General features: G+C 34.6%; 4 protein-coding genes across 4 annotated transcripts in view; 3 read left to right on the plus strand and 1 right to left on the minus strand.

Annotated features, from left to right (window-relative positions):
• Window positions 1-21,262: 21,262 nt before the first annotated feature.
• On the minus strand, window positions 21,263-23,961 carry LOC145292957 (glucosamine-6-phosphate deaminase 2-like). Its single transcript, XM_080139169.1, has one exon. It carries the CDS (start codon window positions 23,661-23,663, stop codon window positions 22,830-22,832), a length of 834 nt encoding a protein of 277 aa, XP_079995295.1. The 5' UTR covers window positions 23,664-23,961; the 3' UTR covers window positions 21,263-22,829.
• Window positions 23,962-24,112: 151 nt separating this feature from the next.
• On the plus strand, window positions 24,113-49,249 carry LOC145292958 (uncharacterized). The gene is made up of 3 exons (XM_080139171.1): window positions 24,113-24,246; window positions 39,259-39,484; window positions 47,943-49,249. Exons 2-3 carry the CDS (start codon window positions 39,417-39,419, stop codon window positions 48,283-48,285), a joined length of 411 nt encoding a protein of 136 aa, XP_079995297.1. The 5' UTR covers window positions 24,113-24,246; window positions 39,259-39,416; the 3' UTR covers window positions 48,286-49,249.
• On the plus strand, window positions 49,115-142,697 carry LOC145292959 (myotrophin-like). The gene is made up of 4 exons (XM_080139172.1): window positions 49,115-49,249; window positions 120,767-120,877; window positions 129,231-129,314; window positions 142,398-142,697. The coding sequence occupies exons 1-4, from the start codon at window positions 49,181-49,183 to the stop codon at window positions 142,482-142,484; spliced, it is 351 nt and encodes a 116-aa protein (XP_079995298.1). The 5' UTR covers window positions 49,115-49,180; the 3' UTR covers window positions 142,485-142,697.
• A 57,712-nt stretch (window positions 142,698-200,409) lies between these two features.
• Window positions 200,410-288,358, plus strand: part of LOC145292960 (tetratricopeptide repeat protein 17-like) — a 147,413-nt gene continuing 59,464 nt past the window's right edge. Inside the window, exons 1-10 of the mRNA XM_080139173.1 lie at window positions 200,410-200,617; window positions 231,168-231,312; window positions 240,754-240,868; window positions 254,021-254,132; window positions 256,500-256,616; window positions 259,385-259,494; window positions 269,862-270,009; window positions 274,448-274,587; window positions 276,487-276,653; window positions 283,161-283,288. Coding sequence (XP_079995299.1) covers window positions 200,504-200,617; window positions 231,168-231,312; window positions 240,754-240,868; window positions 254,021-254,132; window positions 256,500-256,616; window positions 259,385-259,494; window positions 269,862-270,009; window positions 274,448-274,587; window positions 276,487-276,653; window positions 283,161-283,288 — 1,296 coding nt within the window. The 5' untranslated portion in view covers window positions 200,410-200,503. The remainder of the gene's footprint in view (window positions 200,618-231,167; window positions 231,313-240,753; window positions 240,869-254,020; window positions 254,133-256,499; window positions 256,617-259,384; window positions 259,495-269,861; window positions 270,010-274,447; window positions 274,588-276,486; window positions 276,654-283,160; window positions 283,289-288,358) is intronic.

The following is a 288,358-nucleotide window of genomic DNA, read 5'->3' on the forward strand; positions in this document are numbered from 1 at the left end:
CGAGGAAACGAATGCCAGCAATAGAATCATCTCATTCGTACAAAATGAATAAATAGGCAATATTTAAAATCTTTAGCAACAATATTTAAAATCTTTAACAACTATTTACATAGTCGATTCAAATGTAAATAAAAGTGTCCTGAATATTTTGAATAAAACTTTTCGGATTAAAGAATAGTCTTGTCTACAGTAATTTGTACACGCAGACGACATTTGTTCACAATTCTCATTATTTATGCAGAATAGAAGTAACCTATGTTATAAAACAAAAATAATACACACCTCTCCCAATTTATAGAAAAAAATGTAAGCTATATTTTCTCTACCGTTCTTCCGCAAATCAGGACTGTACTCTTATCGGCCATGTCTCTGACAGTATAGATGCAGCACTTTCCTTAGATACAAATGCCCAAGTACATATATTTAGGAGTTTTAATGTCCATCACCATAGTTAGCTTGGTTTCTCGAGTTACACAGACGCATAATATCTGTATTCTATTCGCTAACGCAATCACATTCCTGAAATTGTGAAGATCAAAACACCTCACTTCCAGATCACCAGAGAATTGTGTGACAAACGCCCATAGTCCACTCAGGAAGGTAGATCACGCTGTTATATTGGTTGACATCACCCTATGTACTTGACCCGAAGCTGAGAAGTTGTTGCTCAAAATGACAAGATGTTTTAAAACAGCTGATTGGGAAGATAATGCTTTTCTCTACTTGCTGAACCGTATGCCAATGATACAACTAAATGGTGCTAAGCAGGCATTTAAATACATGTTCCCACATGAAAGTACTATAGCAAGCCCCACTCTTCCCAATGATCCACTTCAACTTGTGCAGCTGCCATTGCACAAAGGCAGCATGCATTCCAACCATTCGTCTGCCACAAGTCAAGTACAAATACACGCCCCTTTGCTCTGGGAATCTTCTTATGTAATCCTACACCCATGGAAACTTTTGGGCCAAGTCCAGGACTTCCCTTAGTTACTTTGGCTTCCCTTTTAAGACCTCTGCCCGTATGTCACTGTTGGCAATGGCCTCACATAGCACCTCCGTCAGCAGCTCTTGAATCATCCTGCTCCCTCAGACTGATTCCTATTGAAAAATGCGCATTACTAAACCACTGATTCTCTCTTCCGACTCAACAATTTCCACCCCCGCTCTTTGCTTGGACCCGAATAATTCTCTGGCTGCTTCCACCATAATCACTGAAATACTCCTCCATAAAGGTAGATCTCAATTTGTCCCAGTATATTACCAGATTTTTTTGGTATTTCCTCTCTATAAATCTGGAAACCGATTCTTCTGCTGCTTTGTTAGCTAAAACGGACCATTTCCAGATCCTGAAGCCTGTAAACGATCTGTTTTTTTTTTTTCAGAGGGTCTACAAGCAGTTATTCAATTCCCTCAGGTTTCCTCTAAAACTAAGGAGAGTCATGCCTCCTAAAAGTGTTCTTAAAGCTCTTGAAACACCCGATATCCTTATATCTTCCTTAATTTGCCCTCTCATCTTTAGTTCCACTGATACTGTTGAACCAGTCATACTCAGTTACTCTATTGATATCTCCTCTCTCTCTCTCTCTCTCTCTCTCTCTCTCTCTCTTTCTCTCGCTCTCTCTCTCTCTCTCTTTCTCTCGCTCTCTCTCTCTCTCGCTCTCTCTCTCTCTCTCTCTCTCTTTCTCTTCTAGGAGCTGGAACCACTCATCTAACTTCCTTGGGTTTCCACTAAAGCTAGGGAGGGTCATACCTCCTAAGAGCATTCTAAAGGTTTCTGATACTCTCGGTATTTCATCATCTTCACTAATTTGTTCCCCTATCTCTAGATCAACTGCTACTGCTGAACCAGCCACACTCAGCTGCTGTGTAGATATCTTCTCGCCTCTCTATCTCCTCGCCTCTCTTTTTTTGCAAATATACTCTCTATTTGTGCTCTCTTGCAAACTCACACAGCCAACCAAGCACAATAGTGACCACCAATGACAACTGACAATTTAACAAAAAGAGTCATCTACCTAGGAATCCGTGTAATTAGCTCCTCTGGTCCACCTATGAAGTTCTGTTGTGTTTCTCTCTTCCAAGGGTCGAATCCTTACATCGACAGCTCCAAATCTAACACGAAATGTGCTTCTTCCGAAGAGTCAAATCCTGGTTGCGGTCACCAGTTATAACATGAGCAGAACATGGCAAGTCCTAGTATACCACTTCAATGAGTGATAGGGTCGTGCAATCAAACGGAGAACCAGCCACACTTGTTTATCAGAAAAGTTCTAATAGTTATAACACGTAAACCTTGCTTGTATCATATAACTGTTATAACATGTCGATTATAAAAGTTCTAATGCTCTTGAAACTCCACGGTGTGCAAATACAATAGTATCGTTGTGTGTACCATTATCCATAGAAGTTCCTTTCTCAATTAGTTGATGTGTCGTTATTTATGGGAGGTCCTCACCCAATGAGTTGATATATCACTATTCTCGGAGAAAGGATAAAGAGAAAAAAAGGCTAAACAAAACAAAAATGATGCTTGCTCACTCCAATCAGCAGCAATATATGTAAAATGTATGACACAAACTCAAACAAAATCTGCAGGAATTAAAATATAATATTTAAGTGTATTATATGTCTGGGCAATGCCGGGCGGCCTGTTAGTCTGGAATAAAGTTCAATAGAAAGGTGTATAAGTTCTAGTGAAAGGGTGTACAATCTTGGTCATGACAGAAATATTCATGATGCAAATTTTTGATGGAAGAATTTATGTCCTGGTGTTGTCTACAGCAAATAAGAACATTGTCTTTCTTTTCCTTATTCTTGCGTTCTTGACTTTTCTTCTTTTTCTTTCACATTAAGTTCATCCTTCAGCCAACTGATTTTACCTCTTAAAGAAATGATGAGGGGAAAAAACGCTGGTAAGCAGCGATTCGTCTTTCGCTTTCGCCACTTAACTCCTTCCTCCACCTCCTCGCACAATGTCTAACAAAAATAGATCTGATGAAATATTTCTGCTTCACACTGTAATCTAAAAAATAGAATCGATGAAATGGTCTTTCCGTAGGCTGTTTTTTTTTTTTTTTAGGGAGGGGGTCAGTGTTTCCAATTTAGATGACCCCCCCCCCCCGCTTGATCTGGAGATCTTGTTTGCAATCTAGTGGGTAATCTAGCAGCTAGCATGTTTTTCTAGAAAATCTAGAGATATTTGACACTTACACCATTGCAATTTTAGATAAAAAATAAAGAAAAGCGCTTGAAAATATTTTTAAAACATAAACTAAACTCATTCAGGTAGGTAGACAAGTAGCATTTATTGCCTTTGGTAACAATTATTTATTGATTATTTGTTTCTTTTTCACCATTTTTTTTTCAGCTAACCATTTTTAAAACTCGCTATAAAATCGATTTTTCCAAGTACATTTTATTGGGGGAAGACATTCCAGCATCTACAGTTTAAAATGTGAGCTTTCCCCTTAATTTAAAAATATTTATTAACTTGGTAAAAGCGTAGAAAAGTTAACAGTCAAAAATTCTAAAAAAAAAACCAAAAAACAAAAAAACAGAAAACTTCCACCAAACACAGAAGAATTTGATTATCTACCAACCTGTATACTTTTAACGTGCTAAAACTAAGTTTTTTTCATTTTTTTTATTTTTTTATTTTATATGTTCCTATTTACAATGCCTCCCCACGGGACAGAGTTAGACACCAGGGTCGTTAAAAATGTCCGCTTATTTCTTAACGGGTGAGGAGGCTTAATTCCTGAAAATTTGTCAACAAATAACTTATTTTACCACTAACCCTAAGTTCGAGTTGCACTCCCAATTTTATAGTTAGTGGTAGTCATAGATTTTTTATACAATTTTTCAAGAATGAGATCCCCAATGGTTAGGCAACAAGCAACCAGTTATTTGTTGTAAAGACAGGTAAAAGAAATAAAATAAAAAGAATGTAGACACAATTTCAGAACGTATAAAAGGTACTTGAATCTTATTGCATTTGGTATAAGGGATTTGCTGATTTTTGTCATTGTTTACAATTTCTTGACTGTTAACTATTCTACACTTTAACAAATAACTGTGTTGTTCCTACTTACTTGTCTCTCCAAAGGGACAACATTCATTATTTTACTTATTTTTACTAATTTTTTCAACATTTATTATTATATTTAATTGTCAGCGTAAACCACATATTTTAAGACGCAGCAAATGTTAGCACCTCAGCAAAGTTTATTGAGTTTATTTTTAAGTCAACATTAAAAGCAGAAAGAAAGTTTGCCACATGTGAAAAAAGTGAATTTAGGAAAACTTGTACCCGGAAAACTTGTACCCGGAAAACTTGTACCCGGAAAACCTGTACACGGAAAACTCGTACCTGGAAAACTTGTACCCGGAAAACCTGTACCCAGAAAACTTGTACCTGGAAAACTTGTCCCCGGAAATCTTGTACCCGGAAACCTTGTACCCGGGAAACTTGTACCCGGGAAACTCGCCCCTTTTTACTAAGTAGGAAAACTGGTCCCTTATTGAATAAATATCAATTGAAAACACATTTTATGACCGTTCTTGAAGGAGATATTGTTTTTAAAAGAGACTATAACCTCCATAATATTTTAAAAAAATATTTTTACTAGAATATTTTTTACTAAACTAAATAGATTTTGCCCGTTCAAAAACAGCAGTAAATAAGTATCAATATTTTTTAAAATATTATGCGGACTGTAGTCTCGTTTTTGAACAGAATAAACGCTTTAAAATAACTGAAACCACTAACAACTTAGCCAGTTATGTAGAAAACGGACACTTAGAAAATCGATTTTATTTTTTTAAAAACAACAGTAAACAAGTAAATATATATACATTTTTTTAATATGGGGGGTACAGTCTCTTTTAAAAACAATCTCTCCTTCAAGAACGGTCATAAAATGTGTTTTCAATCAATGTTTATTCAATAAGGTACCAGTTTTCCTACCTAGCAAAAAGGGATGAGTTTTCCGGGTACGGGTTTTCTGGGTACAGGGTTTCCGGATATGAGTTTTCCGGAGACAAGTTTCCGGGCACCGAAAAAAAAAAAAATATTTACTTGCCTTCCTATGATGGTAAAGTTATACACAAAGTCGGTTTTAAATGTAGGGAAAACTCTGCTACTTTTCAAAAAGAGGCACTTAGGATTGGGGCAACATTTTTTTAAATTCTCAATCTTAAAGGATTTCTCCTTCATTGACCGAGGACAGAAAAAATAATGTATAGTATCAGAACAGATACTATACTTTAACGTTAATTTTATTTGGAAAAGTAAAAAATAATACAAATAAATCAAAAAAATAAAAAGATATTGTAAATTGGCAAATATTTAAATCATAATTTGTTTTTTTTTTATTTTTTAAATATTCAGAGCAGACAAAAATATACTCGATTGTGAATGGTGATGGGCATGAAAAGTGCTGCCTAATTTAATATAAAGTAACACCCTTATTTTCAAGGCTTTTTAATGGTTTAGGACACAAGATTTGAGCTTTTTTTTTTTTTTTGCTATGGGAGATAAATTCTACATGTTTTATATTTAAGGTGATTTCATGTGGTTTTACAACATTGCGAGTCAGACTTAGGAGTATACAGATATTAAAGATAGTCATCTGTCCTAAAATGTTAGAATATCCTAGAAATGAGGGATCACTTTAATAACAATTTATATGAAAAGATAATCCCCCACTTTAAATTCGAAAATATTTTTTGAAATGACGCATCAACATGCGACGGACCAGTTTCTCTGGGTAAAGACTTTTATCAAAGAAATGTACCATCCTCTTTGTAAAGTCTCATCGCACTTAATTATAACCCGATGTTTTCTTTTCCACAACTGTCCTTTTTCAGCACTCTTGTTCTATCTCTAATTTTGGAGGTTCCCCAAAAAGGGGACCGACCGAAATGGTGACCTTTTTTCAAACATCGTTAAAAGCTATGGCAACCGCCATATATTAACACGTAATAGACTAAAAAGGCAGAATCTCATAAAGGCCCTCATCTGCTTTTAAATATAGATATAATTTATTCTTTTGAGAAACTTTAAAATTTTTCCCATAAGATTTTTATAAACTTGCAAGATTTTCATCTTGTGCTATTTTCCCCATTTTTACACTTGTGTCAATCTCCCCTTCAGAATGGTTCTAAAATCTATTAATTAATTGACGTATCAATTTGCTGCCCGCGTTTTGAGGATTTCTTTTTTCATTTTTATTTTGAAAATATTCATTTTCTGATATGTGTGGAGAATTTATTCGGCAATATTCAATATTTAGATACGCCATTATTGTAATGTTTAATTTGTAATATATTTCAATTTAACTTTTATTATAAACACTGTTTGATTTAATGATTTGATTATTACAAAAGAAAATATACCCTTTCCCCAAAACAGATTAAACTAGATGATAAAATTTGGAAGCTAATCGCTTTAATATAATTCCAAAAATATATAGTGAGAAAACCCGGAATATTTTGTATATTCATAATATTTTTGTGGGGTAAGGAGTTAAAATATAGTGTCTTTCTTTTTTGGAGATTTTTTTGTTCGAATTAGCGGTTTTCGAAAAGATCGTTTTTTTTTTTATATGTGGAGAAGACGCTGGTAAGCAGCATTGTGTCTTTCACTTTCCCCACAAAACTCCTTCCTCCACCTCCTCACACAATGCCCAATAAAAATAGATCTGATGAAATATTTCTGCTTCACACTGCAATCTAAAAAATAGAATTGATGGAATGGTCTTTCCTCATGCTGTTTTTTTTTTTGGGGGGGGGGGGAGGCTTAAAAAATGGCCCTTAATATTCTGACTTACTTACTTGCTACTCACATGCGACAGTGTGAAAGGACCTCAGGTATTAATAGATGTTCTTTTGGTGGACCTGTAAGTTCACCCTTGTCCTTTCATCCGTTCATCTGTTCTCACTTTTCTCAATAACTACGCTTTGGCTTTTTAAAATTTTGCACAAACATTAAACATGAGATGAGTAAAAAAGTAACAGAACGGATTTTCCGGAAAACTCCGGTTGCATCCTAGGGGTGCCTTTCAGGTTAAAATGGCTAAAATTGACACTTTTTTGCTTATTAAAAAAAAAATGATGCCGTGGATTTTTTATAAAACTTTCTGAAAATTCTGATTTCTATATAATTTTGTTTGTCTATACTTCACGATAACGCTCGGGTGTACACCAGGGGCTCTTTTAGGGCTAATAAAAACACTCCATTTTTGGGACTATTTTACCATATTTGTCCAAAGTTTTCTATGTATGTCTATTTAGTAGTTTTGCAAGGTGTTGAACTCAAATTTAAATATGTTAAGGCCTTTGAGACTTTTGGGGCTAAATGGGGGGGGGCGATGATGGACTTAGTCATTTCTTTTTTTCAATGATACAGAACTCAAATTTACACATGTTAAGGCCTAAAACTGCACCATTTGTTCATTTTCATCAGGATTTGTCGTCTCTTGGGGACTTTTGAGGCTAAAGGGGAGAGAGCAAATGCTGAACTTAGTCATTTTTTTTATGCCTCGTTCATTATGCACTCACGGGTACCATGCATGCTTCGCTTGTTTTTTCTGAAAATGGCACTTCCGGTTCTTAGTCTTTAAGGATAAATACAAAAAACAACCAAAAACACAATTTTAGCATTTTTAGAGTTGAAAAGTTTCAACTAAAATGTTAGAATAATGTTTACCCCCACCCTAACCCTAACCCACCCCCCACCTCAAAAAAAAAAAAAAGCACAAAAAATGAATTCTTGTTCTTATTTAGTTGCCTCCTCAGAAAGGTTGAGTTAGACAAAAGGTCGTTTTTTAATGTGGAGAAAATTCGGCTTCCTAAAAGAGGCACTCTGGATTGGGACAAAAATAAAAATTGACTCGGTCTAAAAGAATTTCTCTTTCACTGTTACAGAACAGATTAAGTGAACTACCAGAACAGATACTACACTTTGAAATATTTATTTGCAGAAAATGTAAGAAATGTACAGCTGAAAAAATTAGGCACAAGGTCAAACAGATACTACAGTTTGATCTTAGCCAAAAGGATTTAACCAGAAAATTAGTACCATGAGTTATCTGTACTTTGGACTTGTTTATAAATATGATGATTATATTTTTCCGGACAAGTTTTCATTTCGGCATTTCACATGTACAATGAAATTTAATGTTATTTATTTATTTTTACTAAAACAGTTAGATTAAAAATAAGTTGTTTTGAAATAATTTAAATGACCTAAAACGAGAAAATCTGAAATATCCTCGGCCTCCAAAATCAACAGAGATTAGTCCCTATTGATTGCGGTGTAATGCTGGTTCTGTGTAGTTCTAGGAGGTCCACCCACCCAGGTGTTGCCTTCTCTCTGAGAAGGGGTTAGTTGATTGCTAATTGTCTGAAGCACCCTTACCGGAGAATGCCAATGGGGCTGCCCAGGCACTTTTTTGCAGGTCAGTGCCCTTCCTTGGAAATGCGTTCTCAATCCTACTTACTGACCCTGGTGTCATAGTTCTTGCAGAGGGAGAAAACTAAATAACTTCAAAGACTAAGAAGTTTCTTAGGAAAAAGAATCCCCTCCATCTCCATTCCACCCAATCACATAACTAAAATTGTGACCACTTTTAGTGTGCATGTGTCGCGCCTCTCGGTCAATAATACGTTATCATATATATATATATATATATATATATATATATATATATATATATATATATAAATATTTTCAATTTGTCTTTACATAAGCAGTGATTTTGTTGCTACACAGCCATGAGCATGTTTCAGTCTTCTAGTGTTTAGTAACTAGAGACCTCTTCAGGCAACAAACGCTTATTTATAAAAGCGGAATTTAAAAAAAAAATTTTTTTTTTTGAATTCCGCTTTCGTAAATAAGCGTTTGTTGCCGGAAGAGGTCTCTAGTTACTAAACACTAGAAGACTGAAACATGCTCATGACTGTGTAGCAACAAAATCACTGCTTATGTAAAGACAAATTGAAAATATAACTAGCTCTACTTCCGTATTGAGCACTCTTGTATTAACCTCATTATATTTCATTGGTTACCCTACTTTTGAAAAATAGCAGCTTCAAACTATATATATATATATATATATATATATTTTTAATTTACTGTGATAGTAAGTCAAAATTTTGTTGAATTAAAAAATGCCATAGTGTTGAAAGTAAGTATGAAAGAGAATAGGATGGAGAGCTGTGACCACCATGACGAATGTGAAATATCGTGCTTCACATGCGGCGGAAAAAGACATTTATCGAAAGAATGTCCCAACAACAAACACAAACAGCGAAAACAGTGGTGTAGTTTCTGTAAAAGTAACACCCATAAAAGGGAGTTCTGCCGTTATAAACGAAAAGATACTGTGGGAACATGCCAACCGGATGCTAACGTCTCCAGCATAAGAGACAAAATGAAAAATCGTCTTTTGCACATGACTCCACGCATCACTTCCATTTGGAAAAAGAAAAATAAGATAACCACAAAAGAATTATCAACCAATGGCAGAGCTCTGCGCCGAAAATAAAGGCCTAAAATATCACAGTCGCTGGGAGCCGGTTTGCCACTATAAAATGAGGGGACCAGAAAGAAAAGAGAAGAGATTCGCCCAGCTGCGTCAGTGAACGCACGGACATTCTCCCACCCGACCTAAAGAGATGAAGAAGAAAAAGAAAAGAAAAAGAGAGGAGATTCGCCCAGCTGCATCAGTGAACACACGGACATTCTCCCACCCGACCTAAAGAGATGAAGAAGAAGAAGAAGAAGAAGAAGAAATAAGGCACCTGTGGACTGAAACCGACTACGCTCTCATGTTATAGGCCTAAACGCTTTCAATTCCAAACATGCCTAATTCACACAAACCAAAAAGAAAAGAAGGAGAAAAACACAGGAGGCGAAGACGCCGCGCTGCTAGTTGTTGATGAAAGTAGTCGCCGCTTTCAAGTTAAAAGCCTGGACACATATCACCGAAGTAGCACGACCGGCCACCCACTTACCACCCCCGTCGTCCGAAAAGATAAGTACGCTTACGAACATTCATTCTTTGTTTAATTATACAAGCCTACAAAAGTTCATTCCTTATCAATGCATACACACCTGCAAACATCCTACGAACACTTTACCTCTTCTAATTAAAACTGTCATTAATAAATAAAACCGGTTCTCAACTTCAATATTCGTCTGTCCTTAATTGCATGGAGTCAGATTCTACATATTTCAAACATTGTCAATTAAATGTATTCCTTGTTGTGACCTCTATGGCCTCATTTCCTTCACCCCTTCTCCATCTATAAACCAACCAAAAAAAACCTCTGGGCCATAATACAATGAAAAAGGTAGCTGATACTGAAGAAAACTCCTTCGCATTTAAAACGGAGGACTACTATTATACCCGGAACTTAATACTGCATAGGAACCTACTAGTCTTCGCACATTATAACAGATGGGAGGAAATTTAAGAATTTCAACCCAACATTCCATTCTGAGAACCACTACATGGAGTTGGCAGATGGAACTAAAACCAGTGGGTCAGCCTTAAAATGAGGAGACGCTGAAGCCTGCCTTTTAGACACTAACAGAAACTCCATTACAACTACCCTAAAAGGGGCACTACTTATACCTTCATATCCAGAGGATATATTTTCTGTGAAAACTGTGACCCAAAATGGAGCAACAGTTATTTTCGAAGAAGACGGGAATCTATTAAAACATAAAAACGGAACGAAATTCAAAATATACGTGTGCAGCAGACTATACTACCTAAAAACTATGGAGGAAGGAAATGCAGAAGACAGTTGTCATCAATGCCACGATATCCACACGTGGCATAAAGTACTTGGCCATTGCAATTACGACGACATGCGGTCGAAGGGATGCAAATAAAAAAATAAGACTGCAAACAACAAAAGCTGCAATGTCTACATCCAAGGAAAATTTCCCCAGAAATCTCCCGACAAAAGAGTGACAAATATTCTGCATTTAGTACATTCAGACCTAGCCGGCCCCATAGAACCAGCAGATATAAATGGGAACAAATATGGCATCTCATTCACTGACGACTTTTATGGCGCTGTATTTGTATATTTTATTAAAAACAAAAGTGACGCCACACTTGCCACCAAAAAATTTCTCACAGGTATTTCCCTATATGGCAAAATAAAAATACTGACATCAGATAATGGTTCAGAGTTCAAGTCAAATGACTTCGGAAAACTATTCCGCCATAACAGTATAAAACACGAGACCTCAGTGCCATACTCGCCTCATCAAAATGGAACGGTCAAAAGAAACTGGCAAACTTTATTCGAAATGGCAAGATGCCTTATCATAGAAAGTGGCTTACCAAAAACACTGTGGAGCTATGCAGTTATGGCATTTGCAGTTATACGGAACAGATGCTTCAATAACCATCTAAAACAGACGTCTACTACAAGATGACCGGGAGAAAACCGGATTTATCAAGGATGCACATTTTCGGTTCGCCTTGCTATGTCTACTCCAACATAAAAAGAAAGCTAGACCCAAGGTGCCAGAGGGGAATCTTTGTCGGATAAGATAGAAACAGCCCAGCATATCTTATCTACCACCCAGAAAACGGGAAAGTGTGTAAACACAGACTGGTAAAATTCACCAACAACACCAACGACCAACACACTCAAACACAAACTCACTCATCAAGCGATGATGATGCAAATTTTCCTCTAAGAAACTTAATAAAAAATTTAAAGTCAAGGGAAAACCCTGAACGGTCCAATACCGACAAACAAACCGAGTCTATAGTAGAAACTAGCTGTACACGAAGATACCTGACGCATGAGCACAAAATTCTCAGCTACTTAGAAAACTATGTGACGGTCATGCATTAATCGACACTAATTACTGCTAAAAGGCCGCACACGGCATACCCCACACTTACAGAGAAGCTGTGACTTCCCCAACGACACACCACTAGATAAAAGCGATGCGGGAAGAAATTGACTCCCTAAAGGAAAACAATGTATACCATCTAACATCCTTACCCAAAGCCAGAACAACAGTAAGCGATAGATGGGTGTATAAAATCAAAGAAAACACCGATGGATCCCCTAAATACAAGGCCAGGTTCACTGCAAAAGAGTACAACCAAACTAAGGAAGTAGACTACATTGAGACTTTTTCTCTGGCGACCGATATCTCATCGATTTGCATGTAAATGCAAATAGCTGTCCAGTACAATCTAATAGTACACCAAATGGACATAAAAATGGCGTATCTCCATGCTCCAATTGACCATGAAATTTACATGGAACAATTGGAGAAATTTGAGACAAAAGGGGAAACAGATGAGAAACTAGTCTGTTTACTGAACAAATCTCTGTATGGCCTAAAACAATCAGGCCGAAACTGGAATCAAACCCTGCACAGCTACTTCAGCAGACACGGCTTTATCCAAAATCAGGTGGACCATTGCGTCTATATGCGACACAATGGCAAAGAAAAAGTTATCATCGTCTCGTGGGTCAATGATTTAATCATTGCTGCCGATAACAACAACTCACTAAACGATACCAGTCGTTAACATCAGAATTTAAAATGAAAGACCTTGGAAAGTGGCACCATTTCCTCAGAATAGACTTCAATATAACCGAAGGTTATATCCAAATGAACCAAGAAAAATATGCGACAAAAATACTGGAAAGGTTTGACATGTCCAAATGCAAACCTAGGACGACCCCATGTGAACAAAAACTGGATCTAGCTGGTGAAGAGGATGACATGGTTGACCCCAGGAAATACCACAAGATCGTCATCTAATCGCATACAGTGACGCCGATTGGGCGTCTGATCAACGAGACAGATGCAGTACATCCAGATATTGCTTTAGTCTAACTCAGGATGGGCCACCTATTTCCTAGAAGTCAAAAAGGCAACCTACGGTCGCTCTATCCATGTGCGAGGCTGAGTACGTAGTGCTGGTAAAAGCCACCCAAGAGGGGCTATACCTTGTGCAACTATTCAAGGAAATGGATCCACACCGAGAACACGTCCCCGTCAAAATATTCGAAGACAGTTAAAGCGTTATAGTGATTTCTAAGAACCCCATTCATCGGCAGAGATGTAAACACATTGACATTAAGTACCATTTTATCAGAGAAACTCTGAATAATAACAAAATACAAATAATTTACTGTCCCACAGCAGATATGATCGCTGACATCATGACAAAACCTCCAATCCGGACGAAGCTGGGCGAGTTTAAAAAATTTTTTATTCGGATCCTAAACTGACACTAATCTGCTCTCACATATCTTTGTTTTTGTAAAAAGAAAAAAATAAATAAATAATATGCTGAGAGCAAGTGGGGGCGTTGAAAGTAAGTATGATATTTGGAATCTTTTACACAGTTGAATAGAAAGCCATCTCAACTAGCTTTAAAATTCGGTACTGATGCGCAATATGGAACGTGCTGAAATAACCTTTTGGGAGGAGAAGGCGTGATGTAATTATTTCTATATTTTCATGTAAGAATAAACAAAACATATTGTAAAACTTGTATTCAACTTGAAAATCCTAAAAAAAAAAAAAAAAAAAAAGCATGGTTAGCATTCTTTTGTCCTCGTCTTCATATTTGTTGTTCCACCACATTTCAGTCAACTCATCCTCCGGCCTTCTTCAGGTGATTATCCGTGAATGCTGAGTCTTGTGATTTATCCCCAGTAATTACTGCCTTCCATAGATATTATCTCAGCACGTTTTGGCCAACTAATCTTCTGACCTGCTTGGGTAGGATTGAAACCGCTATCTTAAAACAATGCTCACCTTGAACTGTAGAGATTCAACACCTCTATTCACTGCACCAAAGGCCCTGTCAGGCGATCAAGGTTTGATTTTTATGGTATTATAAATCCAATTTTATGTTTTTATTTGGTCTTCCATTGTCGGGTCTGTACTGACTGATATTATATATTTTTTGTTCTTTGAGATAAGGCTTCATAATTTGTGTATTAATTTTTTTATCCTCATCTTCATAGTTGTTGTCTCACCACGTTTCGGCCAACTCATCCTCTGGTCTTCATCAGGTGATTAACCATGACGGGATAGGAATACTGAGTCTTGTAACTGTATGCCCAATAATTACTGCCTTCCATAGCTGTTGCTGTCTCACCACGTTTTAGCTAAATAATCCTCTGGCCTGTTTGAGTAGGATTGAAATTGCTATCTTCAGACAATGCTCACCTGGAACTGTAGATAGAAGCATTCAGTCTCTTAGCATTGTGATAATCGTCCAAAACTAAAAAAAATAGACAAAATAATGATAGGAATCAATAAATGTCACCATGACATTTTATTTTTTTGCTGTTCTTTACCCCAAACAAAGCACAGTGCCATTTGGAGATAAGTGGCTACTATTTGGGACCAAATTTGCAGCAATACTATGTGGGGAATTGAGCAGCAAGATATCTGTTCACATTACATTTAAACTTCTGCATATCAGTATAGTCAGGGTAGCAGAGAACCGGGAAGGGATTTCAAAGTCCTAGCAGTTTGAAGTAAGAAACTATTAGAGTAGAAAGCTTTCTAGTATCTAGGGATCTCTCCAGTGTAGGGGTAGGATTTTGTTGCTTTTCAGATTAGTCAGGGATATTTACGCCAAGGAGTTACAAGCGCTTTGAATTTATCACAGCATATTCCATTAAAATACTTGTAAAACATCCACAGGGATGCAACATTTTGGTGATGGGACAGGGGTTGGAGTTTGGTTGATAGTGCGGGACCTATTAGATTGGAGAATCTTTTTTGGACCGTGTCTAAGAATGAGAGACAAGTGGCAGATGCTCTAGCCCAAATGTGGCAACAATACTCCATGCGTGGTCGAATGGTGACTTTGTAAGATATAGGATACTCTCAGGTGTGAGTAATTTTGTAGCACAGTAGAGAAAGCCCATTTTCTTTGCATCAGTTTTGGCAATGTCATCGATGTATTTGTTCCAATTCATGTTGCCTGTGAATGTTAAGCTTAGGAGTTTAAACGAAGGGCTTTTAGGTAGCACATTATTAGTGCTGGCAATCAGTGGTTGAGAAGGTTTCTTGTAGTAGTTGAAGGAAAGAAGCTTAGTCTTGACAGTGTTTAATGTCAACATCCATTTACATCCCAAATCCACAACAGACTAGAGGTCTACCTCGAAGGTTTCAACCATTGCCTTAGGTATGTGTTGATTCGTTTTCCTCTCATGTCTGTTATAGAGCATGATATCATCAGCAAATATGCCCATCTCTGAAACAATTTTATCAGGGAGGTCATTTATGAATATGAGGAACAATAAAGGTCCAAGGATTGACCCTTGTGGTACACCTGGATTTATATCATGTTGTTTTGACGTATGACTATCGAGGACAACCTGGATTTTTCTCTTATCTAAGAAGGATTTGATTACATTAAGTATTCGTCCACTAATACCAAATAATTTAATTTTAATGAGAAGATCTTCATGCAAAACCCTGTCAAAGACTTTTGATATATCTCGGACTACTGCCCTACCCTCCTTTTCCTCATCCAGTGCATGGTATATACGTTCAGAGATTACAGTTAGTATATATGCAGAACAAGCTGACTTACATCCATACTGTCAGTCAGAAAGAAGTTTAGTATCTATGAGATGGTGGACTAGTGTTTGATTGATTAAGGACTCAAGATTTTGACAAAGAGAAGAAGGAGATTAATGGGGTGATAATTTAGTGCGTCAGGTCTTTCGCCAGAATTCTTGTGAAGCAATTTTCCAGTAGTCAGGGAAGCAAGATTCAATAACGTATTTGTTGAAGAGTTTGTAAAGAACTAGGGCAACCTCAGTGGAGCATATTTTTTAATAGTATAACAGGAATGAAATCAAGCCCACGCGTCTTCGAGGTGTCTAGGATGTTTATGATATCACAAACTTAAGAAAGGACAATTTTCAGATCATCGAGCATGATTCTGTCCATAAAGGGAAATTTGAGAGGAAGTGGTTTGTGTTTGAACTTATTTCAAGAAACTTATTTGAACTTATTTTCAGAAACTTTGAAGCTTTGAGTTCTAAGTTAGAACAAGAAAAAAATGTCTGGTAAAATATTATTTTTTCGTGATTGGTGACATCTATTGGGTGGGTTTCTACCAGTATTTTGTTTAATTTTCGATTTTTGAGCAATTACCGAAATTCCCCTAATAACTGTCTAATGTCAACCATTTTTTTCTTGCTCTAACTTGACATTCAACACTACTGTGTTTCAAAGTAAATAAACGCTTTAAAATAAGTAACACACACATCTTGCCTTTGGTTACATTTATTTGTTACATATTTGTTTTTCAACTACTTTTTTGTTTTGTTGGCTATACTAGAAAAATGTGCGAGAATGTCCATTAGCAAGATGGGTATTAAGTATTTTTAAGCTAATTTGCTGCACTGGACTGTCATTGTGTTAGCAGTTCTCTCTAAAATAACAGTCTTGAAATAACAATCCTCTGTAAGTACACTAAACATGATTGAGATTTTCTGCGAAGCAAAGTTGTGCATAACAGTAAGATTAATTTTAGGAAAAATCCTAAAAACTGCCCCTCGGCACTGTTTCAAAACTCCTAATTACTGTCCAAAAACAATTATAGTTCATGTTGTTCTGACAAAAACTATGTGTAAAATGATTTTAGATGCTAGTGCAGTTTAACATCCACAGCAAATTATGTTTCTGAATTTTTGAGATGAGGATTGGTTACTCATATTATTTGGACTACTGTTCTCATCTTGAGTATCATTTTCACAACGTATGTAACCTCCAACCTTCTCCATATGTATCTTGTCAAACTCGCCAATGTTTATGCAGACCACGGGAATTTGGACAGAATTTCAAATGGAACCTTTGTTTACTTCACGGGAGTAGCAATAGTAGCATGTTTTCGTTCCGTCAACATGGCTGGATAGAAGTCCTAAGTAATTCACAATTGTATTTTTCAGCCGCCTACACTGTGAATTGAACCTTCAACCTTTAGAAGAAAATATTACTTTTATAACTGATTTTTCCAAGTACTCTAACGACTGCGCCACGCCGCCACGGGTCCTTGTGGTTTCCTTTGTGGAAACGTTTTGAAAATGACACCACATCAAATTGTTTTCATTTTAGGAGAGTTCTGTCCGTGCAACGTAAGACTTAACAAAACCCCACTTTCCATATTAAGAATGGCTTTCTAAATTTATTTCTGAATGTTAAACTGCAGAAGTGTTTAATTTTATAATGAAACATTACTATCTGCGTTTGCTTGATAGTTAAAGACCATTTTTGTAACATGGCCGCGTCTTGTATTTATTTTTATTTTACTTTTATTTAATTTGTCTTAAAAGCACCTGTTTTGAACTAAAATTGTTATTGGTTTTAAAATTGTAGCTTTAGTTCAGAAATAAAATTGAAAATTACTTTAAAATCAATTTTCATTGGTTCCCTACAAATAAAATTTACCACAAATAACCATGTAAAACAAAACGCAGTCATGCTGAAAAATGGCCTCCCGCGGTAATTTAATGAGCGATAATGACGTATTTTGGTTTATTTTGTTAAAAGACATTAAAATGCAATTTTTTTTTAATCCAGTGACACTTTGTTCGGAGTAAAGTGTAATTATCTCTTGATCTTTTTTGTCTTCTTTAAGTGAAATAGATATCCTTCAAGACTGAGTTAATTTAATTTTTTACTTTAATCCAAAGTATCTATTTTAGGGGAGCTAGGTTTTTTTTCCATATTAAAAAAAACAAACAAACAAACAATCGAATAACTAAAAAAAAAACGACCTTGTGTCCGGCGTCGTGTAGAGACAGCGTGAGGCAGAAAACGTAAATTTTATAGTGCTTCTTCGTCAAAACTTTTAAAGGCGGGGGAGGGGGTGTTCTTCACCGATTAAGGATTTTTATCTAAAAAAAAAAAAAAAAAAAAAAAAAAAGAACAAAGGACTGAGCAAAAAATGTATTGAACATTGTTAACGGCTTTTGTCCAGCTAACAAAGAAAACGAGTAAAAACATGATTTTTTAAAAAAGGGGAGAGGGGCGAACGTTTACGACACGTAACCTTCCCCCCCACAACAGTTTTTTTTTTGGGGGGGGGGGGATAAAGGTTACTTTTGTCACCGTACATTAATTAAAAAGGAAGAAAAGGGTAATTATTTATTAAAAAAAAAAGTCTAAGGTAAATGTTACCTTACGCTACAACAAAACATTGACCACTCTAATTTTTTTTTAGGGTATTTCAGGTTGCTAACAATAAATCTGATAATCAAACCCGTCGCAAATTTACCGTTTGCATGGTATGAACCCCTGGACCTTGAGACTATTTTGCGTCATTTCACCGCCTTCGTTAACGCTACACGCAGTAGTAGTGTTTTATTACACATACGGCCACCACAACAGTAACACACCCGCCCCTCCCAATGTAAACACAGAATTTTTGTGAAATGTTAAACGGTACTTCTGCTCGGTAAATGTCGGCACTTTACTTACGGAGAAACAGTTAATTAAACTGCAGAAGCAGCTGTTAAACTATACATGTTCTACAATTGAATACCGCCCCCAAAAAGAACGAAAAACATAAAAATGTTTCCACCACCAGTGAAAACTTCTTTTTACTATTAAATCAGGTGAAAACTATTTTTTTTTTATCTTGTGAAAACTATTTCTTGTAATTTAAAATGTCCGCTATATATTCATGCGCCTTGTGGAACGTCACGTGATACGCGCGTGCGCGCATTTCAGTAAGAGACCACTACCGTGCATGTAGCGTAAACGAAGGCGGTGGAATGGCGCAAAATAGTCCCAGGGCCCAGGAGTTAATACCATGCAAACAGTAAATTTGCGATGGGTTTGGTTATCAGATTCGTTGTCAGCGACCTTTAATACCCCTGAAAAACAATTTAGAGTGGTCGTGGTCGATGTTCTGTTGTGTATCGTAAGGTAATATTTACCAAGTCTAATTCCTATTTCAGTCACGAAAATTATTTGAAGTGAATTGAATTTCAACATTATTAAACAACTTTTTAACTTAAACTATGCTTTAGTATAACGAAATAACATTAATCTGATCCCTGTCTGGCATCAATCGAAATGAATGACTCTTGTCTTGTGAAGGCTCTATGTTTTGACAAACTTCTAAGTCTGACCTTTTCTCCTGATCTGAAATGGAACACGTACATCAAATCCGTTCTCATCCCTTCAACCTCTTTCTTACAGAAGAGATATTGCAAGTCTGTCTCTGGTTTATCGTTATTTTCATGGCAAGTGCTTGTCTGAGCTCCAGTCTCTGACCCCGCCCCCACCGTCCTGACTTTTACGAAAAACACTCGTCTAATTGAAACCACTATCAATAATTTCACACTCTTTATCTGTGCCTAAACCTAAACGTATATTTTCCATGAACAAAGCTTCTTTCTTAGAACTGCAGTGAGTGCACTTACTGCACTGCACGCCCGTGGAACTGTTCCGCTATCCAATTGACTACAATGGTTGTCTTAAAGTCTAACGTAAACAAATTCTTGATGAACCATCCTCCTTAAGTAATTGAATTTACCAAATTTCCACTACTAACGATGACTACATATTCCCCTTGGCCACTGTACACTCATTAACCCTTATACTCGAGTGGCCTCCGGGCCTTGATAAGTGGTAACTATTTTTGTATATAAAAAAAAAAGTTATAACAAGTTTAATCGTTACACGTCGACGAAATGAAAACTCAACTAGATATTATAGTCGCCATATAGAGAAAGTTGAGTACATTGATGACTGAAATAGAAATTAAGCGTGTATTTACTAAAAATACATAAACGGTCCCTATTTAGAATTCAAACTTAAAAAAAAAAAGAAAAAAAATTGTACGTACCCATCACAGAAACGAAGATGTCATATGCCAAAAATCACGTAAATTGATCAAGTAGTATTATTTTTAACTAAGAAAGTCCAATGTTATGAGTAAGCACACAGGGCAGGGACTGCCCGGCGTTGTTATTTTAAAAAGGTTGATAAGCCCACAATAATTCAAATTTGCGAAACGAGTCTTGTATTCGCTTTAAAATTATTTTCTTTATAAAAATAAAACCACTTGATCAATTTACGTTATTTTTGGAATCTGACATTTTCGTTCGAAGGGTACGAAAAAGATTTCTGGCAATCTCTAATAATTGCCCTCTCAAAACCAAAATGACGGAAATATGGAACGGAACCATAAAGAAACAATTTCATAAACATACCCCAGTTTCAACACTTATGCTAACATTTCAAAAAGATTTATAGAAATGTACAAATTATTTCTTTTGTTTCGTGTGCGAGACCAAGGGGTTTTGTTTTGACACTAGTATTATCATGAATAAAATAAAGAAAAAAAAAAAAAAGTACTCATGCAGAGAGTGATCCGTGCTGAAATAACGTTATTTAAAAAGCCACTCTTAACATGGGGAGGGGAGGGTGTTTTGGACCTCTTCTGTACTTTAACATTACAATAAAAAAAATCAAAACTAATTAAACGTGGAAATATGATTTAAAAAATACCGCGGATCCCTCTGCATTAGCACCAAAAATACTTATGTTACCGTGCTGAAATAACGTTATTTAGAAAGCCATTCTTAACATGGGGGATTGTGTTTTCAAAACACTGTTTTGTAATTATTTACTGTCATCTAACAATTTAATATAAAAAGATATCGTAAAATTTGAAAATTCTATTTAAAAAAAACACGGTAACGAGAGTGTATAAGCACACACAAATAAAATTTTATTTATTTTTACATTTGTGTATTTTGTTTTAACACTTGTGCCATCACAAAACAAAAAATATAACTTTTTACGAGTTTGTAGGTCAGTTTCACGCACACTTCGAAAATGCCTGAAAATATTGCATTATCATAATTATAGAAAATTAATTTTATCGAGTAAGTTAATCGATAAAATTCAACATATAGCGTCGCAATTTGCTGAAAGGAGAAAAAATATTAACAGGTAGAAAATGCGTATTGTGTATACATACAAGTATAACAAAGAAAAAGAGTAATTCTCGAGCCCCCCTACCCCCGCCTCACAATAGTTTTATTAAGTTCAAAATGTTTAAGTAAACACAATGGTTCAATTAACTTTTGAATAGAATCATCCGTTATAAATCAAGTTACCTCCCTTGCTGAATAAAGGCTATTCTGGAAAATTGCCTAGAAACAAACAAACAAAATAGCAAGAACGAAAGAATAAACAAACTAGATCAAATATGTGAAAATATAGTTTATTGTAAAAAAAATTTATATTAAAAAAAAAAAAATCTAGAATATAGGAACATTTCTTTGGATTGAAAAAGTCAGTAACAACGATTTCATTATTTAAAAAGAATATGAGAAAGAAAGGGTCACTTCTAAGCTTTGGTTTCTTGGTGCCTATAGATCAGCCCCCATGGTTACCAATATTGGCGAAGTAAAATTCGGTAATCAAACCAGAGTTTTTTAAACAATATTCTTATATATAAATTATTGATTATGCTTGTTAAGATAGAGTCGACAGTTCGATTTTTAAAAACATGTTTTAAGTAACAACAGTACTTGTCATGTCGAAAATAGTAATGTATCTAAAAATTACGAAAATTCATCGAATAGAATGTTATAGTTAAGTAATTTTTACGGAAAATTGGGGGAAATTGCATTTTCCTTAGATGTAAACACTTTAAAGATTGCGAATACAGGGAGCATACTTATCTCCTTTTTCGCCAAGGTAATAGCTGACGATTTGTTTTATCTGATAGCGATAAACGGGTTTGTATTACTATACAAAAATTCGATAAAGTTGTCAAAAACAAATATATAACAAATAAATCAAAGGCAAGATAAGTTACTTTTCTACTTAACTGGATAAATTTTTAGTGTTTTTATTTAATGTAACATGTCTATTCAGCTGGAAAAAAACATTTTTTACCAATATATTGGAAAATTACAAATGGCGCTCGACTTTGTGCACGGTAAGTTTAGGAAAATCAGTTAAAACTAAAAATTATACAAAATACTGTTAAAACCCCACCATTGTCAGCCTATGTCACGGTAACATAGAGGGAATTTCTAACAGTATTTTGTATAGTTTTTAGTTTTAACTCATTTTCCCAAACATACCGTGTTCAAAATTCGAAATTTTCAAATACATCGATAAACAGTAAACACTTTTTTCGAGCTGAATAAACAGGTTACATTAAATAAAAACACTAAAAACTATCGTTTTTTAAAGTAACTTATCTTGCCGTTCATAACATTTGTTATATAAATGCTTGACAACTTTTTAAAATCTATGTGTATATAGTAATACAAACCGATAAACTTTATACTACTAAAAAAAAAAAAAAAAAAAAAAAAAAAAAGAGCAGTTCTTTGAATTTTCATAATTTTGGGATTACTACTTTCGAGATGACAAATACTTAATATTGTTTTGCTTAAAACATTTAAAAATTGATTTGTGTGTGTGTGTGTGTGTTATGCAGCTTGTTTTCGTATACAAACTTAATGTTAAAAAGAAAAAAAGTCAGTTCAAATTCTGTAGAAGTATACAAAATATATAAAAGAAAAAATGTTATTGTGCTCCAGGAACCAATTTTTTCCTGTGTGGTCGTCTTTCCACTGTTTTACTAATTACTGAATTTTTTTTATTAATAGTGTCAGTCATGGGGGGGCCGACCTATGTAAGCACTTTTTTTTTTTTTTTTTTTTTTTTTTTTTTTTTCAAAAAAAGATAAATTGATTGTCGGAATACTTTTTTTTTTAATTAACAAAAAATAAATGAATGCAAATGATCATTTCTATTAAGGATTGGAATTTTGGGTCTCGTCCGGTTCTTCAACAAGTTTATTGTGAACGTGCATGAGTCCCTTGAAGTATTTCACGGTTTTGACGCGCAATTCCAGAGTTGCGTCTTCGTCGCAAACGAAGGTCGTGCTCGGATGTTGTTGCAAAGCGCTCACCGTCCACATGTGGTTAACGCCTTCCTCGACGGACTTGTGCAGGGCAAGGGCTTTGTGAGTCCCTGTAATCAAGATCATCACCTCCTCAGCATCCATTACCGTGCCGACACCCACCGTTAAGGCCATGGTGGGAACCAGACTTAGGTCGTTGTCAAAGAATCTCGCGTTCGCACAGATGGTCTCTCTTGCCAGGGTCTTGACTCTAGTGCGGGAAGACAAACTCGAACCCGGTTCATTGAAAGCAATGTGGCCATCGGGACCGATACCGCCGACGAAGAGCCGTATACCACCAGCATCGGAGATTTTTTGTTCGAAGAGTTCACATTCTTTCTGCAGGTCAGGTGCGTTGCCGTCTAAAATATGCGCGTTTTGCGGATCAATATCAATGTGCTTAAAAAAGTTGTTCCACATGAACGAATGGTAGCTTTGTGGATGATCGCGCGAAAGTTGAACATATTCATCCATGTTAAAAGTTTTCACGTATTTGAACGAAATTTTGCCAGCTTTATAAAATTCGATCAGTTTTTTGTAAGTGCCAAGAGGGGTACTGCCAGTCGGTAACCCCAACGTGAAATATCGTGTCGCATTTGGCTTAAAATCGAGAATTTTTCTTCTGATATATTTAGCTGACCATTCGCTTACGTCGTCGTATTTGTCAAGAATGACCAAACGCATTTTTTTCTTTTTTTCCAATGAAGCTTCTAAAGTCGAAGTAGTTATCGGCTCGTCAACCTGCGGCTAACTGAATTCTTCTCAAACAATTGCAGCCTTTTTATTTGTTTAAAAGATAAACAAGAATTATTTCCCCTTACTACTAGCTCTTGCGTAAATAAAAACAAACAATAATTTTTCTTGGAATTCTTTTTTTTATTCCTTGTTTTTTTTTTACTGCCTACTCGTTATTTGTAGAATCTAAAATGTAGATAACAGGAGAAAGAGCGATGATGTAAATAAAGATCGAATAATAAGAGAAATGGCAGGGAGAGAGTTGGATGAGTTAGAGAGAGAGAAGAGGGGGAATAAAGAGAGAGAAAGAGAGAGAGAGAGAGAGAGAGAGAGAGAGAGAGAGAGAGAGAGTCAGAGTCTCCACTGTTTACAAAAGCATTTTACACTCCCGAATTTATGGCTTCGGAAAATTTAGATCACATGATATTTTTGTACATGGTGTAATCTAAAAAAAAAACAAAAAACGTAACTTCGTCCTCATCGTCGGTTCCAAATCTATTTGATAAAATAGTGCCTAGTAATTTTAGACGAGGTTTGTTTTTTTTTTTAATTTTTTTATTTATAGATTACACCGTGTACAATAATTAAATTTTGCCATGTCAGAAATTCGGTACTGCTCTAAAATACATCAGAACCCATTTTGGAATTTCCAAATACTTCTGAAACACTTTTGATGTAATCATAGATTCCAATTCTGAGAATAGAGAGAATGGCATTCTCTCTATTGGGCCTTTTGACTAAAATCTGTATCAGAGTGTACTCTTATTTGTTATGTTCTGATATACATCTGTTCTGTCGTTGGTCAGTGAAGGAGAAATCCTTCTAAACTGAGGCTATTTTAATGTCGGCAACTGAATTTCTCCCTACATTAAACACCGACCTTATATCTAATTCTGTCCTCGTGGGGATTGGGGAGACTTAAAACTAATAAATACGGATTCTCTCCTCTCCCCCCCTCTCGTTTTTTCTCCTTCCTTATATCTTTTTCCTTTTCTTTATACATTCCATCTCTAACAACTTCATTACTCAATCGCCCTTAATTTACTTTGTTATCGTCTTGATTCTCTCATTCATGTAAAGATGAAAAATGCGCACTAGTGACAAAATACTGACTCAGCGGGTCAGAAACGGTATACTAAACGATTATGAGCATTCTTCTTTAGGTTCTTATTTAGAATTCAATTAAAAAAAAATACAGAAAATACAGGCAAGTCTTTATTATGTTTATACTCGTCACGGAAGGAAGATGTCATATTCCTAAAATCACATAAATTGATTTATTAGTTTTTTCGACGTAACGGAAGAAGTACCGTCCCGGTGCGCGTAAAAACCGGTGTAACGTGACAATCTCACATTGGCCTAAAAATGTTCCGTCATTAGACCACGACGAGACCGGGTTGCATGTTTGAGTTAAAAATAAGTAATATAATGTAAAGGTTTTATCAAAGTTTTATTCAGAAAAATATAGTTTACAAAAAGAAGTAATAATAAATAAAATGTTATTATTTAACAGTTTCTTTTTCATTGTGTTGAATTTTATTTTTAGTATTATAAAGATATATTTATGTAAGATTTCTTGATTTCTTGGCGCTATCACAGAATTGGGACGAGATTTTGTAGTCAATAAATGGAGTTTCAAATTAAAAAAAAACAAACAAACAAACAAACAATGGTTTCAACTGATTTTTTGTCAATTCTAATAAATTACAATGTTAGCTTCCAAATTATGCAGTCGAAATTACCTGAATATTACTGAATTATTAAACGAAACGAATTTAATCGTGTTAGCAGGTGAAAAATTGTCACCATCTTGTTTAAATCAAAACGGAAAATTACCTTCCTTTTGAATTCTCCTGTGTCTTATGGTTGTTTTTATCAAATTTTATTTTTTATTTTCTTTAATAAATAATTTTCTACCTTATCGATTTTCGTAATTTTTGGAAGCATCTTAAAAATACGAGGAATAAGTAGATACATTTGTGTTCATGTGAAATTCAGTATTACGATTTCCGAAATTTTGTCCGAATAGTGTATAAGCGCCGCTTTCTTTATTTAAAAAAAAAATGGAAAAATTGTTTTTTGGGCACTTCTGCATGACAGTGCCATGAGGCGAATGTGTGTAACGGCCGGTAGAGGGCGTGTGTTAGTACAAATAGGGGTCGCACTCATTGAAAAAATAAAAAGCAAAACAATATTATTAAAAAAAATCCATAAATGTTTATAAATAAAAACTTCTGAAACTCCTGACTGTTTTGTCTCCCAATTTTTCATATACTAAAATTTTAATCACGTGATTACGGTGTAGTGTAAATAAAAATATACTATTTATTCAAGTACCGCTTGTTATGGATTTAGCTGCATACGATATTAAAAATCATTTTATTGGTATGCATTTATGTTACTGGACTGGCGGGTATATTGACAATACTGTATTGTACCTATTTACTATGCCTCCCCACGGGACAGAGTTAGACACCAGGGTCGTTTTTTAACGCGGAGAAAAGGTACAAAAATAAAAATTGTCTCAGTCGTGTAGGATTTCTCCTCCACCGAAAGAGAACAAGAAATGGAAGTGCAGCATCTGAAGAACAGATGGTATTTATTTGCTCCCCCACCGAGCAAATTAGGCACAAGGCCGATTTTCAATGTGAGGAGTGAAGGGAGGGGGAAGGGAAAAAGGGGACCAGCTCCCGAGAGGTGGGAAACGGGAGCCGGTCAAAGGTCAGGCATGTGGGTCCGCCCCCACATCTGGTCCTTGCCAGTCATAGCCAGTCACAGCTTGCAGCATCTGCCGGAACAGATGGTATTTATTTGCTCCCCCACCGAGCAAATTAGGCACAAGGCCGATTTTTAATGGTTTTTTTTTTTTTTTTTTACAAAGGCATCACCACATTATCAAGGCCCAGAGGCCACTCAAGGATAAGGGTTAAAGAGTGTACAGTAGAAATTGGTCAATATAGTAATCATTAGTAATGAAAATTTGGTAAATTTAATAACTCATATGGAACGGCTCATCAAGAACTTATTTACTTTAGACTTGAACACAACCATATTGTAGTCAGCCGGAAAGCAGGAAAACGGAAGACAATTCCACAGGCGTGCAGTTCTAAGAAAGAAGCTTTGTTCATGGAATCTACGTTTAGGTTTAGGCACAGATAAAGAGTGGGGGAAATTATTGATAGTGTTTACAGCTAGACGAGTGTTTCTTGTGAAATTTTGGCGAGGGGGGACCATAGATTGAAGCTCAGTTGAACACTTTCCATGAAAATAACGATACATCAGAGACAAACTCGCAACATCTCTTCTGTGAGATAGAGGTTGCAAGGAGGAGAAAAGGACATCTCCTACGAGGCTACGAAGTCTATTTTGAACTCTATCAAGGCAGGACAAGTCCTTTCTAGCAGCTCCTGCCCAGATGTGGCAACAGTATTCCATCCTTGGACGTACCTGGCTCTTATATAGGTAGAGAATAGCATCAGCAGTGAGATATCTACTGGATCGATAGAAAGATCCCACCATTTTTCCAGCGGCCTTGGCAACAGATTTGATATACGTGTTCCATTTAAGATCAGGAGTAATGGTCAAGCCCAGAAGCTTGTCAAAACTTGAGGCCTCCTGAAGACGAGAGCCATTCATTTCAATTGATGACAAATGTGGATTAGAATGTTGATGATGTAAAGAGAGAAGCTTGGTTTTAGATGCATTAAAAGTAACCAGCCACTTCTTTCCCCATTGTACTACGTGCTCAAGATCAGAGGAGAGAGAATTGGAGAGAACTTGGTCGTTTACTGTCTTAGATGTGGTACCATAAATGGTAGTGTCGTCAGCATAAATGTCTACAAATGATGTAAGGATATGATTTGGAAGATCATTAATGTAGATCAGGAAAAGAGTTGGGCCCAGGATGGATCCCTGAGGGACACCGGCATTAATACTGTGAGCTTCTGATTTTTGCCCCTCAACTACTACTCTTATGAACCTATCAGAAAGAAATGGTTTAATAATTGAGAAGACTTTTCCAGCTATACCATAGCTAGCGATCTTATGAAGTAAACCTTTATGCCATACCCTATCAAAGGCTTTAGATATGTCAAGAGCAATTGCCCTAGAAAGATTGCCACCGTCGAGAGATTTGCTAATCCTATGCGATATAACTGTAAGGACATCTGCTGTAGATCTAGCAGAACGGAAACCATATTGAGTGTCACTAAGAAGGTTATTTTTGTTGAGATGTTTGATTACTTCTGTATTTAACACAGATTCTAGCAACTTACTCATGACGCACAGGAGACTTATTGGCCTGTACTGAGAGGGGGATGAGCGATCACCTGAATTCTTAAATACAGGGCATACTGATGAGATTTTCCAGGGAGATGGGAAACTATTCTCCTTAAGACAACGTTTAAACAGTTTTGTAAGTATGGGCGCTAATTCAGGTTGAAGTTTTTTGAGTACTATAATTGGAATACCATCAGGACCAGTTGCTTTACTCAAATCAAGGTTTTTGATTAGCTTCGCAACATCACGTACAGATATACGTATATCACATAGCGTGTTTTCTGATACAGGAGGAAATATTGGGGGTTGGCGGTCTTGGTCGCAAAGGGTAGAATTAGCTGCAAAGTTCTTGACAAAGAGTTTGGCTTTGTCTGATGCTGACGAGATTACCTCAGGTCCATTGATAATAGTTGGGATGGAGCACACGCTTCTGTTCAGGATTCTGTTTGCTATTTGCCAAAACTGGTGGGAACCAAGCCGCTGCTCAGCTACTTTGGACTTAACAGATTGAGCATACAACACTCTTGCGTTCCTTATTACTTTCTTACAATGGTTGCTGGCAGTCCTGAAAACGGCTTTAGTTTCCATACATCTATTACGTTTGAAGCAGTGGAAAAAGTGATTTCTGTGCGCAATGGCAGCAGCACATTCTGGAGAGAACCATGGCTGGCTATTAGGTTTTTGCTGAAACTTTTTAGAGGGTATGAAATGGTCAATACCTACAATTAACCATTCAGTTAGGTTTAATACTATAGAGGACACATCCTTTTTAAACATGGAATGCAGAGGTAGATCAGATATAAATGTATGGAAGCTATCCCAGTCAGCCTTAGTGTATCGATATACTGTACGATGAAGAGGTACGTCTGGGGACTTATTACATTTCATTTTTATCTTAATTGATATAACAGAGTGGTCGGAAGAGCCAAGAGGCGACAGAACAGAAACTGAACATAGTTCAGGGCAAGTTGTGAGAAAAAGGTCTAGTAGGCTCGCATACTGGCCGTCATTATCGGGCACACGGGTAGGTTCCTGAACAATCTGAGTCAGGTCATAGGCAATGGAGAAATCATGACAGAACCTCCCCTCATCATCGGTCTTGTTTGAGTGGGTCAACCATTCGACGTTGTGAACATTGAAGTCTCCACATACATGAATGTTAGCTGAAGGATAAGTAGAAAGGACTTGGTCAATTTTCTCAGATATGCTTTGAACGATAGTAACTCCGCTGTTGTGGGGGCGATAGAGAGTAAATATAAATGCAGTAGTGTGAGCTAAAGCAACCCGGAAGCACATATAGGGTAAGTTAGGATCTTCCCTGGAGATGTCCCTCCCACATGGAAAGCTATCTTTAATATAGGCACATATTCCATGCCCATGGCGATCTTGGGGGTCAGATTTAGAAGTTAAGTTAGAGTATCCTGAAATTGCAAACTCATCTAGGGAAATAGCCTGTCCAATGCCAGTTTCACTTAAAAATAAAAGGTCTGGTTTAGTCTCCTGTAATTGGGTTTCAACCTCTGGAAGGTTAGAACGAAGACCCCTGATGTTGGAGAAGGAGACATGGTAGTAGGGGTCTACGTTGGAAGTTGGAGAACCGGGTTTAATCGTGTATTTTTTCTTGAAACTTGTCATGATGAAATTTTGGAATTTGTGGACTAGGTCGACAGATTTACTTAGAGCAGGACAGAGAGGGGAAATTAAGAGAGAAAAAGAAACGAAGAATTTTTTTTTTTTATTTATAGCTAATGATAAGGTAAAGCCGTAACAATTACCCACTAGTATGGCATCGAGAGGCCCCACCAGAAGCTACTGCATGGTCCAGAATCCATTCACCAAATGGCAATACAGCAGCCCCAGTACTTTGCACCTGCTGATAGGACAGCCTCCTTAGTGGTTAATCCAAGGTTCGGGTCCCTGACTATCAGGCGGATAATGTCAGCCCAGACAAACCGTTTACCTCCAGCACCCTTACTAGTGACATGGCTACAAGGATAGACATAGAAACAGAAAATTTCCGCCATCTCAGCCAACTGTTCGCAAAAATACTGCCAACCTAATGTGAGGAGTTAAGGGGAAATGGGGACCAACTCCCCGGGGAGTAAGGGAGCTGGATAGTGACAATTGGTATGAAGGGTTGCCCCTACATTAACCAAGGTCTTATATGTGGGGTCGCCCCCACATATGGTCTTTGCTTGCAGTATCTGCCGGAACAGATGGTATTTATTTGCTCCCCCACCAAGCAAATTAGGCACAAGGCCGATTTTTAATGTGAGGAGTGAAGGGAGGGGGAAGGGAAAAAGGGGACCAGCTCCCAAGAGGTGGGAAATGGGAGCTGGTTAAAGGTCAGGCATGTGGGGTTGCCCCCACATCTGGTCTTTGCTAGTCATAGCTAGTCATAGCTTGCAGTATCTGCCGGAACAGATGGTATTTATTTGCTCCCCCACCGAGCAAATTAGGCACAAGGCCAATTTTTAATGTGAGGAGTGAAGGGAGGGGGAAGGGAAAAAGGGGACCAGCTCCCAAGAGGTGGGAAATGGGAGCTGGTTAAAGGTCAGGCATGTGGGGTTGCCCCCACATCTGGTCTTTGCTAGTCATAGCTAGTCATAGCTTGCAGCATCTGCCGGAACAGATGGTATTTATTTGCTCCCCCACCGAGCAAATTAGGCACAAGGCCAATGTGTAATGTGAGGAGTGAAGGGAGGGGGAAGGGAAAAAGGGGACCAGCTCCCGAGAGGTGGGAAATGGGAGCTGGTTAAAGGTCAGGCATGTGGGGTTGCCCCCACATCCGGTCTTTGCTAGTCATAGCTTGCAGCATCTGCCGGAACAGATGGTATTTATTTGCTCCCCCACCGAGCAAATTAGGCACAAGGCCAATTTTTAATGTGAGGAGTGAAGGGAGGGGGGAAGGGAAAAGGGGACCAGCTCCAGAGAGGTGGGAAATGGGAGCTGGTTAAAGGTCAGGCTGTGGGGCCGCCCCCACATCTGGTCTTTGCTAGTCATAGCTAGTCATAGCTTGCAGTATCTGCCGGAACAGATGGTATTTATTTGCTCCCCCACCGAGCAAATTAGGCACAAGGCCGATTTTTAATGTGAGGAGTGAAGAGAGGGGGAAGGGAAAAAGGGGACCAGCTCCCGAGGGGTGGGAAATGGGAGCTGGTTAATGGTCAGGCATGTGGAGTTGCCCCCACATCTGGTCTTTGCTAGTCATAGCTAGTCATAGCTTGCAGCATCTGCCGGAACAGATGGTATTTATTTGCTCCCCCACTGAGCAAATTAGGCACAAGGCCGTTTTTAATGTGAGGTAAAAACCAGCTCCCCTAAAAGTAGGCAAAAAGGGGGCACTCTGGTTACCAAAAATAATAATTGTCCCAGTATAGAGGGTTTCCCCTCCATTGACTGGTACAAATTATCTTAAGTGCAGCATCTGCCGGAACAGATGGTATTTATTTGCTCCCCCACTGAGCAAATTAAGCACAAGGCCGTTTTTAATGTGAGGTAAAAACCAGCTCCCCTAAAAGGGGTCACTCTGGTTACCAAAAATAATAATTGTCCCAGTGTAGAGGGTTTCCCCTCCATTGACTGGTACAAATTATCTTAAGTGCAGTATCTGCCGGAACAGATGGTATTTATTTGCTCCCCCACTGAGCAAATTAGGCACAAGGCCGTTTTTAATGTGAGGTAAAAACCAGCTCCCCTAAAAGGGGTCACTCTGGTTACCAAAAATAATAATTGTCCCAGTATAGAGGGTTTCCCCTCCATTGACTGGTACAAATTATCTTAAGTGCAGCATCTGCCGGAACAGATGGTATTTATTTGCTCCCCCACTGAGCAAATTAGGCACAAGGCCGTTTTTAATGTGAGGTAAAAACCAGCTCCCCTAAAAGTAGGCAAAAAGGGGTCACTCTGGTTACCAAAAATAATAATTGTCCCAGTATAGAGGGTTTCCCCTCCATTGACTGGTACAAATTATCTTAAGTGCAGTATCTGCCGGAACAGATGGTATTTATTTGCTCCCCCACTGAGCAAATTAGGCACAAGGCCGTTTTTAATGTGAGGTAAAAACCAGCTCCCCTAAAAGTAGGCAAAAAGGGGGCACTCTGGTTACCAAAAATAATAATTGTCCCAGTATAGAGGGTCTCCCCTCCATTGACCGGCACAAATCATCTTAAGTGCAGCATCTGCCGGAACAGATGGTATTTATTTGCTCCCCTCCCGAGCAAATTAGGCACAAGGCCAATTTTTAATGTGAGGAGTGAAGGGAGGGGGAAGGGAAAAAGGGGACCAGCTCCCGAGAGGTGGGAAATTGGAGCTGGTTAATGGTCAGGCATGTGGGGTTGCCCCCACATCTGGTCTTTGCTAGTCATAGCTAGTCATAGCTTGCAGCATCTGCCGGAACAGATGGTATTTATTTGCTCCCCCACCGAGCAAATTAGGCACAAGGCCAATTTTTAATGTGAGGAGTGAAGGGAGGGGGAAGGGAAAAAGGGGACCAGCTCCGGAGAGGTGGGAAATGGGAGCTGGTTAAAGGTCAGGCATGTGGGGTTGCCCCCACATCCGGTCTTAGCCAGTCATAGCTTGCAGCATCTGCCGGAACAGATGGTATTTATTTGCTCCCCCACTGAGCAAATTAGGCAGAAGGCCGTTTTTAATGTGAGGTAAAAACCAGCTCCCCTAAAAGGGGTCACTCTGGTTACCAAAAATAATAATTGTCCCAGTATAGAGGGTTTCCCCTCCATTGACTGGTACAAATTATCTTAAGTGCAGTATCTGCCGGAACAGATGGTATTTATTTGCTCCCCCACTGAGCAAATTAGGCACAAGGCCGTTTTTAATGTGAGGTAAAAACCAGCTCCCCTAAAAAGGGGTCACTCTGGTTACCAAAAATAATAATTGTCCCAGTATAGAGGGTTTCCCCTCCATTGACTGGTACAAATCATCTCAAGTGCAGCATCTGCCGGAACAGATACTACACTTTGATCTTGTCCCGAAGGCCAAGAGCTCTGATATTATTGTATTGTAACTATTCTGTACTTTCACCTAACAATTTAATAAACAGAAAGGATATTGTAAAACTTGAATTTCACTTGAAAATACTATTTAAAAAAAAAGAGCACGGTAACATAAGTGCATGTGAGGACAACAATACAGTCGCACAGAGACCGAGGCCGACACCTTCAACATTTTATTGCTAGTGGCAGATTTTTACCTTACGAAATACGTGTTCCTTTTCGTTGTTTGTTTCTGTTGAGTGTTGATAAATTGTTCGTGGGAAAATAATTTTACTGCTTGTTCTTTCTTTGAATTGAGTGTATTCGATTGTAAAAGGTTGAAAAATTTAACTCACTTCTTGTTCCTTTTGGTTTGTCCTAAGTCAATTCACTTATGTTACCGTGCTATTTTTTGAATAGTATTTTCAAGTTAAATTCAAGTTTTACAATATCTTATTGTTTATTAAATTGTTAGGTGAAAGTAAAGAATAGTTACAATACACCCGATAGTTCGGTAACTGAGAATAAAATTATTTTTTTTATAATTATAAATTTAAATAATGAATTTATTCAAACGGTCCTTTATCTTGACAATCCCCCCTCCAAAAATATATATAATAAAATGATTTTAGGTAATCGTGAAGAAAGAGAGAGCCTGTTTCCTCCGTTTGACTATAGGTGGCGTTACTGTCTGTCCACCCAGTTACGGAAGCACAAAATGTATATAATGGCACCTTTGAAATAAAAATGTTTTTGTTATATTTTCATTTTAAACGTTTTTTTTTTTTTTTTTTTTTTTTTTTTTTTTGCAAACATATTTAAGTTTTATTTTTCCAAACATTTACGTTTTGTTGCTGGTTTATTTTCAAACATTTACGTTTTTGTTTTTGTTTTTTTTATTTTTGCAAGCATAAACTGTTTTTGCTATATTTTTCTTTTAAACATATTTATGGGTACAACCGTTTTTCCGTGAGTATTTTTTACGCTCTTATAATAAAAAAAGATCAACGTTTTTTCTTTTATCTTTTTTTTATGGACCCCCCCCCACTTTTTTCTTAATTTTTCTGCACTTATTTTACCTTACGAGTATTTATATATATATTTGAAAAAGGATATTGTAAAACCTGAATCTTACTTGAAACTACTATTAAAAAATAGCGCGGTACAATAAGTGCATAAGCAAACTTTTCAAAAAGAAAAATATTTCAAAAATATTTAGTTTGTGCTTGCAAAAAAAACAAAACAAAAAAACGTAAAAACAAACAAAAACGTAAATGTTTGAAAATAAACAAATAAACTTAAATATGTTTGCAAAAACAAAAAAACGTAAATATGTTTGAAAAAAAAAAAAAAAAACTTAAATACGTTTGCAAAAAAAAAAAAAAGAAAAACATGTTTAAAATTAAAATATAACAAAAACATTTATTTCTATTTCAAAGGTGGCATTATATACATTTTGTGCTTCCATAACTGGGTGGACAGACAGTAACGCCACCTATAGTCAAACGGAGGAAACAGGCTCTCTCTTTCTTCACAATTACCATGATTTTATATATATATATATATATATATATATATATATATATATATATATATATATATATATATATATATATATATATATATATATATATATATATATATTCAAGTTTTACGATATCTTTTTTGTTTATGAATTTGTTAGATGAAAGTATAGAATAGTTACAATACACCCACCAGCCTGGTAACATGTGCATAAGTACCAATAAAACGATTTTTAATATCGTATTCAGCTAAATCTATAACAAACGGTACTTGAATGAATGGTTTATTTTTTTTATTTATTTTTTTTATTGACGCTCGCTACACCATAATCACGTGATTAAAATTTTAGCAGACGAAAAATTGGGAAACAAAAGAGTCAGGAATTGCAAACTTCTATATTAAAATTATATTTTGCTCTATTGACAAACCAAAAATTATATTTTGATATATGTTTATACAATCTTATTGTGAAAAAACAAACAAAAAAAAAAACAAGCAAACAAACTATCTTTGTGTAAAAAAAAAAAATTCTTCAACCTCTATAAATGTTTCATGTTTTTTAAATTATATTTTGCTACATTTTGCTAAAATTATATTTGGATATGTTTTTATACAATCTTATTGTGAAAAAAAATTATATGTTGCTACATTTTATACAATCGTACAGGAAAAACCCAAATAATTCTAAAAACAATAGGTACCTCCACGGCGATATGTAAAACGTCAGTAGTACACATTTTAATAGTGACGTCATCATTTCGTGTGTTTGTGTTAATTTCTATGGATAAGCGTTCGCGTTATAATTATTAATGGAGTAAGGGTTTTTTTGGGGAGGGGGGGTTGCTTTGGATAAAAAACAATAATATAAAACTTATCTTTTGTAAAACAAATACATTTTTATTAACGAACTACACATGCTAGAGTTAATAAAATAAAATTGATTTTAACGGATTCTGTTGACACATGTATTTAAAAATAATGTTCTTTACAAGCCTCCGTACATTTTTGGAAAAAAGCGCCAAACATAAGAACCACTCTCTATCAATTTAAATAATAAAATCAAAACGAATTTTTTAAGGTTGATTTTGGATTTACAATTTTTATTATCTCAATAGTCTTATATTCTTTTATATGAATATATTTTTTTATTATTGGAAACCTGCCATTTAAACTTAATAGTTGAATTTAATATCATTTAAAGCTTTTTAAAAATAATTATTTTTTAGAATTGTTTTTTTTTTTCGCTGTAATTCGAATATTACTGAGAAAAAAAAATTATCCAGAAACTGCTTTTTTTTTTTTTTAACATAATATTGAATTTATGTCCAATTTTATTTACAACTTTGAGGTAAGTGAAATAAATAACAGGATTTTATATATATATATATATATATATATATATATATATATATATATATATATATATATATATATATATATATAAATTACTATTTTTTAAATATTTGATCTTTTCAGCTTTTAAAAAATGATGAAGCTTTAAAAAATGATGAAACTTTTATTAACCCACATTTATTTTGCTTAGTTTTCGGACCATGAAATATGGGAGGGGGGTAGAACACATAAAAAATATATTTTCGCTAATATATTTAACGAAACTACTTTTTAATATGTAAGTTTATTCAATAATGATTGAATATCAAAAATTTCAGGAACATATGATTATTATTTGATTTTTACTAGATTTTTAAAACATGGGTGTGCATTGCCTTAAGGAGAAGTGCTTTCCAACAACCTGGAAAACCTCATCAGTATGCCCTGTATTTAGAAATTCAGTACAATACAGACCAATAAGTCTCCTGAGTGTCATGAGTAAGTTGCTGGAATGCATATTAAATAGATAAGTTACTTTTCCAACCCGTTTCCCTGATCAGGAAGAACAACACGCATCACTTTTAGATCTGTTTTTGACCACAGTTCCTGATGATTGTATAACGAATGCCGAGAGCCCACTTGGGAACGCTGATCATGCAGTGATAATGGTTGAAATCGCCCTAAACTCTAGACCCAAAACTGAAGAGCCACTACTCAAAACAACGAGATATTATAAAAAGGCTGACTGGGAAGCCATCAGGGAGCTAATCAGAGATGCCCCATAGGGAAATATTTTTTCTCTCCCTGCTGAACAGTGTGCAAACGAGACCACTGACTGGTTCAAAACTGCAATCTAAGCTCATGTTCTTATGCGGAAATTTTATAGTAAGCCCTACTCTCCCCAATGGTTTACTTCGACTTGCGCAACTGCCATTGCTCAAAAGCAGCATGCATACCGCAGATTTAACCGACATAAGTCCAGTTCAAACAGACTAAAGTATATAGAAGCTAGAAATAACATTAAGAAAGAAATAGCGACAGCTAAGAGAGAATTTACGGAAACCACTAAAAAGCGCATTGAAGCACAAAATCTAGGAACTCGAGACTTCTGGAAAATCTACAACAGTGTAGTAAATAATGGGCAATCAACAATTCCCCCACTAACCAACAATCAGGAGGTTGTCTCCTCAGCAACCGACAAGGCTAACATGCTTGCCAGTCGGTTTGTCTCAAACTCCACACTGGACCCTTCCAACCACCCCCTACCTGACTTTCCTATGCTGACAGACACCACGCTAGACGATCTGAAAATCACCCCTGCTCAGGTGCATGCTATCATAAAAAACGTCGACACTTCAAAAGCATGTGGACCCGATCTCATCCCAGCTGTGCTATTAAAAAATGCTCAGCCGAAGTAGCTCCAGTTCTCTCCAAACTCTACAACAAATGCCTTAATGAAACTTGCTTTCCAGGTTGTTGGAAAACTGCTTCTGTGGTACCAGTATTCAAGAATTCTGGCGAAAGGACAGACCCATCAAATTATCACCCCATTAGCCTCCTCCCACTTTTTGCCAAAATATTTGAGACCTTAATTAACCATGCTCTATTCCATCACCTAACAGATGCTAAACTTCTGACTGACCAACAATATGGATTTAGACAAGCCCGTTCCACAGCAGACATCCTCACTGTAATCTCTGAACGTATATACCATTCACTGGACAAAGCGGGGGAGGGCAGAGCGGTAGCTCTAGATATATCTAAGGCTTTTGACAGGGTATAGCATGAGGGTCTCCTTAGGAAAATTAGATCATACGGTATCTCTGGTAGAATACTTAACATGATCAAATCCTTCTTAGATAAGAGAAAAATCCAGGTTGTCCTCGACGGTCGTACATCTAAACAATATGATATAAATGAGGGAGTGCCCCAGGGGTCTATCCTTGGACCTCTACTGTTCTTGATATTCATAAATGACCTCCCCGACAAAATTGCCTCTGAGATGGGTATATATGCTGATAACACTACACTCTATAACAGGCATGACAGGAAGACGAATGAACACATTTCTAAAAAAATGGCAGAAACACTAGAGGAAGACCTCCAATCTGTAGTGGAATGGGGACAAAAAAGGTTGGTCACATTCAATGCCGCCAAGACTAAACTAGTTTCATTCAATAATTACAAGAAACCCTCTCTACCACCCATAGCAATGGCCAACGACTCTTTATCTGAGAGTACATCTTTCAAACTGCTTGGCCTAACGTTCACAGGAAACATGAGTTGGAACAATTACATTGAAGGCATTGCCAGGGCCGCTGCAAGAAAGGTGGGCTCTCTCTACCATGCTAGAAAACTACTAACACCCGAAAGTATCCTGTACCTCTATAAGGCCACCATTCGCCCATGTATGGAGTATTGCTGTCACATTTGGGCTGGTGCATCTGCTACTAGTCTCTCGCTCCTTGTCAAGATTCAAAAGAGAGTCGCAAACCTGATAGGCCCGAACTGGCATCTAAGCTAGAGCCTCTGTCCCATAGACGAAATGTTGCATCCCTCTGCCTGTTCTACAAGTATTTTAGTGGTGAATGCTCTGACGAACTGCAATCACTTGTGCCCCCACGATGTGAGCACCCTCGACAAACCCGACAGGCTGCTAAATCCCACTGCCACACTGTAGAGATCCCTAGATGTAAAAGATCTTTCTACTCCAATAGTTTCTTCCCCAGAACCGCTAGACTTTGGAATTCCATTCCAGGTCACTGCTTCCCCAACAGTACTGACGTGCAGAAGTTCAAGTGTAACATGAACTGACATCTTGCTGCCCAAATCTCTACATAGTACCCCAGTAGTTGTTTCCCCTGATAGTAGCCCCCTACACCAAAGTGGCAATTTGCCTTGTTTGGGGTGAAAATGTAATAAAAAAATTTTTTAAAAAGTAGTCAATCACCTCAGCAGAAATAACCTTCTTAGTGACATGCAATATGGTTTCCGTTCTGCTAGATCTACAGCAGACGTGCTAACAGTCATATCACATAGAATTAGCAAATCTCTCGACAAAGGCTTCATTTCTAAGGCAATTGCTCTTGACATATCAAAGGCCTTCGATAAGGTATGGCATAAAGGCCTACTTCACAAGATTTCCAGCTACAGTAATGTTTTCTCTATCATTAAATCATTTCTCTCTCATAAGCTCATAAGAGTAGTGGTTGATGGGCAGAAATCAGACGCCCATAGTATTAATGCTGGAGTCCCTCAGGGGTCCATCCTGGGCCAAAATCTCTTCTTGATCTACATCAATGATCTCCCAAAACACATACTAAAATCATTCGTTGACATCTATGCTGATGACACGACTATCTATGGCAACACATCAAAGGCCGTAAATGACAACGTTCTCTCTGATTCTCTTTCCTTAGATCTTGAGCGCATGGTTCAGTGGAGGAAGACGTGGCTGGTTACCTTCTGGGTTTAATCTTTACTCCTGATCTGAAATGGAACACATACATCAAGTCTGTGGCCAACGTCGCTGGGAAAATGGTGGGATCCTTCTACCGCTCCAGAAGATATCTCACTAATGATGCAATTCTCTATCTGTATAAAAGCCAAGTACGTCCAGGGATGGAGTATTGCTTCCACATCTGGGTAAGAGCTGCTAAAAACAGCCTATCCTGCCTTGACAGAGTTCAAAATAGACTTCATGGCTTGGTGGGTGATGCCCTTTTCTCTTCCCTGCAACCTCTCTCCCACAGAAGAGATGTTGCGAGCCTGTCTCTGTTTTATCGTTATTTCCATGGCAAGTGCTCGTCTGAGCTCCATCTCTGCCCCCCCCCCCTCGCCAATCTTTCACGAAAAACACCCGACTAGCTGAAACCACAATAATTTTCCCCACTCTTTATCCGTGCCTAAATCAAAACGTATATTCTATGAACAAAGCTTCTTTCTTAGAACAGCACGGCTGTGGAATTCTCTGCCGCTTGCCTGTTTCCCCTCCAAATTCAACTTGGATGTCTTCAAGTCCAACACAAACAAATTCCTGATGAACCGCCCCCTTAAGTAATTGACACCTTATCAAATCCCCAATACTATTACTACGATATTATCCCATTGATTACTGTACACACAATAACCCTTATTCCCGAGTGGCTCCTGGGCCTTGATAAGTGGGCTAGAAGTGTAAGCCATGTTTACTTTCAGATGGTTTGTTGTTCTAAACAAGTCTTAAGAGATGACTGGTTTGCAGTAGACAGAACAGGTTCCGATGGTTCGTTGTTACACACAAGTCCTGATAGGTGACTTGTTTGCAGTAGACAGTTCCACAGAGCAAAATATTCTTACCGTGTCGAGACGGAAAAAAACAGGTAAAATTAGTACAGAAAAGGTTTAATATTTATGCAGCAATTCTGGTTCCTGATTGGTTGGTAGCATAACGTGAATTAATTCGATTCGTCAGTTCCTAGCAGCATCGTTTATAAACAGAATCGTCCGACTGTGTGGGATCATACCCCATTACACATCCAAAATATTGCAACAAGTGGTGACCCCCATGTAAAAAAAAAAACAAAAAAAAACAACAGAGGTCAATAACTCGTCTCAGTCACCTAATGACGATTCAGAAGTGCTGTTTTTTGTTATTGTTTCAGTTTTTTTTTTTTTTCACTGTTTACAAAAATAGGTAATACTTGATTATTTTTTCGCATAAAATGATAAGTAAAATGTTTACTTTAACTACAACAGAACACCGGTAAATTTTTACTTTCTGATATTCAAACCCGTCGCAAATTTAACTCCTGAATCCTCCCACTATTTTGTGCCAACTCACCACCATCGTTTATGCTATTCTTACATGATGCGCTCGAAGTAAGGTGACTTGTCACATCGCGGAAGAATTTTTTAACAGACACTTTTTTTGAATTAAGATCTCTCGAGGATTGTATACGTTTTATAATTTAAAAAAAGACACAAAAAAACGCACAGTATTTAACCGTTAATGATTCTTTCGCAATTTAAATGTTAATTGTAAAAGTAACTCCTTGAATGTGTTACATTGATTAATTTAAATTAATTGATTAATTTAAATTGAGATTGCTAATAATTGATTTGTATTTGTGATGCCATGTTTTAATGTATTAATTATGTGTACATTGTTGTCATTTTTCAAATGAATCTGAATTGAAAATTTATTTAAAAAAAAAACTTAAGGGACAGGAAAGGGGTTAATCCCCTCCCCTAAGTGTTAGGCATCATTAGTAGCTTGGGAATTTTGAATTTGGTTATAATTATATAACTCGACTATTCATAGAGCTTAGCCTAAATTAGGCTTTTTAATCACTGGCGGCCATGTTTGTCAGCGTGTTTATTTATGATTAAATAATTCCGTTTGGAACATCTTAGTATTGCAGATAACTATATCTGTTATTTTAATAATAAAATTAGCGGGAAGGAAAGGCCTTAATCCCCCTCCCCCCACCCACCCGTTTGGAATAATATTGGCAGTTTTGCCACATTAATATTGCAGATAATTACATCTGTTATTTTATTAACTGTACTCGAGCCATGAAAGATGGCCCTAAGAGAGCAAATGTCAAAATGTTATGCTAAAAGGTTTCGCATCAATAGTGAGGTGAAGTGGTTGGAAATTAATGACCCTTCGTCAAAATTTTTCAAATCCCGAGAAGCAGTAATTAGAGGATGGTTAAGTGACCTAGATGAATTGATAGACCAGATTCTACTCAAAACTCCAGAAGAGGAGAAACTTCAGCTTTGTGAGGTTTCAGTGAGATTTTCTTCGGAAATAGAAGAAAAATTGCTTTCATTAAAATTGAAATTAAATATGCCTTAAGTTATGCAAGCTTCAACGGTTTTGCCCGTCAAAATGCAATTGGATTGCCTGAAATTTGTCGGCATGTCCACAGATGATAAATTTTCGTTGAGAACATTTCTGAACAAATTCGAATTTTGCACTGACAGTTTAAATAAAGCTGACAGATTATTAGTGTTGAAATCGAAACTAGATGGTGATGCGTTTGACATAATTTCCAGTCTAGATGTAACCTCAGATAATTATGATATAGCCCTAAAATTGTCAAGGGAAAACTATTTGAACTCTGATTTGATTAAAAATCAGGTCTTGGGGAAATTATTCCTCCTCCGTTGATTATAACGGATTTTAAAAATTTGAAGTCGTTTCTCGAAAAAGTTAAGAGCAATTTGACTAAGCTCAACAAGTCCTATGGGACTGCTTTTTTTGCTGAGGGTGGCATCTTAGGGGCAGTGATAGCTCACATAATATTTGCTAAGTGCCCTAATGCTATTAGAAGAGAGTTGATGAATAGAAGTGGGGGAAAATACCCTTCACTAAATAATATTATATCGCATGTATTTGAAGTAATGGAATACCTATTAGCCGCCTCGCTCGATGTTCGGCAGGAAATTTGCGCGCCAAAAATGGCGCCTTCTTCACCCAAGATGGCGTCTTCTTCCCCACGTGAAGGGGGGGGCACTTTATCTTGTAAACTGTGCCAAGCTACAGATCATTCAATCAAGAACTGTAGTAAGTTTCATACTTTCGAAGCAAAGTGTTGAAGGGCTAAACAGTTAAATTTATGTACTCTGTGTTTGGGTGAGCATGCAGAGGCATCTTGTCATGGTAGTAAAAGTTTTCTTTACCCGTGTGTGATATGTGGGTTGAGAACCCATTTTACCGTCATGTGTCCCAAAGGAAATAAATCCTTTGTGGGCCGAATAACATATTCTGAGTCACAGAATAGTATTTTTCCCGTCGTCAGCACACGGACGACTAGTATATTTCTTCTGTTTAATAGATACTGGGTCACAATATTCATTTTTCGCCCAGGAAATTCTCAGTAAATTGTGTTCTGATAAACCCATAAACCACAAGATAGTTAATATGGTGGTGAACACGCTGATTGGGAGTGACTCCTTAAGATTGAAGGAGTACTATTATGGCGATTGCCGGGAGCTGGTGTCTTGTTGAAGTAGGAAGTGGGAAATACAGAAATAAAGATTGCTGAACTCACACAAGAATTGGAGAAAATTATGTATATTAAATTGAAAATATTACAAAGAAAAGGTTCTTGCAAAACTAATTGTGTTTGCGGCTTTAGAAGTCCAATAAAAAGTTCTTTATCGTCCAAAAGTCTTGGACGGCTCCCTGAAAAAGTTCAATCAAAATTCGGCGGCAAATTTAGGAGAGATTTTCCATAGTTGTCTATAGGCCGACGATTGATTCAAAAAGAGGGCGAATCTGTTTTTCCAGAATTCTGCTTATATTAAATGTTTGTTGATTGGCCAAGGAGCTTCATCCTAGCCAATCAAAATAGGGCTTTCAGAAAGGAGAAGTGGTCGATATAATTAGTTTGAACAAAGGGAGGTAACTATTTTTTTTTTATACTATATATCGATCAAATTAGGGAATCAAAATCCCTTTAAATTTGCGACTTTATTCTCCCAAAATTTAAATTTAAAATTCAAAGTGGATAACTTTAATAAAGTTGTCGAAAATTTATCTCGGGAAGGTTTCCAGCTATGTCCTGGATATAAGAATTTGAATGGAATCCACCTTATGGAGATTATTGGATTGGACCTTCTGAGCAAGTTAAATGATCTCAAGCTAGTTGAGTGTCTCAATGTAAATGCATGGCGACATGGAAAATTCATAATTCTGTTTGGCGAGAGCCGACATTTTTTAAAAAAAGATTTGAATGAGGTAGAATCGCCTCCCTTCAATTATATAGTAAAATAACTTCCTCAATCCAACAGTTATTTGACTGAGTCTGTGCTAAACCTGACACTCTCTTATGAGGACAGTTTGAAGCCTTTCTTTTCCGAGTCCATGGTCGTGCATGGGGTTGAGACATTGTTCAGTCTCAATTCATTAGGTATTAAAGAAGATGCTAAGTTGTCGGCTGTGGACAAGAAAAAAATAGAAGAGTTCAAAAACTCTATCATATGGGAGGAGGGAAAATATTACATAGACTTACCATGGTATCATGACAGGATCTGGTAAACAGTAACTTTGTGACTTTCTTAAAAGTAATGGACAGAGTGGCAGAGTCCCTAGGAAGGAAGGGAATGTACAATGAGTCCCACCTGGGAAGTATGAAGATTATATTTGGGTTCCACATAGACCCATTATTAAGGAGGGAACTGGCGTGACAACAAAAATTTGTCCCGTATTCAACTACTCCCTAAAACGTCGAGAAGGGATGTCAATTAATGACGCTGCCTATATGAGCATGAACTTATCTGCTAATTTATTGGATTTATTGCTGGGATTCAGGAAAAATAAATATGTCCTTCTTGGTGATATAACAGGCCTTTTTACAAATTCACCTTAAGACAGAGTACAAAATAGACTTCATGGCTTAGTGGGGGATGCCCTTTTCTCTACCCTGCAACCTCTCTCCCACAGAAGAGACGTTGCGAGCCTATCCTTGTTTTATCGTTATTTCCATGGCAGGTGTTCGTCTGAACTCCAATCTCTGGTCCCCCCTCGCCAATCTTTTACGAAAAACACCCATCTAGCTGAATCCACTGTGAAAAATTTTCCCCACTCTTTATCCGTGCCTAAATCAAAACGTGGATTCCATGAACAAAGCTTCTTTCTTAGAACTGCACGCCTGTGGAACTCTGTTCCGTCTTCCTGCTTCCCTCCAGACTACAATTTGGATGTCTTCAAGTCCAACGTTAACAAATTCCTAATGGACCGCCCTCTTAAGTAAACACTTCATTAAATCTCCACACTAACGTACTGTACTTGCAATAACCCTTATCCCTGAATGGCTTCTGGGCCTTGATAAGTGGTGACCACCGTGTAAAAAAAAAAAAAAAAAAAGCCGGAAGAAGATAAAAACAGATTTTGTTTTTTCCTTAAAAAAGGTGACAAATGATGTACTTACAGATACAAAACAATTCTATTTGAGTTCAATGCTAGCCCCTTCATTCTGAACTTCATTTTAAAATTCCATGTGGAAAAATATGCAAAGGATGCAGGATCACATGCTATTTCCAACAATTTTTATGTGGATAATCTTGTCACCACCAGTTGTGACAGAGTCCCTATTTGCTATTTATAACAATGTCCATAGCAGATTGTTAGAGGCAGGCTTCGATTTACGATCCTGCAATTCCAACTGTTCTGAGATACAAGAAAAAATGTTGGAGGATGAAACTATTTCTTCTCCCTTCCCAGCCTTTGAGAAGGTATTGGGTTACTTATATGATCCTGTTCAGGACACGTTCAGACTTTCTCCCACTTTAGTGGACCCCGAGGTTAATACCAAACGGGGGATTATTTCACAAATATCAGGAGGGTATGACCCTTTGTCTATGCTACTCCCCGTCACGATACAGGGGAAGGCCATTGTTAGTTCGATCTGGAAAAGCAAGTTGTCGTGGGATGAGCGGATACCCAAAGAACTCAATAAGCTGTGACAAACCCATGCCAAGGATTTAAACGACTTGGGGAAGTTTGAATTTCCCAGGTGTGTATTGTCGGAAAATCAGTCTGTCGAATTTATCTGTTTCTGTGATGCGTCGAAAAACGCATACGGATTCACCCTGTATGCGAAACAGGGAGTGAATTGTTCTCTGTTATTCGCAAAGGCCAGAGTGGCCCCAATTAAGGGGAAGTCACTTCCCACTTGGGAACTATTGACTATGTTTTTAGCTCTTAAGGTAGCCCCTCAAGTTTTAGATGCTCTGGGGCCCCTTAATATTGATAATTTTTTCCTGATGCCTGATTCCCAAGTTGCCCTCTTGTGGATCTTCAACGGTAAAGGATCCCAGAAAAATATATTCATTGAAAACAAGATCGTAGAGATCAAAAAGTTTTCAGAAGATATTAATATTAAATTTGGCGTTCTACCAAAATTAAAATATGTTTCTTCATCGGAAAATCCGGTGGATCTTTTGACTAGAGGCATCAATACTTCTAAATTTTCCCAGTTATTCAATTTCTGAATGTATGGCCCAGAATGGCTCAATAGAGATGGCATTGTTTGGCCAATCTTACCCTTGCCTTGTCTAAACGAAACTAATAAAAAAAATTGTATTGTTTGTACTCTCAGGGGACACATCCTTCTGAAAATACCCTCCCGTTGGATATTATTATTCCAGCTTATCTAAGGCAATCAGCATCTTAGAAAAAGTGTTGAAATTTTATGATTTGCTACATCACCGTAGTGCTGACAATTTTAATCGGGCCAAATTATTGCTATTTGCTAATATGCAAATGGAGGCTTTCCCTCAGGAATTAGGTTACTTGAAACAACCATCTGGGAAAGTGCCTCCCCTAGGATAACTGCCTCAGGGTTATTCCTTGATAAAGATGGGTTAATTAGAACCAGAGGTAGGATACAGAATTCTGATATTCTGCCGTTTGAGGTCAAGTTTACCCTTTTGTTGGGAAAATATCATTATTTATCAAAACTGGCGATTAAGGAAGCTCATCTTAACTGTTGCTACATGAGGGTTAATTCAACCCTCAGTAAGTTAAGGCTGTCTGGAGTTTGGATCCCTCAGGGGAAACAAGCCGTAAAATCTCCGTGTGTACTTGCACTGTATGTAAAAAAATAAATGCTCTGCCTTGTAAGGCACCTGCAGGGTCGATATTACCTGCTCATAGGGTGAACTTTGTTCGCCCATTCAAACAAGTCAGTGTGGATTTCACCGGTCAATTTTCTATTAAAGTTGAAGGGGTAGAAGTTAAAATGTACATATTGCTCTTTACATGCATGAGTTTGCGTGCAATTCACTTAGAATTATTGCCGGATATGAGCACCCGCTCGTTTATGCCTTTGTAAGATTTACCAACTTATTTAGTATCCTCACGTATATTCTGATAACGCAAAATCCTTTGTTACGTCCGGAATATTGTTATCGAACGTGCTCGAATCGGACGAGTTGAAAAAACAATTTAAATCCATACACATCGTCCATCAAACAATTCCCCTTTACTCTGCCTGGCAGGGGAGGAGCCTGGGAGAGACTTATTAAAACTGTCAAACAAAGTTTGAGGAAACTGTTGGGCAGAAGAAAGTTGGATTATTTGAATTTCTGACTGCACTTTCTGATGTGCAAAAGGCAATAAATGACAGACCCCTCACTTATATTGTTTCTGTCAAGAAAGACTTTAGTATTTTAACTCCGAATCATTTTCTTCAAACGGGATATCAACCTCATTTGCTTATTAATAATTATGATGCTGAATTATGCCCTGACTCCTCATATAAGACTCCCTTGTTACATTCCCTCGAAATGAGGAATAAATTTGTTGAAAAATTCAATTGTATCTGACATAATGATTACCTTTTGTCATTAAGAGAAGTTGATGCCAAAATCGGGAGCAATTGTGCCCCCAAGTTATCTGTTGGAGAGATAGTACTTATTAAGACTCCCAACAAAACCAGACAATTCTGGAATCTTGGTAAAATAATCAAATTAATTACGGGAAACAACAATAATGTTCATTCCGCGGTTATTCTTTAGGATGGGTGTGAATAGGTCCATTCCTTAAAAAACTTTGTGCTCTTGGAAATTAAGGGTAATGATGATATTGCATCAACTGAGTTTATAGAAGAAGGGGGTCCCTTTTTCTGTCCAACCTGTTCTGTTCCTAATGATGGAACATCGCCAATGGTATGCTGCGATTCTTGTGACAGCTGGTACCATTTTAGCTGCGTAGGAGTTAATCATCAAGATACCTTAGGGGAGTGGTTTTGTTCTAATTGTAAGGATGAGGCTCCTCAGGTCAGTCCATATAGTGGAAATTAGCTAATGTATGGATGCATGAAAAGTTGAAGTTTATACTGAAGATTGACAACAGACAATGGCACACATATATTAATATTAAAAAATTTATTGAATTAAAGTTGTAATTAACTTGTATTAGGAAAAAAGTAATGATTATCCATTACTTTTTCCTTTCCTCCTTGGCAGTGTGTGAGAAATTTTCCACGTACAACCGCCATATTGGTTTTTGGCCGCCTACATGCTTTGTAAGCCGGTCTGTCATTGGTTTAATTTGAATGCGCCAAATCTTGTTTTGGTGCCAATTTGTATTCATGTATTATTTTTTCAGTCTGAGAATGAACACGGGAAATAGAAGACTCACAACAGCAGCGCTCTGTCTAGAGTGCCAGGATTTCACCTTCTTGGACACCAAACAGTGGGTGAACGAAGGACATTTCTCTAAATACAGAGACAACATAATTGCTGCACTTATTCTACCAATGAGGATATTCTACTGTGTTTGGCATGATATATTTGATTATAGGAATTTATTCCTATTTCTTCTAGAGACCACGAGGTCCCAAAATATACCGTATTGGGCACCAACATTCACACCGTGTTTTCACTATGTACAATATGGATCCTTCTTAAAGGAAACCCGAATTAACATTTGCACAGAGGAATCAAACTAAAGGCTCCATGGCAAATTCAGCCACTGTTTTTGCAAAGGACTTACCGTGACCTAAGAACTTCATTTCTGATACATTGTGAATAAATTTGAGTTTTAAAGGTATGGCTTTATTTGTGGAATTTCATTTGTCATCTGCAGGAGGGAGGGGGAAATTGGGCGTGTGGGAAAGAAATTTCTTATACTGCGTTTATTCTAAAGGGCTAGTTTCTCCCTCAACACCGCTTACAGACCCACCTTTCCTCGAACTTAGAACGAGGCTGGATTTTCGGATTCCATCTTTACACCATAACCCGCTATTTTTTTGATCAGCCATTATTTATAAATAAAGAGGAGACAACTTAATTTGAAGTATCGAGATCAAAATCTGTCTTTAATGAATATAATTTACTCTAAAAATCGTAAGAAATTAATTTCTATTTAAAAATACTTTGTTATTTTATCACGTAAAATAATAAAGTATTTTTTAATAGAAATTAATTTCTTAGGATTTTTAGACATCTCCATTTCGTGACAAGTGCGTCCTGAGTACATCATAAAGATTTTGTCTGCATTGTTTTTTGTTGTTGTTGTTTTTTTTTTTGTTTTTTTTAATTAAGTCGAATTCTAAATTAGAACTCTTGTTTAAAAACATTTCGCAAAAATTATCTAAATAAAATAGAAAACAAGGCATTTACAAAATAAAAAAATTAAAAAAATGCTAAACTTTTTCTATTGGCTAATCCCAACGTTAATCAGCCAATCAGAAATCGTTTAAGTGCAGACCCGTCAGAAGGAACGTTTTAATAATCACGTTTCCGTTCTCAACAAGTAAAAGAAAATAAATAAATAAAAAACTACAACAACAACAACAACAACAACTGGAAAAAGCTAAAGAGGCTTTCCCCCATCCGTTAACAATGAGTGACTTTATTTGGAGCGTCAAAAACGGAGAGCTGAATCTCGTGCAGGATTTCGTGGAAAAGCAGGTGAGTTCCGTTTATATGAACCTTTCCACGAAACGTGGAAATTATACGCGGAAGTAAAGTAACGAGATATATGTTTCCTCCCAGCTGATATCTTTTTCAATTTCACCATTTACTCCCTCATCCCCTCGAGAGAATCTCTCTCTCTCTCACCCTCTCTATATAAAGATTACAACTAGTAACCTCCTCCTCTCCTGCTCACGCTTTCGTGAAATGCCGCTTAATATCAAAGCGATACTTTTGGTTAAATATACCTCGAATAATTCTTAAAATCTAATTCTTTATCATCCTTCATTTTCTTCCAGTCATGTATACACATCATATTATACTAAATTATTGCATAATATTGTCCCGTGTATTGGAATGGCTGTATTTGTTTTGTGTAAAAATTTGACAGGAAGGCGAGGCGAGGGAGAATGTTCTAGTTTAATTACGACATCGTTATCTATATAATTAATTTAGATTGTTTTTTTCGTGGCTTGTGTACGTATATATATCTGATCATTCTTATATGTTCGTCTATTTTATAGTCACTATTTAATTATTTGTTTTAAAATCTAAAATGTGAATATATACAAAATTTGAATATCATTATTTCCGTTTTCTTTTTTGTTGTTTCTTTTTTCATAAGTTTTATTTAATCACCGTGTTTTGTAGTCAGTGCGTGCGATCCTCCTTCCCTCCGTAGTTAAATAACCCCAAAACGATACATTTAAAAACTGTTAAATATAAAGAGTAAATATTAATGACTCGTATATTAAATCGGGTATTTGTAAACTACAAAAAAAAAAAAAAAATAGTCGTTGTTAGGGGTGAGGATTGGGTACGCATTTAGCGTCCCAAATACTCTCTTCAAAAGACGTCATTCCTTGCGATTGTTCGATTTGTAGTTTTTAAAATTGTGCTGCAATTTTAAGATTTAATAAACATTCATAAAGATTTAATTTTAAAAACGGTTTGAGGGAACTTAGTATTTTGTTTAGGAAAACTAGCTGAGATAGAAAAATGAACCCTTAACAAAAATTAGGGAAGGACGATAAATCAAAATTAAAAACATGCTAAGAAAATTATTTATGCAAAAAAAAAACAAAAAAAAAAAAAACATTTCTATATTAAATTAAATCTGGTTATATTTACGATTGGGTACCGAGTTTCATTTCCGGTTGCTGTTACGCAGACGGCTACACGGTGACAAGACAAAAAGTGCACCTTTTTTTTTATTTTTTTTTTTTTTTTTAATTATTTTCGACTCGGATAAAGTAAAACAAAAAAAAAACCACGGAGAAACTCGTAAAAATATTTGAAGGTAAAACTATACAAACACCGTGACAGCGAATTAACCCTAACCCTAACACTAACCCCAACCCCAACCCTAACCCTAATCCTAACCCTAACCCTAACGCTGTCACGGTGTTTGTATAATAATACCTATTTGAATGCTCCTTAGTTATTAGAGCGAAGGTCGGAATATTGAATTTCAAGTAAAACCAATGGTCTTTAAATAATTTTCATGCCGCAATAGTGAACAAATTTCGAAAAATAAGGTAGAAATTATTAATGAAAGACAATTAGCGAAAATTTTGTTTTGCTAAAAATGTCGAAAGGACATAAATATTTTCTGAAAATTGAAAATCTTGGGCTAATTTAGGAAACTCAATTTTCGCTGATTGTCTTCGAAAACTCTTTTCATCTAATTGGTGCTAGCTAGTGCACTTACTGATCCGCGCTATTTTTTTAAATCGTATTACCAAGCTTAATTGAAGTTTTTTGATATGTTTTTTTTTTTTATTATTCAATTGTAAGGTTAGGTAAAGTATAGAATAGGTACAAAGCAAACACCCTCCCCATGTTAAGAATGACTTTTTAAATAATAACGTTATTTCAGCACGGATCAATAAGTGCACCATTAATTAATTTTCTACATCGTTTTTGGAAATTTTTGAATATGTTCATTTACTGCGACAGTGCGACATACCATTGTAACCATTGGTTTCACTTGAAATTCAATTTTTCGAATTTCACTCTGATAACGAAAGCACCAATATTTTTTCATTGTTATTAAAAACAAAATAATCGATTAAAAAATTTTTTTTGTGCTTATGCACTTTTGTTACCAGCTATTTTAAAAATAATTTTTCAGATCAAATTCAAGTTTCACGATATCTTTTTTTTTTTCATTATTAAATTGTTAGGTGGAAGCAGTCGAGAACCCAGGGTGTGCTTCCAGGAAGCACACCCTCGGTTCTCGACTCCAAGCTGAGAAACAATTGCTTATAATGACAAAATGCTTCAAAAGGGTCGATTGAGAAGCCATCAGAAAACATATCAGATTTTTCATAAACTATATTTTCTCTACCTGTCGAACAGTGCACCACTGCAGTACTGCACCGATTGAGTGGTGCAAAGCAGAAATTGAAGCACATATCTACACGTGGAATCATTATAACTAGTCCCACTCTCCCCGGCAGATTTTCACTCCAATTTGTGCAGCTGCCATTGTGCAGAGGCAGCATGCATTCCAACGGTTGTGGCCGCCACGTCAAGTACAAATAGGACAAAAGTTTAAAAGCTAGGAATAACTGTAAGAATGAAATAGTCACAGTTGAAAGAAGGCATACCAAAGTGACCAGGAAACGTATTAAGTTGCAGAAAATAAAAACTCATGATTTCTGGAATATTTATAATAGTGTGATGAATAATGGACAATCAACAACTCCTGTTCTAACAACCATGAGGTTGCTTGCATGACAACAGAAAGCTGATCTGCTTGTCCGGTGGTTTACCTCCAACTCCACCTTAGACCCCTAAAACCACTCTCTCCCAAATTTCTCTTTGTGGACAGAAAGCCACACTAGTAGATCTGAAAATCATCTCTTCTCATGTCCATGATATCATAAAAAACAACCTAGACATCTCAACCTTACTATACTAATCAAGAAATTCTCTGAGCTAGCCCCTGTCCTCTCCAAACTCTTCAACAAATGTCTATCCAAATCTTGCTTCTCTGATAACAGGAATATTGCTTCCGTTGTACCAGTATTCAAGAAATCTATGGAAAGAACTGACCTGTTCAATTATTGCTCCATTAGTCTCTTACTTCACTTTGCTAACATCTTTGTGTTTTTAATCAATCGTGCACTATGCTAAGCTTCTTTCTGATCAACAGTATAGATTTAGGCAAGCCCATTCTACTGCAGATATTTTAACTGTCATCTCTAATTGCATGCACTGGATAAAACAATGGAAATTAATGCCGTAGCCCTTGATATTTGGTAAAGTCTAGCATGAAGGGCTTCTTATGAAAATTAAATCCTAGAGTATTTCTGGATGAATGCTCAACATAATCAGATCCTTCCTGGACACAAGAAAAATCCAAGTTGTCATTGATGAGTGTATGTCTAAAAAGGAAACCTGAAATGAATGCAAGTGGACCCTTTATTATTCTTGATATTAATAAATGACATCCCTGATAAAATTGTCTCTCAGATGGGTATATTTGCTAAGGACACGGTGCCGTATTATAGACATGAGGTTACAACGAATGTACACATATCCAAGGCAATGGCAGAAACCCTAGAAATCTACCTTGAGTTGGTAGTGGAATGAGTCGATAAGTGGATAGTAAGATTTAATTTGACTAAGACTAAGCTTCTTTAACATCTACAAAGAAACTTTTCTCAACCACCGATTACCATGACAAATAACATCCGACCTTTATTCAAACTCCTTGGCTTAACATTTAATCAACATAAATTGGAAGAAATATATTGAGGACGTTACCAAGGTTGCTATAAAGAGAGTTCCCTCTACCGTGTGAGAAAATTACTCACCCCCAGAGAACATCCTATATCTTTACAAAGCTACAATTCATCCATGCGTGGAGTATGGTTGCCACAGCTGAGCTGGAGCATCTGCCACTAATCTTTCACTTTTAGACAGGATCCAAAATATAGTTTCAAATCTAATAGGTCCTGCAATATCGGCCAAGCTAAGCTCTAGTCCCATAGCTGCAATGTCGCATCCCGATGCCTGTTTTACAAGTACTTTAATGGAATGTGCTCTGATGAACTCCTTACACTTGTGCTCTCTCAATGTACATACTCCCGAATAACTCAAGCAGTAAAATCCCACCCCTATACTATTGAAGTTTCTAGATGTTGAAAAGCTTTCTACTCTGTTAGTTTCTTCTCTCGGACTGCTGAACTTTGTAATTCCCTCGCTGTTTTCTGCTTTCCTGACTGAACTAACATGCAGAAGTTTAAATGTAATATGAACAGACATTTAACTGCTTAACTCTCCCCAGTACCCTTTTAGATACACTTCCAAATAGTAGCCCCTTACATCCAAGTGGCAATATGCTCGTTTATGATGAAAATAAGTTTAAAAAAAAATACCTCCTATTTTTGTAGACATTTTAACAATAGATGCCGGTATTTTTTTAGCAGTTAAATGCTTTCAGGGTTCATAATGTGGACACAATCTCCCATATTTCAGATTTGCATTAAATTTGACCTATAGTCACTAGGTACCAATTAGCAAAGTTCCCTGAATTAAAATTTCTCAAGACCACTTAAACTTAAGCTTTGAATTTTTTGCATTTTCTAGAATCAAACTCATTTAATGGATTTTTATCAAAATGAGAATTAAGAGTGCTAGACATAAGGTTTATATCTTTATTTTAATCTCTATAAGTGGACGTGAAAGTGGTGCAAAACTCTCCTTTTCTGAGATGAGTATTCTAGTTGATTATAGCCAACATCAAATCTTTTTAATTATATAAATAAAATTCTGTCATCTTTTCTAGCATCTGTATGTGTTGCATATAATTATGATTATTATTAAAATACAATAGTGTAAAAATAATTCTTAACCCTTATCCTCGAGTAGTCTCTGGGCCTTGATAAGTGGTTATGCTTATGTAAAAAAAAAATTTTAATCCCAAAGAAAAATATGAAATTAAATGTAGCAGGATGCATTTCCATTCCTTCTCCAAGTCAACCGTTTTAATTTTTGTTGATGGTTAAAAAAAAAAAAAGATAAAAACCATTCATTTTGGAAGCCATTTTACATGCAATAATTTTTAGGGAGATTAGAAAGTTTACAAAATTAATCATAGTTTTATAACCATACTCCAATGACTAAGTTATAATGTAATAAATTAAAATCCTTTTTAAAAATACTTTTACTAGAAAAAAGAAAGTGAAGACTCCTGGGCAACACTTTATCGATTCAGTTAGTAGTTCGTTTGCCTTTTTTTCTCAATTTTCTTATTTTATTTGAATGCTTGTTAAGATAGTTAACGGATCGATATATATATATATATTTTATTTTTCAAATGTCATTTTAAACAAACACATAAACATAGTAATTGTCATGTCAAAAATATTAATATATCCAAAAATTACGAAAATTCATCAAGTAGAAAGTTATTTAGTTAAAAGTAGTTTTCACAGAAAATTGGGTGAAATTGCATTATTCTTGGATGTTATAAAGTAGGCAGTGAGAAGTTCACACTTGGGGGACATAACTCGGCAACCAAATTTTAGATTACATTTTAATGGTGGTCAACATTGTAGCCTATAGTGCTAAACTTTTTTAAAATTTTTTTTTTTTACTAAACATGATAGCAGTTGTTCTTACTCAATGAATTTTCCTAATTTTTGGATATATTAATATTTTCGACATGACATTTTTAATGTTACCTCATTTATAAAATTCATTACGTCTATCTATGGAGATGAACGTAATGAATTTTATAACAGAGGTAACATTAAAAATCTAAGAATGTAAGAATGTAATAAGAAAAAAAAAAAAATAAGAAAAAGAACCACTTGCAATCGAAATCACAATTCCACTATTAATAGCTATTCACTAACCACGGCTCAACGGAGGGGTGGGGGGGACAATCTGAAAACGTAAGTTAACTAAATATACTTCTATGCTTGTAACGTGCCATGTCAATTTACGAATGTGCAAGAGATGCCATTACTAAGTTACTTACACCAACCAAGTTCTAATTTCTTTCAATTTGAGTCATTAGCAACTATTTTAACTGGATAAATATTCATTAAAAAAGCAATCATTTGAGCTGCATAGCGCCATTTTATGACTTTCTTTCTCAGGATATACAGTTTGCAAAAGTGGACAGACAGATATAGTGAGTTTTATGAATGAAATTTTTAGGCATTCATTTACTTTGAAACAAACAGTGTCAAGCCTTTTATTCTGTTATCTTTTCTTATCTTTTTTTTTATAAGGGAGTCGCCACTTCTCAACATCCAAAGGCCACTTGAGATAAGGATTATTAAACGTAAGATGGTAGTGTAGTAATCGTTAATGGACTTGAAGGCTGCCATACTGTAGTTGGCCAGGAAGCACGCCAGTAGAACAGTGTTCCACAAGCAGGAAAATCCTAGGAAAGAAACTTTGTTCATGGAATCTGCATTTAGATTAAGACACAGATAGAGAATAGGAGGAAATTGTTGATAGTGGTTGTAGTAGTCAAGTGTTTGTTTTTTTGGGTTTTTTTGTGAAAGTTTGGCAAATGGATGAGTACTTGTTATGAAAATGATAGAGCAGAGACAGGCTAATAATGTCTCTTCTGTAGGAAAAAGGTTGCAGGGAAGGCATCACCTAGGTTTCGAAGCCAGTTTTGAACTCTATCAAATCAGGATAGGGCGCGCTGATCAGCTCCTGCCCAAATGTGACAACAGTACTCCATTTTAGGACGTATTTGGCTCTTGTACAGATAGAGGATTGCACCGACAGTGAGATACCTATTGGAGCGGTAGAATAATCCAACCGTTTTTCCAGCAATCTTGGCAACAGATTTGATGTATGTGTTCCATTTCAGATCAGAAGTGAAGGTTTGTCATAGAAGCTTGTCAAGACATGTAGCTTCCCCAAGATGAGAGCTGTTCCTCTCAATTGGAGTCTGATAGGGGGTTAGAGCTTCTATAATGAAAAGAGAAGCTTGGTTTTAGATGCATTAAAATTAACTAACCCCCCTTTTTTTCCATTGTACTACATGCTCAAGATCAGAAGAGAGGGAATCAGAAAGATCTTGGTCATTGCTGGCCTTTGAAGTGTTGCCATAGATTGTGGTATTGTCTGCATAAATGTCTACGACTGATTCAAGAATGTGATTTGGAGATCATTGATGATCAGGAAGAAAATTGGGCCCAGGATGGAACACTGACGGATGCCAGTGTTGATACTATGAGCTTCTGATTTCTGCCCATCAACAACTACTCTTATAAACCTATCAGAGAGAAAGAATTTAATTGAGACAACATTTTCAGCTATTCCATAGATGAGAATCTTGTGAAGTAAACCTTTAGTCCATACTCTATCAAAAGTCTTTGATATGTCAAGAGCTCTAGAAACAAAGCCCCCATCAAGAGATTCACTAATCCTGTGTGATATTAGTTAGCACATCAGTTGTAGATCTAGCAGAATGGAAACCATATTGCATGTTACTGAGTAGGTTATTTTTGCTGAGGTGGTTGACCACTTCTGTTTATCATAGATTCCAGCAACTTATGACACACAGGAAACTGCTTGATCTGTACTGAGAGGTAGATGACCGATCTCCAGAATTTTAAAATATGTGCAGACTGAAGTTTTCTAACGTTTAAACAGCTTTGTAAGTATGGGAGCTAGTTCCTGTTGAAGTTCTTTGAGCACTATAATTGGAATGACATTGGGTCCAGTTTTTTTTTTTTTTTTTTTTCTTCTTCTTCTACTGAAATCAAAGTTTTTGATAAGCTTGACAACAACACATATTTGTATATCGTATAGTTTAGTTTCAGGAGAAAATACGAGTGTAGATGATCCTGGTGGCAAAGGATAGAATTTGCTGCTAAGTTCTTGGCAAAGAGTTTTGCTTTGTCAGATGCTGACAAAATTACCTTGGGCCCATTGATGATGGTTAGGATAGAGGACACGCCTTTGTTCAGGACCCTGTCTTTTATTCACCAAAATTGGTGGGAGTCAAATTGCTGCTCAGCTACTTTAAACTTGATGTACTGAGCACACAAATCTCTCTCCTTCTTTATTACTCTTTTACAGTGGCTGTTAGCAGTCATAATGGTGGCATTTGTTTCACAGCATCTATTTTGTTGAAAGCAATGAAAATAGTGGTTTCTGTGCGTAATGGCAGCGGCACGTTCTGGAGTGAATTACGTCTGACCGTTGGGTTTTTGCTAGAATTTCTCCGAGAGTATAAAGTAGTCTATACTGACAATTAGTTTTTCCGACAGGTCTAATACTATAGAGGACACATTCTTAAATATAGAACACAGTTATATCCGATATAAATGTTTGGAAGTTATCCCAATCAGCCATAGAGTATACATATATAGTTAGATGGCGAGGTACTTCTGAGGATTTATTACATTTTGTTTGTATTTTAACCGAGACAACTGAGTGATCGGAAGATCTCAATGGAGGATGAGCACAGTTCTGGACAAGTTATAAGAAAAAGGTCTAAGAGACATCTTATTTTAATATTTTATTAAAAACTTTTAAAATACTGCTTTATTATGATTATTATCGGAGGATCAGTGCAAACAGATTCATTATGTGGGTCCTTTTTTTTTTTTTTTTTTTTTTTTTTACAAGCTTCTCCCACCAGTTTTTGGCGAATCACAGTTAGATACAAGGTTTATTTTAAATGTGGGGAAAATCTAACTTTCTCAAAAGGGGCGCTATAGATTGGAAATAAAAATTACAATTATCTCCATTTAGGGCTCCACCTTCATCGACCAAGGAGAGAAAAGATGTAGCGCTGCACCAGGTATTACACTTTGATTCTAACCAAAAAGGAACTAACTGCATTTACGGTTAAAATCAAGTTCTATCCGTCTTTGTTTACATTCTTCGTCAATTGATAGTTGTACTTCACAATAAATTCCCTGGAAAAGTCCCTTCTGATTGATATTTAAAATATTGTTATTCTGAAAAAGCAGCAAAGTTTGTTTGCATATTTTAGAACTGGTTATCTTTTAAGTTTAGTCATTTTGTGTTTGTAAAGGATTTGTGCAGAGCTGTTTGCTGCAAAATGAAACTTTTTTTTCTAAATTGTATTTTTTTTTCTTTTTTTTTTTTAAGCAATCGAATAAAAACAGGTTGTTAACTCAATTTTTTGTTCGTTTGCTTATTTAAAAAAGATACAATTTGAAAAAAAAATACTTGTTTCATTTTGTGGTGGACAGATTTACACAAAGCCTTTGTAAATACAAGGTGACTAAACTTGATGATCTTAAAACTGGTAAACATTAATCAGAAGTGACTTTCCCAGAGCATTTATCGGGAAACACAATCATCAGCAGACGAAGAATGTTAGCAAAGACTGACAGAACTTGGTTTTTAACTGCGTTTACTCAACGTTGCTAATCCTCAGATAAGAGTAAAATAATCCAAGATATGTTTAAATTTTCATTTTTTAATTGGACTAGCAGGGATCCTCGGTGTTGCTCGGGGTCATATGAAATTAAATAGAAGTGAAATTATGTGTAACATCTTTATATTAAAATTTCTATCTCTCCTCTCCCCAGTTGTCTCTGTATCTGTCTTCTCATATTTATTGTTCCTGAGCAAGACTGAATAGAATAAAACTGATATTCGTGAATCTGTGTAATTCTGTTCCCTTCAACTGTTTTCACAATATGAAGAGAAATTGTTAATAATGAAAATAGTCCAAAGAGATGAAGCATTATGTAATTCATATTTATTGATTGCATACAATGCCTAGGTGAACAAAAAATGTTATCTCCACTCATTTACGAAATATGATACAGTAATATTAATAAAGTAATTTTTTTTTTTCTGTTTGACGACACCGAATAGAACAAAACCAAATATTCAGTAATGTTAGTAAAGATGGTTCACAGCCTTGCCAAAAGCATGGTCCTGATCAAGGTATAAAGAGAAATGATATTGATAATGACAATTTATTTGTTACCAAGGAAGATCATCTTATGGCCACAAAGATTTAACATTTTAACTACTACCAGAGAGAGGAAGAGATAATGCCTATGATACTGGTTTCATGCCAACAAAACGGACACTACACCACTCTTCTCCCCACCTCCAAAAGAAATATTAAAGGTGAAGGTATTTCCTGGGATGATGGTCTCCTGAGCAGATATAGTGTATTATCTTTAGTGAAAATAAAAAGGAGAAAATGCCTGGGAAAAACAGAACAGATACTACACTACTCCCCTCTCAAAGAAAGTGATGGTAATGATTTCATAACCCTCTTACACCCACCATAATTTGAATAAATTCCAGATCTTGATCGATAAATTTACAGTTTTCTTTGTTTTCTTTGTTTTCTTTTCAATTAATACAAAAATAGATTGGTTTGTTTGAAAACTATTACATTATAACATCATAATTTAAAAAAAAAAAAAAAATAGGAGGTAATGGCTAGGAGGATGATTGCAATATAACGAAACGAACACTACACAATTCCTGCCTCCAAAAATAAAGATGTGCTGTTAATCCCTGGGAGGTAGGTACGTGCAAAATGAATGCTGATGCTCAAAATGTATAACCATTTTGACCCCTCCCTTAACTTAATTCACCAAAAATCAGGAAATTAACCAATTTTAAAGAAATTTTCAGTATTTATCAAATAATGATCTCAGAATATAAAAATATAATGAACACATTGCTTTTATTTGAATCTTAGAAGTGCATTTTTTTTTTTTTTGTTTAAACAAAAAACATCTTTTACTAAAGTTATGGTTTTCAGTAGTAAAAAAAAAAAATTGAATGAATTTTTTTCGCTTTTTTATGAAAATAAAGCATCGTAAATTGTAACAATAAACATATAATTAATTTTTTCAGAAACATTACATAAAAAGCCCCAAAAGTCTGTATTAACAAATTCGATAAAACTCGAAAAATTAATTTCTCAAACTACAGATATCATTGAATTAAGCATTATTTAATATTTTCATACACAGAACATTATAATTGCAAAAAAATATTTCCCTTTTTTGCGTAATTTTTATAGATTCTAATATTTTTCCTTGCCTGAATGAATGTAATCTTCAGCGTAACATAATTATATAAATTTGAAAAATAAAAATTTATAATTTAAAAGCAGAAACATGGAAAAATAAGTAAATTAAAAAATTGTGAAAATTATACAAATGTTCACAATAGGAATGTACGGATGCACAGCTGGAAAATAAAGAAAACCAGCACTCTCTATTTCCCTTCAACTGCCTGACATCATTTTTAAACAGCCTTTAGACTTTCTGACATTTTGGGCTTCTGTAGAACTCCTGCTTAGTTCATTTTGTTTGCACAAAGCCAGAATCTTTGTTTTAGGGGTAAATTAAGCTTCTTTTTTTTTTTTTTTTTTTTTAATTTAATTCCGAATCTTAGGACTTTACTTTATCTTTGAAATAGACTCAGAAAATTAATATTTATCTTTCAAGGGATTTCTACAATTCATTTATGTAACTTGTCAGTTTCCAAATGTCGCCATGTAAATATTTTTCATTATAACTTTTTTCACATGTACAAATATTTTTTTCCCTTTGGAAATTAACTTTAAGCTTTCAAATACAATCAAAACGTAATCGGAAACCTACAAAAAAATTATGATAACCTGGCTTCCAAAACTGTCTTCCTATCAGTTTTCTGCCATTAAATTGCCCGTACCTACTGGGAAGATAGTAACATGACCAGGCAAACATTACATTATAATCATTACAAAAAATGGAGATGATGCCTGGGAGGATGGTCTCGTGACAACAAATCCGACACTACACGACCCTCCCTCCAGAAAATAAGTTGATGATAATCCAAGATATCATATTTAAACTTTTTTTTTTAATTGCATTTTAAATGTTTCCGCTTTTTTGTATTTTAGTGTTGATTTTTCATTTAATAATAAAAATTTTATTTTTTTTATTATAAAATGAAAAAAAAAATCATCATACTGAATCGACAATATGTATTTATCCAAGTTTCAACGTTTCAATGAGAAACACGGTCTTGTCTATTGGTTTTAATAGATTAGCTTCAATCACCCTTATATTTAACATTCTTGACATTTTTCATTTTATATAGTCTTTAAACAAAACAATTTTTGTAAAATTTTGCCCTTTGACCTCAAGCCGTAAATAAGAAAAATAAAATGAGATTCTAGTTATTCGTTCTTTCAATTACTCCTCAACGCCCTTGGAAATAAGGGGTACAATTTAAAAAAAAAAAAAAACACAAACTATATTTTGAACATTATCTTAAATTGGTACTTATACAAAATAAGGCTCATACTTTTCAAGTTAAATTTAATTTTTATGATATTTCGTTTCAACTTGCTCTAATTGACTGTTTTTAATCATTTATTTATTAAAAATTAAAATCTGACTTTAAGTAATGATGAATTGTTTGGGAATAATACCAAACCCCTCAACTCATTTCACTCCTTAATCTTATGAAAAAGAATTTCAAAAACTACCTGGTAGATCTATCTGGTGAACCAAGTGCAAAAGAGATACAATTTCACTCTGAGGCAATTAGAATCTTAAAAAGATCTCTCAGTTGGAATATATGAGAGCTGGGGAATGTCTGACATGTGGTAGGATGCTCCATCCCCACCTAGAACAAAATAAGAAAGTGTGTCTGTCTCAGTCTCATCATAATCAGATTATTATTGAGTGAACTCCATAATTTATGTGTACCATAAAAAAACCCACTTCTTTCAAAATTGAAATACTACAAAAGGCAAGATAGGTCGGCTGTATGAGCTAGAGTGGGACATTTTTTCTTATTGAACTTTCAACTTCCAGAAGATAATCACTTCAAAATGAATATTTAGCACGTTATCCGTTGTGCCATAGGTCTATGTAACTAGTTCTAATATGAATTTTGAAAGCCTCAAAGCTAATCCTGCAATTTATCGGTACAGGCAGTATTAGTAATATAATTAAAACTTACTCAAGACTTTTACCCAATCATGGCCGACTGAACAAGAAAAATCTAACCCTATGATCTTTTTTCCATTAGAAAAAAAAAATAGTTTCAGACAAGACATGAAGCCACTTAATGTAAGGAGCTAAAAATGCTACTTCAAGGTAAACAAACTAGTCAACAATAAATGTTATGTGGATAGATTCTAAGCCAGAAAACTGCAGTTCTTCCCCCTTTGTTAGAAACATCACTTATGGAATGTGAGGACTAAAGAACAAAATAAGAGAAGCAAGAATTACGAGGCTGCCAAAAGTAAACCCATGGTTCACTTTTTATTCTCTACATTTCAATTAACCCTGCGTTAATCCCATGGAGTGTTTTGTCGCCCCAATTTTGCTTAAGCGCTCATAATTCCTAGTTGGCAACATTTCTTTTCCTCCCTCCCAGTACGTTCATGACTCAATGAAGGTATAGCACACATGATATGATGCAGTTGTATCACGGGTTTCCTTGAAAGGTAATGGTTATGTAATGAACTCATATTCATTTTTTTTTTCTTCTTTTTTTTTTTTACTATTTCAATTTATGGAAACATTTTGTTTACATTTGAGAGCACACATTCATTTTTTTTGCTATTTCAATTTATGGAAACATTTTGTGTTCATCATATAGGAAAAAAATAACAAACTGGATATTTTTTTAAATAAATGTGATCTAAATCTAAGATTTGTAAATTTTTCCTTAGTTTTATAATTTTATTTTATTGTATTATTTTTTTTATAAATATCAACAAACTATAAGTCATTCAAACTGCTCAACAGGGACAGTAGATATATCCTGAACCAGCAGGATAACTATATTTTAAAAAATAATAACGCTATAAACATTTTTGTATTGGGGTGTATAGTCACTCCATGGGACTAACCAGGTGACTAATGCAGGATTAAAGCGTTCAATTAAGATTGCTGAATGTGACAAGATATAAAAAAGATTGGAAATTAACTTAGCTAAAACATTGAGAAAACCTAAGAATGATAGTCTGAATAATAGAAATGATAAATCCTGCAAATATTTTTGTCTTTAAAAACTATTGTTTTCTCACGTTACATATCTTTGCATATTAAAATACATTGCCCTGTGAATGTTGCACACAAATCTTTTGTTTTTGCTCCAATCTGTCATTCCTCTTGACTTTTGAACACGTCGTTGACTAATTATTAAAAAAGTTGTCAGATTACCACTTGACCCTTTTCTTGTCTTTAAATAGATTTGATTTCTTTCTCTCTGTTTTTTGTTTTAACATTTGGACAAATTATAACATTTTGACATTACACAAAGTTTTCATATGGTTGTTTACATCACATGCATACTGTTCCATATCAAGTAATCAAATCAAATAATAAAAATCCTTTTATACATACGTCGCACAGGGTGTTTATACGTGCTGGTCTTTTTTTCATAGTCACTTTCGTCATTCATAACTGGCCGTGATTTGACCTTCGGGCCAAAATCACAGTGTAGTATCTGTTCTGATGCTGCACTTCACCTTTTCTGTCCTCAGTCACTGGAGGAGAAATCCTTCATAACTGAGACAATTTTAATTTTTGTTCCAATCCAGAGTGCCGCTTTTTTGGGGAGCTGGAATTTTCCGGCATTAAAACTGATCTTGTGTCTAACTCTACCCTCGTGGGGAGGCAAGTAAATAGGAATACGAGACAAATCTACTCCTGCATGAAAACTCAATGGAGTCTTGCTGAGCTTTCAAAGGTTTATTTAGTTTACTTATTAGGGGAGAGACCACATAACTAATTCTTTATTTACTTAATTTTCTTAGTTTTTATAATGGACAACACACGGGCATCGTTGAGTCAACATTCACTTGGTTTCAACATTATTTTTGCATTCTGTTTGCTGAACTTCCAATGAGATACTGCCCAGTATGTTTCCCTCCTCAAACAAATGACTTCTTTTCATCTCAATAAACATCAGTTTTGTCTAAAGAGTCTAGTACCCCCCCCCCACACACACACACATGCACACTTAAATCATGCCACCTGCAGCTGGGCACAGTTCTGTTTACTGCTAAGTTATTTTGATATGCACCAACATGACACTTACAAAATTCACATCAGTCAACTCAGTTGTTATCTACTAGCGTAGGGTAAAAAAAAAGTGGTAGTAGCAGAGGGGGGGTCAAAACAACAGTAGACAGTTTGGGTGGAGAGAGGTGTTAAAAAAAAAAAAAAAGTGGTGGCAAGCAGGCTTCAACCCGTAAGGCGAAGAAGGAAAAGATTAAAAAAAAAAAAAATGTCTTCGCCGATGTCACCATCACGTGACTGGAAGTCCTGAGCGTTGAAATTAAGCGTTGTCAATCCAACTGAGACGATGACTTTGCGAAAATGTCGATGAAAAAACCGACCCCTCCTTGTAAATAAAACTGCCCACTTGAGAGTGAAGGAATTAATGTTTTCGGCCAATTTTTTGATTTGTCGTCTGAGACATCGAGCTTTAAAATGATACCAATCTTGTTAGGATACATCACGTCTGTCGAAAGTTTTTGGCAAACGTACATATATACATTCACAAAAACGACGATTGAGATTTATATTATAGAGGGTTGTATAGTTTTAGTTTCCTATATGTAAATCCACTGTAACTCCTGTATTTATCCAAAAGCGCTCAATGAATGAACAGAGCATGTTTTTAGTATTTTTATTCATATAAACATTATTGGCTGCAGATGTGCATACATAAAGTTTCTTTGAGTTGGGTTTCAACTTGACACCATGACCTGATGAAGCAATGTCTCTTAAACACTACAGAAACATGTATGCACATATGGGCACATGCCTTTTAAATCTAACCTGTTACTCAAACCGCACACACACACTTTTAATGTGGACTGATTATTTGCCTTTGTGGTAATCCTCATTTTGTCCAGCAGGTGGCGTCTTCTACTTCCGTTTCCCACTGTCGATCTTTCTCTTTCGATTTGAACTTTGAATGTGAGTGGACGCAAATCTTAAACGCTCTGTTGAGGCGCGTCTTCCTTCTCCAAGATGGGATCGAATACTTGTTTTCTTTAAACTCTGACATACACAATGAACATCTGACATATACTTCAATGAACTCTCGTATACATTCACGCACACATACACGCAACAAACATTTTACTACATGCATGCTAGTTCATATACACACAAACACTCTAATGTTTGTAACCTGTGTAAATAAATATTCCTTGTACATATGTAAATATGTAATCTTGCTCTGGCGTGCTTCATTTTAATGTCTTAAATGTACTCGTAACACATACCCTTATTGTTGATTGTTTTCATTACACTGTCTGAAATAAGACGACCACGCGCCACTTTCAAGTAATCGAGCACACAGCCTTCACAATAATCAACAGCCTCCCAATAAACGGTTCCACAATGCATCCTACAAAGTGGGATCCCAGCCTATAACCGGCAATAAAACAAATACAATACAAACAACAATTGGTTCTGCAATCAACAGCCTTCCGATAACGGATGACTGGAATCCCTCTACAAACCGGGACCCCCAACACGCATATGTAGCCAATGTTTTCATAATATATATATATGTGTATATATATATATATATATATATATATATATATATAATTTTTTATACCTATGGACATAAGTTCCATACTTACGCAATCATCAGTGGAGGAAATGATAATTACAGCTGGTCACAGGACTCAAACCCAGTTAACAAAGTCAACCATGGCTTTGCATGTTAACGTTCTTCCACTGACATCAGAAATTACCATTTTAAATTGAAGTGAATTAAGATGCTTATGAAGCCATGTAAGCAGGCTTGTCATAATTCAGACAACGAAGAGAGTATTCTAACGGGAAATTTGTGAATAATACATTCAATTCGAGGCTTTATTCTTAATTCACAAATAGGGCTCCTCTTTAATTTTACTATAACTCTATTAAAATATTTATTCAGTAAATAATAATTTTTTTTCTATCCAGACACTGTTTCATGCTTATGCAATTATCAGTGCAAGAAGTGATAATTACTGCTGGTTGCAGGACTCTAACCCAGTATTAACTCCATAGATTAGCATTCTACCTCTGTGCTACCAGCAATTAACACAGAAATTGAAAGAAATTAAGTGTCTGTAAATGCCAAGTCAGCGGGTATATACAGTAAACAATTAAAGTATTCAACGACAGGAAATCTGAGAATATATATATATATATATATATATATATATATATATAAAATTAGTTTATGGAATAGTTGATAAGCTTGACAACATAGATATATGGTATGCCAAATGGATATGATTGAACGACACAACCAAAATCTCTTGGTTCAACATTGATATGTTTGTGTGCTTGTTTCTACTAGCTTGTTGCCATGCTCATCTGCTTTGCCATAAACTAATTTTCTATTTTGTCTGAAAATTATCATTTCATATTTACACCCTCATTGATCTTTATCATAATCCAGAGAATTAAGCAAAAATAAAGTTGAATCCTGGCAACACCGGTAGGTGTAGAACTATAATTAATGTCAAATAAAATGTTATGGCATTTTGAGTGAAGTTATTGAATACTGGATAATAAAATGTTATGGACTTGACATTTTTTTTTTTTCTTTTTATTCTTTTTTTTTTTTTTTCTTGGTGAGAGAAAGTCTCTGCTTTTTTTATGTAAACTTTTATAGGCAGTTTAATCTAGCAAACATGGATGTTTTAAACACCAGAACTCTTTCCTGACTTCACTATTGTTTAAAGTTCTTTTCTTTTTCTTTTTTTTTCCTTTTCTTTTCTTTTCTTTCTTTCTTTTTTTTTCTTTTTTCTTTCTTTTTTCTTTTTTTTTTCTTTTTTGTATACCAAAAACACATACTACCAACATATCTATCTGTTCTTTTATTTATTTAATCTAGTTTCTGTCTAAACTCGGGTTCTTTGGCAAGACACGAGCATGTGAGAAACTTGATATTTTTTCTTTGGTTTATATAAGAGCACAAGTGGACCATATTACTTGACTCTTACCTTTTTTTGGTGAATAATGCTTTGATATCGACTATTTACATTTTACTCTTGCTTTGTAAATAGATATTGCAAATATGCAGACAAGTTTTTTTGTTTAAATTATAACTTATAAAAAAAATTGGTGCTTGTTCGGGATTTGTATTCCTGAATAAAGCAATGAAAAATCTGATGTACAGTTCTGTGACGGAAAGGAAATATACACCAAAATTAATGCAAATTGATCACATAGTTTTATATTTAAGAAAGTCAAATTTTATTACTAAACTACAAACTATGCTCTCGTGATGCCATTTTGAAAACTAATTGAAGGAACAAGGGAGATAATTCCAAATAATTCAAACTTGCATGATTTTAGAAAGCCGTTATAACATGAAGAGGGGCATCAAAAAAATTCAAATTTGCATAAAAATGATTTTCTTTATAAGAATAAAACTAATTGATTAATTTATGTGATTTTTGGTATACAATATTTTCTTTCCGTCATAGTTACATATATCATAAAAATCTATTTTTGTCTTTTTTGGAGAGGGGGGAATTCTGAATAAATGCCAAGTTTTTAACTGTAGCAAAATCAAAGGTGAGTGTATAAACAAAGTTAAAACTTAAAATTTCCATTAAAGATCAAATTAGAAGTTAGGCTGATGTGTACCAGAAGTGACATCATGGGAGGAAGTATGTGACTTGAGGTAACAAGGTCTGTTCTGCTTCTTTGGAATTTGGCTTCAAAATGGTTGGATGCACGTCTTTGGAGGCTCCCACCACCCGTTAGGGTTAGAAGGATAAGTTGCAGTTCATGTAAATGTGGAAATATAAACCAAATCCCAGCAAACATGTTTCTCGGGTACTTTCTTATGAGCTGTTTAGCGAGAATCAGAATTTCTCACAATGTTATGCTTATTATAAAAATTGGCAAAATCTTGTAAGTCCCTGTAGGGTTGTTTTTCATAATTAATTTGAACAGACATATTCATTTTCTGTAGCAAAAGAGTTAAGCTACCTTTTGCCATCTTAATACTAATATAATAAACATGAAAGATTTCAGCTTGTATGTAAACTTTTGAGCCTGTTATCCAGAAAACGACAAACTCTGGAAACGCGGAAACGCTAATGGGTTGGACTTGGAAACGTTAATAGATCCATTTCATTTTCTTTATAAAAGAACCTAACATCATTGGAAAAGAAGGGAAAAAAAACAAAAAGTAATTCCATAAAAATGAAATTACTTTTTGTTTTCTCTTGTTTTTTTTGTTTTTTCTTGTTTTTTTTTCTTGTTTTTTGTTTTTTCTTGTTTTTTCTTGTTTTTTCTTGTTTTTTTTTGTTTTTTCTTTTTTTGTTTTCTCTTTTTTTTGTTTTCTTTTTTTTGTTTTCTTTTTTTTGTTTTCTTTTTTTTTGTTTTCTTTTTTTTGTTTTTTCTCTTGTTTTTTTTTGTTTTTTCTCTTGTTTTTTTTTGTTTTCTCTTTTTTTTGTTTTCTCTTTTTTTTTGTTTTCTCTTTTTTTTTGTTTTCTCTTGTTTCTGTGTGTTTTCTCCTGTTTTAAATAAATAATAATAGAATTACTTTTTGTTTCTTTTCCCTTTTTTTGTTTTTCTCTTGTTTTTGTTTGTTTTTCTCTTGTTTTTGTTTGTTTGTTTGTTTTTCTTATATTCTTGCCTGTTCTCAGCTATACAAGTTTCCGAGCTGCTATGTGTACATTGTAGCAATCCAATTCTGGTTATCAGGGAGGTTCGCTTTCTGAGTCTGCTTGCTTTTGGGTTATCAAGAACAGTATGTTACATGTACCTATAGTGAGCAAAGTCATCACTTGTCTTGTTTCTTGATCACCAAATTGGAAATATCTGCCAGTTGTGGTAAACTGGCCCAGATATGGTGAAGCAGGCATCTTTTCTAGCCTCTTCCTCGTGCTATGGAGGTGAGCAGAACATTTCTAAAGAAGGCTGCATAGTCACTCAGGAATATGACAGGTTCACCTGCTGCTTCAGTCAGAAGGAAGATGCCCATAGAACCTGAACCACCTGTGTGCAAGTTTGGATGCTGCAGCTGCCAATGTATGCACACCTGTTGAGTCGTCACTCTCCCATCATCACAAGACTTCTGTAGTTGATCCTAAACTTCTGCAATATCACAATTTGCATGCGAAGTAGTTTAAAGTGAAAAGAACTTCTGCAGTGTTGTCCAGTCTCTCTAAAAAAATCTGGATCCAATGGCAAGGCAGTCAAGATGATTGAAGATTGTTCTAAATGCAGTAGTTGCCAGAAACTTATATATATCATTCATTTTTTTTTCTCTCTCTTTTTAGAGGATGAGAGAGTTTCAGTAACACCCTCTGAATGGTAAAATAATAATAAAAATAATAATGTGCCCATGTTACTCACCCTGTTACGTAAAATACATATTCCATAATTCATAGTAAATTCAATACTTTCGAATTTTATCAAGTATATATTATTGATGCTCGCAAGTGTACACCAATCATTTTATATATGTATTATTTAATATAACGCAAAATCTGATTTGGAGCAATTCTTTTCTATCTTAACTTATTTATGTTTTTTTTTTTGTTTTTTTTTTTTTTTCCTTACAAAGGCATCACCACTTATCAGGGCCCAGAGGCCACTCGAGGATAAGGGTTAAAGAGTGTACAGTAGACTATTGGACAATAAAGTAATCGTTAGTAATGGAAATTTGGTAAATTTGTTAACTTATATGGAACGGCTCATCAAAAACTTGTTTACGTTAGACTTGAAGACCATCATATTGTAGTCAGCTGTAGCTTATTTCAAGTTTTTTTTTTTCAAGTTTTGTTCTTATTGAAGGATTTTTAAAGATAAATTTTATCATGTATCATTTGGTCATTAAATCCCAAGGTATGTGAATTTCTTTACTGTTGAGTTGGAATTTTGTACAATAACTAAAAATGGGTTGGAATATTTTATTTAGAAAGCGAAATACTGACTCTCCTATAAATATGACACTGAGTACCTGCAATATATTTTAGAAATTAAGAGGCTATAAATTCAAGGTAAAAATTACACATTATCGTAAGAAGCAAAGCAATTCACACAGTTGCATTGCACTTTTGGCAATAAGTTAGTTGCTTACTATTGCAAGGTTTACAAGTTCATTCATCATCAAATTACTATTGCAAGGTTTATAAGTTCATTCATCATCAAATAGAATTTTAGCAAATTTCACAAGAGGGTTCTAACAGTTCTCGAAAAGAAGTTGATAAATATAGATATCCTTTCTTCATAGTAATTATGCATTAATCAGTACTGATATATTATCTTATCGCTACTATTATATAAAAGGAACTTTGTGAGTGAGTTCCCTATGGACTTGAAAACAACTGGGTCGATTTTTATGAAATTTCATACAAAGGTACTTTATGTGCCAGTGTCTTCAATAGGTTTTGTATTAATAATTGAAATAATCTGATGAAAGAAGGAAAAGGCGATTTTAACCAAAGTTAACCTTACAAACATCACAAGTGCATTTGAGAAGTTTTATTAACACACACGCAGTAAGGTCAAGCATATAAAATTAACAGTACGTTCTTTGATATGACAGGACAGCGTTTGGAATGAATGTTTCTGTTTAGAGTACAATTGAATTGTGATATTTGATTTTTGCATTTTAAACTTTAATTTAAGCCTTTATATGTAAAAAAATAATTTTATAAAATCAACAGTAGATTCTCTACAGTGCAATGCAGACTACAATGTATTATAAATTCATTCACTGCAGGGAAGCATGTGAAACTTCTTTCCAGTGCACTGTGATGGGTCCCCAACTAGAGCAGGCAATCAATCGAATTGATTGACAAATAAGTGAGTTCACCGATTTTGATGACAATAAAAATATGGGGGTGTGAATCATTCGTTGATTCTCATTCAATACCGGGCAACGTCAGGTTTCCCTGCTAGTAGATTTAAAAAAAATTAATTGGTATCCTATTTATAGGACAGTGGGACCTAATGGGTTAAAGCATTTTGTGTAGTTGTGAGCTTCACCTGATAATCAGCTAAGTAGCATGTCTGCTGCTTCTTGAAAAGTCAGATTTATTTTTTTATTTATTTATTTTTTTTAACGGATCCTTTCTTCCAGTTGACATAGCTAGAACAGATTAGATTATGATTCACCTCTGCATAACTAAACGTGTAAATATTTCTCGTTCTTTCTGAGTCATGATGTCTCATATGTGTTTGATTACATTTTCACTTTGCTATCAATTGAAATCTACAATATTTGTCACTTATTTTAATCATTTGTGACTGTGGAAATTTCACAGTGGACTTTTATATGTAATGTATTGATGTTGGCATTCTGTGAATGTTCAACGTAAATGGAGACACCTTGATATTCTTGTAGCTCTTTTGTTAAAACTGCAAAAGTAGTTATCTAAGCTAGCAGGGATGCCCGGCATAGCCCGGTCATAAAATATGCTTAAATATTTTATACAGATTTTGTGTAGTCAATTTCTATCGATTCTTATATATTATTAAGTTGTGATTTCAAAAATAAAAAGAAATATATCCATATGACTTGGATGGTTGTTTCTGTTTTACGGCATATCAACCCTTTTCAGGTTATTTAATGCCAAATCCAAAGATTTTGAAGAAAAATTTTTTAATAGAATATATTTGTTGTTTTCAAGTCGGTTTCTATTTAACCCATAGTTGGGACCCTAACAGGTACTACTACTCCAGGTCAGAGTGGACCTGGAAGCAATGGCAATTAAAGGGTGGCTCCACACTCCCCAAAGCCCGCAAGCTAGGGCCTCACCACTGGATATAGTTTAAGGTCATATCCAGGACCTATGACTTGGATGCATCAGCTTAAACCGAAACTTATGAAGAATTCTTGATAAAATTATTACAAGAAATGGAAGGTCATAACAATTAAACAGTAACTTGAAAGAAAAAAGGTATGTGACACACAAAACAACACAAACGCTATTGTATTAATATATAAATAAGACTAAACATTGAATAGCATTATTCAAATAATATGAAATGTAAACTAACTAGCACCTGGTGTTGATCGAAATTTAAAGAGAAAAGCCATGACGTTTTTCATGATGCTCATAAAACCATATAACTTAAAAGAAAGAAAATCTTTTAAGTTTTCTTTTTTACTACTCTTCTAAATTTTTTTTTTTTTTTTTTTTTTTTTTTTTTAACTCCCAATAAAGTCAGTAAAAATGAAATTGGAAAAAATTCTGAATTAGGCTCTTATACATATAGTTTAAATTTCATTAAAATCAAATATACTTGAAGTTTTAAGAATATTCTGCCTCTATAGACAGGGCATATAGATTCACACATAGACACAGTGATTTGGGGAAAACTTCCATTGTCTTCCTCTCACAGTTTTATACATGATTCATGTTTTTTTTTTTTTTGTTTTTTTTTTGTGTTTTTTTTTTATTATTTTGAGCTTCAATCTATTGCCCCCTCCCCAAAAGCATTCACAATAAACCTTCACCATAAACATTCGTCTAGCTACAACCAATGTCAACAATTTCCTCTATTCTTTATTTGTGCTTAAAACTAAATTTATTTCCTAGAACTTCCCACCTGTGGAAGTATATACCACAGGGCTGCTTTCAAGCTGACTACAACATGGTAATTTTCAAGTCCAATGCAAACAAGGTCTTGAGTCTTTCTTTTAAACAATCAAATTATACCCAATTTCCATCACTACAGTGTTGTCTCACCTACCTCATTAACCCTATATATTAGGTTGGTGCAAAAATGTCGTTTTTTTTGATCAACTTAACATCAAAAAATGACATTTTTTTTGTACTAACTTAATCTATAATATAAAGGTGTGTGTGTGAGGGGGGGGTCACGAACGGGCTTCTATATGGTTGACTATTTGGAAAAACTGATTACATATAATGGTAGATGTATCGAGACACAGGAATAGGTATGTTTGATCTGGCAGAACGGTGGTTCATTAAAATTGTGGGATCTGCGTTCGCGCCTGGTCCACAAAGTATGGAAATAAAAAAAATGTAAAAAAAAAAAAAAAAAAAAGTTTACAAGTGTTTTTGATATAGATGTACATAAGAATACTTTGATAAGTATGTTTTAACTTAAATAGGGATGGTATAATAAAATTGTGGGGTCTGCGTTCGCGCATGGCCTCCATAGAATGGAAATAGGCACAAACTTTAATAAAGACTTTTCATATCTATCTGCGTAAGTATACTTTGATAATTATGTTTCAGTTTGAAGAAATATGGTATAATAAAATTATGGGGTGTTCGTTCGCACCTGACCTCCATAGAATGGAAATATGTCACAAAGTTTAACAAGATTTTTTAAAATAGATCCACAGAATATTGTGATAAGTGTTTCAGTGTGAACAGGTATTGTATAATAAATTATGGGGTTTATCTATTTTATTTTTACTTTCATCATATTTTGCTTTGGTTTTGATACCCCCAAATTCAACCCAAATTTACAACCCTTCCTTTTCATAACCTATCATACTGTCATAAATAAGTCCATTTTCTGTAGGCTGTTTTTGAACCCAGTCAATAATGGGTACTTTTGCTAATATATATATATATATATAAGGAACAAACAGAGTTATTTGTTCAATGTTTCGTCTTCATTTCGAGACTTCCTCTGGATGAAAATAAAGACGAAACGTTGAACACATCACTGCCTTTTTATTTCTCTATTACATCGGAATACTGTTTCCATTATTCTCCTTACATATATATATATATATATGTGTGTGTGTTATTTGTTTGTTTTTGTGATATGTTTTGAATGAATTCAATTATTTATACAAAAGTGCATTTTTACCTAAATGCGAGTTGGGAATAATTTTCCTTTTTCGAATTTGGTACCCCAAATATATTTTATATTTTTATGGTCATCTTCTATATAAGCTCCACCTCAATTGTTGAGCTTTGCATTATCCCATTAAGTGTCCTCTTAAAGAATTTTTCTAATTCTTTCTAGCTCTCCCTTTACTTAAGCCTTGAGCCCCTGGAGGGGCATAGGCCATCTACAACTGCCCGCCCATGGTCCTGGGTGATTTGCTCCAACTCTCTCCAGCATCTGCCTCCAGGTCTCTTCTCCAGGTGTTTTTTGGTTGGCCTCTTTTCCTCTTTCCCTGAGGTTTCCAGGTCAGGGCCTGGCGTGTGATATTCGTTTGTTGTTTCCTCAGGGTGTGTCCGATCCATCGCCATCTCCTTCTTCTCATCTCTTCTTCTGCTGGTACTTGGTTAGTTCTCTCTCAGAGATCTGCATTACTGATGGTAGTTGGTCAGTGGATACTTAGCATTCTTCGAAGGCACAAGTTTATGAAAGCCTGCACTCTTCTGATGGTGGTCTTTGTTGTTCTCCACGTTTCTGCTCCATACAGTAGTACTGATTTGATGTGGGAATTGAACAGTCGGATTTTTGTGCGAGAAGTGATAAGGTTGGATCACCAGATGTTCTTGAGGGCTGTGAAAGATGCTCTTGCTTTTCCGATACGGGTCGTAACGTCTGTATCTGTTTCTTCATGCTCGTTGATCATACTCCCAAGGTATGTGAAGGCCTCAACCTCTTCCAAGTTTTTGTTGCCAACTCCGCTGCCTCTTTGCTGAATGTGTTGATTTTCAGGATCTTGGTCTTGTCAGGGTGTATGCGGAGGCCAACTTGAGAAGCGTGGATGACCAGTCTAGAGGTATTGCTCTGCATTTGTTGTTGCTTGTGGGAGAGCAAAGTGAGATCAACGAAGTCAAGGTCATCCACCTGAGTCCATCTCTCCATCCCTCTGTTGTCCGCCTCATCACCCAGCCAATAGCTAGGAGAAACCAGAATGGCGATAGAAGGCATCGCTGTCGTATATGTCTTTATGTTGAAATGTCGTGTCAACTGTCCCCCATGTACAATCTGACAAACCATTCCCTCGTACGACTTCCTGATAATTCTCGTCAGCTTTTCTGAGATCCCATAGTGTCAGAGGAGTTGCCACAAGATGTTGCGGTGTATGCTGTCGAAAGCCTTGAGGAAGTCCATGAAGTTGATGTACGAAGAATTTCACTCCAGAGACTGTTCAACTATGATGCGTAGCGAGGCGATCTGGTCTGTACAGAATCTGTCCTGCCTGAAGCCTGCCTGGTGATCCCTGAGCCTAACATCCACTGCATCTCTCATCCTCTCCAACAAAATCCGGTTGAACACCTTCCCTGGTACTGACAAGAGTGATGCTTCTATAGTTGTCACAATTCCTAAGATCTCCCATCTTGGGCAGCTTTAATATGTGTCCGTCCTTCCAATCTGTTGGTACCTCTTCCTGTTCCCAGATCTTCTCAAAGAGCGGTAGTAGTATGCCAGCTGTTGTTTCTACATCTGCCTTGAGGGCTTCTGTTGGAATTCCATCTGGGCCGGCTGCCTTGCCATTTTTCATCTTCTTGATGGCGCGGATGATCTCTACTTTTGTTGGTGGATTACAGTCTATATCAATATCAGGGTCTGCTTCAGTAATTTCTGGTGGGTTCTCAGGAGCTGGTCTGTTGAAGTTCCTCAATGTTCCGCCCATCTCTCAAGTTGTTTTTCAGAGTTTGTGATGGTTTGTTCTTGCTTGTCTTTAACGTGTAACTCTGGTCTGTTATACTTACCTGCTAGCTTTTTAGTTATGTACAGGTCTTTCATGTTGCCGTGGTAGGCTGCTTCTTCCGCTTCTCCTGCCAGGCTGTCTATATAGTTTCTCTTGTCTTTCTTTATGTTTTCCCTCACTTCCTTGTGGGCTCTTGTATATCCTGCTTGGGCTGTCATTTTGCTGCCCCTTGTACGGCTCTCATTGACTGCCTTTTTCTTGAGTCTTCTGGTTTGAACCTTCTGTAAGGTGGCCATAGAGATCCAGTCTTTGTGTTGGTTCTTCTTTGGCCCAAGCACTTCCTGGCATGTTTTCCTAAGGATGTCTTTTATTCCCTTCCAATTCAAAAAAATTTTTTATTTTTATTTTTTGACATTGTCCCATTTGGTGCTTTTCACGGCTACGAATCTTTGATGAAATGAGATTTCTATTATATGTAAATCCGAGGGGCGGGCATGGGCTTGCTTTTATAGGTAAAGTGATATTTCCTTTTTAAAAGCATTTGAAAAATTTGATTCCTTAACTAATGAACCGGTCAATATGAATTATGGAATATATATTCTGGACATGTTAATGTGAACACTTTTTGTAAACTTTACTTTGGGGGGTGGGGGTTGTCTCCTTCCCTCCACCCTAAAATATTTAAAATACAGTTTTTACCCATTCTCTGTTCCTACTGTTTAGAGTAACTAGCTAAGAGAAATATCCATCTTGTTTTTATCCAGGAAGAATTGTTTGTCGATTATTTTTCTCCTATTTCATATATAATACTAAATTGATTTTGAATGCGAATACGTTTAAAAAAAAAAAAAAAAAAAAAACGTTTTTGAGCTCCTATATATCTCTTTCTGCTAAAATTACATGGGTCAAGGGAAACTGTGATTACTTGTTTTTTATAAAGAAGTTTTGCAACTGGATGTTGATTTTTTTTTTAACAAGTATCATGTACCAATGAAAATTGTTACGCGCGCGAACGTGATTAAGTGTTGATACTGGTACACTTAGCTAAAATGCATAATGACAAAGATTCTACCCCCCCTTCATTGATTAGATTTTTATTTGATTGATGAAAATCGTGATAATTCATAAACGCCCATGCTAGTGGAAGCGAGGCAGATGAAAAGCCCCATCAAAAACCCCTTGCCATGTCGCATATATCTTTATCCTCATACCCCGTCTCCACAGCCATTCTCTTTCCTAAAGGTGAAGAGTTAGAGAGAGAGAGCAAGTAATTTGAAATAGTTGGTGCAGAAATCAGACCACAGGGGGCAGAAAATATTAAAAATATATATCCTTAGCTCAAACAACGTTGAATACATCTGCGAAACATCAGAATCCATAGCAGAAAAATTGTTAAATTCGCAACTCGCCCGAATCAACTCAATGAAGATAACTGCACAGGAGAAAGGGCAAATATGTCTATGTGTTTCTCAATATAGCAGAACAAGGGCAGACACACACACAAAAAAAAACTATGCTCACTACAAATCCAGGAATGGGTGTGTTACCACAAACTTCAAAAGACTATTAAAATTTTGGGAAGTTTGGAATTGGACAGTTACTTCCTGAAAATTTTATTTTTGTTGGACCTTTCACTTATTCAGATTATACTTTCTCCAAGAGCTAAGTATTCTGTGATTATTAACTCGCTCATGAATAGCCGAACTAAAATCTTCAAACATTTGTTTTCATTTGACCAAATATTATTTTATAAAATAAGAAAAGAAAGACATTGGTTAATTTGCTGACTTCCGTCATTCACCCCATTTGTTTCGACTCATTGGGGCATTGCCTTCTATGTTTTATTGTGCTATTATTAGATTTTATTGCATAATAAAATAGTTCATAAATAATCTTGTTATGTTCATTTCTTGTCTTGTCGAATTGTGCTCTGGGTTATTTCTTGTCGGTATTGATCAAAGAACCTTAGGTTAACTTGCCATTTAGGTTGTAGCATTCAATGACATTTTTTATTTTTTTTCTTAACACAATATGTACTCTGGAATAAATTCCAATTTGGAATCCTCGATTGGAACGTATCATCACAAAATTTTATTTTTTCTGATAAGTTACCACCGAAGAGCCATTTAAGGATAAGGGTTAAATGACTTATGAAGATGGTTTATAATGTATTTATTGATATTAGATTTGTAAAAGACTATGATGGAAGCAATCTTGTGATATTCTAATCTTTTACATGAAGTGCAGTTGTGTATATTCAGCTAAACCTAATACAAAACAACTAAGCACAATGTTGGTATTTTCTTGATTAGCATTGCCTCAGAGGGATAATATCTAAAATTTTAGAAAACTATTCATTCCTTGACCTTAACCTAGTGCAGATTTCATCAAGGTTAGATGGGAGGGTTTGTTTTCCAGCTATTTTATATATTAAAGGGAAGTAACTGAATTTTTTTTTTTTTTTAATTTTTTTTTTATCCAGGAGTTGATTCTTTTATGCCGACTCATTAGTCGAGGAATCTACGTAAAGGAAATGTGTATGTGTCCATGTCCAGAGCAATGAATAGGTTAGGCAGAGGAGAAAGGGGGGGGCAAAGATAGGGAGGAGTAAAGAGAGGATTTTTGACCAGACGACGCCGGGTAGCCTAACTTGTCATTAATAATAGTAATTACAATTTTTTTTTTTTTTAAAATGAAGTTGACCGTTTAGGAAATCTGTTTTATATCAAACAATCTAATTGGAAACAGAATACAGTCCGAATTTAATCTTTTTTTTCTCTTAAAAGCTCTGTCACCTAATTTCATTTATCTTGTTTTAGTAAATGACATCAGATAGATATACACACATCTAAAATGAATTTCTTGGTAATTTCCACTTGTAAAGTTACTAGATAAAATATGACCCATTGGAGCACCCGTTGAACTTGTTAGATTGTTTAAATCAGAAAAAAAGGGAGTTTGCAAAGCTAGTTAATTTAAAAAGAAAAAAAAAGTAGACACTCCAAAACTACACTTTCTATTCACTATATCCTCCTCCTCCCTCTTTTCTTTCCCTGATGGCTACATAATTAAAGCGTTCAAGTGTCTATAAACAGTCACAGAAGCGTGTAATAGAAACGGTATAAAGTAAGAGGGGGAGGGGGATCATACGTGTTACATAACCAAGGCTGTAAATTTGAATGGAAAAGTTTCAGTGACACCTAAGTGTTAATGGGTGACCCCCCCCCCCCCCGAAACAGAAGTGACTTTTGGAGAGCAAGAATTTTTTTTTTTTTTTTTTGCACACACTTTAGGAAGACATGAATGTCACTACTCCCTATTTTAGCTACATTGAAGGAGGAGTGAGGTGGGGAAGCACATGATAGAGCCTAATGTGCATGCCTGGCACAGATTTCTGAGATATATGTACACTAGCAATCTGCTCAGCATTGCCGATCGTAAAATATGCTTAAATATTTTAACTTATACTGATTTCGTATTTATGGAGCCAATTTTCTATTGATCATTATATTGTATCCAATATATAGTAGTAATTTCAAAACTTTAAAAAATATATATAACTTGGGTGCCATCAGCTAAAACTGAAACGTTTAGCTCTCTACCATCTGAGCTAATAACACATGCATATGAAAACTTGATAAATTAACACACTTAAACATAAATGTATTGAACTATGCTTGCCAAGTTCTAATTTTTCAATTTTGGCCCCTTAGCTTTTTTTGCCTTTTAAAACCAAATAGATTTTGTTCAACAGATTTGAATATTCCATATATCCAGTTTCAAGTCTGTAGACCAAAAATTGACTAGTTTTGTAAAGACCATTCCAGACATCAAAATAACTCTCATAATATATAAATATACTAGCAGGCCGCCCAGCATTGCCTGGTCGTAAAATATGCATAAATATTATTTTAATTAATGCAGAATTCTTATTTATTATAAACAGAACTACCGTAGGTATTAAACGTAATGTTAAATTTCTTTTTAAAAAACTAAAAAAAAATGAAAGAAATTGAGACACATGCATGAGAGTATTTTTTTTCTTTTTCTAAATGGTTCACTTCTTGTAAGTAAAAAAAAAAAAAAAAAAAAAAAAAAAATACTGTTGCTGAGATCGAAACCAAAACCTAAAGACAATCAGTCAAGTACAGTAACCATTAGGCCAGCTTGACACGATCTGTAAAACGTGTTTTTAAACCTACTTATTAACATAAGTAATCTGTTGTGTGACAGATTCCTGCATGCACATTGATGAAACAGTTGACAAGCAGATAAAAATCTGATCACCCCACGTAACGATTTTTCAATTTTGACCCCTTAGCAGCCATTTTTTTCCACATGTTTGAATACCTTATATACCAAATTTCAAGTCTGTAGATCAAAAGTTTGTGGAGTATATAGGTTGAGAAGTGTCCACGCACATTTTTACTTGTATATAACCTAGCATACAAGAGTAACCTGATATTTAAAGTGTTAATCTCTATCTCTCGTTTCTCAGTGACTGTTATTTCTGTTATATATCCCAAACAACTTATTGCCACTTGGATGTAAAGAGCTATGATTTGAGATCATGCCCAGCAGGGTACTGTGGGGAGTTGAGCAGTGAGATGTTTGTTGACATTACATTAAAACTTCTGCATGTTAGTACAATCAAGGAAGCAGGAAAGAGGGTGGGAAATGTTGAGGGAAGAAACTATTAAAGTGGGTTTTCCAGCATCTAGGGACCTCAACAGTTGAGTGGTGGGCTTTTGCTGTTTGTCAACTTGGAGTATGTACGTTGATGGGGGAGGGGCACAATGCTATGAGTTCATCAAAGCATATTCCATTAAAGTACTTGTAAAACACGCACATGGATGCAATATTGCAGTGTTTGCCGATAGTTTGGGATCTATTAGATTTGAGAATTTTTTTTTTTTTTTGTTACTGTCTAAAAATGAGAAACTAATAGTAGATGCATTAATTCAGATATGGCAATAATATTACATGCATGGGCAAATTGTGGATTTGTAAAGATATAGCATACTCTCAGATTGTATAGTGCTTAAAAAATTTATTTTTATTGGAATTGATATGAGTAATTTGTGTATTTGCAGACTGTTATCGTCATAGTTGTTGTTTCACCACATTTCGGCCAACTCCTCCTCTGGCCTTCTTCAGGTGATTAACCACAACAGGGTAGGAATGCTAAGTCTCGTAACTGTATCCCCAATCATTACTGCCTTCCATAGTTGTTGTTATCTCGCCACGTTTTTAATATGCGGATAATCACCTGAAGAAGGCCAGAGGTTTAAGATAAAAAACATTGTAACAAACATGCAGTAGGAATAGGTGGGAGTAATAGAAACTTAAGAAATAGATTATACCATTTAAGGTGAAAAAAAAACTAGCCAGTGGTGAGGGTTATATGAATAGATTCCAACCTAAAAAGCAGTAATTCTTCTCCTTTAGAAATATTGCTCATGGAATGTGAGGACTAAAGGATAAAATAAGGCAAGTGAGTCAAGGCTCCCAAAAGTAAACCAAAGGTCCGTTTTTTTACTCTCCATATTACTATGCAATTACCAATTAATGTTTCTACCCAATCATGGATAATGGGACGAGAGCAAGCTAAAATTCAATAGATTTCTGGGTCGACAAAGATATACCTGAAGGTCAGAAATCGACGAAATATGAGAAAACAGTTTTTCTTTTCTTTTCTTTTCTTTTTTTTTTTTTTTTTTTTTTTTTTTTTTGTTTGCTTTTTGAAGCCATGGTCATAAAACGGTCAAAGGTTATTAATCTAATTAGGGAATTCATAAAACTTAGGAACATCATGATAGACAATACAGAACTCTGAAATGTGACAGTGATACATGTTGATTCACACAATTCTAAGGCAGCACGTTCAGGACTGCAGAACACAATGCAAAAGGAGATCACTGGTACATGTCTGAGCAAACACCAGTGTGATTATGCAGTGGATCTAATATGAAAGTATATCATTGCAGGTTCGACCTGTTTGGCCGCAGTATAGGGCTGTATTTAAGCATTGCAGTGGAGTAAGAACTATGAAATAATCTGTAGGCAAACAGGCAGGGGCAACTGTTACATTACAGCGAGTAGACAGTGGATCTAATCCAAGCAGATCATATACTCCAGAGGAAACAAGGTTACAACAGGGAATATGTAGTATATATGTGATGGTACAACATTGTAGACATTCAATAGAACCAGAGTACACCTTGCCAACTCTGGGAACACTAGGGACCCATATTCCAAGTGAAGACAAATCATTGCATTGTAAAGCGTAGTCAGCAGATGCCATTTATGAGGAATTTGGTAACTCGAGATATGCAACACTTAAAGCTCCTTTATGAACTTTACTGGATATACAAGACAAGTGGTCATCAAATCTGAGATTGCTAGATATTATTACTCCCAAATAGTTATGGCATTTCGAGAATGGCACAAATGTGTCTTGAAACCAAATCCCATGGACAGGAACAAGAGAGATATCTGGAGGACAATAGCACAACTGTTTTTGCTGGGTTGAACACCATGCCCTAGTCCCCTGCCCGCTCAGATGCAAAAACAAGTCTGGATGATCAAAATAAATTAAATGTTGATATTAACTATGTTTTAGTATGATGATAATGTGTGAATGAATACAAAAAAGTATGATTTTTGTAAACTTAAAAAAAATAATCATTTCTTTAAAATAATTAGAAAAAAAAAATTAATATTTCTCTTCTGCCACATAGCCAAAGCACGAAGGGGATAAACTTATGACTACAAAGCACCATAAGTGAAGCGGCAACAGAAAGGAAAATTGGAAGGGATTTACGAAACCTCTAACCTTAAGTATGACAAGAGGAAAACTGAAAATAAAATGTGCATATTCTCTATAGAAATAAAGGTTAGAGAATCTACATAAAAATTAAGTGTATTCATATGTAGAATTAATGGTTTTCAAGTAATCTGCAGTAAATGCTTATAAATATGCTACAATACCTTTAAAATACTATGTACTTAACAACAACAAAAAAAGACAAATTATAATGCATTTTATGTCCAAGAAATTGAAAATGAATACTCCAACTGTCTTAAAATTAATACATTGCGAGATTTCTTTGGTATTATTGTAGTTTCTACCCTTTTTAGGCAATTATGTGTGAACACCCTGAAAAACTTGGCAACAAAAACAAAACAATTTAGAATTTAGTGGGATATCAGTTTCGCACATAAATTTAATCTGACTTTACTTTTAGGGAAATGGTTGGGATAAGGGTATTATGGTCAACCATTTTTTTTTTTTTTACAAAGTTACCTCCCTGTTAAATAGTTAAATTTAAACCAATCGACTTATCAAGAGTGAAGCGAATAAATAAAAACAAAAAAACTTGAATAAAATGCGCATAAAATTATAAATACACAAATAGAAATGAAATAAAAATAAATACAATAAAATAGAATATTAATACTAATCCTTACATTATTAGGTTTAAAGAATAACAATAGATTTAAAAAAAAATTAAAAAAATAATTTCAGGTCCATTGCTGGGAAACTGCTCTCATTTACTACAGTCTCCATATGCACGTTTAAACTTTAGTTAACATCTATCTGAAGAAGGGAATTTTCCCGAAATATCGTACGACACAACTCTGACTTGGGCTAGAGGTAGGGTTAAGAGTGTGTGTGTGTGTGTGTTTTTAGAAGGCTTGTCATTCAGGATTAGTAGTATGGTCAGGAGAAGACATTTTTAGTCATTGGATTGCCACTTGAACCTAGGGTTAGTGGTATCTTAAGTAATACGAATTTTATAAACTTTTTGGCATAAAAAATATCAAAGGATTTGGAAGGTTAAAGAGGTAGTCAACCACCTCAGCAGAAATAACCTTAGTGACATGCAATATGATTTCCGTTCTGCTAGATCCACAGCAGATGTGCTAACGATTATATCTCATAGGATTAGTGAATCTTCCTTTCTAGGGAAATTATTCTTGACATATCAAAGGCCTTTGATAAAGTATGGTATAAGGGCCTACTTAACAAGATTTCCAGCTACGGTATAACTGGAAATGTTTTCTCAATTATTAAATCATTTCTCTTTGATAGGCTCATAAGAGTTGTGGTTGATGGGCAGAAATCAAAAGCCCACAGTATTAATGCTGGAGTCCCCCAGGGGTCCATCCTGGGTCCAACTCTCTTCCTGATCTACATCAATGATCTCCCAAAACACATACTTTAATCATTCGTTGACATCTATGCTGATGACACGACCATCTATGACAACACATCAAAGGCCGTAAATGATAAAGTTCTCTCTGATTCTCTCTCCTGATCTTGAATGCATGGTACAATGGGGGAAGAGCTTGCTGGTTACTTTTAATGCATCTAAAACCAAGCTCCTGTCTTTACATCATCAACACTCTTATCCCCATCTGGCATCAATTGAAATGGATGGCTCTCGTCTTGGGGAGGCTCCATGTTTTGACAAGCTTTTGGGATTGACCTTTACTCCTGATCTGAAATGGAACACATACATCAAGTATGTTGCCAAGGTCACTGGAAAAATGGTAGGAACCTTCTTCTGCTCCAGTAGATATCTCACTGCTGATGCAATTCTCTATCTATATAAAAGCCAAGTACACCCAAGAATGGAATATTGTTACCACATCTGAGCAGGAGCTGCTAAAACCAACCTATCCTGCCTTGACAGAGTACAAAATGGGCTTTATAGCTTAGTGGGGGATGCCCTTTTCTCTTCCCTGCAATCTCTCTCCTACAGAGACGTTGCGAGCATGTCTTTGTTTTATCGTTATTTCGATGGCAAGTGCTCGTCTGAGCTCCAATTTCTGAACCCCCCCCCCCGCCAATCTTTCATGAAAAACACCTGTCTAGCTGAAACCATTGTCAGTAATTTTCCCCACTTTTTATCTGTGCCTAAATCAAAACGTAGATTCCATGAACAAAGTTTCTTAGAACTGCATGGCTGTGGAATTCTCTTCTGTTTGCCTGTTTTCCACCTGACTACAACTTGGATGTCTTCAAGTCCAACATAAACAAATTCCTGATAAGACACTTTATCAAATCTCCATTACTAACGTTTACTGTGATATTGTCCCATTGATTACTGTACACGCAATAACTCTTATCCCCGAGTGACCTCCGCGCCTTGATAAGTGGTGACTACCATGTAAAAAAAAAAAAAAAAAAAAAAAAAAAAAAAATGGCTTGGAAATAGTAGCATATGCTATGTTAGTTTATATATATATATATATATATATATATATATATATATATATATATATATATGCTGATTCCCTCATTCTAAATTATTTTTTTGTTGTAGAATTTTATATATTTTTAGATTGCCATCTAATAATTTTTGACAAGTAAAGTTTGAAAAAAAGAGTATTTGAACTAATTAAAAATTCCTACAACAAATAGATAAAACAACAAAATTATGGTTTTAATGAATAAAATGGTAAATGGATTGATTACTTTTCAGTTTAAGTACAAAATATATTCTTTTTAAAAATGTTCAGTACTTTTCATGTTGAATGATTCTTTTGACCTGGGGGGGAGTAATGATTCATTATTTTGTGCCCCCCACCAGGATTTAGAACTTCATCTCTCCTAATTGTTTCCCAAATTTCATGATAAAATTTCTGGTAGAGGAGTAGTAACAAATTTTTAAAAAGCACCTCTCTGCCACTTCTTTCTCAGTTCTTCACAAGTTGTGAAAACGGTCTGTTTTGTTTAACTTTTTTTATTAAAACTCTTTAAATATATCGTATTAGCTGGCTGCCCTGGTGTTGCCCGGTCATGAAATACACATAAATATAATATTTTAATTTATGCAGATTTCGTATTTGAGTTAATTTTCTATCTATTATTATATATGTACCCAAAATCTAGTAGTGATTTTTAAAAGTAGTAAAAAAAAAAAAAAAAAAAAAATGAATTTGAATCAAAACCAAAAGATTAATCTTAGTTGTTAGTTTGAGTTATTGTCAGATGAATAAAAGAGTTAAAATGAATAGATATTCGAAAACGAGACTACATCAAATTGAGATCACTTTTTATTCTTGTCCACAGTTGGCAGATTGACCTTTAAAGCCGAATTTGGCCCTTTTTGAAGCAGTTTGGCCTTCAAAAACAGTATTTGACCTTTTTCAAGGCATAAGATACAAACTAAGGAGCAAGGAGAATATTATATACATTGATCCATGTCAAAGTATATTTTGAAACAAAATGGTGATATTTTGAAGACGTAAAAGTGCATTATTTTTAAAAGATAAATATTTTAGTAGAACCCGTTGAATTCCCAAACGTTTTTATGATCAGTAAGTATTACTACTAATAATCAGATACAGAGCTGGTTGTACTAAATTTAATTTCATTAAATTTATTGGCACAAAAAATTTTGAACTATCATCTCAATTTTAATTTTCAATCTATATGCTAATAAGCAAAATTCATAATTACCCATATCTATTTGGTAACAAAATTTCTTTTGAGATAAACCATTTATTGAAAATCTATAGGTTAAGGAAAAATAATTTAATAATTATCTGTACTCCTTTTGTCAAACAATAAATTGTTCTAATTATACAAGATTAATCTCAGAATTGAGATCATAAATAATCTCACCCGCTATTTAATTGGCTGAAAAATGCGAAGCTCGCTTATTTGTTTATAAACAGGCGGTTTGAGCACTATGAAAGTGGTGGACGGATGTTTATGTAAAATAGACATTCGGCGAGGTTATTTGCGGGCATCGCTGCTGTGGTAGAACTGTCGACTGTCAACATGATGGTTTTAAGTTCAATCATTGGCTTGGGAGAGGTGCTAGTCTAGCGGCACTGATGAGTTGTTATACAATGAAACAGGACTGTATGTCGATGACTACAAATATATATATATATATATATATATATATATATAAAGCAAAGTGCAACAAGCCATGTAAAGTTGAATAAATTTTGATACTGTGAAAATTTCTTTTCGCATCAGGCCTATCCAGTTCAGAACTTGCTTCATCCAATTGTGGTCTATTCTGATTAATGCCATATTTTCTGATGGATTGTTGACTTGAGTTTTCTGATGAAGTTGAAGATCTCTTTCAAGAATTTTATCATTGAAAGCTGAAAAATTAGTACTTTGACCAAATTGTAAAGCTTGCAGGTCATTGGTAAAACTGTTACAGAAACGATATGATTTTTATTCTGAACTAGTAGATCTATCGTGCGATGCCCAGAACAAAAGTTTAACCTATTTTATTAAAACGTTTTTCTCTCCACCAACTCTTTCTTTCTCCTCACTCCAGACCACTCCTCTCTAGTTGGACGTACCAGCACACTCGGACAACACTATTTTATATTATACATTTCTCAAGTAATGAGTTTCGCACTTTCTTTCTAAAGTAGTACATCAGTAACACTTAAAAATCGACCCACAATGAAACATGGCCCAGTTAACCCTTGGAGATCTAATAAATATTTTCTAAATTTTAGATATTATTCATTCGTAGCAACACTGATCGAGAAAATATACCAACTTTATGGGGATTTGTTTTCTTGTTTTTGACTTTTAGTTAGACATACAAACACACCGGCACACAGACAACTGTCTTTTCTATAATAGAAGACATTTTATTTATTTTTCAAATAAATTCATGTATAATAAATCAATAGCCACAAATTTTCCTCTGCATGAAACCAGAAACTGTCTTCTCGCTGTTTCTGAGTGCTAAAAAACTGGTTTTGGCTTTATCAGTTTATGGAGAAGTTATTTTTAACAAACATTGCAAAGTTAAGAAAAAAAAAAGAAAAAAAAAAAAGAAAAAAAAAAGGCCTTGCTCAAATGACATGTTCAATATTATCCATCTTCAAATAACTAGAATTTAAAAGAAAATTTGCCTTGTATATGTATGGCGTGTGTTTCATTCCCATAGGCAATCATCATGCTAAATGAATTAAACCTGGAAACCTTGCTTGTCATAGGTATATTCGCATCCTATTACTGCTCTACTCGTGTATTGAGCACTATTGAAGTAAATACCAAAAATACATGCACAATATATGATATTACCTATTATATTTGTTTGTCCGTTGTATTTTTTCTTTGAAACTATTAGGCCAATCTGGTTGAAATTTTGTATGGATCTTTGTAATGATAAGGTGGAGCAGCAAACTAAGTATTATTGGGTCTGTTTGATGCACAGCATTTTAAATGGAATTAATACAAAAATGAGCACGAATTTCAGCCATATTTAACCACTAGCGGAGGTACCTGGCATTGCCCAATGCCCAGGTGTTTGGAGGTGTGTATGTAGGAGAGGGTGACCCTGTTTTAATATTATAAAAAAAAAAACACAATGTTAAAAAAAAATGGAAAAACTAAAACAAAGCAAAACAGCGAACAAACGTTTAAAAAAAAAAAAAAAAAGGAGAAAAAAAGGTGTAAAACAGGAAGAAAAGTTTAGGTAGGAAGATAGGTTCGAACCCGAAGCATCGAGGCTAAGGCAGAAAAAAAAAAGCCTGACACGTTACCCCTACGCCAAGGAGATATACAATTGAGAACAGATAAAATTAAACCTTTAAAAACACTTGCAGGTGGTTTAAACTAACGTCAATGTTTTCTAGGTCAAACATGACGTCATTGTGGTAGTAGCAGGAGAGAAAATGAAGGCACGATTTTTTTCGGCACCCGTCCTTGTAGAAAAGGGTCCAGTTTAGGGTGAAGGAATTAATGTTTTTGGCCAATTTTTCGATATTTGTCAGGCGAAGGTTCGAGCTTGAAAATTGATACCTAGTTGGCGAAAATCTGTGTCGAAAGTTTTTGCAAGACATACAAACACACATACATACATACATACATACATACATACACACATTTTCACTTTTATATATATATATATATATATATGTATAGATTAATTTGGCATAAAGCACTTATTCTAAGTCAACAAGCTATAACTTTTTGCCAGTTTTTAACTGGCTAAAGTGTCTAGTAATATTTATATTTATTTATATAGATAGTTTCTTGTTCCTTAATTTTTGTGCTTATGATTAAACCTTTTATACGGGAGGAGGCGGTCTGAATTAAGTATAGTTCGATTTGGTCTTTGGCCATCCTCCTAGATATTCTCCTCTTTTGAGAGTGGGGTTTAGTTAAATTCGGGTTTCCTGAGGTCGCTCTACTTGGGAATATTGACTAGTTTTGTATTTTTATAGAGTGCCCCACACCTTTTCAAGGGTTATGAAACATTAAACCGATTTCATGCTTAACCTTATTGCAAGCGGGGAAACGAAGTAAAAACCTCAGCTCTACTTCTGACCGGTTTTGGGTGTAGCTTGTTGAATAACCCCATTTCTTTGACAATTTGGACATAAAGAAAAGGTTTTTTAAGAGATTCTTGATTGAAAAGTTTATACATTTCTCCCCCCCCCCTCCCTGAGGAATATCATAAGACTAAGTGTTCCATATGGAATACAAGATTTCCATCAAGCCTATAATAACAACATAAACAAAGCACTATTTGCATCAGCAGGAGCAAAGACACCCAAACATCAGGAGCAGCCATTAATACCAATAATGATGACACATAAGTGAAAATGGCACCAAACTGTGTTACTTTGATATTCAGTTGACTGCTAACGATGCATTAAATTGTCAGAAACTATGCTTTTTTTTTGTATCCACCCTTCCAATACGATATGCAGTTCATTATAGCAAAATACAACTGATCAGATACGGAAATATGTGATGAAATATCTACAAAAGGTCTATAGGTGATAAACTAAACTCCATTTATAGTCAAACCAAGTTAAATGGAAACAAAATGCGGACTTCAGGGAGTGAGCATCCCCTAATAACAAAAGATAATCAAGACCATAAAACGCAATGGCAAACAAAATGTCTGCTCCAATCACAGCGCAGACCTCAGCTCTGAACTACGTCTGTGCACACGATATATAAAGGTTTGCATCATTGGCTGTCACAAACAGTTGGTGGAGATCGTCCAAACGTCTCGCGTGGATTTTTCTCTTTTTCCTAACAACAGCAGCAGCTAACATGAACATCTTCACCCTTTCCTTCTCTGACAGCAGCTGCAAACAACTAACACAAAAGTCTTTTCCCTTTCTTTCTCATAGCAGTAGAAGCCGTTTGCTCGGTGTTGGCAACAAACGTCCCAATGGCAAAACTCTGCTATTTCTCTTCTCAAAACCTTCTTATCAACAAGAGATAATTCTAATTAATTTCAATCTAACTAACCTTGATGCTCCTGGACTTTGCTAATTTTCTTCTCAGAAATTTCTTATCAACAAGAGTATTTTCCATTTCATTACATTTCTTCAATAAATATTGAATTTGATATTCTGTCTTTCTTGCTACCATACACTATTTTTGTTATTGTGAGGGTCATTATTGGGTATTGAGATACATAACTATAACAATTAGTGTCATCCGTGTTCACAACACTTAGTATCAAAAGTGACAATTATAACATAAGGCATTCCCATCCTATCCACTCGAATTGCTATGATGCTAGCATGTCACTTATACCAATTCAAGAGTTAACATTAACTTAAAGGAAAAACTATCACTCTGCACTATTCAAAGCATATTCTTGTATGAAACCATTGCATTCAAGGTTTTTGTTGAGGAAGAAAAACTAAGTTAAATCGTACATATGAAATATAAAAAAAAAAAAACTGGTAATGTTTTTTTAACTTGTTTGATGTAAACAGGGTGCTAAGAGAGTTAACACTATTCGTATTATGCTACAGGGAGATAACTCTGTAGATAATAAAAACGTTTATGTATTTTTTTCTTTTTCCATTTTCTGAGTTCTCTCCTGTGGCATATAATGAACAAATTAATTTCTCTTTGCACCCAACAAGATTAAATATATTATATATAAAGTATATATGTATAGTATGCTATATATATTATACAATGTTAATATGCAAAAGAATGTAGAATGATACAGAAATTGGGCGCGAAAATCCTTAGTGATTCTGTGCTTCTACACCAGGGGTCACCAAACTTTTTTCACAGTGGGCCGGATAACTGAAAGAATGGCGAGTGCGGGCCGCATAATCATTCTGTTCAATACTTGCAAGCCAGAACGAAAGCTCTGGGAAAAAAGACGAAAAACTAAGTTTAGCATTCCATCTTAATCAAAAAACAAAGACAACCAACATTTTATTTACTAAAAAGTTTTCAAAGAAGGCGACGTAAGCAAAAAGATAGTTACATCAAACCTAGTGTGCACATATCCGAATCTCACAACCCAAACAGCAAAAAAGTTTAGTGAGATTTGTGAAACTGACGTTTGGCTTTCAAGATATCATCAATGTTTGGTTTGGAATTGCTGCATCCAATTAGGAGAATTGCTTTCAAATGATCATCAGTCAATCTCGTTCAATGTGTTGACTTCACATACTTCATTTTTGAAAATGTTTGCTCACAGACATAAATTGTTCCAAACACTGATGCCATACCAGCGGCAAATTTCTTCAATTCCGGAAACTCAGGATCAGGTAAGCAGCGGTAAAATTCAACAAGTTTTCCTTCTCTGTGCTTCTCTTTCAACAAGTCATTTGCTTGCAAATCAATGAGCTCCAACTGTAGTTCAACTGGCACATCATCAAGGTTACAATCAAACGGATTCTGGAACAGAAGAATGTCACTCTCAGTTCTGTCGAGATCTGAAAATCTCTCCAAAAAATGCTTCTTCAAGTCACGAATAATCTTTTTTGGAAAATCGAAGTTTCAATCTTCAGCGATTGAAGCGCAAAACTCTCTGAAACAGTGAAAATGAGAGAAGTTTTCTCCTTCCAGTTGTGCTTCAAACAATGACAGCTTTCTCCGAAATCCTTTGATGATTCTGTAGAGATCACAGACGAGGTTATCCTTTCCCTGAAGTTTCAAGTTCAGTTCATTCATGTGGGATGTGATGTCGACCAAAAAAGATAACTTTGACAGCCAGATAGGATCTGACAGCTGTGGATCGGCTCTATCTTTTTTAGTGAGAAAAACATCTATTTCGTTTCGGAGCTTATAAAAACGAAACAGGACTTTACCACAGCTGAGCCATCTCACTGCTGTGTAATAAGGCAAGTCACAGAAATCAGAATCAATTTCTTCAAGAAAAGCCTGGAACTGACGGTGATTGAGTGCATTTCCCCGAATGAAGTTCACAGCAGAAACGACTGGTTTCAGTACACAAGAAATATCGAAGTCTTTCCCACAGAGTGCTTGCTGATGTATGATGCAGTGTATGAACAGAGCGCCTGGAATTTGAAGATCTTCCAACTGAGTCCTGATCTGCCTCACCAGACCCAGCCATGTTTTTACCTCCATCAACTGTAACACCTCGAAGCTGATTCCACTGAAGGTTATAGTCTTGCAAAGTTTTCTGCACTTCCATGAAAATGTCTTTTCCAGTTGTTGTTCCATGTATGCTGCAAACGGATGCCAACTCTTCTGTTATCTGAAAGTCCGAATTGACACCACGAATGAACACGAGAAGTTGTGATGTACTCGAGAGATCAGTGGACTCATCCAGCGCCAGAGAATACCACAAGAAGTTCCTAGCTTTCTCACGTATCTGTAGCTCTATGTTCTCTCCAAGTTCTTCTGTTCTCCACACAACTGAACTTGTCGAAAGGCTGATACTTCCAAACAAATCGGCTTTCTCAGGACACAAGTCATTTGCTGCTTCCATCATACACGCTTTGATGAAGTTGCCATCAGTAAACGGTTTTCCTCGGTCTGCCATCTTATGCACTATTTTGTAACTTGTACGAGTGACAGATTCATTTTCAGCAAACTTTCTCGTGAAGAGGTTTCTTTGAGTTTCTAAACCACGTTTCATGGACTCATATTTCTCAGAGCGTAACTTTCCAGAAAACTTTGAATATGTTGATAGATGTTTTGTTTCATAGTGACGCCGAATATTGTACTCTTTCAAAATGGCAACACTTTCGCTACATATCACGCAACTAGCTTTCTGGTCCTTTGTTTCAACAAAGAAGTACTTTATTCCCCATTCTTCATTGAAAACGCGACACTCGGCGTCCACTTTTCTTTTCTTAGAAACCATAATGAAGGGTGAAGAAAACAGGATCTGAAAAAGAAATTGAATTAATTTTGGTGCTTGAGTAATTTGGCTCTTTGTCTACTAAGTGTCAGAGCACAGAGCGATCAAACACAGTACAAGGCCTGCCGACCAGTTTTGCACCCCTTACGGCAGGGGGGTAAGGACTTTAAAAATGAGTCAATTTTGACTGCTTTTATATTGTTTTCAAACAAGTTGAAACATCTTAATTTTGTATAAATATAGACATATAGGTGAAAGTAATCCAATAAATCACCAAATGACAGTCAAATTATCAATTCAATCCCTCATTTTTTTTTTTAAAATTGAATATAATTATTATGAATATAATTTTTTGATCCTTAAAAGGACTTTTGAATAACAGTAAATAGATAAAAATTAAGTAATTCTAATAAATTAAAACAAATCTTTGCCAGGGTTGATAAAAAATTTTAATATGCTGAAAACAAAATCAGAGTCAGGAGCAAAACGTTTCCCTTTTCAAAAATTTTCTGAACTTATATAATCACATTAAAATTTGCTAATTGATTAAAAGAAATATTAATATATCTGCCAAAAATAATTGAATACCAGTCCCATGGAATAGAATGCAGAACATGACATATTGAAATTGACCTGTGCACCTTGAAGAGATCTATAACAAGATTATTTTATCTGAAAAATCAGAATTTATTTTTTAAGCATCTTATCAATGAAATTAATAAATAATCATGCCTGAACATTTTTTTTAAATTAAAAAAATATGGGGAAATAATAATTTTTACTGTGATCATTAAATTTTAAAACTTCAAGAAAATTTTTGTATTATCTTAGATTCAAAAAAGGATGCACAATCATAATATAGTCTATTTTGCTTTAGTCGATTTTCAGTAACAGAGAAGGTACAAAATTTACTTTAAGTAAATTTATATTTTGTGTCTTTAATAAACATTTATCAAAAATATGCTTAAAAAAAAACACCATTAAATTCCTTAATATTAATAGCTCCAAATAAATTATTTATAAGTTTTGGCGAAAAGTACCCTAACCATAAATTTTTTGAGACAACGAAAAACAGCTATATAGAATTAATTAACTCAATTACAGTCCGACAAAGATTTAATTTTTATTTTATTAGAATTACAATTAGCGATGACGCAAGATCCTTTCGTTAGGCGAGACCCAACAGAAAAACTCTGAGCGAGAATTAAAAAAAATATAAGTATAAGATATTTGTACTATTATTAATTCTATAATATTATATCTATTTATCCAAAAAATTTTAATTTGATTATCATTTGGTGATTTACTGGGTTATTTTCACCTAGAAACTTTAATCATACAAAATTAAGATGCTTCACCTTGTTTGAAGACAATATAAAAACAGTCAAAATTGACTCATTTTTAAAATCCTTACCTCCCTGCCGTGAGGGGGGTAAAACTGGTCGGCAGGCCTTGTACTGTGTTTGATCGCTCTGTACTCTGACACTTAGTAGACAAAGAGCCAAAACTACTCAAGCGAGAAAATTAATATCAATCGTTTTACATTTACCATTCCGAGATGGTAGTGGTTCAGTGGAAAAAGGTCGAAAGTTGTTGTGAATAGTATTTCTAAATTTTTTCCACTTAGTTCTTTCATAAGTAAAATAAAAAGTTTTTCAGTTTGATGTTGGCATGTCTTTTCTAATAAATTTAGTTAAGAATGATATTTCTATTTTTAAAAAAATTTTCAAATATCCTATTTTTTTATTGAACTTTGCACACCTTTGAGATAAATGAAGAAGTCGATGAAAAATTGCAAGAATCTTTTTTTTTAAACATCATTGGCAAATCTATTTTTTTAAGATAAACAACGTTCTCAAAAAGGTCTTAAAGCGATGGAAACCATGGTGATGTCAGAGCGTAGGCAGAGCTACCACGAGCCGAGGAAGCGACGTCAGTTCAACGTAGACGGGCCTGAACTGACGTCGCGGGTCGTAGTTTGGTGACCCCTGTTCTACACCAAAGAATAAATTTCTTTGATGGCAATAAAAAAACAAAAGAAAAAAAGTATATGAGCATTTCTCTATACATACTTCAAACAAAATGGCTCAAACTGGGAATAGATCATCCTACTAGGGTTTTATCTAATTGCATGTCTATCTACCTTTTATTACAGTAAATGGGGTGTGAAAAGATTATGCTTTAGATTTCACAAGCCTAAAAAATGGCTTCCAATGTTCTGACCTCTTCGCTAGGAGGAAGGTGCATGTTTGAGGGGGGAGGGTATTAATTCAGTAAATTTGAGAATAAGAAGCACCCCACTCCTCTGCTACATACAAGAGAATGTGTGCTTGCTTGATAACCAACAGGACACAAATTAAATTTTTTTTTTTTTTTTTTTTTTTTAATTTTGGTTTAATTTTGACTCTTTACATAGTCATAAATCAATCTTTGTGGTCTTTGAAAATTTGTGCACATTTTTGATGTGTAAATTTCCAGCATTAATTTTCTTTTACTATGGCAAATATGCCAAGAATTTTTTTTTATAGTTCTGTCAATATCTTGTTCTTTGTTTGAATAAAACAGGATTATTCTTTCATGCTATCACATATATATATATATATATATATATATATATTTATACTAGCAGACTGCCCAGCATTGCCTGGTCATAAAATATGCACATTATATTTTAATTCATGCAGATTTCTTATTATAGATCCAATTCTGTAATGATTGTTATCCAATATATAGCAATGATTTCAGAAGTTATTAAAAAAAAAAATGTCTTGGGTACCATCTGTAGAATTAATACCAAAATGTTTAGCACTCCAGCCTTAGTTGTTATTTATCTTTCCAGTGTCGTTACCATCTGAGCTATCAATTGAACCGCAAGGACCCGTGGCGCAGTGGTTAGAGTACTGGGAAAAATCAATTGTAAAAATAACTTTCAATCCTCAGTGTGGGCGACCGAAAAATACATTTGTGAATTACTTAGGACCTCTATCCAGTCATGGCTGACAAAATAAGAGCATGCTACCCCCGTGAAGTAAATAAAGGGTTCCGCTCAAAATTCCGTCCAAATTCCCGAGTTCGACAAGATACACCTGAAGAAATTTAGAGGTTATATCGACCAAAACGTTGTGAAAATCATACTTAAGATGAGAACAGTTGTCCGATGAATAATACAAATAACCAATCCTCAAAAATTCAGAAACGGCATTTCAACTTTTTAGACCAAATATTCAGAGGAGTTTGGTAGACTTTTTGCACACCGACAAGGTCACTTTTATACAGATGTGTGTGTGTGTGTATATATATATATAAATATTTTTGTGTGCTAGAACGTTTTCATCTTAAATTCTACACAATTATGCATGAGCTGAATTCAACGTAATAGTGAAATGAAACCAATCATTTAATAATAAACCATAAAAACTGAATAAGCAATTAATGCTTGTTTTTTAAATGAATATGCAAATTAGTAAACTTTCATGAAATTATTCACATATCCATGACTGAGTATATTAAGTTTGCTTTAATAATTTTTAAATAGAAAAAGTAGGCTTCTAATATCAATGTCAGACCGAGAATAAAAGCTTAACTTTATAGGCATCATAGCAGATGTATCTTGTGTTGCCTAGTATTAAGCATAACGCTTAATTCCTTTTTTTAAAAAAAAAAAAAAAAAAAAAAAAAAGACCTGTGCATGCGAGTATTATGTTTTTTCTAAACAGTTCGCTTCTTCTAAGTATAAAAAATTTTTTTTACTCTAGCTGAGATCAAAACCGAAACCCTAAAGACAGCGAGTCATGCATGATAACCTTTAGGCCAGCTTGCTATGATCTTCAAAGTGTTTTCAAACCTACTTATACTTAACATAAGGAATCTGTCATGTGAACAATTCAAGCATACTCAGTCGTGAAACAGCTGAAAACAGATAAAAATCTGACTCTCAAGTACCAATTTTTCAATTTTGACCCTTTAGCAGCTATGAAAACCGATTAGTTTCCACGTGTCTGAATACCCTATATACCAAATTTCAAGTCTGTAGATCAAAAATTTGTTGAGCATATAGGTTGAGAGTTGTCTTCGCACACACATTCTCACTTCTATAGACGTATATAGATTAGTTATGAGCATACAATCATGAATACACATATAATAGATTCAAAGCTTCAGCCTCTGTCCCATCGACGAAACGTTGCATCCCTCTGCCTGTTCTACAAGTATTTTAATGGTGAATGCTCTGACGAACTACAGACACTTGTACCCTCACGACGTAGACACCCTCGACAAACCCGACAGGCAGCTAAATCCCACCCCCACACAGTAGAGATCCCTAGATGTAAAAGATCTTTCTACTCCAGTAGTTTCTTCCCCAGAACCGCTAGACTCTGGAATTCCATTCCAGGTCCCTGCTTCCCTAACTGTACTGACATGCAGAAGTTCAAGTGTAACGTGAACCGACATCTTGCTGCCAAAATCCCAACATAGTGCCCCAGTAATTGTTTCCCCTGATAGTAGCCCCCTACACCAAAGTGGCAATGTGCCTTGTTTGGGGTGAAAATGTAATAAAAAAAAAAAAGATTATCAAGTAAGATTAAGCCTCATCTTTGCTCATAAAAACAAATTTGCATACATGATTCTTCTAATCACTTGCATTATATTGACTAGTTGTACCTACCTAGCGTTGCCCAGGAGCCATTTTTAACCAATTAATTTTTTTTTAAATTTTGAAAGTTTCCTTGATTATAAGATCATTAAATCAATTGAACTATATTCTTATAAAACTATAACTAATTTTATTATGGCAATGCTTTAATCTCTGTAAAACTATTCCAAAACGGAGGGAAAAAATGATGCATGAGGATTTGTTAGAAGTTTAAGTCGGTTGAAATGATTTTTCTATTCAGCAGTTTAAATGCTCTAAATTCATTCAAATTTCAAAGGATCACTGAGTAATTTCCTTTTTTTTTTCTTTAAATTTTGATGTATTTTTTAAAACTATTAAGAATAAAATATTCGACATTTTTACAAAAATAAACAAAACAAAAAAAAAAAACGGAATACATTCTGGTAGATTTAATTCCGTTAGTAAAGATCAAAAAAATATTTGTAGTTCATTAAATATATTAGCTTTTGCATTAAAAAAAAAAAAAAAATATTTCAATAAATTATTGGTTGATAGCAAGTAAATGTTAAAGTTAATTCCATGTGTAATTAATAATTATCCAAATTATGTTGATAGGAGACATATATAGACGCCCCCAAACCTTCACTCACCATCATTCACTCAATCAGGCATTATTTATTTATAATATATAAAAATTTATAAGTTATGACATCACTATTGTATTTTGACTGTGAGAAATGTGTGTATACAACTTTGGTTTATAGAGTCAGCATGACCGCGGACTGTATAACATGATAGGTGGGTGTTATATGAATCCAACACCGGTGGCTTTGTTGGCATTTCATTTTCAATAAAAGAATTTATTTTAATGCTTTCCTTCGCATTAAGTAGTTAAACTGGTGTCTTTAATTCTTATTCTAAGAGCGTTTAGACTTATGTAACTGAAGGTTTTCTTTAGGCTTGTCATAACTTCATAAGCTTCTGGAAATTTTGACTTGCACCCACGGTCTTGCTTTGGAATAATCTTTTTAATCTACATATAGTTGTATTCTTTTTTTTTTTTTCTATTTTTTTTTTTTATTCTGATGAATAAGGCTAGGACAACAGCATATTCTTTCCATTGCTTTGACTCTCGAATGTGTATCTGTTAATCTTATATGCTTTTATATATAGTGATGTTGTTCTCGGTTGATTAATTGCATCTGTGTCGGATATATATACTCGAAAGTCAAAACAATGAAAAGAATATGCTGTTATGAATCATCACTTATAACGGCGAAAAGCCCCTCGAGGATAGGGGTTTGAGATTTTCAGTTAGATGATAGAAAAATATTATGAAACAATTGTGAATTCACAGGTTGACTCTACAAATATTATTGATGCTGGACTTGAAAACAACCATGTTGTAGTCTGTAAGGAATCGTTCTCTCAGTAATGTGTGGAACAGGTAGGGAGTTTTTAGAAAGAAACTCTGTTCATGGAAGTTCCATCAGATTTTAGGTGTGTAGCGGGAAAAAGGAATGTTCTTTGCAGTGTTGTAATTTGTATCTTTTGTTTGCTTATAATCTCCTAGGGTTTTAAAAATACCCATCACCCCACACCTTCTCCTCCATTCTGAAATTTGATTGCTTGGGTAAGGATATTTCATTCTGATCAGACAATATAGCAGGAGTTTGTGTTCACACTGAACGTCCATATAAAAGAAATAGCTTTTACTTTGATTTGGAAAATTAGTATACAGGAATCCTCATCGATTCCCAGGATGTCTCAAAGGAGTTAAAAACTAGATTTATTTAAAAACTAGCAGACTGCCCAACATGACCTGGCCATAAAATACACATAAATATCATTTCAATTTATGCAGAAACTGAGACATGTGCATGCAAGTATTGTTTTTACTAAACGCTTCAATTCTTGTAAGAAATACTTGAGCTGAGATCGAAACCAAAACCTAAAATCATCAGGTCAGCTGGACACAATCTTTAAAAAGTGTTTTCATACCTACTTATTCTTAACATAAATAATCTGTCATATGAGCGATTCACGCATGCGCATTCGTGAAACAGTTGACAGATAAAAATCTGATGCCCTACCTCTACCAGTTTTTCAAGTTTGATCCCTTTACCATTTTTTCTGGCTGAAAACCGATTCCACATGTCTGAATACCCTATATTAGTGTTGTACCGATTAATCGGAATTGGGAATCGGAAAAATCGGTAGTTTTGGGGAAATTGGTATCGAATCAGAAAAATTTGTGCCTAATTTCCGATCCAAAACCGATTCTTTTAATATTTTATGTTAATTTTTCATTGCTGATACCGTTGATAAATATTTATTCCTTTTAAACTATTAGTAAAACTAACCTCTATAGATCATGATAACATTAAAAGAATATCTAAATTTATTTTATCTGCGTAAAATAAACAAAATAAAACTTGAAACTTTGCGAAAATTCCGGTAGATAACCTTTAGAAGAATGCAGTTTATTTGCAAGGTATTGAAAAAACTGTTTAAATTTAAAGAAATATTTTGTCAAGAAAAATAATATCAAACATTATTGCTAATTAAATCAAAAGTAGAATATAAGTGTTGGATTTTATTGGCAAATATGACAAGGAATGGTGAAAGGTGTGAAAAAGATTGGCCTTGAATTGAATTTTAAATGAACTCGTGAAATGTCATGCTTCCGTGTGATTTTCTTTGATTCTGCCGGTATCATTTATGTTTATACTTAGGGATTCCTACGGCGGCCGGCGGAGCTAATGCCAATGCCGTCTAGAGCCCACCAATCTCACTCCCCTATATAAGACAATAAAAACCTAGACCACTAACTGAAAGTATTTGGGGGTAATTAACATTACCGTTTGGCTTCGACAATTTGGCAACATAAAATGTAAGTGTATTTTTAAATAACTATTTTAAAGATATTCAAAATGTGTTTCCTGATTTGAAAATTAATTACCAGCATATTTTTACTTTATTTTTGTTTAATATTTATTTTAATGTGATGCAAAAGTTCGAATTTTTTTTTTTTTTTTTTTTTTTTTTTTTTGTAAAAGTCAAATATATTCTTTTGTTAGGTAGAAGTGTAACTTATCTTGCCTTTGGTAACATTTATTGGGTGGGTTTCTACTAGTATATTTTTTAATTTTTGAGTCATTATCAAGAGTTAAAAGTTATATGTCGGCCATTTCTTGTTCTCACATAACATCGGGTGAACATAGTGACATTTCTTGGGTGCGTTTCTATCAGTACTTTGATTTCTGATTTCTTAGCTATTATCGAGGCTCGAATATGGCTTAAATAATATCACCATTTTTATTTTGTTTTAACTCAATAGTAAACAGTACTACCACTATTTTAAGTTAAAAAACACTTTAAAATAAGTTTAAGTGCAAAAAAAGAAAAAATTATCCAGGTAGTTGAAAATGTATCTTCGCTTGTTTTTCGTAACATTTATTCATTGTGTACTCATTTATTTCGCCCCCTTTTCTTTCTTTCTTATTCTGAAAAATCATCCACCAGACGAGAAGCAAAGAAAATAATAAATTTAAGAGTTTATAGTGTATGTGTTACAGGTAAATTTAACAGAAAATGAGTCTCCCTATCCAAGTAATTCTAACGTCTAAGGACAGTTAACAAAAGATTGCTTTGATATGTAAGTTCTGTGCGTTTGTGTATGTGGGAGGTTACTTTTTAAGTGATAATTTGCGGGTTTTATGAACTTACCAGTCTAACTTAGGGTAAGTTGTAAAAGAATTAATGAACAATCATAATAATTTATAATGGCCTGAAAATGAAGCCGATTTTACTTTAAATATATATACTAAACTGATCCCACTCTCTAAATTTTAAATTAGTTTTTTTTTTTTTTAATGTTCACATAATCGCATAAAAATGTAGAATCTCATTTTGTCTGGGGTGTGTGAGTTAGTTTACATGTGATTTTATGTACTTGTCGTCCCCTACCCGAAGGTAGTGTTAGACACAAGGTCGTTTTTAATATAGGGAATCCAACTCTTTATTTTTTGTATTATCACGGACTTAGGGTTAGTAGTAGGAAAGGGCCGTGCCGTTTATAAAATGGAGAATCGAACTTTTCTTTTCGCAACAAAAAGTTATGATTGCGGTGGGCGAAAAATGAAAACGGAATAAAAAACACCGATAATTTCACAAGAATACATTTACATCTTCGTACCGTTTTACACGTAACTATTTAAAAATGAAACATAAACATTGCCTATAAATACTCATGATTATGAAAAAATAAATAAATATAAAACGATTAGGAATTTAAAATAGAGGGTCAATTTCACAAATAAATTTAACGTAAAATGAGCTGCTTTTCCAAAACATTGTAGTGTTACCAATTTTAAATTATGTGCGCTTATTGGAGGAGGGGGGGTCTACTTTTTAAGCGATTACACATGATTTTACAACGTCGCAAATCGAACTTAATTTAGTGGGAAACAATTTAGTTAACATCCATAAAGAATTAGGGTGGCCAGAAACTATGATCATTTTACGTTACATTTATATTTGAAACTGGTCTCACACTCTAAATTCTAAAATGATCGCGGTACTTGTGCAATTTACATCCCCCATTAAAAAAAAAAAAAAAAAAAACAATTATATTCTACGTACCCGTTATGGAATGAAGTTCTCATAAAAAAATTTCACTTAATTTCATCAAGTAGGTTTGTTTTTATTGCTAAAAGCATTCATTCGAGGCATTCAAAACAGTCAATCTAAAGTACGCCATTAGCATTGATTTTGGTCGAAATATAATGGATTACTTCCCTTTGATATCAATTAAGCGATTTATTAGAGAAATTTCATGTTTCTGAGATTGAAAACAAGCTGTAAAAACAAAACTATTTGATGAAATTAAGTGAGATTTTTTAGAACTTCATTCCATAATGTGTACGTAGAATATAATTGTTTTTTTTTAATTTTTGTTTTTTAATGAGGGACGTAAACTGCACAAGTACAATGATCGCTTTTCTTCCCGTCAATTTAAAAAAAATGTTCTAACACGTAATCTATAAAAGTAATGTTTCATTTTGGAATAGGGATTTAGCTGCGTGTTAATCTACAAAGTCGTCGTTGTTGTTGCTGTCGTCGTCATCATCATCACCATTTGGACTTCGTTTTGTTTTTGTTTTGTTTTTTTATAGCAAAGTAAATCAATAACCTACCAAATTTTTATAATTAAAATAAAATTTTAGTTGATTCATAGAGAGAAGACACAGAAAGCTCACGCAATCTCACGTTAAAAATGTTTTTCTAAATAGTAACATTATTATTTAGAAATCCGTTCGTAACAATGAGAAGTGGCGTTGTTAAATATGTTGTCTTACATCGTTTTCTTATTTTGCCTACCAATCTTCGAATATTTTCAACTATTTAACTATTTATGTAAGTAGCATGGTATACAATAAATACGAACTGATACAATATAGCTTTATTTTAAAATCAAAATAAATGTTTTGTTGTCTTATAATTTTTAATCAATTACAGAGCAAACATTTGAGAAAAAATATACGCGGACATTACCCAGGGTTTTATGTAATAATTTGAAAATTTACGAAAGAAACAAAACCAAAACAAAATAAATCTCTAATTAAATATGTATAAATTTTAAAAGAATCGGATCGGAATAGGAAATTTTGAAAGGAATCTGTAATTGTATCGGAATCGGGAAGAATTTTGGAATCGTCCCATCACTACTATATACCAAATTTTGATGTTTGTTGGTCCAAAATTTGTTGGATATATAGGTTGAGAAGTGTCCTCACACACACAGATTCTCACTTTTATGGATATGTTAGATGTACCTGGTGTTGCCCAGTATTAATGTAACGTTAAATTCCTTTACAAAAATGAAATTAAAAAAACGGAAAGAAACTGAGACAGGGTTTTTTTTTTTGTTTTTTTTTTCTAAACAATTCACTTCTTGTTTCTACTGTGCATTAAATGTAATCTTTTGAGAATAGATTCTATCTCTTAAAGGATTGCTATTTATACTTTGCTGCAGCTTAGTTTTCCATAGATTGTCTAAGTAATTTTTTTAGATTTTTTTTTTTTTTTTTTTTTTTTTTCTCACTAGACCAGTTTCCCCCTCCTACCACAATCGGTATTTCTTTTAGAGACCATGTCATTCTTTAGGCACTGATATTTCGTTATTTTTTTTCATTTGGTTCTATTTACGCTATAGTCGTTTGGGACAGTTACATCGAGGACGGCAGTCCTTTCAATCTCTGTAACTCTGGGTATGATCTCTTAAAATGCATCCAGTAGTGAGGCCCCAATTTGGGAGCTTTAGGGTGTGTGGTGTTGCTCTTTAGTTACCCTTTATTTTCAGGCCCATTGTGTCTCCGGAGTGATGACACCTGTCAGGATAACCATCTATTGGTTAAATAGAAATTATTGTGTATAGACTTATTTACAAAATATACTCCACAATCTACAAACTAATCACATACAAAACATGTTTGGTTTGGCGGTAAAATAACCTAACAGTGATTGACATGCCATAGACTCCAACCAACCAATTGATCCCTGTACAAGATAATACAATACTGAATAACTAGTGGGACCTGTGAAAATTCCACAGGGGACTCATTCATATGTAATAATTGATGTTAGCATTCTGTAGATATTCAGTGTAAATGGAGACACTTTGATATTATTGTAGCTCTTTTGTTAAAACTGCAAAAGTATTTATCTAAGCTAGCAGGAACGCCCGGCGTAGTCAGGTCATAAAATATGCTTAAATATATTTTAATTTTTGCAGATTTTGTATATATTATAATGTCCTATCGATTTTTATATATTATAAAGTTGTAATTTCAAAAATAAAAAATATATCTATATGGTTTGGGTTCATCAGCTTGAATCGAAACTGAATCCCAAACTTATATATAATTTTAGTTCCTTCAGATATAATCGAAACAAAAACCTATGAAGAATTCTTGATAAAATATATATATATATAGATTACTAAGGTGCCATCAGCTAAAACCGAAACAAAGACTCATGAAGAATTCTTGAGAAAATTATTTTTGAAAAATAGATTGGAGTGTCATTAGCTATAACCGAAACCAACACTTATGAGGAATTCTTGGTAAAATTATTTATATAAAAAAATAGATGACTTAAGTGCCATTAGCTATAACCAAAATTATAAAGAATTCTTAGTAAAATTATTTATAAAAAAAAAAAGTGCCATTAGCTATAATAGAAACCGAAACTAAAACTTATGAAGAATTCTTGGTAAAATTATTTTTATGGCAATAAACGAAAGTACATAGCAACAATTAAACGACCCGGATGTAAGCGTGACACAGAAAATGACTCGCACGCTATTGTATTAATATATATATATGTGTCTTGTATGTCTGGTGAGATTTGTTTTATTTCCTATGTCCTGAATGGCTGTGAATTTGTATCTATATCATTATAAAACTCTGTGGACCGTCCGTCCTTGCTTGAACCAGTCTTCCATCTTTTTAAAAACGGGATTGTGTGTGTGTGTGTGTGTGTGTGTGTGTGTGTGTGTGTGTGTGTGTGTGTGTGTGTGTGTGTAAAAGTGTGTGTGTCTACATTTCCCTACGCAATAACTCTCAATTTTAAGTCTACAGACTCGAAATTTGATATACAGGGTACTGAGATTTGGGAAAATCTTTGTGATCGGTTTTCGGCCAGAAATTTAGCTGTTAAGGGGTCAAAGTTCAACGATTAAACCTTTGAAAACTCTACCAAACTCCTCCGCCAATTTTGGGTCTAAACACTTGAAATTTTAGATATAGGTTCCTTGGACATGGATCTAACTTAATAACTTGATTTGAGCCCCAAACAATAAATGTTAAGGGGTCATAATAGGGGTCAAATTTTAAAAATTTACCGCTTTTCTTTTTTTTTTTCCCCCTCAACATACACCTCTAAACACCCGGGCAACGCTGGGCGTAAATGCTAGTGTATGTATGGAGATATATATATATATAATGTGTGTGTGGGAGTGGCTCAGAGGTTAAGGATGGAGAGTTGTATGCTTTGGTTTCGATTCTAGCAAGTCATACTTTTTGAGTTTTGGTCTCACTACTATATATTAGGTTCAATATAATAATCTATAGAGAATTGTCTCTATAATAATAAATACGTCGCCTGCATGAATTAAAATATAAGCATATCTTATGACTGAGCAACGCCAGGCGGCCTGCTAGTATCTTATAAAAATGACTTTATATGAGGAACGATCTCTACCAAATTACTGTTAATATTTGGTCTATACAGACTTGAAACTTAATATATAGGAGATTCGGACCTATGGATCATTTTTTTTCTTTAATAGATATTTTAAGACCTAATAAGACTTACTATAAAGTATTGCACTTTTGCATGTCTTCCGGTGTCAAAATCCTGAAATTTAAACGTAATATCGAGATAAGAAAAGTGGGGGGGGGGGGGGAAAGTAAATGACTAGAGAGATTTGAAAAATAAGGATTAACTGCTTTACTACGAAATTTCTACAGCTACATACCTAGAAAATGGGGCTATTAAGCCTGATATAGTGACATGGGGGAAGAGGGACAAAGTGGCACGCTTAGTTGAAATAAACATCCCTAATGATGCTGACCTTAATAGAGCTGAGAGGGAGAAAATAACAGAATCCCAAGATACAACATGAAAAAAAACTGGAATCTTAAGATATCCATCATACCAGTCATTATAGGAGCAACCGGGCTAATGAAAAAAAAAAAATTCAAAACTAGTCTGGCGAATATACCCGGTGAACCAAGTGCAAGAGAAATACAAACAATTATACTTAAAGAGACGGTTAGAATCTTAAAAAGATCTTGTGGAGTAACTAAACTAATGGAAGAATGTTTGGCATCCGGTAGAATGCCCCATCCCTAGCAAAAACAAAGTAATGAGAAGATTAAAACAAACAAAAGAAAGAATAGAATTTGATTTAATTGGAACTTAATAGCGTTTCTCACGATGATAGACATTTATATATTGCGACTTTATCTAAAATGTTGTGAAGGAGATTTTAAAACAAATTGATTTTTTGCTCATTGGAATAAGTTTTTAGAATAAGTTGCCAGATCAAATTAAAGGCAGGAATAATGTAGACAAATTTCAAGATAAAAGTAAATTAATTTAGAAATAATGATTAAAAAAAAAATAACAAGGGAATCAAGAGGACACTTTTGGAAACTATTCAGTGAAATATTTAACATAAGTTGATCTGTATATTTATATTGCAGGTCAGTTTTGAAGTCAATTTCTAAAAGCCACCCAACACGTCTGCATGTATTATTTTGGACTGTTCGGACTATTGTTTTCATTTTTGGTGTCCTCATAGTTTCGGCCGATGTAACCTCCAATCTTTTTTTTTTTTTTTTCTTTTAGGTGTATCTTAACAATAGATCTTATCGATGAATGGTGAAAATAATTAATTTTTTTTTTATAACGAAATCTCTAGTAACTAGAATTTAAAATGTATGATGTGATCATGGAAATAAAACTGTAGTTTCCGTTTTCTTGTTAACTAGCCTGGGTGCCTGGCGTTGCCCGGGTGTTTGGAGGTGTGTGTTGAGCAAAGAAAAAAAAAGTGGTAGTAGGCAGGCAGGCAGGCTCGAACCCATACCGCGAAGGTGGAAAAGAATGTGAAAAAAAACAAAAAAACGTGACTTGTTTGCTGTTGCGTCCATCGCCAAACCGGCAGTGACGTAGGTTTAAATTAAGGCTAGACAATCGAAAAAAGGGAATGACTTTCGAAAATATCGGCAAAAAAGCGACCCCTCACTGTAGAAAAGTGCCCAGTTAAGGGTGAAAGAATTAATGTTTTTGGCCAATTTTTCGATATTTGTCATCCGAAGGGTCAAGCTTCAAAACGACATCGATCTCGTGAAAATTCGTCGCCTCTGTCGGAAGTTTTAGTCAGACATGCAAAAATACATAAATACATACATTTAAACAGACAGATGAGATTTACATAATAGATGTCAGTCCATACCGATTTGATGTTTCTTATCTTGGGTGTTATTTTCGCACAACAATCTTATGTACTTGATTGTCATGTCGAAAATAGCAAGATATCCCAAAATTTCAAATTCGAGTAGAACTGCTATTGTGTTTTTAGTAAAATAGTCTATAGCTACAAATGAACAAGTAATCTAAAATATGTGTTCCGAGTTATGGCCCCTGCGTGTAGACTTTTACTGTTTACTTTATAATGTCTAAGAAAAATAGGCAGCGCAACTCATAGCTTCTCTGTATCTCACTCCCTATCGCAAATTGTTACTTTTCCAACCCGTTTCCCTGATCAGGAAGAACACGCATCACTATTAGATCTGTTTTTGACCACAGTTCCTGATGACTGTAACGAAAGCCGACAGCCCACTTGGGAACGCTGATCATGCGGTGATAATGGTTGAAATCGCCCTAAACTCTAGACCCAAAACTGAAGAGCCAGTGCTCAAAACGAGATATTATAAAAAGGCTGACTGGGAAGCCATCAGAGATCTTATCAGAGACGCCCCATGGGGAAATATTTTTTCTCTTCCTGCTGAACAGTGTGCAACCGAGACCACTGAACGGTTCAAAACTGCAATCGAAGCGCATGTTCCCATGCGGAAATTCTATAGCAAGCCCCACTCTCCTCAATGGTTTACTTCGACTTGCGCAACTGCCATTGCCCAAAGGCAGCATGCATTCCGCAGGTTTAACCGACATAAATCCAGTTCAAACAGACAGAAGTACATAGAAGCTAGAAGTAACGTTAAGAAAGAAATAGCGACAGCTAAGAGGGAATTTACGGAAACCACTAAAAAACGCATCGAAGCACAAAAACTAGGAACTCGTGACTTCTGGAAAATCTACAACAGTGTAGTAAATAATGGGGAATCAACAATTCCCCCACTAACCAACAATCATGAGGTTCTTTGCTCAGCAACCGAGAAGGCTAACATGCTTGCCAGTCGGTTTGCCTCAAACTCCACACTGGACCCTCTAAACCACCCCCTACCTCAATTTCCTATGCGGACAGACGCCACGCTTGACGATCTAATAATCACCCCTGCTCAGGTGCATGCTATCATAAAAAACCTTGACACTTCAAAAGCATGTGGACCCGACCTCATCCCAGCTGTGCTATTAAAAAAGTGCTCAACCGAAGTAGCTCCAGTTCTCTCCAAACTCTACAACAAATGCCTTAATGAATCTTGCTTTCCGGGCTGTTGGAAAACTGCTTCTGTGGTACCAGTATTCAAGAATTCTGGCGAAAGAACTGACCCATTAAATTATCGCCCTATTAGCCTCCTCCCACTTTTTGCCAAAATATTTGAGACCTTAATTAACCATGCTCTAGTCCAGCACCTTACAGATGCTAAACTTCTGACCGACCAACAATATGGATTTAGACAAGCCCGTTCCACGGCAGACATCCTCACTGTAATCTCTGAACGCATATACCATTCACTGGACAAAGCGGGAGAGGGCAGAGCGGTAGCTCTAGATATATCTAAGGCTTTTGACAGGGTATGGCATGAGGGTCTCCTCAGGAAGATTAGATCATACGGTATCACTGGTAGAATACTTAACATAATTAAATCCTTCTTAGATAAGAGAAAAATCCAGGTTGTCCTCGACGGTCGTACATCTAAACAATATGATATAAATGCGGGAGTGCCCCAGGGATCTATCCTTGGACCTCTGCTGTTCCTGATATTCATAAATGACCTCCCCGACAAAATTGCCTCTGAGATGGGTATATATGCTGATGACACCACACTCTATAGCAGGCACGACAGGAAAACAAATGAACATATATCTAAAGTAATGGCAGAAACACTAGAGGATGACCTCCAATCAGTAGTGGAATGGGGACAAAAATAGATGGTCACGTTCAATGCCGCCAAGACAAAACTGGTTTCATTCAATAATTACAAGAAACCCTCTCTACCACCTATAGCAATGGCCAACGACTCTTTAACTGAGAGTACGTCTCTCAAGTTCCTTGGCCTAACGTTCACAGGAAACATGAGCTGGAACAATTACATCGAGAGCATTGCCAGGGCCGCTGCGAGGAAGGTGGGCTCTCTCTACCGTGCTAGAAAACTTCTAACACCCGAAAGTATCCTGTACCTCTACAAGGCCACTATTCGCCCATGTATGGAGTATTGCTGTCATATTTGGGCTGGTGCATCGGCTACTAGTCTCTCGCTCCTTGACAGGGTTCAAAAGAGTCACAAATCTGATAGGTCCTAAACTGGCATCTAAGCTTCAGCCTCTGTCCCATCGTCGAAACGTTGCATCCCTCTGCCTGTTCTACAAGTATTATAATGGTGAATGCTCTGATGAACTGCAAGCACTTGTGCCCACACGACGTAAACACCCTCGACAGACCCGACAAGCTGCAAAATCCCACCCCCACACTGTAGAGATCCCTAGATGTAAAAGATCTTTCTACTCCAGTAGTTTCTTCCCCAGAACTGCTAGACTTTGGAATTCCATTCCAGGTCCCTGCTTCCCCAACTGTACTGACATGCATAAGTTCAAGTGCAACGTGAACCAACATCTCGCTGCCCAAATCCCTACATAGTACCCCAGTAGATGTTTCCCCTGATAGTAGCCCCCTACACCAAAGTGGCAATGTGCCTTGTTTGGGGTGAAAATGTAATTAAAAAAAAATTTTTTACCCAATTTTCTGTAAAAATGACTTAACAATAAATAACTTTTTACTCAATGAATTTTCGCAAGTTTTGGATATTTGTGGCATGACAAGTGAGTACGTAATTTGGTTTTTATTTTAAAACGACATCAAAAAAAAAAAAATCGATCTGTCGACTCTTAACAGGCACCATTAATCCTCATCTAAAAAATTCAGAAACATTGCACGCCAGCAAGTAAAGCGGACGTTAAACTGAATAATACGATGATTGTAAATGTTTTATGCGTTTTTTTTTTTTTTAATTCTTTTAAATGTTGAATAGATAGTTGAAACGAGATGCCCTAAAGAGTACCGTGCCAAAGAGGCACGTACAAAAAAAACCTTTAAATACACAATAACAAAGCCAATATTGTTTGTTATTTTATCCGTCTTAACATTCGTTCACCTCTCGTTTACGCTCTTTCTATTATATAAAAGGAAGTCTGATTTTTGTCTGTTTGTCCTGGCTAATTTGTGAAATGACATAAGATACGCTTCTGATCCAATATGTCTGTCGCATCTGCCAGTATCCTATATCTTAAGCCACCATTTGTTCATACATTAAATCTTGTGGCCACATCCGGGCTTCTTCCCCTTGGACAAGGTGCAAAAGAATGTCTAAGCTTATAGGCCACTTACTGTCTGCCCAGCTTCAGCTCCTGTCACTTCATCCTCTATGCTAAAAAATCCAAAATTAAACAAAATACTAGTAGAACAGTATATTTTCGCACAATTGATAACATTGGATGTGTTTCTACCAGTATTATTTTTTCCGATTTTTGAGCTATTATCAAGGCTCGAGTGGCCTGGGAGCATTTTGTTTTTTGGTTCTAACTCGATAGGCTTCACACTAACTTTATTTTAAAGTAAATAAATAAAATTGTAAAAAATACAAAAACTCTCAAATAAGTTAAAACACAAAACTTATCCAGGTAGGTAAAAGAGTAATCTAGCTTGCTTTTGGTAACTTAAAAAAAAAATTTTTTTTAATGCCCATTCATTGCCCCATTACCGATGACAATACTAATTGCTCACTGTCCCCTCTCCCCCATCTAATATACTGTGAACCTTATTTTCAATGCAATGTCGTGCACGTGCACCTAAACGTTAGATATTAGTGACAGTTTCGTAGCTGAAGAAGTGTAGGCCAATGTTATTTGTGTAAATTAATTGTAACTTAAAAAAATACTAAATGTTATTCGAATACAGATTCGAAGAGTTTATGGCTGTTGGGTATACACTCCAAAAGTTGACCTATTTAAAAGAAATGAGAGGTTTCCAGACCCCTAGTGGTAGGGTGAGGGTTAAAGCACTGGAATTTAAATGCTAATCCTTCCTTACTACTACTACCACCACCACACCCACCATCACCACCATTGACCTTTTGTCTTTTTTCAAAGGCATCATTTTTCCCTACTCCTCAAACAGATACAAAGTTAGCAGAGTCTTAGCAGGCCTTCCTCTCCGCCAGTACCTTTAAAAGGTGCGGAGGAGAGGTTCCGTTGTGTCTTTCAGGGTATTTTTGAAAACTGGTTTAGCATGCCCCCTCTCTCTTCTACACAAAACCTGATTTTGCCGGGGGGGGGGGCAGATGAAAAATACCTCCCTCCACCCATGCTACTCTTAGTTTCAACTGTGAAAATAAATAAATAAAATAAATGTGTAATTGAAAAAGTAAAAGTTAAAAACAAGCGTGGCATCATTTGTTTATTTAAATTAGTAATTCCTAGAGGAGGGGGGGGGGGGAGTGCCATTCTATTTTTGAAACAATAAAATGTCAAACTGTTTGACATTTGAGTCTGATTATTTTTTTTTATTTTGTTGGTGAGGTGTCATTCTGGAACAGTAGAATAATCCAGTCATTAATTTAAATTGAGTAATAATATAAATTATAATAAAATGAAAGTATAAATTAATGGATGTTAAAATTCATCCCCAAAATTAAATTTTATCAATTTTTATAATTCAATTCCAGTATTATGTGCCTTTTCTATCCTTAACTATATAATAAAGAGAAATTTGTATTTGTGTGTGTGTGTGTATATAAATATCTGTGTGCATGATTTTTAAAATATAATTATCCACTGACATGTTTCGTCATCTACGACTTGTGTGTGCGTGCACGCACAGTGTTAGGTCCATGAAGAATAGTAATTTCTGCAGGAAATCTTAAGTATAAGAGCTTGATGCCTGGAAGACAAACACTTAAAAAAAAAAAAATCAGTTAGACATATCTTGTTTTCAATTCTATAGATAATATAATCCCTTCAGATGAGCAGTCTGCTCGTCTGAAGAGGCTCTATTATCTGTAGAATTGAAATAAATTTATATCGAGATGGCTAACTGATTTTTTGTTTTTCTTTTATATACAAATCTCCATCCTGTCACTCTGATCCTATCTGATCAGTCTGAAAATACTGGCTTCCTAATCTAAAATGCACCAAGCGTTGATGTGTTTTCTTTTCCCTTTGCAAAACTCAGTCATGTTCTGAAAGTTCAAAAACAGAAATTTTTTCCTCTACAAAACAACCAAAGCAAGTACCATGAATAAATATTTGGAGGTATAAAAACTTTTACCAAAATGGTTGGATAAGGAATTAAATAACCTAAAAAGGTTGATATGCCGTAAAACAAAAAGAACAAAACGGCCCATTACATAAACGTTAATGTGTAAAAGAAAAAAATGCAAGATGAATCTGTTTCAAGTATTTAAGCGAATTGAAGAAACAAGTAGCAAGTCAGCCCTGCCCTCTGCTTTTAATCCGTTATCATAATGAGATTTTTTTTTTTTCTAATTTCTAGAGTTCTCATCTTCAGTGCGATTTTTCACAATGTTTCGGTCGATGTAACCTCAAACCTTCTTCAGGTGTATCTTGTCGAAATCGGGAATTTGTACAGAATTTTGAGCGGAACCCTTATTTAATTCCCCTGTACGGCAGAAACATTCCAGAGTTCAACAAGATAAACCTGAAGAAGGTTGGAGGTTATTTCGACCAAAGCGTTGTGAAAATCACACTCCAGATGAGAACAGTAGTAATACGAATAACCAATCCTCATCTCAAAACGTAATTTCTAGAGTCTTTTTTTTTTTTTTTTTCAAACTTTTCAATCTGAGAAGTCTTATTTTATTTTTTTCTAATTCACTGATTCTTTTTATGACTATAAGTACAACAGACCTTAGAAATTTTTTATTTTTTTTCTGTCATATTTGGCAGGATGTAGGGGAGGGGCGTGTACACTGGTATGTAAGATTATTAAGACTATTGTAGTCTACATTCATGTACTTTAACAACAATTAATTCTAGTCTTATAATGTAAATGTCATTTTAATCTATAAAATGGCTGGATATAAATTACTTTACTTTAATACATCCAGCTTTGTTAAGAATTTTAAAGCCAGAAAACCTTTTTTCTTTGAACTTTGAGTACTTTTTGAGTCTCTTACAGGTAACTTTTTAATCGTTTGCTCATAAAATAATGAGCGATTTAAACAAACCTTCATTGAGATTGTGTGGCTCATTTATGAAGCTTCCGATTTACTTTTGATGCATCGGACACTGTTGAAATACCAACACCAACTGCCTTAAACATTTCTGACATTTTGCTGTGGGTTTTGTTGAATAATTTGTAACAGTTACTTGAGCAAGGTCTTGTTTCTTTTTTCACTTGCATGTAATCATTTGCGGAGTGATTAGTGGTTTCGGTAAGGAAAAACTGGCATGTTTTCAATTGTGTAATGATACATCTGGTGATTAGAGCACTTTCCACATATGCTTCCATTCTCCATTTCTGCCTAAACTATTTCCCACCTTTTGTATGAACAAGGTGACAAAATGTACACCTCTCTTATTGTCTCTTGCAATGGCTTTGCGAGACAAAACTCATGGACTTGAATCCTCTTCTACAGTATACACATGCTGTCTGAAACCACCTGTTCTATTCTGGTGTTTCTAACTCTTTCCAAGCTACATTTTGTTTGGATGCAATTGTTAAATAAAATTAGGTACTTATGCAGAGAAGGTATCGTGCTGAAATGTTATTTAGAAAGCCATTCTTAACATAGGGAAGGTGTTTTGTAACTATTCTGTACGTTCACTTAAACAAAAAATACTGTAAAACTGGAATCGAACTTAAAAATATTATTAAAAAAAAAAAAAAAATAGCAAGGTACCTTTATATGATTACCTAAAATTAATATAAATTTTGGAAAAGTTTATCTTATCTTAACTGAAACCTAGTGATCCTTTGCGACTGTGATGAGACACTAAGGGATAAACTACTATGACTAGCATGTGCCTGCTGAAAGGAAATGGTGGCTGCATGCAGAGCGAACTTGGGAGCTCTTAAATTTTAGGGCAAGGGTTATGATTTTAAAATCAGTTTGCCCTTTATTTAAGAATTCAGGTGAAAAGTCATCTCCCTCTCAGTACAGACCAATAAGTCTCCTGTGTGTCATGAGTAAGTTGTTGGAATCCATATTAAATAAAGAAGTAGTCAACCACCTCAATAGAAACAACCTTCTTAGTGACACGCAATATGGTTTCCGCTCTGCAAGATCTACAGCAGATGTGCTAACGGTTATATCACACAGAATTAGTGAATCTCTTGACAAAGGTTTCCTTTCCAGGGCAATTGCTCTTGACATATCGAAGGCCTTCGATAAGGTATGGCATAAGGGCCTACTTCACAAGATTTCCAGCTACGGTATTACTAGAAATGTTTTCTCAATCATTAAATCATTTCTCTCCGATAGGTTCATAAGAGTAGTGGTTGATGGGCAGAAATCAGAAGCCCACAATATTAATGCTGGAGTCCCTCAGGGGTCCATCCTGGGTCCAACTCTCTTCCTGATCTACATCAATGATCTCCCAAAACACATACTTAAATCATTCGTTGACATCTATGCTGATGACACGACCATCTATGGCAACACATCAAAGGCCGTAAATGACAAAGTTCTCTCTAATTCTCTCTCCTCTGATCTTGAGCATGTGGTACAATGGGGGAAGAGGTGGATGGCCATTTTTAATGCATCCAAAACCAAGCTTCTATCTTTACATCATCAACGATCTGTTCCCCATCTGGCATTAATTGAAATGGATGGCTCTTGTTTTGGAGAAGCTCCATGTTTTGACAAGCTTCTGGGTTTGACCTTTACTCCTGATCTAAAATGGAACACGTACATCAAATCTGTTGCCAGGGACGCTGGTAAATTTTTTTTTTTTTTTTTTTTTTTTTTTTTTTTTTTGTGGGATCCTTCTACCGCTCCAGAAGATATCTCACTACTGATGCAATTCTCTATCTTTATAAAAGCCAAGTACGTCCAAGGATGGAGTACTGCTGTCACATCTGGGCAGGAGCTGCTAAAAACAGCCTATCCTGCCTTGACAGAGTACAAAATAGACTTCGTGGTTTAGTGGGGGATGCCCTTTTTTCTTCCCTGCAACCTCTCTCCCACAGAAGAGACGTTGCAAGCCTGTCATTGTTTTATCACTATTTCCATGGCAGGTGCTCGTCTGAGTTCCAATCCCTCGTCCCCCCTCGCCAATCTTTCACGAGAAACACCCGTCTGGCTGAAACTACTGTCAATTTTCCCCACTCTTTATCTGTGCCTAAATACAAACATAGATTCCATGAGCAAAGCTTCTTTCTTAGAACTGCACGCCAGTGGATCTCTCTGCCACTTGCCTGTTTCCCACCTGACTACAACTTGGACGTCTTCAAGTCCAACAAGTAAAAGTTAAAAACAAGCGTGGCATCATTTGTTTATTTAAATTAGTAATTCCTAGAGGAGGGGGGGGGGAGTGCCATTCTATTTTTGAAACAATAAAATGTCAAACTGTTTGACATTTGAGTCTGATTATTTTTTTTTATTTTGTTGGTGAGGTGTCATTCTGGAACAGTAGAATAATCCAGTCATTAATTTAAATTGAGTAATAATATAAATTATAATAAAATGAAAGTATAAATTAATGGATGTTAAAATTCATCCCCAACTCCTGACAAACCACCCCCTTAAGTAAGACACTCTATCAAAACCCCCAATACTAATGATTACTACAATACTATCTCATTGATTACTGTACATGCAATAACCTTTATCCCTGAGTGGCCTTTGGGCCTTGATAAGTGGTGACCCCCATGTAAAAAAAAAAAAAAAAAAAATCGGTGCTTTATGCAGTTCAAAATAGCTGAATAAATGGCATGAGATTTTTGCTTGAGGATAAGGTGTCACTTACGCGTGTTTAGATGGTGTCACTTACGCGTGTTTAGATGGTGTCACTTACACGTGTTTAGATGGTGTCACTTACGCGTGTTTAGATGGTGTCACTTACGCGTGTTTAGATGAAGGTGTCACTTACGCATGTTTAGAACAGTTGCTCGGTCGGGTCACTCCTTAAAACTTTTTATATGCTGTCTAAATCATGATATCTATGAGTTACAAACGGAGGTCTCATCTATCTATAATTTGGCCAACTTACACGCTATTTTCGAGATTTTTTTTGATCGCTGCATCTTCTGAATTGATCAATGAGGCAAAAACCGTCTTATCAGACAATTGCTTTTCAAATGGACACCCACATTTTTTATCTTGGGTAAACAAACAGCCAAAGTTGGAAAGAAAAACTGCCTCGCAGCAAAACTTAATTGCCGAATGTTTGACCTCATTATCATTAAATTAGCGCACCTGTCAACTTTATAAGCCCTAAATTAATACAGTTTTCACTGCCTCTCTCCCCTTGTGGCCGAGCAGGTGAGATGTCACATTTTTTCTCTCTTTTCCACCTTCGCATCAACACTTCGGGTTCGAGCCTACCTTCCTAGCAAACCTTCTTTTTTTTTTTTTTTTCTTTTACACCTCCAAACACCAGGGATTTTGTTTTTTTATCTACCCCCCCCCCCAACGCACACACCTACAAACACTTTGGCAACACAGAGTACCCCCGCTAGTCTGTAATATAAATCTCACCTGTCTGTTTAAATGTATGTATGTTTGTATGTCTGCCTAAAACTTTCTACATAGGTGACAAATTTTTATGAGATCGGTATCGTTTTGAAGCTCGACCCTTCGGATGACATATCAAAAAATTGGCTAAAAGCATTAATTTCTTCACCCTCAACTGGGCACTTTTCTAAAGAGAGGGGTCGTTTTTTCGCCGATATTTTCGAAAGTCATCCCCACTTTTTGATTGACTAGCCTTAATTTAAACCTTCGCCACTACCAGTTTGGCGATGGATGCAATGGTAAAGCTTGCCTGCCTGCTACCACTTTTTTTTGCTCAACACACGCCTCCAAACACCTGGGCAACGCCGGGCACCCAGGCTAGTATAATATAAAGAAAAGGTGTTTTTTTTTTTTTTTTTTTTTTTTTTTTTTTTTTTGCCAAATTGTTAGTCTTGATTCCATTTTATTTTTTTCCATCACTATTTGATCGGATTGTATTTATTTATTTCTTATCCTGTTTTTCTTCTCTTGTTTTATCTTTTTCCTCTCACTTTCTCCATCTTTTCTTGCTTGCCTTTTTCCTTTTTATGACAGTTCTGTTAAAACTGGAAATGTAAGATCTAAAACGATTCATGAATACGGTAAGTGAGTTAGATGACTTTCATTAGATCAAAGAATGACTTCCTGTCTCTTCCTCCTTTCTTAATTTTGACTTTTAGTTGAAACCGATTGGAGTTAAGAAAAAAAAAATTGTTTTCTGCACAGTCCGCTCAACATGCACACATGCCTCAGTAATGCATAATACTAGAAGAAAGATCCACATGCAATCCATAATTTGCTGATTCATGTTTTAGATGTTCCCTAATACTCTAACCTTTGGTAAGATGTTAAACTCGTTGACCTCTTTGCCAGTAGGTAAGATTACAATCAGTTTAAACTTTGGAAGCTGTATGTAATTAAGATTTTTAAACTTTAAAATGAGACATAAATATTTTAGTCATCATATCATATTGGTAATTTTGTACAAAGAAAAAGATATTGAAATCTTTGAATCAAAATGTCTAGACTCCATAAGTTGTGTAGGAAATTTTGTTTAAAACAGAAGTATATGAAAGAAACAAAAGCAAACCTGTTTGTTGCTTGACACTTGTAGATATCTGAGGTTAGGGAAATGTAGGAAAAAATTAAAGGAAGCAAGTGAAGCATGCATGGTCCCTTGTGAATGGACAGTGAACGAGGCATAAAAAAAAATTACTAAGTTCAACATTATCCCCCCCCTCCCCATTTAGCCCCAAAAGTCCCCAGGGGATGTCAAATGAACAAACAGTGCAGTTTTACAATTTAACATATGTAAATTTGAGTTCTGCACAATGCAAATAAAAGAAATAACTAAGTCCATTTGCTTCCCCCCCCCATTTATTCCAAAACGTCCCCAAGGCCTTAACATATTTAAATTTGAGTTCAGCACCATGCAAAACTGCTAGATATACATACATAGAAAATTTTGCATGCACGGAAAATTTTGGACAAATATGGTAAAATAGTCCCAAAAATGGAGTGTTTTTATTAGCCTTGAAAGAGCCCCTGGGGCACATCCAAGAGTTATCGCGAAGTATAGACAAACAAAATTATATAGAAATCGGTTAGTTACAACGTTTTAGAAAGTTTTTATAAAAATCTAAGGCATCAATTATTTTTAATAAGCACAAGTGTCAATTTTAACCATTTTAACCTGAAAGGCACCTCTGGGGGGGGGGGGAACCAAAGTTTCCCGGAAAATCCATTCTGTTACTTTTTTACTCGTATCATGTTTAATGTTTGTGCAAAATTTCAAAAAAATTCCAAGGCGTAGTTATTGAGAAAAGTGCGGATAGACGAACGGACAAACGTGAATTTACAGGTCCACCCTCTTTTTGTCAGGGAACCAAGAAAATTATACTTTGAATATGTTGAAACATGGTAGTATGGAGTGGAAATAAACATTTTTATTGTTTTTGTTTTATCAACATTTTTACAGATTTTATCACAATTGTTTTAAATACTTTTTTTTTTTACTTATGTTTTGAAATTTTTGAGATGATGAATAATAATTTGGATTATTTTGACTATTGTTCTCACCTTGGATGTTATTCTCACGTTTCGGTTGATGTAACCTACAAATTTCTTTAGGTGTATCTTGTTGAATTCTGGAATCCGTACAGAATTTCAGCTGGAAGTCTTTATTTAATCCACAGGAGTAGTTTCCTCTCTTTCCACCAGGTTTTGCTTTATTTCTTTGATATTAATAACTTTAACAAAAGTACATACTTAGAAGTGTTTAGTCAGTCAGTTTCAGGAAATTATCTATATTTTATCAAAAATAAATTTCTGAATTTTTAAGACAAGGATTGGTTATTTGTATTATTATTCATCTGACTACTGTCCTCAAGATGAGAACAGTAGTCAGATGAATAATACAAAAACAAATTTCATATTCAATTAAATTAGTACTTTTTGTTTTGCTTGTTTATATTATAGTGAAAGAAAGCTAACAATCCTACAGTTTCCTGCTGCTAGCAATGACATCTCGAAGTGATCTAATTAGTTAATTTTTCAAATTTCACTCTCTCCTTTTTTGATCAGTTATTTCTCTTAATTGAATTTTTTTTTTTTTTTGCATTGCTGACGGTGAAAAAAGTTTTAAAATGTCTCTTTATTACTATGTAATACCTGATTTATTTTTTAACTCCAAAGCGGTCTTAATGACATAATCTTACAAAAATATATACAAGACATTTTAGGTTGTTAAAAGCGGGCAAAAGATATGCCTGTTCAAATAAAATAACTGTTTTATACAAAATTGATGGTTGAATATGATTACATTTGTGCTCATTTTTGCAGTAACTATTAATCCCTTTCTGTGCATTGAATGGATACTATAATACTTAGGTTGCTGCATCAAAGATCGATACATAAGTTTAGACAGATTGGCCCAGTAGTTTCTGAAAAGAAAGTGGAATGGATGGACAGAGAGAAATGATATAGATTATCACATATGCACAAATTTTATTCAAAGTTTTAAAGAGTGCTTGTTAAACTATAGTCGACAAATTGTTTTTTTTTAATTATATTATTTTAAGCAAAAACAATATTACATGCTTAATTGTCATGTCAAAAATAGTAATATATCCAAAACTTACAAAAATTTAAATGCTATTTTGTTTTTAGTAAAAAAAAGTCTATTGCTATAAACAAATATTGTAGCCATGACACAAGTAATCTAAAATATTCTTTGCAGAGTTATGTCCCCTGCGTTTAGCCTCCTACTGCCTACTTTGTAAAATGCGATTTTACCTGATTTTCTGTAGAAATTATTTTAACTAGAAATAAATTTCTACTTGATATTTTTTTTTCATATTTTTTGGATACATTACTATTTTCGACATGACAATTAGGTACATAATATTGCTTTTGCTTAAAACAACATATTTAAAAAAATCAATTTGTCAACTGTATCTTAACATGCACCTTTTTAAAGAAACTTTTTTTATTTCAATTTATATTTATTTTGTATGTGATTTTTGTGTTAATATAACATTTTTAAACTTTCTATTTTTATTTTTTTCAGAACAAAGACATAAATGTAGTAATTGAAGGTAGATGTCCTATTCATTATGCTGCAGACTATGGACAAATTGAGATAATAAAATACTTAATTTCTAAAGGAGCAAATGTAAATGTAAGTATTTCAGAGATACAAGGTGCCTTAAATAAGTTTCCAGACTTTTTTGTACAGGCATTAAAATTGAAAATTACGTATGTTATTGCTATACATTTTATGGATGACTGACCACTTATGATTTTAGGTTCTAAATGAACAGCTATAGCAGGAATTGAAATACATCCTACTAAAACCCTGGTGCTACCAGATCAGGCTGTCTATTGGCTTCCTGAGACGAAATGCACTTATATCGATGTTCTGTTTTTGTTTTCTATTCTCTTTTGTAAAACTTAATTATGTTCTGCAAAGACAAAAACAACAACCCCCTTCCCCTCTCCTTTCCTTTTCCTTCCTTACTTACCAACCCTGTCGCCCCCCCTTTTTTTTTTGCCCTGTTGGTAGGGCACTAGAATAAGCCGACTGCCCCCCCCAGCAAAGGGTAAAAATTTCTCAATGGGGCAACCAGTTAGCCGTGGGTTGCTACCCGTAATGCCTTAGGACGTGATCCTGGTGATTGAGCTAACCTAGACCTGGGTGCATAAAAGTCTAGGCACTGCAACACATTACTTCAGCCCTTACTTCGGCTAGATGGGCGGTCGGAGAGGCCCGATCCGACCAATCGGCCAGTCAAGCCAAGCCCTAGCACTTACACCCAAAGTACCAACTACAACAACAAAGAACGAAACTTAAAGGTACTCCCATCTTTTTAAAAAAATTTTTTTTTTATTTATTCCCCCACTACAAAAAATAGGCAAACCAAGTAAGTGCTAGAAGGTGGTGGCAATTGGAAAGACCAGAACTCAACACTTCATCTGAACAAATGTATTTTTGAGGACATATTGAACAGAAAATATAGTGCTTGAGAACTTCCTTACCAATAGAGTATATCCTCCACGTAGCCCCGACATGGTCAAGGCGAATGGGTTTCCCCCTTACTATGCCCCAATTTTGGACTCCGAGGTGGGTAGGAAGCGTGGTTGATGAAAAATAAATCCCAAAATCCATGGCGGATAAAAACAAAAGCATCCTCCTCAAAACTCTTAAAAGAAACCATTCCTCTGACTCTGACCTCTCAAGCTCAGATAAAGAACAAAAATTCAAAACTAGAAAAACTGCTCCAACTATAGATGAAGGAAACTTCCCACGATTCTTGGTTATTGACTTAATCAAAAATAAAAAAAAAATTGGAAATTTATCACCTTTCCTAATAGAAAAAACATTATCCACAAAAAGTAAACCAAAACTGATAAAAAAACAAAACATGGAAATCTACTAGTTGAGATAACCAATCTTAGAGATGCTCAATCTCTACTCAAAATGAAGAACTTCCATGTGCAAAGTCTTTCCCCATAAAACACTAAACACTTCGAAAGGAGTAATTCGAAGTTATGAATTCTCGCTGACAACTGAAGAAATAAAAACCGAATTAGAAAAACAAGGAGTAATCAACCACATCCGCATAAACATAAAAAGAAACAATAAAATAATAACAACCAATATATATATATATATATATATATATTAATGTTTAACAAATCAACAATACCTAAGGAAATAAAAATTGGTTACTTAAATGTAAAAGTAGACCAATATATCCCAGCCCCATTAAGATGTTTCCATTGCCAAAAATAAGGACATCATAAAGAAGCCTGTAAAAGAATAAAAATATGGAAAATGCGGCAACAAAGAGCCTGACCACACCGAAGAAAAATGCATAAATGAGGTGAAATGCACAAACTGCAAAGATCACCCGGTCTTCTCTAAAATATGCAAAACATATAAAAAAGAAAGAAAAATTATAGAAGTAAAGTACAAGAAAAACACAAGCTTTCCAGAAGCCAGAAAAATAGTTGAGACGTACATGAAAGACAACACATATGCTGAAACAACAAAAAAGACAACTAAACCATACCAACATTATGAAATACATGATCAATATAGGGAGCTGATAAACAAACTGATTACATTAAATATTAAAGAATGGCCAGAATTTCAAAATAGCCTGAAAGAAAAATACTCAAATCTGGGGAAACAAAATAGAAATAACAAATCCAAACAAAGAAAATAATATTCCATCCACAACAGAACCATTAAAAAAATTATCACAGAAACCAACAAAACAACCACCGGAAATTAATAAAAACATAAGCAATGATAAAACAGCAAATAAAGAACGTTCCAGAAAAGAAAACCAAACAATAGACATTCAAAATAGATTCCAAATTCTAGAAAAAATGGAAACCGAAAACACCTTAGATAAAAAAAGAAACCAAACCCAAGTAATCAAGAGGGAAAAAAATGAACAAAAAGCCAAAACGACAACATCTCAAGCAAGATCCAGATCGACGTCCAGATCCAAACAAAAAAAAAAGAAAAAACCCAGCAAAACACTTCACCAAAGACACAAACTCCAACAAAAGATAAATGCTCTACTTCTAAAGAGATGGAAATCGAAAACTAAACAGCCTCATGGTTAGAAATAAAACACAACAAATTATCCAATGGAATTGTCGTAGAATAAGATCTAACTATAATGAACTTCTTATACTTATCTCACTCTTCAACCCAGCTATTGTTTGCTTACAAGAAATCTTCCAACAAAACAATAACTATTTCAAAACACCAAACTATGAACAATACAACTATTTCCATAACACAGGCCTTCGTGCTAATGGAGGTACCTCAATTCTTGTAAGGAATAACATACCTCAAAGCAATTTCTCCATCAAAACAAATCTCCAAGCAATTACAACTCTAGTCACATTACACAAAACAATCACAATCTGCTCAATATACCTCCCTCCTCATGAACCAATAAATGAAAATGAACTAGAAAATTTAATAAAACAACTACCTTCACCATTCATTCTTCTAGGAGACTTTAACTGCCACAGTACGTTTTGGGATGTGAAGTCACAAACTCAAAAGGAAACAAAATTGAACAATTAACAAAAATAACTTGTGCCTTCTCAATCAAAAAAATTCCACATACTTAAATCCAACAAACGGATCAACTAGTGCCATTGTGACCATGTGTGATCCATCAAGCTTCTTGGATTACACATGGAGCACTTACGAAGAACCCTGTGGAAGTGATCACTTCCCTATTATAATCAATTACAGTAACTCCATCCAAAACCACATACCCAGGTGGAACACAAAGCCAACTGGGCCGAATTTAAAGAACTTTGTTCACTAAAACTAACAGAACATCAAATCCAAACAATAGAAGAATTCACGGAAGTACTCATAACAATAGCCAAAAAATGCATACCCCAAAATTCTCCTCCTGGAAAAACAAAAAACAAACCCTGGTTCAATTCAGAATGTAAAACGGCCATTAGACAGAGAAAGGCAGCCTTAAGAAAATTTAAAAAACAACCCACAACGAACAACTTAATAGAATACAAACACCAAAGAGCTAAAACTCGAAAAACAATTAAAGAATGCAAAAGATCCTGCTGGCAACAATTTGTCAACAAAATCAACATCGCCACTAAACCCAAAACCGTCTGGGGAAATGATTAGGAAAATAACTGGAAAATATAATCCGAATCCAATCAAACACCTTCTCACAAATAAACAGAAAATAACTGATAAAAAAGATATTGCTAACACACTAGCTAAAACCTTTGCCGAAAATTCATCATCAAAACACTACAATAGACAATTTCAAATACTTAAGAAACATGAAGAAAAAGTACAAAATAAACTTCAACTCCAAAAACCAAGAGCCTTACAATGAAATCTTCTCCCTCAATGAACTACAAGCCGCCATAGAAAAATCCCATAACTCAGCTGCAAGACCAGATGAAGTGCACTACAGCTTCCTTAAAGAAATTCCACCAGAATCCTTAAAACTCCTTCTCAAAATTTATAATAAAATATGGGAAACAAGATTTCCCAACTTCATGGAAAAATGCAACAATAATACCGATACCCAAACTGGGAAAAGATACATCAAACCCAGAAAACTACAGACCAATAGCTCTCACAAGCTGCCTATGCAAAACATTCAAAAGAATGATTAACTGTCGTCTTATATGGTATCTAGATGACAACAAAATAATTTCTGAAGTCCAGTGTGGATACCAAAAAAATCGAGGATGTATAGGCCACATCACTAACCTCAAAAATTATATCAAGAGAAGCTTTTATCAATAAGGAACACGTAACATCTGGGTGTTTTTTTTTTTTTTTTTTTTTTTTTTTTTTTTTATCTTGAGAAAGCATATGAAACTACCTGGAAACACTGTATCATAAAAGATCTCCACAACATTGGACTAAGAGGCAGATTACCTGAATTCATAAAAAACTTCCTAACAGACAGATCTTTCCAAGTTCGCATAGACTCAACTTTATCAGACCCAAAAAATCAAGGAGTGCCCCAAGGCAGCATATTATCAACAACTATCTTTAACATAAAAATCAATAACATTATAAAAGAACTCTCTCCTGATATACATAGCTCCTTATATGTAGATGACTGCTCAATCAGCTACAGATCTAAATACACTCACACTATTGAAAGAAAACTACAACATAACATAAATAAAATTAATAAATGGGCAACGAAAAATGGTTTCAAATTCTCCAAAACTAAAACAAAATGCATCCATTTCTGTAACCAACGCAAACTCCACCCTGACCCAACCTTACAGATTGAAGGCGAAAAAATTCCATTCGTAAACGAACACAAGCACCTGGGAATCATTTTTGACAAAAAACTAAATTTCATTCCACACATCAATCACATCAAAACTAAATGTAATAAAGCATTACAACTCCTACGAGTCATTGCCCATACAGATTGGGGAGCTGACAAGAACACACTACTCAAACTATATAGAGCATTAATTAGATCAAAAATAGATTATGGTAGCTTCATATATCAATCTACCAGAAAGTCATATCTAAAAACCCTCAACACAATATGCCACTCCGGACTAAGACTAGCACTAGGAGCATTTCCAACCTCCCCTGTAGAAAGCCTGTATGCAGAAGCACATGAAACTCCTCCAATGCTCAGAAATCAAAACCTTGGTCTAAAATACTACACAAAACTTACAGCCAACCCCACAAACCCAGCACACAATAGCACTTTAAATCCAAACCGTAAACACCAAAAAGAAAATGCAATCAAAACCTTTGAACTTAGAATAAAATCGATTTTCAAAGAAGCAAGTCTACCCATAACTAAAATTCACGAAACTGTCGTACTCAAAACCCCTCCCTGGAAAACCGTATCCCCTAACATCGACCTAAGTTTAAGTAAATATGAAAAGAAACATACTCATCCAATAACTTATCATGATCTCGATAAAATCAAAGAAGAGTATCCAGACTACACACACATCTATACAGATGAGTCTAAACAAAATAACACAACAGCCAGTGCAGCAATACTCAATAAATCAATCGAAAAACAAACTCGCCTCCAATAACAAAAAAAAACAAATTTATAATCCTTTCAGACTCCCAATCTACTCTAAAAGCAATTAAAAATAAAAAGATGGACAACTCCCTAATCGCAAAATTACTCCAAAAATTAACTGAACTAAACAGTAAAAAAGATTTTCTGCTGGATACCGAACCATTCCGGTATTAAAGGTAATGAATTAGCAGATTCTGCAGCAAAAAAAACGCCTTAAATCTCCCAATCAATGCAAATTTTAAAATTCCATACATAGATCTAAAAAGATGTATCAACGCATATACAACAGAGAAATGGCAAACCTACTGGAATGAACACCCTAACAATAAACTTCACAAAATCATGCCAAAAATCAAAAAACAAGAACAAAATACGAAACTAAACAGAAAAGAAGTCAAACTAACAAGAATAAAAATAGGCCATACTCACTTAACCCAATCATATCTCCTAAAAAAAGAAATCCAACCCATCTGTATACCTTATCAAACACCACTCACAATCAAACGCATATTAATTGAATGTACTGATTTTGTAACAGTAAGAAATCGATTCTACAAAGAAAACAATATTAAAGAGTTATTTGATAAAAACAATCCCTACATCATACTCTCATATCTTAAAAAATTTGGCCTTTATAAAAAAAATTTAAAAAGAACCCTTTATACAACGGTCCTGGATATGACCTAAAACTATATCCGATGGTGAGGCCCCACCTTGCGGGCTTTGGGAAGTGTGGAGCCACCCTTTAATTGCCATTGCTCCCAGGTCCACTCTGACCCGGAGTGGTAGTACCTGTTAGGGTCCCAACTATGGGTTAAATAGAATCTGGCGTAAAAAAAATATACTCCATTAAAAATCGTTCCTCAAAATAATTAGATTCGGCATTAAATAACCTGAAAAAGGTTGATATGCCGTAAAACAAAAACAACCAACCTACTAAAACCTGATTGTCATAGCTGGCGAATTTCAAAAATACAATCTGGATGTGAGGATACTTTAGAAGAATGATATTCAATAAAATTCTGTTTTAAACTTGGAAAAAATGCCACAGAAATGTATGAAATGTTTCAGACTGGTTTTGGACCATCTTGCATGAATCGAGCATCAGTTTTTGAGTGGCATAAATGATTCAAGGAAAGCAGGGAGACTATCAGGGGTGATGAGAGGTGTGGGAGGAGTAAGGAAGTCAGAACACCAGAATTGATTGGCCAAATAAAGAATTTCATGAATAAGGACCGTTGTGTGTCTCTATAGACAATAAGTGCACAGTTTGATGTCCATGTGGGAACTATACACACAATTATTCATGAAGAACTGAAGATGCGGAAGATTTGCGCAAAGTTTGTCCTAAGGGTGCTCAGAAGATCAGACTATTTGGCCAAGATGAGCATCAAGGCAGTGCCTCACCCTCTTTATAGTTAGACTTTGCTCCCTGTAACTTTTGTTTATTCTCCAAGTGAGTCAATTGAGGAGATGAAAGAGGTTGTGACATGAAGGCTATTGATATGCTCACATAGGAGGACTTCCGTGGAGCCTTCCAGGAGTTGTTGGAATGGTACAACAAGTGCATTGCAACCGGAGGAGATTACTTCAAAAGCAACTAGTTTTATGTGTGTATTATCAATAAAAGTGCCGATACGAAAAAAATCTGGAAACATATTGAAGGCACTTCGTACAATATAATCCATTAAAAGATTTAGTAATTAACTATTTTGTATCCACAGGCAAAAACTAAAAACTTTTTTTTTTTTTTTTAATGGCTTACTAGGGTGATCTACCAACTGCACTATTCAAATTTTAGACTTAGACTCTTGCAAATTAACATAACCCTGCACCCGGCTGACCATACGAACGAGAAGTGTAAATACTGTATTTAAACAGTACTAGTCAATTACATCTTTTAAAAGGGAGAGAACCTTTGCATTGGAGCTTGAACAAGACGATTATTCTCAAAGTTCCCACTTTTTTAAGGCAGCCAATAATTATAAATTTAATTATTTTTATATTTACTGACAAACTTGTTTTACCTTTTAAAGGCTCATCAGTGGCTACACAACTGATTTGCTGACCATACGATTCTAACCCCATACACACAATTTTCAAATTATACAAATATAACTTTAAATTTTATTCAATAAATTATGCTATAAATTTAAAAGTTTATGAAATCTTTTTCAACCTTAAAATTCTATACTCGGAACATCAGAAAGTTTTATCAGATTTCTTCCTGGCTTAACAGATCTGCTTCCTCTAATCGTGTCAAGGGAGAGGTGCTCGTAAAATCAATTCATGATTATCCCCAGTATGGCGCATAATATGACACCTACAGTCACGACCACTAGTCTCCTTTAATTTGAAAAAATCATAAATTTAATAATCATTTCTAAGTTTTCACGGCAACAGTATGACAGCTGTGAATTTTGTCCCATTCTCCCCTCCCCTTTCCTGGCCCCGTTCTCTGTCCTCCCCTTCTTTCTCTCTTTGCACCCTCTTTTCTGCTTTTTTTTTTTTTTTTTTTTTTCCTTCCTACTTTTTCCACCCCTACCATTTCTTTTCCTTTCTCCTACACATGAGTAAAAAAATTAGTACAGTAGAACCCCGGGAAACGGCATTAAAAATAAGTAACAAAATACAGTGCAGTATATAATATACATGTATATAATTAAATAAAATTATAAATTACACCGTAAGACGGGGCAAATACCATAACTAGATGCCAGAAAAATATTGTATTCCACATCGTAACCTAAAAAAAAAACGTATCCTAGGGCCACTGTATCCCGGGATTCTACTGTAAGTAACTACACAATAAAAAAAATAATTTATTTTTCTAATTTTGCTTTCAGATATATAATATTCAACATAAATAATTATCAATAAATATTTTTAGTTTTTATTTTCAACAAATGAAACTCATATTTTTCTTTCTCTTTGCAGGTATTAGATAAGCATGGTATCAGCGCCCTTTTGGCAGCAACATGGGAAGGCCATAAAAACTGTGTCAAGTATCTTCTTTCACAGGTAAAAAAAAATTTATTCAGTGGGAAGCCATGCACATTATTCTCAGAACTTAGATTTTCTTAAGTATTGGGCAATCCATGAATTGATACATAATTAGAAAGTAACAATCTTTTCTTCTATGTTTACATCGTTTATTTATTTCATTCTCTTAATCTCTTTGATACTACCAAACCAGGCTCTCTGAAGATAGTGGCTTGTTGATCTAAAAAGTACTAAACATTGATGTTTTTTCTTTTTCTTTTCTCTTTGCAAAATTCAATCATGTTCTACAGAGTTCACTTCTTCCCTTAAAAATTCCTTTACAAAACAGCCAAACTCTATGAATAAATATTTGAAGAGATAAAGAACTTGAAGCATAAAACCTTTTCCCCAAATTACGAGGTTGGCCATTATATATCCCAAAAAAGTGTAGATCTGTTGTAAAAGAAAACAACCAAACCAATCTCTTAATCTCCTGGTGTGTTCGTACTACTCTTCTCTATTTCCTTCCAACAAATTCATTTTCACTTTCTTCCTTTGCTCTCACCACTCCTCATTTCACTTACACTTTGAACTACCATCTAAAAGATTCAACTTACAAAGAAGCAAGTACTAGTTTAATATAGTTATCAAAATTATTAAATAATTATTTTGAAGTGAGAAGTAGTTGATTTACAAGTTTTCACAATAAAGCAAACTTATACTAACCATGTCTCGATGGAAAAAAACGGTTAGAATTTGAAAGGCATATTTAGACTGAGGGCGGATCAGACTAGCAATGCACATAGACGATAAAACGCTTTGGATAATCACTTTCAAGAGGGTTCTGCTAAAATCGTCATATTTTAAAAACCAAAAGCACTTTAAGTCCTTTTTTTTTTTCTTTTTTTTTTTTTTGAAAATGAATATATTTTCAAGTGAATTAATAAATAATAAAATAATAATGTACATTATATATTTTAAGTTTTAAGCAAATAAAGTGATAAAAATATGAACATCCAAAAACAGCGTTTTCAGTAAAGTTTTGTAAAGACCCCCCCCCCCCCCCAAAAAAAAAAAAAATTTGTAAATGCTCGTACCGCATTTGTATCAAGAATTTTGTCGTGAAATTTGGGAACAAGAAGAGATGTCACTTTTAATAATTTGGGGTGTCCAAAATAATTTTGACCACTGACTTCAATATGACGAATATTGAAAATTTTGAAAAAAAAACTTTCTTCAGACACCCACTGTTAAATAAAAAAATCTTTTTACTGTTTTTATCCATTAAAGATATAATTGTATGCTGTTTTCTCTTGTGGTAGCTAGCAATTTAAAATCATAATACCCGGAAAAAAAAATCATTTTAATTTGAGTTTGGGTGTAATAACACTGTCTTGTAGTATTAGTAGCATCATCAGCAGCAGCGATAGCATGGCTGTAAGCAGACGCTTTTGTTGATTTTTATTCTCCAATTTTTTTGTTTTAATAATTGAAAAGATGAATATAAAAAAAAAGTTCTTGCATGTTTAGTTAGAGCTATTTCGTTATCAAACATAAATATTTTAAAACTTTGACCATTGGTTAAATTTAAAAAATATTGTTGAAAAGACCAAAAAATAAGCTTTCTAAATGTGTAACTTGCGTGTATTAGTTTTTAACAGTGAATTAAAGTTTTTTGCTTTGAACAACCGAAAATATGAAATGATTTTTTTTTTTTTTTTTTTTTTCTTCATGTGTATGAGCAGTACCCCCCTCCTTTATATTTTTCGCCTTTTTTACAATGTTTTCAGCAGGTTATTATCAAATGGAAACTAATCTACCCGATTATCAAACAAAGAAAAAGAATGCAAAATCAATATTTAAATATTTGTAAGAGGTGTTCAGTTTCTAGTAAAGTTAAATAAAAGCATCTTAAAGTGGAAAGTTTATAGACGAAATGTATTATTCGGTAGAAAAAAGACATGAAATGTAATTGAAAATAAAAATCAAATCCTTAAAAAAAAAAAAAAAATTATTTTGAATATTTAAATAGGTGGGCAAAAAATACTGGATATTTTTCTAAACGTCACGTTTTCTGTTAGTGATCTCACTTATTTTAAATAAAATTTATTTTTGTCTGTTTATCGTAATTCTTGTAAAGTTTCACACCTCTCATTTGCATAAGTTTACATATTTAAAAGTAATTTGATGTTCAAAATCTAAGATATAACATTTTTAAAAGCCAATACGTATGAACCACTGACCATAAATATGGATGTTAAATGCCCTCTTAACAAAAAAAAATCCCTTAATCCTACCTCTAACCCTAGGTATGAGTGGCAAGCCTCCTCCTAAAGCCTTCTTTAGTCCTAACAATAACAAATGACAAGCTCCCCACCAAACAAAATTCTTTGTTAAGCTATATATAAGCGACAAAAAAAACAAAAAAAACCTTTCCTTAAAGAAAAGTACACATGATTTATCTCCTATAAAAAATAAATCGGTCAACTGTCCTAAAACGCTAGAATAGTTTCGAAATGATGAATTGTTTTACATTAAATTTACGTGAAACCAACCCTCACTCTGCATTCTTAAATTGTTTTGTAACAAAAAAAAAATTAAAAGCAACAATCTTTGATAAAGGTGTGTCAACACCAAAAGTTACAGAAAAAAAAAAAAGGATTTTATCATTTAATAAAATTTTCCTTGGCATTTTTTGAATTTCAAATAATTTTAATTTACCTATAAAAATACCTTCTAAGATGTCACAACAAATCTCTAATCGTTTTCGTTTTGTTTCTAAATCTTCAGGCTTTTTTTTTTTTTTTTCACACATAATTTCCCTTAACCCTATCATTAATCCAAAGTTAGAATGGCAGTCTCCCCACCCTCTTAAAAACACATAATCGTCCTTAAAAAAAACAAAACGCCCAGGATTTATCTCCCATAGAAAAAAAAAAATGGTTAACTGCTCAAAAACGCTGGAATGGCTCACAATGGGGAATCATTTTACATTCAATTCTAAAATAATTTTTATCTTTCACTAAAGTTTTTCAAGGTGTTTACATAATTGTCTAAAAAGTTAGAATCACATTTTGGAAAGGTGGTCAGATGGAGGTGAGTACTGCAAGGTATTAATCTACAATAATACCAAAGAAATATTGCAATATATTCATTTTTAAACAGTCCTAGATTTAAATTTAAATTTCTTGTACATAAAATGCATTAGAATTCATCTTTGAGTTCTCTAACTTTTCTTTTAATGGATACCTGGCTTTTGAAGGAATTGCAGCATTTTTATGTGCATTTACTAGCAATACACATGGCCGTTAAAACGCTTGAGATAATCATAGATTTCAAGGGGTTTCTGCTAAAATAATCATATTTTAAAAGCCAAAGCACTTTAAGTCTTCAAAATACCACCATTTTGTTCAGAAATGAATATATTTTCAAATGAATTAATAAATAACATACATTATATATTTTTAGAGTTTTAAGCAAATAAAGTGATAAAAATGTGAACATCATAAAACGGCATTTTTGGTAAGATTTTGTACCCCCCACCCCGCATTTGTAATTATTCATACAGTGTTTCTGTTAAGAATTTTTAATGAAATTTGGAAATTAGCCAAAAGAGATGTTATTTTTAATAATTTCGAGTGTCCGAAATTCATTTGACTACTCGTTTTTTTTTTTGTTTGTGTTAAAAAAAAAAATAGATTTCAAAATGATGAGTATTGAAAATTTTGAAAAAAATTTTCTTCAGACACTCACTATCTTTTTACTATGTTTATTCGTTAAAAAGATGATTGGACAGTCTTTTCCCTAGTGGTAAGTAGCAATTTAAAAACATAATATCCGAAAAAATTGTTATGAATTTGAAAACTTCTGTAGAATTAGCAATAGCAGCAGCGGTAACATGGCGTAAACAGACGTTTTGTTTTTGTTATTTATTTTTTATTCCAAATCGATTTTTTTTTTAATTGAAAATCTGGTTATAAAAAAATTCTTACATGTTTAGTTAGAGCTATTTTGTTATCAAACATACAAATATTAAAAAAAAATTGGGTAGTAGTAAATTTTAAAATATTTTAACAAGCGAAAATGTGAAATATTGTTTTGGTTCATGTGTACGAACGGTAACACACTTCTAATTTTCGTCCCTTAAAAAATGTTTTCACTGAATTATTATCGAATGGAAACTAATCTACCTGATTATTGAAACAAAAATAAAATTTAAAAAAAATAATCAATATTTAAATATTTGTAGGAGGTGCTCAGTTAAAAATAACTACGGTAGGAAAAGACATGAAATGTAATTAAAAATCAAAATAACATTAATTCAAAATTTTTAACAATTTGTCAACTGTAGCAAAAATTTGTTTCTTTTTTATATTTAAATAGAATTTAAATACTTGATATTTTTCCAAGCATCATGTTTTCTGTTAGAGGGACGTCACTTTTTTAAATAACGTTTATTTTGTCTGTTTGTCATTTGTAACTTTTATTTTGTCTGTTTGTAAAGTTTCACGATGGGTATCAAACACCCTATTAAAAAAAAAAAAAACTCACTTAATTCTATGTCTAATCCTAGGTATGAGTGGTAAGCCTCCTCCTAAAACCTTTAGCCTTAATAACGCTAAGTACAAGTGGCAGAGCGCCCCACTAAACAACTTCCTCTGTGAGCTCATATAAGCGTAAAAAAAAAAAAAATAAAGCATAAAAAACGTTTAAAGAAAAGTGCACATGATTAATCTCCCCTCAAAAAAATAGATTGGTCAACTGTCCGAAAACGCTGGGATCGTCTTGAAATGGGGAATTATTTTACATTTATGTGAAACCAACCCCTACTCTAAATTCTAAAATTGTTTTTGTTTTGTGTCAAGTCTTCAGGATGTTCACACATAATTTTCCTTAGCCCTATAATAAACCCAAAGTCAGAGTGGCAACCTCCCCACCTCATAATTGCACAAAGACCCTCTTAAAACCACGCATAATCGCCTTTTAGAAAACAAACAAACAAAAAAACACCCAGGATTTATCTATCATAGGAAAAAGGGAGGGGGGGGGAACTACCCTAAAGCGCTCGAATGATTCAAAATGGGGAAATCATTTTACATTAAATTCTAAAATAATTTTTGTTTATCTTTTATTAAAGTTTTTCAAGTTGTTCACATGCAATTGTCTATAAAGGTAGAATCACATATTTTGGAGATGTGGTCAGATGGGGAGGGGTAGCAGAAGGTATTAATCTACAATAATACCAAAGAAATATTGCAATATATTCATTTTTAACCAATCCTAGATTTCGATTGCAGTTTTTGGCACATAAAATGCATTACAACTAAACTTTGAGTTCTCTAACTTTTTTTCTTTTAATGAATACATGGCATTTTTAAGCAATAGCAGCATATTTATGTGCATTTACTGCAGATTATTTGGAAACCATTCATTTCTGGAGATTTTCAGTAGCATATTCAGCTTCCTTGCACAAAAATACACTTATATGGCAAATTTCATTGCTTAGTCTTGTGTTTTAACAAAGATATAGCATTTTTACTGAGAAAGTAGTGCAAAAAATGTGACAAAATGCATATGGTCTTAAAACATGCAGAGCATAAAAATAGTCATAACTTCCTTGATTTTAATTGGATTTAATTTTTTTTTAAATATTCTTTCTTAGCTTATCAAGCTCTTTCTATATATACCAATATTGAAATATTTTAAGCCATTTCAATTTTTTCATGTGTATTGCTACATTTATTACAGATAAATTTCTGAAGATTTTCGGTAGCATATTCTGATTCCTTGCACAAATTACACTTACATGGCAAATTTCATTGCTTAATCTTGTGTTTTAACAAAGATATAACATTTTTACTGAAGAGGAAGTGCAAAAAATGTGACAAAATGCATATGGTCTTAAAGAGGGAAAATGTCCAAACGTGTGAAGCACAAAAATAGTCATAACTTCCTTAATTTTAATCGGATTTTAAAAATTAAAAAAAATTCTTATCTTATCAAGTTCTTTCTATGTATGCCATTATTGAAATATGTTAAGCTAGTTCAATTTTTTTCATGTGTATTGCTTATCACATTGTCCAACCACTTTGAAAGTTACACTTTGGTGGACATGATCTTGAACCCGGATCCAGCAGTAGAAGTGACCTTGCCGTAAAAGGGTCCATCTTTGCCTGGCGTGTAGTTTGAAAATATAAGAAATCTAGCAAAAATTGAAATCAAAATCTCAAAATCTTAAGAGAATGACTAGTTACTGCAGTGTAGTAAGTAAATTTATCTTAAGTTTAAAAACAAAAAAGTGAGCCTATGAATTATCCGTGTTCTCATTAGTTAACAAGAATTAACCGAGTTTTTTTTTTTCCACCTCAAACAAGGTATATTGCCACTTAGAATGTAAGGGACTACCATTTGAGATCATGCCTAACAGAGGACCTGTTAGTTGATCGTGAGATGTTTATTAACATAACATTTAAAATTCAGCAGGTTAGTATAGTCAGGGAAGAAATTCCAAAGTCTAGTGTGAGAAAAATTATTACAATAGAAGGCATTCTGATATTTAGGGACCTCAACAATGAAGGGGTGGGATTTTGTTATTTCTCAAGTTAATCAGGGATATGCCCTTGGGGGGGGGCACAAGTTCATCAGAGCATATTCCATTAAAGCACAGTGATGCAGCAGGTTAGAGTATAGCAGATACTGCGGGACCTATTTGATTTGAGACTGTTTTTTTTTTTTGTTTTTTTTTTTCATCCTGTCTTAGAGTGAGAGACTAATCGTAGAGGCACCAGCCTAGATGTGGCAACAAGGAAGATGCAATTTAATGTCTGATATCTGCTGACTCACAGAAGATGAAAAAAACGTTCAGTCATTTCTGAAGCGCATTATTTTTGACTGAGGCAACGGGACGATTATTTTCATATTTTCATTTCAGTGAAATTGAACTTTAACAATCCATTGAAGTGTGTGTAAATAGTTCTGAGTTGCAAACCCTTTTTATGCACAAATAAGGAGTGACAGTGATTAACGACACTGACTGAAAATCTGGGTGTACCAGTTTCTAATTCAGTTCAGTTCACAGAAACATTTTAAAGGAGACAAATAAACGAAATTAAAAAGGGAGAGGACTCTATTTTTGGATTCTTCAGTATGTGGGAGATTAAAGTTCAAAATCTCTCTGTCTGTCTGTCTCTCTCTCTCATATATATATATATATATATATATATATATATATATATATAATTTTTTTTTTTTTTTTTTTTTTCAACTTTAATTTTTTTGATTCATCCAGCCTTGACAGACATGTTTTAAATTTTCTCTCCAGTGCTTTTCTTTTAATGATTTGGAATTCATTCCATTTGCGCTTTTTTCCAAGGAACTCTGCCTTTTGGATTATTTTGGACCATTTGGAATTTACCCATTGGATTGAAATTTTAAATTCGACCGTTTTGGATTTACCATTTTTGGATTTTTACCCTTCACCGGACTATCCATTCATGTGAAATCTTTTTATCATTTTTCTTTTGCCTCCTGTTCCCCTTACCTCACCCTTTTTTTAACCAAGTAAGATCTGTGACTTACTTGTAGTTTCATTAAATACTTTTATATGCAAAATCTGATCCTCGATTTTGCTAATTCCTGCCCTCTGATGAGAAGGAGAGTATTTCTTCGAAACTCCGCGGATTAAGGACTATCCACTTATCTTGTGCTTCCTTTTTTAAAATTAAATATGTTTTTAACTCTTTTTCAAGATGTCTTTTAACATGTTTTATTAATCATTTGTTCATATATATATATATATATATATATATATATATAGCATTTTCTAGAGTTCAAACCAACTGTTTCTAAGGGAAATAACTCTGGACTGACACCATGAGCGATTTCATAAGTTTTCAATTTATAAACCATTTGAGTAGAGATGCGAAATTTCTCTTTTTTATTTAATCTAGAAAAATCAGATTTTCACTTAAATACTTAATAGATTTGAATGTATTTTTTGCTTTTTCATTTAGATATGAGAATAAGAAAAGCCCCTCCCCTTTTTTATGACAGTTCTTTTTGAATGTTAATTTTGCTATTAAGGCTAAAGCTTCAGGAAATTCATGCATTTAGTATCTAATTTTTCCTTTTTTTTTTTTTTTAGTTGAAATTGATTGGAGTTGTTTCAGAAAAAAAAGTTGCTTTTTTTGTGTTGTCATCACGCACATTCAGAGGAGTCATGGCCCTCAGGTTGGGAAATCCATCCCGGTGGCTCCTCATATCCTTACCTTAGACACACCACCCATCAAGCTTGTAGTCTAGCTCATCCTAAACAAGCTACAGCATGTCTTGTGTAATGATCTCCAGTATGATAATGGTTCCCTTGGGTTTGTAGGGCCATAGACTCGTCTCTCCATATCAGTACCAAAAAAATTACATATCCCTTTTTATTTACGTTCCCACTAGGGTAAAGTTAGACGCAATGTCTGTTTACATGAAGGATATCCAGTTCCCCTAATATGGGCCATTCTGGATTAGACAAAAATGAAGTTTGACCTAATCGAGAATGACCTTTTCTCTCAATCATCCATCCCTAGCCTTGAGCCCCTAAGGGGCATAGGCCATCTACAACTTTGTAGATACTTTTGTAGCGACTGAGTTCTTTTTACAGGGTGAGGGTGCTGGCCCCATGCCTAACCTTCCATACAGTGCCTAGCTTTCCCAAATGGTCACCCATTTAGAACTGGCCAAGTTCAACATTGCTTAACTTCAGTGATCTGGCGAGAACCTGTGTGTCAACGTGATTGTGCCGTACTCTCTCATAATCAAGGACAGAATAAATACTAGATTTTTATCCAACTCAAAAACCAGAAATAAAATTTAAAAAAAAAATGCAAATTCAAAAACCAGGAATAAAATTTAAAAAAATGCAAATTCAAAAGTTACGAATAAAATTAATTAAAAACAATGTAAAGTCAGTGCTCATATTTACTTGCCTCTTCATGAAAGTAGTTAGGCATAAGGTCATTTTTTTTTGAATGTGAGGAAAATTCAACAACTCTAGATTGGGACAAAAATAAGAATTACCTCTATCTAGAAAGACTTCTGCTGTATTGATGGAGTAAAGAAAAGATGAAGTGTATTATCAGAATAGATACTAAATCTTGTTCTTAACTAAGGCCAAAGAAATGAATGTTAGTTATTCAAACAGTAAATTTGATCCATTTCCTTTGTAGATTGTCATTGAGATAATTCCACACGGTGAGCTTCGAGTGAAGTGGAATTTTGCTTATCAAAAAAAAAAAGTGAAGTTTTCATGATTATTTATGTTGATCTCGTTCCTTAGCCAATTTTGAGTCATTTGCAGACGAACATCGCCATTCCCATTTCCCTCAAAGAAAAAATGGTCAATGAAATTGCTTCTTGCAGATGGCACAGGAAACTCACAATATTTGAATACCTAATGTGTTCACCTGTGAAAAGGATTTTCATTATGCTTATTGATTTTGGAATTTAGTGTCATTTTTTCCAAACTTTGCATTCATAAAAAAAAAAAAAAAAAAAAAGTTAACTTCTTGCAAATTAATAACTGAGAATAAATTTGGGGAAAAAAAAAAAAAAAAAAAAAAAATGTTTTCCTGTAAAGGGAGACTACTCTTGTAAAATTAATCCGAACAAAATAAATCATTAGTTTTGAATTTTTGAGATGAGGGCAGATTGTTTGTATTACTTGTTTTGATCGGGCTATTGTCAGGCATGTTGGTCGCTATCTTGGAAAAGAAAGAAGTTACTGGCTCCATAGATGGCTACGTATTCTTGGAGTTGTTTTTTTTGTTTTTTTCGCATGTGTGAAAAATTACGAAGCCAGTAACTTTTCTCCTTTCTTTTCCAAGATGGCAACCAACATGCCTTACAAAATGGTTGAAAGCTGCATCAACCGAAACGTTGCGCAAATAACACTCATGATGAGAACAATAGTTCAATCAAAACAAGTAATAAAAAAATAAATCTGTTTCTTAAATTTTATTTAAAACTGCACTATCCATAACCCGCTGGGTCAGTATATGTTATATCTAACTTATAGCATAGTTGGTATACAGAATTAATGTATAAGCGTGATACTCGTGATGGAAAGAAATTTTTTTTTTTTTTTAATTAATTGATCAAGTAGTTTTTGTTTTGTTTCTTTTTTTTTTTTTTTTTTTTTTTTTACACAAAAACATTTACGAAAGTATACTAAAATGAAAAAAAATAATTATAAATAGATTACTTTGAGTTGTTTTAATATTAAACTTAATCATACTCTCAGCATGTGAGTGTGTGATTATCTTCACACACTTTCAACTTACAATAGTCAAATTAATTTAAAACACAAATAGGTTGCAAATGTTTAGCAAAATAACTTTATTAACCCTTAACCTTGTGTGGCTTTTGGCCTTGATAAGCAATGGCAGCTTATATTATGTCTCTTTTAATATAAAAACAGATTTTTCATATATTTTATTTCAATAACGACCCTGGTGTCTAACTCTGTCCCGTGGGGAGGCATAGTAAATAGGTACAATATATGAACTGAACAGATTTTAATTTTTTTCAATTCATAAATTAATGACTAAAGCATAATACTGTAAAATATGTTATATTAAAGCTATAAACTTCAATATAAGATCCAAAGAAAAACTATTTCTCTTAAAACAAGCATCTTTTTGTCTGTTTTTATTGTAAAAACTTTTTAAACGCAAATAGGTCACAAATGTTTAGCAACATAACCTCATTAATCCTTAACCTTGTGTGGCTTTTGGCCTAGATAAGTGGTAAGGCGTCTCATTTTAAATTTTAATGTCCATTTTGTGTTACATAACTGATTAAAATATTGATTAAATTGATTATAAATTTTTATTTATGCATTGTTTATTTTTTAATACAAAGCAAAAATTTAATTTTTTTTTTTCATTCTAAAGTGTTATTATGTAAAGTATTCTTCACCCATCTGCAATATTTCAATAAAAAAATTAGGCTCCTTCTACAGGATCTGAACTGAACAGTTTTATAATTTGTTTTTCAATGAGAGCACCAATTTTCTTTAAGTAAAAGAAAGACGCTAACCAATGTTTCTTTTTTTTTTTTTTTTTTTCTCTCTTATTACTTTTATATTTGTTAAAAAAGTGGTCATATTTAATTATTAGTCAAAATGGTCCAAGTAGTTGTTTTTGTTTTAAAGAAAAAAAAAAAAAAAACCCAAAATAATTTGTTTGAAAACATACCATCATCAAGTTTTTTTTTTTTTCTTTCTTTCTTTATAATTTCATTTTATAAGAAATTGATAAGAATATTAAGTTTTTAAACTGGCAAACTGGAAAGACCATTTCATTGTTGCAAGTATGCTGATCTGAATTTTATATATATATACATACATATATTAGTGATGGGACGATTCCAATATTTTTCCCAATTCCAATACAATTACCAATTCCGATTCTTTATAAATCTGTAAGTATTCAACTCTAAAATAGTTATTTTTGAAATAGTTATTTTTGTCCCAATTTCCGTAGAGATACATCTTAAATGTGCATATATTTTCTTAATGTAAAAGCACACTTGTAAAGTTTTGTTTTACTAGAAGTTTAAATCAGTAAATATTATTTTATTACTGCCAGCAGCGGAGGATTTTTTTTTTTTTTTTTAAACAAAATTAAGTAAAAAAAAAAATTATAATTAAAAGGATTGTTTTAGGCATCGGAAAATAGGCACAAATTTTTCCTATCCTGATGCTCCCAAAAGTTCAGATTTTTTCAATTCCGATTAATCATCCCAACACTATAAAAATATATATATATATATACACTAGCAAAAGTACCTGTCGTTGACTGGGTTCAAAAACAGCCTACAGAAAATGGACTCTGATTTATGAAAGTATGATAGGTTATGAAAAGGAAGGGTTGTAAATTTGGGTTGAATTTGGAGGTATCAAAACCAAAGCAAAATATGATGAAAGTAAAAATAAAATAGATAAGCCTAATAATTTATTATACCATACCTGTTCACACTGAAGCACTTATCACAATATTCTGACATATTCTTAACATAATTATCAAAGTATACTTACGCAGATAGATATGAAAAGTATTTATTAAAGTTTGTGCCTATTTTCATTCTATGGAGGCCAGGCGCAAACGCAGACCCCACAATTTTATTATACCATCCCTATTTAAGTTAAAACATACTTATCAAAGTATTCTTATGTACATCTATATCAAAAACACTTGTAAACGTTTTTTTTTTTTTTTAATTTTTTTATTTCCATACTTTGTGGACCAGGCGCGAACGTAGACCCCACAATTTTAATGAACCACCCTTCTGCCAGATCAAACATGCCCATTCCTGTGTCTCGATACATCTATCATTATATGTAATCAGTTTTTTTAAAATAGTCAACCATATAGGAGCCTATTCGTGACCAGACACACACACATTCAGCTTTATATATATATATATATATATATATATATATATATATATATATATATATATATATATAATATATATAAGATGCTTGTTTATATTGGTGATTTTTTTTTTTTTTTTAAACCAACACATTTCAGGTGAAAACTTTATACTAATTTCGCCATGGTATATCAGTACATAATAAATTTCAAAAATTAGGAAAAATGATCCAATCGAAAAGTAATAACAACTAAAAATAGAATTCATTGAATTATTGAGTTTTATTGTATGTTTTTAATGTGGAACTAAGTCTGTGTGACAAAGATAACATGACTTAAAATGATAAGTTATGGGTCCGCCATTCTTAAACCTATGCATTTCAGAACTTTTGCCATAACACATCAATACATAATGTTTTCACCTGAAATGTGTTTGTTTAAAACATCACCAATATAAAGAAGTCCCAATGAAAATTATTTTCAACATTTTTTTTTTTTTTTTAAACATTTTTTTTTTTTATAATTCAACTGCTTTAAGATTTTTTAATGAAATTCTATTTATAATTGGGTTTAATATTTGTAAACTCAATCTTACAAATTTAATTTTGTTTATTAAATTGTGTAATAACCGTTAATTTTTTTTTATTTTTATTTTATTTATTTTTATTTTATTTATTTTTTATTTTTATTTTTTTTTTAGGGTGCGGATAAAAATGTGAAAGCTCCCGATGGCCGATTAATCAGTGAATGTGCAGAAACAGATGAAATTAAGCAACTACTGCAATAAACCACCCCACCCCTTCTTTTTGTGAAGTTCCCATTTCCTTTTAATATTTCTGCAGCATCCCTCGTTTACACCACCAAATAATGTTTATAATGTGCACAATTTGATGCGCACGTGTCAAAAAAAAAAATGAAGAAAAAAAAAAATAATAAAAAAGAAATAAAAGAAAGCCTAAAAAATAGAAATAAATTAATAAAAACGAAACAATAAACAATTTGAAGTAGATTGTTTTTTTTATGTAGATATATATATATATATATATATATATATATATATAGCACTGAATGTTTTTGCAATATTAGAATTATGTTAACAAGTATGCAATTATTTTAATATTATGTTTTGGTATATTTGTGATGAAGATTATTTGGACTACTTATATTCACAATGTTTCTGCTGATCTAATGTTCTTGATATTTATCCCTCTCTCGCAACTGGGAAGATGTGGCACAAAGGTCGTAAAGAGGGATTAAAGAGCTAACACTGTAGAGTAAAAGCACTCTTGCTTGCCAAAAAAAAACGTCTTGGCTACCCCGATGCCATTCCCCAGTGGGAGCACCTCAGGCGATTACCGATAAGCTAATCTCTTTTTCAAAGGGAGAAGATAAAGCTTGGGAGGGTGGATTTCCAAGACTACAGTACAGGACTAAAACTATACCTCAGCCAACAGGGGAAAAAATAATTTCAGCAATGGCTTGGATTCTAGTGGCTATAGGACAAATGAAAATCTCCTGACTAATTCTAACTTAATATTCTTTATGTACATTATTTTTTTTTTGAGCTATGGAAACTTCTAGTCTAACTTGGGAAATCATTATGTCAAAATGAAGCCTAATGAAGTAGTTACTTAAAAAAAAAAAGGTAGTTCTAAAGATTGAAGGTTCATTCTTTATTTCAGGTGATTGATAAGCTATATACTATTAAAGAGTTTTTTTTTTTTTGTATTTTTATCTGTTCGTATACAAATAGAAACGCAGTAAGGCAATAGATTTTATGATATCAGTATTTAAGTTTGAATCTTACAGGAGTCTAAAGGATTTTTGAGATGCATGCAATATATGGCAGTTCAAAATAGATTAACAGGAAACTCATGGCTATACTTATCAGTGAAAAAATATTTTTGTACTCCAAAAATTCAATAAAAATAAAATTAATTTACTATTTGGAGTCAAATAAGATTGTATGGTGTCTTCATATTAGAAGGGAGGTAATCTACGATTGTGCTGGATTAACACAAATGTCATTTGGAATTTGTGGTAAATAGTACTTTTTTTTTTTTTTTTTTTTTAATTGCGTGATAAATTTTCCTTAATTTTTGATATACACTAATATTTTTCACTGATAATTAATATTAGTTTTCCTGTTATTTTATTTTGAATTGCTGTATTTCACATGTATCTTTTTTCTTCTTTTTTTTAATTGCAAGAAAATATCTCTATAGATAATTTTTAACTGAATTATTATTTTTTTTTTATATAAGGAAAGAAGTTTATTCGAGGCAAATTATTTTTGCTTAAAAACATAATTTCTAATTTTGGGTTAATAAAGCAATATGTAAATACATTCATAATAGTTGTTTACTCTTTCATGCAAATACTAAGTAGCATATCAAAAAAAAATTTAAGTGCTGGTATTTCTGAACAGTGCCCAATTTCTGACTTCAGAAAATTTACATCATGTGATATTAACGTAGACAGGGTAAACACAAAAAAGTCACCTTGTCTGAAAGTATCATGTCATTTATCAATTGTATTTAAAGAGAATAGAATTCGATTAAATTCAAATTATAAAGGAGAAACAAAATAACAATTTTTTTTTTTTAATATTTAGATATAACTTTACTTTTAATTTTGTTTGTATTAAAAGTATCATATTTCAATGAATTTACTTAAAAATAACTTTGATTTGTTTTATGTAGAAGTATATCACATATTTTTTTTATTATTGAATTAACCTTGCACTATTTAATACATTTAAAACAAAAAAATCAAATTGGGTACTATTTTTTTGAATAGAAAAATAGAGCACCTCTATTTTTCTATGGAAATTGACATACCCAGGTACTGTATCAACACAGCTTAACAGCCCTGTATAAACTAATAAAGAATAATATAAACACATTTAGCTTGATGGAATGAGAATAATCTACCCCCTTTGATTAAATAAAAGGTTCAGTTCAAAATTCTGTACAGGTTTCTGATTTCGGCATAAATATTCTAGAGTTAGACTATTAGGTCAACAACTTTGAAAAGATGCATCTGAAGAAGTTAAGAGCATATATCTGCCGAAACATTGTATAACAACAAAGATGAGAATTACAGTACAACTCCTCTTTTTTCTCTCCTTTTTTTTTCTTTTCCCTTCTCTTAACTTTTATTTATTTTTTTTTTTCAGTTCAGTTTTTGTTTAAATGATCTTACAACTTCAGTGAACAAAAAAAGGAAAAAATCTATCATTTATTTCGAAAGGGAGAAACTAAAATTTAACACTAACGAATTTTTAATCATCTTATTTTATGTATTTACCCTTTTTTTATTTATTTATTTATTTTTTTTTTTTTAATATTTTTATTTTTTATTTATTTATTTTTTATAAAAAGCGATTTTTAGCATCACTTCTCTTTGGATTTGGAATATACTTTTGCTTTTCTACACCACTTCTTACTCTTCGTCTTTTTCTTTTATACATCTCCATTTAAATTCGTACTATGTGTATTTATACTTATTTTATCCTCATCCCCATCCCTTCGCAGGTTTTTGCTTATTACAACTTCTAAAATAAATTAGCAAATTACACCATGTAATATTCTATAAGCTAAAGTAAGTTAGAAATATTTATTATATATACGAATATCAATTATAAAAAGATAAAGCAATTCCTGTAGGATACCTCAAGTGTGAGACTTCCATGTGAAGCAGAGCATACCAAAAGTTTAAAAAAAAACAAAAAAAAACCCACAAAATTTAATCCAATATGTGTGTACGTATGAGTACAATATAAACATGTATGCAAGGTTTAAAATTTTTACTTTCTCAATTTTTCATTCTGTCGGGTTATGCAAGAGAGGAATACCTGGAGATATTAGTTTTTATTTTATTAATGAATTAAAAATAAAATCTGGTACTTGCACAGTTTAATCATGACATTAAAAAATGAAAATATCAACGTTTTGAACTGAAGATCTCCGAAAAAAATTTCACTTAATTTGATTGAGTGTTTATTTTTATTTATTTATTTTTTTTTACAGTGTACAAACACGTTTTTATGACGGCACGTTGAAGGTAGACATTTAATTTTTTTTATTTTTGTTTGAATTTTTAGCACACACTACAGGGAGATAACTCAATTTGAAGCGCCGACACTCCCTCCCCATCTTTAATTCTAGCTTTTCTTCCTAAAAATCGAACCTTTTGCTCGGTATAATAACAAATTCTTTTTTCGCTGTAAAAAAAAAACAAAAAAAACTACTTGATGAAATTAAGTGAAATTTTTTGGAAGAACTTCATTCCATAACGGATACGTACAATATAAACTTTTTTCTTCAATATTTTCATTGTTTAATGTCTTGATTAAATTGTACAAGTACCTAAAATCACATTTAAAAATTTAAAATCATAGCCAAGATGTAATTCATTCTAGCATTCATTAGTTTAGGCATAAGTTAAAATTGGTCAGATGTCATCCGGCTTAATTCTTATTTATTTATTTATTTATTTTTTGTTTTTTGAGGTCATGCACCCGATATTTCTAGTTTCTTTTCTCTGTGGGTCTTTTTCTCCTTTGTCCCCCTTTTTTTTTTAATCTCTCCCAACAACCTCAGTTCCTCCATTCTTTCCTCCCTACTGGCTTTCTTTCTCAACTTCTTCATTCATTTTTCTCATCTCTATTTTTATTATTTATCTTTTTTTTCTAATTTCCCTTTACCCTTTTTTTTCTAATAAAAGCAAAAAAAAAATAAAAAGATAAAATAAATTGTAACATTCTCACTTTTTAAGTCAGATGCTAACCTAACTGTCCTCATTTGAGAAGGTTCATAGAGGGTTGAAATAAATTTAAGATTGGGCTAAGTTTGCATTGCTATCTCTCTCTTGCATCTATATATAAATTACTTCAGTAGATTATTTAATAATCTACTGTATATAAAAGGCACCTTCAATGTTTCCAGACTTGTATGGGCACTTTTATTGATAGTACACATGAAATCTCCTCTGGTTACGATGTACTTTTACCACTTCAACAACTTCTGGAAGTCCTCTTGTGTGAGCATGTCAATGACTCTCATCACAGCCTCTTTCATTTCCCCAATTGTCTCATAATGACAGCCTCTAAGGTTTTTCTTGACCTTAGGGAATAACTAAAAGTGTCCATTGGGTCCATCGGGTTAAATAGTCTGTGACAGGAATGAAGTTGTGGACTGGTGCATTTGTGGAAATCTTTCTTTTTCTTTTTTTTTTTTTTCTTTTTTTTACATGGGGGTCACCACTTATCAAGGCCCGAAGGCCACTCAGAGATAAGGGTTATTGCGTGTACAGTAATCAATGAGATAGTATTGTAGTAATCATTAGTATTGGGGGTTTTGATAGTGTCTTAAGGGGGCGGTTTGTCAGGAGTTTATGTTGGATTTGAAGACATCCAAGTTGTAGTCAGGTGGGAAACAGGCAAGTGGCAGAGAGTTCCACTGGCGTGCAGTTTTAAGAAAGAAGCTTTGCTCATGGAATCTACGTTTGGATTTAGGCACAGATAAAGGGTGGGGAAAATTATTGACAGTAGTTTCAGCCAGACGGGTGTTTCTCGTGAAAGATTGGCGAGGGGGGGAACGAGGGATTGAAGCTCAGACGAGCACCTGCCATGGAAATAACGATAAAACAGACAGGCTCGCAACGTCTCTTCTGTGGGAGAGAGGTTGCAGGGAAGAGAAAAGGGCATCCCTCACTAAACCACAAAATCTATTTTGTACTCTGTCAAGGCAGGATAGGCTGTTTTTAGCAGCTCCTGCCCAGATGTGGCAGCAGTACTCCATCTTTGGACGTACTTGGCTTTTATACAGATAGAGAATTGCATTAGTAGTGAGATATCTTCTGGAGCGGTAGAAGGATCCCACCATTTTCCCAGCGTCCCTGGCAACAGATTTGATATGTGTTCCATTTCATATCAGGAGTAAAGGTCAACCCCAGACGCTTGTCAAAACATGGAGCCTCCCCAAGACGAGAGCCATCCATTTCAATTGATGCCAGATGGGGATCAGAGCGTTGATGACGTAAAGATAGAAGCTTGGTTTTGGATGCATTAAAAGTGACCAGCCACCTCTTCCCCCATTGTACCACTCGCCCAAGATCAGAGGAGAAAGAATTAGAGAGAACTTTGTCATTTACGGCCTTTGATGTGTTGCCATAGATGGTCATGTCATCAGCATAGATGTGAATGAATGATTTAATTATGTGTTTTGGGAGATCATTGATGTAGATCAGGAAGAGAGTTGGGCCCAGGATGGACCCTTGAGGGACACCAGCATTAATACTGTGGGCTTCTGATTTCTGCCCATCAACCACTACTCTTATGAACCTATCAGAGAGAAATGATTTAATAATTGAGAAAACCTTTCCAGTAATACCGTAGCTGGAAATCTTGTGAAGTAGGCCCTTATACCATACTTTATCGAAGGCCTTCGATATGTCAAGAGCAATTGCCCTGGAAAGGAAACCTTTGTCAAGAGATTCACTAATCCTATGTGATATAACTGTTAGCACATCTGCTGTAGATCTTGCAGAGCGGAAACCATATTGCGTGTCACTAAGAAGGTTGTTTCTATTGAGGTGGTTGACTACTTCTTTATTTAATATGGATTCCAACAACTTACTCATGACACACAGGAGACTTATTGGTCTGTACTGAGAGGGAGATGACGTATCACCTGAATTTTTAAATACAGGGCATACTGATGAGGTTTTCCAGGGTTTTGGAAAGCACTTCTCCTTAAGGCAACACTTAAACAGTTTTGCTTCAGTTCCTCGTGAATAATTGTGTGTACAGTTCCCGCACTGACCTCAAACTGTGCACTTACTTATTGTCTCTATAGACACATGACAGTTCTTATCCATGAAATTCGTTATTTAGCCTGTCAACTCTAATGTTCTGGCTTCCTTACTTCTCCTGTGCCTCTCATACCCCAGACTCTCTGGTTTCCTTGAATCTCTTATGCCACTCTAAAACTGATTTATGCAAGATGGTCCAAAACCAGTCTGAAGCATTCCATACGTTTCTATGGCATTCTTCCAAAGTTTAAAACATAATTTTATTGCATATCATTCTTCTAAAGTATCCTCATATCCAGATTGCATTTTTGAAATTCACCAGCTGTGACAACCAGGATTTAGTAGGGTGTATTCCAATTTCTGTTGTAGCTATTCATTTGAACCTGAAATCATAAAAATTGATCACTCATCTCATAAGATGTATCATAATAACATACATAATTTTCAAGAGTCTATGACAATTTTAAATGCCGGCACGAAAAAAGTCTGTAAACTTATTGAAGAAACCTCGTATTAAAAAAAGTCGTTTTCAGTTTCTAGAGAAAATAGATGATCTCTGTAAAGGTTCTTACATGGGTAATCTACAGTGAAGCAAAGGTTCCACAATCCCAACTACTACACCTATCCTGAACTGGCATTACTGAGTACAGTAGCAGTAGCAAGAAAAGTTTTTAACAATTGAAAATGATGCCAGAATAAGCAGAGAAAGGTAAGTGTTACCTCAGAGTTTTCCTTCTAGATTAGTTGCGCAATCAAGGTGTGAGAGTTTAGTCTACCCTACTCTTTTATCCATAGTTGAAGATAGAATATATGGCTCTATATCTTTTTCGATGGTACTATATATCAAAATGAATGAATGCAAGATTTATTTTTTTTTCCCCCACATATCTTAAGGACCGCTTCTTTGTTCATGTTTCACTATCTCTAGTTAGACCAGACTGCACACTGACATGAGCATCCTCGTGACAGTTTTCTATGCCTTACTATTTCTGTGCTTGCTCATAAATTGTAAGCGATTATTTTGTTTGTGACCCCATCATTAGAAGATTGCTTTACATGGCTAATAGACTCGGTCTATCCAGAATGTTTTTTTTTTTTTTCATCAGTTTCCTTCTCTGAGGAGGACTATCAAACCCTCTGGAATATCAGGAAGCTAACAAGTGCTACACTTTGCTCAAGAGTGACCAGCTTATACACATTTAATTCTGCAATGCAATGTTATTTACATCCTTGCCAGGAAGTTACATGCAAGCTAAGGTGTGGTTTTGAGAAACCAGCATTCTGAAAAATACCTGAGCAACCCCATCTATATTCCCTAGTAAGGGTGTCTCAAGCGATAAACAATGAGCTCATCTCTTCTCAGAATGAACATAGAACTAAACAAAAAACCATATCCAGTTCTATGACACAAGTTTGAAATACCATATATATATATATTAGTAATTTGCAATGTTAGATATTTTGAGTTTCCATGTTTATTTTATAAAATTTCTAATCTATATAATATTCTGTCATATACATTTCTAATTTGTATTGTCATATTTTCTTATATATATATGCAATGGTTTTGCTGATAGTAATCTATATATATATATATATATATATAAAAGTGAAAATGTGTGTGTGTTTGTATGTCTCGCAAAAACTTTTGACACAGGCCACGGATTTTCGCCAGATAGGTATCATTTTCGCCTGATAAATATAAAAAAATTGGCCCAAAACATTAATTCCTTCACTCTAAACTAGCCATTTTTGTACAGGCAGGGGTAGCCAAAAACGGTCCTCTCATGACAAGATGGCTCTACGCATGCGCAAATGACATCGAAACATGAATTATTTTAAATATTAAAAATTTTTAAAAGTTTTTTTAAAGGAAGCAAAAAAAAAAATCATTTGATCTGGATACTGATCGCCATGAAGGTCGCACGTCACTGGAGGCTAAGGTTTGGAACAAGTACTCCAGATGTAGCATCATTCAGGGTTGCTCGCTGGTCAGTGTTGAGGAACGGGCGGTGGACACTGAGAACGTAGGGTCAGTGTTAAGGAACGGATGATTGGTAGGGAGGAACAAGGTGCAAGCAAGGTAGAGGAGCGAGGTGGCAGGCAAGGCTGCAGGAGGCACCAAGGGCTGGAAGGCTGCAGGAGTGAGCTGGAAGCGCTGGAGACTGGGAGTGAAGTTCGCTGCTGGTGGGTCTCAGGAAGCAAGCAGTAGTGAATCGCATTAATAGAAAAAACTTATTAGTCCTGACAAGGGCTGGTTGTTTAGCCCTGATAAGGGCTGTTTGAACTGCTGCTGGTGGAATCCTTCGGTGCTGGTGGATTTGGTTTGGCCGACGTGATTGGTAGCGTCAGTTGTCGTTTTGGGGGCCGCCTCCTACTTCCCTGGCCGGAGCTAGTGCCTGGCCGAAACTGCCGGGTTGGCCGCCAACGTGCTGTATTTATGAGAAACAAATGAATAGAATTAATTCTCCGCTAAATCGATACAACCAAGAAAGTTCCATGTGTAAATTGATAGTGTTTTTGTCCGATTCTGCTTGGAAACAACGTCTCTACTATTCATTTTCATGGAGAAAAAGTTGAAATGAGATTTCTTTCACCTCTGTTTGACTTGAGAAAACGGTTATTCTACTTCAATAGTTTCTTCCACAACTGCTAGATTTTGGAAATCCCTTCCGGGATTCTGCTTTCCCAACTGTACTGACATGCAGAAGTTCAAATGTAACGTGAACAGACATCTTGCTACTCATCGCTCTTCATAATACCCCTGCAACTTATGTCCCCGATAGTAGCCCCCTACTTCAAAGTAGCACTGCACCTTGTTTGGGGTGAAAATTGAATAAGAAAAAAAAAAGTTTTGCTATCCACCATAGCTTCCCAGTCGATTTCTTCTGCTCTTTTTTTATTATTTAAAATAGCTGCAGGTGGTTCTAAGCCATCCAGATATTGGGGAGTAACCCACCAGTATTCCACAGGCAGAAAACAGTCCACACTTGCTCATTTTACCACTTACCTCTAGCAGGTCTTTTCTTTTCATAAATATTAATCCTCCTGCGTTGTCTGTATTGAGCCAGAAACCCAATACTGTTCTTCCTTTCAATGATTCCGATGGTTTTGCATTAGGCTAAACTTGTCAAGATGACATGCAAGTTCCACTGTTGGCACTGCTGTTTCATTAAACAGAATGTCATCAATTTATGAATCTGTGTTTTTCCTGATGAAGTCTTCTTTATTGAAATCAAATCATATAGACAACCAAGTAGGGTCCTTGTACAGCTTTCGAACCAGGCAAAACAAACTTTTTGTTGGGTAATTTTCCTCCCCACATTAAAAAACGGCTTTGTGCCCACTTTGTTCAGCGGGGAAGCAAATAAATACAAGCTTGAAAAAGATATTAAAATATTAACTCTTTACCCTAAGTATGCAGTCCAGAGTTACCTCCCTTGGATCGTACGAACATAAATATCAAAGTTGTTTCCCGGCAGACGGCAGTGCAGCCTAGAACGCTCATAACAGAAATGAAAGTAAGTAATCATTAATCATCCAATGACCTTTCCATCATTATTCGTCTTATAACATATTAAAATAAAGTGTTACGTCCCATGTTTCGCCATCTATCTTTTTATCCTTAAACTAAATCAGAACAGATGAATATCATCATTGCATAACAATTAATGTTAAGGAAAATTAGGAACAAACAATAAAAATTAAAGTTTTTTTCCTCCCCCAAAAATGAATATCTCCTGATTTAAAAAAAAAAAAAAAAAAAAAAAATCACCAAATATCAGAGAATTATCTGATCTTATTGAAGTTTTTCATAATTTATTAATAAATGAATCTTAATATAAAGTATTTATTTTATTAAAAAATACCCCCCCCCCCAAAAAAAAAAGCTCAGATTTTTTCATGTTGAGTCACATTTTCCTTCCGATCCAGGGCAAGTTAGTTGATGGATGCCCACCTGTTGTGAGATGTCCAATCAAAAGCATTTTCTCTCCATCTTCTCCTTGTCTCTTTTGCCTTCTAACATACCTTCAAAGACGGATTTTTAGGTCATTAAAATTACTTTACCCACTTACTCTTTCATTTCAAGAACAAAATAAATCTCATTGTACCCATAGTCAGTAAGAACCTTTCACAAAGCAGTAACTCTCTAGATGTACAAATAAAATTTAGGGTAGCATTTTGTAAAAGAATAATGCTAAAACATGGGGAATTTTAATGTAAAAAAAAAAAAATAACCATATCTTCTGAGATTTAAATACTAGAGTTTTATAGCGTTTGGTTGGTAATGTGTAGACACTACGTCCTGGAAAGAAAATGGCCATTGAGTTTATACGAAAACTGAAACAGAAAGAAATCTTTACTCCGCATATTAATTATCAAGATAATTGTTCATAAGGAAAGTTTGCTTTGTAGCAGAAACAAATGGAACTATTTTCTTTTGCAAATCAATGCCTCTTCCCTGTGTTATTTGGCCACATACTGACCAATCAGAGGATGCGGCGCATTGATCCTTTCTATCCTCTAAATAAATCAGACAGCTTCCGGTTTTAAGGAAAAAGCTCTTCCTTACTGAGAGAGACGCCAAGCGGATCGGACCCTTTTCTTTGCTCTCTCTCCACCTCTGTGTTATTTCATCCGGTATTGACGATTCCCACTCGGAATAACTATAGCGATAGCACCAGGTAGACAGTCCAGCTTTTACCCAGGGATAATATCTCCCTGTGAACATTCACCTGAATAAACCTTTACTTTGTTACATTTATTGAAGTTGTTGTGTTCGTTGTTTCAGAAGCTTGTGTTTAATTATTTATTTTCTTAGGTTTTGCTCAAAAAGCACAAACCCTAAAGCTTCTCTAAAAAAAAAAAAAAAAAAAAGTGTTTACGACAGAATCCATCTTTTGAACATTTCACACCTCCAAGAATTAGCTATTAACGGATGCTTTGCAATCCATTGAATCATTTTGAAAGTGTCAGCTAGCTTCATGACAAGTTTGAATATTGTTATTTCTTAAATCCATATGAAATCATTGTCATAAACATCATTTGCAAGACTTGTTGGACACAAAATCTCAGCGGACATTTTCTTTCTAGGCTGCTGTGTCTATGCATTAACAAAATTTTTAATATCTATGTATTTTCTACTTAAACATGGGATATATAAATACTTAAGTTTAGAATAAGATTTCTTTGTGTGCGATCTTTTCTAAATTGGGAATATTAATTTAATTAAGAATAATTTTAGTCATCATGAAATATTTTATTTTAGTTAAACAATTCAACTCTTATTTTTAAAATAATTTTTATGTATTTTATTATGTGATAAACCATTAGTAATAAAAATCTATAAAAGCTTAAAAGTGTCCAAATCAAGCAGTAATTGTAACATTCTAATAATAATCTATATATTACTAGTGGGGTTGCCCGGGTGTTTGGAGCTGTGTGTTGATTTAAAAAAAAAAAAAAAAAAAGCAGGCAGGCTCGAATCCGTACCGCGAAGGAGGAAAAGGATGTGAAAAAAAGAGTTGGTAATTAAATTTTGCTCGGATGAAGGATATTGGCACAAAGATGAAATAAAAAAATTTTAAATAAAGATAGAAAGAGAGGTAGGATCGAACTTAAAAACATAGAGTAATTAGTCTTTCTTGCTATCCATTATGCTGTAGCGGATAGCGAAATCAATGAGTTGGTAATTAACTTAAGAATCACGCATGTGAAGAAATGAACGTTGCTTTTTAAATCTGGCCAGAGGCTAGTTAAGCTTCCCGCTTTCTGCTGTTTTAATTATTTGTTGCTCCACAAAAGTATCGTTTTTAATGTTGGGGAAAACCAGTTCTCCCAAAAGAGGGGGCACTCTGGCAGTATCCAAATAAATAGTAATTGTCTTGGTATGAAGGGTTTCCCCTACATTAACCAAGGACCAATTACACAACAGATACTACCGGGCAAAGGCCGGGAGTCGGCGCCAGCGTTCAATTAGTTTTGCTTTATTTATACGAAAAAGACAAACAAACAGCCAACATGACGGGAATTTTTTAAAACTTGATCAAAAAAAACGATAGAAATGATGTCCGCTTGTGAATTTGAGATATTACGATCTAGGAAGTATACAAATTAATGTTTTTGGCTAAGTTTTCAATATTTGTTGTCTGAGACATTGAGCTTCAAAATGATACTGATCTTGTCAGAATCCATTGCCTCTGTCAAATGTTTTGTGAGACATACATACATACATACATTTAAACAGACAGTGAGGTTTATATAATAGATTAGCCTGGGTGTTTGGAGTTGAGCAAAAAAAAAAAAAAAAGTGGAAGTAGGCACACAGGCTCGAACTCCTACCGCGAAGTAGGAAAAGAACATGAAAAAAAAAAGTGACATCTTTGCCGTTGCGTCTATCGACAAACCAGAAGTGGCGAAGGTTTAAATTAAGGCTAGTCAATTGAAAAAAGGGGATGACTTTCAAAAATATTGGCAAAAAAATGGACCCCCTTTTGTAGAAAGGTACCCATTTGAGGATGAAGGAATTAATGTTTTTAGTCAATTTTTGGATATTTATCGTCCGAAGGGTCGAGCTTAAAAACGACACCGATCTTGTGAAAATCCGTCACCTTTGTCGAACGTTTTAGGCAGACATACAAACATACATACATACATACATGCATTTAAACAGACAGGTGAGGTTTATATTATAGACTAGCATGGGTGCCCGGCGTTGCCTGGGTGTTTCAAGGTGTGTGTTCAGCAAAAAAAGAAAAAAAAAGTTGTGGTAGACAGGCAGGCTGGAACCTGTGACGTGAAGGTGGAAAAGAAAGTGGAGGTGCGTGTAAGAGTGTCGGTTGAGCAAAAAGAAAAAAAAAGAAAATTGCAAGCGCAAAAAAAAAAAAAAAATAGAGAATAGTAAGTAGGCTCGAACCCGTTATGCGGCAGAGGAAAAAGAGGTGAAAAAAAAAGCTGTCTTACCGATGTGCCTACCGTTGTTGTGATGTCATAGAAATAACACCTTTTATGCGATGTCGTGAACGCGAGGGTTGAATGACTTCCAAAAAATGTCAGCGAAAAAAACGATCTTCTCTGTAGAAAAGTGCCCAGTTGAGGGTGAAGGAATTAATGTTGTAGGTTAATTTTTCGATATTCGTTGTCTGAAGGTTCGAGCTTTAAAACGATACCAATCTCGTGAAAATTCGTCGCCTCTGTCGAAAGTTTTAGGCAGACACATACATTTAAACAGACAGGTGAGATTTATATTATAGATTATGTTTGTCACTTCAACCGTTATCATTGTATTCGTAAACATACTTTAAAATAAAAATATAATATTCCAAATTGCACCAACTGAATTCTCTTATGAACATGGAATATTGTCAGTCAGTGTCTAGTGGGTACAGATCAGAATAATCATAAGTTATTTATCGCCTGCCAGTTTATGTTGGGTACAGATCACAATACTCATAAGTTATTTATAATCAACCAGTTTATAGTAGGTGCAGATCACAATACTCATAAGGTTTTTATTGCCAGCCAGGGTATGATGAGTACAGATACCAATACTAATAAGTTATTGATCGCCAACCAGTGTCTGGTGGATACAGATCAAAATATTTGTAAGTTATTGATCGCCAGCAGTGTACGGTGGACTCAGATCACAATGCTAATGTCATTTATTGCCAGCCAGTGCAAAGTGGGTTCAGATCGAATTACTAATAAGTTAGTTATGGCCAGTTAGAGACTGATGGGTACAGATTGCAATACAAAGTTACTTATTTCAAGCCACTGTATAGTGGGTGCAGATCACAATACTAATAAGTAATTTATAGCCAGACAGTATTCTGTCGATGTAGGTTACAATTATAAGTTAGTTATTGCCATCCAGTGTCTGTCAGTGCAGATCAAAATACTAATGTTATTTTTCGCCATCCAGTGTCTTATTTCTATTTTTTGTAATAATATATCTCAAGCAATTACTCATATTTGTCTACAAAAATATTTATTTTTTTAATTCATGGTCTGGTCGGACCTCATATTACACTGATTATTCCATTGAGAGACATTCTATTGATGTTTTCAACTACTGTGGAATTTCCACAGGTTCTGCTTGTAATAATAATAGCAGCAGCAGGAAATTTACTTGAAGGAGAGTAAAAAGTGGATCTTGGGTTCACTTTCCGCAGCTGCGTAACTCTCACTTCCCTTATGTTATCCTTTAGTCCTCACATTCCAGGAATGGTTTCTGGCAAAGAGGGAAGAACTGCTGTTTTCAGAATTAGAATCTATTCCATCTAATACTTATCATTGGCAAGTTTATAACCTTGGAGTTTTAAGTAATTTGCAATTGTATTCTTTGTATCTTTGTATCGCTCGCATTGAGGATTGAACCCTCAATCTCTAGAAGAGTGTAACTTACAGCTGAATTTTACCTAGTACTTTATCCTTTACGCCATGGGAATTAGAAAAATCTGTTGGTTGCCAAAAGTCTACAAACAGTTTATCTTTGAATTAACCTATTAATGAGAGCAAGAGAGAGGAAAAGGGCTTAATAATGTCAGGAGTTTGAATGAGGAAAAAGTTTATAGAGTCAATGTATTGAGTTTGTACATTCGTTTTAGCTAAAGGCTGTTCAAGTTTGTGTGTGTCTGTGTGTGTGTTTTACAATGATAGAAGTCCATGCGTATGCAACTGCAGCCATATTCTTGAAAAATCCAGGACCAGAAGGTCGGGAAGGGGGGATTGCCACTTTTAATAACACCATTATAGATTCACTAAAAATCATGAGAGCCAACCTTATAAGATGAGATAGTCACAAATTCTTTGATAATAGCTAGACTTAACCACAGAAATTGCTCTCTTGCTAGACTGCAAGCATTTATAGCTGTTCTGTAAGATTGTCTAGAAGACTCAGAAGTCCTGAAGATACTGATTGAAGTAATGGTAACGATGGGCAATGGTAGAAGCACAAACAGATGAAAACCAAGGAGAAGAATGAGGTTTGGTTTGAAACTGACGATAAGGAATAAATGTGTTGATTCCACCAAGAAGCCAGTCAGTAACATTAGCAGCTGCATTCATACTAAATATAGGATCCTATTGAACATCATATAGGAAGCTGCGAGACCCATTCCAGTCAGCCTACATGTAGTTAAACGTTTTCCTATGGAAGGGACGATCAATTGATGACTTAACAGAAAAATCAATCTCAATATCAACAACAGCATGATGAATGGAGGAGAAGAGGAAATAGAACATGATTCAAGAACAGAAGTAAAAAAAAAAAAAAAAAAAAAAAAAAAAAAAAAAAGGATCAAGTTAAGATAGTTGATAAAGGTCATTATCAGAAAAGTGTTTAAGGATGGTGACAATTTGGGACAAGTAATGAGACAGAGAAAAGTTAACAAATTTCTCCAGCAAGATTTGTGTGATTAGAGTGGGAGAGCAAGTCAAAATGGTGAGCATTAAAGTCACCGAACACAAAGATAGAGCTTAACAGAGGAAGTTGTAATGCATTGTCAATACCGCTCGATATAGAGCAGTCATTGTCAGAAGGGGAACGGTATAAAAAGAACAAACAGGAAGTAGAGTGCAGCAAATACAATCTCAAACAGATAAAGAACATGTAAATCATTGCTACCAAAATAGGAAAATATAAATTAATCTCACAAAGAGCAAGAATTTGAGGATATTTGTGTAAAAGAAAGGAACTGAATATCAGGAAAGTTTGACCTGAGACCTCTAATGTTACTATAAGAAATAGTAAAGTGCTCGTTGTGTGGATCTGTAGAAGGTTGGATAAAATAATTAAATAAATGAATAAAAAGAAGAGAAAGGTAGAATCACTTCAAGACAAATAAAGCCTGAAAGAGACCTCATTACCAATATTCAATCCTCTCGACTAAAAAGATAAACTCTTCAAGAGACCAACAGAAAAAGAAGGGGTTACTAGGCTGTCCAACAAAAAATCTACCTCTAAACTGGTTATGTGGCTAACCAGAAACTGGTGATTTTATCACTGTCCAACAAAGGCTAAAGATAGACTTGTTCCCAACAAGTGAAATATCAGATACCAGACTGGCATCTTAGAAGATTCAGTGTCAAGAACGACCAAGAAATATATATACAGGAGGAAGAGGGTTTAGTTAATGATGAAGACAAAGAAGTCCCATTTTAACATTTAATAAACAACTTTATTTGTAATCCTCGTTAGTAGCGTGTACAAGAGAGAAATAAGTTAGTAGGTGAAAGTGTTCTTGTGTAAAGATAGATTCAATATATTTCCAGCTTGTTGAGGAGAGAACAGCTCAGTCCACACGTACCTGCAGTCAGCAGTTGTTGGGACGAAAGAGGCCGGTTAAAGGAGAAAGAGCAAAGTCTTCAGTGTTATAGTGGGTGTGTGTGTGTTGGTGTATTGACAAGGGCAGTTCTGTAGCATGATAAAGAAAGTTTGTGTGGGTACCACACATGGAAATAAGTGGGAGTTAGAAGAGAGCCATCTTGGTTGTTATACTCACTTTGGCCAGGGGCCGAAGCCTCCCGGCAATGTTTGCTGCTGAGCAGAGCAGGGAAAAAGAGGAGTAAGAGTTTCAGATTTTGCCTTTATGTACGTGGTCACATGATTGAGAGCTGGTTTGTGATTTGACAAGCCAGGAAGAAAATGGATTTCAAATCTCGAGCTGCGAGAATTAGCTCCAGCCTGTTGTTGTAGCAAGGTTCAACTGCTACAGATACCTAAAACCAAAAATTTTTATCAAAATAAAAGAAAGGTTTTTTTATGTGTGTCAGTTTTAATTTAGAAAATTCAAAATAGTGAGTGCTTCTGTGGTATCAGTTTTCAAGAATTCTGGCAAAAGAACTGACCCAGTAATTTACCGTCCCATTAGACTCCTCCCACTTTTTGCCAAAATATTTGAGTCCATAATTAACGAAGCTCTAGTCCATCACCTTACAGATGCTAAACTTCTGACCGACCAACAATATGGATTTAGGAGAGCCCGTTCCATAGCAGACATTCTAACTGTAATCTCTGAGTGTATATACCATTCAATTAACAAAGCAGTGGAGGGTAGAGCGGTAGCTCTAGATATATCTAAGGCTTTTGACAGGGTATGGCATGAAGGTTTTCTCAGGAAAATCAGATCATACGGTATCACTGGAAGAATACTTAACATAATTAAATCCTTCTTAGATAAGAGAAAAATCCAGGTTTTCCTTGATGGTCGTACATCTAAACAACATGATATAAATGCGGGAGTGCCTCAGGGGTCTATCCTTGGACCTCTATTATTCCTAATATTCATAAATGACCTCCCTGACAAAATTGTCTCTGAGATGGCTATATATGCTGATGACACCACACTCTACAACAGACATGACAGGAAAACAAATGAACACATATCTAAAGAAATGGCAGAAACACTAGAGGATGACCTCCAATCTGTAATGGAATGGGGATAAAAATGGATGGTCACATTTAATGCTGCCAAGACTAAACGAACTCTTCTCTACCACCAATAGCAATGGCCAAAGACTCTTTATCTGACAACACATCTTTTAAACTCCTCAGCCTAACGTTCACAGGAAACATGAGTTGGAACAATTACATTGAGAGCATTGCCAGGACCGCTGCGAAAAAGGTAAGCTCTCTCTACCGTGCTAGAAAGCTACTAATACCTGAAAGTATCCTGTACCTCTATAAGGCCACCATTCGCCCATGTATGGAGTATTGTTGTCATATTTGGGCCGGTGCATCTGCTACTAATCTCTCACTCCTAGATAAGGTTCGAAAGAGAGTCGCCAACCTAATAGATCCTGAACTGTCATCCAAGCTTCAGCCTCTGTCCCATCGACGTAATGTAGCATCCCTCTGTTTGTTCTACAAGTACTTTAACGGTGAATGTTCCGACGAACTGCAAGCACTTGTAGCCCATCGACGTAAATACCCCCGACAAACCCGACAAGCAGTAAAATCCCACCCCTTCACAGTAAAGTTCTCTAGATGTAAGAGAACCTTCTACTCCAGCAGTTTCTTCCCCAGAACCGCTAGACTTTGGGGTACTTGTGCATTTAATGAACCAGACGTAACTCAGCATTTGCTCGGCTTTGTCCGGCGCATGACGTCAACAGCCGGATATAACCAAGCGTTGCCAATTAAGCAGACGAGAATTTCGCTATCAATTGGAAGAGTGTCACAACTCAAGAAACGCTTATTTGAAGAGAGTTAAAAAAAAAAAAATGTTTTAAAAGATAACTGACGAAATAATAATGAATATTACAAACCTTGCGGACCAGCTCCAGACCCCAGAGGCTGCACTAAACTTTTGCCAGCAACGGAAATTGTTGGCAGAAGAGAAAAGGTGTTTACATTTTGGCCAGGATTGTGTACTTGCAAAGAGAACAAGCCTTTCCGACGGTTACGGTTGGAGGTGTAGAAGTGTAACATGTTGTCGATGGACCTCCATTAGGATTGGGACCTTCTTCTCAAAATCACGACTAACCATCGCATGTAAAAATAATATACTTATGGGCGTTCGAGATGGCATCTACAAAAAATCTCCATCGCGAATGTGGGTTACGTTCTCGCCACACAATTGTGGATTGGAAAATTTTCCTCCGTGATATATGCAGGGACTATTTTCTTAGGAATCCCCGGCAGATTGGAGGCCCAGGCCATACGGTAGAAATCGATGAGTCCGTTTTTAACCGCAGAAAACACAACGTCGGCAGACTTCTGACACCGGTGGCAGTGGTCTGGGTCTTCGGTGGATACGACCCCGCTAAAAAGGAGGGTTTCTTGGTCAATGTACCAAATAGGAACGCCGAAACCCTCCTTCCACTAATGAATAAAAAAAAGTCCTTGTTTCTGGCGAAAAAAAATGTACAAATAATCCTTGTTCCTGCCCCCCCCCCCTATGCTTTTTATTGCCCTTTTTTAGGCTTTTCCATTTATTTGACATAAAGAGTTGCAAAAAAAAAAAAATATATATATATATTAACTTTTACGTGTTTAAGACATAGTCAATGTTTTTTTTTATGTTAAAAATTGAAAAAAAAAAACTAAAAAAACAGTTCAGACAAAAAAAGTTTCCTATTATTTAACAACAAAAAAAAAACTTATTTTATATGTACCTATTTACTATGCCTCCCCACGGGACAGAGTTAGACACCAGGGTCGTTTTTTAACGTGGAGAAAAGGTACAAAAATAAAAATTGTCTCAGTCGTGAAGGATTGAAAACAGAAAACAATTTTAAACAATAATAGTCATAAAAACATAAATGAACGGTAGGTTTTTGCTTTTTACTTATTTAATTTTTTTATGTTTCTGCATTTTACAATTTCATTGTACAGTTATTTTGTAGCGTTGTTTCTATTTTGTCGCCAACGCTCGGTTATATCCGGCTGTTGACGTCATGCGCCGGACAAAGCCGAGCAAATGCTGAGTTACGTCTGGTTCGTTAAATTCCCTTCCAGGTTCCTGCTTCCCCAACTGTACTGACATGCAGAAGTTCAAGTGTAACGTGAACCGACATCTTGCTGGCCAACTCCCCACCTAGTACCCCTGTAGCCTGTGTCCCTAATAGTAACCCCCTACATCAATGTGGCAATGTGCCTTGTTTGAGGTGAAAATGTAATAAAAAAAAAAAATAAATAAAATAAAAATAAAAATTTTGCAATATGTCCGTCTGTGACAGCTGCTTGTAAAACCGTTTTTTGTCTCAACATGAGGCTTAATGTTTGTGACTGTGTTCAAATTTGTTTCGTAGAATTGTATATAATTTCTTTAAATTTGAACGATTCCAGTGGAATTTGAAGTCGTTAAGTTGCTCGTTACTAAACGTCAGTGACGAATTGTTTTGTGGACGTGTTTACTTTGGTGGTGATTGTGAAAAAATAAATGCTTCGAGTGTGTTCTTCTGTGAAGAGTTTTGGATGGCTAGTCGCCAGTAACACATTTTTGTTGGACTTGATTTTTCAGTAAACAGTTATTTATTTTTTCTGTGGGGGAAAAAAATGGTGTTTTTCTGTGAAAAGAATTTTTTTTGTAAGATAATTTTGAGAGGGGAATGTCTCTTGTAGCAGAGAATATTTGCGCCACGTGTGTAAATGGAGTCGAGTTGACCCATGTTTTTGTTGTTGTATACATATCCACGGTGTGCGCATAAGGCAGAGAGTTGGTATATAAAAAGGAAGCATGAAACAAATAAAAGTCAAGTGTCTTCGTACATGAAGAAAGTGCTCACTCTTTTTTTTGTGTATTTTTTTTTTTGTATATGTAGTCGTTGTGAAAGAAAAGATGTTTTTTTCTTTGTTTTATTATTTAGAGGGAAATGCATCCGATTATTTTCAGTGAAAATGTGTTTTTGCTAAAATGTTTATGAGACATGTGTCTTTGAAAAGGTTTCAGCTATTTAGTTTTAAGTGTCCAGAGCGATGACGTTTTATTTTTCTTTTCGGCGAAAAGAATGTCCGGTGGTACAACAGTGTTCTAGAGGATTCTCAAGTTATGAGTAAGCAACATTTTGAAGATTGTTTAGGATTTTCTATGAAAAGTGCATACTTTTTTTTGTGATGAGTACGCGGTCAAAATTAATTTTTGAAAGGAAAGAATCCTGCTGCAACATGAAATGTTAGTTATACTGAAAGTTTGTTGTTTTTAAGAAGCTAAGCATAACGAAAATAACAAACAAAGCTATACAAGGTTTCGTATTCTGAGGTCACCATTTTAGTTAATGATGACAAAATGGAATGGAGTTTTATTCTATATTAATAAATAACTTTATTTGTTATCTTCGTTAGTAGCATGTACAAGAGAGAAATAAGTTAGTAGGTGGAAGTGTTCTTGTGTAAAGATAGATTTAATATATTGCCGGCTTGTTGAGGAGAGAACAGCTCAGTCCACACGTACCTGCAGTCAGCAGTTGTTGGGACGAAAGAAGCCGGTTAAAGGAGAAAGAGCAAAGTCTTCAGTGTATTTAAGTGCTGTAGTGGGTGGGCGTGTGTTGGTGTATTGACAAGGGCAGTTCTGTAGCATGATAAAGAAAGTTTATGTGGGTACCGCACATGGAAATAAGTGGAAGCTAGAAGAGAGCCATCTTGGTTGTTATACTCATTTTGGCCAGGGGCCGAAGCCTCCAGGCGGTGTGTGCTGCCGAGCAGAGCAGGGAGAAAGAGGAATAAGAGTTTCAGATTTCGCCTTTTATGTACTCGGTCACGTGATTGAGAGCTAGTTTGTGATTGGACAAGCCAGAGAGAAAATGGATTTCAGATCTCGAGCTGCGAGAATTAGCTCCTGCCTGTTATTGTAGCAAGTTTTGGCTGCTACAAGGGTCAGAGTAAATAATCAAAAAAGAATGACTGTGTCAAGAACGAATATGAACTATATAATACAGTAGAGAAAGATCAGAGAAAATAATTTTTAAAAAATGAAACTAAGCTGGGACAATACTAATGAGTAATAAAATCAAAGAAATCAAACTTGTAACATCCAAGTAGTACAGCCGAGATGAGATGGGCATTCTCCAAAAATGCCGTTCAAGATTTGAAAAATTGGCAAAACCAACAATGCCTTTTTTGTTGAAGTAATAAAATCAGAGAAATCAAACTTTACATACTGCTTAGGTTTATAACTGATAAAAAACAAAATATGCTTTATTGAGAGTAACAGCCTGAAATAATAAATTTAAACAAACATGCAAGTTGCAGTCAGAGGAGAAATGAATGTTCAATTTAAGAAAAAAAAAAAAAATGTCTATTTTTTGCTGAAGTGAAACAGCAAAAAAAAAAAAAAAAAAAAGCAAGAAAAAGTAGATAATATTAAGCTAAGTAGTAAATATCATATCCAAAAATATCACTGCAAACAGAAAGTGATATGGTGTAACTTGGGTACCGTCACAACTACGAACAAGCAATAAATAAAACTCTTTTAGCAAAAAATGCATTTATTACTTTCCAAACAATGCCTGCTTCTTGTTTTTTTTTCTATCAGTTCATTTCGTCTGCCATGAGATTAACAAAACCTTGTCGTCTCAACACCAGCTTAAATGTCTCTCACTGTCACCACACACAGATCCACACATTCATCTCGTATTTTTCTTTCTCCCGACCTCACGTTGGCCATAGCTAGCCATTTCTCGCCTTTAACTTTACATGTACACTTTTTCTTCTTTCCCCAACTACATGCTGTCCTTTTTTCCCCCTTTTCTTTTGATGCAAGTCCATGAACACTTGCTAATTTGCATTCATGCTCAAATGCTGCTGCTGCTGCTAATACCTTCGTTAGTCATCCATCCTTTGTCTGCTGCTGATATTTTGACACATGCTCATATGCGCTCTGTTACAATAAGCAGTCTTGATCAATTAACGTGTCTGTTAGAATGGGTAGTGTTGATGTGTGGCAGATGACAAAACTTGCATGTCTCTGCAGGTTCCATCTCAGTAGGCCCTTAAAGATTTAATGTGGTGAAGCATAAGTGTCAGTTTACCTTTGGTGCCTAAGCTAACAGTCTAGACAATTGTTGAGATGGCTTGTTCCCTGAAATGTACCTGGTCCTGTGCAATTTCAGAAAGTACACCTTCCCAGGCCTTGTATTCCTCCTTTGAGAAGCGGTTAGTTTATTATTGATTGCCTGAGGCACCCTTACCAGGCAATGTCGACGGTGCTGCCCAGACATTTTTTACAGGCCAGATGTTATTATTTTTTTCATTTTCTTTTGCAAAATTCAATCATGTTCTGCAAAGTAAAAAACAAACAAACAAAAAAACAATTTTCCTCTACAAAACATCAAACAAAACATCATGAATAAATATTTGAAAATATTAGGAACTTTTCAAAATTACTAGATCCAGTATTATTAAATAACAGAAAAAGGGTCGATATGCCATAAAACATAACAAACCAAACCAAAATCCATGAATAAATACTTGAAGATATAAAGAACATAAAGAATAAAAATGCTTTCCAAAATTATTGGATTTGACATTAAATAACCCGAAAAGGATTGATATGCCATAAAACAAAACAACCAAACTGAACTAAATTCGTTTTGTGTAGGTGGACTTAGCTAAGCATCATAAACAGAATATAAAGTAGACAAGAGGACACAAATAGTTTCATGAAATAAATATGGTGTTTGTAGAAGCGACAGAAAAGCAGAAGTGACGTCAGATAGATGCTTGAGTAAGTGGTGGTTGCAATTAGGGAGTTTGAATGGAAGTTTCAAATTGCCAAAACGCGTTCAAAGATGATCTGATGAAGCATTACAGCAATTAATTCATGCATTTAAAACAAGTGATCAACCCCACTATTTGTTCTAATCCATTCCCCTTCTGAATTGCAGATAAAATAAATGGCCAACTCACTGATGATTAATCCTTTAATGTTTGAAAAGATTTCGTAACTAAATAGATAATGTTATAAACATAATATGACTTTAATCACAGTCAACTAATTATCTTCAGTTCTCAGAGGAATACTGTTGCGCCAATGTCCTTTGTATAACTCTAAAGTAGAGAAGAGTTATTGCCCTTAGATTATATTGATTTTCCTGTAATGGCGTTTCATAAACAAAGCAAGTGATGAATCATCTCTCATCTTATCTCTTCATTATCCCAACCATCTTATCCAATAACCTCTTCATAACATGACATGGTGTCAGGATCAGGATTATAAGGATACACTTATGCTAAAAATTACACAAACTGGAATAATGAATTAGCCATAACATTTTTTTTCTTCATGTGGATTAAAAAAAAAAAATGAATACGCACATAGCCACTAAACACAAAGGTAACATAATTATCTTTATAGCAAAACAATAATATTTAGCATTGCAACTTTATCTCAAGTTCCTTCACCAACAATAGATTGGTCCAGCACAAATCTTGCCAAATCAATGGACAGATTTATTCGGCAAGTTAGGCTCCATTTTTAAGGTCCCATGTGCAACATTGATGACAAAATCAAACTTAGATATCTTTTGTTATGGGCTGGTATCGAGGGACAAGTAATAAGTGGCACATTTGTTTTTTGGCATGAAGAAAAAAGGACCGTCAAAACATACATTAAATACGGTATAACTTCTTAGTGACATGCAATATGGTTTCCGTTCTACTAGATCTACAGCAGATGGGCTAATGCTTATATCTTATAGGATTAGTGAATCTCTCGACAAAGGCTTTTTTCTAGGGCAATTGCTCTTGACATATCAAAGACCTTTGATAAGGTATGGCATAAAGGCCTACCTCACAAGATTTCCAGCTACGGTATAACTGGAAATGTTTTCTCAATTATTAAATCATTTCTCTCTGATAGGCTCATAAGATTAGTGGTTGATGGGCAGAAATCAGAAGCCCACAGTATTAATGCTGGAGTCCCTCAAGGGTCCATCCTGGGCCCAACTCTCTTGCTGATCTACATCAATGACCTCCCAAAACACATACTTAAATCATTCATTGACATCTATGCTGATGACACGACCATCTACAGCAGCACATCAAAGGGTGTAAATGACAAAGTTCTCTCTGATTCTCTCTCCTCTGATCTTGAGCACATGGTACAATGGAGGAAGAGGTGGCTGGTTACTTTTAATGCATCTAAAACCAAGCTTCTATCTTTACATCATCAACGCTCTGATCCCCATCTGGCATCAATTGAAATGGATGGCTCTCATCTTGGGGAGGCTCCATGTTTTGACAAGCTTCTGGGATTGACCTTTACTCCTGATATGAAATGGAACAAGTACATCAAGTCTGTTGCCAAGGTCGCTGGAAAAATGGTGGAATCCTTCCATCTTTCTAGTAGATATTCCACTGCTGATGTAATTCTCTATCTATATAAAAGCCAAGTACATCCAAGGATGGAATACTGTTTCCATATCTGGGCAGGAGCTACTAAAAACAGCCTATCATGCCTTAACAGAGTACAAAATAGACTTTGTAGCCAAGTGGGGGATGCGTTTTTCTCTTCCCTGCAACCACTCTCCCACAGAAGGAACGTTGCGAGCATGTCGTTGTTTTATCGTTACTTCCATGGGAAGTGCTCGTCTGAGCTCCAATCTCTTGTCCCCCGCTCGCCAATCTTTCACGATAAACACCCGTCTAGCTGAAACCACTGTCATTAATTTCCCCCACTCTTTATCTGTGCCTAAATCAAAACGTAGATTCCATGAACAAAGCTTCTTTCTTAGAAGTGCACGCCTGTGGAACTCTCTTCTGTTTGCCTGTTTCCCACCTGACTACAATTTGAATGTCTTCAAGTCCAACATAAACAAGTTACTGATGAACCGCCCCCTTAAGTAAGACACTTTATCAGATCTCCATTACTAGCGATTACTACAATATTGTCCCATTGATTACTGTACATGCAATAACCCTTATCCCCGAGTGGCCTCTGGACCTTAATAAGTGGTGACTCCTTGTAAAAAAAAAAAAAAAAATACTTTAGACAGTATGCAAACCCAAAGTCGATTTTTCATATGCTGTAGTGCAAACAAAATTTAGATGAATTGGCACACGGGTTCTTGAAACGGCTTCACCTAGTCAAACAGCATGACTATGATCAAGTAGTGGATGACACCCTTATAGTTGAGCTCTTCGTATTCAGCATTCATCTAAAATCAGTGAAAAAATCCTTAATTAAGGAAAGTAATGATCTGACGATAGCAAAAGTAGTATGCATAGTAGAGAAAGAGGAAGCAACTTGCAAGCAACTTGAAGTAATACGCAAGTAAAAGAGAGCAGTATGCATGCAATTCAGGCTAAGAATAATAAAAAGTCAACACAGATATTGCAGCAAAGGACATCCTTGAGGAGAGTGCTCAGCAAAAGGAAAATCATATGCAATAAAAAGAGGGCATTTTGCCATTGTTTGTCGCTCCAAGATGAGAGATAAAAAACAAATAATAGAATGACACAGTCACAATGGCACAAAAACAGTAGAATCCACATGACGACACAAAATAAAAGTAATGCTAGTGGTTTGAGTGAAGATATACATGTCCATACCATTCAGCATTGCCACCAAACACTACAGAGGCAAAAAAAAATTGGCAACAGACAAATGCAGATAGATGTCAATGCAAAGGTTGATGCAGGTGGCATGAGCAAACTTTTGTTCAAGGAAGTATATAAAAAACTGCATGGAGTACCACTCAAAGTGACGGCAATAAGGTTAATTGCTTTTGAGGGAACAACAGTTCATCAAAAAGGAACCTGTCAGCTAGAGGTAAGATTCTGCAAGAGATTTATCAGTGCAACATTCCACGTAAATTCACAAGGGTCAGTTAGAGTTAGTGACCCTAAACTCAGCTGTAAAATCAGTTGCTACAGCTACAAAATATTATCAGGTACAGACAAACAATCACGAAGCATCCTAGCAGAATACAAAACCATTTTCAATGCCAAGATCAAGTTGTAAAGGTAATCTAAATTTAAGAAAGAAAATCATTCAGGAATTTCCTGATGTATTTTATTCTATTGGTTGTCTAACTGATGAATATGCCATTCATGTGGATCCAGAAGTACCACCAGTTGTACATCTATCTCAACAAATCCCAATATCTCTAAAAGAGAAATTAAAAGTGGGATTGGACTCCTTAGTAGCCCAAAGCATAATATTCTCTGTGACAGAACTAACACCATGGGTGAATTCGTTTATTTGTATAATCAAAACCAATGGTTTAGTCAGACTATACCTAGGCCCTTGTGATTTAAACAAATTAATGTGCAGACCACATTATGCCACTTCAACATTTGAGGACATCGCCGCTGAGCTAAATAGTGCAAGATAGTTCACAACTGTTGACATTAACTCTGGATACTGGTACCTACGCCTGGACGAGAATTCAAGAAATTTACAACATTTATGACATCATACGGTAGATTCATCAGATCTGGTAGATCAGAGGTGATCACCGCCATGACACACACACATTTGAAGAAATGGCATCACAATGCGGACCGCATAACGGCAACCAGAGGAGGAGATCTTAGGGCCAGGCATCACCTACACTGATAAAACAAGCGACCGCTAAATCACCCAACAGTTGAACCTGTAGAACTACCTTCGAGCTAAGAAGATCCTAAAGATGTATAAAGATCCCACAGAGTCTAGATCTGTAAAGCTTCCCACATCCTTAAACAAATTGACTCTATATTCTATCATAAACAAAATAAAATTTAAAAAATAAAATAATAAAATAAAATAATAAAATAAAATAATAAAATAAAATAAAAAAAAAAAAATAAAATAAAATAAAAATAATAAAAACATTTTCTTAAGTAATTAGATGAGTTCACTCTCAGCTAAAAAAAAAGGAAATGTGGTAGTTATGTCCCCTGTATAACTTGGAAATAGAGAAAACCTATTGTGATTAGTTTTTATTCATTTTCCTATCATGGCGTTTTGTAAATAAAACATGTGATGAATCAGCTCCCGGCTTATCCATTCATCATCACAACTATCTTATCTGATAAACCCTGTAACATAATAGCTACAGTGATAGCATATGCACACAATGGAAAACCAGTATGTTTTTAATAAATTAAATAAACTGCTAATTCTAATAATTATATTATAACCAAAAGTTTTACAATGCAACATACACTCGAAAAGTTAAAAAGAGTTAACGTCCTTGTGCCAATTATTATTTTTGTTTTTATTAACATTCAGACTAAGTCATTCAAGATGGGAACCATTATTTGTTGAAATATTCCTGGCACTAGTTTTATACAAAAATACAATTTAATTTTTATACAAGTGAAGTATGCATGGTTCTCCCATGAGTGCACAGTAAACGAGGCATAAAAAAATGACTAAGTTCAGCATTCCCTCCCTCCATTTAGCCCCAAATCCTCAGGGGGCATCAAATCCTAGTGAAAATGAACAAACGGTGCAATTTTAGGCCTTAACATATATGTAAATTTGAGTTCTGCACCATGAAAAAAAAAGAAATGACTAAGTTCATCATTTGTCCCCCTCCCCACCCCCATTTAGCCCCAAAAGTCCTCAAGGCCTTAACATATTTAAATTTGAGTTCAGCACCATGCAAAACTGCTAAATAGACATACACAGAAAATTTTGGACAAATATGGTAAAATAGTCCCAAAAATTGAGTGTTTTTATTAGCCCTAAAAGAGCCCCTGGGGCACACCCAAGAGTTATTGCGAAGCATAGACAAACAAAATTATATAGAAATCAGTTAGTTACAACTTTTCAGAAAGTTTTATAAAAATCCGAGATATCAGTTTTTTTTTTGATAAGCACAAAAGTGTCAATTTTAGCCATTTTAACCAGAAAGGCACCCATAGGGGGGGGGGGGGCAACCAGTTTTTCCTGAAAATCTGTTCTGTTACTTTTTAAATCATGTTTAATATTTGTGCAAAATTTCAAAAATTTCCAAGGCATAGTTATTGAGAAAAGTGCAGAGAGACGAACAGACAAGGGTAAATTTATAGGTCCACCTTCCTTTTGTCAGAGGACCAAAAAAACCTTTGTGCGTGTTCATAGTGAACAATTATGCATATTTTGCTTTAATAATTCTTTGATAAATTTCCAATAATTTCTTTCTAAACAATTCTGAAATATATACGCTCTTAATAAAAAGATAAAGAAAAGAAGAAATGTCTATACTTTGCTTGCATGCATTTTAACTCGGGCATGATGCCCCCCAAACAGCTTCCAATATTGTTATATAGAGCACTACCGGGGGATGCCAAGTAATCTGAATGATTATTATTATGATCGTTTTTGATGCCTAGAAAATATGAACCAAGACAAAAGATATTTTGGTAGAAATGTATCAGGAATGTTAACGTAGAAATGTTAAAAAAAGAAACAAAATTTTAGAACATAAACAATGGAGACGATTTTAGTGATGGCATCCGATAATCTTAATGTTACGTGAGTTAATGACGCAATGAAATAGATTTTGAGAGACGTACAGTTTAGTTTAGAGTTTGGAGTTAGACAGGTGTCATAGGAGAACATATTTTCTCCTATGATTGGATTAAGAAATATATAAATATTTCTTATAATATATAAAAATGTTTATTGATATATTAATTAAAACATAAAGACGTTTCTAGAATGTCGTTATTCATAAACATAAATAATAATCGGCGTCTATAAATATAAAAAGGCATAGAACGCCTTTTTGTTCTTTTTTGGAGTCTCTAGAACATTCCAGGAAGTTCCTTGAAAACTGATATAAAAGAAACGCTATTGGTGGGTAAAGTCAGTTCGTGACATATTTTTGGGATGTACGCATCGCATAGACAACCAAAGTCCGAATTCCGGCTTCCTCATAACGGCCGTAAAAAAAGCAAAACCTCACTGAAGGAAGAACTGCTGTTTGGATTCTGGTAAAGTTTTTATTTATTCTTTGAGTTTGTTGACCGAAAAGCACATATTACGTATAGAGCAAACATTTAAAAAAAACAATACATAAAGAAATACTTTCTTTATAATCTAAGGGAGGCAATTTATTAGCGAGTTGTCGCCCTTCAAAATAATAATCTTTCCTTTTTTTTCTTGTTAATTTATTTTTTAATAAATTTCTTTTTCATTAAATCTTCTTCTTTTGTTTTAATTTTATTACATGTGGGTGCTGGTAAACCCCTAGAACATACGAGCTATCATCAGCACACATATATAATACAGGAAACTCAGACAAGATAACACAAAAGATATTGTCTCCACGTTTTGGGAGCTGGGAGAAACGCAACTTTAGCATAATGTAGAAAATTACAACATCATGAAGTTCCAACAGGAAGTCAAGAATAAAGTTATATCAAATATACAATCTATTGTTTGGCTTCCTTCAGATAAACTTGACTAATAAGAAGAGATGAAGACACATGGAGAGAGGTATGTTCTTTGCTTGTGCACTACACAGACTGATGTTAAAGAACTGTTTTATTATATGTGAAACACCCACACATACATACAACAAAAAAAGAACATTTCAACCATTAGACGTCACACACTATATCAAAATGTTGAAGTGACATCAGTTATATAGACCCGGTTTATATATCGCCCGACCATACAAAAATATCAACAGAGCACGAGGAAAATATCCACAGTACAAAAGTAGTTTCAGAAATTACATAGTGATTTTATTTGATCAGTTACTTGTCTCTAGTTACTTGTAAGGGGGTGACCGGAACATGCTCATGAATGTGTAGTAACATATGAATGCTTATGTAAAACAAATAAAAAGTATATATAAATATATATATATATATATATATATATATATATATATATATATATATACTATACTATACTATACTATACTATGATATGAAAGGAACGTTTTCTCTGTGTGTGTGTGTGTGTGTGTGTGTGTGTGTGTGTGTGAGTTCGCCCCCTATGAATTTGCAAATGGCTGGGCCGATTTTTATGAAATTTCACACAAAAGTAATTATTTATGTACCTGGCAGTGTTCTTAGATAGGTTATGTATCTGAATGTCTTCGATAAGTATTGATAATCAGTAATCGAAATAATCTGATGAAAGACAGAACACCCTACATAGCCTAACATCATAAGTGCATTTGAGAAGTTTTATTACCACACAAGCCGAAAGGCCCGCCATATAAAATCAACAGTAGTTTCTTTTGATATGACAAGGGCGCGTTCGAAATTAATGTTTCTGTTTAAATCATAATTGCACCATGATGCTTGACTTTTTGATTTTAAATTTAAATTCAAGCCATTATACGTAAGAAATAATTTCATAAAATCAACAGTAGATTCTCTACAGTGCAGTATAGATTACAATGTATTGTGAACTAAGTTACTACGATTTGATTGAAAAATGGACGGTTTCACTAATATTGATGACAATAAAAATATGGGAGTGTGAAACATTCGTCGATCATAATTCAATCCCGGGCAACATAGGGTCTCCCTGCTAGTATATATATATATTTTGCAAAAATTCCCCTTTGGACCAAAGTATCATAGGTTTGCAATAACAGATGCCACATACTAATTCATTACGTCTAGGCTATTAGCCATTTTCTTATGTAATTTTTCAAACACAATTTTAGACTCATTAAGTTGTTATAATAAAACGGGTATCATTATTTATTTTTCGATTTTTGAACGACTTTTCAACCCTTACAGAATGCTATTTTTCTCTTGTTCTGTTTTAGTTAGTTATTTGGAGGGTGTTTTTCATGATATTTTTCTTATATTTTTTACATTTACTATTACTGTGGACGATTTTAATTACTAATATATTTTCCAACGATTACCTAGGCTTCAATCATGCTATTTATCATGTCAACCGCTTACAAATAAGTTAACACCCAATATTTTATGCATTTTTTTGCAAATAGGTTTTACATTAAATTACATTGCCTACGGAAACACTTATTTGTTATCTATTTATTTTTTGTTTACTTCTCTTTTCCGGACTCATTATCGGTACTGCACAGACATTAACTACAAAGTACAAATTGTAATTCTTTACTTCTATAACTTTAAGCTAAAGTTCTGCACCTGCTGCTGCTCTACTTCTTCTTCTATTCTTGCTGTCTACCTCTTCTGCTCTCATAGCTTCCTCTGTATTTAAAGATGAATACTTTCAAGTTGTAATGTAGAAACATTAGAGTTTCTCCATTCTCAGGACACAACCTGTTCCTTGTAGGTACATACACATTACCACCTGTACTAAAGAGCCACTCACTCTCCACAGATGAATGGGTCGATTTACTCAGCAGAGGTAAAGTCTCTTGTGTCTTCTTCCACCACTGAAATGGTAAAGCTACATAATGATCAAGTTCTTTTGTGCACTTAAACATAAGGTATTTACTTCTTTTGAGTTTAGATTATGATTCTTGTACTTCTGTTGTAATTGCAGTCTCCAGGTTTTACTCAGTTTCTACCTGCTCTAAATTTTGATTTGTTATTTCTAGGTTTATTCGAAGCTCATCATAATTGAAAGAGATACAATTTTACTTTCATTTTGATCTTCTTGAACCTCTTCTTAACCCTCAACAGAGCTTGAAGAAGTTTATTGTGCTGATTCTGTTTCATTATTATCAGTAGAAGTAGAAGATGTAGAATCCAATTTATAATAGTTTTCCATGTCATTCTTTTGAAATTTAATGAATAGACTAACACAAGTTTTTATCATTTAGGTATGATGAAAATCTTGTTCCCATTGATTCATTGAATTATTCAACAGTAGTAAGGATTCCACCAAAATCAGAAATATCAGATTTAGATTCGACAACTTTTGAAAGAAATAACCTCAGGTGTTATCATTGATGTAGTTGATGTTCTGTGACTTGTTTCTTTGGTGATTTCTTCAAATGGACATTTTATTAAACAAGTTTCCATTGGTAAGTTATTAAGGTAGGAATCTTATCAACAGCACACATTACAAGAGATTTTCGTTGCTCTTAATTTATTTTCAGCATATAATATGTGGTCACATCTTGAATGAATTCATATTTTTCCAAATTAAGCTGATCCAAATTAAGCTGATCCTGTATTTCAGTTAATTTTCTAATTGCTAATAGAAAGCAATTAAAATGAGAGACTGTATGTCTGTTCTTCACAACCTGAGTTACAATGTATGATAGTTATTCTAAACCACATTCCCTGACACCAGCAACCATATTTTCTCCTGAATCCTGCAAAACTAAGAAAATTTTATTGAAGACTAGCAAGGCAACCCGGCGTTGCTCGGGACTGTATAAGACAATGAGAAAAGTTTTGAACATGCCTGTTATTCTTAGGATAGAGGAGTTTTTGATGTCTATGTATCATTTGCCATCTTGAGCAAAAGAATATTTTACCTACCCTATGACGGGTATCATATGTATGAAATGATTGTACCTTCCCTAAAACAGGAAATTTACAGTATATATATGGAAAAGAAATTTCCTTACCTAGGGCGGGTAATTTACAACATATATTTAAAATAATTTACATAATTTTCTGGTGTGCTAACTTTTCTGTATGTCACAGGTGAGAGTTTGTTTTTACATCAGAGTGCTATAGTGAAGAAGCACCTTATTTCTTATATAAATGCCATACTACTCGAATATATTACATGATTTTCGGTTTTGGTAACTTATTACGTCAGAGGTAAGATGTTCTTTGTTTTTCATATGGGTACTATACTGTTTAAGTACCTTATTTCCTCGGTAGAATACTGTACAAGTACCTTTTTTTCTAATTTTAAAATGAAAGAACTCGATACTTTTAAGAATGGAACCACTCTAAGCACAGCCTTGCACTGTTCAAAGTCGTTTGAAAGCCAATGACCTCTCAAACTCAGAAAGTAGCATTATCTGTTGTAACTGTCCAAATGTCTGTAATCCAGAAATATTTTATGATATCCATTTGATGCCGAGGTAAGGATTAAGAGGGACTAATAAGGATTTAACACATTTACTCTAGAAGTTGTCTCGAAAGCATAGAAACAACTGTGAAAAGAAAAAAATATTTTTTATTCAAGAAAAGTATTTTTTATTCAAGAAAAATATGAAAATGTTTGTTGTTTTTTTTTTTGGAAAGTTTTTATTTACAGGAAAATTTGGCAAATAAATATTTCTTTCATGGTGAAAACATGGAAATAACAGTGAAAATGCATTTTTTTTCTTTTTGTAGAAAAAGTAAAGCTTTTAACAAATTTTTTATTTTTACTTAATCATGTTTGGTGAAAATTTTTCTTTTTTTACTTTTCTGTTGATATTTGTTTTTGGTAAATTTTTGGGGAGGTTTTCTTTTTATTTCACACAGGATACTGTAATTCATTTTTTATTGAAAAAATTTCTAGTTATAATTTCATTGAAACTTGTCGTGTGCTGACATCTACTTGACTAATTGTGTTGGCATTTTCCAGCTGCTTACAGTAGCCTACCTACCAAAAAATACCGACATGAAGTTGGGTCATGTTCTGGATAAGTACCGATAGTTTTTCTTCCATTTCATTGATGTTAATGCCCTTCTTAATAAAAGGAATATAATTAAATCTTTTTCATCAGTCTTATAAGGCATATATTATTCTAAAATATTGAAAAAATGAATTGCAGACCCATTTTGATATTTAATCCTGATCAATATTTTACTTTTCATAAATAAAGGAAGGTGAGAGAGCTTTTTACCGTCACACTAAGAAACTTTCCCACTGACACACAAAACACTGGGAACAAATTTGATAAGAGATACTTTTTCAGGATTCTCCGATTAACCCACATTCGAGTGTAAAGAGGTAAAGAGAGAGAGAGAGAGAGAGGGAGAGAGAGAGAGAGAGAGAGAGAGAGAGAGAGAGAGAGAGAGAGAGAGAGAGGGGGGGGGTGAAAAGAAAAATTGCAAGAGAGAAAAAGAAGAAAGCACTTTATCCAAAATAGTTTGGTTTAATGCATGCCATAATTACAGAGGTTGTGAGTTCAAACTTTATCGGACACATAGTGTTTTTATCCTGATGTTTTTTAAAATTGAACTTAAATATTTCATATTATAATATTAAACAGATTATTTAGTTTTACTTTTAATTTTTCTGTAATATTCTTGACTTAGGGACATGAGTTGCATGGAGATAAATGATATGAGAATAATACAATGGGTGTGTGATGTGAGTCTTAAAGACAGGCTTAAATCCGATGACCACAGAGGAAAATTAAATCTGGACAGTGCGCATAACATGAGACTTTGTTGGTATGGTCACATTAAAAGAATGGATGAAAATGACTGAGTTAGTAGATGCACCACAGTTGAGGTAGTGGAGTCAGTAGGCAAGGAAACGTCAAGAAAAATAAGGGAGGAAGAAATAAGGATGAATTTGAGAAAAAGAAGGATAAATAAAGTTTTGGAAGTTTATTTCTGAAGGGCGATCAACACATTCCAATATATAAAACATACATTAAACTGAATGTGATGATAATGATGATGATGATGATGATGATGACGAAGTCTACATAATTTTATTTAATTAATTGGAATTCTTATTGAGATGAGTAATTTGTATTATTTATCCATTTATTTATTGCGGACTATCATCCTCATCTTTTAGTGTTTGTTTCACAACGTTTTGGCCAAATATTCTTCTGGTCTTCGTCAGATGGTTAACCGCGATGGGATAGGAACGCCAAATTATCCTACTAGAATATGAGGATAATAGTCCGCAATAAATCAATGGATAAATCATACAAATTACTCATCTCAATAAACATTCCAATTAAATAATATATACCATTCAGTACGGACTCGAGCTCCATTCTCTGCCCCCCCCCTCCGCCAATCTTTCACGAAAAACACTCGACTAGCTGAAACCACTGTCAATGATTTTCCCCACTCTTTATCCGTGCCTAAATCAAAACGTAGATTCCATGAACAAAGCTTCTTTCTTAGAACTGCATGGCTGTGGAACTCTCTGTCGCTTGCCTGTTTCCCCCTCGAATTCAACTTGGATGTCTTCAAGTCCAACACAAACAAATTCCTTATGAACCGCCCTCTTAAGTAATGACACCTTATCAAATCCTCAATACTAACTATTACTACGATACTATCCCATTGATTACTGTACACACAATAACCCTTATCCCCGAGTTGCTCCTGGATCTTGATAAGTGGTGACCCCCCCATGTAAAAAACAAAAAACAAAAAAAAAACAATGGAAGATCAGATAACAAATAAACGTGGACTTATAAAACCAAAAAATCCAACCTTGATCGCTTTTCCGGGTCCGTAGCGCAGTGGATAAAGACATTGAATCTTTATGGTTCTGGGTGAGCATTATCTGAAGATAGCGGTTTCAATCCTACCCAAAGCCAGCCAGAGGTTTAGTTAGCCAAAACGTAGTGAGATGACAACAACTATGGAAGGCAGTAATTGATGAGGATGCAGTTAGAAGATTCGGTGTTCCTATCTCATCACGGTTTACTACCTGATGAAGTCCAAAGGAATAGTTGGCCGAAACATCATGAAATAACTACTAGCAGATGATGATGATAGTTCGCAATAAATAAATGAATAAGCAACTATATATTCTTGAAAATTATGACCCAAGACAATGCTGAGCTGCCCTGCTAGTTTAATATATTAACCCAGTAAGTCCCACTGTCCTATAAATGAGACATCAAATAATTTCTTTTTAAAATCTGTAAGATAATATATGATAGTACTGCTTACTGTGTGATTACTCTGAAGAAAGGACAAAATTCATGTATAGCCGTTAATTTCTCTTTAAGAGTTGTTGGAATCCTCTCAAATATTCCTGTGAAATCTACTAAAATTCTATTTGTTCAATAATGTATGAACTTATATATATGATATTAAACTACATGCAAGCTCATGACCTATAAAGCGATTATAATCTCAACCCTGATGTATGCCTGTGAGACCTGGGTACTCTATTAAAGAGACCTGAAAAAGTTAGAACGTTTTCACTCAGCAACACTGTGCGATATCCTATACATAAAGTGACAAGACCTCATTACAAACACTGAGGTTTTCTTCTATTCAGGGATGGAAGCATTGAGGCTGCAATAACAACATAACCTCTGTGCTGGGCCAGACACTTTGCTCGAATACCTGACAATCACTTACACAAGCAAGCTCTTTACTCAGAATTTGTCATTGAAACCAGACCCTGTGATGCACCAAAATGCTGCTTTAAAGATCAACTCAAATCCACCCTTAAGGCGACCAAAATTGACATAAACAACTGGGAAATCAATGCAGTCAACAAAGAGAGCTGGCAAAGAACAACATATTAAAATACCAAAATCTTCAAAAACAACAGGAGACAAAAAGAAAAAACCAAAAAAAAAAAAAAACTAAAGAAAAGATGAAGCACAACAACTTATGAACATTCCTACTATGCAGCCATCTCTTCCGTGCACAGATAGGACTTGTTTTGCATCGTAAGAAGTGTCAGTGATCAAAATGTATGCCTGTATTTGAGTTCTGCCAATGACGACATACATGTATTGTCAGTCTCATACAAAATTATTATTACTTATGAATTAGCTGACAAAACTAAATGCAAAAATTATGTACTTATGTTTAGGGCAAGAAGTGGTACTAGCCTTTGATCACACAAGTTGTCGACATTGTTGTACTAAATGCGTGGACTATATACAAGGTAATTCATGATAGAAATGATGACCTATAAACTTTGCTTGATTTCAAAATATATATATGCACTTCATACCTGAAAGGAGCTGTGTCAAGAAAACCCACAGCGAAAACATCATGTTAACATTATCTAGGTCGGAAAATGGTGTCACATTTCACTTGAAAAGTCACATAATTGCTAAGCGGAATAAGCAAAGATAATGTTATCCTCGAGTGGCCTCTTGGCCTTGATCAGTGGTGATGCCTATGTAAAAAAGAAAAAATGAGTTTTGCAATAATAATTTCCATATCATTGTCAAAAGTCTGAACTTTTTTGCTCCTTACCATAATGCGTAAATTTTATCTTGAAGATATAACCTTTTGATATCTAAAATACATAACATATACCCAGTGTCCTATTTATAGAACAGTCAATATTTTGCTTTCTGTATAAAACTAGCCTGGATGCTCGGCGTTGCCCGGGTGTTTGGAGGTGTATGTTGAGCCCCCCCCCCCCAAAAAAAAAATTAAAAAAAAAAAAAAAGAGTTGGTAGTAGGCAGGCTCAAACCTGTACCGCAAAGGAGAAGAAAAATGTGAAAAAAAACTTAACGTCTTTGCTATTGCATCCAAGTGACGAAGGTTTAAATTAAGGCTAGTCAATCGAAAAGAGGGGATGACTTTTGAAAATATCGGCGAAAAAAGATACCCCTCCCTGTAGAAAAGTGCCCAGTTGAGGGCGAAGGAATTAATGTTTTTAGCCAATTTTTTAATATTTGTCGTCCGAAGGGTCGAGCTTCAAAACGATACCAATATTGTGAAAATTCGTTGCCTCTGTCGAAAGTTTTTGCGAGGCATACATACATACATACATTTAAACAGACAGGTGAGATTTATATCATAGATAAATAACTCTTTTTTTTCAATTTGTGTATTCTAACCGATTTTTACTTATTGCACAAAGTTTCAACTTAGTAGTAAAATAATTTAGATACCCTAGAACTTAATGGGTTAAGTATTTTTTTTTTTTTTATCAATTTATTTTATTTTTTTTTTAAATACTTGGACCTCATAAATTCACATGACTGAATTAAATCATACTTTTTTGTCCCCACTCACATTTCAGACATTATTAATACAACATTGCACAACAATAATTTGACCCAAATAATTCAAGTGGCTGCCATGTTATTTCATTTTGATGCTTGTTCCGTTTGTGGGCTTGGCTCGAATTAAAGGTTGCAATAGTTTGAAAAATAATTAAAAGAAAACATTTTTTTTCTTTCCATTTAAGAAAAGTAAATTAAATATTTATTCCATTATTTTTATGGCCGTCACTAATGAAAATGACACTGAACCATAAAAGATAATTCAATAAATAAAAAAAAAAAATATCTTACAAATAGGTTAATGAAATACAGCATTATTTGGATGTGGATTTGTAAAAATAAGCCTAAAATTGAAAATTTCCATGTAAAGTTAATAAAAAAAAAATAGATAAATAAATAAAATAAATAACATAAATAAATAAAATTTTTCCACTAGAACTCAAACTAAAGTCAGGTTTATCTATGAGAATATTGTGTCATAACTAGGGCTATGACAAGAGAATATTCTTTTCATTGTTTTGACTCTCGAGTATATATCCAATACAGTTAATCAATTGAGAATCACACCACTCTATATAAAAACATATAAGATATTAACTGATATATACTCGAGAGTCAAAATAATTAAAAGAATATTCTCTTGTCATAGCCCTAGTCATAACAGCAGCTATGTAACTCTCGCTTTCCCTCAATTTTTCCTTTAGTCCTTACATTCCATGAGCGATGTTTCCAACAAAGGAGGAAAAATTCCCACTTTCTAGGTCGACTGTTCTTTTGAGTAGAGGTATGTGTAAAGTGAAAATTCCACGTTAAGTTAGTTAAGTGAAAGGATAGAATTTCCCATTGAAAGTCAAACTAGAGTTATGTTATAACAGCTGCCTTGTAACTCTCACTTATTTCCCCTACCCTTTTTTGTCCGCACATTCCATGACATTTGCTGAAATTTCTTCAAGGTTTTATTTGGAGAGAATGGATTTAAGGAGAGAGAGACTAATGTTATCATCTATTTTTTTAATAGTCAGTGTGATAAGCTTAAATGTCTGTTATAGTTTTAAATTGTGAATTGCCTTTTCTCTTCTTTTCTTTTTTATCACTGACAAACTTTACAATTTATCTTTATCAACGTTTTTAATTTCTTTTCACACAGACAGATTACACAAGAAGACATTTGCTGAAACTAATACTATCTTATCTAGTTATTTACTTCTTAAACTTAACTTTCTAACTTAATGGAATGAGTGACACAGATGGATAGACATCAAAGTAACATTCATCTTAGATTATTCTACATTATTGGTTGTATCTCGTTCACATAGCTGCTCTGAAAAATTCAGTCTTCTCTAGCTCAAATTGCTCACTGTCTCTCTGTTTTATCTATGGCGTTTGACCTCTGACTTCTGCCTCAACCTTATGTCAACTGCCTTTCATTCAACCCTGGGAACGGTTCTGTTTTACAGATCTGGTTTATCATGCACTCAATTCGGCCCCCGTCAAAATTCATACTAGGTAACTTAATCGCTATTGACGTAAGATCCCTAATATGCAACATTTTGACATCAGCTGGAATTCATAAAAAGTCAGTGATATGTCTAAGTTAATGGTCAGTATCAGCAGCTACAATTGCAATGCTTTCAAATTTTTCCATTTTTCAACTGGTTCCCACAAAACAAACTCCAATCATAAACTTCTTAGTGAAAACATTTTGGCAAACACTTGAAGGTGAGCAGAAAATGGGCATTTTGGTTTACTTCTGGCAGCTTCTTAACTCTTGCTTTTCCTTTTCTTTTTATTTTTGTTTTACAAAGGCATCACCAATTACCAAGGCCAAGAGGCCACTTGAGAATAAGGGTTAAAGAGTGTACAATAGACAATTGGACAATAAAGTAATCGTTAGTAATGGAAATTTTGTAAATCTGTTAACTTCTATGGAACGGCTCATCAAAAACTTGTTTACGTTAGACTTGAAGACAACCATATTGTAGTCAGCTGGAAAGCAGGAAAATGGAAGACAATTCCATAGACGTGCAGTCCTAATAAAGAACATTTGATCATGGAATCTACGTTTAGGTTTAGGCGCAGACAAAGAGTGGGGAAAATTATTGATAGTGTTTTCTCCTAGATGGGTGTTTCTTGTGAAAGTTTCATGAGGGGGACCAGAGATTAGAGCTCACTCGAGCACTTGCCATGAAAATAGTGATGAAGCAGAGACAAACTCACAACATCTCTTCTGTGAGATAGAGGTTGCAGGAAAGAGAAAAGGACATTCCCTACAAGGCTACAAGTCTATTTTGAACTCTATCAAGGCAGGATAAGTCCTTTTTAGCAGCTCCTGCCCAGATGTGGCAACAGTACTCCATCCTTGGACGTACCTTGCTCTTATATAGATAGAGAATTGCATCAGCAGTGAGATATCTACTGGATCGATAGAAGGATCCCACCATTTTTTCAGCAGCCTTGGCAACGGATTTAATGTGTATGTTCCATTTAATATCAAGAGTAAATATCAAACCCAGAAGCTTGTCAAAACACGAGGCCTCCCTAAGACGAGAGCCATTCATTTCAATTGATGCCAGATGGGGATCAAAGTGTTGATGATGTAAAGATAGAAGCTTGGTTTTAGATGCATTAAAAGTAACAAGCCACCTCTTTCCCCATTGTACCACATGCTCAAGATAAGAATAGAGAGAATCGGAGAGAACTTGGTCGTTTACGGTCTTAAATGTGCTACCATAGATAGTAGTGTCATCAGCATAAATGTCTATGAATGATGTAAGGATGTGATTTGGAAGATCATTAATGTAGATCAGGAAAAGAGTTGAGCCCAGGATGGACCCCTGAGGGATTCCAGCATTAATACTGTGAGCTTCTGATTTCTGCCCATCAACCACTACTCTTATGAACTTATCAGAAAGAAATGATTTAATAAGTGAGAAGACATTTCCGGCTATACCAAAGCTAGAGATCGTGTGAAGTAAACCCTTATGCCATACTCTATCAAAGTCCTTTGATATGTCAAGAGCAATTGCCCTAGAAAGGTAGCCTCCGTTGAGAGATTCGCTAATCTTATGAAATATAACTGTAAGTACATCTGCTGTAGATCTAGCAGAACGGAAGCCATATTGCGTGTGATTAAGGTTATTTTTGCTGAGATGGCTGATTACTTCTCTATTTAACACAGATTCTAGCAACTTACTCATGATGCACAGGAGACTTATTGGCCTGTACTGATAGGGAGATAACCGATCACCTGAATTCTTAAATACAATGCATACTGATGAGATTTTCCAGGGTGATGGGAAGCAATTCTCCTTAAGACAGCGTTTAAACAGTTTTGTAAGTATTAGCGCTAGTTCTGGTTGAAGTTTTTGAGTACTATAATTGGAATACTGTCAGGGGCGGTTGCTTTACTGGAATCAAGGTTTTTGATTAGCTTGGCAGCATCATGCAAAGATATTTGTATATCACATAGCATGTTTTCTGATACAGGAGGAAATATTGGGGGTTGGTGGTCTTGGTTGCAAAGGGTAGAGTTAGCTGCAGAGTTCTTGGCAAAGAGTTTGGCTTTGTCTGATGCTGACGAGATTACCTCAGATCCATTGATGATAGTTGGTATAGAGCACATGCTTCTGTTCAGGATACTGTTTGCTATTTGCCAAAACTGGTGGGAACCAAGCCACTGCTCAGCTACTTTGGACTTTTTTTTTTGTTCTCACATTTCATAAGCAATGTTTCCAACAAAGGGAAAGAATTGTTGTTTTCTGGGTCGGAATCTATTCATTTAACACTTATGATTGGCTAGTTTTTGACCTTGAAGTAGGATTTTTTTTTTTAACTCTTTTACATCAAGTGAATTTATGCTTTGTCTTAAGCAATTCCCATAAAAGAAAAAAAAAATCCGGATAAGTGTCTAATACAGATCCTGCTTGTGACAAGCACTTCAAAATGTAACAACACAAGCTCCATTTGTGTGATCGCGGTTTATAAACATAATGTTGAAAGGAAATCATGTTTTGAAACTTTATCCATATCCTCACAATGTCAGAAATATAAGTAAGATTCATTGCACTCTACTCATATATATATATATATATATATATATATATATATATATATATATATATATATATGTTCAGACCATCAATTTTTTACTATGTAACACTCTTTCGGGAAATATATATATATATATATATATATATATATATGTTCAGACCATCAGTTTTTTACTATGTAACACTCTTTCGGGAAATATATATATATATATATATATATATATATATATGTTCAGACCATCAGTTTTTTACTATGTAACACTCTTTCGGGAAATATATATATATATATATATATATATATATATATATTGTGTACAGAAAGTTGTTAGTTGAGACAGATCATTTGTACCGGCGACGAATATTGGCTGAAGAGAGCTTGATAAGGATACCTTAAATGGGCCTTATTATCGGGCTTGAAACCGACGGTACCAATGATCTGTCTCAACTAACAACTTTCTGTACACAAAATATAAATACGCTTTTAAAATTTGGATTTTCCTTTTAATTGAGCACTCTGCTGGAATTCTTTTTCCAAAAAAAACAAAAAAACTAATCATATATATATATATATATATATATATATATATATATATATATATATATATATATATATATAAATGTCTATGTGTGTTTGCCCTCTACTGAAACAAGGTTACAGAATCTACATAAAAACTGAAAATGTATTTATATCTAAAAGATTCTGAAAACGACAATGGAAGTAGTCCTCAATCTCTGTGTACATCTAAAGGAGTTATGGGAAAAACTTTCCTTTAAACTTCAAATATATCCTATTTAGATGAAATTTAAATCATATGCATAAATTTTTTCAGGGAAGACAATGGAAGTTGTTCTGAATGTCTATGTGCCCATCAATGTGCTATATATAAAGGAGTTATGGGCCTAAAAGAGAACATCATATATATATATATATATATATATAACCAATTTTAATGAAATTTAAACCATATGTATAAGACACTAATTCAGAGAAATTTTTTTAAACTTCAGTTTCTTCTGATTATATTTGAGGGTGGAACTGCAGTGGAAGAATAGTAAATAAAAAGAAAGTAATGTGGTGTTATGAGTGAAAAAGTGCATAGTGCAGAAAAAAGACAAATATATAGATATATATAATTGTCTTTTCTCTCTCTCTCTCTCTCTCTCTCTCTCTATATATATATATATATATATATATATATATAATATCAAGAGTAGGTTCTTTGATATGACAGGGATGCATTCGAAATGGATGTTTCTGTTTAAAGCACAATTGCGCCATGATACTTGACTTTTTCCCTCCATCACTGGACGACATCTCTGTCGGCGGTCTATCAACACAGTCCGTCTGTTAATTTTCGGAATTATCTTTATGATTTATTCTGCCGTTGACACGCGCTGTGGTATTCATCCCAGGCGAGAAGGTAGGGAGATCATTTCGATTATCAACCAAAAAACAGACATATTCTGTTTAAAACAACATCAAACCATCATCATCATCATTAGAATTCAGCCGTGCAAATTCCTCTGAATTCGTGTCAATGAGACCACCCAGGAGACAAGCTGTTCCTTAATAAACTAGCAAGGTCTCTCAGCATCGCTCGGTCCCCATCGGGTCACAATAAATAAATAAATTATTATGACATGAAAGAAATTTCGTTTCATTTCCTTAGGATAAGAGTCCATGTTTTCGTTCTTATATAAATTTCTGCTTTTTAATAAAACTTATAGACAAACTACTTTTAGTCGATGAGGCTGGGAAGTAAGCAGCCATCATTATCAACGGCTAAATGTATGTTTTTTTTTCCAACTCTCTCCACCCGGGTTGCCTGCAGCGTTCTGATAGCCACTCTTACCATGGGGAGTTGGGGGTGTCTATTCTGAAAGCCATTCGTAACATGAGGAGGTTGGGGGTTATGCAGCAGCAACAACAACAGCAGTTAATTTTTTTCGCGGATGGTGGCACGCTTCCACCGTGCAACGCAGGTTAGTGCTAGTTAATGAATATTTTTCATAATCTTCAAAAATAAAAAAACAAGGGTACAATAATGTTTCAATTTCTCTATGAATTTTAAAATAAAATTGACTTTCTGACATTTTGGGCTTCTGTAAAACTTATGCGCGACGCCTTGTTTTGATTGTGCAAAGCCAGACCTGTTAATAAACTCTCGCTTTTGGGGGCTACTTTAGTTATTTTTTTGTACAAACAAGGTGGGTTTTTTTTGTTTTTTTTTAATTCAATATCTTAAGTCTTTATTTTACTAATTATCGTTGAAATAGTCCTACCCCCCCCATGATATTCATCTTTCAAAGGAGTTTTACAATTAATTTATTTAACTTAAAAATTGTCAGTTTCCGATGTCGCTGTGAAAGCATTTTTCATTATAACGTTTTTTGTTTTTTTTTTACGTATAAAAATCCCCCCCCCTTTTAGAGATTAACTTTAGGCTTTAATCTTTCAAATACAATCAAAAAGTAATCGGAAACCAACAAAAAATTATGATAAACCGGCTTTCAAAACTATGTCTCCCTATCAGTTTCTGCCATTAAATTGCACGTACTTACTTTTTAGCATACGAGTTGCATACAGGTCACCACAAATGACGCCCATTTACCCAATTTAAATCATAGCAGACTGCAATTTTGTCCGCTAAACGACGAAATTATAGTATCCGTTATGTGGGCTGCAAGTGTGCTTGTGCCTGCTTGACATGCCTGCCCTATAGTTGTTCTGGCAGAGATATGCATTCTCTGAGTGCCTTCTCGTCGTCTTTAATGTTAAGCGTAACGGGATACAAACGCTGCCTGTTGGCAAATGGGGAAGCCAGAAATAAACAAAGAATGTTTCAGATTTTTATTCAGCGACAGAACGAACGATTTTTTTCTGCTGGTGATTTGTCTGACGACAAAACAAATAGTCGATGCCATTGTTGTTGTCTTCAAATGAAGAAGAAGAAGAAAAATTTACCCGGCAACTATTATCGAGATTGAACCATGCGGTAGTTATTTTTATTTGGAGTGGAAGGGGTGGGGTCTGCATTTTTCGCTGTAGCATTTATTAGAATAGCCAACAAAACAAAAAAAGGGCAAAGAAATAAATATACAACAAATAAATGTTATCAAAGGCTAGATGTTACTCGTCTACCTACCTGGATATATTTTGTCTTATAACTTATTTTAAAGTGTTTATTTACTTTGAAAAGTAGTGTCAAGTCTGTTTTAAGTTTAGAATGAACAGAAATGGTAGTTTTGTTATAGCCATTTGGACCCTCGATGATCACTCAAAAATCGAACATTAAACAAAATACTGGTAGAACACTCCATTTTCGCATCATTGGTGACATTTATTGGATAGGTTTCCACCAGTTTTTTTAATGTTCGATTTTTGAGTGATTATCGAGGGTTCAATTAGTTATAATTAAACTGACATTTTCTGTTCTAACTCAACAGATTTGAGACTACTTTTGTCTCAAGGTAAATAAATACTTTAAAAATAAGTTAAAACACCAAAAAATTATCAAGGTAGGTAGAAGAGTAACTTATATTGCCTATAGTAACATTTATCTGTTGAATATTTATTTTTTCACCCTGCTTTTGTTTTGTTGGCTATTGTAAAAAAATGACAAAGTTTTTATTTACTTGGACATCTAGCTGGAAAAGATATCTGACCAGCCACAAACATCAGGCTACCCTAGTCCCAACCTCAATCGTCTAGTGGACTAGACTTCTGTATGAAGTTGACAGCTTGGGTGCAGTGGAGCTCCAGCTCAGCTGTGTCAATAACCGACGGAATAACAGAAGCTACAAACATAAGGTCTGTTTTTAATATATCAAGCTCGTCAAAAAAGGAACACTGTAGATTAACACAACAAAAATTAAAATTGCCTCAGTTCAGAAAGATCTAAATTCACTGACCTAGGACAAAAAAAGTGTACTATTAAAACAGATATTATACTTTGATTAAAGCCATAAAGCTAAGGAGCAAAATATAAGGCCTCCTCCCCTTAAAAAAAAAAGAATGCCACCTATCGAATTGTTAATATAATTTGCAAACCTTTCTGCAATTCAATTTGGTAAAAAATAAATTTATTTATTTATTTTACTCTTATTCACACCAAACAAGGTACACTGCCACTTGCATATAAGTGGCTACTATATGGGACCATGTCAACAGGGACACTGTGAAGGGAGTTGAACAGCGAGATGTCTGTTCACATTACATTTAAATTTCTGCATGTCAGAACAGCCAGGGAAGCAGGAGGCCGAGAGAGCATTCCAAAGTCTAGCGGTTCGAAGGAAGAAACTATTAGAATAGAAGGCTTTCTGACACCTAGTGATTTTGCTGCTTGTCGGGTTAGTCGGAGGTATTTATGACGAAGGAGCACAAGTGTTACGAGTTCATCAGAGCACATTCTATTAAAGTACTTGTAAAACAGACACAGGGATGCAACATTGCAGCGATTGGGACAGGGGTTAGAGTTTGGTTGATTTAACGGGACCTGTTAGATTTGAGACGCTTTTTTTAACCCTGTCTAAGGGGGAGAAACTAGCGATGGATGCACCAGCCCAGATGTGGCAACAATACTCGATGCATAGGTAAATGTTACCTTTGTAGAGATACAGGATACAGTTTGAATTGTCCACCAAATTTTAGTTATGAATGTCCAACAGTCTTCATTTTTATTACTGATCAATGAGATGGATACCTGGTATAATGTACAAAACTGTCAATATTTATGACATGCTCATCTTTTCACATCGCCCTGATTTGAGGCTATGATAGTCATCTTCAGTTCAAGAATAGTTTGGGGAGAGTGTTCAGATAGATATTATCTTTGAGATAATCCCATAGATAGTAATCTGCTGTGTTAAGGTATGGTGAGTGTGAAGCTCCATCTGGATAAACTTTTACTGATGAGACAATCACCAAAGTGTCCCTCATATCATTGAACTACAATAAAACCAATACTATTGAACATTCATTACTGAAAATTTAAGGAAAACTGAGGCAAAAATCACCTAAATTATGCTAAATATAGCCCAGATTACTATTTTATTATGCCTAACATCTGTGTTCCAAAATTCATAATGATCGATTAATTAGTTTAGGAGTGAATCCTATACATACAAATATACAAACACAAGAAGAATAACTGTGTTAATTAATTCCCCAAACAGAACAGTTCTGCACCACTTTTATATCTCTTTATAAAGATTAAAATCAAGATATAACAATACAAACCTTTTTTTCTAAAATCATTATTCGAATTTTGATCAAAATCCATTTGATGGTTTTAATTCTTGAAAATTAAAATTTAAAGCTTAAGCTTAAGAGGACTTAAGAAGAAATTGGAATTCAGGGAATCTAGTTCAATTATTATTGACTGTGGATCAAATTCAATGCAAATCTGAAATATTTGAATTTTCAAATCAGAAGTTGTGCCCGTATTACTTACCATATTAAAGTATTAGATTGGTGCAAAAGCAATATCGTTTTCTCACATATGTTGCTTTTATATATGATTTCTGAATTAATTCATTGATATATATATAGCCATGTTATATATCATTTTGAAGTGCGTTTTTTGCTCTATCGACTAGTGTTATTCATTACCGTTCTCAATCTCTTCATTCATTTTTTGTAGGCTTTTCGACAGCATAGACAAAATTCAAATCAACATGATTTTCTTGTTCCAGTTCAAACGAGGCCGAAAAGCTACTGAGACAGCTCGTGATATCAATGATGTGTTTGACCCAGGAACCACTAACAAATATGTGGCACAACAGTGGTTCAAGAAATTCTGCAATGGTGACGTGACCCTCGAAGATGAAGACAGTCGTGGCCGGCCGACTGCGGTTGATAACAAATATTTGAAAACCTTAATTGAAGCCAATCCCCGCAATTCCACACAAGAAGTTGCTGTTGAACTCGAGGTCAACTACTCAACAGTTGTTTGCCATTTAAAGCCAATAGGGAAGTTAAAAAAGTTGGATAAATGGGTGCCGCATGAATTGAACGATAATAAAAAAAAAAAACGTCATTTTGAGGTGTCTTCTTCTGCGCAACAAAAATGACCCATTTCTTGAGCAGATTGTGACATGTGATAAGAAGTGGATCCTCTATGACAATGACATTTGGCACAGTGGTTGGATGCCGAAGAAGCGCCACAACACTTCCTGAAGTGGAAATTGCACCAAAAAAAGGTTATGGCAACTGTTTGGTAGTCTTCTTGAATCCGGAAGAAACGATTACAGTAGAGAAGTACTGCTGACAAATTGATGAAATGCACCAGAAACTCCAATGTATGTGCCTGTGATTGGTCGATATGAAGGAACCAATTCTCTTCCATGACAACGCTTGCCCGCATGTTGCTTAACTGATCCTGTAGAAGCTGAACGAATTGGGCTATGAGGCTCGGCCTCATCTGCCATATTCACTGGAACTCTACCCACCAATTATCACTTGTTCAAGCATCTCGACAACTCCCTGCGTGAAAAATGCTTCAAAAGCCGAAATGATGTCGAATCGGCCTTCAATGACTTCATCGCTTCCAGAACTCCGGATTTCTATGCTAATGGTATAAATAAACTTATTTTTCGTTGTTAAAAATGTGTCGATTCTAATGGTTCTTTTTTTGATTAATAAAATTTATTATGAAAGGAGTTATGATTTTTTGATGTTGAACATCAGAAAACGATATTATTTTCGCACCAAGCTACTACTGAAAAGTAGGGGAATATTTATTAATAGATGTCTAATATTTATTGTTAAAATTTCACAAAAATCAGCAGTATCTTAATTTTTATGAAGGGCTTCTATACCCTTTTTTCTCCCTTTTGCATAAAATTAAATCAAACTAAATATAGCCCACATTTTGATCTTATGTCTAGTAGTCATGTTCCAAAATTAATAATGATTGGTTTAGTTTAGTTTAGGAGTGAATCTTACATATACAAATACATAATGACTAATCATTGATTTTTGTTGATCAGATGTTTTCTTTTTTTAAATGTGTGTGTAAAAGGTGATAACACACATACAAACATGAAATGTTGTGACATATTTATATATACAGGGTGGCCGAAAAGTCCCAGGACACTCTATTTTTAATATTTTAATGCTGCTAAATCATGCGATTATTGCAGCTTTTGCTAGCGTATCAAGGAATTCTCTAAAAAAAATGGCACAAAGAACCTGGAGGCGAATGGAATTGTGCAAGAACAACGAGGGCCAACATACTGATCCCCTAGACCACTAAATTACTCTAGTTGTTTTCTGCTTTGTTTCTAATAAAGTTCTCTTTTTTTGTTGAATATATATGTTTTCTGTGTGTCGCATTAAAAAATACTGTGTTTTATTAAAAATACATGTATAGTGTCCTGGGACTTTTCGGCCACCCTGTATATATATATACATGTGTACTGTAAAGGAAAACAAAACCTCAACCAAGAAGGCATGTTACATGCTTGTCAGTTGGTTTGTCTCAAACTCCACATTGGATCCAGCAAACCATTCCCTCCCTGACATTCCTTTGCAGAGAGACGACACAGTAGATGATCTGAAAATCACCCCTTCTCAGGTGCATGATATCATAAAAAACCTAGACACCTCAAAAACATGTGAACTTGATTTTATCCTGGCTGTGCCATTAAAAAATGCTCTGCTGAGATTGCTCCAGTTCTCTCCAAGCTTTACAACAAATGCCTTGCTTTCCTGACTGCTGGAAAACTGCATCTGTTGTATCAGCTTATAAGAATTCTGGCGAAAGAACTGACTGATTAAATTATTGCCCCATTGGCCTCCTCCCACTTTTCACCAAAATATTTGAGTCCATAATTAACCAAGCTCTAGTTCATCACCTTACAGCTGCTAAACTTCTGACTGACCAAGCCCACTCTACTGCAGATATCCTAACTGTAATCTCTGAAGTTATATACCAAACACTGGACAAAGCAGGGGAGAGTAGAGCGGTAGCCTTAGATATATCTAAGGCTATTGCTTTCCTGACTGCTGGAAAACTGCATCTGTGGTACCAGTTTACAAAAATTCTGGTGAAAGAACTGACCGATTAAATTATTGCCCCATTGGCCTCCTCACACTTTTCATCAAAATATTTGAGTCCATAATCAAGCAAGCTCTAGTCCATGACCTTACAGCTGCCAAACTTCTAAACGACCAAGCCCATTCTACTGCAGATATCCTAACTGTAATCTCTGAAGGTATATACCAAACACTGGACAAAGTAAGGGAGGGTAGAGCGGTAGCCCTAGATATATCTAAGGCTATTGACAGGCTTTGGCACGATGGTCTTCTCAGGAAAATCAGATCATATGGTATTACAGAACGAATATTTAACATAATTAAATCCTTCTTAAATAAGAGAAGAACCCAGGTTGTCCTCGACGGTCAATTTTTTTTTATATATAATGAAATAATGTTGTTTTTCCCCATGCAACTACAGCAATTATAGGAACATAACAATACACTATGTATGTAAATCTTTAACGCTCAACACTTACAGAAACTCCTAAAGTGTACTTCTCAAAAATATGTTTACATTTCATCCTTGTTTTCAAATTATTACATTCAATCCAACCAAACAGATTCTCTAAAATACATATTCCCACAAACACGGTAGCAAACTCTTTAACTCTCTTACAATTAGATCCTCTCAGGAAGCTCATGATCACCCCTTGAGTTCCTTCATAGATATCATTTTCATTAGACCACCACTTCTTTTTTAATTTTTTAATTAATACTATATTTTCTACATATTAGGTTATATTTTTAAATTAAATAACAAACGCTCCCTGATTTTCAATTATATTCTGTCTGTGCTTCTGAATATAATCAGGGAATAACTGAATGTCAAAATGTTTTCAATTTAGCAGTGCGGTTTTTGCATTCATAATACATAGAATCGCACTTCAGAATACTAGATCGAATTAACAAATAGCTCCAATCGTATTAAAAATGGCCTCTTACCATGACGTCTACCAACATCAAAAATTATTTTCTAAGGCAACACTGAAACACAGACAAATATAAATGTATACAAACACAGGCTAATATAAATTAATGTGTAAGTTACATAGAGACAAGAAATACACATACATGCACAGATACATAGAAATGGCTTTGTAATCATGTTGAAGTCAATGGTTTTCAGGACATCTTTTTTCATAACATATTCTTGAAAATCAGTTCAAATGCATTGGAACCCTATAACCATATGCTATGATGTTCCAAAGTTTATCATTTAATGCACAGCTCAATATGTCACAGGCCTGACTCATAGATAGTGCCACTACTAAAAAATTAATATGATTTTTATAAATTACTAACCTTCAATGGGAATACGTCAAAATTTGAGCATGCTTAGATTAATAATTTACAAACTACAGTTATTTAAGTGAAGTCACTCTTGAAAACTTTTTAAAACAATGAAAAAATCTGAATTTTATATGTTGATAAATATTGCTTTCTGATGAGAAAGAATACTGTTCAAGCAAAGCTTCATAAGCATTATTCAAATGTTGTTTTGTTGGAAACAATGTTTAAAAGCTGGTATGTTGACTTTAAATGTGGTTGTACAGATACAAATAATGCTGAACACACATGTCACCCAAATTCGGCAGTTGTCCTTGAAAGCATTAAAAATGTTCACAAACTGACTTTGGTCAATCGTAAATGGAAGTTGTATGAGATGATATAAGAATTAAAGATATTAGAAAGCAGTGTATACACCATTTTGCATGAAGATTTGTCAATAAGAAAGCTGCGTTCAAAGTGAGTTCTCAGAATCGATTACAGACAACAATACATCAATAAGTCAGGGCATTGTTTGCAACTGCTTTAATGCAAGAAAAAGGAGTTCTTGTGTCAATATGTGACAATGGATGAAACATGGATCCATTATTTGACTCCAGACTTAAATCAGCAGTCAGCTGAGTGGACAGCAGTAGGTGAAATCTGTTCAAAGTGACCAAAGACACAAACATCAGCAGGTAAGGTTTTGGCCTCTATGTTTTGGAATTCGCAAAGTGTTTTGTTCATTAATTAACTTGAGACAGGAAGAACCATCAATAGTAAATATTATATAGCATTATTGGTGTACTTGACGGACGAAATAGACAAAAAATGAAGAAGAAAAGACAATGCACCATGTCACGATGGCAAAGCTACATATATTGCATGTTGAATTGCTTCTGCACCCATTTTTTGTAGATCTGGCCTCCAGCTACTACTGGATGTCTGCAGACCCCAAAAGAATGTTCCAGGAAAAGAGATTTAACTATAATGATGAAGTGAGATTTGAAACTGAGGTGTATTTTGAGGCCAAAGACAAATTGTCCTACAAAAAAGGCATAGATAATCAGAGAAGTACTGGAGTAAGTGTTTTACCTGAGAAGAAAACTATATTGATGAATAAAGTCGAATTTTGCCTAAAAATTATTGTTTTGATAGTTAGACCCAGAGAGGTTTTGCTATTTTGAGAAAAGTTCTTGTCTTGGACACAAATTTTATTTTTCAGTTGGGAGTTTCTGCTCGATGCTCCTCTTCTCTTCCGTCAAACACATTCTTACTGGACAGAGTTAAAACTTTTGCACAATTTGGGCCATTTGTTTGTTTTTGCAAACACGAAAAACTACTCTAGATTGTAAGATGCCTGATACTTTCAGAGTACTGTTTCTGAGATTTGCCTTGAAGATTGGCTTTAAGCATATGTGATCTTGCCTGATAGCCAAAGCCATTATAACTCCAATAAACTTTCTCAAAACATTTTATTACTTCACTGTATCTTTTTTTTAATAATCTGGTAGATGTATTGTAATTTTTTTTAATCATCTAGTTACTATAATCTAATTTCTTAAACCATCTTATTTTGTACTGCAATTTCTTGAACTATTTTGTTATTGTACTATAATTTCTTGAACCATCCAGATACTGTACTGTAATTTTTACCTGTCTTGTTACTGAACTGCAATTTCTGGAACTATCTGGTTAGAGTACTATAATTTCTTAAAACATTTGATTATTGAAAGTCTAATTTCTTGAACCATCTGTTTACAATACAGAAATTTTTTTAAACATCTAGTTACTGTACAGTAATTTTTTAAATCAATTTTTGTTATTTTCCATACTGTATTTATGGCAATGAAAATGAGAATAGTGGTCTGAATCTATATATCTATAAAAATGAACGTGTGTGTGTGTGTGTGTGTGTGTGTGTGTGTGTGTCTGTCTGTCTGTCTGTCTGTCTGTGTGTATGTGTAGATTTCACTACGCAATAACTCTGTCAATTTTTAGTCTACAGACTCGAAATTTAATACTGAGATTTGGGAAAATCTAAGTGATCGAGGTTTGGCCAGAAATTTGGCTGTTAAGTGGTCAAAGTTCAACGATTTGACCTTTGAAAACTCTACCAAACTCCTCTGAGAATTTTGGGTCTAAGCATTTGAAATTTTAGATATAGATTTTTTGAACATGGATTTAAGTTAATAACTCGATTTAAGCCCAAAACAATAAATTTTAAGGAGTCATAATAGGGGTCAAAGTTACAAAAATTGACCGTTTTTTTTGCTCAGCATACACCCCCAAACACCTGGGCAACGCCGACCACCCATGCTAGTAATCTAAATAAGTAAAACAAAGCATAGTCTTTAGAATATTTATTTGAAGAACTTAAGCAGACTGAGAGAAAAAAAAAAGCCTCTCATAGAAATTCAATGATGTATCTAAAAAATTTTGGCTACTATTCCAATCTTGATTGTTACTGTCATGTTTCAGCTAATGTAACTTCCAACCTTTTTCAAGTGTATCTTATTGAACTTAGGAATCTTTCTGTTGAACTTGGGAATTTGCACAGAACTTTGAATGGAACCCTTTATTTAATTCACAAGAGTAGCATGCTCTTGTTCTCTCAGCCATGACCAGTTAGAAGTCTTCAATAATTTGCGATTGTATTCTTAATATCATCCGCATTGAGAATTGAATCTTCAATCTCCAGAAGAATGTCATTTAGAACTAAATTTTACCCAATGCTTTATCCGTTTTTCTAGGATTCTGGCATTCAAGATGAGAACAGTAATCCAAATGATTCAAATTATCAATCCTCATCTGAAAAATTCAGAAACATCTAAAAACACACTAAAAAAACGTCTGTTACACCAGGTGGTGCATGGCCAATCTAATGGATAACCTTACAGACTATGAAATCAGTCATATCAAGTTCAAATATTATTAATCCCCATTCTCTCCACTTATATGCAAAATAGTAACATGTGTTCAATTAACTGTATACAAGAACTCGTTTATAGTAGGTATTATACATTACATATCTTCTAGAATTATCTGAGACTGTTTTGGATTATATTGAGTTATCATCTGTAGAACATAATATCATGGAGCTGCTTCCCAGCTGACTATAACAATCGTTTTCAAGTCCAACATAGACAAACTCTTGTTGGGCCATCCTTTTAAATAAATGATTTCTACCCAATTTCCACCATTACCAATCATCACAGGTTTGTCTCACTTAACACTCTTTTAAACTTATCTTTGAGTGACCCCAGGGTTTTGATAAGCAGTAATTCTATAGTAAAAAAAAAAAAACTCCTTTGAATTATATTGCCTAATGAGAAGAATGTGCTCTCCTGTCCAGAAGTTAACAAACTTTTTTCTGTCTGAATTAAGAACAAGGCTTTTCCTCTTCTTTTTTGTCTGGGTTATCAAAGTCACTAACTTACATGATTAATGATTAAACACTGTTCTGCTGGCCTGCTTCACAGTCAACTACAATATCGTAGCCTTTAAGTTCAATGTAAACAAGCTCTTGTTGAACTGTCCTCTTAAATAATCAAATTCTACCCAACTTACATGATTAATGATTACTACAATACCACGTTATATTCATCAACCGTTATCTTTGAGTAGTCTTCATGCCTTGATAAGTGGTGACTGTCTTGTAAAAAAAAAAAAAAAAATAACTAAGGTGGGAGCTGTTGAGCTGTAAATGAAAGAATTATTAAAGTGAATGAAACCAACGCATATTTTCAGAAAATACGCAACAAGCTCTTCATTTGCACCATTCTATTATGCGATTGTGAAACCTGGCTGCATAAGAGCATGTGACCTACGAAAGCCTGAGGTGTTTGATCACTACTATTTATGTTGTATCCTTCGTGTTCGCTGGCAACAAATACCGCAAAATATCCTCTCTACAGTAAGCTTTCCTCTTGAGACGTCTTCACTGATTCGATCACATTCTTCGTCATTACCCAAATGATTTCATCCATAAAGCTAGTGAACTAGCTTCTCCTCAGGGTTGAGAAAACAATGTGGAAGCCAGCTGTAAATCTGGCTCAGAATGATGAAACAGGATGTCAAACTGATCCTGGAGGCCTGTCTCTATAGAGTTCACCGCTGAAACTTTGATTGGTTAACACTTGTATGTTGTTGCGATAGACCATTGCACCTGCTCAGCTTTTGTTTAGGATGCAGTAAATTCTTTGGATTGAGCTGGCTTGCTCCAGGGTAAATGCCGAAATAAGTGCAAGTATTATATTTTGGAACTTTGGAGATGAGGATTGGTTATTCATATTATTTGGAATTTTCAGACTATTGTTCTCATCTTGAGCGTTATTTTTCACACTGCTTCAGTTGATGTAACCTCTGATCATTCTCAGGTGTGTCTTGTTAAACTCAGAAATGTTTCTGTCAAGCTCCGCAAGAACCTATGGCATGGTGGTTAGAGCATTTAGAAAATCAGTTGTAAAAGTGATATTCCCTGAAGGGTGAAGGTTCAATTCTCAGTGTGGGTGACCAAAAAAGACAACTGTGAATTACTTAGGACCTCTATCCAAACAGAATGAGAGCATGCTACTTTCGTGAAGTAAATAAAGGGTTCCATTCGAAATTCCATCCAGATTCCAGAGTTTGACAGAAACATTCCCGAGTTTGACAAGATACACCTGAAAAAGATCAGAGGTTACATAAACCAAAACATTGTGAAAATGACATTCAACATGAAAACAGTAGTCCGAAAATTTCAAATAATATGAAGTAAAAGTATATTTTCTGAAACCATGCATCAAGAATTAATGTACATAGTCATATCAGATTTAGCGGCTACCACACAGAAGAATATGGAGAGTACTGAGACTTTGGAGAGGAGGTTTATTACCATGAACATTTCAGAGTAGACCAATGGTCGTTGCCAATGATAAATCAATGGTAAACGGCAATTGCAATACTGCAAAATGATTTGCAACTGTTGTTGAAAGAGTTAGAGAGTGCTGGAAATTCAGGGAAACTCGTTGTCACTCAGACTACAAGGAATGCCATTAGTTATTATTGATGAGCTATCACTGCAAATGACTTGGGTGAAAACTCCTAGTGAGTAACATAATAATAATAATAATAATAATAATAATAATAATAATAATAATAATAATAATAATACATCAACTGACATCAACTAGTACCACACTAAATAGTTGAGAAAAACCAAAGGGGATGAAAAGACCAAGAAGAGAAAGCACTAACCAGACCTCCACTGGATGAGTGCAAAGAGGACTGGGACCTTGGGGAGGCTTATTACCACACAAATTCTTCCAGTGATAGTCATTGCCAGCAAAACGTAAATGGCAAGCGATAATGCTAATTTATTTGAAAAGGTTAGTTAAAGAGGTGATGAGTACTGGAAATTTGGGGAGACTTGTCACCCATACTCAAGGGAACATCGCCGGTTGTTAACAGTGAGTAATCTCTGATGATGACCTGTTTGAGAACTCCTAGTGAGTACAAATAATAATAACACAAGTAAAGAAACTTATTCTGTGGCATAACAGATAAAGTACATGGTAAAATTTAGTGGTAAATTATACTCTTCTGGAAGCTGAAGGTGCAATCCTCAGAAATACAATTGCAAATTACTTGGGATTTCTACCCGGTCATAGAACAAGAGCATACTACCCCCACGGATTAAAGAAAGTGTCTTGTTCAAAATTCCGGGTGGACTCCAGAGTTTGAGAAAGATTCTGAGTTCAACAAGATACATCTGAAGAAGATCGGAGGTTGCATCAAATGAAATGTTGTGAAAATAACACTGAAGATGAGAATAGTCATCCGAAGAATCCAAATAAAACAGGATTTATTAATTATGCAAGAAGAAGAATGTCTTAAAATATATGTGACAATTTATGAATTTTCGAATTAAATCAAAGTAGAATAAATATTTGCAGTGTCTGTGGCTCAAACGGGTAACAGATACGTAACAATACTTTACTGCAGTTTCACAGTATACCCGATCGTCAGAAAGTAGAAATGTATTAATGATATTCTTATATATTTCATTGTTTCTCTTTTCTTACATTGTAAGTTTATATTGTTTGTAATGAACTTTGAAAAAATATATATTATTTAACTTTCTAAAGTTTAAGATTAAAATAAAAGAAACTTAAAATGAACGCCAATGAAAGAAACATTTAAATAACCGGAAGTTAGTTTTTTTTTTCGTTTCTTTCACTATCATTTATTTATTTCTTGTAAAAGTAATAAAAAACAATGACAACACGACTGTTTCTTAGCAAGTAAATTACTGTTTAATATTGATTTATGTAGGAATGAATGGTATAGACGCAAAATACTTTGTAAAAAGTAAGTAATCGAATTGTTAGAGAAACAAAGTCGAAATGTCCCAGCCTTCTTAGGCTCCGCCCACAAAGCGAGTCACGTGACTCATTAAATATTCATGAGGTTTTTTCAACATGGCGACTACCGTCGTGCTGTTGATATCTTTTCTGCTTGCGATTGTTCACCTGAAGGTAGTGTGGGCCGCAACACACTGGGTAGTTACCGAAGATGGAAGAATTCAAGCGCAGGTAAGACCCGTCAGCTTTCAAAAGAACCATTTCTTGTTTTGTTTCAGATTGCGGAGGCCATTTTAAACGACCGATCTCTTCTGTCTATACCCACAAGTTTATGATATCCCGAACTCTCCTCTGTTTTGCAATTTTCTTGACTTTTATTTCTTGTGTTGTCGTGTCGATTTCACACGTTATATAATATGAAAAAGCGTTTTGTTTATGCGATCCTAGCTAAGATCTTAAGGAAAGATCGGAGTTATTTTTAAAAGCTTATTTCTGTGTCATTTGATCTACGAAACTACTTTTAAGCGTGCTTACAGAATAATTTTTTTAATTTTCAACCAAAACAGTTATTGTATAATAATGAGTCTTTTTTACTCCTGTGTGCTGTTACCTCTTATATAAAAAAACCTTCTTTGGTAATTTTTTTACGACGTGTCCCAGCGTATGATAAACACCCCAACAACCTCCCCATGTTAAGAACGGCTTTCGCAATAAACACCCCCAACTTCGAAAGCCGTTCTTAACATGGGCGGTTGGGGGAGTGTTTATTCCGAAAGCCGTTCTTAACATGGGTAGGTTATACTACGCTGGGGCAGTTCGTAAAAATACCCCTTCTTTTATCCTTTATAGACAGTGTATACGGTATCCACTGAATACCTGTTGTAAGGATACCTACGAATAGTGCAATCTCCAACCACGTCTTTCCTGGACTGGTATTGCTCGAGTGCAGTGGCAAAAAGTCCAGAGCTACTAGAAACAATTCCAGTAAATCATAGCAAAAACAAACAATAACAACAAAAAACGTGTCATTTTCGGAGTTTTCCTTCTCCAAGATTGGTTGCACAACCAAGGTTTGAGTACAGTTTCTTACTTGCTTCTACAGAGAGACACGATGTCGTTTTAATGTGAGTGAAAAATCGAGCTGTCTCCCCCCTCATAAGGAGCTCTCTGAATTGAGACAAAAATAAATTTGCTCCTAGTTTAAAAAAAAAAAAGAAAAAAAAAAAGGGGGGCATGTGTGCAGACTGCAGACCGGACCGTGCTTAAATAATAACGTTATTGTTTAGAAACCCGTTTTTAACAAGGAGTTTTTATATAACTATTCTGTACTTTCACCTCAACAAGATACTGTAAAAATTGATTTTAATTTGAAAATTCTACAAAAAAGAAAAAAAAAAAAAAAAAAAAAGGCAATTTTTCACATCAAAAAAGGCCAACGAGGATGCGTCTGGTGTACTCCAAGATTTAATTCATAGCTGGACGGAAGATTACATGGATTCATACTTTACCTTTTGGTGAGGAGTAAAATATAGTATCTGAGTGCTTGCTTTGATGCTACACTTTTTTTTTCTTTCCTCGCTCAGTGAGAAGAAGGAAGGAATCCTTTTAGACTGAGGCAATTTAAATTTATGTTCCAATCCAGAGTGCCCATTTTGAGGGAGCTGGATTTACCTCCCATTAAAAATTGACCTTGTGGGGAGGCAAGTAAATAGATTATATGGCCTTTCATAATGGTGTTAGTGAAGGTTGTTATACGTGTTAAGATATTCCCTTAAATTGTTGATGCTAAAACCTTCAACACGACCTATTTTCTTGTAAATAAATATCAGTATATGGGTTTTCTTCATGCTAAACATTGCTATGAGCGATAAAAATTATTTTTAAGTAAACACAGCATATTTATGCAAAGGAGGTTCTGTTCTGTTTTTCTTTTTTTTTTTTAGTGATTTTAAGTTAAATAACACCCCCCCTCTTCTAAATGGCTTTCTAAATATCGATGCCTTCAGTCTCGAAAGACAAAGAATACCCTCTGTAGGAGCAGCCGCGCGCGCGTGTAATTGTGAAGCAAGAGTTTCGCAATCCCTAACCACACTTCTCCTGAATCTTTGAGTCCAGTGACTCCAGTGGTAAGGAAAAGTCCAGGACGACTGACAACAATGCTGAGATAAGCGGAGAGAACACATACAGACAGCACTTGGAAGTTTCAAATGGTTACCCATTTAACGTTGCTTAACTTCGGTGATCCATCGGGAATCGTTGTGTCACCGTAATTATGCCGTACAACTTTCTAAATAATAACGTTATTATTTTAGCACGGTACAATAAGTGCACAAGTACCGAAAATACTTTTTAAAAATAGAGAGCGGTAAGAAGCACCCCGATATTTACGATAATTGTAAAATATATATATTGTATATATATTTGTTTTTTTTTTTTAATTTTTTTACGCAAATAGGCCACAAACGAGTAGACAAATTAAAAAAATTGCTTTTCACTAATTCTATTTCCTTTTTAAAATAATTTATGTCGCCAATAGTAACGTTTACTCGACGATGTCAACAACTATGTTATGACTTAAGAGTATAAATGAGAAATAATACTCTATCTTTGCCGATAAACATTAATAGCTAAATTGAAGTTGTCAGCTTTTAGATAGCTAACATCAACATCACATTAACCAAATTAATTATAGTTTTTGTTTTCTAATTATTTGGTTCAGTTAATAATTTAACGGTATTTGTTTGGTTATTAATTAACACAAGTTGTTATAAAACTACAATTTATTTGGTTAAGATAATGTTTCAGTGGAAGTCATTTTAAAGATAAAAGCTTCAATATAACTACTTTAATTTTGTCCAGAAAATACTCTTAAATTGACAGTTTAAAGACCTCAAAATCACTTCGTACGACGTAAACACTTTTTCTGGCCATTTTTATTTATTTATTTATTTTTTATTTATTTTTTTTTCGCGTTCTCATTGTTGTAGATAACAAAGATAAAGCATGTTAAAGGTATCTTTCCATTGTCGTGATTTTGAACCTTTTCAGTTGTAATTAAGTAATATTCAACTACAATAAAGGTTTATTAGGAACCCCCCCCCAAAAAAAAACAACAAAAAAGAAAAATAGAATTACGATTACTGATTTTTGTTGTCACAAAATATCAATCGCAACAACACTGCTGTAACAATGAACCGTGTTTTTAGTTGTATTTTGTTTTCGTTTTAGTGATTAAACATGTACAAAATTAGATATTAGAATTTTAAACATACATATAATTGACGATAAAATCAATTCAAGATAGAATTAAATAAAAACATTTCAACGATGCCAGAAACTCGCGTTATGTTCGAAGAATAAAAACAGAACGAAAATAAAGAACATTCTCTTGTTTTCTAAACGTGTTATTGTTGGCAACTTTGATTTTGATGACAGATAAAAAGGTAAAATTAAGGACCCACCCCCACCCCTTTTTTAAGGGCCACGTTTATTTTTGAAACCGAAGGTTTATTTGTTAACCATTTTTTTTTTTATTCAGCGAAAACCAAGAGATACTGTTCATTATTTCCTTCTCTTTTTTATACATTGTCACGTCAGGCTGAAATACATTTCAGTTGAAATTTATTTCAAATATAATTTACTGACACTTGAACATGCTCCCCACTCCACTCCACCCTATATATGACAACAACAAATGGTGTTCCCTAGAGTCTGGGTGACAAGTATCTTTAGATTTCCAGTACTCTCCATCTCTTTCGATAACCTTTGCAAATTGAATTTGCGTTATCGCAACAGCCTTTTGCCATTTACTTTTCGCTGGCAATGACCATTGGTCTTCACTGGGATTGGTATGGCAATAAGCCTCCCTAAGGTCCCAGTGGAGGTCTAGTTAGTGCTTTCTCTCCTCGATCTTTGCATCCTTTTCGACCCTCCTCGACATAGTGTGGTGTCAGTTTATGCAAACACTACAGTGTAGTGTCACTACACTACTCTTTTGGGGGTGGGTGTTTGCAGTTTCAGTTTTCTTGGTTCTATGTGGTGTGGTGTTGGTGTGGTCTGTTGTGTTCCTCTTTTTGTTTTACTTTTATACGTTGAACGATATCAATTATTTTTAAACACAGTTAAGAAATTAGTCAAAATTTATTTTGGTCAATCTATATTTAATTTGTGACCGATTTGCATAAAAAAAAATTAATAGAAGTTAAAGTTCCATAATTATTGGTTGTGAATAAAATGATACAGCCTCGGCAATCTTCTTTATTGACAGGAAGTAAGGTACCGAACTCGTTCACAACCAATAATTACCGAATGATAATTTGTAAGTATATATTTTTTAAAACGCAAATGTGTCACAAATGACTAGGTAAAAACCTACACATTGTCTTTTATTTATTTATTTATTTATTTATTTATTTTAGCTAATTTTCCAACTATTTCTTTTAAAATAATTTGTCGCTTAACGTTTATCGTTTTGGTACGTAGACAGAATACGAATCGTAGGATTTTCAAGTTAAATCCAGTTTTTAGTGTCTTTTTATTTAATTACAGAATAAAGTTACAAAACGCCCTTCCAACTCGTATTAAGAATGGGTTTCTAAATAATAACATTATTTCACCACGGTTCGTATTTTGCATAAGTACCATGTCATTACAATTACCTGTAAATTCTTGATTAATACTGGCCGTTTGTTTAATTTAACGCGTACCTACAGGAATGGAACATAAAATGTTTACGCTACTGTCAGCTTCTTCGCCCTCATTATCATCATCGTATTTATCGCCCCCGTCCCCCCTTTTTATCCAGAGAAACAATGGACCCTCTCGTAAGGGTGCCTGTGAATCATGGTTAACATTGAAGTTAGTTGCGCAATTCTAACCGAATCTCTCTTGAACTGGCATTGTTTGAGTATTGGAAAAAAAGACCAGTACAACTGGAAACCATGTCGATGAACAGAAAGACTTGTTTCGAAATTTTTCTTTCTTGTAAAACTTGAAGTCTGCCCTACTATTTCATTTTTATCTGGAAGGAAGGATATACCGATTATATCTTTCTCAAAGGTGTTAGTGAAATAATCATTGCATACAGTTTCTAAAATCTACCTGCTTTTTTTTTGTTCCCCCCCCCCCCAGTTTCTGTTTCGCTTTTCGTCAGTTTATTGGAATTTTAGAGCTTTCGTTTTTAGTTTTTAATGAAAAACATCGTGATAAACAAAACAAAGGAATTGGCCTTCGGGTCAAGATCAAAGTGTAGTATCTTTCTTCAGATGCTGCACTTCAATTTCTTGTTCTCTGTCAGTGGAGGAGAAATCCTTCACGACTGAGACAATTTTTATTTTTGTTCCTTTTCTCCACATTAAAAAACGACCCTGCTGTGTGGGGAGACATTGTAAATAGGAACAAAACAAAGGAATTATGAAAACACTTTTTTAAATTTTTTTTTTTTAATGTTTTGTCCGACTCAGATGATGTAATAATATAACATATTTGCCACCTGTAACATACAACATCTCTCGCTTTCACACATAACGGTGTCAGGCCCAAATTACTTTTAAGTCCACATTAACTATTGTTATATCTCTGTCTATCATAAATAATGAAATTTACATTAAAACTGAAGCCTAGGTAATCGGTGAAAAATATGAAAGTAAATCAAATCGTCCACAGGAATAGTAGATGCTAAAAAGAAAACGCAAAGAAAAACAAAACAAATATATCATCCTGTAGATAATTGCTGCAAAACCGAAAAATAAATATTGCTACCTGTAATTGTTTTTTTATTTTTGAGGGCGGGGGGGGGTGTGATAGTGGCATGTAGGCATTTTTTTGCATGTTTATATTCCCAAACCATTGTTGTTTACATTTTTTTTGAGAGTTCTGGATGTCCAAGCAGACAAAAAAGACGTAAAATATAAATTTTTTTTACTTGGGCACAAATGTTACAGTAATTAAGGTTACCAGTATTTAATTGTGTGTTTATGAGTGGTTAATATGTGTGTATTTGTGTTTTTGTAGCACTATTGTCTCCACATTGTAAACTTTTTGAAGTGTTCGTTTATGTAGGAAATATTTTCATTTTGGAATATAAGAATTGTAAGAATTCAGCCAATCAGAATGGGCAGCATATGCCAAGGGAGCCATTGTTATTTATAAATCGGAAAGATTGTTTTATATCTATGTGTCTATGGACCAGTTATGATTGGTGTAATCGCAATATCTGTGGAAAGTGTAGATTTCCCTCCGGCATTGACTGATGGTTGTGGTGGGAGAACTAAATATATACGGGGGAAAAATAGAAACTCCTACCTCTGAAGATGTTACGGTTGTGATGGTGTTGCTCCTAGGATGCAATGTAGCATTTTATAACAATCTAATGTATCTGAAATGGTGGTCGAAAGTTACATAAGATAATGGCTAATAGCCTAGATGTATTGAATTTGTATGTGGCATCTATTGTTGCAAACCTACAGTACTTTAGTCCGGAGGGGAGTTTCTGCAGCATTTTATTATATAGATGACTACTGTTCTTGCGTATAAATGAAATAATGATTTAATATTTTTAGGCCTCGATTACTCATGAATTAAGGGTTATCTTTTTTTTTTTTTTTTTTTTTTATTACATATTCACCCCAAACAAGGCACATTGCCACTTTAATGTAGGGGGCTACTATCAAGGGAAACATCTACTGGGGTACTATGTAGGGATTAGGGCAGCGAGATGTTGGTTCACGTTGCACTTGAACTTATGCATGTCAGTACAGTTGGGGAAGCAGTGACCTGGAATGGAATTCCAAAGTCTAGCAGTTCTGGGGAAGAAACTACTGGAGTAGAAGGATCTTTTACATCTAGGGATCTCTACAGTGTGGGGGTGGGATTGTGTAGCTTGTCGGGTCTGTCGAGGGTGTTCACGTCGTGGGGGCACAAGTGCTTGCAGTTCTTCAGAGCATTCACCATTATAATACTTGTAGAACAGGCAGAGGGATGCAACGTTTCGACGATGGGACAGAGGCTGAAGTTTTGATGCCAGTTTGGGGCCTATCAGATTTGCGACTCTCTTTTGAACCCTGTCAAGGAGCGAGAGACTAGTAGCCGATGCACCGGCCCAAATGTGACAGCAATACTCCATACATGGGCGAATAGTGGCCTTATAGAGGTACATGATACTTTCGGGTGTTAGAAGTTTTCTAGCACGGTAGAGAGAGCCCACCTTCCTCGCAGCGGCCCTGGCAATGCCCTCGATGTAATTGTTCCAGCTCATGTTTCCTGTGAACGTTAGGCCAAGGAGCTTGAAAGACGTACTCTCAGCTAAAGAGTTGTTGGCCATTGCTATAGGTGGTAGAGAAGGTTTCTTGTAATTATTGAATGAAACCAGTTTTGTCTTGGTGGCATTGAACGTTACCATCCATTTTTGTCCCCATTCCACTACTGATTTGAGGTCATCCTCTAGTGTTTCTGCCATTACTTTAGATATATGTTCATTTGTTTTCCTGTCGTGCCTGCTATAGAGTGTGGTGTCATCAGCATATATACCCATCTCAGAGGCAGTTTTGTCGGGGAGGTCATTTATGAATATCAGGAACAGCAGAGGACCAAGGATAGATCCCTGGGGCACTCCCGCATTTATATTATATTGTTTAGACGTACGACCGTCGAGGACAACCTGGATTTTTCTCTTATCTAAGAAGGATTTAATTATGTTAAGTATTCTACCAGTGATACCGTAAGATCTAATCTTCCTGAGGAGACCCTCATGCCATACCCTGTCAAAAGCCTTAGATATATCTAGAGCTACCGCTCTGCCCTCTCCCGCTTTGTCCAGTGAATGGTATATGCGTTCAGAGATTACAGTGAGGATGTCTGCCGTGGAACGGGCTTGTCTAAATCCATATTGATGGTCGGTCAGAAGTTTAGCATCTGTAAGGTGCTGGACTAGAGCATGGTTAATTAAGGTCTCAAATATTTTGGCAAAAAGTGGGAGGAGGCTAATAGGGCGATAATTTAATGGGTCAGTTCTTTCGCCAGAATTCTTGAATACTGGTACAACAGAAGCAGTTTTCCAACAGCTCGGAAAGCAAGATTCATTGAGGCATTTGTTGTAGAGTTTGGAGAGAACTGGAGCTACTTCGGCTGAGCACTTTTTTAATAGCACAGCTGGGATGAGGTCGGGTCCACATGCTTTGGAAGTGTCAAGGTTTTTTATGATAGCATGCACCTGAGCAGGGGTGATTTCCAGATCGTCTAGCGTGGCGTCTGTCCGCATAGGAAAGTCAGGTAGGGGGTGGTTTAGAGGGTCCAGTGTAGAGTTGGAGGCAAACCGACTGGCAAGCATGTTAGCCTTCTCGGTTGCTGAGCAAAGAACCTCGTGATTGTTGGTTAGTGGGGGAATCGTTGATTGCCCATTATTTACTACACTGTTGTAGATTTTCCAGAAGTCACGAGTTCCTAATTTTTGTGCTTCGATGCGTTTTTTAGTGGTTTCCGTAAATTCCCTCTTAGCTGTCGCTATTTCTTTCTTAACGTTACTTCTAGCTTCTATGTACTTTTGTCTGTTTGAACTGGACTTATGTCGGTTAAACCTGCGGAATGCATGCTGCCTTTGAGCAATGGCAGTTGCGCAAGTCGAAGTAAACCATTGGGGAGAGTGGGGCTTGCTATAGAATTTCCGCATGGGAACATGCGCTTCGATTGCAGTTTTGAACCATTCAGTGGTCTCAGTTGCACACTGTTCAGCAGGAAGAGAAAAAATATTTCCCCATGGGGCATCTCTGATAAGATCTCTGATAGCTTCCCAGTCAGCCTTTTTATAATATCTCGTTGTTTTGAGCACTGGCTCTTCAGTTTTGGGTCTGGAGTTTAGGGCGATTTCAACCATTATTACCGCATGATCAGCGTTCCCAAGTGGGCTGTCGGCTTTCGTTACACAATCATCAGGAACTGTGGTCAAAAACAGATCTAATAGTGATGCGTGTTGCTCTTCCTGATCAGGGAAGCGGGTTGGGAAAGTAACAATTTGCGATAGGGAGTGAGATACAGAGAAGCTATGAGTTGCGCTGCCTGCTGCATCTGTATAAGTAGAGAATCCAAGCCAATTTTTGTGATGGACATTAAAGTCACCAAATACATGTACTTGGGCGCTAGTGTCGAAGGAGAGTGCTGTGTCTATGCTGTCAGATACTTTGTTTATTATGGTGCAGTCTTGGGTCGAGGGAGAGCGGTAGAGAAAGTAAAAGTAGCTAATGTTGTGTTGCATGATAAGTCTAAAGCACATAAAAGCTTGATCATCCGTTTCTAGGTTTGTTTCTCTAGTCAAGGGAAGGGTATTACGAATGTAAACTCCAAGTCCGTGCATATGTCTGTCAGAGTCCTTACGGCAGAGTGGGAGATATCCAGGCATGTTAAAGTAGTTAGAGGGGATGGAGGAGTGTAGGTTAGTCTCACTTAGTGCTAAGATATCCGGGGTATTTGTTAGGAGAAATGCTTCAACATCAGCTAAGTTAGTTCTAAGCCCACGGATATTTGTGAATGCAAGCCTCAAGGGAGGAGGCAAGTGTGATTTGTTTGTCCCTAAGCCTGGTTTAAGCTTGTTTTTAGATTGTACTGTCATCATGTTTTTTAACGAGTTTCAGTTGGGTTAGGGGAAGCCGAACAGAAGGTTATGCAGAATATCACACATGCATCACAAGTAGACCATCAGCTGACCCTCCATCAACTAGGACTGTGGCCTCAGGAAAGCCCACCGGGGATGAGTGCAGGGTCCCTTTCCATGCGCGCCATGGCACTGCAAACATCCCGATATTATTCAACTGTTGATGGAGCAGCCGCTCTAAGCGCTACCAAAGAGTTAGGGCTCCTGTACTACCAGTCGGAAACAGCAGCCAGTAACTGTCAATCCGGTACCCTCAACCCATCAGAGGAAGGTCAACCCAATCTATTTGCTCAGGCATATGTGGTACTCAAGCATTCTCAAGTGCCCAGCTTAAGGACTGGGGTGTGTCGGGAGTGGGGGAAACGGCGTTCATTGCCCTAGACAAGAAACAAGATCTACCAATGGGTGTTTCTGTCGAATCACTGTGATAGTATCTCTGCGCCTGACTAATAGGCAAAGAAGGAGTATGGAAGCCGGGCGATAGGCAGGACCTATCTACTCCTTAAGCAATTTAGGTATTGCAAACCGGTAATTTATTTGAGTCACCAGCTCTAGGAAGGTTGTCATCCAAGACTGAAGAGGCCTCCCTCCTCTCTGGTTTAGTTTCAGAGTTTTCCTTCTCCTAGACGGATGATCTGGAAGATTCACTGGGTCCGTCACCACTGAGAGGGTTTGCTTTTCAGTATCTGTCCACAAATAAAGACATATTTGACACAATATTTTGGCAAGCCAATGCTACATGATTTTGTAATTTAAATAAATTAACACCCCTTTTCACTGACATGATAATTCACACCACCTCATAACTTCTCTCAGCTCCAAATAATACATCAATGTTGCATATGTGCATGGCTTGCCTTCCTCAAAAAAACAAACTCTCCAGTTCTTCAAATGCAGCCTTAGATCGTCTCATTTTCATAAGCACAAAGAAAATCTGCCTCATGACCAATAAGGATAAAATTAACTGCATGGCGCCATTTTTTTCTGTTATTCAGCATGAGGGCATTTTTTTTGGAGGAAAGTAATTTCTGTGCACCCTACAATTTTCTCTACACTTCCTCTTTGATCTCATGATCACAAACAGGGCAGGGACAGAACGGCAGTTTTCATTGAGTACTTTTTCGAAGAGGAATGACATGAGCTTCATCCTCATCCTCAGTTTGTTTCAATAAATACTGTGTCAGCTGTGAGGCTACTGATATCAGAATCACTGTCTGATGGGTTTGATTTCAAATAGATCAAACGTTCACTATCCTCGCCATCATTTTTATCACTTTATAATGGTTTTGTTCATATCATTGATCAGAACTTTAATGTGACAAGACCCAAATTGCAGGTTGATCACCTCAGTAATGTGCTCAGTCTCATATTTTGTCCTGCACCTGCCGTGTGGGTTTTTAACTTGAACTACATCTCCTTTTTAATGCTTTCCCACAGTGTGCCTAAAGGTGATAATTTTGTCAAAAATGACCATCAAGCAAGGCACCCAAATTAAAAATTTTCGGAAAGTAGATAAAATTTCTGATTCAATGCAAAAAGATATCAGCTCAATATCTTATCTAGAACCAATTTTATGGTCTTTTGCATTATCAAAATTTTTTAAATTTAGAAAACTGAACTTCTATAATATTTTGTATATTACTTATAAAAAAATAGAATTTGACTTTTTTTTTTTTTTTTTAAGTGCTTTTACCCAACATTTTATATTATATAGACCATAAAATCATCAATACAATTGATTTTGACCTCCTTTTGCACCTATATTGCTTCATTCTGACCCCTTTTTTCATAATTTTAGCCATTTTTCGAAGAAAAATCTGCCAAATATTTGTATTCCATCTCAAATTACACTTGGAATATGACTTGAAGTTATGAATAAATAAATTACCAACTTATATCCTACATGAATCAATATTGTGGCAATCAAATCCCATTTGTAATAATTATCTGAGGATATCTAGGAGTGTAAATGTCAAGGTTAAGATCCCAAATTTTTCAGAATTCCAAAATCCGATTTAATATTGATTATTGAACTTCTCCAGAATCCAAAAACCCCTAAATCAAGCTGATTTGGCTACCTTAATGATACGGATTTTGAAAATTCTGTTTTGGATTCAATTCATCACCGCATTCTCATTTTGACTGCTTTTCAGGACCCTGGAAGATCTGGGAAATGAAAAAAAGCTGACAAAAATTTGCATTTACCCTCAAACTGCATTCACCTGGAAGATGTCTTTCAAGTCTGAGTGGATCATATTGAGCACTTTTCAGTAACTTCAGGGTAAAAAATAGTCATAGTTTTTGAAATTTATACTTGAGATTGAACCCCTATATTAATCAACAAATAGAAAACAAATTTGAAAACAAATTCAAATAATGTGTGAAGAACATGTCAGGGGAAAAATTTTCTAGTCAATTCATTTTCAAGTGATATGCATTGTGAGTTTGAACTGTGTGATCAGAGGTTTTGCATACTGTACACGACTTTGCTTCAGTGTGCTTTGATGTTATGTATATCAGATATGGATTTGATCGCTCCATTAATTGATGGTGAACATCTTCAATTTGCTTGTTGCCATCGCATTTCTTACTAAGGTGTTCCAGATAGTTCCAAATGGCCTTATTTCTGGTCTCTAACCCTTCATCAGAATACCACTCCAGACTCTCACCACAGTTTATTTTGATCAATTCAGCACTGTAAAATGGTTCCATGTAAAGTGTTGTTTTATGCTTGCCAAAGGAAAATTTATAAAAATTTTAATCATTGTATCCTTGCAGTGCTATTTGTACTTCTGTATTTTTCAGGTACAGTAAACTATGCGTAAGATAATGCTCATGCAGTTTTAACATGTTATCCTTGTGTTTTCTATTAGATGGTTTGCTAAGTAAGTCATCAATGATGGAGATCAATTCATCAGAATAGAATCTACTGCTTGTTTTCAATCTTTTGATATATGATCTTTCCCCCTTACCGAATTTACATAGTCCAAGCGCAGACTAGTCTTTTTATTAATGAGTTCTCTTACATCACTTTTTGCTTCAAAAAAGATGGTCACAATAATCAGCTCTTTTAATCCATGTTTTAAAATCAATATAACACTGATGCATCTTTAAATACCATGATGTAGCATTTATGTATGAATGTGTTGTTATGCAACGTGGGTTCAAATTCAAAAGTGGCGTCTGAGTAACTCCGCTTCTGGTTGCAAAATTTTTAGCCTTGATGCAGATATTTCCATTGTCATCTAACATGTTGAAGATATTTTGTATATCAGTAGCCGATCGGTTAATTTTGAAATCATCATCTTGAATTTTTAAGGTTGGTCCAATCGTTGACTTTGGATTTACAGAATATGTAATTTGCACTTCCCAAACCAGAGATGGCCTTCTTAAATTTCCGATCTTTCATTAAATCTTTCGTAACACAATTGACATATAAATTTTCATTATCAAAACTAATAGACAAGTCATTCATGTTCAATCCTTGTTTTATCATTATTTCCATGGCAGGTGCTCGTCTGAACTCCAATCTCTGGTCCCCCCTCGCCAATCTTTCACGAAAAACACCCGTCTAGCTGAATCCACTGTCAAAAGTTTCCCCCACTCTTTATCTGTGCCTAAATCAAAACGCGGATTCCATGAGCAGGGCTTCTTTCTTAGAACTGCACGCCTGTGGAACTCTGTTCCGTCTGCCTGCTTCCCACCGGACTACAATTTGGATGTGTTCAAGTCCAACGTTAACAAATTCCTAATGAACCACCCCCTTAAGTAAACACTTCATCAAATCTCCACACTAACGTAATGTACTTGCAATAACCCTTATCCTTGAGTGGCTTCCGGGCCTTGATAAGTGGTGATCACTGTGTAAAAAAAAAAAAAGAAAAAAAAAAAAGTAATTTCTAGTAAGATCTGTTTATCTGATCAGATAAATTGGTCTGAAGGAACATGCTGAATTTGGAATCTTGTTTTGTCATGAGTTCTTGTTTCTCTCCATCCACATCTTGTATAAGTTTCAGTGGAATTATACCATACTGAAGCATATGATCAGTTGTTGTCAGAATCCCTAACATTGTCCTCCTCCTCGTCAACACATTTCTTTGATTTCAGGGTAGGCATTGTACCTGCACCGTCACTGCCACCTCTCAGGTAGAATGTTAAATTGTTTAGGGATTGACAAGGGAAGATTTCTTTGACATTTTGGATTAATTGAAAATCAAATTTTATGGCTAAACTATGAGCGACAATCTTGTGATACCATCTTAAAAACAGGTTGAAGGAAAAGGGGAGATAACTCCAAATAATTCGAACTTGTGAGATTTTATAAAGCCATTATTAACATTGGGAGTGAAAAACTCAAATTTGCTTAAAAATGATTTTCTTCATAAAAATAAAACTACTTGATCAATTTATGTGATTTTTGGTGTACAATATTATTTTTTCCATTACGAGTATGTACATCATACGGATTTTTCTTTATTTTTCATAGGGTGGAATTCTGAATAAGTACCAAGAGTTGCACTGCAGATATTAGTCCTGATACTGTACTAATAAACCATCTCTTGGGGAATACATCCTAGCAGCTATCCTTTTTATTGATCTATAGGATCACTCAACAATGCTATTCTCTTACTAGACATATACACACACATAATATACAGTTGGACACCCCATTCTTTAGCAAACATTCTGAAGCTCCTGCTGTTAAATGCTATCCCATTGTCTGTCAGAATTTGTGGCCCCTTCTCAAGGAAAATAATTGAGATATGGTGGCAAAATCTTGTTGCAGGAGTTTCCAGATTGCAAACAAGTCCTTAATCAATGATTGTTAGATAGTGAGCGATCTTCATAAGTAACATCTATGCCCCCCTCAACCTTTTGCGATATGATCCTAATTTCTTCCTTCACCATCACATCTGTACCGAGACAATAGGCATTCACTTGCAACAAGACATAAATATAGATTTTATGGCCCTTTTTGTTGTAGAAGGAGTGATCTTCTAGACAAATTATGTTGTCCGTTTCATTCTAGGGTGAAGCTGTTTAAATGGATTCAGCGTATTTCTGTTTCATGTTGTTACTGACAGTGGCACATCCCTACAACACAGATTCTGCCTCTTGTTGCAGGACTAGTGATCTTGTCTGCTTTGTTTTAAGTTCACCTGATATCTGTAACTTCCACCATCTGTATGTACTCTTTGATCAGTTCCCAAAAGATTTGCAACCTTCTCTTAATGCGCATTTCACTTGAAATTGGTTTTTGCATTGGCTAAATATTGGTGAACACACAAGGTGTTTGTTCTAAATACAGTAGAACCCTGGGATACGGTGGCTCTAGAATGTTTTTTTTTTTTTTTCCAGGTTACGATGTGGAATAAGATGTTTTTCCAGCCCCTGGATATGGTATTTGCCTCGCCTTATGGTGTTATTTATAATGTTATTTGATTATATATGTGTGTATTATATACTGTACTATATTTTGTTAGTAATTTTTAATGCCGTATCCCGGGGTTCTACTGTATGGAATCTTGTCTCACGTTGTATGATATGCTCTACTCCCTTTTTTATAATTACTTAACGATCCTCAAGATGTGTCTTCAATCATGATTCGAACAGGACACATGCAGCAAAAGAATTGTCAATTTACAGGGCATGCTCCTTGCTATTGACACATGATACTTTTTAGTATGGGGCAACCTGACTTCCTCTGTTGACTGTCTCAATTAACATGTGTTTCTGGGTGAATGCCGAATGTTACTCATAGCCATTTGCACATTGGGAAAATGTCCAACAAGCTTTCCACAGAGACAGAATACCTTCTTCCTGGTAATAGTGTATAGGAGCTCATTCTTGTGTTTCCATTCCACATGCAACCTGGTCAAGCACCTTGACTCCATGCTTTTGTCACTCCAGGGTTTTGCTGACTAATCCCAAGTGCAACAAGTGTGCACTAACACTGGTTGCGAATGTGACACTTACCTATGTACACATCGTCAATGTATGCTGGAGTCAACTTCATTTGGTCATCTTAGGATAAGAATGCATCAACGATGGACCTCATTATTTGTGGAGCGACATGCAACCCAAATCCCAACTCCATCAAACAGTACCTTCTGCTTTGGTAATCAGTAGTCTGATAGGGCCACGGTGGCTCTCCAGAAATTGGAATGCTCTAGACTTGAAGATACTCTGCAAATAGCTTTGATCACATTTATCCGCATCGACAGATTGAAACACAAGTAGATTCCCATCATTACCAGGATCTCGGTTACACTTGTCTTTTCATTCCTCAGTCGAAAGCTGACAACCACAATTCCATATGGCTGTATATCATCACTGATAGTAACCACTTTAACAGTCTGCTTTTGCCATATCTGAAATATTTCCATGCTCACTGTGATGCAAGAGCATTTGAAATCAACAAGTGTAACATACATTTCCTACATGTATCTACTTTCACAGTTGGCAGCACTGAGTTCTTATTTTGTTTAGAGACAAAGCCGCATGACACATAACTGTCATTCTCTGAACTTTTTTCTGACAATCCGGAGAAACATGTCCCATTCCTTTATATTGGAAACAATACATACCACTCCATGTTTTAAAGTCTTGAGGTCCCTGTTATACCAAGCAAGGCAATTCCTGGCTAAATTGTTAATTCAATCACATTCGGAGTGCTTTTGTCTTTTTAGAGAAAGTCGTATTGGAAATTTCTATTTTGAATCGATTACCAGCTTTGGTAATAGTTTTTATTTCAGACTGACCAACTGTTTTCTGTTGAGCCCTTCAAATGTTGGTTCTTTTATTGAGACAATTTTTTCACTTGAGACTTTTGTGATTGCTATACTACAATTGTTCAGCTAATGAGAAACTTTGTTTACACATGGAGGTGGCGATTCCAACCAAGCCACAATATGTGAGCCTGGTCTTCTCTCAAGAGTAGCATACTTTGCTAGTTGTTGGCAAGTAAGTATATATATATATATATATATATATAATTTACTTACTTACTAGATGTACCCAGCGTTGTCTGGTATTAAACATAACGTTAAATTCCCAAAGAAAAATTAAAAAAAAAACAAAAAAAAACTGAAATAAACTGAGACATGGACATGAGATTGTTTTTTCTAAACTGTTCACTTCTTGTAAGTAAAAAAAATACTCGTGCTTTAAAGCTTGTGAGTGAAGTGCGATAACCATTAGGCCAGCTTGACACGTTCTATAGTTTTCAGACCTACTTATTCTTAACATAATGTAAACGATTCATGCATGCACATTCATGAAACCGTTGACAAACGGATAAAAATCTGACCCCCCCCCCATGTACCACATTTTTAATTTTGACTCTTTAGCAACCCTTTTTTCCAGATGAAAACTTATTAAAAATTTTTCCACGTGTTTGATTACCCTATATACCAAATTTCAAGTCTGTAGATGAAAAATTCGTTGAGTATATAGGTTGAGAGTTGTCCTCACACACACACACACACACACACACACACACACACACACATTTTCACTTTTATATAGCTTGTGTACTTTACTTTTCCATTTTTTTTTAACACAGCCATCGGTTCAATGTTTTTCATCCTTTCAGATTTTATGGAAATTTATCATTCCTAAATTATCAAGTATGATAGGTGCACGATTGTGACTTCTTAAACTTTGTAAACAAAAGTTTTCGTCCCAAACAATTTTTTTGTTAATCAGTCTGACCTGAAAATTTCTTGATAATTTAGTTAAAACAATGCTTTTCTCCATCCTACATTCTTAACATTAGAAATATAACTTTTCAAATTATGATTTGAAATGTGACACAATTTAGTTTCGGTGTTTCCTCTTCAACTGTCATTCAGATATGAGAAATATAACCTTTCAAACTTACAATTTGAATATAACCTTTTTAATCTTACAAATAAATTTGTTCATTTCAAGCAAAACTAGTATTTAGCAATACTTCTTAACCAAAAGTTTAACCCCAATTTATTTGAATTATTACATAATTAACTAAATTAATCAACATTGTACCAGTAAAACACCTCAAGGTATCACACACACACACACACACACACACACACACATTATAAAGAGGAGAGCAGAGCATATCATACAATGGGAGACAGAACTCCATACAGTAGAACCGCGGGATACAGCATTAAAAATTAGTAACAAAATATAGTACACGTGTATACAATCAAATTACTTGAGTTGGAAGCCACAGTTTAGTTTCAGAACAGTTTCTGATGGTTAGTTGTTCTATACAAGTCCTGGAGGTGACTGGTTCTCAGTAGACAGTTCTTGAGTTGGAAGTCACAGAGCAAAAGATTCTTCTTGTGTTGACACGAAGAAAACATATGCGAGATTGCTAAAGAAAAGGTTTAATTTTTATGAAGCAATTCTGGTTTCTGATTGGTTGGAAGCAGAATGTGAATTAATTTGATTTGTCAGTTCCTAGCAGCATCATTTATAAATAGAATCTCTCAACTGTGAGGAATCATACCCCTCATTAGTCAAAAATATTGCAACCCAGCCCTATTTTTTATGAGGAAGTTCTTTTGGTTCATTTTTTAATTCTGTTCAAAAATAGATATATATTTTTGTATTCATTTATACATAATAAAAATAGAAATTATTTGGATCTTAAAAGTTGAGCATGTAAAAAGAAGCCATTTTTAATTTTGTTCAAATATCAAAAAATATGTGTATAGAAAAGAGAAATAAAAGAAATGGATTTTTATTTTTACCTTAAAAAGGGTGGGCATGTGAAAAAGGAAGCCATTTCTTAAGTTTGATTATGCAGTCATGTTCAAAATGCAGATAGATATAAATAAATACACATGCAATATGTACCCGTTAAAAGGAGTTTATTTTCTTTGTTAATTAAAACAATGCAAAAAGAATAGGACATTTTTGATAAGAAAATTAATGTGCATAAAAAGTAAAAGTCGATTGTAATTTATGCATGCCTTAAAATAAGCATGAAAAAAGTATTTGTCAAAAAGAAAATTTACAAAGAAAATGTTTTCAAAAAAGTGTTTTTTCAGTAAAAGTATTAGTTAATAGGTTAAAGTGTTAATACAAATAAAATGGATGCAGTCTTGCCCAGGACATTTTCAAAAAAGTGTTTTTTGTTTTCAAAAAAGTGTTTTTTCAGTAAAAGTATTAGTTAATAGGTTAAAGTGTTAATACAAATAAAATGGATGCAGTCTTGCCCAGGACATTTTTCAATATATAGAAATTTATATATACACACAGGCCCGTGAAAAGTTATTCAAAGTCAAATCCTCCAACAAGTTTTTGAGGCAAAACGTTTTAAATTTATTCTTGTTATGGGTTCCATGAAGACCTCAGTGATATTTTGTTCTGATATGTAATTCAAAATAATGGATTCCTTTTTCACCTTGTTTTTGAAGTGGTATTTTATATCTATATGCTTCGATCATTGGTGGATTATTGTGTTCTGTGCTAAGACTATACTGGTTTGATTATCACAATTACTATAGAGCGTTTAGTTAATTCTGTCTCTAAAATAGTTTTTAGGATATTTTTAAGGTAGAGTGCTTCCTGGGTCGTGTGTGTGAGCGTGATAAATTCTGCTTCACATGTACAGAGAGATATAATCTGTTGTTTTTTAGATTTCCATGAAATAATAGCCCTATTTTCTGATAGTCTGAAACAATATCCAGACATACTTTTTCGATCTTCGTCATTTCCCTAATCTGAAAATCCTAATTTTAGGAGATTTTTTTATTTTCTAAATACTAAATTCTGTTTCTTAATTCCTCTTGAATAACAAAGGACTTGTTTAGCTCTGTTTAAATCCTTCATTGTTGGTCTTGATATTTTTTGTGATAGTTTTGTTACTGTGTAGCATATGTCGGGTCTCGTCGCAGTCATATACTATATAAGACTTCTATAATCACTCGATATAATTTATTGTCTATTATTTCAAATTCGGTGTATATATTTTTATTAATATCATTTTCGACCAGTGTAGAGTGTTTCTTGCACTCTCCCATTCCAAATTTTAATAGCATTTTGTCAATGTATCTCGATTGATTCATCGTAATAAGTCCTTTCCTTTGAGTAAATTCTATCCCCAAGAACCAGGATATTTTGCCAAGATCGGTAATTTTGAATTTTTTTAACTTCATCTGTTCTTTACATCGGTCAACATTATGTCACAATTTGATGCAATTAAAATATCATCAACCCACAAAACCAAAATCAGTAATTTATTGTCTTTGTGTTGGGTATATAAACAGGGGTCTGCTTCGCATTGTCTAAATCGTTGTTTAATCATATAATCATGAAATACTGTATTCCAACACTGAGCGCTCTGCTTTAAACCATACAATGATTTGTTAAGTCTCTACACGCTATTTTTATTTTTCATTATAAATCCCTCTGGAGGGGTAATATAAATTTCAGTCATTCAAATAAGCATTTTTACATCTATTTGATGGATGCGATTTGCAATAAAATTTTGATTGTCGTTAGGTTTGTGATCAGTGAAAACGTAGAAAAATATTCTATACCGTAAATCTGAGCGTATCCTTTAGCAACAAATCTAGCTTTGTACTGTTCAACGTCAGATGCTGTAGTCTTTTTTGTAAAGACCCATCTTGTAGAAATGACATGTTTATCTTTTGGAAGAGGTACTACCGAATAGGTATTATTTTCTGTTAAAGCATCTATTTATTTTTCATTGTTAATTTCCATTGATCACAATGTTCTGAATTAATTGCTTTGTTAAAGTTTTTTTGCGTATTATACATGGAATAGCAATAGTCGATTTTATAATCTTTCATATTGTTGGCCACAAAAAAATTGGGCCGTCGTCTACTTTTTTTGGGTATCTTTCGACTTTAACATCATCATGATGACGCATACTCTTGTCTCCGTCATCATTGTCTTCATTTGTTTTAATAATTTGAGGAAATATAATTTCATCCTCTTCATATGATGGAGTTTCGTCTTTAAAATTAAACGTGTCTGTGAATTTTACACATCGGATTCTTTTTATTTTATTTTTCTCTGGAAAAAATACTAAATTTGCTGGACTGTTTTTTATCCTACCCAAGAAATATACGTCTACCGGTTTTAATATTTAATTTACTCTTATCTATAAATGCGAAACAAGTTGAACCAAATACATGCATTCTGCTTAAATTTGGTTTTCTACCGCAGAAAGCTTCATATGGGGTTTTAGATATTCTTTTGTTAAAGCACCTGTTGTGTATATATGCAGCCACCACAAGTGCATATGTCCAGAGGTTTTTGGAGTTTTGATTCATCTTGCCATTTCAAAAAGTGTCCGCCATGCTCTTTCCGCAGTCCCGTTTTGGTGTGGCGATTTAGGGGTCGATTTTTCATGCTTGACACAATGGTTAATTAGTAAAAGTTCAAAGTCTTTATTAGTGAATTCCGTACTGTTGTATATATTTTTTAGTTGCTAGCAGGGTATCAGATTTGTTCTTTAAAAAATAAACCATTATTAAACCCAAATGATCATCTACAAAATTCAATGCATACCTGTAATGTTCTCTGGCCATTGGTTCCACGGGACCATTCAAGTCACAATGCACCAGTGATAGGATTTTTGTGGCCTTCTTGTCTGGTATGTTATATTTATATTTTGTTATTTTTCACTGTGTACAAACGTCACACTTAAAGTTTTTTGATGTTTTTATTTTCATTCCGTCAACTAGTCGGCAACTTTTTGATATCAGGAATATTACAGTGCCCAAGAATTTTATGCCATGTCTGTAAATCATGGCAGGCGGTTTTTGATGGGACTACGCTATTTAAATAATATAGTCTTCCATTTTCTTTAATGTCGAATACAGTTCTATTCGGGTACACCAGTTTTGATTTATTAGGGCTAAAGTTTATATTTGCACCTTGCTTAATGGCAGTTTGTACAGAAAATATAATTTGTTTAAATTTCGGAATTAGCAGAGCATTTTCTAGAATACAGAAACAAAGTTCACCTTAGCGAGATTTTAGCATCGCCTCTTTTCAAAATGATATCTTTTACTCGACTGCCCTCGGCGAGTTCTACAAATAATTCCAAGGCTTAAAGTTGGGATCAAAATTGATAAAATCAGATTCCTTTGTAATCACATGTGCCGTTGCACCACAATTGACAAGAAAGTTATTGTTTGTTGAAGCGTTAAACATACATGAAAATAAAAATGTATGTTCGCTTACGGAACTCTCCATGTTTTTAATGGCGTCTCTTTTGAAAGTCCTGTACCTACATTGGAAACTCTTGTGATTAGGTCGGTCACAATAATCGCAAATAATTTTTGTACTTTTCTTAGGAGAAAAATTGTTTTTGGCAAAGTTGCGGTTTTTATTCCAGGCATGGGTATAATTTAATTTTGGTGTTTATGTGTGTGTATTTTTAAATTTCATGATATTTGTAGATTCGTTTTTTTCTGTGATCTTTTTCTCAGTTTCCTCGTAACTTCTGAGTGCCACCTTAAATTGACTAAATGTCATGGGTTTTTCTTTCTGGGTTATCACAGTGGTAAATGGCTTGAAATCATTCGGTAATCCTTTGAGTACCATAGAGATTAACAGACTGTAGCTAATAATTTCAGACATTTTTAAAGAATTTGTGGTGGTTTTGGCTCTTATAATATAATCGATAATTGTTTCAGCTTCCATTCGTTTTAGAGATGTCAGTTCAGTATATAAAGAAATAATTTTGGGTTTTCCTTTCGATAAATAATGCTCTTTTAATATGTTCAATGCTTGCAGCCATCTTCCAGGGCTTCTCTCATTACCAGTGATAGACTTTGATCATCTAAGCGCTGTATTAATTCCGCAAAGACAGTTGCTTTCAAAGTCCAAAGTCGAGGTTGTTTCTTTTTTCAGGTTCTTGCAGGGAAGAGAAAAAGGCATCCCCCACTAAGCCACGAAGCCTATTTTGTACTCTGTCAAGGCAGGATAGGCTGTTTTAGGCAGCTCCTGCCCAGATGTGGCAGAAGTACTCCATCCTTGGACGTACTTGGCTTTTATATAGATAGAGAATTGCATCAGCAGTGAGATAACTTCTGGAGCGGTAGCAGGATCCTACCATTTTTCCAGCGACCTTGGCAACTGACTTTATGTACGTGTTCCATTTCAGGTTAGGAGTAAAGTTCAAGCCCAGAAGCTTATCAAAACATGGGGCTTCTCCTAGACGAGAACCATCCATTTCAATTGATGCCAGATGGGGATCAGAGTGTTGATGATCTAAAGATAGGAGCTTGGTTTTAAATGCATTAAAAGTAACCAGCCACCTCTTCCCCCACTGTACCACATGCTTGAGATCAGAGGAGAGAGAATTTAGTTTTGTCACAAAGAAAGTGTTTAAATGATAGTTTAAGGTTTTGAAAATAATGTTCAAATTCCTGATGGTTACAAGAGAACAAAAGCAAAAACGTGATTAAGTATTGATACATATAAGAAGTGTTTGAATTTAATTATGATAATATAGCTGTAAATGAAGTAAAAAAAAAAATTGAATACTTTTGTACCCAGCGATTCTAAACACCATTTTGAATGATACATTTGTCAGATAGCATGTTTTGATCAGATCATAATCTATGTTGATTATCCAATGAAAAAATATTTTGAATTATGAGCAGCATATGCTACTGAAAAAATTACCAGGCTATATAGAATATATACTTGATTAAATCGATTGGAATTTATCTTTTCTATGTAAAGAATACAAACTGAAAATTTACCTAAATAAATGGTGAGTTAGAATCAAATATCAATTTGTTAGATGCAATGCTATTTAGGTTTAACTTTGAAAATCCAAATGGTGTTTCTTTATATATCAGATATAGAAAAAGATGGGGGAAACTGTATGACCACATAATCAAAAAAGAACAGACGTATATATATATAGAGAGAGTGAGATAGGAGAGATTGAAAGATTCATATAAAAATATAGCTTGTCTAGTCAGATACTGTTAACTGAACCGTAACCCATACTACTTTTTCACACATTTAATCTTGTTTGTGGGACACCTTTTTTGGTTTATGGTGACATTCTCTGAGTGGGTCGCTAAATAAATTGTCATGTAGTCGATCATAATTTAGCTTATAAATACTATGAGGAGGAGAAAGAACAAATGTAGAAAGTGAAATATCGTGAGCATTGCTTGTGCAATGCACCGTGCAATCACTCAGTAAGGAATGCAAATTAGAATAAAAAGCAAAAAAAAAAGCAACAAAATTCTGAAATCAAGTTATTTTTCTCAACACCCACACCACCTGGTTTTAGAAATAGTGAAGAAAGTACTGTATGTGTCATACAATTGAACATGATTCCCTTTGAGGACAAAGTTAGACACAAGGTCACTTTTTGAATAGGGAAATTCAACTACATATATATTCAATTTAGTAGCTAGTATCTGACTGATTAGTTGAGCTAGAAGTAAATGGAGATCAAAAGCAAGAAATGTTTCTGAATTTTTTTAGATAATTTGGATTATTCAGATTATTGTTTTCATCTTGTGTGTTACTGTTACAATCTTTTGGTCAATGTAAACTGACTTTCTTCGGGTGTATTTTGTTGAACTCTGTGGAATCTGTACAAGGTTTTGAATGGAAGCCTTTATTTAACCCATGGGGGTAGCATGCTCTTATTCCGTCAGAACCATGGTGTAATGGATAAAGTACTAAGTAAAATTCTGGAGATTGAAGACTCAATCTTCCGTGCAGATATTACTAATAATACAATTGTGAATTACCTAAGACTCGGATTGTGGTTGATGGAATGAGAGCGTGCTATCTCTGTGGATTAAATAAGTTTTTTCTAATTCTGTACAGATTCTTGAGTTCAACAGAAAGATTCCAGAGTTTTTCAAGATCCACATAAAGAAGGTTACATCGGCTGAAACATTGTGAGATTAACACTCGTCCAAATCAAAGAAACAAGAGAGTTGGTATATGAGCAAGTTGGTATGTTCTGTTGTGTATATGGGATGGCCAAGTCTATTTTCTGGATTGGTTAGTAGACCATATGAGAAATTTTTGAATACAAGTAAATGAAGGAATGCTGAATATTGTTGCTACTTGCCTTCATATAAGGACAAAATTAAACAACATAGTTTTTTTTTCTTTTTTTTTTTTTTTTTCCAATTCTTCAGAATAAGGTCCTACATTAATTAAACAAAATAACTGAGTTTTTTTTGTTTGATTGAAAGAGTAGACATAATCTGGTAACAGTTCCTGATCATACTGCTGAGACGCTGAATAATAGGATTTGTTTTCATGATTATTGCTAGTTTTTATTAGTTTGAAGTACTTTCAGGTAATGTATTTTTAGCCATGTAGGTGGTTGAGGTTTCTTGTAATTATTGAAGGAAATGAGCTTAGTCTTAGCAGCATTGTTGATCATTATTTTGGATTGAGCTGTCATTGCATTTTATTTCGTAGTTTCAGTTTGGGGTGAGAGGTGCTAGACAAAGTGAATGTGCATAGTAACCATCATGCAATGCAAGTAGACCATCAGCTGACTTCTCATCCGTAGGAATGTGGCCTCTGGAATGCCCACCAGATGAGTGCAAGGTCTCTTTCCATGTGCGACATGGCACTGCAAACATCCTGATATTATACAACTGATGATAGAGCAGCCACTCTTAGCGCTATCAAAGAGTTAGGTCTCCTGTACTGTCCGCTGGAAACAGCAGCTAGCCACTGTCAAACCGGTACCCTCAAACCTGTTAGACAAGAGTGATCTAGTCCAATCATGTTAGCACACATGGTAGAAAAGCACTCCCAAAATGCCCAAATTTAGGGGAAAGGAAGGGAATGAGGTGGATGTGGGAGATGGCAATCATTGCCCCAGTCAGGAAACAAGGCTAAGCACTGGGCATCTCTAATGAGTCCCTGTGATCGCACCTCTGCTCCTGGCTAATAGGCAAAGGAGTATGGAAGCTGGGCGGTAGGCAGAGCCTATTTATTTTTTAAGCAGTTTAGGTTTGCAAACCGGTGATTTGATCGAGTCACCAGCTCTAGGGAGGTTGTCGACCAGGACTGAGGAGGCCTCCCTCCTCCGTTTGGTGTCAAGATGTATGAGGTCAGTGGCACAGGTTTACATATTGGACTTTTCCTTCTCCTAGATGGATGACTTGACTATCAGCACAGAGAGGGTTTTCCCTGCATCTGGTTTCAAAGCCAGGTACTTCGATGTCCCCCTACATGGGTAGTTAGGATTAAGAGTTAGTATCAAAGATAATTAGTATCTGCTTTGAAGTTACGCTCCTCAAAATAGGATTAATCACGCATTTTGAGTGAAGGCATGTATGAGTATGGGTTGTAGATTTAAGATTAATATCTACTAGGATTCAGCAAGGATTAAATATGGTTTGTGGATTAATAAATACATTGGAAAAATTAGAATATAAAGAGTTGGAGTATGATTCGAAATGTGCTTTAGCTGTTAGTTTTCACCTAAAGACAATCAACAGTACTTTCACTCATCTAAGATAAAGAAAGATATAGAGTTGCTACTTAATATAAATCACTTTAAATCTAAGTATAAACTATAGCTAATAAATATCTATTTTATAGATAAGCTATAGAATATAAATACAAGTTAAGCTAATGCATGCCTTAGCAACAGAAATCTATAGAGGTTTAGTATTTATTGATTTAGTTTGGATATATATCGTGTCCGTAGAGCCCTGTTATCTTTAGTTGACCTTTGACAACTAAATATTTTCGTTTACTAGCCAAATAGAAAACTTACTAGCCAAACCCACATGATTTTTAGAATATAACATTTTAGTTCTGTGATTTCTTTTTAATAAGTGTAATTCTATATATATATATATATATATATATATATATATATATATATATATATATACAACAAATTTTATGTTGATACTTGAAGGTATAAACATTCTAATTTCTTCAAATATTTTTTTAAACAGCCTTTGTTAAAAAAAGAGTATATTGTTCTATTAAACTCTTATTGTTTAAATAATTTAACTTTGTTCGTTTTATTAAAAAAAAAAAAGTTGAAAAAGATATTTTTCACTCGGTAATAAGCTTTGGAAGATGGTCAGTGAAAGAAATACAATTGTCAAAAGATAAGCGTTTCAGTATTTCTAGTCGCCACTTTGAAAAATCACTCACAAATGCGACTGTTTCACTCGCAATGTAGAGCCCTGATCAAGGTGAAATTTTCAAAATTGGTTATTTTGAATTTGTACATAAACGTAACATTTAAAAAAATTCTTGTGATTTCTGTGGTGAATAATGGACAATCAACAACCATGAACTCCCTTGCATGGCAACTGAGAAAGCTGACATGCATACTCAGTGGTTTGCCTCCAACTCCACCGTAGACCTCTCAAACCACTCTCTCTCAAATTTCCCTTTGCAAACAAAAGTTACATTAGTAGATTTGTAAATTACCTCTTCTTTTGTCCATTTCCAAGATGTATGGGTCGGATTTCCTCTCCGTCATCTTAATTAAGAACTGCTTTGTTGAGCTAGTACCTGTCCTCTCAAAATTCTTCAACAAATGTCGGAGTCTTGCTTCTCTGATAACTGGAAAATTACCTCCATTGTACCCGTATTTAAGAAATCTGAAAGAACTCTCTGAATTATCGCTCCATCAGTCGCCTGTCCCTCTTTGCTAAATTCTTTTTTAATCAATCAAGCACTAGTCTACCATGTTGTAAATGCTAAGCTTCTTTCTACCTAACAGTATGGATTTAGGCAAGCTCATTCTCCTGCAGATATTTTAACCATCATCTTTGAACACCTATAGCATGCACTACTGGGGAAGCTAGAGTTGTACCCCTTGATATATTCAAAGCATTTGACAAGGTCTAACATGAAAGAGTTCTCATGAAAATTAAATCCATTGGTATATTTGGACGAATACTCAACATAATCCGATCCTTCCTGGACAAGAGAAAAATCCAAGTTGTCCTCTATGGTTATATGCTAAAGCAACTTGATATTAATGCAGGTGTGCCCCAAAGGTCGAGCCTTGGAACTTTATTATTCCCAATATTCATAACTAACCACCCTGATAAATATATTTGTTAATAACACTACGCTTTGTAATAGACAAGAGGTTAAAATGAATGTACACATATCTAAGACAATAGTAGAAATCCTAGAAAACTAACATCATTTGGTAGTGGAATGGGACTATAAATGGATTGTAACATTTAATGCTACTAAGACTAAGCTTCTTTCCTTTAACAACTACAAAAAAAACCTTCTCAACCACCAATTGCCATGACAGATAACATCCTACTCTAGAGTATATCTTTTAAACTCCTCACATTAATATTCACAGGCAACATAAATTGAGAATATTGCCAAGGCTGCTGCAAAGCTCCCTCTACCATGCTAGAAAAATTCATATGCCAGAGTAATTAGATTAGTTATACAGGGAATTATGTGGGGAGTTGAGCAGTAGTGATGTTTGTTTGCATTACATTTAAACTTCCGTATGTTAGTAGAGTTAGGAAGGAAGAAGCAGGGAGGGAATTCCAAAGTCTGTGGGAAGAAAGTGTTAGAATATAAGGCTTTCTGGCATTTAGGGATCTCAACAGTGAAGTGGTAAGATTTTGCCGCTTGTTGGAAGTATGTACATCAAAGAGGCAGAAGTGCTATGAGTTCATCAGTGTACATTCTATTAAATTACTTGTAAAATCGGCACAGGACGCAACGTTGCGGCAATGGGACAAGGGTTGGAGCTTGGTCGATAGTGTAGGAACTATTAGTGAAGACTTTTTTGGACTCTGTCTAAAAGGAAGAGACTAGTAGTAGATGCACCTGCCTAGATGTGGCAATAATACTCCATGCATAGGCGAATGGTAGATTCTCTCTGGTATGAATAATTTTTTAATATGGTAGAGGGAGCCCATCTCCTTTGTAGCAGCCTTGGCAATATCATCAATGTATTTGTTCCAGTACATGTTGCCTGTGAATATTAAACGAAAAAGTTTGAACAATTAGCTCTCAGGTAGGATTTCATAGAAATCAGTGGTTGAGAAAGTTTCATGTAATTGTTAAAAGTAAGAAGCTTACTCTTAGTAGCATTAAATATTACCACTCATTTATGGCTCCATTCCATGGACCAAGTAAAGAATAGATAACCTGTAGTAATCTCTAAACACATACTTAAATCATTCGTTGACATCTATGCTGATGACACCACCATCTACAGCAACACATCAAAGGCTGTAAATGACAAAGTTCTCTCTGATTCTCTCTCCTCTGATCTCGAGCGCATGGTTCAGTGGGGGAAGACGTGGCTGGTTACCTTTAATGCATCTAAAACCAAACTCCTATCCTTACATCATCAACGCTCTGATCCCCATCTGGCATCAATTGGGATGGATTGCTCTCGTCTGAGAGAGGCCCTGTGTTTTGACAAGCTTCTGGGTTTGACCTTTACTCCTGATCTGAAATGGAACATGTACATTAAGTCTGTTGCCAAAGTCGCTGGAAAGATGGTGGGATCCTTCTACCGCTCCAGAAGATATCTCACTACTGATGCAATTCTCTATCTATATGAAAGCCAAGTACGTCCAAGGATGGAATACTGCTACCATATCTGGGCAGGAGCTGCTAAAAACAGCCTGTCCTGCCTTGACAGAGTACAAAATAGACTTTGTGGCTTAGTGGGGGATGCCCTTTTCTCTACCCTGCAACCTCTCTCCCACAGAAGAGACGTTGCGAGCCTATCCTTGTTTTATCGTTATTTCCATGGCAGTTGCTCGTCTGAACTCCAATCTCTGGTACCCCCTTGCCAATCTTTCACGAAAAACACCCGTCTAGCCGAATCCACTTTGAAAAATTTCCCCTACTCTTTATCTGTACCTAAATCAAAATGTGGATTCCATGAACAAAGCTTTCTTAGAACTGCACGCCTGTGGAACTCTGTTCCGTCTGCCTGCTTCTCACCTGACTACAACTTGGATTTGTTCAAGTCCAACATTAACAAATTCCTAATGAACCGCCCCCTTAAGTAACTTCATCAAATCTCCACATTCACGTAATGTACGTACTTGCAATAACCCTTATCCCTGAGTGCCTTCCGGGCCTTGATAAGTGGTGACCACTGTAAAAAAAAAAAAAAAAAAAAAAAAATAGATGAAAACTGCACATTTCAAGTGACACCGGTTGTTCGACCTTGACATTGCCATTGGTTGTTTGTAAACACATCAAATAGCAGACATGGTCGAATGTTCACGAGCAAGATTTTTTATAAATTTATTTACAAAACTTAAGATTTAAAAGAAAAAAGTATATTTACAAAACATTTTAGTATTAAATATTTAGAAAACTTTTAAGGATTAAAATTTTTTTTCTATTTATACAAAACTTTTTAATGTAAGTAACAAAACGAACGTTGACGTGTTTACAAACAACTAATGGCAATGTCAGGGTCGAACAACCGGTGTCGCTTGAAATGTGCTCCAGTTTTTGTCTTCTACTACAGGGTATCTATTCTTTACTTGGTCTTATTCCACTAGACTGGAGATCATTTTCTAAGATTTCTGCCTTCACCTTCGATATGTGTACATTCGCCCCCCCCCCACCTAGTCATGTCTATTGTAGAGCATTGTCATCAGTAAATATAGCCATTTGAGACAATTTTATCAGAAATCATTTATGAATATCAGGAATAATGAAGGTTCAAGGGTCTACCTCTGAGACACATCTGCATTAATATGTTGTTTGGATGTATGACCATACTTGCTTCTCTACAAGGGCCTGGTGCTGCCAGATCAGGTTGTCTTAAGGTATTGGCTTTCTGAGACGAAATACACCTGGCATTGATGCTTTTTGTTTTTGTGAAAATTGGCTAGTCAGAAACAAAGTTTAATTTTTCAGCTTAAATGCTATTTGGGTTGGACTTTGAAAATCTGACAAGATAATTTAAGGTTATGTTCCTGTGTTTGTCTGATTTGTTGGATGACACAGTGTTCAATATGTGACAACTACCATGCTGTTTTTTGTTGACTGTATAACATGATATAATAAAAAAAAAAATGAAAATTGGCTAGTTAGAAGTTGAAATGCTATTTAGGTCTGACTTTGAAAATCTGACAAGACAACTTTGTTTGCTTATATTTTTGTTTGTCTTGTTTGTAGGCTGATACAGTGTTCAATATGCGACGGCCATATGACTTGGTGGCCTTCATGAAGCAGGAAGAAAGGGCTGTGATGTTGGATAATTTGAAAAAAGAGCTTCTGAGCCGCAAAGATGAGATTGATAAAAGTGAAGATCGAGATACAGGTAAGTTCATGCAAGGAAGCGTGTGGTGAATGACCTAATGGATGCTGTTGCATATTATGGAATTGGCTCTGTATATAGTGGCCAGTAAAACTTTAAAAAACAAAAACTCCTTTCTAGTGGTGTAAGGTGCATTGACTTCACCCATAGGGCAAAGTAAATACTGCAATCCTAACCAGTATCATATTGTATTGTAGTTTATAAAAATTGTTAACTTGTGTTTATGTTGGACAGGTCATGATTAACTATTCGTTGACTCCATCTGAATTTGGTGCTTGAATTTGACATTTGCTTGTAATGTGAACATGTGATCTTGTTCATTTCTCTAACAAACATATTTTTCTTGCAAATAAAATAACAACTCTAAATCTTGAAACGAGTAACACTGTCTTATTTTAAGAGGTTTAAAATGACGGTTTCTTTACCAAGCAACAGATTTTCAATAAGAATGACAGTTACGCAAATATCAAGTCTGTTAACTTAGTATAAAGGTCAATCTGTCCTTGAGTAGAACAAACCAGAAATGCACCCTCTTTCCTGTTCTGCTTGAAAATAAAATATACATTAGTGGAGCAGGTTATCTCAATATTCGATAAGAATCTTACATTTGGTGATACAAGCACCAAGTGAAAGATTGTTTCAGCAATCTACCCACTAATATATAGTAGTTAGTTTTGAAAATATATATGGCACATACACATTAGCAGAATCTAGATCTCAGTGTTGCTCAGGTGAAATAAAAAAGAATGATTTAACTTTTTTCAATAACCTAAGCCTATGTTGCAGAAAAACATTCTGTGCATGAATACAGTTTTATCCACAAATTTCATAAAACAAATTAGTATTATCAACATAATTTTATTGAAGCAAATACACTTCATTAAAAGCATTTTGTTCTTTTTACATATCTATTTGTGCCCAATTCCATTTAAAATAATTAATCAATTGTATAAAGTACTTGTGGATGTCCAGCAGCTAAAACTCGTAAACTACATAATAAGTACCCACAAAGTTAGTATTACTAGTACTGTGAAACTAATCTACACTCCTTAATCTTTCTAATCACTTTGACATTCCTTCTACTCTGCTGTATCTGAGTCTATATTTGTAACACCCTCCCTTTGACAAGAGAATATAGTAAAGAATCAGATGACAGGCTTACATATGTGATGCTGTTGCTTAGGCAGAACTCCAATGTCTCATCAGTGTAGCTAGCACCATGAAATTCAACACCTAAGCCAAGTGAAATGCAACTGGTGTCTGCCAATTAAATGCTATAATTAATGGAAGTATTACAATATTTCTAATACGGACCTTAATTACATTAGCTATTCATCCACTAGTATATAATGGGATATATATATATGTAATCTTGATATTGATACTGTAGTACCTTTAACGTATGTATGTGTGTCACAATTTCCAGATTATAAATTATTTGATCAGGAGATCTTAATTATTTAAAAGGATAGAAAGTGATCCCATACTATGAACATTAAGTTAGTATATGGATACACTAATTTAATGTTCATAGTATCTTAACACCTTATATCCTCCTTTTTAATAAATAGCAACTCCTGATCTCCGAAGATGCAATGTAAAAAAAAAAATTTTAAATAAATAAAAAAAAAATATCGCTTTTGGGCTGTACATGAAACTAAAATATACCTTCTTGGTTTTCTGGCTCGGATCCAAGGGTTAGTATCTGTCTTGTCTAAAGATGGTATAATGATATTGTGGGGTTTCCGTTCGTGCCAGGTGTCCATGCAATGTAAATATATTAGACTCCTATAAGAATACGGGAGATAAACCATAATAACCAGATATATTCTGACACTTCATTAACCAGAATAATTAGATAAATACTTTTACAGTTTTAACAAAAGGGCTACAATAATATCATGGGGTCGCCATTCATGCTGAACATCAATAGAATGTCCAGCAGCGATATATTACATATGAGAGAAGGTGCTGTGGGATTTCTACAGGTTCTGCTAGTATATATAAATTTGTATTTGACCAAGTGTTAAGATTGAACAGAAAAACAAGCGAAGAAGACAATGGTTGTTTAGACTGGGGCTGATTCCTGATTGATGCGAATTACCAATTTTGCTGTGATTTTTGACTTGTTGATAAAAAATATCATCTTAGCCAAGTCAAGACGGATGATCTGAGTGATCCCCAGGTCATCAATGGGTCGTGAGAATCACAGGTGTCCTTGAAACTTAGTTGATATGCAACAAGTCTAGCATAGATGATTGACCAATTGTCTCCTACCAGAGGATGTTGACAAGGAAGATTGCATCTCACCAACCCTCTCCTGGATATAAAACAGAGCTGTGTACCCATTTTAGTAAATTGTGGAGTCACTTGCTGAATTGCAGAGTTTGCCAAAAGTGGCACAAGATCCTAAGGATCAACAGTCAAAGAAATCTTCAAGACTTTTGAAAATCCATGAAGCATCCTGGAAATTTGCGACTCTGATACCCAAGAAGCAAAGAAAAGAGACAAAGTGCCTTTACTCAAAAACTTGTAATTCAGACGGATATTACCATATAAATCAGGAAAACTTATTTGATTAGACTCGGTTACAGAAAGACAAAAAAAGAAAAGACTAATTAAAACAAATCCCCAAGTTAATACAAGTGAGTAATGAAAAATCCTTCATCCTACCTTAGAGAACAAACAATGATTGCTTTACCCTGCGTAATTATGTTTACAAAAAAGAGTAGATGTGATCAAGTTCGTTGAATTATTTCTTTTTTTTTTCCTGTTACGTTTATTTTTTTCTCTTATTTTTTTCTTTTGTTAGTCATTCAATGAGCAGAAATCTGTGCATTATGTTAACTTTGTTATGAATATATAACCCGAAAAACCCAGTTAAAAGAATTGTCAATTTATTTTGTTGCTTTTTTCTTTCTTTTTTCTGTCTACTCCCATTTGGGAACGAATGCCAACAATACTCTTTCCACTTGACAGCGGGCGTCACATCAACTGGTTGAATGAAGATCTATTTTTGTTAATGGTACGCCACCTGGCACATGGAAGTAGATCATCCGAAGTTGCCCGGTTGTGAATATTGGGTCTATTAAACTTAGTAGCATAAGATTGCAAGAACTTTGTAACCGCCAGAATTCGACCTTTGACGCAACCTAATGAGAAAGGTCATGGCTTTGATAGATTACACCCGGTCCTGAGACCTTGGATTCCATATATTGGATTGAGACCAGGACTTTCTAAATGGCGGGTGGCCACCCGGTTGTGTTATAATTTGGTGCTTGTGACCAAAGATTCCATGTATTTTGTAAAGGTTCAGTATCGTGTTATAAATTTATGCCATGGTCAGGATTGACCCTGATTGGTGTACCTGCTGAGTTATCCATGTGCTTCAGGTTAATTTTACAATACGGTGATAGTTATTTATATTTCATCTACTATTCTTTGACCGATGACTGTAACCTGCTCAACTATGTCTCTGATAGTATAGATTCAGAGTTCACATTAGATCCAAGTGCCCAAATACATGTATTTAAGTGTTAATCAGCACCATAAAAATTGCGTTTTTCAAGCTATACAGATACAGCACACAATGGTTCTCTATTGCATATTCCCTTTCACAGTCACTTTGCTGACCTTTCTCCTAAATCCTAAGGATCAACAATCCTCACGTCCTGACCTATTCTTTACTACACTTCATGTGGTTTGTCCAACGAATGCCGATCACCTTGTGATAATGTTTGTATCACCCTAAACTTTTGACCACAAGCCAAACAGCCATTATTCAAAATGATGACATACTATAAATGAACTGATTGATATCCATCAGAGATCATATCAGACATCCCATGGTGTAAAACTTGTTCTCTCCTTGCTAATCTGTGTGCAAATGTAACTAAATGGGTCAAAATAAATGTGTGTTCTAAGTGAAAATTATGTAGCAAACCCAATATCCCCAATGACTCACTTTGATCTGTACACTTGCTATAGCATATATGCAACAAGCATTCCATTAAAAGTCAACTACAAATAGACACAAATTAATAACATTAAATAATTATAAGAGTATAATGACCACAGCTAAGAATAAGTATACCAAGATGATCAGAAAACAAGTTACAGAATTTAGGAATTTCTGAGTTTTGAAAATTCTATGATACTGTGGTGAATAATGGACAATTTCACTGTCATTTGCACAGTAACTTATAACGATAAACTGCTTGCTCAGCAGTTCACCTTGGACTCCACAAAGAACTCCCACCAGAATTACCCATTGTGAACAGAAACCACACTTGCTGATCTGATCAACATCCCTTTCCATGTTTGGGAGATCATAAAAACAAAACTTGACACCTTCAGATTGACACCTGATAGCTGGAAAATTACCTTGGTGGTATTAGTGTTTAAGAATTCTTGTGATAGACCTCCCCTGCAAAATTATCACCTCCTCAGCCTCCTCCCACTTTTCGCTAAAATTTTTTAATCTTTAATCAGTCTAGCAATAGTTCACCATTTCATTAATACTAAACTTTTTACTGACTAACAGTATGCATTTAGGCAAGCCAGTTATACTACGGATATCCTAATGGTTATCTCTGCATGCATATACCATAGACTGAACAAGGCAGATGAAGCTAAGGTGATAGCACTTGATATATCCAAAGCTTTTGACATGGTCTGACATGAAGGTTTTTTTTCATTTGTTACTGTAGTACTGGATCAATATTTAATATAGTCATATTCAAGTTGTTCTTGCTGGCCTTGCATCTAAATAACATCATATTAATACAGGTGTGCCCCAGAAGTTGATCCTGGGACCTTTGATTCCTGATATTCATAAACAACTTCCCGGATACAATTGTATTGGAGATGAGTATATTTGCTCATGACATTATGCTCTATTCTTGGAAAATGTTCAAAACAACCCCACATATATTCAAGGCAATGGCTGAATCTTTAGAAAATCACCTGTAGGCTGTAATCCAATGGGAACAAAAGTGGATGTTAACATTAAATGTTACCAAGACAAAGCTCCTTTCCTTTAACAATCATAAGAGAACTTTTTGACTACTGATTGCCATGGCAAATAGCATCCTATCTAAGAGTTCTTAAGATGGAATGAATGCATCTTAGTTTTATTTGCGTTTGGGTTGAGATGTTACTTGTCATCATATGAGGACAACTGCATAAGTGCTTGCATCAATCGATCTTCAATGATTTTGAAGTCATTTGATTGGGTTACAAGGCACCTACCATCCACATAGATGAGCCTGTGTACATTACAGAATATTGGCATGTCATTTGTATATATGTTTAAACGCATGGGGGGGGGTTGAACTGAACCATTTGGGAGGCTGTTCTTCTGTGTCCTCTACCTACTCTTTTTCTCCTCCATCTATACGTAGAAATCAATGATTCTTTAGAAGAGACAATGATACAGACTATTGGCATGCTTTCTTTATCAGGTGAGTTTCTATCAATATTTTGTATCATTTTTTATTTTTAAGACATTGTCAAGACTTCAAGAGACATCGCAGCCATTTTATCTTGTTCTCATGTTAAGCTCGACATTACTTATTTTTTGAACAGAATAAACATTTACAACACCAGAAATTTACAGAGATAGGTAGAAGAGTAACTTGCCTTTTTAGTAACATTTATTTATTATATATTTGTTTTGTGACCACTTTTTCATACCTCTGTGGATTGTAAAACAAACCCAATAAAAGTTATTCTTTTACTTAACTGGATAAGTGGTTTGTGTGTTTTAACTCCTTTAAAAGCGTGGTCATTGTCAGTTATTCTTTTTCAAAGAATTTATTTTTTTAAAATATTCTTTTCCTTTCCATTATGTTTTCTAAATAATATCGAAAATAAAATGAATACTTTATGTTCGTAAGTTAGTTGATAAACACTTGTTTCCATATTTTTTGTGAGCGTCTCGGCAAACAAAAATTCTCATGTTTATATGCGGTTATGACTACTTTTATCGATTTGTGCATAAAAAGTTTTTATCCAATTCTTTTCAAATTTTAGGACAAAAGAAATTAATATATTCTCTATCAAATAGCATTTGAACACAGTTTTTTATCTTTGTATTACAAAGTGTTAACTTTGAGATGTTGTATTTGCAACTTAAAAACCAAGAACAAAAAAAAACAATGTTCACTGTTGGTTATTTTTTTCTTAAAATTAAAACTTATGTTTTCTAAATAACAAAAATAAAATGAATACTTTGTGAGTTAGTTGAACACTTGTTTACAGATTTTTTTTTGTGCGTCTCGGCACACAAAAATTCATGTTTATATGCGGTTGCCACTACTTTTATCGATTCTTGCATAAGTTTTTATTCAATTCTTTTCAAATTTTAGGACAAAAGAAATTTGTATATTCTGTATTAAATAACGTTTGAACACAGTTTGTATCTGTACTCATATTTGTACTGAAAAGCCTCAACTTTGAGATGTTCTATTGCGACTCGAAAACCAAGAAGAAGAACAACAAAAAAAATAATGCTCATTTTTGGTCTTTCTTTTTCAAAGAATTAATTTTTTAAAACATTCTTTTCTTTTCCATAATTAAAAACTTATGTTTTCTAAATAACAAAGAAAAAAAAAAAATGAATACTTTGTTCGTAAGTCAGTTGACAAACGTTTTGTTTGAGATTTTTTTCTGCAGGTAAATTCTCATGACCTGCATTTTGTCACCATTTTTATCGACACGTGCATAAAAACTATTTATTCAATTCTTTTCAAATTTTAGGACAAAAGAAATTAATATATTCTCTATTAAATAGCATTTGAACACAGTTTCTATCTTCAATTACCTTTGTACTAGAAAGCTTCAACTTTGAGATATTCTAACTTTTGACTCGAATAACATACATGTGTTCAAATTCTGTAGCAAAGACAATTCTTTTCCCTGATTAGCTAAAACAACTAGAAACGTTGTCGACGAATACAACTTCTGCTACGAGTATTTATGTGAACACACTCCAGCCGCTTATTTGCAAAATGTCATCTACCGCCAGCAGACATGCTCTGCTGGCATGTTTCGTCATTAATAGTCGGATTTAAATATTGATTTCTTTGCCTATATAAGTCCCAACAAAACTATTCAAATACCATTTTAAAGTAAATTTTAATGTGAATCCAGTTATATAAGTTTTATTTTGTTGGACTATGGAAAAATACGCTTATTACTGATTTAAAAACTATGACTATCAAATTAAGTAGCAGTGTGCGCCTTGTCCAGTGATGAACTTTATGGTATCTGGTATTGCTAGTTTAAGATGACAAAGCCAAAATTTCTGGAAATACAGTGTTTCTCGTTTAAGTTCTGAAAGTTGGGGGGGGGGGAGAGGCACATTTTTTAGACACCCATTTAAGATCCATAATCCCTTGGGGAAAGAGTAAAGCAATGTTTTTGACCTATTTAGATTAAGAGGAATTGTTTTAAATTTATTTGGAGTCTTTTAAAAGCTGTTTTAAAAATTAGAAAACAATTTACTGGCTGAGGTGGGGGATCCTCCTGTTCCCCCCCCCCCACCAACCCTGAAATAAGAGTAGATTTCCTGGTCCACAAGCCCTCGCTTGACATTCTGACATATGCTTTTCAGCAAAGCTTTGTGTTTTTATTCTACTACTCAAAGAGATCACACTAGTCTGTTACAAATATTGCAATTTTCTTAAATGGAGAAATTTTTTGAAATACCAAATTTTGGGGTTTAAATACCCCAGAATAGTGGTAATGCAAAGAGATATTTTTTGATTTTATGAAAGTTTTCATCCTATTTTAGAGATCCCCAGATGCCGGAATGCTTTCCACTCTAATAGGTTATTTCTTTAAACTGTTAACCTTTGGAATTCTCTGTTTTCTTAACTGTACCAACATGCAGAAATTTAAATGCCATGTAAGAAAATATCTCTCTACCCAACTCCCCACCTGCCCATATAAATCGAGCTGCTGCACATCAGAGTAGCTGCTTACATCTTAATGGCAAAGTGTTTTATTTGCAATTTAATCAAACTAAAAATAAATTCTCTTTTACCTGAAAGATTGTCTATAGTTTTTCTCCGGGAATTAATCCCTATTTTAGTCGTATAAATTCATTTGACATACAAGTTGTGTTTGCGCGTTCTCAAAGCAGAAAGGAAGAGAAAATAAAAGGGCCGGATTCTGAATTGTTAACAGTATTCTATTTTTTCTCCAACCAGCTGCCATATTTTTCTTTTCATCCTCTTCCCAACTGACAGTAACCTCACGTGCACAAGATGATCTCCCCTCTGGGGGAAAAAAAACAAACTTTTTATACTGCCGCCTCGGGACCAAGATAGTGCGTAAATTTGCATTTATCTTTTTCGTATTGAACAGATTTCAGGTTTAAATGCCAGCACTTCTCTCGTGAGCACCCACCGCTGTGTCCCTCCACATCGTCATTACATTACCCTTATTGATATGTATATTCTTGTTAACATGTATAAGAAGAAAATTTAGGGAAATAGATTTTGATTTACTCAGCTCTAGTATAATGATCTTCATAAGAAAATTAACGTAACTCCTTTTCAACACTAACACCACAATTATCAACGACAAATCTTAGCTCTGTTCTCTCTCAGCTGTCAAAAAGTTGACTGTCTGTTTTCCTCAATTCATCTTTCTTGAAATAGCTGTCCTCCTCATATGCAAATGAATGCTACCTATATATATATATATATATATATATATATATATATATATATATAAAAAACAAAAACAAAACTAACAAACACAAGTTTTTTCTTGGACTGAAAATTGAATGGCAAGCGTGTGAAACAGTTCACACATTTAAAAGTTGGTAACTCTTTATTTTCTTCTCCATTGTAAGGTTAGGTAAAATTTAATTTGTATTTTAAACCACAGAAGTGTTACATTTTCTAGTAAGGCACAGAGTTAGAAAATGGCAATTCCCCACCTGACCATATAAATCTAGCTACTGCACATTCAGTGTAGCCGTTTACATCTTGATGGCAATGCGCATTGTAAAAAAATTAACGTAACTCCTTTTCAACACTAACACCACAATTATCAACGACAAATATTAGATCAAATGTTCTCTCTCAGCTGTCAAAAAAGTCAACTATTCGTTTTCCTCAATTCATCTCTCTTAGAATAATTGTCCGCCTCCTATGCAAATGAATCTAACAACAACCCAAGTTCTTTCTTGGGCTAAAAATCAAGTACCCAACGTACCACATTCATTTTCTTCACCATTGTGAATCGAATGTAATTTATATTTTAAACCACAGAGTTGTTACATTTTCTAGTAGGAGACAACAAATTGCAATAATTTGTAGGTAATCAAAAGCAAAGGAAAAACATTATTTTATCACAGATGATAAGAGATGAAACAAATTTAAAATAAAAATAAAAATTGTATGCAAAATTATATTTTTCTTTCTTTCTCAGATCTTGAACAGAGATTTTATCGATCTGAACCAGATTGTATTGCTGCTGGCAAACCTTTACCAGAATTTGATCTCTATATTAGCACTGTGCTACCTCTAGAAAACAAAGGCATCCGGTAAGTGATTGCTGTTTTTATTTAATTTGTTGAGAGAGATAATATTCTTTTATGATTTGACTTCAGTTTGTATTCAAAATTTCTTTAATTTACTTCATTTATCAATAATTAAAAAAAAAAGTGCCTTGTAGATTGTGATCACATGACTAAAATGAACTAATCAAACTACTTTGCAACTGAGCAACATGTCGCTCTTACTTCCATGATATCTCCTCTCCCCCTACTCTATTTATATCAACTGAAAATGTTAAGACTGTTCATGAGATTTAATCCAGTTATAATCAGCTGCTCAGAAGATCAGGCTGGGCATAACACTAGTGGATGAATTCTTTTGTATCTAGATCATAACAAAATATTTCTAGTCGACGACTTATCTGAAATCTTGCTTTGTTGACCTGTTGTAAGTTGCTGCTCAATTGATGTTTTTTTTTTTTGTTTTGTTCTTTCTTTTTTTTTTTTTTTGCTCCTGAATAACAGTAGTTGTAAAAGTTATCAAAAATGACAGTATAAAACCATTTGGGATTTAACAATGCTTTTTCAAATGGTATATGTAATACTCCCAATTCATCACATATAACATGCAAGGAACTGTCTAGAACATGGTTATTCTCTCTCATGGCTTAGAAAAAGAACCTGATCAGCTTATCAATTACATGTCACTTTTGACTTCTGTTTCTGGCACAATATCCTGACAAGTAGTCCTGATTCTAATTTGACTTCTAACAGAAAATTCTAGTTTTCCATTTTTACCCCTGTCTCATTTTTTCTTTTTAACATACCCAGGATCTACACTGTGCATAAAAATGCTGAGGTCTTCATTTTCATGTAATATTGACTAATGTAATTGGTTAACCCATTAGGTCCCACTGTCCTATAAGTAAGACATCAAATAATTTCTTTTTAAAATCTATAAGATATGTAATAGTACTGCTTACTGTATAATTCAGGGTGGAACGATAAAATTGTCACCTGAGAAAAGACATGATTCCATTTCCGTTTGATGAAAACTGATTTTCTTTTTTTTTTTTTGCAGACCATCTGTTAGTTGGCCAGTTGTGTACAAATCCCAAGAGCGATAGGAGCCTTCTATCATGTTTGAAAGTGACACAATGTTCGAGCGAGATTGGAGATGCGCAGTTGTACAACTCTCTACCGATCAAATTATGACAACAGGACCATTGCCAGCATCCTCAAAATGCAAATCCAGATAGTTCAATGCTTGAGGGTACAGTTCAACAAAGTTTACGGCCACGGTTATGGTCTTTGGTGTGGTTTCAAGTGAGGGCCACATCATGCCACCTCACATCTTTGAAGTCGGCTTGAAAGTCAGCACCTGTGTACCTGGATGTGCTGAAGAGTGTGGTGATCCCCTGGTGCAATCAGGTGGCCGCTGGCAGACTCTAGATGTGACAGCAGGACTCTGCACCAGCCCACAAGTCCAAAGAGACCCAGACTTGGTTTCAGAAGGAGTGTTACCTTCTCTCACTGCCCACCTCTTCTCCCCTGACCTGAACCTACTGGACTACTTTGTTTGGTTTTGTCGAGAACATTACCAACATGACCTTCCACAACATCAAAGCCAACCTGATCAATGCCATCCGACGAGTATTCGCTGGCCTTTGTGGAAAAGGCATGCTCCCAGTTCCAGATCCGTATCGAGGGAGTGGTTGAGGCTGAAGTCAGCTACATTGAATAGATGTCAGCTCTACTACATAATCAAGTTAACTGAATTGATTTTTTTTCAATAAAAGTTTAAAACTAATGCTGTAGTGTTGTTTTCTTTAGGGCGACAACTTTATCGTTCCACCCTGTACTTTGAAGAAAGGATAAAATTCATTTATATTCAACTTCTCAGAGTTTTTGGAACTCTCTTAAAAATTCTTGTGAAATTTGGTAAAATTCTATTTGTTCAATGATGTATGGACTTATATAAGTCTTACAATTGTAAGCCACTAACTTATTGAAAAAAGTGCAATGTAATTCTGTGTGTGAACTGCTTTGCTTCTTACCAAAACATGTAATTTTTATCTTGAATGTGTAACCTCTTGATTTCTAAAATATATTGCATGTACTCTGTGTCCTATTTATAGGAGTCAATATTTCACTTTCTAAATAACATAAATTTTTCCTTTCAATTTGTGTATTCTAACTGGGACTTAATGGGTTAAAGTTCCTAATGATTCCTTGCTCAGTTTATGGCAAAGGAGTTTGGTGCAATTCAGTTTTTTTTTTTGTGGTATCTGTGACCATTGGGCACACAATAAGGGCATTGAAATTGCGGGTTGGAAGAGGAGAGCCAGTTTATATGCAAGAAGTTTTCAGACAATGGAGTTGGATGAAAACTTGAATGTGGAGAAAATATATTTCTATGGTGAAGCTATTGATGTTGTTCAAGTTTAGTTAACTTGGTGATACCATTGCAGCACTGGCTGGAGCAGGTGCTGGTGTGATTGCAAGAATGAGGAGTAAATGGAGTAAGTTAGGGAACTTCTGCCATTTATTAACCCAACTGTTAATGAATGAAAAGGTATATAACGCATGTATGATGATCAATGGAAGTGAATCTTGGCCAGTGAGGATTTATGACATGCAATGCATGCGTAGAAGAAATGATGGATGAATGTGTAAGGTGACCTTTGAAGATTAAACCTGAACATTATAAAATATGAGCAGAAAAGTACACTTCGATCATATGACACCATTGAAAAAATGTATAAGACTGCTTGGAACCATCTTTGGAGAAATGAATCCATATAGATATTTTAATAAAATAATGCATCATTCAGGCCAGACATTTGGATAGTGCCATTAATAATAAATCCATATGAAGTATTAATCTTCAAATGTCATTTACCAAAATTTGAGCCTAGTCAAATTATTAGTTTACAGATTGGTTATTTAAGTGGAGCTACTGTTTCAAATTTTCAAAACGATGAACAATCAGCTGAGTAGATAGCAGCAGATGACAGCGGTTCAAAGCAAAGATGCAAGAATCAGCAGGCAAAGAGTTGGCTTCTGTGATTTGATATGCACAAGGTGTTTTGTTAATTGATTACCTTGAGAAAGGAAGAACCATCAATAGTAAATATGATATTGGTTTGAAGGAAGAAATCGACAAAAAACACAACACAATTGAAGAGAAAAATCCTCTTTCACAAAGACAATGTACTGTCACAAGTTGATTGCAACAAAAACAAAACTACATTTATTCTACTTTGAATTGTTTCCATATTCACCTTATTCTTCAGATTTGGCCCCCGTTGGTTACTTGCAAACCGCAAAATAATGTTCTAGGTAGTGGTGGGACGATTAATCGGAATCTTAAATCGTAAGAATCATGTATTTTTTTTTAGGGGGGGGGGGAATTGGAATCGCATCGTTAAAAAATACCTTAGAGTTACGATTCTTTCATTACGATTCTCTTATATTTTTAAGTTGAACTGTTTGTTTGAAGTGAGATTAATGCTCTCCAAAATTTATGATAAAAATGTCATAGAACTTTTCATAACATATTTGATGATATACAAAAATTTTATTAACTACTTTAAAGGTAATCTTTATTTATCTTAATGAGTTTTCTTATTCCGTCACATACATAGGCACTATCTGTTTTGAAACTTTGAGGCCCATGATTAGTTATGTTTGCACTATTACAAAGGTTAGGGGTTGCATTGTTTTCATTTGTGAGCGAAGTTTATTTATGTATAAAACAGCCTAACTACGTCAAGTCCATGAAAAAGTTGAACACTTAACCCTTAGAGAAAAGATTCTACAGTGCTCTCATTGCAAGTAAATCATCTTAAAAATGAGATTTTTTAGTCTGGTGACTAAAAAAAAAAAAAAAAAAAAAAAAATACTATATATATTTTAGCCTTTTGACAAGTTTTATATTTATCTTTTGACAAGTTTTTTTTTTTTTTTTTTTTTTTTTTTTTTTTTTTAAATTTATTTTACTAACACTCTTCCATTAGTAAATGAATGAAAAATCTCATTAGTAAATGAAAAATATCTTGTCAACCTTTTATATTTAAAAAAACAAAAAAAACAAGCAAAGTCAAATTATTTAAACAAAAGGATTACCAGAACAATGCGGCAAGTGAATTTAATTTTTTTTCTTTTAGAAATTTACATTTCATTAAAATATTCTGCGAATGAAGCAATTAAACATTTCTTTTGAAACTTCTTTGCACAACAAAAACAAACAAAAAAAATGTTGCTCGGGTGTTTGGAGGTGTGTGCGGTTTTGGGTAAATCAAAACAAAAGAATAATAAAAAATCGTTGCCCTGGTGTTTGTGTCGGGGAGAGGGGGGGGGCTAAAATTTAAAAAAAAAGTTTTGGTAGGTAAGTATGAAGAAGGATCGAACCTGAATCCTTGAGGCGAAGTTGGAAATTAAAGTGTGAAAAAAAACCAAAAAACATGCGACGTTAACCACTGAGCCACCACAAAATAGTAATGGAAGCATGTTTGAATTTATTTAACTATTTAGAATTGGCAGGTGCCGTACTTAATGAGGTCAACTTTCACTGCGGGGCAGTATTTTATTTACTGCGGGGCAGCTTTCTCTTTAGTTTTTCCCCCCCCACCAACATCTTGGGGGAGAAACCAGCTCCCCATAAAAAGGGGATTGTCCAAATAGAACAGCAGTTATCTGATATAAGGAGTTCGTCAGAGCAGCCACCATTAAAGTATTTGTAGAACAGGCAGAGGGATGCAATATTTCGTTGATGGAGCAGAGGCTGAAGCCTAGACAACAGCTCAGGACCGATCAGGTTGGCGACTCTCTTTTGAACCCTGTCCAGGAGTGACCGACAAGCAGCAGATGCATCAGCCCAAATGTGACAGCAATACTCCATACATGGGCGAATGGTGGCCTTATATAGTTACAGGATACTTTCAGGCATAAGTAATTTTCTGGCACGGTAGAGAGAGCCCACCTTCTTTGCAGCAGCCTTGGCAATGCTTTTAATGTATATATTCCAGTTCATGTGCCTGTAAACGTTAAGCCGAGGAGTTTAAAGGAAGTACTTTCAGGCAGTGTATTCTTAGCCATTGCTATTGGTGGTAGAAAAGGTTTCTTGTAGTTATTGAAGGAAACAAGCTTAGTCTTGGCAGCATTGAATGTGACCATCCATTTTTGTCCCTATTCCACTACAGATTGGAGGTCATCCTCTAGTGATACTGCCATTTCCTTAGATATGTGTTCATTTGTTTTCCTCTTATGCTTGTTATAGTGTGGTATCATCGACAAATATACCCATCTCCGAAACAATTTTATCAGGAACAATAAAGGTCCAAGGATAGACCCCTGGGGTACTCCCGCATTTATATCATATTGTTTAGATGTACGACCGTCGAGGACAACTTAGGTTTTTCTCTTACTTAAGAAGGATTTAATTATATTGTGTATTCTTCCAGTAATACCATATGATCTAATTTTCCTTAGAAGACCATCGTGCCATACCTTGTCAAAAGCCTTAGATATATCAAGGGCTACTGCTCTATTCTCTGTTTTGTCCAGTGAACAGTATATACAGGTTATCATAAGAATATATCCGCTATACTGGTATGGTTATGTTGAGCGGTTATCTTTCTTGAAAAGAAGCCTGAATGTCTTGAATTGTAGGAAGGTTGGTTGGCCAAGAAAAACTTGGAAGCAAAACCATGCAGAATGAAATTTGGAGACATTTATCCACTTAAATGCAAGGACTGGAGTGAGTTTGTGAAATATTAAAAAACCATCTGAATGTAGATCATGGGGAAAATGACGCTAAATAGAAAGAAAGATTAGATTGTTGTCTCTATTTTGTTATGTATGAGTCAGCTATTGCTAAATAATAGTCGATCTTTGAATCTGAGGGAGGGACCAAATAACATTCATAGCTCTTACCTTCCCCGTCATATAGGGGTACGATCATATTGAGTGTTTATCAACAGAATAAAACTGAAAGAAATCACAATAGAAGACACAATCTTTCATGTACAAACTTGTTACAAAATCTTGCATGAGAAAGCAATAAACCAAAATCAAACAATACTAAGTCCCTTTCACCCCCATTGGAATTATTTAATTGATTTTTTGATTAAAAAGTATTAGCACTTACTTTATTTTACTGTAGTGTCCATGAGACAATAAGATTTGATAAGGGTATCATATAAGGTTTGATCAAATCTTGTGAGTTAAGAATATTTTCATTGTTGAAAACACTTGCAATGTTGAATAATAGGCATTATGCCATTTCCTGTTTTAAAAAACTGTAAGAATAGAATTGACATTGTCTCTATTTACTTGCTTCAACACAAGGGAAAAATTATGCAAGGGCAGTTTTTTAATATGGTGAAAATCCAGTTCCCCAAAACGAGGCACTAGATTTGGACAGAAATAAAAATTCTCTCAGTCTTGAAGGATTTCTCCTTCATTGACCAAGTACAGAAATGAAGTGTAGTATTAAAACAGAGACTATACTTTGCTCCCAGTCAAAAGGGTGTTAAATGTAACAATGGATGGAGATACAAACTGAAATATAAAAAATGGAAGGGAGGCAATGGTGATTCAGGGAGGCGGGAAATAGATATTTTAAGATTAAAGATTCCCACGTTAAAAAATAAGGCTATAACATTAATTCTAATAGAATATATAAAGCCTTCATAAATTGTCTTCCCTTGTTTCTGTAAGGATTGTGATGAGTTGGCAAAGTGTAAACCCAATCATATTTAGCTTACCTTAACCAATATTTCGAACACGTAAGACTCCAGCCTCCAAATTTTCCAGTTTTGCTACCACAGTTGACATTGGTTTACCTACATTATGACAAAAATCCTCAGAAGGCAATCACTGACAAAACCATTCTTCCCACAACAGAAAGAGCAAGGGTTGTTTAACTAGAGTGTATGCGTCTGCTAACGGAACATTTCTTTGCATAAGCTAAGTATGAAAGACCCATGTTTGCAAGCCGTCTTTTTGTATCATTTTGTACATCATTTTTTATTGTTTGCTCAAGTGTAAGTGTTCAATTGATTTACACAACTGATGTTCCTTTTCTTCAAAATCTGTCGCTCCGATACAATCGTCAGCACTCTAAAAACATTTCCTTTTTTTTGTGCAAGAACTGATTTTTCTTTTTAGATAAAAATTCTCATGCTAGATGAAATGATTGAACATATTAAGTAAAACGAAGCAACTGAGACTTAGGGTAAAATCTGATGATACTCATAAGAAATACATGAATGTCCCAATACAATTTTTTTTTTTACTCTGGACATATTGCCACTTGGAACGTTAGCATTTCTTCACATGAGCCAAGTTTCACAGATGCACATTTGGAAACCCTCATTTTGTATGTTCACTTTTTGTCATTTTGTACATCATTCTTTGTTACTTCCCTAAAGAGAGTAAAAAGTGGACCTTAGGTTTACCTTTGGTAACCTTGTAATTCTTGTTTCCCTTATTTTCTTTTAGTTCTCATATCCCATGAGCGATGTTTCTGACAAAGGTGAAAGATATGCTGTTTTCTGGATTGGAATCATTCTATGTAACACTTATCGTTGGCTAATTTTTTACGTTGAAGTATTATTTTTATTTATTTATTTTGTTTAGTTCCTTACATCAAGTGGCTTCATGCCCTTTCTGGAGCAGTTTCCCTGAAAAAAAAAAATGTTCAATAGGGTAACCTAGAGTATTAGCCACCAGAACTAAGTATTCTTCATAAACCTCTATATACTCTGGTACTTGTGGGGCAATAAACACCAAACTTGTCTGATCGCCAACAAATCAAAGGCCTTGTTTCGCAACATTTACAGAACCAATCAAACGTACATTCATATCTGATTTATCTCTGCATTCCATGTTTAAAAAGGAATGTGTCCTCTATAGTATCAGATCTGACCGAATGGTTAATTGTAGGCATAGACCAATTCATACCATTTAAAAAATTCCAACAAAAACTTAACAGCCAGCCATGGTTCTCCCCAGAATGTGCTGCTGCTATCGCGCACAGAAATCACTTTTTCCATAACTATCAACGTAATAGATGCACTGAGACTAAAGCTGCTTTCAGGAACGCCAGCAACCACTGTAAAAGAGTAATAAAAAATGCAAGAGAGCTATATGCCCAGTCTGTTAAATCCAAGGTAGCTGATCAGCGGCTTGGTTCCCACCAGTTTTGGCAAATAACAAATAGGATCCTGAACAGAAGTGTGCGTTCTATCCCAACCATTATCAATGGACCAGAGGTCATCTCGTCAGCATCAGACAAGGCTAAACTATTTGCCAAGAACTTTGCAGCTAATTCTACCCTATGCGACGAAGGCCATCAACTCCCCATGTTTCCTCCTATAACACAGAACGCGCTAGGTAACATACAAATATCTGTGCATGAGGTCGCCAAGCTAATCAAGAACTTTGATTCCAGTAAAGCAACTGGCCCTGACGGCATCCCAATTATAGTGTTAAAAAAGCTTCAACCAGAACTTGCTCCCATACTTACGAAACTGTTTAAGCGTTGCCTTAAGGAGAAGTGCTTTCCGACTCCCTGGAAAACCTCATCAGTATGCCCTGTATTTAAGAATTCAGGTGATAAGTCATCTCCCTCTCAGTACAGACCAATAAGCCTCCTGTGTGTTATGAGTAAGTTGCTGGAATCCATATTAAATAGTAAACCACCTCAGCAGAAACAATCTTCTTAGTGACACACAATATGGTTTCCGTTCTGCAAGATCTACTGCAAATGTGCTAACGGTTATATCTCACAGGATTAGTGAATCTCTTGACAAAGGCTTCCTTTCTAGGGCAATTGCTCTTGACATATCAAAGGCCTTCGACAAGGTATGGCATAAGGGCCTACTTCACAAGATTTTCAACTACGGTATAACTGGAAATGTTTTCTCAATCATTAAATCATTTCTCTCCGATAGGCTCATAAGAGTAGTGGTCGATGGACAAAAATCAGAGGCCTGCAGTATTAATGTTGGAGTCCCTCAAGGGTCAATTCTGGGCCAACTCTCTTCCTGATCTACATCAATGACCTCTCTAAACACATACTTAAATCATTCATTGACATCTATGCTGATGACACAACCATCTACGGCAACACATCAAAGACTGTAAATGACAAAGTTCTCTCTGATTCTCTCTCCTCTGATCTTGAGCTCGTGGTTCAGTGGAGGAAGTCGTGGCTGGTTACCTTTAATGCATCTAAAACCAAACTCCTATCTTTACATCAACGCTCTGATCCCCATCTGGCATCAATTGAAATGAATGGCTCTCGTCTAGGAGAAGCCCCGTGTTTTGACAAGCTTCTGGGTTTGTCCTTTACTCCTGATCTAAAATGGAACATGTACATCAAGTCTGTTGCCAAGGTCGCTGCATCATAAGGAAAACAAGAATTACAAGGTTGCCAAAGGTAAACCTAAGTTCCTATCCTGCCTTGACAGAGTACAAAATAGACTTCGTGGTTTGGTGGGGGATGCCCTTTTCTCTATCCTGCAACCTCTCTCCCACAGAAGAGATGTTGCGAGCCTATCCTTGTTTTATCGTTATTTTCATAGCAGGTGCTAGTCTGAACTCCAATCTCTGGTCCCCCCTCGCCAATCTTTCACGAAAAACACCCGTCTAGCTGAATCCATTGTGAAAAATTTCCTCCACTCTTTGTCTGTGCCTAAATCAAAACGTGGATTCCATGAACAAAGCTTCTTTCTTAGAACTGCACGCCTGTGGAACTCTGTTCCGTCTGCCTGCTCCCACCTGACTACAACTTGGATGTCTTCAAGTCCAACGTTAACAAATTCCTAATGAACCGCCCCCTTAAGTAAACACTTCATCAAATCTCCACACTAACGTACTGTACTTGCAATAACCCTTATCCCTTAGTGGCTTCCGGGCCTTGATAAGTGGTGACCACCGTGTAAAAAAACAAAAAAAAACGTAGTCATTTTGTGCCAAGCTGAAAACCTGTTTTCCTTACAGATTGGCAGCCATTTTGAAATTGACTTCATAATTTTTTACTGCAACTGCACAAAACTTTGTTACTCTGTTAAATCACAGAGCCTGCAAATTGTTTGTGTGCTTCTGAAGCACTGAAATAAATTGGAGTTAAGTGCCATTTTTTTTTTTTTTTTTTTTTTTTAACTCTTGATTTAATTCAGATTTTTATTTTTCAGAGCTTTAAAGTTTAAGATGGTTTCCATAAACATTTTAAAATCAACAAAATTCAACTTGCCATGTTTTAGTAGGTTAATTGCTTTCTACAGCTACTCATTTAAGTATAATGCATGTAATTATGTGTAATTTATTTGTTCAATAAATATCTTAATCTTAAAAAAAAAGGTGGTGCTTAATGCCCCATTTCTTTATTTTTCTGAAGGAAAAGAAATGAAAATCGTCTGGTGATGTAAATAATGAGAAACGTCATTGTATTAAGTTTGACCTATTTTTATTACCGAGGAGGTTATATAAAAACAGAAATTTGTTAGAACAATTCAGCGTTTGATAATATTTGAGTACACGGGTGTTTAATGAGTCATATAAACATTTGTTTGAGGGTAATAGGTAGTCTGAACCATTTGGGTGATATGAGGCTGTCATGACAATTTATGAAGGCTTTATATATTCTATTATTATTAATGTTATAGCCTTATTGTTTTTTAACTTGGAAATCTTTAATCTTAAAATATCTATTTCCCGCCCTCTGAATCACCATTGCCTCCTTTGTGGTTTTTATATTTCATTTTGTATCTCCATCCATTGCTACATTTAACACCCTTTTGACTGAGCAAAATATAGTATCTGTTTTGATACTAAACTTCATTTCTGTCCTTGGTCAGTGAAAGAGAAATCATGTCCATCAAGAAACCAAGTATTTTAAAATAAACAAAAAGTTATTGTTCAGGATAACATCTGAGGAAATCCGTATTAACGGTCATATTGGGAAGCAAACAGTGTTGTCTCTGCTCATGAAAATGAGCAGAGACGAGTGCATCAAACTGATGCAGGGTTGGGCTGGGGATTTAGATGATCCCTCTTTATCAAGTTTGCCCGAATCCACATAGGACCAATAGGAAAGAAAAAATTTCCCATGATGCTTATGGCCGACATAAAATCCTTCAAGACAAATCATCAAAGCAGGATTCAGTTACGCAGGTATCTGTTTTTTGGATGCCGAAATGGTCACTAAAAAGTCAGTCAACTGTTTCAGTGTTTGCACTGCCCCCCACTCCCTACACACACACACACCCTCCAGAATCCTCATCTTCAGCTCCCTGTTCAGGACATTCATCCCTTGGCATGCTTGTTTCTTTGCTGACTTTATTATCTTCGTTTAATTCATTGTTGAAAAACATCTCCAAACAATTGATTCCCCAATTTCAATCTGCAGCAAGTTGGAAATTAACTAACGACTCCGATATGGTGAGAGCCTCCTAGCAGATGAAAGTATCAATAAACTTGTGGATATATTTGTTGCTAGGAAAGTTTCTACATCATTCAGAAGATGTGGCAGAGAGAGAAAAGAGAAAGGCATTGGTAAAAGAACACCAGGACAGGAGACACCATCACAATCAACATTGGGGAATACTGACACTGGGGAATGTTGTAGAGCTGGTAGAGGGGATGGCATTTACTAGGTTAATTGTGTCATCTATGATTCCTAGTATCACATACAGTGCACCAGCATCAACGTTTCACTTAAAGATCTCCAAAATGAGTAGTTGTGTGATTATTGCACACAGTATCCCCAGTGTTTGATAGCTTGAGAGATGATACCTATTTCCTCAGGAGACTGAAATTTGTAGAAAGCTGACCTGAGTTTTCAAAATATTCAACAAAATATATATTCTTCTCTGAACATGAATTGTTATTTGTTTAAACAAGCTATCACACATATATATTGTAACTGATGGTTCAACCAAACTTTTAAAACTAACTTTTATGAAGACTAAATATAGTCAGTGAAAAAAAAGTGGTGCATAATGCCCCTGGTTATGCTGCACATGATTGTTGCTCGACTTAAAAAAAAAAAATGTCATTTTAATTCAATTCTCAGCATTTGTCTTACAAATCCTTTATTATGCGCAAGACCTGAACTTTCCTTCAGAGGATAGAAATCTCCACAATAAAGGGGTGTACAAATAGAAAAATGAATGAAAAATCTGATTAAAAAAAATAAATAAATAGAAATACTAAATTAAACTTATAATAACAGTATTCATTTTCATTGATATAATTAAATTCATTCATTAAAACTTAAGCAGATAGTTGCTGTCTATCTGACATAAAATTTATGTGGTAATTTAACCAATTTGTTCGACTTTTTGAGGTCAAAAGTTAAGTTTGACCTTCAGACAGACATTTCCTAATTCTGACTACAGAGCCAGAAATTTTTTTTTTCAAGCTTCAAAGATGTACTAGGCATATAGTGGGAGAAGAGAGACTTCAATCTAACCATGTAAACCTGAGCGATTGCAATGCTGCTATTTCTGACTTCCAATATAAATGCACATACACAAAGTGATTGCACATTTAAAAAAATTTTTTTTTTTTTTTTACTGAATATGAGGTATATATATTTTAGAATTCAACACCAGAAAACCATCCTGGGGCAATGCATTATGTTGGTAAATAAATATTTTATAACTGAAAATTATTGAAATCTTTCGATATTGTCATTATTCTTTTAATCTTGTTTCATATCCGACAGTGGTTTTCTTACATGATTGCATTATCATAGCCTTCAAACATAACTCCTTTCACGCTACGCACATTACTTCAAGCAAACTACATCATCTTCTTCATACTAAGATATATTCTAAGATATATTCTTTCAATTCATCAAAAATAATCTTCACTGATGAACTGCAATTTGTTCTTTGTTTTTTTTTATACCAATGATGCAAATTTTTTATAAGTGGTGGAAAAGGTTGTTTTTAAAGAAAATATATATTTCCCTCCATTTTTTTTTTTTTAATTTTTTTTTTTTAAGATAGCAGTGTATGATGAAAATCATCTTTTTTGATGTTTTTTTTTTTTTTTTTTCTTTTTATTGAAAAATATATTTACAGTTTGTATTCAGAGGAGGCATACATTTAATCTGAGCCCTAATTTCATATACTTCCTGTTTGTTTCTATGCTTACTGAGGATTTGTCTTTTGTTTCTTGCAGTCAAGAAGAACACATTGATTTTAAAGCTGTTCAGAGTAGTAAACCTCTTCCACCTGATTGCACTCAAGTGATTGACCTTGACTACAGCATCCACGCTTTCGAGCATCTTGAGGTTTGTATTCATCATTTCTTCTATACGTATCTTGTACAGCGGAACACGCACTGGATTTTTTTTGTCCTTTTTTTAAGCAATAGTTTTGCTACTCAAAAATCTACATTATTTAAATCTAAAAACTAAAAATAAAAAGCATTTACTTTAATATGAAATATTAAATCTATTCGTACTATTTGAAATCTTCAGACTAGTTTTATTTGTACAATACTTTGGCCAGTGTAACCTCTGATCTTCGATATAACTTGTCGAACTTGACTCTTTCTGTTGAACTCTGGAATCTGCATGTAATTATGAACAAAACCTTTTATTTAATCCACAAGGGTAACATGCTCTCATTTCGCCAGCTATGACTGCATAGATGCTCTAAATAATTTGCAATTGTATTTACAATTTTTTGAAATTCTGTGCGATTCCTGAGTTTGATTACTGGGTTCGACAAAATACACCTGAAGAAGGTCAGAGGTTACATTTACCGAAATGTTGTGATAAGTTGTCTGAAGAATTTAAATAATATGAATAATCAATCGTCCTCTCAAAAATTAAGAAATGTAATATTAAATCTATTATACTGGGTTGAACGATAAAATTATTGCTCAAGAAAAGACCGCTATGATTCCATTTCTATTTGATGAATATGGGTTTTCTTGTTTTGTTGCTGATGATCTACTAGTTGGCCAATTGTTTACAAATCCCAAGAGCGATAGAAGCCTTCTATCATGTCTGAAAGTAATACACTGGTCAACGAGCAAGTCTGACAAAAAGGTTCCAGAGTTTGACAAGATATTACTTAAGATCAGAAGACTGAAATGTTGCAAAATTAACTCAAGATGAAAACAATATTCTGAAGAATCCAAATAATACAATCAAGAACATTTATTCAATATTTTTTATCCATTTTTTTTTTTTTTTTTTTTTTTTTTTTTTTTATTACAAAATTATTTAGGACTAGCATGGATGCCCGGCGTGGCCCGGTTGTTTGGAGGTGTGTGTTGAGAAAAAAAAAAACAAAAAAAAAAGTGGTAGGTGGTAGTAGGAAGGCAGGCTCGAACCCATACCGCAAAGAAGGAAAAGAATGGGGAAAAAAAGGTGAGGTCTTTGTGCTGTTACGACCACTGCAAAATCAGAAGTGATGTAGGTTTAAATTAAGGCTAGACAATCGAAAAGAGGGGATGACTTTTGAAAATATGGACGAAAAAAGCGACCCCTCCCTGTAGAAAAGTGCCCAGTTGAGAATGAAGAAATTAATGTTTTTAGCCAATATTTCGGTATTTGTCGTCTGAAGGGTTGAGCTTCAAAACGATACTGATCTTGTGAAAATCTGTCGCCTCTATCGAAAGTTTTAGGCATACATTTTATATATTGGTAGCTCAAATTTTCGACCCAAATTGATTAAAAAGCTTGTCCTATCTCTGAATACCCTTTATGTCAAATTTCAAATGTTTAGACCAGAAATTGTTTGAATAATTTGATAGAGACCGCAGAGGTAAAATTTTTAAAACTTTGACCCCTTTTATGACCCCTTAGTATTTATTGTTTTGGGCTCAAATCAAGTTATTAAGTTAGATCCATGTCCAAGGAACCTTTATCCAAAATTTCAAGTGTTTATACCCAAAATTGGCAGAGGAGTTTGGTAGAGTTCTCAAAGGTCAAATTGTTGAACTTTGACCCCTTAACAGCCAAATTTCTATCCAAAAACTGATTACAAAGATTTTCCCAAATCTCAATACCCTGTATATCAAATTTCGAGTCTGTAGACTGAAAATTGACAGTTATTGTGTCGGGAAATGTACACAGACAGATCCAAAGACACTTTCACTTTTATAGATATATAGATTATGATTGCTATTGGGCTGGGAAATAACTGGAAAGCTATATAAAAAAAAACAATTGTCTAATGTGAGACTTGAACCCATGATGATATAAATAAATACATTTTTTTATATATTGGTATAAATACTGTTAGAAAATTTATCTTTTAATTTTTTGAAAGTTCAAAGATTAGGAAACTGTTGTGTTCATTTAGTAGCATGCTAAAAATTTTCTGCATTTTATTTCAAGTATTGTAATGAAATCACGTTTAAGGAGGTAGACAAATAATGCTAGTGTATAATGATAATAATTTATAATACTAAGACATAATTAATAGTAAACAATGATGAGTGGGGTGATTGATTTTTTTTTTTTTTTCTTACAAGAGAGGGCTGGTAAAATGGTAAAATATAGGCTGATATTGGAATGTAATTTCTAATACGCTTTTGAATTTAGGTGTTATTTTGACAGGTTATTATAAGTTGAATTAAAAAGTACATTTTTTTTTTATCTCTCTTTATTTCTTTTTTCTTCAAATTATCAATGTCTTTCCAGGGTATGAAAGATAGAAAGAATTTATCAGGCACTGCTGAACTTGGTTTAAAAAATGCCATTCCTCATCGAGATAACACAGATGATTATGGGAATCTCATTTATGAAGCCATGAAAAAAGTGAGTAAAACAAAAATACCATTTTTTTTTTTCAAAATCAGTTTCCGATTCCTAATGTCTCAAAAATACTGAATACAATTTAACTTTTTTTGTGAATAGAATTTAAATTTTTGGCTGAATTCCCAGCTGACTACAACATGGTTGTTTTCAAGACCATCATTAACAAATTTTTGTTGAGCTGTTCTCTTTAAGAATCAAATGCTGCCAATTTCATGCATCTTCTTGTCCGATTATTCATTATTCAGTTGATAAACTTGTTAATCCTCATCCTTAAGTTGCCTTTGGGCCTTGATAAACAGTGACTTGTTAGTACCAAAATAAAAAAAAAATCTTCCTGTCTATAATGAAATATCCTGATGCATAGATTAAAGCCAGAATTCAAAGGAATTCTCTGAAGAAGCAGAAAATTATGACTAAAGAGATGAAAGTTTCATTAAAAACTGTCATGGTTGATCAGTGGATGAATGGTGTCTAGAGATGTGCGTCTATTGAAGACAGTAGGCATGTTAACAGCTTCATTATTGAGAATAATCAGAATGACCGAATGCAAACAGTTCCAGCTCACTTATGCAGGAGATGCACATTAAAATATCCTTTTTGTATGTGAAAATTTCACTGTAGAAACAAGTTTCAACCTTGAAAATAAGATTCATGCCATGTTCACAGTTCTAAGGAAACTCAAAGAGGTCACTGTATTACATCTGCCATAGATTTAGCTGAGTGCATCTTACGATGGGGTCACTGAGCTTGATTTTTGTGAAATAGGGGTTAAAACCATTGTGTACATCAATGATGTTCTTGGAGGTAATGTAAAGGGCTACATTGGATCTTTATCCAGTAGAAAAGAAAGGAATTTCCAGGAAAATACATCATCATTGGTTTGTCATCTTTTTCCTATGTTAGCAAATGCTGAATGGCTTTTTGAAATTTACTTCCAAATGAACCTATCTCTGTCCAGGTTTTTATCTGTTTCTCTCTCAAGCCTGTCTTTATAATTTCCAACCATGTTTTTCTTTGTCTTTCTTTACCAACTAACCCTGCTATCTCAACTATTTGTCGTCTGAAGGGTTGAGCTTCAAAACGTTACTTATCTTGTGAAAGTCCGTCGCCTGTCGAAAGTTTTAGACATGCATACATACATACATACGTTTATATATTGGTAGCTCAAATACATCTATTAATCCAAGTACTCTCATCCATTCTTTCAATGTGGCCATACCATCAAAGTCTCCTGTTCTACATACATCTCTCTATACGGTCTAGATTTAATCTTCCTCTAAGGTGGTTAGAACTAAGCCCGTCTTTAAAACTCGTTACACATCCATTGTATTATTCACATATTTACCTCTATGCAACAATCTTCAATCCTTGCTGGCCAGGTATCACTTCCATACATCATCACCTTGCATACACATGCCTGATTAACTCTTCACTTGATTGACAGTAGTAATGCTCTGCTGGTTAGTAAAGTTAGACATTCCAATGGTATTAAACCTCTAAACAACTTCAAAAGCTTTTTCATTTTAATATCCATATCCACATCTGTGTTCTCAGCTGTCTCTGTTGTCTTACACTTGCACACAAATTGGTTATAACCTACTTTTAATTCTACGACACTTCTTGTCTATCTAGTAAAAGTACCACAAAATATTGAGTTGCACCTGATTCACTTTTTCTACAAATTGAGCAGGAGAACTTTCAGCTCCAGTGCACAAAGTAAGTCATACAGAAGTGGTTGTTACAGAATGTAGCTGACTTTATAAAGCCTGGGGATTAACTGTCTGCAAGTCGAGATTAGAATATTCTGGATTACGAACTATGGTCAGTGTTAGAAAGCATGGTATGTGGTAAAACATACAAAAATTTAGATTCTGTAAAGAATGTACTTGGATTACATAGGTGGATGTTATCAAGATAACCTTATGAATTTCCCAACCAGAAGGGTCACCCCCCCCGCTCCAATGTGTAGAGAAAGGAGAGCACAAAAAGCAACTTTTTTCTCTAAACAATTTCAATCAGATACCAAGAGCATATGTAGGGAGATAGAGATAGGAAGTTATTCTTTTATGAAATACAAATCATTTAACTCTCCTCTTTCCCTCATGAATTGTTTAAAGTCTTTGCTTTACAGCAAAATTAAGTTTTCAGAGAGAACTACTGTTAGAGAGAAAAGCAAGAAAAAACAAAGAAAAGAGAGAGAAAAAAAAGCAGGAAAAAAAAGAAAAAGAAATAACCAGTAGAGAGGGAAAAGGAGATAGAAAATGATAAATTCTAGCCATTATGTTTCTGAATTTTTGAGATGAGGATTGATTATTCGCATTATTTGGATTATAGGAACTAAGTAAATCAACGACATTTTGTCTATTTCTCCAAAATTTCAAAGTTATTTATGTTAATAATAAAATCGTGTTACTGGAACATTTTTAGTATGTCATTTTCTTGAAGTTTCCATCAAGACTGTTAAGAGTTGCTCTTGCCACTTTCTTGTTATATCTGACGTCAACTATAGCTAAATAGCATCAACTTCTATTTCTCATGATTTTAACTCATAAAAGTAGAGTCAACCATAAGTTTAAAACCTAATAAAACTAGGTTAGAAATAATTTTTCGCATTTTGTAAAACTAAAAGAAAAAAGATGAAATTTACCAAAAGTGGAAAAATGTAATTAAAATTATCTAAAATGGAAAATTCAATTGATTTTCTTTTGAGATTGAATGATGTTTTATGTTTTTCTTTATTTTTAATGTTCTGAATATTTTATTTTCAGAATAAAACTTCATGGGTTTTATTTAACATGGCAGCTTTCTACTGGCGAATAAAAGGAGATTCTTATCAAGTCATCGAGTGTCTACGAAGAGCATTACATTATTCTCCAAGGTAAGATGTGTATTCTTACTGTTTATATGTGAACTAAAATGCTGCATTTTAATGGCTGTTCTCCAAATTTGTTTAGGATAATTTCCCTACTGATACAATTCAATATTATACTTTATAAATGAAAATTTGTAAAAGAAAAATAGTTCATGAGCATAGAATGTAAATAGAATATAAATTCGTTAAACAAAAAAATATCTTTACAAAAAGTTATGATTCAACATAACTGAGAGATAAAACAGAAAAAGAACTTACTTCCTCACCATACCTGTGAGTGGCTAGCAGTGTCAGAAATTTCGTGAAAATAGTGAATAATTCCACCCCATCTTTCCAAGCTTATAACTCCTCGAAAAATGTAATTCAAGCCCTAATTTTTTTTTTCAATTAAAGGAGCAAGGACCAAGGTTTTATTAAAAAAAACAAAAAAAAAAACAACAACAATGTGTTTTTTTTTTTAAAAAAGGTTTTAAACTTCGGACTTTACAGGTAAATTTCTAAAAAAGGGATTTTTTTTTTTGTTTTAAATTTGAATATATTATTTATTTACCTTTTCTCTTCAATTTGTGATATATAAAACTCTCCGACATAAATTAATTATTTACTTTTTAATAGACATTTCAAAATGAGAGGCGTGAATTATTCGACCCCCTGTCTTTCCAAGCTTATAACTCCTCGAAAAATGTAATTCAAGCCCTAATCTTTTTTTCAATTAAAGGAGCAAGGACCAAGGTTTCATTAAAAAAAAAAAAAAAGACAAAAAAAATGTGTTCTTATAAAATAAGGTTTTAAACTTCGGACTTTACAGGTAAATTTCTAAAAAAGGGATTTTTTTTTTGTTTTAAATTTGAATATATTATTTATTGACCTTTTCTCTTCAATTTGTGATATATAAAACTCTCCGACATAAATTAATTATTTACTTTTTAAGAGAAAGTTGAAAATGGGTGACACTTGGGGGGGGGGCGTGAATTTAAAAAAAACGTTTGTCTAAAATATTATATTCGGTTTATTGGAAAGAGCATAAAATTTCACATTGACCCTGAAAATATCGTAAAAATAGAATCAATAGAAAAATTTTGATAGATTTTTAAAGTTTAAAAATTGAAAAATATTGAGTTTGGAAAATTCATTACTGTTTAAAAAAAAAAAAATATTTCTATTACTTTTAAAACAACTGTAATAGTTTATTTTGGAAGTATAATCCATAAAGAAAATAAATAACCCACTTTTAACAGAGAAATTACGAGATTTTTATATTGTATTCGCAGTTTCGTGTTAGGGGTGTGAAAAATTCCTACAAAAATTCTGATACTGCTAGTGAGTGGCCACAGTTGCATCTTTTGCTGAACAATTCTCTTTAGGTGAAAAAGGGAAGAGATTTCTTTCCTATTTTTTTATAATCAAAAGACTACTTGAGATGACCAGTCTCTTGGATTCAAAATAGTATGTTGAGATCGTAACATGAAGATTAGTAATCTATAAATATAAAAGCGAAAATGTATGTCTGTGTGTATGTGTGTTCGCTTTTTCTGTATGTCTACAAAAGGCTTTTTTCAGAGAAGCGGTTGATCGCTTCACAACTTTTAAAAACTTTTTATATCACATATAAATTGTAATATCTCAGAGTTAACAACGAAGCTCGCCTGTCTATTTAATTTGCCTGATTTCGGGAAGATAAATATTCAACATTTGTCGCTCGCCGCGTGTGGGTTAGTCTTTTTCCTATAACATCTTGGGAAAATAAAAATAACAAAAAAGCGTTCCGCAGTAAATGAAATAATATTCCGCAGTCAAACTTGACCTCATTAACTCATTAAAATGGGCACCTGCCAAATCCAAGTAATTAAATAAATTCAAACGTGTTTCCGTTAGCATCTCGCGGTGGGGCAATGGTTAATGTTGCACGTTTTTTTTTTTTTTTTCACACTTTAATTTACAACTTTGCCTCAAGGGTTCGGGTTCGATCCTCATACTTACTTTTTTTTTGGTTGGAAATTATTTATCTGAGAGTCGAGATCCAAATTTTCTGAATTACAAACCATGGTCAGCGTTGGAGAGCATGATTTGTGCTTAACCATACAAAAATTGATATTCACTAACACATTCATTATTACATAGGTAGAATACACACACTATTCTATTTGTTGTTTTTTTTTTTTTTATTAATAATGAATTAAGGTGATAACACATGCACTCAGCCATGATTGTCAGCATCATCAGGAATCTGCATTCTCCACTTTTTAACTGAATTCCACTTTATTATTAATCTAGAAAAAGTGGATTTCTACTTTTACCCTCCCATAGATGCGAGTTATTTCCATTTTGGTTTAAATCCAGTTCCTTTTCTTTTTTTGTGACATAGTGGATAAAGTACTTGGTAAAATTAAGTTGTAAGTTACACTCTTCTGGAGGTTGAAAGTTTAATCCAAAGTGGAGGCAACACTAAAAATACAATTGTTAATTACTTAGGACTTCTACTCAGTCGTGGCTGACAGAACAAGAACATGCTACCTCTATGGATTAACTAAAGGGTTCCATTTGAAATTCCATGCAGATTTCTGAGTTTGACAGAAAGATTCCTGAATTTAGAAAGATACATCTGAAGAAGGTTGGAAGTTACATCGACCAAAACATTATGAAAATAACACTCAAGATGAGAACAGTAGTTCCAATAATCCAAATAATGCGAATAATCAATCCTCATCTCAAAAAATTCAGAAACATAATGGCTAGAATTTGTCTCTTTCTATCTTTTTCTTCCTCTCTACTGGTTATTTCTTTTTCTTTTTTTTCCTGCTTTTTTTCTCTCTTTTCTTTGTTTTTTCTTGCTTTTCTCTTTAATAGCAGTTCTCTCTGAAACTTTTAATTTTGCTGTAAAGCAAAAAATTTAAACAATTCATGAGGGAAAGAGGAGAGTTAAATGATTTGTATTTCATAAAAGAATAACTTCCTATCTCTATCTATCTGCTCTTGGTATCTGATTGGGGTTGTTTAGGAAAAAAAGTTGCTTTTTGTGCTCCCCTTTCTTTGCACATTGGGGGGGGGGAGGTTGGGAAATTATTTTTGATTTTAGCTTTTTTTGCCATTAGTTACATTCGTGCATCATGTTTGGATGTGTATGAATACATTTGATGATTGACTTAACATTAGCTGGCATTGCACAAGATTATAATTGCAGTCAAAGTAAACCTGTCTAGTGTCTTTTTTAAAATTGCACAGGAAAAAAAAAAAAAAAAGGTAAAGGAATTTGAAATTAAAAACAAAAGGAAAAAGAATTGATAGAATCCTGAGTAACACCAGGTAGATACAGCTTGTTAAAAATCAAGAAACATGGTTGAATGGTGTGACCCTCTGACCTAGTTTGTAAAAAATCTGTTTCATAGCCAGCTGTTTATAGTGTATGCTAAATGTTCTCATTTTTTGTTTATAAGCGATTATACACTACTGATTCATTTGTCCTTCATTCTGTAATAAAGACCTGTATATATTTATTTTATTTAAATTTCGGACAGATTAGTTGCGGGCACCGCTTCCGTGGTCAAGGGGTAGAACTGCCGACTGTCATAATGACGGTTCTAGGTTCGATCCTCGACTTGGGATAGGTGATAGTCTAGCGGCACTGATGAGTTGTGATACAACGAAACAGGACTGTATGTCGATGACTAAAATATATTTTATATATTATATAGCCCCCCCCCTCTTTGGGTAGAACACTATCGTAAATAATCTCACTCGCTACTTAATTTAGCTGAAAAATGCGAAGCTCGCGGTTTGTTTACAAACAAACGTTTGAGCACTTTACGAGTGGCGGACGGATGTTTATTTAAATAGACATTCGGACAGATTAGTTGCGGGCACCGCTTCCGTGGTCGAGGGGTAGAACTGCCGACTGTCATAACGACGGTTCTAGGTTCGATCCTCGACTTGGGATAGGTGATAGTCTAGCGGCACTGATGAGTTGTGATACAACGAAACAGGACTGTATGTCGATGACTAAAATATATTTTATATATTATATTTATTTTATGCACACATACGTTTGTGCATGTGTAAAATATATATCATCACACAAAAATTAAAGAGTAAAAAAAAAAAAAATCTGGATGAAATGACTTCATGGAAAACGGAGACTGCAAATAAGTCCACAGAGCAGAAACACAGAGAATGTTTCCATCTTCTCTTGAAATGAAAGTGTCTATGTACGTCTTGTGTTGGGTCCTGTGAAAACTTCTCAAAAGATAAATGTAAATTCTTGCTGATGGTGTACACCACAATCATGGCTTCCCCCTCCCATCTTCTGCTACTCAAAGGAAAGATAATAATCCAAAGATCAACAACCATGATGCATTCACTGCCATGTGGAACTGTTTGTCTATCTGCAGACTGACCACAGCTCCTGGCAGCTTGTTCCATGGATTAGTGACCCAAACTGAAAAAGAAGCCTTTTGACGATTCAGCCGAGATCAGTAGAGAATGTTTATCTACCAGTACAATGATGATCAAGTAATTTTTAGAAAGATATATGCTAATATTTATGTAAAAGAAATGTAATTTTTTATCTGAAATAGCTTGCAAAATAGAAAAATATAGTTTCTGAGTAATGGCATGAGCTGAATTTTCTTTTTATGGCTTGAGAGAATGTGCCCATTTTATAAATCTTCCAGACTTAAATATTTTTTTGAAAGAAACCAAAACAATTTTTTTTTTCCTTTAGAGTACAACATAAAAAGCAAGTCGGGTAGTCTGAATCCAATATCAATCTGTCAAATGTGTTGCTATATTGGTCAAAATATGCAACAAGATAATTTTATACTTGCTTATACTAAAGCTGAATGGTTGTTTCTCTAAGCTTTTTTCTCATATATTACTCCTACAAATTTGTGTTTTTTGTGTATTGATATTCATATTAAAAACCCTTTCTATTTATTTAAAAAGAAAATACAACTTTGTTATATACGGGTTGTTGACTTGGATTTATCTGCAAAAGATCTAGCTAATTTGAATATTGTTTTAAACATTAATTTTAATAAATTCCCTATCAGTTTTTTGTTTTTCTTATGGAATGATCATCTTTAGTTAACTATTATGTGTAATTATATTCATGCAGATATTCTACATGATTTATACTTGCATAAGATTTGTATAAAAAGCTTATAGTAAACACAAACTTCTTTTTGTATGTATTTATGTATATACATATATTTTTGTTTAAAAAATTTTGCCTACCAAACTCTTCCATCAGTTTTTGGTCTAGACATGAAACTTCATATATAGGGTATTTTTTTATTTTTTATTTTTTTTACACAGGCATCACCACATTATCAAGGCCAAGGGGCCACTCGAGGATAAGGGTTAAAGAGTGTACAGTAGAAATTGGACAATATAATAATCAATTCGGTAAATTTGTTAACTAATATGGAACGGCTCATCAAGAACTTGTTTACGTTAGACTTGAGGACAACCGTATTGTAGTCAGCCGGAAAGCAGGAAAACGGAAGACAATTCCACAGGCGTGCAGTTCTAAGAAAAGCTTTGTTCATGGAATCTACGTTTAGGTTTAGGCACAGATAAAGAGTGGGGAGAATTATTGATAGTGTTTTCAGCTAGACGAGTGTTTCTTGTAAAAGTTTGGCGAGGGGGGACCATAGACTGAAGCCCAGTCGAACACTTTCCATGAAAATAACGATACATCAGAGACAAATTCGCAACATCTCTTCTGTGAGATAGATTGCAGGGAAGAAAAAAGGACATCTTCTACGAGGCTACGAAGTCTATTTTGAACTCTATCAAGGCAGGACAAGTCCTTTCTAGCAGCTCCTTCCCAGATGTGGCAACAGTATTTCATCCTTGGACGTACCTGGCTCTTATATAGACAGAGAATTGCATCAGCAGTGAGATATCTACTGGATTGATAGAAAAATCCCACCATTTTTCCAGCGGTCTTGGCAACAGATTTGATGTCTTGTTCCATTAAGATCAGGAGTAACGGTCAAGCCCAGAAGCTTGTCAAAACTTGAGGCCTCCTGAAGACGAGAGCCATTCATTTCAATTGATTCCAGATGTGGATCAGAGTGTTGAAGACGAATGAACACATTTCTAAAGAAATGGCAGAAACACTAGAGGAAGACCTCCAATCTGTAGTGGAATGGGGACAAAAGTGGTTGGTCGCGTTCAATGCTGCCAAGACTAAACTAGTTTCATTCAATAATTACAAGAAACCCTCTCTACCACCCATAGCAATGGCCAACGACTCTTTATCTGAGAGTCCATCTTTCAAACTCCTTGGCCTAACGTTCACAGGAAACATGAGTTGGAACAATTACATTGAAGGCATTGCCAGGGCCGCTGCAAGAAAGGTAGGCTCTCTCTACCGTGCTAGAAAACTACTAACACCCGAAAGTATCCTGTACCTCTATAAGGCCACCATTCGCCCATGTATGGAGTATTGCTGCCACATCTGGGCTGGTGCATCTGCTACTAGTCTCTCGCTCCTTGACAAGGTTCAAAAGAGAGTCGCAAACCTGATAGGCCCTGAACTGGCATCTAAGCTTCAGCCTCTGTCCCATCGACGAAATGTTGCATCCCTCTGCCTTTTCTACAAGTATTTTAGTAGTGAATGCTCTGACGAACTGCAATCACTTGTGCCCCCACGACGCGAGCACCCTCGACAAGCCCGACAGGCTACTAAATCCCACCCCCACACTGTAGAGATCCCTAGATGTAAAAGATCTTTTTACTCCAATAGTTTCTTCCCCAGAACCGCAAGACTCTGGAATTCCATTCCAGGTCCCTGCTTCCCCAACAGTACTGACGTGCAGAAGTTCAAATGTAACGTGAACCGACACCTTGCTGCCCAAATCCCTACATAGTACCCCAGTAGTTGTTGCCCCTGATAGTAGCCCCCTACACCAAAGTGGCAATTTGCCTTGTTTGGGGTGAAAATGTAATAAAAAAAAAAAAAAAAAAAAAAGAGAGAAGCTTGGTTTTAGATGCATTAAAAGTAACCAACCACTCCTTTCCCCATTGTACCACGTGCTCAAGATCAGAGGAGAAAGAATCAGAGAGAACTTGGTCGTTTACTGTCTTAGATGTGCTACCATAAATGGTAGTGTTATCAGCATAAATGTCTACAAATGATGTAAGGATGTGATTTGGAAGATCATTAATGTAGATCAGAAATAGAGTTGGGCCTAGGATGGACCCCTGAGGGACTCCAGCATTAATACTCTGAGCTTCTGATTTTTGCCCATCAACTACTACTCTTATGAACCTGTCAGAAAGAAATGATTTAATAATTGAGAAGGCATTTCTAGCTATACCATAACTAGAGATCTTTTTAAGTAAACCTTTATGCCATACCCTATTAAAGGCCTTTTTGAACCCATGTGAAACTTTATATTTGATTTTTAGCTGGGGAAAATTAGTACAAAAGTGAAAAAAAAAAAAAAAAAAAAAAAAAAATGAAATTTGCCTGATGAAAGTCGAACAACAGCATTACGAATATGCATGCGTCACGTAATAGCTATTGGTTAATGTCTTAATTTTTAGTTTTGCAGTAAACATATCTTCATAATACAGTCATTAGCGTCAAAGGAAAACGTAAATTGTAAGTTAAACATTTTGGTTTCAATTCTCAGTGATGGCGCACGTGTTATTTATATATTTTTTAAACTTTTTAAATCATTACTAAAATACAAAATCTGTATTAATCAAAATATATTTAGGCGTATTTCATGACCGGGCAATACCGGGTGACCTGCTAGTATATATATAAAAGGCTATATGTCTGTCTCCATATGTTCAAACTTTATCTCTTCCGAAACTAAAAGTCACGGAGCGGCGCTAGGGGCCTTAAATGATTGGATTTTTTATGGACCGTTCTTTTATGGGTCTTTAGTTGGTTAAAATAGTTTTTAAAGGGGTCAAAATAGAAAAAAAAGCATACATTTTGTACATTAATCCTAGTTTATTCAGTTCATATGCATGTCACATTGGTACAGTGGTAACCTCACTAGTTTTGAATGCTACAGTTTTTTTTTTTACTTTTGAAATCCTGACGTTATGATAATATATATGAAATCTGGACAAATTAAAATATATTTAAGCATATTTTATGCCCGGGCAAAGCGGACCCCCCCCCCACCTAGTATATATATATATATATATATATATATATAAAAGATTGAATTCAAAGCCAGAGAAGAACAAGCTAAATAAATATATAGTTACCACATGAAGAAGGGTAGAGTAAATGAATTTCACATCAGTTGCTCCGAATACTACAGATATTAGATTAGCTCGAAAGGGGGTGATTTGGTCCCCAAGAACTATGAGATTAAATGTGGGGTAAATGAATTTAATGTATTCGTATACTGTATGTACTTATGTATAAGTTGATGTGCATTTTAAGACCAAAAATTGTGTCATTTTAGGTATTAGCTGTGTATAAGTCGACTGTAGATTGTAGACAAATGGTCAGTCTCTTTCTTGCACAGATAATTTCCTTTTTAGTGTCTTTTTCTTTTTTTTTTTTTACTTTATTTTTTATTTTTGTAAGACATAAATTGTTTCTCAGCATCCACGAGCGATAATACGTGCATTTACGCAAGTGTGGTCTATTCAGTTTTCATATGTAGAACCAACACGCTGCACATTTACATGCAACGGACGCAAATGTTGCTAATCAGACATTCTGATCAATGACATGCTGCCGATTCCAGGTGCAGTTACTGTTTTTAAACATAATTTATGTCATGTACCATAATAACTTAAATGCATACATTGCATGTACTGTAATAATGTGAACGCATGCGTTAAGTGCCATTAAATGGTTTCATTAAATTGTAGTCATTAAAATTGTTAAAACTTGTTAAACTTAGGAGAGAATGACATATCGTAAACACTACATTTCCCAACCTCCTAAAAAAAACCCATCATATCATCATAGAAGACATCATATCGAACTTAGGTTTATAGTCACGTCTAGAGGGTGAACATTGCGAGAGCTGTTTCAATTATTATTAAACCTCCCACTGAAAAACTGCATATGCTTACATGCTGGCAAACACACTGCAGTGGGGTTTGAAAGGAATGTGATTAATTACTAGGATTACTTTTATATACCGAGTGCACAAACAAAATGGCATTTTCTATGTTATGATTGAGCGCCGAGTTGCTCTTTAACAGCATTTCCAAAAACATTACCTATGTATAAGTTGACCCAGAAAGAAATAACCTTAAAATTGTCTTCCAGAAATTCGGCTTATATGCAAGTATATATGGTAACTTCATTTCAATCTTCCAAGAAAATAAGACAAAAAAAAAAAAAAAACAATTAGAAATAGTGTATGATTGTTTCTGAGACTATATTATGATAATCTTATTAGCGAAGGGAGGGTGACACCAAAATGACAGTAAATATCTAGAACTGGGAGTTGAATTAGATTCAACATTAAATCCATGGACAACAGGAAAAACAATGGCAGATGATTCACAATCATTTAAATTATCCAGCTGATCATTTGATCAGCAAAGCTAGTGATTAGTAATTAATCTGATGTTATTAAGGTAAAAAATTTTGACTTTACCTGTTTTAAAATGAATTGTTCCAAAATTAAATTATGTCATGTACAATAAAAGTACAATTTTAAAACAAATAAATTTAAAAAAGTGGCATTCATTTTATTGATTTGGAAAATATTTAATCGACAATTATTTTTATGTTGAGGAAAAAAGTGTCATTTGATCTTTATAGTATTGACTCTGATATTCCTTTATCATTTCAAAAGGAATATTTTTCATGGTAAAGATTGATGTAGAAAGCATTGTGGATTTTCCACAGGGTCTCACTCTTATATAAATTTTGTATCCAGAATTTCACCTATATAAAAAAGAGAAAAATCTGTATTATGTACGTACCCATGACAGAAAGAAACATTGTATTCTAAAAATCATGTAAATTGATCAAGTAGTTTTATTTTTATTAAGAAAATAATTTTTAACCAGTTTCCCACTGTACACATGTTTAAAATGGCTTTCTAAAAACTTGCAAGTTTGAATTATTTGGAGTTTTCAAAATGGTGGCAAGATATTTTCTCTGTTCATTTGGTCACAAAATTTGATTTTATTATTAAAAAAATAAGTTTAATATAGGGGGAGTTTTTAATAAGCACTAAATGTTGCATTATTTTAATTTAATTTGTCAGATTTTTTTTTTTTGTCATTGACCACTCATATTCCACTTAAATAAACTCAGTCATTTTTATTTTTTTGTTTCTTGGTCTAAACTTGAATTTTTAGAGATGATTAATAGAAAAAATCTGATAGCTAATGTTCTAATTTTCATTTCTTGTGTTTCCATCTACTTTCAGGATGCAGAAGGATGTAGCACTGATCAGTTTAGCCAATGTCCTCCATCGAGCACGATACTCTAATGAGGCAGCAATAGTAGTTCATGCAGCTCTTGACGTATCCAAAGAGCTGAATGTTAATCACTTCACCCTTGGTAATATTTATGCTGTAAGTTATTTTTTTTCTTTTTTTTTTTTTCTATAGATAGACTCTGAAGTGTTTGACCCATCTCTGCATTCATTTTTATTGAACAACAACACATATTTAATTTCATTATAAATTGAAAAAAATTAAACAAACCATTCAGTCTTTTCAAACAAACGTGTACTTGTTGGCAGTGAGCAATCAAGAACTAAATCAAATAAGTCTCTTTTTTTTTTTTTTTTTTTTTTAATTATTTACATACGTGCACAATTGCTGGCCCCCATTCTGATTGTCATTTTTCCATGTGAACTATTTCCTGCGAGGTTTTGTTGTTCAGTGGCTGTTGATAAAATGTTCAACTAAGGCAAAAACTTGTGCATGAAAAGATAGACTTGTTGCAATTTCAAAGGTTTTATTGAGGAGAGTTTTGTTTATGAGGAGAGAGACTAAAAGATAAGCTAAAATTAATTCCTTAATTTTCTTACTTGGCCTTAAAATGGTCAGCAAACGGATAGTCTCAAGGAAATATTCATTTAAATTTCTACATTGTGAGGCACATCTTGTTTATCTGCTTCCTCTACTCAAACTGTTTTAGAAACTCTATTGTGTTCCATGAACACTTGATATAATTTCTCTGTAATATCATTTGACATCTGACTTTTTAGTGTTTTGAATTAGAGGCTGACCTTTGATCCCCTCTGCCTCATTCACACTAGGTGCACAGACTCTATTTCTGTTTGTTGCCAGGTTATCCTGAAAGTACTTACTGTAACCCTCTTGAAATTCATACTAGTTAACATAATCTCTACTTACTGGCATAGGGCCCCAATATATCACAGAATTATTAAAGAACTTTGTGATTAAAAATTAGGACAAGCCTGTTCGTGTGCAGTCTGTGGAGTACCATGTAGATGAGAAGAAAAAAAAGATGGACGCCTTTCTCTTTACATATTTGTCATGCTGTCGCATGACATGCAAATGAGATGCTCCTGGTTGAATATTAGAAGCCTGATTTTTTTTTTTTTTTTTTTTTTTTTTTTTCAGAGAAAGGATCATTATTGATTTGGAGGTCAGAGGAGCAAGTTTTGACAGCAGAATGTTGAGATTCGGAGTAGTGTGGTTTTGGCAACAGTGTGTTAACATTTTTTAACTACAAGTTCTCTTTAGTAATTAGTTATGTCCCCTATGAAAAATGTATATTTTAGATGCAATCTTTATTTGAAATTTACAACAAACTTGTCTCCATTTTATTTTTCTTCTAAACAATTAAGTTTATGAAATATACAAATTAGAAATATTTTCTTAAATTCTTTATAATTATAGTATTTATAATCAAAGCATATAGGATGGATTTTGCACTAAGAAAAAAATGTTACTTATCGAGTGAAGTTCATGAAAACAACCTGCAGTGTTATTTGCAAAATAGTAAAAAAAAACAAAAAAAACCCTAAAATATATAATCTAAACCTTGGATATCATTTTATTATATGCTGGAAGTCCCAAAATGAATGAAAAATATGTTTAGATTCATCAAAAATGGTAAATTATCTTCATGTAATACAAATCACTGTTTCTTTATGAAATCAATGCATGCTTTTTTTTTTACATCTGGAGAAAATGTAATCTCTCTCAAGGTTCCTGAAATACAACAGAAGTTAGTTTTGTTGAAAATTGAAGTTAGTAATGTTAGATATTGAGTCTTTTTCCACTAAAAGATGAAACTGAAATTTTGCTTGTTGGGCCGAGTTCATGAAAACTGCTTGCAGAAATATCTTTAAAATCAATATCTATTAAAAAGTTTTGGAAACATTTGATTGGTCGACAAAAAAATTATAGGAAGAGTATACATTACTAAGGCAGTTTTTTTTTACAATGTCAATAACCGAGTTTGAATTTTATATAAGTTTAAAGGTTGTTTTTAAGCATAATTTTTTTTTTTTTTTTTTTTTTAGAAATTTAAAGAAATTAAGATCACATAAAAAGTATTACATAAATATTTTTTGTAAACTGAGCGACATTTTTTTTTTAATCTACAACTATTTACTAATTACTAGGGCCATAATAACAGCATGTTCCTTTCATTGTTTTGACTCTCAAGTATATGTCCGACACAGGCACAATTAATCAACTGAGAACCACATCACTCTACATAAAAACATAAGATATCAATGGATAAATACTTAAGAATCAAAACAAGGAAAAAAATATGCTGTTGTTATAGCCCTACTGATTACTAATCAATACCTATAATTTTATTAATGGAAATTACTCCAGTCAAGGCATGAAGTCACTTGATTTAAGGGGCTAGAAATATCAATATAAGGTAAAAAACGGCACTTCTACACTATCAGAACAAAATTTCGGAAACCGTAATACTGAATTTCACATGAAAACAATGGTATCTACGTAGTCTTCATATTTTTAAGATGATTATATCCAAAAATTATGAAAATCGATAAGGTAGAAAATTATTTATTAAAGAAAATAAAATTTGAAGAAAACTATCATATTTGCTTATGTAAGACACAGTTCAAAAGGAAAGTAATTTTCCGTTTCGATTTAAACAAGATGGTCGCAATTTTTCACCTGCTAACACGATTAAAGTTTTTTTTTTTTTAAAAGGTATTTTTAGAAGGCTAGAACAATGCAGAAATGTACAGTCGTTGTGTGAAGATAAATAAAAAATAATTCAATTTTTTTTCTTTTTTATTTATTATATATATATACTTTTAATATATATTTATTCATTTATCTACCTGAATTTTAACTGTGGGTGGTGTTTAATTCCAAAGGTCCTTTCAGGTAATAACCCATCGTCAGTGGAGAAATGAATCCTCTCTCTAGGATGTAAATTGCAAAATGGCCGTTTTATTTAGATTTAAATCCAAAAGCTCAAAGATTAATTAATGTCGTTAAATGTTCATGGGAAATAATTCTCGTGTATTTTAAATTCAAACGATCAAAGATTAATTCATTCAGTTATATTCAAGGGAGGTAATCCATTTTTACTTGTCTACAGGTTTTCTGTTCAGGGGAAGTAATTCATGTTCTATTATGTGCTTATAAACTGTCATTGTTTAGATTATTATTTTTTTGTAAGATTTTAATTCAAAATTCTTTTTCTTTTTTTTTTTTTTTAAATAATTTAGTAATATTCAGGTAATTTCAACTGCATAATTTGGAAGCTAACATTGTAATTTATTAGAATTAACAAAAAAATCGGAGACTATTGTGTCTTATCTGAAAACTCCATTTATTGACTTTAAAATTTCATTCTGATAGTGTAGAAGTGCCTCAAAAACTTGTTAATTATAAATGTTATATGAACAGATTCTGATTCACAAAACAGAAATTCTTCCCCCTTTGTCAGAATGATCGTTTATGAAATATGAAAACTAAAGGACAAAATATGGGAAGTGAGTTACAAAGCTGCTGTATAATCTTCAATCCTTATTTTAGGCCATAATAACTAAGAACAACATAAATTAATACTACTACTTGTTCAAAATTTGGTACTGATACAGTTTGTGATCCATGCTGAAACTGACTTTTCATCATCATCTTCCATTTATGTAAGTAGCTGGAAAATGCTGACGGGCTTAGCCAATCAGATTGTGGTAGGCAACAATTTGCAATATTGACTTGACCAAATCATAAAATTCATCAAATTAAAACAATTGATTAAATTGATAATGAATTTCAGCATTTTAGGATAACCAATTCAATCTCTTGAAAGATATAAAATATGTAAAAAACAAAAAAAAACAAAAAACAAAAACTTTTTCACCATAACCCCTAACCCTAAAAACAATGTAAAAAAAGGGTTTTATTTTTAACTCTAACCCTTAAAAAAAAAATGTAAAAATTTTTTTTTTTTTTTTTACCTTAACCCTAACCTCGTAGATTTGGTCCATAAACTGTACAAAAAAAATGAGTAAAAAGTTAGATAAAAACTAAAATAACAAAGAAACCATAACTTTTTTGTATTAAAATGTAACAGTTTCCTTAAACTTTCTTTGTCAAAAATAAACATTTTTTTTTTCATAAAATTTAACATACGATGACTGTTTTTCTTGTTTTAAATGTTTTCTCATGAATTATTCCTATTTGACAGTGTTGCATCGTTTTGATTTTGAGGTTGGGGCGTTTTCATTCGGCATCTTCTGTCTAATTATGTAAATAGCCAGTTTTAGCATAGTTCATAAACCGTACCAATACTCAAAATTTCATAATCTGGTACAATAATAACAAATGAAAATTGGTTTGTCCAAAGCAAAGTTGGATTTGTTAACTTTAATGTTTTTATGTCTTGTTTAAAATCATTCAGTCTTTTTATTATATATTAGATTGACAGAATATCTGTCCTGGGACGGGTATTTTTCTTTATTATATTTTATGATGTGTGTATTAAAAATAAATATTTTATTTTGTTTTACTTACCATGTGTGCTGTGTATTTTTAGGTTTTGGGTGAATACAACAAATCTGTGATATGTTTTGAAAACACGTTAAAAATTCAACCAGAATTCGAAGCTGCTGCAAAGCGTAAGCATGCAGTTGTTTGTCACGCTAAACTTGAATGTGCGTTGGAAGCTCAACACAGGTAAGCAGACATTTTTTTCATTTCCTTGGTTCAAAAAATTTTTTCCCTTTTAAATTTTCATTTTTCCCCCTCCACTAAAGACTTGAATTTTTTCTTTTTATTTCTAAAAGACTATTGGAACTTTTTTCTTTTTTCCTACAAACTGTTAAGCATTTTACTTTTTTTTCATAAAGACTGTTGATCCATGTCCAAGTAACCTACATTTTAAAATTTCAAGTATTTAGACCTAAAATTGGCGGAGGAGTTTGTTAGAGTTTTCAAAGGTCAAATCGTTGAACTTTGACCACTTGACAGCCAAATATTTGGCTTAAAACCAATTAAAAAGATTTTCCCAAATCTCAATATTCCTTATGTCAATCTCGAGTCTCTAGACCAAAAATTGACAGTTATTTGGTAGGGAAATCTACACACACGCGCACACACAGACATTTTCACTTTTATAGATATATAGTTTCACTCAAACCCTGTTAAATTTTCTCTAACCTACATCCAATGGTGTAAGTATTTTAAATAAATACTTTTTGTAGTTGTTTATAAGGTCTTGTTTTCCTTTTGTGTGATGACCGTTTTTGTTTAAAATAATAATATGGGAGTTGGATTAGTTTTTGTCCTCCCAGGATGATGTAACACAAGGGTCAGAAAGTAAGATTTGAAAAAGCCGGCACCCAAAAAGAGGAGCATTCTATTCTGCAAAAATTGCCTGCAAAGCCTCGTCAGCATTCCCCAGTAGGGGTGCCTCAGGCGATTAACAATAAACTACCTTTCTCAAAGAGAGAAGGTAAAGCCTGGAAGGGCAGATATACTAGAACTGCATAGGATCAAAGTGATACCTGAATTGACAGGGAAAAAATTTCTGTAATGGTCAATGCTTTGGTTTTGGTGTCAAGGGACCCTGGATTTGATATATGCTAGCTCTTATAAAATCGCCTGCTCAGTCTTTATGAAAATCACTCCAGACAAGGTGTGAAGCCACTTGATGCAAAGAGCTAACTGAATGAAAGATGATTACCACAAAGATAGAAGATCCCTATTGGCTTTAGTCTTGAAAAGACTAAGGCTATAGGTAGAAGTAAAACTGGCAACAAAATGTTCCACAAATTTGCAGTTTTGGAAAGAAACTCCTGGAATAGAAATCTGTATTACAGTGAGTTATTAAAACAATGAATTAATGGAGACTGCTAGACCGAATCAAATGAGCTGGAACAAAGGAAGCAGGGAATAGGTCAGAAAACTGGAGAACGCATGCTATAATTTATAGCAAAGACTAAGATTTAAGTATTTATAGAAAAACCTGAGACTAGCAACATCATGTCTGTGAGAAATAGGTTGCAGAGAAGAAAAAAGGGGTGTAGCTAATCAATTTACAGATACGTTTGTGCACCTCATCAAGAATGTTGAAAGGAGAACTTCACCAACCCAAATAATATGATAATAGTACTCCATACATGATCTGATTGTAGATTTGTAGAGATAGAGAATAGACTCAAGTGTGAGAAAGTGTTTAGATAGAACAGATTTTACAAAAAGCAAAAAAAGAAATGGATTTATTGTATAAACTCCAAGAAAGATTTGATGCTAAAGACCAAGAAATTTCAATGTACAGGAAGAGGCCAAGAAAAAACTGGGAGGAAGTAATATGAATAGACTTTAAAGAAAGGGGGATAACGACCTGGATAGGTTAGTTTTGAAATCAATTTCTAAAAGTCATCGAATGCAAACAATTAAAACAGACATTAAACCAAATCTGATGATGATACGTAGATGACAATATTTGTAGTATTTTCAGATTAGGATTATAAAGACATGCACTTGATGTGACCCTTGACAAAATTCACACTAGCTAACTTAATTGCCATTGACATAGGGTCCTTAATATGATTGTTGTTTTGTTTTCCCCAGATCCTTGCAGCGCACATTGAACGATTTGAAAGATTATCAACGGAAACATGATTTTTGGCAGCAACAGAACACCAAGTTACAAACAGAACAAGTTCCGACTGATGTGAAACTCGTCCAAGAGCAGATGTTTGATGAGCACAGTAATTGGCAGGAAACTGCGCACCATTGTAAGACATTTTCAAACAATGTTTTATGTTCATTCAAAATTAGCTAACGTTTGCCTTTTTTTTTTTTTTTTTTAAATATAAGTAAAATGTGGATTAGTTTGTATATATAAGAATATGACTGTAATTTATAAAAACAAAATATATTTCTTTAGTTTTACTATTAACGACTTTTTTAAATAACTTTTTATATCCCTCATTTCCCCCCAAAAAAGTTAACTATGCTCACTTTCAAAAAAAAAAAAAACTGATGATGTCAACATTGGCTAAAGAATCATGAAGGGTCAGGGAGGATGGGAGGACTAAGGAAGGAGAGTACTATCCAAACCATCACTGGAAGAGTGCAAAGAACTGTGACGAGGAGGCTTTTCCCACCCAAACCTCAAGAATACCAATGGCCATTGCCAATCAATGGTAAGTGTCTGTTACGATAATGCAAAGCCATTTGCAATAGTTATTGTGAGAGATGGCGATTACTGGAGATCTGGGGAGACTTGTTGTCTCTCAAACTCCAGGGAACATACAAGTTATTGCCAGTGAGTGATTGTTGGTGTTGACCTGTGTGAGAACTTCTTGTGAGTGAATAATAATAGCAAAATTATGTACAAAAATAAAGAAGAAAACAAACAAACTTTGTTATATTTACTCATCAAGCATTGAAATAATTGTCATAAATAGGAAAAAAGTTTGAATCTTTAAGAAAATAATTTTAAAGGTATAAAAAGGTTATTTATAGAAGGCAATGCAATGCAGAGGTGTAACGGATCATTACAAACTGAAGCAAATTAAGACACATAACGTTGGAATAAGTTATGCAGATTCAATTTTATCAATACAATATTTATGCATATACAGTCCTGGTCAAAATCATAAGACCACTTAAGAAAGTAAGCGTTTACGCATATTATCAAATTTTTAATCAAACAAATGGTTGAAACCATTGCCAAAAGGAAAAATATGATGAAAAAAAATGAAATCTGCTTCATTCAAAACCTTAACCCTGATCTAATAATTATTTTTTAAAAAACAAACATTTTCACCTGGTCAAAATGATAAGACCACTTTAATAAAATCGGCTAGTTTGGAAAAAATGAATATGAAACGCTTTCTGTGTTACTAAAAGAAACTTGTTAGTGAATAAAAAACATCTTACTAAATTATGAATGGCAAAAGGGAAACCATTATCAGAGTTTGAGAGAGGAAGGATCTTTGAGCTTAATAGGGGTGGACTCTCCCATAGATCCATTGCAAACGAAGTGAATCATAGCAAAACAGTCATCACAAATTTTTTAAGAAATCCAGATCAATATGGGGATAAAGAGTCCAGGTCGACCAAAAAAAATAACCCCATCACTGGATTGCCGTATCAGAAGTTTTAAAAAAAACCTCCAGTATGAGCTCAAGTCGATTGAAAAGCCAAACAGCAACAGAATGTAGTCCTAAAACCATCAGAAGGCATCTAAAAATGAAGGGTTTCAATCATTTAAAGCGACTGCAGAAACCACGTCTTCTTGAACAGCACAAAACTAACCGACTTAAATATGCCGTCAAATACCAGTCTTGGGATGAAGAGAAGTGGGAAAATGTAATTTTCTCCGATGAGAAAAAGTTTAATCTAGATGGTCCGGATGGATTTCAACACTATTAGCATGATAAAAATTTGCCCAAAGAGACTTATTCAACTCGGCATAGTGGAGGAGGGTCTTTAATGATCTGGGGTACTTTCTTGTCAGCTGGGACCCTAAAATTGCAATTAGTGAAAGGCCGGCAAACATCGTTGAAGTATATTTCAATGGTTGAAAATGCTTCTATCAGGACTGGAGGTCCACGTCTGTGTGGAAGAAATTGGATTTTCCAGCAAGACAACGCTGCGATACACACTTCTTGACAAGCACGAGAATACTTTTCTTCAAATAATATAGAATTGTTAGATCATCCAGCATGTTCTTTGGACCTCAATCCCATTGAAAATCTTTGGGGATGGATGGCAAAAGAAGTGTTCAAGGATGGAACCCAGTATGATTCGATAAAAGAACTTTCTGATTCAGTTTTCAGTACATGGGATAAAATTCCTTCGCAACTGATAAAAAACTTAGTCGCAAGCATGCCAAAGAGAATTTTTGAAGTAATTCGTAATAATGGAGGCTATACTAAATACTGAGACCCTTTTTAGTAATTTATAATTGCCTTTTGTTAGATAAATTATCAGTGGTCTTATCATTTTGACCAGGTGAAAATGTTTGTTTTTTAGAAAATAATTATTAGATCAGGGTTAAGGTTTCTGAATTAAAAAATTGACAGTTATTGCGTAGGGAAAGGTACACACACACACACACACACACACACACACACACACACACACACACACACACACACACACATGTTCACTTTTATAGATAGATAGATAGACTAATAGATTAAACAAAAATATAGACGTACTAGCATGGGTGCCCGGCGTTGCCTGGGTGTTTTGAGGTGTATGCTGAGCAAAAAAAAAACAAATAAAAAAAAGGTCAATTCTTTTAACTTTGACCCCTATTATGACCCCCTTAAAATTTATTTTTTAGGGCTCAAATAAAGTTAGATCCATGTCCAAGGAATTTATATCTAAAATTTCATGTGTTTAGACTCAAAATTGTAGGAGGAGTTTGGTAGAGTTCTCAAAGGTCAAATTTTTTAACTTTGACCCCTTAATCGCCAAATTTCTCTCCGAAAATCAATCACATTGATTTTCCCAAATCTCAGTACCCTGTATATCCAATTTCGAATCTGTGGGCTTAAAATTGACAGAGTTATTGCGTAGGGAAATGTACACAGACACATACACTTTCCCTTTTATATATATATATATATCTTTATATATATAAAAGTGAACGTGTCTGTGTACATTTTCCTATGCAATAACTCTGTCAATTTTCAGTCTACAGACTCGAAATTTGATATACAGGGTACTGAGATTGGGCAAAATCTTTGTAATCTGTTTTCGGTGAAATTTGGCGATTAAGGGGTCAAAGTTCAACAATTTTACCTTTGAGAACTCTACCAAACTCCTCTGCCAATTTCGGGTCTAAACACTTGAAATTTTAGATATAGGTTCCTTGGACGTGGATCTAACTTAATAACTTGATTTGAGCCCAAAACAAATGTTTAGGGGTCATAATAGGCGTCAAAGTTAAAAAAATTGACCTTTTTTTTTTTTTTCTTTTTTTTTTTTTTCTTTTTTTCTCAACATACACCTCCGAACACCCGGGCAATGCCAGGCTGAAATGCTAGTATATCTATAAAAGTGTACATTTCCCTAACGATCTACTGTCAATTTTCAGTCTACAGACTCTAGATTTGACATAAGAGGTATTGAGATTTGGGAAAATCTTTTTAATCGGTTTTCGGCCATAAATTTGGCTGTCAAGGGGTCAAAGTTCAACAATTTGACCTTTGAAAACGCTACCAAACTCCTCTGCCAATTTTGGGTCTAAACACTGGAAAGTTTAGATGTAGGTGACTTGGACATAGATCAAACTTTTTAATTTGATTTGAGCTCAAAACAATAAATGTTAAGGGGTCAAAATTGGGATCGAAGTTAAAAAAAAAAATTTGACTTCTGCTGTCTCTACTAAATTAATCAGTCAATTTCTGGTCTAGGGCAAGATTTTTGATCGTTTATTGACCAAATATTTGGCTGCCGAGGGGTCAAAGTTCAAAAGATTTGACCTTTGAGGTCTCTAGCAAACTATTCAACCAATTTTAGGTCTAAACATTTGAAATTTTGCATAGTGTATTCAGGCATAGGGCAAGCTTTTTAATCAGTTTTTGGACAAAAATTTGTCTGCCAAGAGGTCAAAGTTGAAAGAGTTGACCTTTGCAGACTCTACCAAACTCCTCTGGCAATTTTGCGTCTAAACACTTGAAATTTTAGATGTAGGTTACCTGGACATGAGTCAAACTTTTTCATATATACATATGCACATAAAGTTATGAACAGTACATAGGACCCGAGCAAAGCTAGGCTGAACTGCTAGTATATGTACTTTATACTATCAACATAGCCCCCCTTCCCCCGCCAAAAAAACCCCCATATATATTGTAGGTGAATCTGCATAGCTTATTCTACTGTTATTTCTTAATTCACTTCAGTTTGTGCTGATCCATTGTACCTCTGCATTGTATTGCCTTCTATAAATTTCCTTTTTATCGCACTAAACAATGCTTTAAGCAAACTATGACTTTAAAGGCTTTCTACTGAGTGACTGGTATATTTGAAAGGATTCTAAAATGGCCCATTTAGAAATGTAACACTGACGTGACAAGTCACACTTGCTTCTATACAAAAATTGAGAAGTCTAAATTGTTTGAGTGTTCATGTCTAATTTTCATGCATACCTTATCCTCCCCCTTCTCGGTAACATTTACTATAGTTATAAAAACACCTTAAAGAGTTTAGCTTAAACTTATTGTTAAAAAAAAATTAAATTAAATAAATTTGAAGTAAGGAGTACAGAGTACTAAAACTGAACTTTTTAGCCCCGATTGGAGTTGCTCACGATCCTTCTCCGCTGAATATAAAAGGAGCTCTCTTATCCTTCATTTCCAGATAAAAATGCTCCTTTTTGGAGGGCATTGTTAAGTGCTGGACATACATACTACCAGTGAAACATTTTATTTCTCAATCTTAAAAAATGTTGCTTTTTTTGTTTTTGGAAAACCGATAAGCACTGCAATGATTTTATTATATTAAATGCATAGCATTTCTGAGCCACATAAAATACCAATTAATCCAAAATGGCACAAAAAAACAAATTTTGACCAATAAAAATGCCCCCTTTTTGGTTACTATCATTATTTAGTAATTACATTATGGCAGAATTAAACATAACATTACTTTTTAACAGGGAGAAAATTCAGTTCTCCAAAAAGGGACATTTTGGAATTGGGTCGAAAATAAAAATTGCCTCAGTGTAGAAGGATTTCTCCTGCCTTGATCCAGGACAGAAAAGATGAAGTGCACTATCATAACAAATAGTAACATTAGGGACCAATATTTGCCATCAATCGGTAACTAAACAGGTTTATGTACCTTTTTCTTACAAATGCTATCGATCACAAAGATGGATAGGAGTTATTAACTTTACTTTATCTTTATTATTTCAATTATTGGTACCCGACAAAGGAGGGATTGGACCTAATAATTCACCCTCAGTCATCCGTTTGTCTTCTCATTTGTTCGTACTTTTCTCAATAACCGTACTTTGGATTTAAAAAAAAAATTGGCACAAACATTAGTCATGGTGAAAGTAAATTTTTGCCAGAACAGATTTTCCGGGGTAACTCTGGTTGCCCCCCAGGAGCCATTATAGTAGTAAAATTGCCCCCAAATCATTCGTCCATACTTTTCGCAATAACCACTCTTTGAATTTAAAAAAAATTTTGCACAAATATTAGTCATTGTGAAAGTAAATTTTTCACTCGTGGATGGGGACCCTGCATACTTGGCTTGTTCAGACTGCTGTTCTCAATGTTTTGGCAGATGTAAACTCTAATCTTCTTCAGGTGTCTCTTGTCAAATTCTGGAATTTTTCTGTTCAGCTCTAATCTGCATGGAGTCTCAAACCAAATCATTTGTGCCATCAGCATTGATCTGGTAGAAATTTTAAGTAATTCACAATTGTATTGTGAGTATTGCCAACACTGTGAATTGAACCTTCAACCTCCAGAAAAGTTTCATTTACAACTGAATTTCACCTAGCACTTTATCCATTACGCCATGCCTCCTTGTGGACAATTCTAGCATGAATTTTGGAAGCCTTAAACCTATTTTTTTTAGATGTATAATCTTACTACTTATTACTATAGATTAGTATGTCTGTCTGTCTGTCTGTCTCTCTCTCTCTCTCACATATATATATAATATTATTATTAATCGTAACTTTATCTATGGTTAAAAATTAACTAGTCTGGGTGCCCAGCGTTGCCTGGGTGTTTGGAGGTGTGTGTAAGGGTGTTGGTTGAGTAAAAGAAAAAGTGGTAGTAGGCAGGCAGGCAGGCTTGAACCCGTACTGCGAAGGAGAAAAAAAACTTGACATCTTTGCTGTTGCATCCATCGCCAAAACGATAGTGGCAAAGGTTTAAATTAAGTTTAGTAAATCGAAAAGGGGGAATAATTTTCAAAATTATCGCTGAAAAAAGCGACACCCCCCTCCTTGTAGAAAAGTGCCCAGTTGAGGGTGGAGGAATTAGTGTTTTTAGCCAATTTTTCAATATTTGCTGTCCGAAGGGTCAAGCTTCAAAATGATACTGATCTCGTGAAAATCCATTGCTTCTGTCGAAAGTTTTAGGCAAACCTACATACATACATTTAAACAGACAGGTGAGATTTATATAATAGATGATTCTCATATTGTATTTTAATTTATCTATTAGACAGTATCGATTCTGAGGACATTTTATGTATTCTTGGTATCTCTTGTTAAACTAATTTTTGTTGTAAACTAATTTTTTTTTCTAATCTTTTAGCTGATTATTGTCAAATAATGGATCGGCATGGACATCACATATTGGAATGCAGCCATGGTAAAAAGAAGTCGCCAAATTTTGATTTCTCTTTCACGTTAGAAGATCAACCATCTTCACAAAAGACACAGGTAAGTGTGTCCCTTTTTCATACACACAATTTTTAGTCATTATCTATATTATAATGATAATATGCTAGTAGACTTAGTGTTTACTTTTATAACTCTCACTTATTTTGTCTTTTAGCACTCGCATTCCATAAGTGATGTTTCTGAGAAAGGTGGTCAAATTATTGTTTTCTGGCTCAGAATCCATTTATATATAACATTTATCATTGACTGTTTTTTGAACTTGAAACATTTTTTTTTTTTTTTTTTTTTTTTTAGTTTTTTATATCAAATGGCTTTATGCTTTATCTGGAGCCGTTTCCATTAAAAAAACAAAATACTGCTATTTTTGTTTTTGTTTTTTTAATGGAAATGTACATAGATAACTATGTACATTAATTATATATATATTATAATCTTTCACATACATTTACCTTAAGTCTAAGTGGTAACAGACCCTCCCTCAAAAAAAACAAAACAAAAAGAAACATGATTACATTTAAAATGTAACACAACAAAAAGGTACTTATGTTTCTGTACTCAATATTGTGTGTGTGTGACACTATGGAGGCTCTTATCTCTTAGTTAACACTTCCCTAAAACAACTTAAACAAATTTACTCGAAACACTGGAATAAATGCCTATTTAAAAATATTTATTTTAAAATATGGTTCTTCGCTATTGATTAGTGTTTTTCTTTTCCACATGGCAGTTCAAAGTGATTTTCTCCACAAAATTCTATTATTTACCTTGCTTTCTATATGTCATTACTTGAAGCAATTTTTGCCTGATTCACTCCAAGTTGTCTTTGACCTGCCTTTTCGTCAGTTACTCTCAACTGAGATGTGTGTACATCTGTTAATCCAGCCAAATCTTCATTCAACATGTCTCAAGCAATTGCAATGCAGAGCTAACTCCAATCTGGGCACCTCAGCTCCAACAGCAGAGTCAAAACTAACTCTGTTAAGGTGTACATCACAAAACTATAACTATGTTTATTAACTAAGAATGAGATGCATCCAAAAATTGACATGACTATTAAAGAGAGAAAGAGTGAGAAAGATAAAATGCAGAAAGAGACTAATTTTTTATTTTGTCTTTTGATTGTTTTAATTTAACTGATTTTGCAAACTCGCTTATTCTTGATGCAAACAATTTAATCCAAGCTCAATGAGTGACTCAAAAAACCACACATTTTTTTCTTAATTTTTAATTACACTTGTCAACAACAAATTTGTTGTCTGCATTTTTTCAGCTGAGTTAGGACAAATCTGATGCACTGAATCCTCATGAAGTCACATTGGTTTTGCTCAATTAGGTCAAGTTTTTTAACTACAGCCATGTGTTATTTTTACGTTTTTGTTCACATATTTTTATGTATGGGCATTTTAGAAGAAGTTGGTGGAGGTAAAATGCCATGTCAAATAACTGTTTTGATTGGAAATGATTATTTTAATGACAAGAAGTATTCAGGTTAAACAGTTCTGGGTGATTATGCCGAAAAGAGATCAGTTTGAAGTCATAAAACCTCAAAATCTTCCAAACATTGGTGTAGCATTACGTGAAGAAGCACTGGCCTGTGCAGGAGGAATTGGTGCCTTGCAATGAAAAGAACGTCATCAACGACCCTCTGGTGGTGGTGGACAGAGGCAGAATACTCTTCCCACTGTTGCACATCAAGCTCAGCTTAATCAAGCAGTTCACTAAGACTCTGGACAAGGACGGTGATTGCTTCACTTGTTTGTGCTAGGCTTTTCCAGAATTGACCATGGAATCACAGCATTCACTTGCAATATAACATGGCATTATGGACATAACTGTTGTAAACTTGATCCCAACTAACAAATGAGACTGAATGACAGTTAAAGATGAGAAGAAGCTCACAAAATTTGCCCCATAGAGTCTGTACATGAAAGATCAAACATAATTCATATCCCCCACTAGTATAGATCATTCAACATATCCATACCACTGTAGGTTGTTTATATGCAGAGTCGATGCAGAGTCGACTCCAGTCTGAGCATCTTCATCCTCAATAGCAATAAGTCAGAACTAACTCTATTAAGATGCACACCACAAATCCTCCAAATCAGTCTTATCATTCCTCTACATTCTTAGACAGACTGATTTGGTGAGAGCTCTGACTTCATTCTAATATAACATTGCACTAGGGACATGACTGTTGCAAACTCAACCCCAAGTAAAAATGAATGACATATTAAAACATACAAAACTTCCTCCATGTAATCCGTATGTACATGATCAAACTTAATACAGATTTTCTCACAAAGATAATGAGTCTACAACCTTCAACTCGTGCAATGCATGCCTTCAATTGGATGAGCAGTATCAGCACATCCTCCATAGAGATAGTCTTCAATAGGGCTTAATCATTCTAGCTGTCCACTGCACCTGTTTTGCACTTAATGACAAATTGTGCAGAATAGAGAATTGCTGCCAACACCAAATCTGCAAACTTTGCAAGAAAACTTACTAAAATTTTTCAGAATATGCAGGTTAGGACCATTTGTCTGCGGCATATATGCAGTTCTTCTTCTGCTTCAGCAAGGATTACCAAATCATCAACCTACGGCAGTTCTTAAAGGGCAAGCTGTGCTGAATTCCCTGGATATTGTTTTAAACACATGAAAACAGGTAGTTGCAATAACTGAGAACACTTACACAATATCAACTCTCAGTATACTCACTTCTTTCTTGTCTTGGATTATTTTCTTTTTCTCCTTCACCAGCAAAGCAGAAGAGTTCATTCTTAGTAGCAACAACACCTACAGGTTGGGGCATAAGTCCTGTTACAGAATTTTTGAACTATTTTTTTACGATAATGTTAAAATGAATTTACTATTTCATTTTCACTATATGATAACGTAATATATGAGTTATTATTTTTCCAAAACAAAAGATACTAATTTTTTACAATGTCTGTTGAATTGAAAAGAAGATTCATGAGAAAGACCTGGATTCACCAATAATATTCAAGTTAGGGAAAAACCTCAAAACTAACAGAATCTTTATTAAAAGGATGTTTTGTTGTTACCGGGAAACTTTGATACAAAGATAGCCAACGATCAGGCTGTCCCAACACCTCCAGAACACCTACACTCGTCAAAATGTCAGGGGAAAAATCGTATGAAATCCAAGATGATGCATGAGACAAATGGCAAAAGAAACTCAAACATCACTAAGGATTATGCAAAGAATATGTTGAAATGACCTGGAAATGTCACCCTATAAGCACCAAAAGCGACAGCTCTCTCCACCTACAATTGCAAAGAGACTCCTCAAAAATCAATAGTTATTAAACCGTATCAGAGAAGGTATGCTCAATAACATCTTCACATGTGAAAAGTTATTCTCATTTCAACAGTCACGACACTCGTCAAAATGATAGAATCCTTGTGAGAAGTCATGAGGCAATACCTGATAATGCAGGAGAAGTTTTCAGGACTCAGAAACTAAAATCGGTAATAGTTTGGGCAGCCATTTCTGAGAGTAAAATCCCCACTTGTTTTTCTTCCTCAAGGGGTCGAAATTAATAATGTTACATTGAATACATTCAGTAGGTGCACTGATCCCATGGTGTAATTTTGTATACAGTGATGAAGTTTGGACTCTCTAACAAGATGGTGTGACAAGCCACACTGCTCATTTAACACAGCAGTGGTGTAGAGACAACTGTTCATCCTGGATCAGCAAAGAAGAATGGTCTTCCTCATCACCTGATCTTAATGCTCTTGATTATTCTTTGTGGTCATTCCTGGAGAGTGAAGCCTGCTCTACTTCTTGTCAAAGTATTGAAGATTTTAAGATAAAATTGAATAAATACTGGGAGAAAATACCCTTAGATGTTGTACGTGCTGCTATAGATGATTTCCGCAAAAGACTTCAAAGTGTAGTGAAGATTTAAAGGGAACCATTTTGAATAACGAATATGCCATATTGTTCCTTCAGTATTTGTTAATCATTTTCTGTAATTGAGTTTTGTAATAAATTATTTTCTTGGGATATTTTGTAACAGTATCTATGCCCCCACCCTGTATTTTAATTCAATCGAGTGGTGCTATGAGTTCTCAGATAAACAGCAGCTGAAAACAAAATCATCTTAACAACAATCCGAAATGTGCGTGAACAGCGTTAGCTATGTGGTGTCCAAAAAAGATCTCTTCACCAAGCAAAAAATGTTACTCTTTTGTTAGATTGACAAAAGCTCCTATTTTGCGTAGTCATGTGCATTCAACTGTCGCCTCAAAAGCAGACGGTTCCAGGCTTGTTCTTACATGCAGTTACTGTTTCTTTGTAAAGAATGCATGCTAGCCATGGCTGCTTATCCCTTAGTGTCTCTGCACCATCGTCACAACACAATGATGAATAGTAGATGACTTAGCACCAACCTTTTCTACAAATGGTTCACTTTGCATTGCTGTACATAGACTGAAAAAAAAAAAATGAAGAATACTTTTATAAGAAAAGCAGAAAACTTGTTTTTAAAATTTTGGATAATTTTTACAATATTAGAATATTATTTTATTTTATTGGTTTTATAGCCATGCATGTGGTGGAGAGCTGTTTCCAACATGAACACTTTCATGTTGGACCTTCCCTTCCCCCAAAAAAGTGTTAGGAAGTAAAGGGAAAAATAAAAAAGAAATATGACAAATAAAGAGAGGAGATAGGTTTATCAGTAAAACAATGGAGAGAAAGTTGTTCACAATAAAAAAGGTGTGGCAATAACGGAAATAAAAGATCAGTCAATGTATTTTAGAGTTAATTTTTAGGAGAGGCGATAAGTTTTATGACAGTTTATTCCAGTTGGGAAAAGTTTGCAGATGGTCTTGGGTTTCTAACAATTGACAAGAATTCAGAGTTGGACATAGAACACGGTCATAGTGCGAAGCAGATGGGGAAATGAATTGATCAACTGGTTGATGAACGTAGCCTCAACAGACAACTAAGGCCTTCAGAGGGTCGATGGAGTCACACATGCACACACACACACACACACACACACACACACACACAAAAAAAAAAAAATAATAAAAGAACGGTAGAGTTCACATTTATTTCTCAAAAAGGTTT

This window comes from Euprymna scolopes, chromosome 14 (genome assembly GCF_053919585.1).
Source record: "Euprymna scolopes isolate OS-2025 chromosome 14, ASM5391958v1, whole genome shotgun sequence".
Classification (NCBI taxonomy): Eukaryota; Metazoa; Mollusca; class Cephalopoda; order Sepiida; family Sepiolidae; genus Euprymna; species Euprymna scolopes.

What these genes read in the sequence shown, in the direction of transcription:
- LOC145292957 (XM_080139169.1), bottom strand. Translation starts at nt 23,663, where the DNA reads ATGCGTTTGGTCATTCTTGACAAATACGACGACGTAAGCGAATGGTCA.
- LOC145292958 (XM_080139171.1), top strand. Translation starts at nt 39,417, where the DNA reads ATGATGCAATTCTCTATCTGTATAAAAGCCAAGTACGTCCAGGGATGG. An exon ending in AGTATTGCTTCCACATCTGG is followed by an intron (nt 39,485 to 47,942) that starts GTAAGAGCTGCT and finishes TTATTTTTTCAG; the next exon opens with TCTGAGAATGAACACGGGAA.
- LOC145292959 (XM_080139172.1), top strand. Translation starts at nt 49,181, where the DNA reads ATGAGTGACTTTATTTGGAGCGTCAAAAACGGAGAGCTGAATCTCGTG. An exon ending in CTAAAGGAGCAAATGTAAAT is followed by an intron (nt 120,878 to 129,230) that starts GTAAGTATTTCA and finishes TTCTCTTTGCAG; the next exon opens with GTATTAGATAAGCATGGTAT. An exon ending in TCAAGTATCTTCTTTCACAG is followed by an intron (nt 129,315 to 142,397) that starts GTAAAAAAAAAT and finishes TTTTTTTTTTAG; the next exon opens with GGTGCGGATAAAAATGTGAA.